At 40.3% G+C, this 203,466-nt stretch overlaps 2 protein-coding genes, 1 non-coding gene and 2 pseudogenes across 5 annotated transcripts; 2 read left to right on the top strand and 3 right to left on the bottom strand.

The window, feature by feature from the left end:
• Positions 1 to 3,954: 3,954 nt before the first annotated feature.
• Positions 3,955 to 9,064, top strand: LOC128069573 (uncharacterized). The gene is given in 8 exon segments (XM_052662713.1): positions 3,955 to 4,041; positions 4,687 to 4,757; positions 4,759 to 4,924; positions 4,926 to 5,061; positions 5,064 to 5,241; positions 5,243 to 5,950; positions 5,952 to 6,050; positions 6,052 to 9,064. Coding segments are annotated over 8 exon segments (4,458 nt in total).
• Positions 9,065 to 23,661: 14,597 nt separating this feature from the next.
• LOC128069572 (glutaredoxin-related protein 5, mitochondrial-like) lies at positions 23,662 to 24,494 on the bottom strand (annotated as a pseudogene).
• A 2,129-nt stretch (positions 24,495 to 26,623) lies between these two features.
• LOC128069833 (tropomyosin alpha-4 chain-like) lies at positions 26,624 to 27,360 on the bottom strand (annotated as a pseudogene).
• Positions 27,361 to 40,623: 13,263 nt separating this feature from the next.
• On the bottom strand, positions 40,624 to 40,727 carry LOC128070652 (U6 spliceosomal RNA). The gene has a single exon (XR_008201628.1). It is a non-coding gene; the product is annotated as a U6 spliceosomal RNA (small nuclear RNA).
• A 2,274-nt stretch (positions 40,728 to 43,001) lies between these two features.
• PHF8 (PHD finger protein 8) lies at positions 43,002 to 149,385 on the top strand. Of its 3 annotated transcripts, none has more exons than XM_052663039.1 (22): positions 43,002 to 43,389; positions 44,592 to 44,781; positions 82,853 to 82,938; positions 83,322 to 83,430; positions 85,782 to 85,942; positions 87,308 to 87,449; positions 88,174 to 88,360; positions 90,810 to 90,972; positions 98,820 to 98,907; positions 99,269 to 99,375; positions 100,902 to 100,993; positions 103,334 to 103,423; positions 105,282 to 105,584; positions 106,348 to 106,451; positions 111,027 to 111,205; positions 111,492 to 111,577; positions 112,065 to 112,198; positions 112,802 to 113,115; positions 130,471 to 130,566; positions 141,659 to 141,768; positions 145,551 to 145,887; positions 146,794 to 149,385. In XM_052663039.1, exons 2-22 carry the CDS (start codon positions 44,684 to 44,686, stop codon positions 146,880 to 146,882), a joined length of 3,075 nt encoding a protein of 1,024 aa, XP_052518999.1. In that variant the 5' UTR covers positions 43,002 to 43,389; positions 44,592 to 44,683; the 3' UTR covers positions 146,883 to 149,385. The 3 variants fall into 3 exon arrangements, with proteins under 3 accessions (XP_052518999.1, XP_052519002.1, XP_052519001.1); XM_052663041.1 differs by lacking the exon at positions 43,002 to 43,389 and adding an exon at positions 43,487 to 43,624; XM_052663042.1 differs by lacking the exon at positions 105,282 to 105,584.
• Positions 149,386 to 203,466: the final 54,081 nt, after the last annotated feature.

Here is a 203,466-nt window from a genome sequence, read left to right as displayed (position 1 = left end):
CCTGTGCTCTTGACAGTGTGTTTAGTGGATGGATAATATGTATTTCTCTTCCAAATTCCCTGCCTTTTTGGCCCACCTCACCACAAAAGCTCCATAGTTTATTAATGTAAGTTTGAATGGATGCTTCTTAGGGGAAACTGCAGGAGTTAAGGAAAGTGTTTCAGAAAGGAATGAAAATGTCTCAGGAGTTGTTCTGTGATGGAAATTGGTCTGGTGTTCTGTTAATGCTGATGGAAAGAAACTTACAGTGCTTAATAAAAGTCTATTCTTTCAGTTTAAAAATGTGAAATAATTTTGGGTGTGTGAAATTTAATTTCTTTTCCCATTTCTGGATTTTTTTCTGTAAATAGAGGATATACTTGTCTCAATTTAGAAGTGTTAAACAGAAACTTAGAAGCCTGTTTGTAGTTGAACATTAGAGCAAGAGAGCTAGTACAAGAATCATTAAAAGGAAGGGCATATTTTTTAAAATATAAATTTATTTTAATTGGAGGTTAATTACTTTATTGTATTGGTTTTGCCATACATCAACATGAATCTGCCACGGGTGTACACGTTTTCCCCATCTTGAACCTCCCTCCCTGTACCATCCCTCTGGGTCATATTTAGCTTCCTGCTGAACTTCTTTATTTGGATGTTCTAAAGGCACCTTTGACTTCACATTTCCCAAACTAAACCTATCTTCTCTTCGAAAGCCTGCTTCTCTCCATGAGTGACACTACCTTCTACTCAATTGTCTATACCACAAACCAACCTGGGAGTTATCCTTGATGCATGCCTTTCCCTCATTTCTCAAGTCCAGTTTGTGACAAGACCTGTTGGTAACACTCAACCATCTTTCTTTTTCTCACATCTGTCCCTTTTATCTCCCCACTTGCTGTGATTTAGTTCAGGCCTCCTTATGTTTCACCTGAATTGTTGTAGTTGCTCCTCTGCCTTATTCCTAACCAGGCAACTGTGAGCTAATTTTGTGTCTACGTGTATGTACCTTTTCCCAGTGAAAGGGTGCGTACCTTTTTCCATTGCTTAAAAAAGTCTTAAGAAGTTAAGAACCACTGCTTTAATCCATCATGCTTATCAGCTTCCAGAGGAATCTGTCCTGACATGCTACATGCCTGCTTCCATGGTGCATTCATGATCTGGAAGCTTCATTTCCTGTCACCCCAACTTGCTCTAGCTACACTAAAGCGCATCCTACACATTACACTGTTAATATCCACTTCTTCTCATTTGCTTATATCATTTCCTAGAATCCCTCTCTCTCCTTGTCTCTGGTGCAGTGTCAACTTTTCCCTCCAGATTCAACTCATGTCTTTTTGGTTCTTTTCCTGATCCCTTACTGGGGTCCCTGTACAGACTCACCACAGCCAATCCCTGTAGCACTTCACTGTATCTCTGCTACTAGACTAAACTTGAACAACTTTGTCTTGGCATCTACCACTGTGCATGCACTTAGAAATGTTTTAAAAGGACACATGCACCCCAATTTACAATAGCCAGGACATGGAAGCAACCTAAATGTCCATCACAGAGGAATGGATAAAGAAGATTTGGGTGACTTCCCTGGTGCTCCTATGGTTAAGAACCTGCCTTGCAATGTAGAGGACAAAGGTTTGATCTCCAATGGGGAAGCTAAGATCCCACATGTCGTGGAGCAGCTAAGCCCACATGCTGCAACTAGGAAGTTCAGGCACCACAAGAATGTTGTGGCACCACAATGAAGAGCCACCACAGCCAAATAATAAAAAAAAATATATTTTTTAAAAAAAGAAGATGTGGTACATATACACAATGAAATATTATTCAGCCATAAAAAGGAATGAAATTGCATCATTTGCAGATATGTGGATGAATCTAGAGAGTGTTACACAGAATGAAGTAAGTCAGAAAGAGAAAAACAAATATCATATATTAACATGTATATGCGGGTCTCATGAAAGGTATAGATGAACTTATTTGCAAAGCAGAAATAGAGACCTAGGGAACGACTGTATGGATACCAAGGAGGAAAGGGGTGAGTGGGAGGAATCGGGACATTGGGATTGACACAGATACGCTACTGATTGTTGTGGCTCAGTTGCTAAATCATGTTTGACTCTTTGCAGACCCCATGAACATGGATATTTTATATAAAGTAGATAACTGCTGGGAGCATCCTGTATAGCACAGGGAACTCTGCTTATGCACTGTGATGACTTAAGCGGGAGGGAAATCCAAAAGAGATGGGATATATGTATATGTATGGCTGATTCACACATGCAGAAGAAGCTCACACAACATTGTAAAGCAACTATATGCTAATAAAATCAATAACTTTAAAAAGAAATGTTTGATAACTAAATTAAGGACAGCTAAAATACGTTTGAAAATGTTATATGGTGCAAAACAGATTTTTGAGGCAGAGGATGTGTTGGTGACAAAATGCAGGAAGATTGAATATGAATGTTCATCACTGAATGCCAGTCATTTAAATGTGCTTTTAAATGGGGCTCTTAAAAGAAAAAAAAAAACAAAACAGAATCTTGACTTCCCTGGTGGTTCAGTGGTAAAGAATCTACCTATCAATGCAGGACACAGATTCCATCCCTGATCCGGGAAGATCCCACATGCTACAGAGCAAATAAGCTCATGCGCCACAACTATTGAGCCTGTGCTCTAGAGCCTGGGAGCTGCAACTACTGAAGCTCATGTACCCTAGAGCCAGTACTCTACAACAACAAGAGAGACCACTGCAATGAGAAGCCTGCACACCTCAACTAGAGAGTAAGCCCTGCTCACCACAGCTAGATAAAAGCTTGCATAGCAGTGAAGACCCAGTACAGCCAAAAATAAAAATAAAATTTAAAAGAGTTAAATTTTTTTTTGAAGAGTTCTGAGTCATCTTTGAGCAATAGACTGATGCTTAAAGCAGAATCTGAAGCCAGGACTCTAGAGTAGATTCTTACTTTACTGCTTCTGCTAAGTGTTGCTAGCTAGGCTTGACCTCTGTGACTGCTCTGTGCCCTGTGTGTACAGGTTGTAGAAGGAAATAGCTGAGCCTAAAGGCAAGCGTTAGAGGTTACTGAAGTTTGTAAACACTTTCCCTTAAATGAAAATGAAGGACCTAAGCTACTCCATTTTGTTAACAGAAAAACTCCATTTTGTAAGGTTCCGGGAAAAGAGCCTTTGAAAATCCAAGAGCGTTTGGAAATCCCCTGACCTCACCCCACCACCCTCGAGCCAATCGGACCCCAGACCAAAATCTCCTGACTTAACGTGGTCTACCTAGGTAATGGAAACCAATCAGAACCCGTGGCCAGCCCGGGAAAATAATAACCAATCAGAAACCAACACCTAACCCTTCCACAGAAGGTAACCAATTAGACATCTTCCAACCTGGAAACTCCCGTTTTTCAAATTTCTCACACAAGAATACCCTATATAAGCAATGTAACCCAGAACTTGGGGCTCCTCCCTACAGCCGCTGCGTCGGTGGGAGCCCCAGCTCGAGCTTGGTAATAAAAACTCTCTTGTTTTTGCATCGGATATCGGCTCCCTGGTGGTCATTGGGAGATGTCGCGACTTGGGCACATTTGGGGGCTCGTCCAGGATCTCCCACCGGCTCCACGGGAAGACCGATCCGGAGAGTCATCTGCAGCCAGTAGATGACTTTTTTCTGTCTTTCTTTTCACTCCTGGTAGGGCCTGGTTTCTGAGACCGGTATACGACTCAGGCGGACGCGCCAGAGAGTCACCGGTGGGGGTCGTTGGGAGACGTCCCTGACCCCAGCGTGGAGGGATGGAGTGCCCCTGTTCTCTGTAGACCATAGCGGGTCGCTCCCGCTGAACGGCTAGAGGCCGTCATTGTTCAGTTTTACCTCCGGACTCCCGGAGGTGTATTTCTCCTGTCTGTCTGTTTGTGTGGCTGTTTGTATTGTCTGTGTTAATTTATCAACATCTGACTGATCCCGGGACGATGGGGCAATGCCATTCTAGCCCCACACCTCTATCCTTGGTTACTGATAATTTTAAGGAGGTCAAGATGTACGCTCATGACCTCAGTGTAGAAATTAAAAAGAATAATCACTTTTTGCACCACAGAATGGCCGACTTTCCATGTAGTCTGGCCCTCAGAAGACACCTTCAACTTGGGAACTGTACACCGAGTCCGGGATATCATCTTCTGACCGCGGATCGGACACCCTGACCAAGTTCCCTATATCATAGTATGGGAAAATATCATATTGCGCCCCCCTTCTTGGGTAAAACCTTTTTTGCCTCAACAGGGATTTTCTACCGCTTAGGTGTTGGTGACACGTGTAGGAAAGAACCTGAAGAATCCCAAGGAATCTGAACCAACAGCGCTGCTATACCCTATCTTGCAGGGGGGAACAGAAGAAGAACTTCTCTTTCCTCCCCCTTACCAACCCCCCGAACCGCCACCGGCCCCCACCATTCCTTCACCCAGGGACGAAGCACAGGATGGGGGGGGGGGGGCCCGCGCAAAATACTTGCTATCGGTGAGCCAGGTCCCCGGAGGGGCCGGCAGACTTAACTGTTGTCCTCCCCTTACGAGTGGCCGGCCCCCGTGATGAGGCAGGAAACCAACCTCATCAATACTGGCCCTTCTCTACTAGTGACCTATATAACTGGAGATCCCAGAATGCTAAGTTCTCAGACAACCCTAGAGACCTAACTAACCTTCCAGAGACTGCTTTTTACTCATCAGCCCACCTGGGATGACTGCCAACAGCTGCTCCAGATTCTCTTCACCACAGAAGAGAGAGAGAATACAGAATGAGGCCTGTTAAAAGGGTCCCGGGGCAAATGGAGAACCCACCAATACAGATGAAATTAACACCTCTTTTCCTCTATCGCGACCTGACTGGGATTACAATACGGCACGAGGTAAGGAGAGGCTCCGGGTCTACCACCAGACTCTTTTGGGGGGGGCTTAAGGCAGCTGCATGGAAACCTACTAACATAGCTAGAGTGGGAGATGTTCAGCAGGGCCCCACCGAGAGTCCAGCAGCCTTCCTGGAAAGGCTAATGGAGGCCTTTAGACAATACACCCCCATGGATCCAGAAGCACTCGGGCTTCTTTGATAATGCATTTTGTCAACCAGGCGGCTCCCGACACTAGGAAGAAGTTACAAAAACTTGAACGCCTGGGTGAGAAGAGTATCCGGGATTTAATAACAGTAGCAGAAAGAGTCTACAACACCCGAGAAACCCCCGAGGAAAAACAAGCCAAATTGGGCAGATCGCCAAACCCGTAACATGGCACGCATCCTGCTGGCTGCAACAGTTCCTGACTCGGGAGACAGGGAGTGCCAGTTGCACCACCTGGCTGCTGAAGGTAAGAACCGTCCCCGTATGCAACCAGCATTAGGAAAAAACCAATGTGCGTGTTGTAAAGAGGAAGGACATTGGGCCAAGCAATGCCCTAAGAAAAAGAAGGGACCACGGAAGACCCCCATCCTGGCCATCGAAGAACTGAGCAATTAGGGAGGACGAGGTTCGGCGCCCCTCCCCAAACCCAGAGTAACCCTAAGAGTGGAGGGGACCCCGATTGACTTCCTTGTCAATACAGGGGCTCAATATTCAGTTTTGCTAGAGCCCCAGGGAAAACTGGCCAGAAAGACCTCTTGGGTGCAGGGGGCTACTGGAATGAAACAATACCAATGGACTACCCGAAGATCAGTGTACTTGGGTGTGGGCTGGGTATCCCACTCTTTCATGGTCATTCCGGAATGCCCCTTCCCGCTGTTGGAAAGAGACCTGTTGACCAAAATGGGGGCCCAGATTCACTTCCTCCCGGGGGAAACTAAAATACTTGACCAGTTGGGCAGACCGATTCAAGTACTGACAATTCAATTAGAAGGTGAATATCGGCTGCACCAGAAACCTATACTGCCTCCGGTAGACATTCGAAAATGGCTAGATGAATTCCCTGAGGCGTGGGCCGAGATGGGGAACCAGTTTTGCCGAACACCGCCCTCCTGTATATGTAGATCTTAAGCCAGGGGCTGACCCCGTCCAGGTCCGACAATACCCGATGACCCTGGAGGCCCGACGGGATCACCCCCCCTATCCGCAGGCTCCTAGCCCAGAAAATCTTGAGACCCTGCCAGTCGGCCTGGAACACCCCCTTGCTCCCTGTCAAAAAACCAAATTCTCGTGACTATCAGCCAGTGCAGGATTTACGAGAAGTCAACTGCCGAGTTTTAGATATTCACCCTACAGTGCCGAACCCATACAACCTCCTGAGCTCTCTCCCACCGGACCATCACTGGTATACGGTCTTAGATTTAAAGGATGCTTTTTTCAGCCTCCCCCTGGCGTCCATGAGCCAGGACCTTTTTGCCTTTGAATGGTCTGACCCGGAAGAAGGAATCAACAGCCAGCTGACCTGGACCCGGCTGCCACAGGGATTTAAGAATTCTCCCACCATCTTCGATGAGGCCCTCCATGAGGATCTGGGTGAGTTCAGACAACACCCCCAACTAACCTTGTTACAATATGTAGATGACCTCTTAATTGCAGCAAAGAACCAACAGACTTGCCTTATGGGCACCCGAGAACTATTGCAGACCCTTGGAAAATTAGGGTACCAAGCCTCAGCCAAAAAGGCTCAGATATGCCAACCAGAGGTCACCTACTTAGGGTATGTATTAAAGGAAGGACAGAGATGGCTGTCAGAGGCACGAAAGGAGACGATACTCAAAATCCCTACCCCAGATTCACCTCGAGGGGTGAGAGAATTTTTGGGGTCCGCTGGGTTCTGCCGTCTTTGGATCCCAAATTATGTGGAACTGGCTAAACCCTTATATGAAGCCACAAAAAGTACCACCCCTTTCAGTTGGACAGAGCAGATGGAGACCGCTTTCAAGACTATTAAAATGGCCCTGCTGTCAGCCCCCGCCCTAGGGTTGCCTGACGTTACAAAACCCTTTCTCCTGTATGTAGATGAAAAACAAGGAGTGGCAAAGGGGGTACTGGTGCAACACCTGGGACCTTGGAAGCGGCCGGTGGCTTACTTGTCTAAACGCCTAGACCCCGTGGCATCAGGCTGGCCCCCATGCCTCTGCATGATTGCAGCAGTGGCCCTAATGGTCAAGGATGCAGATAAACTGACACTGGGGCAAGAGTTGCATATCACTGCCCCCCGTGCCATTGAGGGCGTCCTAAAACAACCCCCAGATAGGTGGATCAGCAACGCTCGGCTGACCCACTACCAGGGATTACTGCTAAACCCCTCCAGAATCATCTTTCTGCAGCCTACTGCTCTCAATCCGGCTACACTGCTTCCTAACCCGGATTTGGAAGCCCCAATCCATGACTGCAGCAACATACTAGCCCAAGTACATGGAACGCGAGAGGACTTGCAAGATCGCTCTCTAGCAGATGCTGAAGTTACCTGGTATATGGATGGAAGCAGTTTCGTCAGAGATGGGCTCAGGTATGCAGGGGCAGCCGTAACCACAGAAACCCAAATCGTGTGGGCGGAAGCACTACCTCCGGGCACTTCGGCTCAAAGGGCTGAACTAATCGCCCTAACAAAAGCCCTCCAGTTGGAAAAGGACAAAAAATTTAACATCATTACCGATAGCCGATACGCCTTTGCTACTGCCCATATACACAGAGCCATCTACAGAGAGAGAGGCCTCCTCACGGCCGAGGGTAAAATGATCAAAAATAAAGAAGAAATAAAAACCCTCCTCGCGGCATTATGGCTGCCTAAAAAACTAGCCATAATACACTGCCCGGGACACCAAAAGTCAGACACCCTGACCTCAAAGGGAAACAATTTGGCAGACAGAGCAGCCCGAGTTGCAGCCCAGGGCACCGTGATAGAAGCCACCCTTCAATTGCCCGACCCCGGGAGCCCTGTTGTGCCAGCTTTACCCAACTACTCACCAAGAGACTTAGACTGGATAAAAAGTGTGCCTATGACCCAACAACTGGCCGGGTGGTGGCGGGCAGCGGACAGCTCCCTGATCCTCCCGGAGGAACTAGGAAAGCAGGTGTTACTGAGGATGCATCACGCCACTCACCTGGGAACCCACAAGATGCAGGACCTGATTAGACATGCCAAGATTACCATGAGAGACGTCAGATCGATGATAGAAAATATCGTATCAACCTGCAAGGCCTGCCAACTCACCAACGCTGCCCGTCACCCAGCCAACCACGGGTCTAGAGAACACGGGAGTTGGCCAGGAGCATACTGGGAGGTGGACTTCACTGAGGTAAAACCGGGTAAATGTGGATACAAATATCTACTGGTATTCATAGATACCTTCTCAGGGTGGGTAGAAGCTTTCCCCACCAAGAGAGAAACAGCACAGGTGGTGGCCAAAAAGCTGATTGAAGACATCTTGCCAGGGTTCGGGTTTCCTGCACAGGTGGGGTTGGACAATGGGCCAGCCTTCGTATCTCAGGTAAGCCAGGGGGTAGCCCAGGCTTTGGGGGCTAGGTGGAAGTTGCATTGTGCTTATAGGCCCCAGAGCTCAGGACAAGTAGAGAGGATGAATAGAACACTCAAAGAAACATTAACAAAACTAGTTGCTGAGACTGGCGGGGACTGGGTGGCTCTCCTCCCCTTTACCCTATGCCGGGTGCGAAATTCTCCCTACCAACTGGGACTTACCCCCTTCGAAATTATGTATGGGATACCCCCCCCCCCAATAATTCCTAACCTAAAGATAGAGGTGCTAAAAGAGATAGATGATCAAAGATTACTCTTTTGTCTCTGGTCCTTACAATACTCCCACAGGAACACGTGGAAGAGGCTCAAGGCATTATATGAATCAGGCCCACCACCTGAACCCCACTGCTACCAGCCAGGAGACTGGGTGTACGTGCGCTGCCATCATCAAGAGACCCTAGAGCCCAGGTGGAAAGGGCCCTTCCTAGTTGTCTTGACGACACCCACTACTCTCAAGGTTGATGGCATATCCACTTGGGTTCACTACACCCACGTACGGCCTGCGGACCTGTTCGCCCTAAGGGAAGAATTCCTCCCCCAATGGAAGACCAAGCTGGACAAAACAAATCCACTCAAACTCAAGCTACAAAGATGATAAAAGTACTGTTTATACTGTTGTCTCTATGGCTTAGTGCTGCCGCTAACCCTCATCAACCAATGAACCTGACTTGGATGATTCTAAGCGCAACTATGGGAGAAGTAATTAACTCCACCTCGGCCATTCATCCCAAAAACACCTGGTGGCCAGACTTGGAATTCGACCTTTGTCTTCTGGCCGTGGGATCATGGGACATTGGCGAATGGGAGGTAAAGATGCCTGGCAAACCCGAATGTGGGGCTGGCATTGATAGGTGTAATACTCGGCCCCCCACTAACTCAGGGCCTGGATGCAGCCACTACATCCAACGGGCAAGCTTACGGGAAACACCCTTCTGTGTGTGCCCAGGAGGGAGACGGGACCGGGCAACCATCAATAACTGTGGGGGCGCTGATAAGTTTTATTGTGCCGATTGGGGATGCGAGTCAACGGGGATGGTCGATTGGGAGCCCCCTATTCGTGGTGATTTGATTACCTTGGGTCGTGTTCCGGGGCCCACTGAGTCAACTGGGGGACATGGAAGGGAGTCCCTCATAACTGGGCCTTGTATGAACTTTCTTTGCAATCCAGTGAGGCTCAAATTCTCAACTGAAGGAAAAAAGTTCCCCGGTTGTGAAGCCGGACAATCCTGGGGCCTCTGGCTATATCAGCCAAGATATGACAATGGGTTGCTGTTCACCATCGGGTTGAAAGTAGGAACCATACAGATTGGTCCAAATCAGGGCATAGGGCCCAATTCAGTCCTAGTGCCACGAGAGCCTACACATGCCCCCATTCGGCCCGCCCACATCCCCGCTCGAGAACCTAACCAAATGCCTCCCGGGCCCTACATTACTAATACAAGCAACTCCCCTCAAGTTAGCCTTACGGGACCTAACATTAAGGATGATGAGGACCCATTATTTAATATGATAATCAACTCCTATAGGGTCCTAAATTCCACTCGCCTGGACCTGACTGGCAGTTGCTGGTTATGTTATGACATCAAACCCCCCTATTATAAAGGTATAGCTGTCCCGGGAGTTTACATTCAAACCAAAAACCACAAAGCTTGCCGATGGCAGCAGAAAGGAGATGCCAGATTAACCCTCCAACGAGTAACCGGGCGGGACCTTCGCATAGGAAATGTCCCCCAAACTTACCAACACCTCTGCAATTCTACAGATTCTATAGCGACAACCGGGTACCTGGTGCCTCCCCAGGAAAATTGGTGGGCCTGCTCCACAGGCTTAGCCCCCTGTATTCACAGGCAGGTGCTAAATGACTCCAAAGATTTCTGCGTATTGGTACTATTAATCCCCCGACTGTTCTATCACTCCAATGATGAAATCCTCCCGAAACTAGAAGCTTCACACCGGTCCAAGAGAGAGCCAGTCTCAGCCTTAACCCTCACAGTCCTACTGGGGTTAGAGGCAGCTGGGGCAGGAACTGGGATATCCTCTTTAATAGTGCAAAATCAACACTATCCTAGCCTAAGAGCAGCCATTGATCTTGATATCAAAAGACTAGAAAGCTCAATCAGCCACCTCCAAGACTCACTGAGTTCTCTGGCAGAAGTGGTACTGCAGAATAAAAGGGGATTGGATTTGGTTTTTCTCCAACAGGGGGGCCTATGTGCTGCGTTAGGAGAAGAATGTTGTTTTTATGTGAATCACTCGGGGGTAGTCAGGGAGTCCCTGGCCAAGATAAGAGAAGGGCTGAGTCAGAGAAAAAGAGAAAGAGAAATGTCTCAAACCTGGTTTGAATCCTGGTTCAATTCATCCCCCTGGTTCACAACTCTCATATCCTCCTTGGTGGGGCCCCTGATTATCTTGTTACTATTGCTCACCTTTGGGCCATGCTTACTAAACAAGTTGGTGGCCTTCATTAAAAGCTGCATCAACACGGTGCAGCTCATGGTACTCAGATCCCAATATGCGGCCCTACAAATGGTCCCCTTAGCAGGAGACAATATAGAGCTGACCCCAGACCCATGATTGGGTCTGTCCTGGATCCTAGAGAAGGGGGGAATGAAGGACCTAAGCTACTCCATTTTGTTAACAGAAAAACTCCATTTTGTAAGGTTCCAGGAAAAGAGCCTTTGAAAATCCAAGAGCCTTTGGAAATCCCCTGACCTCACCCCACCACCCTCGAGCCAATCGGACCCCAGACCAAAATCTCCTGACTTAACGTGGTCTACCTAGGTAATGGGAACCAATCAGAACCCATGGCCAGCCCGGGAAATGGGAACCAATCAGAACCCGTGGCCAGCCCGGGAAAATAATAACCAATCAGAAACCAACACCTAACCCTTCCACAGAAGGTAACCAATTAGACATCTCCCAACCCGGAAACTCCCGTTTTTCAAATTTCTCACGTGAGAATACCCTATATAAGCAATGTAACCCAGAACTTGGGGCTCCTCCCTACAGCCGCTGCGTCGGTATCGGTGGGAGCCCCAGCTCGAGCTTGGTAATAAAAACTCTCTTGTTTTTGCATCGGATATCGGCTCCCTGGTGGTTATTGGGAGATTTCGCGACTTGGGCACAACAAAAACTCATTTGTAAAACTTTTATAGTTGGTTCATTATGGCTATAGATGTCTTTTCCTTGCCTTTGCTCTCTAGGTGTTGGGTCTCAGAATTTGATAGTGGGAGCCTTGATAATCTGTTCATCTTTTAAACCTTGCAAATAAAGATGAATAAATGTTCACATAGACATCAACTAGTCTAACCAGATGGACCAAAGAGGTCACTTTTCAGAACCTATTTTCATATCTAAACTGAGTCACTGCAGACTAATACAGAGCTCATCCTTTTCCCAAAAAAACCTACTATCTCTGCAATACTTTTAGGGTTTGACATCATTGGGAAGGCACAGTGCAATTTAAGAAATAGATTGTTACATCCACCATGGATGGAAGAGTACTTATTCATAGTGATACATGTGCCTTTCCTTTTTCACTAGTTTCATATTCCTAGGCTTTCCTTCTGTTTTTGTGGTGCTTATAAGGAAAACAGGCAGGATCCAATAAGAAAGTTCTAGTCAGTTGAAAAGACTTTAAAATCAGAAAGTTTCTTGCTGTCATAGGATGAGCAAATGAGGGATTAACTGCAGAAACTGGACATTCAAAATACCTCTCCTAAAAACCAGTCCCACAATCCTATTTTGGCAGAGTATGTGAAGAGGAGACCCAGTTTCTAAATGAAGAAACTTTGCCTTTTCTCTCTCATGTTGAAAAGTTGACATATAATGTAGGTGATACCCTGTCCCTTAACTATGCCTTTTTTAACTTTGTACATGTTGAAAGAGATAATATCTTTCGAGGAACATGTGTCAAGCAGGAACCTTGGCATGGATTTGGTTTCAGTTGTTTTAAGGCATAATGAAATGCCTGTATTAGCTTTCCAAACTTTATATATATATATGAATACAACAGACTGAGGAGCTAGATCTTCTGCTGTACCCACATGCCTAAAGCTATCATTAGTGTCTTGGACAAAGTGGCAAAAGATAACATAAAATCTTTGTTGTGAATTAGTCAGTAGGGTCTGACACATGCTAACAAGGTTCCTGACTAGTGCCTTAGTATTTCAGCACGTTAAGCATGATAAGGGCTTCCCTGGTGGCTCAGACAGTAAAGCATCTGCCTGCAATACAGAAGACCTGGGTTCGATCCCTGGGTCAGGAAGATCCCCTGGAAGATCCCCCACTCCAGTACTCTTGCCTGGAAAATTCCATGGACAGAGAAGCCTGGTAGGCTACAGTCCATGGGATCGCAAAGAGTCAGATATGACTGAGCAACTTCACTTCAAGCATGATAAAATTCAGTCAACAATAAAGTGAGTGTTTCAACTAGAAAAAAGAATTTGATAGTGGGAAATCTTTACATTTGGCCTTTAAAAGTTACTGTTAACTGAGGACCTATTAGGTACCAAGCACAGTACTAGGTTTCTCAGGTGATGCTAGTGGTAAAGAACATGCCTGCTAACGTAGGAGACATAAGAGATGCGGGTTCAATCCTTGGGTTGGGAAGATCCCCTGGAGGAGGGCATGGCAACCCACTCCAGTATTCTTGCCTGGTAAATCCTATGGACAGAGAATCCTGGCAGGCTACAGTCCAGGGGGTTGCAGAGTCAGACACTACTAAAGTGACTTAGCACAGTACTGAGAATTAACTTTGGCAGGTTGATGAGGAGTCCAAGCCTATGGCCCTTTTATGGAGGAAGTAAGCATTCTTTTTCACATTCTTTTGCTGTGGACAAGTAGGCCTTGTAGGCAGCAGTATCTCTTGTTCAAGGACATGCCTCTTTTTGAGCTTTGGATATATGTTATGGAGGAAAGTCTGGGTAAAAACTTCCACAGCCTTGAGCTCTGGGTTACCCTGTTCCTTCTGACTAATCTCATGCTGATGTCAGGATGTATGTTACAGGAAAGGGTCAGCAAAGTTCTCACAGCCTTGAGGTATTTTTTTAAATCTATTCTCAGACGTATATAAGGCCCTACTTAAATTAGTGAGGTGGGTACTCTTCTGCCCCCTTCTGATATCTATGTCAGAAGCTTTTGCTGTCACTTTCACTTTAAATAAAATCTACACAATGCTCTGAGTGACTGAAACTGTCTTTGGTCCCAGAGTTAAATCTCCTTCAGAGACCACCAGCAGCACTGTTCACTGTTTACCACTAAGCTATCATCTTGGGTGCTCGTCCAGGATCTTCAAGAAAAGGTAAGGACACTTGGAGCTCTAGTTCTTTTGTTGTCCTAGTAAACACGTTTTCTGCTTTGTTAACTCTACAGTGTGCCTGTGTAAATGATTGACTGAAAGCCAGAAATGCACAAAACAAGTGCAAAGCAAGAGTAGAGCCCAGTTTGTGTTTCCGTGGCACCTCATAATGACTGAGGGCAGCCCCAAAAGGGGAGCCTGTCAGGGATTTATACTGACGTGGTGATACCAAGAGGCAGCCAAGGGTAGTGGCCAGAAATGGGTGAAGTATGTGGACCAAACTTTCCTTCCTTGGTCACGTTTTCCTGGTCTTTTTGACCATTTTTTAACTGCCTGGAGAATTGAAACTACTAACCTAATCTGTCAAATCATAGACTTTCAAGGGACTTGCCATCCATTCTGTTACTGTGTACTATTACTTAGACCTCAAATTTGGATTGACAGTCACAAAGCACCTAGTCTTGCTAGAAGCCAAAAGTTACACCTGGATTGTCTTTTCATGCGCTGCAGACAGGAGCACAGTTGGGAGCTGGGTGGAGCTCTGACTCCAGGAACATTTCTCAGGCTAGAGGTTGTTCCCTTAGCTACCTGCCTCGGGCCAACAACCTGAAAATGAATCCTTGTTACAGCTGTGCATCTGGTCTATATGGATGGAGGCACTGCTGGCAAATGTGAGATTTCTGAGGATACGGATTGGGAATTCCAGGACCTGGTCAGATTGGAAGTGCAATGGGCTTCATTTGGTAAGGCTGGCTCTTAGCAGACCAGAGGAGGTTCTCCAGTGGCTTTTGTCTCAACTCCTTAGATATTCTTTCTGTGTAATCTGTGGAAATGAACTGGAAGGATTGGCCCCAATAGCTCAACAAAAATCACTATTTCCTCGCTGGCTGGCCCTTCACCACCTACTTTTTTCTTATCATATATCACCCTGGGTGGCATCAGAGGAGGAGCAGAAATCATGCAAAGGTTTTAATGGTGAGGAACTGGACATCAATCTGAGATGCCATCAGGACTACCCCTGCTGCATCTCCACTCCACCTCGGTGGTAGAATGGGGAGGGATGGTAATGAGACACCTGCATCGGTAAGTTCAATTTAGTTCAGTTGCTCAGTATTGTCTGACTCTTTGCGACCCCATGGACTGCAGCACACCAGGCTTCCCTGTCTATCACCAACTCCTGGAGCTTGCTCAAACTCATGTCCATCGAGTCAGTGATGCCATCCAACCATCTCATCCTCTGTTGTCCCCTTTTCCTCCTGCCTTCAATCTTTCACAGCATCAGGGTCTTTTCCAAAGAGTCAGTTCTTCCCATCAGGTAGCCAAAGTATTGGAGCTTCAGCTTCAGCATCAATCCTGCCAGTGAATATTCAGAACTGATCTCCATTAGGATTGACCGGTTTGATCTCCTTGCTGTCCAAGGGACTCTGAAGAGTCTTCTCCAACAGCATAGTTCAAAAACATTAATTCTTCAGTGCTCAGCTTTCTTTATGGTCCAATTCTCACATCCATACATGATTATTGGAAAAACCATAGGTTTGACTAGACCTTTGTCAGCAAAGTAATGTCTCTGCTTTTTAATATGCTGTCTAGGTTGGTCATAACTTTCCTTCCAAGGAACAAGTGTCTTAATTTCATGGCTGCAGTCACCATCTGCAGTGATTTTGGAGCCCAAGAAAATAAAGTCTATCACTGTTGCCATTGTTTCCCCATCTATTTGCCATGAAGTGACGGAACCAGATGCCATTATCTTAGTTTTTTGAATGTTGAAGTTTTAAGCCAGCTTTTTCACTTTCCTCTTTCACATTTATCAAGAGGCTCTTGTTCCTCTTCACTTTTTGCCATAAAGGTGGTGTCATCTGCATATCTGAGGTTATTGATATTTCTCCCAGCAATCTTGATTCCAGCTTGTGCTTCATCCAGCTTGGCATTTTGCATGATGTACTCGGCATATAAGTTAAAAAGCAGGGTGACAATATACAGCCTTGACATACTCCTTTCCCAATTTGGAACCATTCCATTGATCCATGTCCAGTTCTAACTGTTGCTTCTTGACCTGCATACAGATTTCTCAGGAGGCAGGTAAGATGGTCTGGTATTCCCATCTCTTTAAGAATGAGTGTTCAACAGTTTGTTGTGATCCACACAGTCAAAGGCTTTAGCATACTCAATGAAGCAGAAGTAGATGTTCTTCTGGAATTCTCTTGCTTTCTCTATGATCCAACTGATGTTGGCAATTTGATCTCTGGTTCCTCTCTGCCTTTTCTAAATCCAACTTGAACATCTGGAACTTCTCAGTTCACGTATTGTGAAAGCCTCGCTTGGAAAATTTTGAATATTTGCTGGCGTGTGAGATAAGTGCAATTATGCAGTAGTTTGAACATTCTTTGGCATTGCCTTTCTTTGGGATTGCAATGAAAACTGACCTTTTCCAGTCCTGTGGCCACTGCTGAGTTTTCCAAATTTGCTGGTATGTTGAGTGCAGCACTTTCATCATCTTTTACGATTTGAAATAACTCAGCTGGAATTCCATCACCTCCACTAACTTTGTTCATAGTAATGCTTCCTAAGGCCCACTTGACTTTGCACTCCAGGATGTCTGGCTCTAGGTGAGTTACCACACCAGCGTGGTTATCCAAGTCATTAAGATCTGTTTTGTATAGTTCTTCTGTGTATTCCTGCCACCTCTTATTAATATCTTCTGCTTCTATTAGGTCCATACTGTTTCTGTCCTTTATTGTGCCCATCTTTGCATGAAGTTTTCCCTTGGTAGCTCTAATTTTCTTGAAGAGATCTCTAGTAATTCCCATTCTATTGTCTTCCTCTATTTCTTTGCATTGATCACTTAGGAAGGCTTGCTTATCTCTCCTTGCTATTCTTTGGAACTCTGCATTCAGATGGATATATCTTTCCTTTTCTCCTTTACCTTTCACTTCTTTTCTCAGCTATTTGTAAGGCTTCCTCAGACAACCATTTTGCCTTTTTGTGTTTTTCTTGGGGATGGTTTTGATTACCGCCTCCTGTACAATGTTACAAACCTCCATCCATAGTTCTTCATGCACCCTATCAGATCTAATTCCTTGAATGTATTTGTCACCTCCATGGTGTAATTGTAATGGATTTGATTTAGGTCACACCTAAATGGTGTGGTCTAAGTGGTTTTCCCTACTTTCTTCAATTTACGTCTGAATTTTGCAATAAGGCATTCATGATCTGAGCCACAGTCAGCTCCTGGTCTTCTTTTTGCTGACTGTATAGAGCTGCTCCATCTTTGGCTATGAAGAATATAATCTATCTGATTTCGGTATTGGCCATTGGGTGATGTCCATGTGTATAGTCTTCTCTTGTGTTGTTGGAAGAGGGTGTTTGCTATGACTAATGTGGTCTGTTGGCAAAACTCTGTTAGCCTTTGCCCTGCTTCATTTTGTACTCCAAGGCCAAATTTGCCTGTTACTCCAGGGATCTCTTGACTTCCTCCTTTTGCATTCCAGTCCTCTATGATGAAAAGGACATCTTTTTTTGGTATTAGTTCTAGAAGGTCTTGTAGATCTTCATAGAATTGTTCAACTTCAGCTTCTTCAGCTTTAGTGGGGCATAGACTTGGATTACTGTCGATAAGGGACAGGTTAACTCTGGCCAGGGAAGGAAGCTTAGGTGGAAGAACTGTCTACACCCCTATCTAGAGCAGGGAGGGTCACCTCTGGTAGAAAAAAGCCACGGCACTGGGTGCTGCTTTTTTCTCTTACAGATGGGAGCTAGCAGTCCTAGAACTACCCCTTTGAATTGTATCTTGGAAAAACTGGGATAAGTTTCATCCCCAGAGCCCCAAATGTCCCTTATATACAGGCTTTCTTTAAAAGAAGACCTCACTTGCCCAGAGAGACAATCCCTGCTGGGACAACATCTTATCAATCAGTCTACCCCTGTCATCAGAGCCAATTTGAACACTCTGGTTTAAATTTTAGCTATGAAACTGTGACTACAAAAGGAAGAGATGACGTTTTTGACACTGAATGGCCATGATATTTTTTAGACTCTGGAGAAAATAGGTTAAAATGAAATCTTTTTGAAATTGCAAAACCAGTTCTTCTAGCACATGCAATTAGGAAAAAGCTGACTTGTTAAAATACTTTTTTTTGGAGCTCCGATCCTGCCTGAGAAACAGAAAACATGCCTGGGGAAAATCCTGAAGTTAACTCTTATCATGCCCTTGAGATACACAGCCCACTCTGTCTGGAACTCCAACCATGAGCAAGTTGGCAGAACTTCAAGCCAAGAAAAAAAGGGGGGGGGGGGTGCAAAGAGACATTTTATATTTCAAGTGGAAAACTGTGAGGTCTCTGTGTGTGTCTTCGTCCTTGGACAATATTGCTGAAGCTTAATTGGCCTAAAGAGAAGTAAGCACTTAGAAATCAAACAATTCTAAATTCAAAAAAATTAAACTAAAATGAATTTCAGGCTTGTGTGAACTGGGAAATATTCACTATTGAATTAATATCTGGTATTGATGTTTGTTTATTGACCTAATTAACATAGACATTGTGGAGACGCTTTTGCAAATGACATAGCTTTGGGTGATTTATATTTACTGATCTACAAAATGATGATATAAAGTACAGTTCATGGTTGCTGAAGGAAAGTAAGATGTGTGTTTTCAATAAAAAGCTATAAGAAATGAAATTACATTCTATTAAGAAAAAGAAAGTAAATCTGAACTTAGAGGTAGCTGTTCTCTGAATGGGCAAATAAAGTGATGAATACAGAAAATACAAAAAAGGTTTGTGACAAATGAGAAAAGATTTGTGGCAAGTAGAAGAGAGTTTTGTGCAAGATACAAGTTTCTTAAGACATTAAACTGCCTTTGAGGCCTTTTATTGTTACTTTGACTAAGTGAACAACTATTGTTTCACAGTGAACATAAGCTGGTACCAAACTGGAATTTGGTTTTCTCTCCGATTAAAAGAACAAAGTTTTCTTGAAATATGGCTTTTGATAATGGACTATGGCACACATAGACAAAGCTCATTCTGCTTCTACAAAATTAACCCCTCATCAGGGAATTTAAAATGGATAAAGAATGGCTGTAAACCAAACAGTCAGGGCTATGGGAGGTCCAACACAGCGCTTGGCTTTTCCTGGCTCCCTGACAAACCTCACTTTTATTTGCTAGACTAAAGCCTTTCCTGGCTGCGGGGTTAATATCTCACAATGGGAAAGAGTGGTTAAAATGTGTTTTCTGCAGTCTCCAGTGATTGGGGCACCCACTTTGCTGGACAGATCATACAGACATTGGCAAAAACTTCATGAGCTTCTCGAAGACTATTGCTTTCACTGATGTCCTTGGTAATCGGGCAGGAATGGCAGAATAAAGGGGTCGGTTGCATAGGATTGAATAGACTGCAAAATATGACTACAATTTTCATGACTTTTTGTCTAATGTATTACTGTCTTCTAATCTTTGTTTTCAGATATAAAGAAGCTTCTCAAGTTACTGATGGTTTAAAACAATTTAATGATTTACACCTATGGGTAAAATTAAAACATTTTTCTTCTTTCTCTGCCTCGTCCCTCCAAAGTTGGAGACACTTGGGTTCTGAACAGCCTTATCAAGGTAAAAAAGACTGTGTCCCAACATATACAGAAATCTCAAAGTATACTGGGGAGCTCTAAAAGAAAAATCCACCCAACTGATGTCAGGCCTATGGCATCTATCATGTTTCACTGAGTATTACATTCTAGTTTTATTAATTAAGGTCTGTATTTACTGACTCACTTCTGAGTTAGTTCCTTGTGGTTATGTTACATTGCTAAGAGGTTTAATTAAGTTATTAAAAAGGACACTCTGAGTTTGTTTCTAAAGTTTATCCCAGTAACCAGTCTTTAAATAAAGATCAGATGCTCCAGGATCTACAACCAGAAGATTAATAGCAGGCTATAGTCATTTAACAAACTAGTCAGATGACCTGGAGATATCACTGGGCTATACCTAATTAAGTTCTTGACTTAAGGTCTTACTTGTGATTTTACTATTACTGCTAACTATATTGTTTTCTATATTGCCTGTTTCAAGAAGTGTTGTCCCTTACATTATCAAGTATGTGATGGAGCCACTGATATAATGATGGTGTGCAGTTCCATATAAAATCCATAATTATAATGGTGTGACTCTGTATATGAAAAGAAGCAAGAGGGAATATTCTCCTGGACCAAGAGACTAGTAAGACAGGTGGGTCCAGAGATTTTGCTACTCACAGGGCCTAGTACAGTAACAGCACATTGATTGGCCTATCAGTGAAATCTTCAACAGACCTGGTAATGAGCTTTCCCAGAACTGTGGGACAAGATGGTCATGAAACACCCCCAAACCATGGTCAAACTCATGGCCATAAAGGGGCCCTGTGACTGGAAATTGGCCCTTGCCATCTGCCTCTACAAAGATTAAATCATGTACACTACAGCTGCTGACCTTCGACATCCTCTGAAAGGAGTTCAGGGTGAAAATCAGAGATTAGACACTTGCTCTGTGCTCTGAAAAAAAAATGGACAAAACAAGCCTTTGAATAGTCAGATATTTTCAGGTAAAAAAATTTTTGAGCCCAAATTCTTGCATTTTCTCATACCTAGAAAAACACTATCTACAATTGTTAATAGTAACAACTACTTTGGCTTATATGTTAATACCACAATAAGAGGCTAAAGCCTACTTGGACAAACTTAGACAACTAGCTATGACCATAGTGAAAGTGAAAGTCGCTCAGTCGTGTCCGACTCTTTGCAACCCCATAGACTAACAGCCCATGGAATTCTCTAGGCCAGAATACTGGAGTGGGTAACCTATGAGTATAAGTCTCCCTAAAACAGCTGTATACATAAGGGTTCAGACTCATTCTTCTAAAAAGAAATGGTAAGATTTATTTTGTCTGTTAAGGTTCAGGTTGTCAGTCTTTCAACTACTTCTAACTGGGTTTGTTATACCCACATTCAAAATGTATATGAACATGCCAAATGGCTCCATTCTTATAAATAGGGCAGCCCAAATGTTGACTATATCTAAACCAGGATCAAAGTTACTAGCAAATGTAACCTGATTCTTACTCTTGCTTGGACTGCTGATTACAATAATTCTCTTACTGATTTTTGGTCTTTGCCTTTTAATCTACTTGTCTAGTTTGTTCTTTCTGAAGGATACAACAGCTTCCCATACAAAGTAGCAGTGATGCAGAGATTCTGGTCACTCTTCAAAACTGGACTCCCCTGATGTTCCACTCTGGTCGTAGATATAATCTTGGTTTACAAGCTCTCCTTGGTGAAAAACTATCTTGACTGTAATACTTGTAATCATTCTGATTTTGCTGTTTTTTCCTTACATCTGTAACTGTGTAATGAGATTTGTTTCTAACCATCTGAAAACATTTAAATTACAAATGATTGTTCATGCTCCTACAATTTCTACTGCCTCCTCTAGCTATTACTTGGGATCCTTGGATCAGAAACCCTAAATAAAGGGGCAATGAGAATATGTTGCTTCAACAACTTAGGGTCTGCCCCCCTCACCTGCAGGAAGCAGTTACTGACAGATTTCTCCACCCCTTTCTCCTCAGCAAAAATATTCTCCTAAAAGAAAAAGGGGAGAAGGAGAGAGTTAATTTAGGCAGGTTGATAAGCAGTCCAAGCCTAAGGCCTCTTTATGGAGGAGGTACACATTCTTTCTTTTTCACATTTTTCTGCCCTGGACAAATAGGCCTTTGTAGGCAGCAGTATCTCTTGTTCAAGGACATGCCTCTTTTAGAGCTTTGGATGAATGTTATGAGAAAAGTTCTGGGTAAAAACTTCCACAGCCTTGAGCTCTGGGTTAACCTGTTCCTTCTGGCTAATCTTACGCTGATGTCATCCCAGGATGTATGTTATGGGAAAGGGTCAGGACAAAATTCTCACAGCCTTGAGGTATTTTTTATCTATTCTCAGCAGCTAGTTGAGAAGTATATAAGGCCCAGCTTAAACCAGTGAGGTGGGTATTCTCCTGCCCCCTTCTGTTGTCTATGTCAGAAGCTTTTTCTGTCACTTTCACTTAAAATCTACACAAAGCTCTGAGTGACTGAAACTGTCCTTCAGAGACCACGAATACAGCAGCATCACTCACCTCTAAGCTATCAGTACTAGGCTCTTGTACATTGTTTCTAAACCTTGAACAACTCTGCAAAGTAAGTACTATCTTCACTTTACACATGGGCAAACTGGTTCAGTGTTACATAAGTTCACATACAACTAATAAGTGATTAAAAACCAGAGTTCTAAATCTAAGTTTGTTTTGACTAAGTAGATAATACTGAACCCTGCTCAGCATTCCTTCCTCCTATGGCAGCAGTTAAGCCTAGTTTTTTCCCTTTTTGGGGAACTACTCTTCCCAATCTTGGGATAGAGGTGGACTGACCATCAGTCACATGGCTTCACCTCCCCCAGTGCTGGGATGGGTATATGACCCAAGCAGCGCCAATTGTGTTATTGGCATGGACTTGAAGGAGAACATGACCAAGAAGGCAGATATCTCTCCTAAAATCACAAGCATTAAGAATAATGTGAGCCTGGAACATTGTCTTCTATTTATATCTTCAACTAATCTTTATTTGTGTGTAAGAAATAGGAAAATTCTGTGCTCATTTACTAGGAGCAGATGCAGAAAGTGATCTTTTTGAGGGATTACTATGTGCCAGGGGGAATTCTAGGCACTTTATACCTTTTAAATTTTTTCATTTTATTATTAAGTCGTTATACATTTATAATCTTTAACTCTAGAAAAGGAGAATGTATCAGTTGGATAGCCTAGATTTTGCTGCTACGCATGTATGCATGCTCAGTTGCTCAGTTGTGTCTGACTCTTTGTGACCCTTTGGACTGTAGCCCGCCAGGCTCCTCTGTCCATGGGATTTTTCAGGCAAGAATACTGAAGAGGGTTGCCATTTACTCCTCCAGGAGATCTTCCTGACGCAAGGATCGAACCTGTGTCTCCTGCATTGCAGGTGGATTCTTTATCGCTGAGCCATTGGGGAAGCCCTTTGCTGCTATAATAATCCCAAAATCTCACATAATAAAGGTATACTCCTTGCTCATTATGTCCAGCATAGATTGGCAGAGGAGCTTTGTTCATCCAAAGCCACTTGAAAACTCAAACCAACAGAAGCCCCATCACTGAGTTAGGAAGGGATGTGACCAAAACACACACTGATCCTTACAGCTTAAAATGTCACCCATCACTTCTCTCTTCATTACCCAAGAATTGGCCCACATGGTTGCACCTAATTTCCTGGAGGTGGAAAGTACAAATCTACTGTGTCCCTGAAACACGGAAGAAATAAGTTTGCTGAGTCAAAATAATAGCATCACAGGGAGAAATGACCCATTTCTGGGTAGATTTGATTCATTGCCTTTTTTCCCCCCCGGGTTGGCAGTTTATTAAAAAAAAAAAAACACAGTTATCTTATTTTCTTCCTTGCCCATCATTTTTCTTAACAGAAAAAGTTATAGAAAACTGGGGAGGGGAGTTATATTATCTTTGCAGACTGATATATTTGTGGACGACTTGTGAATAATAACAATGATTCAAAAGCTCCTAGGTTTACTCCTGAATCCTTTGCAAAGAGCAAAGGACAACACAAGAAAGAATTTTGTTTACAACAAGCTCGTAATACCACATTGATTATGACAGTGCAGTGGTTACGATTATGTTCATGATAGGATATTCCTTGCCCAAACACCAGACACTGCTAAAATCACTTGGCTGCTTACAAACTGAAGGAACCAGTGCAAACAGTCATCTGTAGAGCGGGAACCAGAATGGGTAAGGCTTCTCTGGCGGTGAGACTCTGACATCAACAGCTTCTCACCTGGGCCACCCTCCCTCACTTCGAGTCCTGGTCTTTGGTTTCATCTAAGAGGGCGGAGTGGATCCCCAGCTTTTTGAGTTCTTCCACCAGGTCCTCGTTCTGGTGCATCTGCGGGAGAATGTCACAGCACCCCACCGCCCACCACAAACTCGCCGTTGAGGTACACTTGCAGGATGGTGGGCCAGTTGGAGTAGTGTTTAATGCCTTTCTGGAGCTGGGGGTCATCCAGCACATTGTAGGCCGCATAGTAGCAGATGCCATGCAGCCGGAGAATCTGCACCACCGCGTTGCTGAAGCCACACTGGGGCTGCTCCAGCGTCCCCTTGAGGAAGACCACCACCTTGTCCTCCACCAACACGTCCAGGTGCTCAGACAAGCCGCTGCCGCCCTCAAGCCGGGGCCCCACAGGCCAACGCCACCCGGCCCAGGGACCCGCTCCAATTAATTGCCTTTTGATTGGTTGCCACTGCCTAACCACTTGAGTTATTATACCTAAAATTTATAATGGAATAGTAAAGCACTCATTCCCATTCTAGTGTCATAGGGCGTCTCTGCATGTGCACTGAAGTGGATATAATCTGGGGGTAAAGCAAGCATTGAGTTTAGCTCCCCCTAAACATAGTGTATGTAAAATGCCTGGCATATAATGCAGCCTCAATAAATGTTAGCTGTTACAGGTTTGGCCAGGGGGTAGGGGAAAGAGTTGTCTAAGCTCCAGGTCCTGATTTCCTCATAACACATTTCTCCCTAGCCTATAATCTGGCATCAGCCCTTCTTATTTGAATGTGGCTGCTTCCAAATGTGACGTGTGCGCCCTGTCACCAAGTCCACAGTTTTCATACAGGCATCTCGCTGAGGCCTTCCACAGCAATTGACGTTGAAATACAACCCATTTGTGAAACTCTCTGGCTTCCTTGACACTTCTCTGCTGTTTCACTTTCCTTTTTTGACTATTTAAAAATATTATTATGTACTATTTAATAAGGGCTTCCCAGGTGGTACCAGTGGTAAAGAACTTACTTGACAATGCAGGAGACTAAGAGATGTGTGTTTGATCCCTGGGTCAAGAAGATCCCATGGAGGAGGGCATGGCAACCCACTTCAGTATTCTTGCCTGGAGAATCCCATGGATAGTGGAGCCTGGTGGGCTACGGTCCATAGTGTCACAAAGAGTCGGACATGACTGAAGCGACTTAGCACACACATTATTTGATAAATGCAAAAGGATATGTAACATTTGTTATGAAATTCAATAATAAACAACTTTCCTGAGCCCACTGCCCAACCTAAGAACTATCCCCTCTCTGCCTTCCCCAGAGGTAACCAGTATTTTCACTTTTAGTTTTCATTCCCTTGATTTCTTCTGAAATAGTTATATCACATATGTAATTATTTTTGAACAATATAGTGTTAGATTGTACTTGCTTTCTAATTTTATAAAAATGTTATTTTATGTAGGTTCTGCAACTCTCTTTTCTCATCCAACCTTTTTTTCCTCTAAAATACTAACACATTGCTGCTATAGCTGTAGTTAATTTTTCACTTCTATATAGTAATACCACAATTTATCTACCCATTCTTTTTTTTTCTTGGAGTAAAAGTTTATTTGACCAAAATGTAGAAAAAGTGATACTATTACATATGATGCAGTTGCAAGAACCTAAATGAAAAGTGTGGGTTTTATTCAGTTGCACAATTTGCTAGTGTATTTCTTGCATAGTGTGGTGCTTAATAAATAGGAGTGAGGGCAGAAGATTCAGATAAGCTAGAAGCAGTGTGATTTTTTAGTCAGAATTGTAACCTTGAGTTGGCCCCCTCACTGCTGGGCAATGTGGAATGTTTCAGCTCTGAGATGTTAACTGAGAAAGCAGAAATATAACAAAGCTAAAACATGCAGCCCTGTCTACAAAATACTACATTTCCAGTTTAATCAGGAGTTTCTTGGTTTTTTATTAACTTGGTCCTGAAGAAGGAATTAAAATTCTAAATAAGTAAATCTCCAATTTGCCATTTCCTCAAGTATAGAGGCGATGAAGTTGGGTCAATTACTTCTTTCATTTTTACTTTGTAGTCTGAGAGGGCCATTCTGTCCAATATTTGTTCATAGAAAAACAGTCTTGCTCAGTTACTGATGGCAAAGCAGTCTTTTTGAAAAAGACAGCTTCTCCTAATAGGACTGAATTATCCAACATTCATTTCTCCTGAGTGAATGGCCTCATATCAAAGCAGATAAGCATGTGCCATTACTGGAATAAGACATCAGCTCCTCAGAGAACAACTTTAGAGTGAAAGAAACATATAGAAGAGTATATCAAAGATCAGTCCAGAAAACATTTGGGTAATTATTACGACTCTTTTCTAAGCATTCTCACACTGACTGCTCAGATAATGTTCTGAATGGTGCAGTGTGGAAAAAAGCCAGGATAATGAGGTTAACCTCTTGGTAGTTTATGATTTCCCACAGTAACTTCACCTCCCCCCGCTTTTTCGCTCTGGTGGAAAATCACCACCCATTTTAATGTAGGGTTGGGAAGATCCACTCGAGATTTTAATATGATGATCCCTGGCCTCCTACAGTGTGACCAATGGTGGAATTCTTCAACCTTTTAAACTGACCCATGACCAGATGTTGGAATCTGTGTTTTGAAAGTGTGAGTTTGTCTATTCTCCCAGGAACTAAATGCCCTCAGTCTTAAAAGAGAGTATGCTCAATATGAAATACCCTGCCTACCTTAAGAACATATGCAAGGTAAGGATAAAAATAGATCTGAAAAAACTCGTGCCACTTGAAAAAAAGAAAGGAGTAGATTTAACTGGTGCTCTAAGCTTCTCTGATACAAAATATTTTTCATGTATTCATAATTTCCTTGACATTTCCAGCAAGGCGGGGAGGCAATAACAAAAGAAACTTCTTACAAGAGAAGAGAAAGACACGGAGCTCTAGAGTTTCTGTTGGAACAAGACTCTTCTGTTTTGGTTATATACAGTTTAGTTCACTCAGTGTCTAATCCAGTGTCTGAGATAAGCCCCTGTTCTCTTCTTTGGCCTGGGCAAGTTTTTCTTCCAGGTCATCAATTGTCTTTTCCAGTTTCACAACTGTTCTCTGCAAATTTGGTATGGGTCTCAGCCTCTTTCAGTTTGTCAGACAGAAGTTTAATTTCTTCTTCATATTTGTCCTCCTTTTCAGAATATGTTAAAGATGCAGCCTCTAGCAACTTCAGGTTGTTAGTGACATTCTTTGAGTTCTTCCAGGTCACCACATTTTAGTTCAGACACCTCACACTCCTCCACCCTCTCCAGCTCGCCCTCCAGGATGACCAACTTACGAGCTACCTCCTTGTATTTGTGGTCGGTATCCTCAGCAGTGTGCTTGGCCTCTTTAAGCTGCATCTCCTGATTCTCCATCTTCTCATTTTTCATGGCTGGGTTTTCTATCACCTTCATCCCTCTCTCAGTCACATCTGCAGCCTTTTCTGCCTCCTCCAGCTTCTGCAGGGCTGTGGCCAGTCATTCCTGAGCCCTGTCCCACTCCTCCTCGACAAGCTGGATGTGTGGATTGAGAGCTGCCACGTCATCTTGGTCTTTCTCATGCTGCTCATGCTTGCTGTCCAGCTCCTGCTGCAAGCCCTGCGTGCGGTCCTCCACCTCATCTGCTTGTTGCTGCAGAGCCTGCATCTTGCGTTTCACCGCCTCCAGGGAGTTGAGGCCAGCCATGGCACAGAGGTGTACACAGTGGGCCAGCGGTGGGTGCTCAGCTCTGGTCAACTCTAGCAAGCTCTACCCATTATTATTTCCATCAATGTTGCCATAAATGCTTGTGTACATGTCTCCTGCTGGGACCTAAGGCAGGCAAATGCTCAGTTTTATAAGATAGTTACAAAATTATTTTTAGAAGTAGTATTAAATGGGAATAGTAATGCCTGCTTTACCTCCCTTATAGGTAGTTGTAAGAGTAACACAAGCTAGTGGATGTGAAAACACATTACACATTAATACATTAAGATGGCACAATTGGCATGCTGGTTTTGAGTCCAAGCTCAGACTCCTGAAGAGTGTGTCATGTGCATACTGGTTTCAAGGACCAGAAAGACTGACTGTTCCATATCAATTTAAAGTATTTCTAGAATTTTCTCATGATAAAGACTAGACTCTTAGATTCTGAGGCAGATGTCTGTTTTGCTACCTGATCAGCAGCCTTTCCTCATTTCTTCCAATAATAGCACCTCAATTTTCTGAAAAACTACCTCTGTTCCATTTTTGGAAGTGTTCTGAAGTGCCCCGCTCTCCCTAGCCAGCTCACTGTGGTTTATTACTGCTATTGTCATGGCTTTGTTTCTTTGCTTTATCTTGCTTGCTCTTTAAAGACTTTTTCCACTTCTAAGTCCAGCATGATAAACTGATTACAAAAATGGTCACAGCTGTTTACACCTCCCTGTATTTACACCTTTTGCAGCTCTTCCCTTTAAGAGATGGTATCTGTTTCTCTACCCTTCAAATCTAGAATAGTCTTGTGTTTTCCTTTGATCAATAGAATGTTGCAGAAGTGATATTATGTCAGTTCTAAGCCTTGCATGCTTCTGCTCACTCCATTGGACCCCTGGAGTTACCATGGGAATGAGCCTGGGCTAGCCTTCTGGAGGAGAGACCCATTTGTCTAGCTATATCCAGCCAGACCAGCTTAGACCTGTCAGTCCTCAACCAAACCACCAGCCACAGATATGTAAGTCAGCCCAGCTAAGATCAGCCAAGCCTAGTGCAGATCAACAGAGCACTGACCTATAAACTCATGAGCAACAATACATGGTTTGGTTTCAAGCTACTGAGTTTTGGATGGTTTATTATGCAGCAGTTGCTAACTCACACAATAAAAAATATGTTTTATGCTGAATCTGGTTGTTCTTTAGTAGGAACACCCTTCAAGATATTTATTCTTCTCTACTATCTCTCCCACTACTTCTCCATTTTCTTCTTAGAATGTCTGTTAAGATTAGCATTTCTGAGTTTCTGTTTTCAGCCACCTTCTCACTATTCTTTCTCCCTGGTCAGTTTCATCCTATCGCATGGCCTCAGCTCTTACCTTTATACAGATGACTCCCAAATCTATACCTCTATGTGAACTTTACTGAGCAGAGTCAGAATTCAAATGGTCTACTGGGCAAGTCTATATAATATTCTCCCAGAAAAATCATGACTCAATATGTTCAAATGTGAAGTCTTACTCACACTCCTTCATTGTTTCCTATACCTCCTCCTCTAGCTTGATTTCTCTGTCTCTAGATAGTGTCACTACCATCCTCACATCACCCAGGCCCAAAAGTTCATCACCTAAGACTCTCCATATGCCCAGTCATTCTGCAATGTCTCATATCTGTCCCTTCCCTCTATCTTCATAGTCCCTCCTCCTTCTGCTTCTTCTTTTTCCTCTTTTCCTCTTTCTTTGTTTTTGCTATCAAAGTGTGACCAGTAGTCCAGCGACATCAGCATCATTCGGGGAGACTATTAGAATGCAGAATATTGGGCCCCATCTAAAGATCTATTCAATCAGAATCTGCATTTTAACAAAATCCTTAGATAATTCATATGCACTTTAAAGTACAGTTAGCAACTCCCTAGTTAAGTCTCAATCAGGATAGGTATAAGTCCTCAGCAGTGTATAACCTATGCACCATGTTAGTGGCACTCAAGCCCAGCTGCACATCAGAATACCTGAGAAATCTTCAATTTTCCATTTATCTTTTCATTATTTAATCTTAAAAAAAATACATTTATTAGTTGTTTCTTCAATAGAGAAATACAAAGAAGGAAATTACAGTTGAATTATGCCTTGCCCAGATAACGCCAAATGACTCTTCTTTTCTGACAAAAGGAAAATTTACCTAAGGTTAGGCAACCCAAACAGAATAAAATATACAAAATGAAGACTGAAAAACTGCTAGCACCACCTCAATTCCAACTCTTTTTCTCAAATATTGCTGTTCTTAATCAGAATTAACCTTCCAGGAAATAATTAACCACATACGTACATATATTTTTATTCTTTTGTTTAAAAAGTATAAATTACTCCCTTTTAATCATCGTGATTTTTATATTTAATATATCTTAGAGATATTTTTCTACAAGCATATACAGAACATTTCATAATTGTTAAACCACATGGTATTCCATTAGATAGATGATTCCATCTGATGGATCAATTCCCTATGGACAAGTGCTTTGACTGCTTCCAGTTTTAGCTATTACAAACAATGCTGCAATGATCATCCATCGGCATATGTGTGTGTGTGTGTGTGTCACACACGCATTGTGTTTAGTCACGTCCAACTCTTAGTGACTCTATGGACTGTAGCCTGCCAGGCTCCTCTGTCCATGGGATTTTTCAGGCAATAATACTGGAGTGGGTTGACATTTCCTTCTCCAGGGGATCTTCCCAACCCAGGGATTGAACCTGCATCTCTTGCATTACAGGTGGCTTCTTTACCTCTGAGCCACAAGGGTAGTCTATCTGTCAGCATAGACTTTGATACAGTTCTGCAATTATATCCATAGGGTAAATTTTTAGTCCAAAATTTCGGAATATATTGGTTAGGGTGCTTTTGGTTACAAGTAACAAAACACAATTCCAGGGGTAGGGTGAGCTAGAGCTACCCAGTTTCTTTAAGTCTCTCTGCTGTGCAGTCCCTACTTTATCCAAGTAGTTTTTTTCAGTGTGATTCCTGGACCAGTAGCATCAATCTCACCTGAGAATTTCTTAGAAAAGGAAATTCTTTGTCCCTACCACAGACCTGCAGAATTTGAAACTCTGAGAGTAGATAAAGATCAGCAATCTATGTTTTAACAGATTAGGTGATTCTGATGAACACTAAAGACTGAGAACCAGTGCTTTAAGCCAAGGTGCCAATGAAATGGCTGACAGTGGCAATGGAGGCTTTGAATCTCTTCCTTAAGTCCAGCAGAGAAGAGAAAACTCTGACCCAACATTCCAAGTAAGTAGGACTCCCATGGTTCTCCCTCATTGACTTGCTTAGGTCACAAGTCCTCTGAACTAATGATGTTTGTGGTCAGAAGAACTGAGAGTAAAATCTGTTTACCTGCAAATACATGGGCTATGAGTGGGAAGAAAACTTCTTGGGAAGGATAAAAAATGGGGAATGATTGCTGAGAAAGCACGAGCAATGCCTACAACATTCAAAGAATATCTGCATGTTTTATTTTGATATATTCTACCAAATTATACATCAAAAAAGTTGTAACAATGTCAAGCCCACCAGCAGCGTATGAAAACATCTAGTATTTCTTCATATCCTGACTTGCTCTGTTTAAATCAAACTTTAAACATTTCCCAGTCTTATAGATAAAGATGGCATTTTATTGTTTTGATTTATATGCCTTTACTCATGGATGAAATTAAACATCTTTTGAAATCTCTATTGATGTGTGCATGTCTTTCTCTGTAGATTACTTGCTTACTCTTTAGCTCACTTTACTATTGGGTTTTGTCTTTTTCATGTTAGTTCTTCTGAATTTGTTGTAAATTAAATTAGCCTTTTATCATATATGATGCAAATATGTTTTCCCAGCTTTGTTGATCTTTTGAATTTGTTTATGGTATTCTCCCCCACCCCCCACCTCCAAAGCTTTAACTTTTATGCAGTGAAATTGATCAGTATTTTTCTTTACTGGAATCTGGATTTGGGATTTTGCTTTAAAAGGGCCTTCCCCCATGTCCACCTTTCCAGGTGAACATCAGTCAACTCTGTAAAGCTTTTAAAAATTAAGGATGCTGGGCCTCCACTCCAGACCTAATAAAGCAGGTTTTTTAAATGTGACCCTCTGTACTGGCTTGAATAGTGTCCTCCCAAACTGTGATTGTGACCTTATTTGGAAATATGGTCTTTGCAAATATAACCATGTTAAAATGAAATCATATCACGTTAGGGTGGACCTTAATCCAATGACTGGGGTCCTTACAAGATGGAAATTCAGGTACACACATGTGATGATGGAGGCAGAGTGATACACCTACAAGTCAAGGAATATCAAAGACTGCAATCACTAGAAACTAGAAAGAGATAAGGAAGGATGCTTTGCTAGGGCTTTCAGAGTGAGCATGGCCCACCATCACCACTTCTAGCCTCCAGAACTGTGAGACAATAAATTTCTGTTGTTTTAAGCCACACAGTTTGTGGTACTTTGTTGTGGCAGCCCTAGGAAACTATATACACTCTGTTTGTTCAGTTGCTCAGTCACGTCTGACTCTGCAACCCCATGGACTGCAGCATGCCAGGCCTCCCTGTCTTCCACCACCTCCCAGAGCCTACCCAAACTCATATTCATTGAGTCAGTGATGCCACCCAAACATCTTGTCCTCTGTTGTCCCCTTCTCCTCTAGCTTTCAATCTTTCCTAGCATCAGGGTCTTTTCCAATGAGTCAGCTCTTTGTATCAGGTGGCCAAAGTATTGGAGCTTCAGCTTCAGCATTAGTTCTTCCAATGAATATTCAGGGTTCAGTATGAAAAGGCAAAAAAACATACACACTCTATATCTAAATTTAAAAATAAATCAAGTGTGATTCCAAAACACTACAGGTTGAGAAACACTGGACTGAATAATAGTCATAACCATCCTCGACTCACTCAGTATTTAGTAAGAGTAGAAAAACAGGATGACTGAAATATTTCTCCTTTAGAAAAGGGAGTCCTAGGTGTTGTGACAATACTTTGAAAAAAATTAAGTTATCACTATCAAGTTCACTATAATAAACTCTAAATGTGTTCTAGAAGCTAGGGACAGGACAAAATCCCTACTTTCATGGAGTTTTCAGTATAAGAAGAGACAGACCATGAACATATAAACAAAAGTTGGGTAACTTCAGTAAGAGGTGATCTATGAAGAAAATGAATTAAGGTAATGAACTAGGGCACATCTTAATGTAGAGAGGGTGGTTAATTTAGTTAAGGTGGTCAGGAAAGGCCTTTTGGAAGAAGTAATATTTGAGCTGAGCCCTGAGGGTGTCAGCCATAGGAACATCTCGGGGAAAAGTGTTCCAGATAGGAGAAATGCAAAGGTTTTGAGAAGGAAATGAGTTTAAGGTAGGTTAAAGACCTAAATGGAAAGCACTATAACAGAATGAGAAAAAGAGATAATATGGTTGTTGCCTTGGATAAAAAAGGTCTTGCAAAGCAATAAACAAAACAGAAAATCCACAGAAGAAAAGACTGACATAAATATATCAAATGGCTACACAAACATCTAAAACCCCTGTATGAACACAAACTATAAACATGGTACATACTATAGGAAAATATCAGCTATATATATATAATAGACAAAGGACTAATATCCAGAAATATAAATGACTCCAACAACTCAATATGGAAACAACCCTGTAAGAAAAACTATGCAAAGGTTACAAACAGTTCACAGAGAATAGGCCAATAAACATCAAATAAAAAGATGCTCAACTGCACTAGTGAGGGAAAATGCAAAGTTAAAAACAAACACAAGTTACCATTTTTTTTCTCCATCAGATTGGCAAACAGTTTAAAGGTTGGAGTCTTAGGAAATGTGAAGCTACACTGCTGATGGGAGTGAAAACTGACATAATGCTTTTGAAAGGCAATTTGGCAGTATGTATTAAGATTGAAAATATCCATACCCCATGGCCCAGCAACTCACTTACTTGTGATTGTCCACCTACAGAAACATGCCTGTGCACAAGGCGGCCCTTACTAGTATGTTCACTGCAGCTCTGTATTACTGAAAAATTAAACCATTGTAAATATCCATCAGGGGAGTGGAGAAATAAATCAAAAGCCATCCAAGTCATGGAATTCCCTGAACAAGAATTCAAAAAAGAACAAGGTTGATTATTTTCCTTGTAGAAAGATCTCCAAGATGTTGCCAAGTGAAGAAAGCAGTCAGCCAAATGATATGGATAGTATGATCCTGTTCACATGGAAATGATTGATATCTACACTAACCTCCATTTTCTGTGTTGTCATCTTGTTTCTACCCACCCCCACCTCCTACTCCCAGTGAAAAGGAGTTTCGTTAGGGCAGTAACTGTTTGAGTGGCTACAATTCCCTCAGATCATCTCACAATTACCATCCAGCAGGAGTGAGAGCCTGCTACATAATTTGTAGGGCCCAGTGCAAAATGAAAATGGAGGGTTCCTTGTTCAAAAACTAGGGGAGAGATGGGAAGTACAGTTAAAGGCATGAAAATAAAATGTTTTTTCTTTAAAAATATTTTATTACTTATAAAACATAATGGTGATAATAGTGATAGCTGAAAAATAATTTACAAATTACAGAACAATATTTTTATAATTTATATAGTAAATGTTACTAACGTGATATCTTGATTGATCATAAGATTTTTCTGCCTCTCTTTTCTGCAAATTCAATTAGTCATTTTAGCAAGCTCATTTTGAACCAACATGATTGAAGGCAACATCAGTCACAAGATTGTAAATGTTTGATAACTTTTCATTTTGATAAGGAGCTTTCTGCTGATGCATTGGCACTATTTTTTGTAGGCTGTGACAATGGGATAAATTCCTGATAAATTTTTCAAAATACAAATTTTCACACATCTAGACCTGATGATTCCTGTAGAACACTTCTAAAAAGATTTAACTGTTCATACAGATCAGTTTTGTCCAAGTCTAAATCTAATTTTAAATATAATTTTTACAATGGCATTTAATGTTTCCTCTGACATTTCCTGTAACTTGTGGAGGTATGCTATATAGACTGAATGCTTGTGTCCCTGACCCCCAAAGTCATATGTTAAAATACTAACCTCCACAACGTGATAGTATTGGGGGGGGGGGTCTTTGGTAGGTGATTAGGTCTTGAGAGTGGGGGCTCTTATAAATGAGATCAGTGCCCTTATAAAAGAACCTCCAAAGAGCTCTTTCACCCCTTCCCCCAAACAGCAAGAAGATGACCATCTATGAGCCAGTGTCTGGCTCTCACCAGACACTAAATCAAGCCAGCACCTTGATTTTGAACTTCCCAGCCTTCAGAACCATGAAAAATAAATCTTTGTTCATTAGCCACCCAGTCTATGGCAATTTTATTATGGCAGCCTGAATAGACTAATACAAGGTCATACAAGAAATGAAAATGGCTTCATAATTTATTTATAATTTAAAACATATCTGTATGCATTCTACCAATACACCTTCAATTATAAGGAAAAACTTTTAAATTATCTTCCTCATTAATAATTGGTTAATCCAAAGTTTTTATCTAATGTGTCTACTTTGATGATCTTTAAATTTAATTTTCATTTCCTAGCCTGTGGATATTTGCTTTGCAATTTTGCACTAGTTTTCAAAATGAGATATTCTACAGTGCTCAAAAAATTCTAACAACCACACCTCAAAGTAATTTACTTTGAAGGCAAACCATTCAATATCACAGTAATCCAAGTCTATGCCCCAACCATTAATGCCAAAGAAGCTGAATGGTTCTGTGAAGATCTACAAGACATTCTAGAACTAATATGAAAAAAAAAGATGTCCTTTTAATCATAGGGGACTGGAATGTAAAAGTAGGAAATCAAGAGATATTCAGAGTAACAGGCAAGTTTGGCAATGGAGTACAAAATGAATCAGGGCAAAGGGTAACAGAGTTTTGCCAAGAGAACACGTTGGTCATAGCAAACACCCACTTGCAACAACACAAGAGATGATTCTACAAATGGACATCACCAGATGGTCAATACCGAAATCAAATTGATTATATTTTTTGTAGCCAAAGATGGAGAAGCTCTATAGAGTCAGCAAAAACAAGACCTGGAGCTGACTGTGGCTGAGATCATGAACTCCTTATTGCAAAATTCAGACTTAAATTGAAGAAAGTAGGGAAAACCACTAGACCATTCAGGTATGACCTAAATCAAGTCCCTTATGATTATACAGTGGAAGTGACAAATAGATTCAAGAGATTAGATCTGATAGAAAGAGTGCCTGAAGAACTATGGATGAAGTTCTGACATGTACAGGAGGCAGTGATCAAAACCCAATAAGAAGAAATGCAAAAAGGCAAAATGGTTGTCTGAGGAGGCCTTACAAATAGGTGAGAAAAAAAGAGAAGCAAAAGGCAAAGTAGAAAAGGAAAAATACATCCATCTAAATGCAGAGTTCCAAAGCTGAGCAAGGAGAGATAAGAAGGCCTTCCTCAGTGATCAATGCAAAGAAATAGAGGAAAACAATAGAATGGGAAAGACTAGCGATCTCTTCAAGAAAATTAGAGATACCAAGGGAACATTTCATGCAAAGATGGGCACAATAAAGAATAGAAATGATATAAACCTAACAGAAGCAGAAGATATTAAAAGAAGTGGCAAGAATATACAGAAGAACTATATAAAAAAGATCCTAATGACCCAGATGATAATGATGGTATGAAAACTCACCTAGAGCCAGACATCCTGGAATGTGAAGTCAAGCGGGCCTTAGGAAGCATCACTATGAACAAAGCTAGTGGAGGTGATGGAATTCCAGCTGAGTTACTTCAAATCCTAAATGATGGTGCTGTGATACTGCTGCACTCAATATGCCAGCAAACTTGGAAAATGCAGCAGTGGCCACAGGACTGGAAAAGGTCAGTTTTCATTGCAATCCCAAAGAAAGGCAATGCCAAAGAATGTTCAAAGTACTGCACAATTGCATTCATCTCACATGTCAGCAAAGTAATGCTCAAAATTCTCCAAGCAAGGCTTCAACAGTATATGAACTGAGACCTTCCAGATGTTCAAGTTGGATTTAGAAAAGGCAGAGGAACCAGAGATCAAATTGCCAACATTGGTTGGGTCATAGAGGAAGCAAGAGAATTTCAGAAAAACATCTACTTCTGCTTTATTCACTACACCAAAGCCTTTGACTGTGTGGATCACAACAAACTATGGAACATTCATTCTCGAAGAGATGGGAATACGAGACCATCTTACCTGCTCTTGAGAAATCTGTATGCAGGTCAGGAAGCAAGTTAGAACTGGACATGGAACAAAGGACTGGTTCCAAATTGGGAAAGGTGTACATCAAGGCTGTATTTTGTCACCCTGCTTATTTAACTTAAATGCAGAGAACATCATGTGAAATGCCAGGCTGGAAGGAGCACAAGCTGGAATCAAGATTGCCAGGAGAAATATCAATAACCTCAGATATGCAGATGACACCACCCTTATGGCAGAAAGCAAAGTGGAACTAAAGAGCCTCTTGATGAATGTGAAAGAGGAAAGTGAAAAAGCTGGCTTAAAACTTCAACATTCAAAAAATTAAAGATCATGGCATCCAGTCCCATCACTTCATGGCAAATAGATGGGGAAACAATGGAAACAGTGACAGATTTTATTTACTTGGGCTCCAGGATCACTGCAGATGGTGACTGCAGCCATGAAATTAAAAGACGCTTGCTCTTTGCAAGAAAAGCTATGATAAACAATCTAGACAGCATATTAAAAAGCAGAGACATTATTTTGCTGACAAAGGTCTATCTAGTTAAAGCTATGGATTTTCTAGTAGTCATGTATGGATGTGAGAATTGGACCATAAAGAAAGCTGAGTGCTGAATAATGGATGCTTTTGAAGTGTGGTGTTGGAGAAGCCTCTTAAGAGTCCCTTGGACTGCAAGGAGATCAAACCAGTCAATCTTAAGGGAAATCAGTCCTGATTCATTGGAAGGACTGATGCTGAAGCTGAAGCTGCAATACTTAGGCCTCCTGATGTGAAGAACTGAATCCTTAGAAAAGATCCTGATGCTGGGAAAGATTGAAGGCAGGAGAAGTGGATGACAGAGGATGAGATGGTTGGATGGCATCACCAACTTGATGGACATGAGCTTGAGCAAGCTCTGGGAGTTAGTGATGGACAGGGAACCCTGGCTTGCTACAGTCCATGGGGTCGCAAAGAGTTGGACAGGACTGAGCAGCGAAATGAACTGAACTGAACTGAACTGAACTGAAAGTTGTTCTGCAATGTCCATGAGTACCTTTTTATTTTGTAATAATTTACTGACAAAGTTTACTGCCTGAATGCCAGCAGTTCCTGACCCAGTTCTCAGGCCAGAGTTAATATTTGTGTATAGTGGCAGGGACAGGTTCTGTGACAGAAGGGCAAGATTGCCTCTCACCACAGGTCCCATCACTACCCCCATGCAGAGGCTATCCTTTCTCTCAGGGCTACAGCTACTGCTACCTCTGCTGCTGCTGCTGCTACTGCAGCCACCATTGTCATTGGCTCAACATCCCCCACTCCAGGCCCCATAGTGTCCCAGACTGCCCCTGATTTGCTAATACATACCAGGCACTGCCGTGTCCACAGGCTGTGCTCACTGCCACTCAGTATATCTCTTCTGCTCATTTGTATGCTCCATTGTCACACTGGACCATACTTAAAGACACAGGTTCAAACATAAAATTAAGAATGTCAAGACAGTGCCAGGAGAGCATTAAATCAAGCCTGAAGTCTTTTCTGGGAGTACAGCTCTGTACATCTGGCACACTCCAAGATGGCCATGGAGGAGTGGGCTGGTGTTCTTAGTTACCTAGTTTGGCACCTGGGGGACTATCTTGTTAGTTTTCATTCTAAGTGAGTGTAAACCCTATTTTGCTTCTGTGATTCAAATTGTGCAAATAACTGTTGATCACCTTCTCCTATTACATGGATCTTAGAGTCACCAGTTGCTGTTAGATTCACAAATGGAGTGGTGAAAAGCCTGGAGCCTGGTCCTGTACTGCCAGGAACCCCAGCTTGCATACATACTAGCCATATGGCCTCGAGCAGGTGGTTTTAAGTGTCTACACTCAGCTTCCTCATCCATAAAATGGGGATAGTACTAGTACTGTCATTGGGTTAGTACCCAATGTACTAGTATCACTAGTACCTCATTGGGTTGCTGTAAGGATTGAGTTAATGCATATAAAGAGGTTAGAACAGGTGCTTAGCACACAATAACTTCTCAGATAATGTTATTTATCATTATTTTGTCTTCTGTTTTCACTGTCTTTGTACTTTCCAGTCTATTTTGGAGCAAGTCTGTTCTTATGTAATGCTTTCCCATTTCCCCCTTGTTTTTCTTCATGAATTTTATAGTTCACTTTGGCCCTCATAATTTTTTTTTATCTAAACAGTTATATGTATGTACATTTAGACAGATGAATCGGAAAAGAGCTCGCTGAGGTTCCTCCTAGGAAACCAAGCAGGGATTGAATGGTGGTCAGTGTGGATCTTCAGCCTGTTTGAATGTTAATTTACAATGGGAATGCATTTCCTATTGTTTATATAATTAAAAGTAAATGTTTACAGCTGCTAAGTATAGGTGGCGTAGAGGAGGAAAGTTTCCAGGGCAGCCTGTGCTATGGCGGCCAGTTCAGATCAAGCACTGATGTTGTAAGGCACAACTAGAGGACACATTTTCAGGGCATCAGCGGGCTGCTTCCCAACCAGGGCAGTGTGAGTTACTTTGCCAGCAAATCTAACTGGCTTGATTAGCCCCCTTACAGCTTTGCTTTCCCCATTATCTTTTATCCCACCAACCTCACCACTCAAGATTACTGGGGATAATTTTAGGGATGGGTACCACTGTACCTAGGTCAAACACCACCTCCTGTGAAGCCTTTCTTGACACACCCACTGAATATATTTGAATTAATTGTGGTTCCCTTTCTGTTTATACATGTTATTCATACCTCTAGTTAGCACTTGAGAGGGTTTAAGCCTTGTTATTGTTCATTGAACCTTGCCTTCCTAATTAGATTGTACAGGGTCTCTAATTCATGTCTGGAGGCCCCACCCCCAAACCCCACCAGTCCATCATAAATGTTCAGGAGGTGTTATTGAGAGAGAGCCCTGAATTAGGGGCTTTACACTTTTTATTCCTTCTATCCTGTCCCTGGCCAGTTCTTCCTGTTATTCAGGTCTTCTGCTCACATGTCAGCTTCTCCAAGAGGCCTTCCTTGACTATTTAAAATAGACTAGTGTCTATTTAAATCTTTGTCTCGTAACTTGTTTTATTGTCCTCATTGAACTCACTGCAGTTTCAAATTCTTACTTAACTCAATTGTCTCGCTCTCTGGAATGTGAACCACAGGAGGGCAGAGACCTTGTCTGAATCCCCAGTGTCTAGAACAGTACCTTGTATATTAGTTGTTGTTCAGTTGTTCAGTCATGTCTGATTCTTTGCAACCCCATGGACTGCAGCATGCCAGTCTTCCCTCTCCTTCACCATCTCCCAGGGCTTGCTCAAATTCATGTCCATTGAGTTGGTGATGCCATCCAACCATTTCATCTTCTGTTGTTCCCTTCTCCTCCTGCCTTCAATCTTTCTCAGCATCAGGGTTGTTTCTAATGAGTCAGCTCTTCACATCAGGTGGCCAAAGTACTGAAGCTTCAGCTTCAGCATCAGTCCTGTCTGCCAATGAATATTCAGGATTGATTTCCTTTGGGATTGACTGGCTTGATCATTTACAGTAGGTGTTCAGTAAATATATGAATGAATTGTACATGATTATTGACTGATCTCCATGAAGAATGTTAATATCACGAGGGCCAGGACCTTATCTGGGTTACTACTACATCCTCACACCTAGTACAGTACCTAGTGCATAGTAGATGCTCAAGAACTGTTGGGTGAGTGAATTAATGTTCAACACACTCTTTAACCCAGCATATTCAGAACTGAACTTAGTCTCTTCTGCACGAAACCTGCTTTTCCTTCTATGTACCCTGGCTCAGTCAATGGCATCATTATCCAGAAATGACACCCAATCCATAAATGAACTCACACTCCTTTCACTCATTCATCTACTATTTTCAATTAGTCTCCTAGCCCTGCCTATTCAACCTCCAAAATACCCCACTTATCTGATCATGTTCTACCCCCTGCTGCAACTGTTCTGATTCAGGCCTCATCTTTTTTTCATGGCTATTGCAACTGCCTCCTCTCTGCCTTCTCCCTTTTCTGCCATTTATTATGGAATCCTTCATAAATTTGTATGTCATACTCATACAGGGACCATGCTTAATCTTCTCAGTGTCTTTTCAATCTTAATATATGTGCTGCTTAAGCAAACATCCTTCTGCCTTCATGTGAAGTTAAGAAAGCTTAGCTGCAGGGTTTGTCACCTGCCATATGGTTATGTGGTTATATGTTTTATAAAGTTTACAAAGTGTAATTAAACCACAATTGGTTAAAATTGCTGTCCCTTTCTACTGAGAGTTTTCCTCGTCACATTTTCCTTGTAGGTGGTGTTGGAGCTGCCTCAGACATTTTTGAGATTCAGCTAAATAGAAGTTGATTTGTGGGATAAATTTAGTTTGGGTTTAGTGGGGACATCTATATGTTTGTGCCATTTCCATTTATAGTTATTACCCAAGTATAAGAATGACTTCTAGAAAAACTTTACCTTTTAATGTAATGTTGCATTTGCAAGTCTATATTCTTTTCCTAATGAAATGAACCTCACAAACTGCATAAGCTTCAGGTCCCACTAAACCTGGACTGTCCTCTGCCTAAGCCACAAATGTGACCCTGTTGCTTCTGCTCAAAAACTATAGTGATTTCTTATTGCTTACAGGATAAAATCTAATAGTCAACTTTTTTGTAAATATTTTCCCTGTGCATCCATGCATTTGTACACAATGTTTGTGTGTGTGTGTATGTGTCTGTGCATGTGCATGCACTCAGTGGTGTTTGACTCTTTGCAACCCCCATGGACTGTAGCCCACCAGGCTCTGTCCATGGGATTTTCCAAGCAAGAATACTGGAGTGGGTTGCCATTCCTTTCTCCAGGGGATCTTTCCCACCCAGGGATCCAGCCTACATCTCCTGTATCTCCTGCATTAGCAGGCAGATTCTTTATCACTGAGCTACCTGGGAATCCCATTTGTACATCATAATCCTTTTACATACAATGTTCTTGTTAATTTAATGAACTTTTATATACTCTCCAAGTCTCTCTAAAATCTTCCTTGACATCATCAAGCAGCTTCTGAGGCACTTTCTTAGCCTCATTCTACATTTTGCAAGAGGTTATCTGTGTACTTATTGGATGCTATATTCCAATCGTTTACTTGCAGCCTTGTCTCCTGCACTGGCTGGCAATTTCCCACTGCAGTGTCCCTCTTTTTCATCATTCTATCCCCAGGGCCTAACCCCCTCATCACTTAGGAAATCGGTGTGCACACACGCATTTTCTTTTCTAAAGCAGTGGGACCCGTTAAGAAAATGAAATAGTAAGAGGATTCCTAGAGAATTTTCTAGACTGTCTGAGAAAACCGGCGCCACCCTGAAGCATGTGTGTGGAGTTCCATCCCCTCAACCTCTTCTACTCCATCCTCAGGCTGTAGTAAGAAAATCATGGGACAGGTGCATGGAAACCCTTCAATTGTATCTGAACTGAACTGGGGGTGGGGTGGGGGTGCGGGGGTGGGTGTGAAAATGAAAGTTGCTCCTTCGGGTCTGACTCTTTGCGACCCCATGGACTATACAGTCCATGGAATTCTCCAGGCCAGAACACTGGAGTGCATAGTGTTTCCCTTCTCCAGGGGATCTTCCCAACCCAGGGATTGAGCCCAAGTCTCCCAAACTGCAGGCGGATTCTTTACCAGCTGAGCCACTAGGGAAGCCCAGACGGGGGTGGGGAGTACCAAAGAAGAGAGATTTCAGAGGGAGCTGGGGAGTTCACAGAGGCTTTATGGAAGGACTGAGGGCAGGACCCCTTGGGTAGTAGAGGGTGCAAGGTTCAGCCTTCTGGCTCTGAAACTCAAGCAACTTGGCCTCCCTAAGCCCGTGTCCTCACTTGGGGATGACAGCTTCTCTTTCATGGTGAAGATTAAAGACCCGGAGACCCTGTTAAACAGGCCGACCTGCTGAAGGTGCTCAGTGAACAGGAGACTCTGTGAGTACTCGCCCTCCCCCATCGCCCCCACGCTGCCACCTATTAAGTTTGCGGCGCACAGTCGCAGAGTTCACCTCCTCTCATAAGAAAAAGCTGGGGAGGAGTGGGAAGAGAGAGTATGTGTGTGTGTCAGTGTCTGTTGGGGGTGGGTGCTTAACTCCCTGCTTGCCCGGAGGAAGGGGAAAGCAGGGAAGGCTCTGGCCCCACTCAAAATGGAGCCAAGTGCCTGCCTCGCCTAAGATGGCGGCCTCTCCGCCTCTTGGTTCCGGGTCCTCGGCGTCGACTGGGTACCTGGGGAGTGCAGCGGGTCCAAAGGTGGCCGAGCCCCGCCCTACTTCTCAAGGTGACGCTCCGCCCCTCATGGCGTCACGCGGGAGCCGAGGCCCGCCTCTGCCGCGGTTTCCTCGCGAGTACGGACCTCATAAGATGGCGGTTGGGTCGCCTCCCCACGGCGGTGCCGCCACTCTCAACATGGTAGCTGTTTACCCCGTATTTCTCCAGCCCTCTCCGCCCCAACTTCCTCGTTGTTTTGAATAAACTTTATTGACTACTCCGAATTGCCTACCACCGCCAGTGAGCATCTCCCAGCGACTTTCCGGACTGCTTTTCTCCAACCCGGCCGCCGGTTCGTCTCTTTCTTCGTTGGTTTGCCTGCGGCGATCTCCTGCCAGCCCAGCGACGCCGCCGCTAGCCCGTTCATTGGGCGGCCGCCGGACTAGGCCCGAGCCGAGGGCTCCAGTAGGCCCTAACGGCCGGGCCCGAGGCAGAGCTGTGGAGAAAGCTGCCCTGAAGCACCGCCGGGCGGCCAGCGAGACCCAGCGGGTGGTTCGAGGGTAAGGCGAGCGAGGTTCGCCGCGTTGCCGTGACGATCCCACAATTCGGCGCGCGCAGCCTGTGGGGCCGGAACTGCCGGCCGAGCCTCCCGCTGAGAGAGGCGCTGAGCTGCTCCGGAGCGAGCCTGGCCGCTGGCAGTTCGGTGGGACTGGGCTGCGCGGGCTTGAGGACTCTCTGCAGCTTTACGGATGAGGAGGTCCCTGTAGGTTTCGGGACCGAAGACGTTCTTGTCAGGTTTGGGTCATAAGGAGGTTCCTGTCAGTTTGGGAGGCGTGAGGAGATTCTCCTAAGTTTCTGGAGCTGGAAGGATATTCCTGTCACTTCGGGATCTGTGATGAGATACCTGTCAGTTTTAAGGGGGCAGAGGAGTCTTGGTCAGTTTGAGGGGGCTGTGAGGAGATGTCTGCCAATTTCAGAGCTGTGGGAGGAAAATCCTCACTTGGTTGCGGAGTGTGAGGAAATTCTAGTCAGTTTCAGGGGGTTTGAAGTGAACTATTTGAGTTTCTGGGGTGCAAGAGAAGCCTGTCAGCTTTGAAGAAGTGGGTGAGCTGATCAGTTTTGGGGTTAAGATTTATTTCAGTTATTGGGGTGATGAGACTCCCGTCTGGTCGTGGATGGAATAATTTTGAAAGTAAAGGAGCGGATAAGTTAAACTCTCAGAACACGAACCCAGAACTGTGATTTTAGTTGGGCGCCTAGTCTTGTCTCCCTCATTCCTGAAGGCATCGAGGTAATTTTCGAGTAATCTGAGGACTTCCAGGGATCCCTATTCTCTCTCTTGTTGCCTCTATTTTTGGAGTGAGAGAAGGGGCTTTTTCTAAGATACCCCCAGCCTCGTCTTCTAGGCTGTAGTTTGCGTCATAATAAAGAGAGCCCTGGGAAGCAGCGTTGCTAACAAGGAGAGGGTGCAGTGAGAGATTAAAGGAGCTTCCTGAAAAGGCGTCAGATCTTTCCCTGAAATCCGGAAAGAAGTTATCACTGACGCAGGGGGCTGAAGGAGGTAAGGAGGGGAAATAAAGCTTCGAGAGCAGAGCGCTGTTCTTTATTTGTTAAAGCGGCCCGTGGACTTTCTCCAGTTGCCCCCTACAGCCCCAACCAGCTGTGTTGCATCCCGGCGGCAGCGGTAACTGTCCATTTGAGAGTTGAGGGTTGGTACCCTGGGGGACCTGATTCACTCTGTAAAAGTGTTGTTTGTGCCCAGCCTTGGTCCAGAGGGGACGCGAGCTGCCGCCTCCTGCTCCTTTTGAAGCTAAGAACCTGGCCCACTGCAGAACACTCCAAGGCCTGGTGAAGATGGCTTCAGTACCAGTGTATTGCCTCTGTCGGCTGCCTTACGATGTGACCCGCTTCATGATCGAGTGTGACATGTGCCAGGACTGGTTTCATGGCAGGTAAGGAGGGCAGGGCATCCTGGACAGGGTGCAGTGGCCAGGTGCTCACTGGCTTGCTCCTTTCTCAACTCTGGTTCAGGTTCCTCCTCAGAAACTTAATTTCCCCTCTCTCCAGGACAGTTAGGTCCAACCCACCCCCAGACACAGGTTCTTACATCCCTCCTTGTAGATTATGGCCTAACTTAACATCGACATTTGGTTTCTCCTCTTTTTTCTTTTCCTATATATATTTCTATTTTGAACCCTTCTTCTATTTTTTATTTTTTTTTTCTTAGAAAAATACTTTCTTTTCAGTTACAAAGAATGTATCATCTTTATATTCTGGTAATTTTGTTTTTCCTCAGAGGCTGGCTTTGGGAGAGACTGTACTGCATTTTTGAGATATTTGAGTCCAACAAACATGGATTTGAGTTGTGGTTTTGCAGCTTACTATCAGAGTGACCTTGGACAAGTTGCTTTGCTTCTCTGAGTCTCTTTGTCTTCAGGCAGACAGAGTGTTTTCTTTATTTATTAGATAAAATATATCTAATACAGCCTTCCTCTTTATTTAAAGCATTTTTGCATGCACTTAGTAAATGGAGGCAGAAATGCAATAGTATTTTATTTCTACAGTATTACCTGCAGAACCATCCAGGTAAATTGAATTAAGCAGAGGAGATATTGGGTAAAACAGTAGGAGTAAAACCACTAATGAGTTCCCTCCAGGTAACCATGTGTGCACATAAGCACCTGTCACCCAGGATTCCAGAAAGGTTAGTGTGTGGAATAAACCTGTAATATTATCCCATTATTGGGACTTATGTCAGCTCTAGAAAGAAAACCATGAGAGGATTTGTACATTGGAGTACAACAAAACAGTGTATGGCGCCCTCCTGCTGTTGCATGTTGTTAGGTTCTAGAATTTTCAGTTGTTAGCAGTCCTTTTCAAAGGGAGGCTTTACAGAGGCTCTAGTGACCTGCCAGTGCAGGAGACACAGGAGACGCGGGTTCAATCCCTGGGTCAGGAAGATACCCCGGAGGAGGAAATGGTAACCCACTCCAGTATTCTTGCCTGGAAAATCCTATGGACAGAGGAGCCTGGCAGGCTACAGTCTATGGGATGGAAAAGAGTTGGACATGACTTAGTGACTGACCACATGTGCACTTCCCGAAGGAGATGTTCCTGTTACCACACCCAAGACCAAACTGAAGGTTTTGGTACTGGTAAAATTCTACTCTTAGCAGGGACTGTCCCATGCAGCACATCCAAATTCATGTTCAGCTGATCTTTGTTGAGTATTTACTGTGTGCCAGGTGCAGAGTTCTATTTACTGCCTCATATTATTTCATTTAAGAGGGGACAGACCTAGATGATGGGGCCTCTTTCTTTCCCCTGGAAATAAATGGGCATTAAAATGTCTTCAGGATTCCTGGTATCTTTGCTAGTGCTGATCAAGTCACTCCTCTGCTTAAAATTCTTTCAGTGATCCTCCTACAGAATAAAAATCAGTCTCTTTTGTGTGACAGACAAAACCTTTTGTGATATACTTGTTCAGTCTCATTTACCATCACTCCTCCTCCCTTGTTCTTTATATCCCAGAAAGAGTTCTGGGGAAATTTTATACTTCCTTATGCCTCTTTGTCTTTGCACATGCAAAGACACTAATGTCCTTCCATTTACAACTCATAGCATACCTCTTTTGTAGAAGGCCTCTTTTTGGGTTCCCATGGCACTTTATGTATATTCTTATTGAAAGTAATTATTTCATCATATCATAGTTATAAATATATTTTTGCCACTCATTAGCAAGAGCTACGTGAGGGCAGAGATGCAATCTTTTCATATTTGGTATCCTCAGAACCTAGTTCAATGCTAAACATGTAATAGATGCTGAGTACATTTTTCAATGAACAAATGAATGAATCTTCTTGATTTATTGCCTGTGGCCCTTGCTTTGGATTGTGTAGGTTTAAACCTAAAAAGTGAACTTTCTGCACGCAATACAGAGACCCTAACTCTGCAGTGTGGGAACAGAAAATAGGAATGAATGCTTCCTGAGTGCTTACTGTGTGCCAGGCCCCATGACAGAGACTTGGCATACATTTATCTCATCTAATGCAAATCCAAGCCTGAAAGTTAGATATTTCGTTTTCAAATAATATTAAAAAATTTTCCCTATGTAAGTGAGACATGCTTATTGTAGAAAATACAGAAAAAGAATAAAGAAGGAAATAAAAATCCATGGGCCTTTTATCCAGCACAGTCTACTGTTTAATTTTTTGTTGCATTAACTCCCATCGTTTGACTTAGAATATAAACGTATATTTTATTGGGTTGGCCAAAAGGTTCATTTGGGTTTTTCCATAACATCTTACAGAAAAACCTGAACCAATTTTTTTGGCCAACCCAATACAATATGGGATTGTATTATAAACACAATTTTGTAACATGATTTTTATTCTTAACATTATAAAGTTACGGTCATTAAATATTGATCTAAAGATGATTTCTGATATCCCATTATATATCTATGTCATCAGTTACTCAGTCATTTCCTTTGAGGTTGGATATTTAGGTTGTTTTTACTTTTTTGTATTATAAATAATACTATGATGTGAGGGAAACTTTAGGGTTTCTGAAAATGTTTGGCATTTTTATTTGGGTGCTCGTTGAAACAAAAAGGAAAACATTGTGGTAAGCATCTTTGCACAGTAGAGACCTGACATTTATAAGGAATACCACTGAGGCCTTTAACAATTCCAAATTTACAATATGAAAATGTGTTTATGGGCCAGGCCCCCTCTTAATCACATTTCTGTGGTGAGTCCTGTGTTTCTGTGCACACCCTGACATAAGTTAACTGCCTTAATTTTTTTTTTCCCATGAAAGAGACCAAAATTTTATCTCTTACCGTGCTTTTCTATGGACTGCCAGAGAATAAGGAAGCCAGCTGAGAATCAGGTCCTTGGTGGGTGGCTGTTCTTGGTTACTAAGTGCATTGCACACATGCACACACATGCATATACACACATCCTAGGCTCATAGTACTTTAGCATAATTGAAAATTACTAAATATTGTGCATTTTTCATGGTTGCCCACAATAGTTAAGCCCACAGATGCCTGTAGATGATATAAATCTGTTCATATCTTTGATGACTTCCAAAGGCCAGATTTCTTAAAGTCCAGTTAGGGATTAGTAATGCCATGTTACTTCCTGGAAAGGTTATAACAAGGAAGATGACTATTCCATTTTGCTGGTAAGAATCTGGAACTCATGGAAGTTAAGTTACTCTTTGAGTCTGGATTTGAACTTAGAATTATCTGGCTTGAGACCAGGTTCTCAAAAGTGGAAAAAACAATGGTATTGCTCCATTCCTCTACTGTAAGGGGCTGGATTTGGAAGAGCACTTCGATTTGTAGAGCAGTGGTTCTCAAACTTTAGGGTGTATCAGAATCACTTGGAAGACCTCTTAAAAGATGAGATAGGTAGGCCCCACCTGCAGGATTTCTGATTCAGTATGTGAGTGGGAGCTACTCTCAGAACCACTGATTTAGAACATTGCTGCTGCTGCTGCTAAGTCGCTTCAGTCGTGTCCGACACTGTGCGACCCCATAGACGGCAGCCCACCCTCTGTCTCAATTCCTTCCCATTCTTTGGAGTGTGACAGCTTCTGATATTGTGGGATGGGTGGGCTAACATATCATAACTGTACACTGTTGTTCTCAAAATATGGTTCATTAACTGGAAATTTGTTAAAAATGTGAATTCTTGGGTTGGAACCCAACAGTCTATTTTAACAAACAGGTAGATTCTGATGTATCCTAACTTTTGAGAAACCTTGCTGTACACTAGCGGGGGAAGTTAGTTGGCAAGCATATATCTGGGGCTTTGACAAAACCTCACTCCTTTACAGTTTTCCTATCTATAAAGGAAGTATTGGTTGCCACATCCCCAAGGTGGTGGCCGTGGTGTGGACTCTTAAACTCTAGGGAAATTGGCACTGGCTTCAGATCTGGGTTCAAATTCTGACTCTGTTTCTGTTACTTTTTAGCAAAGGATTTCATCTCTGTGAAGCCTCAGTTTCCCCAAGAGAGCTTGTAATGATTTAAATAAAATGGTAATGACCGTTGTTTATTGAGTACTAGCTAGTTTGCCAGTCATTATACTAAACACTTGACGTATGAAACCACCTGATGTGAACAGCTGACTCATTGAAAAGACCCTGATGCTGGGAAGGATTGAGGTTAAGAGGAGAAAGGGATGATAGAGGATGAGATGGATGGATAGCATCACCAACTCAATGGACATGGGTTTGGGTGGACTCCAGGAGTTGGTGATGGACAGGGAGGCCTGGCATGCTGCAGTTCATGGGGTTGCAAAGGGTTGGTCACGATTTGAGCAACTGAACTGAACTATCTTTAATCTTTTTTTTTTGAGTTTTAAAATTATCAATTCAATTCATTTAATAGTTATAAGACTATTTAAATTATCTATTTTATATTGGATATGTTGTGGTAATTTGTGCTTTCCAAGGAATTGATTCATTTCTTCTAAGTTGTCAAATTTAGTGTGTACAGTTGTTCATAATATTCCCTTATTATCCTTTTGATGTCTGCAGGCTGGCTCTGTGGTGACATCTCATTTCATTTCTGATATTGAAAATTTTTATTTTCTTTTTTTCTTTTCAGACTTGCTATAGTTTTGTCAGTTTTATTGATCTTTTCAGAGAGCAAGCTTTTTATTTCATTGAATTTCCCTTTTATCTTTCTGTTTTCAGCTTCACTGATTTCTATACTTTATTATTTCCTTCCTTCTGCTTGCTTTGGGTTCATTTTGCTCCTCTTAATATCTTGAGGTGGGAGCTTAGGTTATTGATTTGAGACTTTTCCTGTATTCTAATATAAGTATTTAGTGCTATCAGTTTTCCTCTTAGTACTGATTTAGCTATGTCCCTCAGATTTTGATGTTTTCCTTTTCATGTAGTTCACTCTAATTTTTGCTTAGCTTAGAGACTTCATGTTTGACCTGTGAATTGTATAGAAGTATGTTGTTTACTTTCCAGGTGTTTGCAGATTTTCCTGTTATTCTGTTATTGATTTCTGGTTCATTTCCATAGAATATACTCTGTACAATTTTAGTTCCTTTAAATTTACTGGGTTTTGTTTTATGGCCCAAGATATGGTCTGTCTTGGTAGATGTTTCCATGGTCACTTGAAAAGAATGTATATCCTGCTGATGTTTGGAGGAGTTTTCTGTAAATGTTGATTTACCCCTGTTGGTTGATGGTGTTGCTGAATTCTTCTCTGTCTTTGGTGATTTTCTGTGTAATTGTTCAGTCAGTTGTTGAGAAAGAGGTGAAGCATCCAGGTATAATTGTCAATTTTTCTATTCTTCCTTTCAGTTTTATCATTTGCCTCATATCTTGCAGCTTTGTTGTTTGATGCAGATGCATTTAGGAGTGCTGTGTCTTGGTGGATTGACCCTTTAATTATTATGTAACGTCCTCTGTCACTGGCAATTTTCTCTGCATGGAAGTCCATTTTATAGGATATTAATATAGACATTAAAATAGCCACTCCTTCCTTTTGATTAATGATTGCCTTGTGTCTTTTTATATCCCTTTACTTTCAACTGACACCATTGTATATAAAGTGAGTTTCTTGTAGACAGCATATAAGTTTGGAATTATTTTTTTCCACTCTGCTAATCTCTATAATTGGTATATTTAGACCAAATATACTTAATGCAATTATTGATGTGTTAGGGCATAAGTTGGTAATTTTTTTGTTTTGTTTGTTTTCTCTGTTCATTCTGTTTTCTTTCTCCTGCCTTCCTTTGGGTTACTTAAATCTTTTCAAGAATTCCATTTTGATTTATCTATAATAAATTTAGAAGTAAATATATATAAATAAGTATAAATTTATCTATAATGTTTTTGAGTGTATCTCTTTGTATAGCTTTTTCAGTGCTTGTTCTAGGCATTAACATAAAACATACATAACTTATCACAATCAACTTATAGACATTTTAGTAGTTTGAGTGAAGAGTAGAAATCTTATTTTAAATTTCTTTATGCTCCCCTGCTGTAGTTATCTTAAATATTTCATCTACATATGTTGAGAACCATATCATATAGTAGTATAATTTTTGCTTCAACTGTCAAATATGATTTAGAAAACTCAAGTGGAGAAGGAAAATATATTGTATGTACCCATATTTTCAGTCTTTCCCTTGTTCTGTCTTCCTGGTGTTCTTAAGAGTCCTTTTATCATTTCCTTTCTGTTTAAAGAACATCCTTTAGACATGCTTTTAGAATTGGCCTATTGGCAACAAATACTCTTAGTTTTCCTTCATATAAGAATGTCTTGATTTCCCTTGAATTGCTGCGGGGGTCTTTTCATTTGATATCAGATTCTAGGTTTCTAGTTCTTTTCAGCCCTTGAAAACTGTTGTGCTACTGCCTTTTGGCTGCCATGGTTTCTGATAAGAGATCTTCTGTCATTTAAATTGGCATTCTCCTTTAGGAAATATCATTTTTCTCACTGATGTCAAGATTTTTTCTTTGTCTTTTTTATGTTCAGGAATGTGATTTTTTTTTTTTTTTGGCTGTACCACATGGCTTGTGGGACCTTAGTTCATGAACAAGGATCAAACCTGGACCACAGCAATGAAAGCACCGAGTCCTAACCACTAGATCATCAGGGAGTTTCCTGATTATGCTGTTTCTGAGTGTGGATTTCTTTGGGTTTATTTTTGTTTTAGTCTACAGGTTGCTAAAGCTCTGTTCATTTTCCTCAGTCAATTTTATTTCAGTTTTATTGAGATGTAATTGACATACAGTACTGTTTAAGGTATAGAGTATAATGATTACCACAATTACGTATAGATACAATAACTATACCACAATAAGGTGTAGAATGAAATGATTATCACAATTAGTTTAGTTAACATCCATCATCTCATGTAAGTACAAAAAAGAGAGGAAAACTAAGCTTTTTGCTTGTGATGAGAACTTTTAGGAATTACTCTTAGCAATTTTCAAATATACCATGCAGCAGTGTTAACTATAGTCATCATGTTGTGCATTACATCCTCATTACTTATAGAACTGGAAGTTTGTATCTTTTGACTACCTTTATGCAGTTCTCCTACCCTACTCCCACCTCTGGAGGGTAACCACAAATCTAACTTTTTCTGTGAGTTTGGGTTTTTTCCCTAGATTTCATATATAAATGAGATCATAGAGTAGTCTTTGACTTGTTTTACTTAGCATAATGTCTTCATGTATCTGTTGGTCATCTGTGTGTCTTTGTGAAAATGTCTATTCAGTTCATCTGTTCACTTTTTTAAAAAAAATGGATGATAGTTGCTTTACAATATTGTGTTGGTTTCTGCCATATATCAACATGAATCAGCCATGGGTATACACATGCCCCCTCCCTCCTACCTCCCACCCCATCCCAACCCTCTAGGTCATTACAAACACCAGGTTTGAGCTCCCTGTGTCTTACAGCAAATGCCCACTGGTTATCCATTTTACATTTGGTAAAGTACATATTTCATTGCTACTCTCCCAATTCATCCCACCCTCTCCTTCCCCAACTGTGTCCACAAGGCTGTTCTCTGTGTCTGCATCTCTATTGCTGCACTACAAATAGGCTCATCAGTACCAGCCTTCTAGATTCCATTTATAGGCATTAATATACAATATTTGTTTTTCTCTTTCTGACTTTGTTCTGTATAATATGCTCTAGGTTCATCCACCTCATTCAAATGGACTCAAATGTGTTCCTTTTTGTGGCTGAGTAATATTCCATGGTATGTATGTACCACAGCTTCTTTACACATTCATTTGTCAATGGACATCTAGGTTGCTTCCATGTCCTAGCTATTGTAAATAGAGCTGCAGTGAACATGGGGTTACATGTGTCTTTTTCAGTTTTGGTTTCCTCAGGGTATATGCCTAGTAGTAGGATTGCTAGGTTGTATGGTGGTTTTATTCCTACTTTTTTAAGGAATCTCCATACTGTTCTCCATAGTGGCTATATCAGTTTACATTCCCACCAATAGTGCAAGAGGGTTCCCATTTCTCCACACCATCTCCAGCATTTATTGTTTGTAGTTTTTGATGATGGCCATTACAATGACGTAATACCATATTGTAGTTTTGATTTGCATTTCTCTAATAACGAGTGATGTTGAACATCTTTTCATGTGTTTCATCTGCCCACTGTTTAACCAAATTTTTTTTGCTATTGACCTGTAGGAGTTCCTAAATTTTTTGAATAATAACCCCTTATTTAATATTTAACATATTTGCAAGTATGTTCTCCTGTTCCATAGGTTGCCTTTTTATTTCTGCATAGCAGAAACTTTATAGTTTGATGTGGCCAAACCAAATTTTTGATTTATTTTTGAAATTATTTATTTTTGATTTTGTCACTTTGTGCTTTCAGTGTCACAGCCAAAAAATTATTGCCAAAGTTTCACATTAAGGACCTTTTTTCCTGTGTTTTCTTCTAGGAGTTTCATGGTTTTCGGTCTTACCTTTAAATCTTTAATACATTTTGAGTTAATTTTAGTGAGTAATATAAGTCAGGGGTCTATTTTCATCCTTTTACATTTGTTTTTTTTTTCTTCTTTTCTAATATAAAGTTATTTATTTTAATTGGAGGCTAATTAATTTACAATATTGTATTGGTTTTGCCATACATTGACATGAATCCACCACAGGTGTACATGTGTTCCCCATACTGAACCCCCCTCCCACCTCCCTCCCCATACCATCCCTCTGGGTCATCCCAGTGCACCGGCCCCGAGCACCCTGTATCATGCATCAAACCTGGACTGGCGATTTGTTTCACATATGATAATATAGACGTTTAAATGCTATTCTCCCAAATCATCCCACCCTCGCCCTCTCCCACAGAGTCCAAAAGACTGTTCTATACATCTGTGTCTCTTTTGCTGTCTCACACACAGGGTTATCCTAACCATCTTTCTAAATTCCATTTATATGCGTTAGTATACTGTATTGGTGTTTTCCTTTCTGGCTTACTTGACTCTGTATAATAGGCTACAGTTTCATCCACTTTATTAGAACTGATTCAAATGTATTCTTTTTAATGGCTGAGTAATATTCCATTGTGTAAATGTACCACAGCTTTCTTATCCATTCATCTGCTGATGGACATCTAGGTTGCTTCCATGTCCTGGCTATTATAAACAGTGCTGCAATGAACATTGGGGTACACATGTCTCTTTCAATTCTGGTTTCCTCAATGTGTATGCCCAGCAGTGGGATTGCTGGGTCGTATGGCAGTTCTATTTCCAGGTTTTTAACGAATCTCCACACTGTTCTCCATAGTGGCTGTACTAGTTTGCACTCCAACAGTGTAAGAAGGTTCCCTTTTCTCCAACCCTCTCCAGCATTTATTGCTTGTAGACTTTTGGATAGTAGCCATTCTGACTGGTGTGAAATGGTACCTCACTGTGACTTTGATTTGCATTTCTCTGATAATGAATGATGTTGAACATCTTTTCATGTGTTTGTTAGCCATCTGAAGGTCTTCTTTGGAGAAATGTCGGTTTAGTTCTTTGGCCCATTTTTTGATTGGGTCGTTTATTTTTCTGGAATTGAGCTGCAGGAGTCGCTTGTATATTTTTCAGATTAATTCTTTGTCAGTTGCTTCATTTGCTATTATTTTCTCCCATTCTGAAGGCTGTCTTTTCACCTTGCATATAGTTTCCTTCGTTGTACAAAAGCTTTTAAATTTAATTAGGTCCCATTTGTCTATTTTTGCTTTTATTTCCAGAATTCTGGGAGGTGGGTCATAGAGGATCCTGCTGTGATTTATTTCAGAGAGTGTTTTGCCTATGTTTTCCTCTAGGAGTTTTATAGTTTCTGGTCTTACATTTAGATCTTTAATCCATTTTGAGTTTATTTTTGTTTATGGTGTTAGAAAGTGTTCTAGTTTAATTTTTTTACAAGCGGTTGACCAGTTTTCCCAGCACCACTTGTTAAAGAGATTGTCTTTTTTCCATTGTATTTTCTTGCCTCCTTTGTCAAAGATAAGATGTTCATAGTTGTGTGGATTTATCTCTGGGCTTTCTATTTTGTTCCATTGATCTATATTTCTGTCTTTGTGCTAGTACCATACTGTCTTGATGCCTGTGGCTTTGTAGTAGAGCCTGAAGTCAGGCAGGTTGATTCCTCCAGTCCTATTCTTCTTTCTCAAGGTTGCTTTGGCTATTCAAGGTTCTTTGTATTTCCATACAAATTTTGAAATTGTGTTTTCTAGTTCTGTGAAAAATACTGTTGGTAGCTTGATAGGGATTGCACTGAATCTCTAGATTGCTTTGGCTAGTATACTCATTTTCACTGTATTTATTCTTCCGATACGTGAACACAGTATATTTCACCTTCTATTTGTGTCCTCTTTGACTTCTTTCATCAGTGTTTTATAGTTTTCTATATATAGGTCTTTTGTGTCTTTAGGTAGGTATATTCCTAAGTATTTTATTCTTTTTGTAGCAATGGTGAATGGAGTTGTTTCCTTAATTTCTCTTTCTGTTATCTCATTGTTAGGGTATAGGAATGCAAGGGATTTCTGTGTGTTAATTTTATATCCTGCAACTTCACTATATTCATTGATTAGCTCTAGGAATTTTCTGGTGGAGTCTTTAGGGTTTTCTGTGTAGAGGGTTTTCTATCATGTCATCTGCAAACAGTGACAGTTTTACTTCTTTTCCAATCTGAATTCCTTTTATTTCTTTTTCTGCTCTGATTGCCATGGCCAAAACTTCCAACACTATGTTGAATAGTAGTGGTGAGAGTGGGCACCCTTGTCTGGTTCCTGACTTTAGGGGAAATGCTTTCAGTTTTTCACCATTGAGGATAATGTTTGCTGTGGGTTTGTCATATATAGCATTTATTATGTTGAGGTATGTTCTTTCTAGTCCTGCTTTCTGGAGGATTTTTATCATAAATGGATGTTGAATTGTGTCAAAGGCTTTCTCTGCATCTATTGAGATAATCATATGGTTTTTATCTTTCAATTTGTTAATGTGGTGTATTACGTTGATTGATTTGCAGATACATTGACTGAAGAATCCTTGCATCCCTGGGATAAAGCCCACTTGGTCATGATGTATGATCTTTTTCATATGTTGTTGGATTCTGTTTGCTAGAATTTTGTGAAGGATTTTTGCATCTATGTTCATCAGTGATATTGACCTGTAGCTTTCTTTTTTTGTGGCATCTTTGTCAGGTTTTGGTATCATGGTGGTGGTGGCCTCATAGAATGAGTTTGGAAGTTTGCCTTCCTCTGCAATTTTCTGGAAGAGTTTGAGTAGGATAGGTGTTAACTCTTCTCTAAATTTTTGGTAGAATTCAGCTGTGAAGCTGTCTGGTCCTGGGCTTTGTTTGCTGGAAGATTTCTGATTACAGTTTCAATTTTCGTGCTTGTGATGGGTCTGTTAAGATTTTCTATGTCTTCCTGGTTCAGTTTTGGAAAATTGCACTTTTCTAAGAATTTGTCCACTTTTTCCAAGTTGTCCATTTTATTGGCATATACTTGCAGATAGTAGTCTCTTATGATCCTTTGTATTTCTGTGTTGTCTGTTGTGATTTCTCCATTTTCATTTCTAATTTTATTGATTTGATTTTTCTCCCTTTGTTTCTTGATGCATCTGGCTAATGATTTGTCAGTTTTATTTATCTTCTCAAAGAACCAGCTTTTGGCTTTGTTGAGTTTTGCTATGGCCTCTTTTGTTTCTTTTGCATTTATTTCTGCCCTAATTTTTAAGATTTCTTTCCTTCTGCTGACCCTGCAGTTCTTCATTTCTTCCTTTTCTAGTTTCTTTAGGTGTAGAGTTAGGTTATTTATTTGACTTTTTTCTTGTTTCTTGAGGTAAGCCTGTATTGCTATGAACCTTCTGCTTAGCACTGCTTTTACAGTTTCCCACAGGTTTTGGGTTGTTGTGTTTTCATTTTCATTTGTTTCTATGCAGATTTTGATTTCTTCTGTGCTTTGTTGGTTATTCAGCAGCATGTTGTTCAGCCTCCATATGTTGGAATTTTTAATAGTTTTTCTCCTGTAATTGAGACCTAATCTTACTGCATTGTGGTCAGAAAAGATGCTTGGAATGATTTCAATTGTTTTGAATTTACCAAGGCTAGATTTATGGTCTAGGATGTGATCTCTCCTGGAGAAGGTTCCATGTGCACTTGAGAAAAAGATGAAATTCATTGTTTTGGGGTGAAATGTCCTATAGATATCAATTAGGTCTAACTGGTCCATTGTGTCATTTAAAGTTTGTGTTTCCTTGTTAATTTTCTGTTTAGTTCATCTATCCATAGGTGTGAGTGGGGTATTAAAGTCTCCCACTATTATTGTGTTATTGTTAATTTCCCCTTTCATACTTGTTAGCATTTGTCTTACATATTGTGGTGCTCCTATGTTGGTTGCATATATATTTATAATTGTTACATCTTCTTCTTGGATTGATCCTTTGATCATTATGTAGTGTCCTTCTTTGTCTCTTTTCACAGCCTTTTTTTTAAAGTCTATTTTATCTGATATGAGTATTGCTACTCCTGCTTTCTTTTGGTCTCTACTTGTGTGGAATATCTTGCTAGCCCTTCACTTTCAGTCTGTATGTGTCTCTGGTTTCAAGGTGGGTCTCTTATAGATAACATATACAAGGATCTTGTTTTTTTTTATCCATTCAGCCAGTCTTTGTCTTTTGGTTGGGGCATTCAACCCATTTACATTTAAGATAATAATTGATAAGCATGATCCCATTGCCATTTACTTTATTGTTTTGGGTTGGAGTTCATACACCCTTTCTGTGTTTCCTGTCTAGAAAAGATTCTTTAGCATTTGTTGGAGAGCTGGTTTGGTGGTGCTAAATTCTCTCAGCTTTTGCTTGTCTGTAATGCTTTTGATTTCTCCTTCATATTTGAATGAGATCCTTGCTGGGTAGCATAATCTGTGTTGTAGGTTTTTCTCTTTCATCACTTTAAGTATGTCCTCCCATTCCCTCCTGGCCTGAAGAGTTACTACTGAAAGATCAGCTGTTATCCTATGAGAATCCCCTTGTGTGTTATTTGTTGTTTTTCCCTTGCTGCTTTTAATATTTGTTCTTTGTGTTTGATATTTGTTGCTTTGATTAATATGTGTCTTGAGGTGTTTAGCCTTGAGTTTATCGTGTTGGAACACTCTGGGTTTCTTGGACTTGGGTGTCTATTTCCTTCCCCATTTTAGGGAAGTTTTCAACTATCATCTCCTCAACTATTTTCTCATGGTCTTTCTTTTTGTTGTCTTCTTCTGGGACTCCTATGATTCGAATGTTGGGGCGTTTAACGTTGTCCCAGAGGTCTCTGACGTTGTCCTCATTTCTTTAAATTCTTTTTTCTTTTTTCCTCTCTGATTCATTTATTTCTACCATTCTATCTTCTGCCTTACTTATCGTATCTTCTGCCTCCATTATTCTACTGTTGGTTCCCTCCAGAGTGTTTTTGATCTCATTTATTGCATTATTCATTATATATTGACTCTTTTTTATTTCGTCTAGGTCCTCGTTTAACATTTCTTGCATCTTCTTGATCCTTGTCTCCAGGCTATTTATCTGTAACTCCATATTGTTTTCAAGATTTTGGATCATTTTCACTATCAATATTCACATTTCTTTATCTAGTAGATTCCCTATCTCTTCCTGTTTTGTTTGGTTTGGTGGGCATTTATCCTTTTCCTTTACCTGCTGAGTATTTCTTTGCCTTTTCATCTTGTTTACATTGCTGTGTTTGGGGTGGCCTCTCTGTATTCTGGCAGTTTGTGGTTCCTCTTTATTTGGAGGTTCCTCCCTGTGGGTGGGGTTGTTTGGGTAGCTTGTCAAGGTTTCCTGGTTAGGGAAGCTTGTGTCAGTGTTCTGGTGGGTGGAGCTGGATTTCTTCTCTCTGGTGTGCACTGAAGTATCCAGTAATGAGTTTTGAGATGTCAGTGGGTTTGGTGTGACTTTGGGCAGCCTGTATATTGAAGCTCAGGGCTATGTTCCTGCGTTGCTGGAGAATTTGCATGGTATGTCTTGCTCTGGAACTTGTTGGCCCTTGGGTGGTGCTTGGTTTCAGTGTAGGTATGGAGGCGTTTGATGAGCTCCTATTGATTAATGTTCCCTGGAGTCAGGAGTGCTCTGGTGTTTTCAGGATTTGGACTTAAGCCTCCTACCTCTCTGGCTTTCAGTCTTATTCTTACAGTAGCCTCAAGACTTCTCCATCTATACAGCACTGATAATAAAACATCTAGGTTAATGATGAAAAGTGTCTCCACACTGAGGGAAACCCGGAGAGGTACACAGAGTACATGGAGAAGAGAAGAGAGAGGAGAGAGATAGAGGTGACCAGGAGGAGAAGAGGGGGATTCTAAAGGGGAGAGAGCAAGCCAGCCAGTAATCACTTCCTTATGTGCTCTCCACAGTCTGGATCCCTCAGAGATGTTCATGGCATTACACAGAGAAGAGAAGAGGGAGGAAGGAGACAGAGGTGGCCAGGAGGAGAAAAGGGGGAGTCAAAAGGAGAGAGAAAGATCTAGCCAGTAATCAGTTCCCTAAGTGTTTCCACAACCCAGAATACACGAAGATTCACAGAGTTGGGTAGAGAAGAAAAGGGGGAGAGAGGAGTAGAGGCGACCTGGTGGAGAAAAAGGAGAGTCCAAAGTGGGAGAGAGCAATCAAGCCAACAATCTCACTCCCAGGTAAAAATGGGTACTCAAGATTGGGTTCTCAAAGGTACAAAATTGATAACAAATATAAAAAACCAAAGATTAAAAATCTAGAGTAGAGGTTAGATTCTCAAAAAAAACAAAGTCACAAAAATTATAATATATATGTATATATATATATATGAAGTTTGCTTTAAAAATAGGGTCTTTTTTTGCAAACTTATAGTAGATTATAAAAATGAAAATTAAAGGAGTAATAGAGGACTTAAAATTTAAAAAAAATTTTTAAATGATAATAGTAAAAATATATCTAGGACTTTGTCCGGTGTCGTTGTGGACAGTGTGGGGTCAGTTCATTTTCAGAATGTTCCTTGAACCAGCTTATACTTCTCAAGATCTATAGGCCCCTTCCTATGTAGTCCGTGCTAATTGCAGGGTTTTAATCTATTGTACCTGTCACTTCCAAAAGCGGTTTCCTCTGTTTATTTTAGTTTCTTTTGTTTGCTGGTCTCTTCAGTGTCTAATTTCTGCCCTGACATAAGGGGGCATTGGTGGTCACTTTCTTAGGCTTACTTGTTCAGTCGTTCTGTGGGGAGGGCAAAACACTGCAAGCAAATATCACTGGCTTGTGTGGGGAGTGCTCGCAGTGCCTCAGCTACAGTGGGTTTGCCCCCACTCATGGTTTATGTGCTTTCCCAGTCTGCACTGTTCAGGCTCTAGGTTGCTCTGCCGGGAACTGTCTGAGGTGGGCCCTGGGTTCACCTGCACTTCCCAGGTCTAAGATGCTCAGATTCAGGTTCTTGGGTACTCCACAAAGGCGCAGATTTGTTTGGGCCTGCGTTTTGTGCCCTTTGTAGGTCCGAGCAGCTCAGGTGACGAGGTGCTTGGTGAGCGCAGTTGCCCCCAGTTGGGGGCTGTGTCTTATTGCCTCTCCGGTCCCAGCCGCTCGGTTTTCTGGGTGTACAACCGGCATGCCTTCTCAGGTGTGCCATGTGTCTCTTCTGGGGGCTGATCTCTGGCTGCGACCCTTCTGGTGGATGTCGACCGTCCAGAATCCCAAGAAGTCTTGGTTAGCAATGAAGCCTGCTTGCAGTTTGGTAGATGATGCCTCCCTGGGGCCGCGATTGCCCCCTTCCAGCTCTGGCTGCCCTTGCCTGCCTGTCTCCAGCAGGGGATGGGCCGGTCCGCAGCCAGCTAGCTCTGCTCAGTCCTTTGTTATGTGAGCAGGCCTGGCAGTGTCTTCAGTTCAGTTCAGTTCAGTCGCTTAGTCGTGTCTGATTCTTTGCAACCCCATGAATCGCAGCATGCCAGGCCTCCCTGCGGAGTTCACTCAGATTCACGTCCATCGAGTCAGTGATGCCATCCAGCCATCTCATCCTCAGTAGTCCCCTTCTCCTCCTGCCCCCAATCCCTCCCAGCATCACAGTCTTTTCCAATGAGTCAACTCTTCGCATGAGGTGGCCAAAGTACTGGAGTTTCAGCTTTAGCATCATTCCTTCCAAAGAAATCCCAGGGCTGATCTCCTTCAGAATGGACTGGTTGGATCTCCTTGCAGTCCAACACCATAGTTCAAAAGCATCAATTCTTTGGTGCTCAGCCTTCTTCACAGTCCAACTCTCACATCCATACATGACTACTGGAAAAACCATAGCCTTGACTAGACGGACCTTAGTCGGCAAAGTAATGTCTCTGCTTTTGAATATGCTATCTAGGTTGATCATAACTTTTCTTCCAAGGAGTAAGCGTCTTTTAATTTCATGGCTGCAGTCACCATCTGCAGTGATTTTGGAGCCCCAAAAAATAAAGTCTGACACTGTTTCCACTGTTTCCCCATCTATTTCCCATGAAGTGATGGGACCAGATGCCATGATCTTCGTTTTCTGAATGTTGAGCTTTAAGCCAACCTTTTCATTTTCCTTTTTCACTTTCATCAAGAGGCTTTTTAGTTCCTCTTCACTTTCTGCCATAAGGGTGGTGTCATCTGCATATCTGAGGTTATTGAGAGTTCTCCTGGCAATCTTGATTCCAGCTTGTGCTTCTTCCAGTCCAGCATTTCTCATGATGTACTCTGCATATAAGTTAAGTAGCAGGGTGACAAGATACAGCCTTGACGTACTCCTTTTCCTATTTGGAACCAGTTTGTTGTTCCATGTCCAGTTCTAACTGTTGCTTCCTGACCTGCACACAGATTTCTCAGGAGGCAGGTCAGGTGGTCTGGTATTCCCATCTCTCTCAGAATTTTCCACATTTTATTGTGATGCACACAGTCAAAGGCAGTGTCTTAGGTTAGGGCTTTTCGTGGGATAGCTATTCCACAGTTTGGGTTGCTAGTCCTGGATGTGGAGCATCTGCGCTGCTTCTCTGCTGGGAGTTGCCGTTAGGTACATAATCTTTGGGTTTTAATTACTGTTTTTTTTTCTTCTTGGTTATATTGCCCTCTGAGGTTCCAAGGCTCGCCACAGACTCGTCGGTGAGAGTGTTTCCTGGTGTTTGAAAACTTCTCTCTTTTTTAAGACTTCCTTCCTGGGTTGGATCTCCATGCCTACCTCTTTTGTCTCTCTTTTTATCTTTTATATTTTTTCCTACCTCCTTTTGAAGACAATGGGCTGCCTTTCTGGGTGCCTGATGTCCTCTGCCAGCATTCAGAAGTTGTTTTGTTGAATTTGCTCAGTGTTCAGACGTTCCTTCGATGAATTTGTGGGGGAGAAAGTGGTCTCCCTGTCCTATTCCTCTGCCATCTTAGGACCGCCCCTCCTTTTACATTTGAGTATCCAATTTTCCCAGCACCATTTAAGGGACTGTCTTTACTGCACTGAGTATTCTTGACTCCCTTGTCCATTATTAGATGACCGTGTATGCAGGGTTTATTTCTGGTCTCTTGATACTGCTCCTTTCGTCTGTGGGTCTGTTTTATGCCAGTACCACACTGTTTTGATTACCATAACTTCGTAATACAATTTGGAATCAGGAAATGTGATACTTCCCACTTTCTTCATCAGAATTGCTTTAGTTATTCTGGGTCCTGTGTGGTTCCATATAAATTTGAGTGTTGTTTTTTCTACTTCTTTAAAAAAATAACATTGGAATATTTTTAAAGATTTATTTTGAATTGGAGGATTATTGCTTCATAATGTTGTGTTGGTTTCTGTCATACAGCAACATAAATCAGCCACAGGTATATGTATGTCCCTTCCATCTTGAACCTTCCTTCTTTCTCCCACCCCATCCCACCCCTCTGTATTGTGACAGAGCACTGGGTCTAGCTCCCTGAGTCATACAACAAAATCCCACTGGCTACCTATTTTACGTATGATAGTGTATATGTTCAGAGAAGGCAATGGCACCCCACTCCAGCACTCTTGCCTGGAAAATCCCATGGACAGAGGAGCCTGGTGGGCTACAGTCCACGGGGTCGCTAAGAGTCAGACACGACTGAGCAACTTCACTTTCACTTTTCACTTTCATACATTGGAGAAGGAAATGGCAACCCACTCCAGTGTTCTTGCCTGGAGAATCTCAGGGACGGTGGAACCTCATGGGCTGCTGTCTGTGGGGTCGCACAGAGTCGCACACGACTGAAGCGACTTAGCAGCAGCATCAGCAGCAGTGTATATGTTTCAGTGATACTCTCTCAATTCAAAAATATGAAATGCTTCATGAATTTGCATGTCATCCTTACACTGAGCAGATGACTCACAAACTGGAAAACAATTATACCAAAGAAATTCTCACACTTTTGTGAAAATTTTAGGGCCCATAACAGATTTCCTAACCTGGGGATCTGGCATAGGGACTGAGAACCCCCAGGGAATTTGACTTTGAAGGCCAGTGGGATTTGATTACAGACTTCCATAGGACTGAGGGAACAGACTTTTGAAGGGCACAAACAAAACCTTGTGTGTACCAGGACCTAGGAGAAAGTAGCAGTGACCTGACAAGAGACTGAGCCAGACTTGCCTGTGAGTGTCCTGAAGTCTCTGGCAGAGGTGTGGGTCGACAGTGACCTGCCGTGGGATCAGGGGAAATGAATACAACAGTCCTCGGAGCCATGGCATGCTGGCAGAAGTCCTTTTTAAGGAGGTCATCATTACCCCTGCCATAGTTTGGCCTGAGGCCAAACTACAGGGAGAGAACAGTCCCACCCATCAACAGAAAATTGGATTAAAGATTTACTGAGAATGGCCCTGCCCAGCAAAGCAAGACCCAGATTCCCCCACAGCCAGTCTACCACTCAGGACGCTTCCACAAGCCTCTTATCTTTATCCATAAGAGGGCAGACAGAATGAAAACCACAATTACAGAAAACTAATCAAACTGATCACATGGATGGCAGCCTTGTCTAATTCAATGAAATTATGAACTGTGCTGTGTAGGGCCACCCAAGATGGACGGGTCATGGTGGAGAGTTCTGACAAAATGTGGTCCACTGGAGAAGGGAATGGCAAACCACTTCAGTATTCTTGCCTTGAAACCCCATGAACAGTATGAAAAGGCAAAAAGATATGACACTGAAAGATGAACTCCCCAGGTAAATAAGTGCCCAATATGCTACTGGAGAAGAGTAGAGAAATAGCTCCAGAAAGAATGAAGAGGCTAAGCCATAGCAAAAACAGTGCCCAGCTGTGGATATGACTGGTGATGGACATAAAGTCTGATGCTGTAAAGAACAATATTGCATACGAATCTGGAATGTTAGGTCCATGAATCAAGATAAATTGGAAGTGGTCAAACCGGAGATGGCAAGAGAAAATCGATATTTTAGGAATCAGTGAACTAAAATGGACCAGAATAGGCAAATTTAATTCAGATGACCATTATATCCACTATGTGGGCAAGAATCCCTTAGAAGAAATGAAGTAGCCATTATAGTCAACAGAAGAGTCCAAAACACAGTACTTGGATGCAATCTCAAAAATGACAGAATGATTTCTATTCATTTCCAACACAAACCATTGTATATGACAGTAACCCTAGTCTATGCCCAAACTTCTGGTGCCAAAGAAGCTGAAGTTGAATGGTTCTATCATGACCTACAAGACCTTCTAGGACTAACACCAAAAAAGATGTCCTTTTCATTATAGGGGACTGGAGTGCAAAAGTAAGAAGTCAAGAGATCCCTGAAGTAACAGGCAAGTTTGGCCTTGGAGTACAAAATGAAGCAGGGCAAAGGCTAACAAAGTTTTGCCAAGAGAATGCACTGGTCATAGCAAACACCCTCTTCTAACAACACAAGGAAAGACTATACATGCACATCACCCGATGGTCACTACCGAAATCAGACTGATTATCTTCTTTGCAGCTGAAGATGGAGACGCTCTATACAGTCATCAAAAACAAGACCAGGAGCTGACTGTGGGTCAGATCATGAACTCCTTATTGCAAAATTCAGACTTAAATTGAAGAAAGTAGGGAAAGCCACTAGACCATTCAGGTATGACCTATATCAAATCCCTTGCAGTGGAAATGACAAATACATTCAAGGGATTAGCTCTGATAGTGACAAATACAGTGGAAGTGACAAATAGATTCAAGGGATTAGCTCTGATAGAGTGCTAGAAGAACTATGGATGGAGGTTAGTAACATGTACAGGAGGCAGTGATCAAAACCATCCCCAGGAAAATGAAATGCAAAAAAGGCAAAATGGTTGTCTGAGGAAGCCTTACAAATAGCATCTACAAACAGATGCAAAAGGCAAAGGAGTAAAGGAAAGATATATCCATCTGAATGCAGAGTTCCAAAGAATAGCAAGAAGAGATAAGAAAGCCTTCCTAAGTGATCAATGCAAAGACACAGAGGAAGACAATAGAATGGGAAAGACTAGAGATCTCTTCAAAAAAATTAGAACTACCAAGGGAACATTTCATGCAAAGTTGGGCACCGTAAAGGACAGAAACAATATGGACCAAACAGAAGCAGAAGATATTAAGAAGAGGTGGCAAGAATACACAGAAGAACTACACAAAAAAGATCTTCATGACCCAGATAATAATGATGGTGTGATCACTAATCTAGAGCCAGACATCCTGGAATGAGTAGTCAAGTGGGCCTTAGGAAGCATCACTATGGACAGAGCTAGTGGAGGTGATGGAATTCCAGCTGAGCTATTTCAGATCCTAAAAGGTGATGCTGTGAAAGTGCTGCACTCAATATGCCAGCAAATCTGGAAAACTCAGCAGTGGCCACAGGACTGGAAAAGGTCAGTTTTCATTCCAGTGCCAAAGAACGTTCAAACTACTGCACAATTGCACTCATTTCACATGCTAGCAAAGTAATGCTCAAAATTCTCCAAGCCAGGCATCAACAGTACATGAACCTAGAACTTTTAGATGTACAAGCTGGGTTTAGATAAAGCAGAGGAATGAGAGATCAAATTGCCAACATCCTGTGGATCATAGAAAAAGCAAGGGAATTCCAGAAATACATTGGCTTCATAGACTATGTAAATGCCTTTGACTGTGTGGATCACAACAAAGTGTGGAAAATTCTTTAAGAGATGGGAATCCCAGACCACCTTATCTGCCTCCTGAGAAATCTGAATGCAGGTCAAGAAGCAACAGTTATATCCAGACATGGAACAACAGACTGGTTTCGTATTGGGAAAGGAGTATGTCAAGACTGTATATTGTCACCCTGCTTATTTAACTTATATGCAGAGAACATCATGTGAAATGCCAGGCTGGATGAAGCACAAGATTGCAGGGAGAAATATCAATAACCTCAGATATGCAGATGACACCACCTTTATGGCAGAAAGCCAAGAGAACTAAAGAGCCTCTTGATGAAAGTGAAAGAGGAAAGTGCAAAAGCTGGCTTAAAATTTCAACATTCAAAAAACTAAGATCATGGCATCTGGTCCCATCACTTCATGGGAAATAGATGGGGAAACAATGGAAACAGTGACAGACTTTATTTTTTTGGGCTCCAGAATCACTGCAGATGGTGACTGCAGCCATGAAATTAAAAGACATTTGCTCCTTGGAAGAAGAGCTATGAGAAACAATCTAGACAACATGTTAAAAAGCAGAGACATTACTTTGCCGACAAAGATCTGTCTAGTCAAAGCTATAGCTTTTCTAGTAGTCATGTATGGATGTGGGAGTTGGGCCGTAAAGAAAGCTGAGTGCTAAATAATTGATGCTTTTGAAGTGTGGTGTTGGACAAGACTCTTGAGAATCCCTTGGACTACAAGAAGATCAAACCAGTCAGTCCTAAGGGAAAGGACTGATGCTGAAGCTCCAACAATCTGGCTACCTGATGCGAAGAACTGACTCATTAAAAAAGACCTGATGCTGAGAAAGATTGAAGGCAGGAGGAAAAACGGATGACAGAGAATGAGATGGTTGGATGGCATCACCGACTTGATGGACTTGAGTTTGAACAAGCTCCAGAAATTGATGATGGACAGGGAAGCCTGGAGTGCTGCATTCCATGGGGTTGCAAAGAGTCAGACACAAGTGACCAACTGAACTGACTGACTTGCACAGGGGCCATAGTAATCTTCTGTGTATCATTACCATTGGAATCTTGATAAAGATTGTTTTGTATCTATAGATGGCTTTGGGCAATGTGGACTTTTTAACAAAATTGATTTTTCCAATCCATGAACCCAGGATATCCTTCCATTTCTTTGTGTTTTCTTCAGTTTCTTTCACTGATGTCTTGTAATTTTCAGTGTAGAGATCTTTCACCTTCTTGATTAAATTTATTCCTAAGTAGTTTATAGTTTTTGGCACTATTGTAAATGGAATTGTTTTATTTATTTTTCAGATAATGTTTTTGGTGTATAAACATGCTACTGATTTTTTCATATTAATTTTTTAAATTAATTTTTTGTTTTTGGTTGTGCTAGGTCTTTGTTTCTGCATGTGGGCTTTCTCTGTTGCAGTAAGCAGAGGCTCCTCTTTATTGCAGTGTGCAGGTTTCTCATTATGGTGACTTCTCTTGTTGTGGAACATGGGCTCTAGGCCCATGGGCTTCAGCAGTTTTGGTGCATGGGCTTAGTTGCCCCATGGCGTTTGGGATCTTCCCAGATCAGAGGTCGAACCTGTGTCCCCTGCTTTAGCAGGTGGATTCTCAACCACCAGGGAAGTCCCGCATGTTAATATTTTATCCTGCAACTTTACAGAATTTATTGATTAGCTGTAACCGTTTGGGGATGGAATTTTAGGATTTCTTATATATAAAATCATGTCACCTGCAAACAGATAATTGTGCTTCTTTCTTGCCAATTCTGATGCCTTTTTCCCCTCTCTTGCCTGATTGCTCTGGCTGGGATTTCTAGTACTCTGTTGAATAGAAGTGGTGAGAGTGAGTATCCTTGTCTTGTTCCAGATCTTAGAGGAAAAGCTTTCAACCATATACCATTGAGTCTGATGTTAGCTGTGGGCTTATCTTATATGGCCTTTATTATGTTGAAATACATTTCTTCTATACCCCAGTGAGTGTTTATAAATCAGTGTTGAATTTTGTCAAATGCTTCTGTATCTTCTTTTGAGATCACTGTTTTCTTTCATTCTATTAATGTGATATATCACCTTTATTAATTTGTTTATGTTGAACCAGCTTTGTGTTTCAAGGATAAATCCCATTTGATCCTGGGAAATGATCCCTTTAGTTTGCTGCTAAATTTGGTTTGCTAGTATTTTATTGAGAATGTTTCCATGTGTATTCATCAGGGATATTGACCTGTAGTTTTCTTTTCATGTAGTGTTCTTACCTGTCTTTGGTATCAGGGTAATCCTGGCCACATAAAATGAGTTCTGGAGTGTTCCCTTCTCTTTGATTTTTTAAAAAAGAGTTTGGGAAAAATTGGTGGTAATTCTTCTTTAAATGTTTGATAAAATTTACCAATGAAGCCATTTGGTTCTGGGCTTCTCTTCTCTTTGGGAAATTTTTTTTTTTTATTACTGATTCAATCTCCTTATTAGTCTCTTTAGATTTTCTGTTTCTTTCTGATACAGTTTTGTCAGGTTGTATGTTTCTAAGAATTAATCTATTTCTTCTAGGTTGTCCAATTTTTGACTTATAGTTGTTCATAGTTCAGTCTATTTTCTTTCTGTTGTTCAGATTAGATAGTTTCTGTTGTTCTGTCTTTAGATTTACTATTTTTTTCCCACTATTGTCTACATTCTGTTGTTGAGCCCATGCAGTGAGTTTTCATTTAAGTTGCATTAGTTTTTTCTAAGTGCTTCCTTGGTGGCTCAGTGGTAAATAATCTGCCTGCCAATACAGGAGACGCAGATTTGATCTCGGTTGGGAAGGTTCCCATGGAGAAGGAAATGGCAACCCACTCTGGTATTCTTGCCTGGGAAATCCCATGGCCAGAGGAGCTGGTGAGCTACAGTCCATGGAGTCTCAAAAGTGTCGGACATGACTTAGTGACTAAGCAACAATAGTTTTTTCTAAAAATGTCATTGGTTCTTTTCTATATCTTCTATTTCTATGCAGAGATTCTAGTTTTTGCTTATACTTTTTATTTATTCATTTGTTTCTGGCATGTTTGTAATTGTTATCGAAGCATTTTTGTGGTTGCCCTTTTAAAATCCGTCAGATAATTCCAGCATCTGTGTCATCTCATTAGTGAGATTACTGATTTTCTTTGTTCATTCAGGTTGTGATTTTTCTTGTTCTTGATAAGCTGAGTCATTATTTTCATTATATCCTGAATATTTGGGGTATTATGTTATGAGACTCTGGATATTATTATATCTTGTTTTTGCAGACTTCTTCAGACACTGCACTTCATTGTCAGGGTAAGAGGTAGGTACTGCTCTTGACTGCCAGGTAGAAGTAGAAGTCCAGGTTCCCCCACTTGCTGTCTGTTGACATTCACTACCTCAGGTCCTGCTGTCATCTGGTCAGGCTGCCTTCTCTCCATTTTTCAGAGTCATTTTACCTTTTATTTTTCTTAATGTCTGAGATTTTTAGCTGTACTTAGTGAGAGTAATAGGGAGAAGTACATTTACTCCATTATTCCTGAACCAAAAATTGACCAATTAATCTTTCAAATAGCTCTTTGGAGCTGTTATTTTCTCTCATGAGGTTAAATAGCTTGCTCAAAGCTACACAGCCAGTTAGTTGTTCAACCACAAGTCAAACTTGGGTCCCTTGGACTCTTGCTGTAGGATATAATACTGTAGATAGTATAAGGCACTGCTGGGTTAAACCATTTTCAAGTGGGAGATAGAGAAAATCAGGCTTATAAGCTCACACACACTCCACATTTTTGTTCCAAGTGAAATCAAGTTAAAGTGGATACCACTCTCTTGAAAGCAGCAGAAGGGTAACCCACAGCTTTCAGAGTGTGTAGCAAAGGGAAGAGAAGGCCTAGCATTCATATTCAGAGTTTGCTAGATGCAGTGTATGGGCTGCTGAATCCCTGGTCTGGAGAAAGTCTTGTAGGGTGTGGAGTTAGAAGGATCAGAAGGACAGCCTGCTCTGTCAGGGCTCATAGGTTGTCTTTGGAGTGGTGTATTTTTTAAAATAAATTTTATTTTTTAATAATTATAGATTCATGAAAAGTGAAAGTGAAGTTGCTCAATCGTATCTGACTCTTTGCGACCCCATGGACTGTAGCCTACCATGTTCCTCTCTCCATGGGATTTTCCAGGCAAGAGTACTGGAGCAGGTTGCCATTTCCTTCTCCAGAGGATCTTCCCAACCCAGGGATAGAACCTGGGTCTCCCGCATTGTAGGCAGACGCTTTACCGTCTGAGCCACCAGGGAAGTCTCAGCCTTAGTCCTTTACATTCTTTTTTTTTTTAAGGAAGTTGCAAAAAATGTATGTGGAGGGCCTTTGTACCTTTATGCAGTTTCCTCCATGGTGGTATCTTATATAACTGCAGTGGTACAACTCACCAATCTTATTCCAGTTTCACCAGTTTTATACATACTCATTTATGTATATGTATATTTAGTTCTATACATTTTATCATATTTGTAAATTCATGTAACTGCCAAAATCCAGATTCAGAGCCATTCCTTCACCAGTGGGGCAGCATAATTTTTGCCCCAACTCACCTAGGAGAAATTTGGAATGGCAAATATGTACCAAAGGATGGGTAGTCAGTCCCCAAGAGGAGTTATAAAAATTCAGACCAGAAGACCTCATAGGCATGATGCCCAGGAATGAGTTATGGGAACTAAATGAACATCTGCTTTTGGTAATAGAGGAATAGTGATGAAAAACTGGCCTGGAATCCTAACTTTCCCTTTTACTAGCCCCATTTCTTTGGGTAGATCATTTCACCTCTCTAAGTGTCTGCTTTCTCAGCTTTACTCATATATTAAAAATTTTTTAATTGAAGTATAGATTTCACAATAATTGCATTAGTTTTGGGCATGCTATCTTAGCTTTAAAACAGAAAGAATCTATATTTCATTGATTGTTATGAAGATTAGTAAGAGAATCTCTGTAAAGCACCTAGCACAGTCCTAGCACACAGTAGATACCCAGTTCTGGCTGTCACCTAGAATATTCATACAATAAATATTTCTTGAGTATTTACTCTTTGCTAAGGTGTGAGCTAAGAGCTGTCAGAGATAGAGATGGATGACACACAGGCTGTGACCTCTAGATTATTTCGTGTTAGAAAACAAGATGAATTCATTCATTTATTCACTCATTTATGGACTTACTTATTCAGTATGTGTGTGCTATGGTATTTTCTAGACACTGGGAGAGTGGATACAGCAGTGAACATGAGACAGTAAGCTTACAAGTAAATATATAGTGTGTTTGGCTTCCCTGGTGGCTCATACAGTAAAGAATCTGCCTGCAATGCAGGAGACCTAAGTTTGATCCCTGGATCGAGAAGATCCCCTGGAGAAGGGGATGGTTACCCACTCCAGTATTCTTGCCTAGAGAATTCCATGGACAGAGGAGCCTGGAGGGCTACAGTTCTTGGGGTTGCAAACAGTTAGACACAACTGAACAACTAACACTTTCACTTCACTTTCATATAGTGTGTTAAGTGATAGTGCTGTAGAGAAATGTAAAGCAAGATGAAAAGGAGTGCCATCTCCAGGGCTGGAGGCATAGTTATTTTATTGATGTATAGGGTGATTATATGGGTGACACTTGAGCAGAGGCCTGAAGGAAAGTGAGGGAGGGAAGTTGGGGAAGAGGGTTCCAAGTAGAGGAAATAAGGGACCTGAGTGGGGAGCACGCCTGGCATGTTCCAATTAAAGTGAAGAAGCCAGTGTTACTAGACAGAGTGAGGAGAGAGTAGTAGAAGCTGATGATAGGGGCTGGGAGTGGGGGTGGGGGCATAAATCATGTAGATTAATGGTTCTCCAAGTAGGACCAGCAGGATCAGCATCACCTGGGAACTGGTTAGGCAAAGTCCATTGTCCTACCCCAGACATACCAAATCAGAAACTGGGGGTCCACTCCAGGAAGCTATGGTTTAACAAACCTTCCAGGTGATTCTGATGCACACTCAAGTTTGAGAACCACAGGTATAGGGCCCTATGACCCGTTGTTAAGTTTTTTCATGCCAAGTGGGATGGGAACCACAGAAAAATTTTGAGCAAAGGAGAGTTGTGATCTCGTTTAGGCTTTGGCTGTTGTGAGGACAGACTCAAGATGAGGAGTATGAGATGAAGCAGGGAGAGTTTTGAGATCACCGTAGATCATTGTTTCTTAAAGTGTGGTCCTTGGACCAGCAGCATCAGCATCACCTGGGGTCTGGTTAGAAATGCACATTTCTAGGCCCCACCCCAGATCTATCAAATCAGGATCTCTGGAGATAGACCTAGGAATCGGTCTTAAGAAGTTTTCCAGGTGTTTCTGATGTGCCCTAATATTTGAGAAAATATTCATCTAATTAGGTAATGGTGATTTGGACCACAGTCAGTGTTGATGAGAAGTGATTAGATTTTGAGTATATATTGATACAGGATTTGCTGTGTGAAAGGACTCAAGTTTTTGTTTTGAAGGGCTTTGATATACAGGGGAACAGAGTAATAAGGCAATAACAGAAGGGGTCACAAAAGGCTTTTTTGTTTGCGTGGGTTTTTTGGGGAGATGAGGTGACACCTTGTTTGTGTGCATGTCAGTGCATATAGAATAATTCTTTTGGTACATCCAGAATTTAGTGAAACCTGTTATTGGCAGAGTTATGTGCCAAAGACTGGGTAGACCAGAAAAGAAACTTCCCTGGTACACTGAAACTTGCTCAGTGTTCTTTGTACTCCTCCAGTTCTATGTGCTTGGAGGCAGAGGGAATTGGTATGAATGGTGGGTGCCTCAACATCTGGGGATGGATCATCCCTGTTTTTATAGATTGTGCTTGGCCTGATCAAGATTGTAGCAGGAACCAGAATTTGACTTGGATTTTCTGATAGTTTTTGAATAATGAAGAAAAGTAAAATATTTTCTTTTTCCTCTTTATTGATGAAAGAAGATATTGTTTTTGCAGGCATAGGTGGTGACAGCACTTGGCTCTTTGGACATCCTCAGAGAGCAGAGCTTGAGCACATAAGAAGCTAGACAGGCTCCTGAGCAATCTTGTTACCTTTTAAGCTTCTCCAGCCCTTAGTCCCCATCTTAGTTCCAAACCCTAGAGGGGTTAAATGCCCACTTTTGTATTCTTGTAGCACTTGTACTCTAACAACCTTACATTATATTCTGATATATATTATAGTGGTATAGTGGAGTCAAACGGATCCAGATTTTTATCCTGCTCTTTTATTTATTAGTTTTGTAATGACCAACAAGTAACTTAGCCACTCAGATTTCTCATCTGTTAAGTTAGAATAATATTAATAATGATGTGCCAAGTACTCTCGGTTTCTTTACCTACTTGAGCTCATTTAAGCCTAACAACCCTATGAGGTGGGGTACTATTAATATTCTTATTTTATAGATGCTAAGGCACACCAAAGTTAAGTAAACTGCGTAAGTTCACACAATTAGTAAGTGGCAGAGGTGAGATTTAAACCCAGGCAGTTTTGCTCCCAAGTTTGTACTTTTAAACTCTGTGCTTCTGAGTACTGTACAGATGCCCTGGTTTGTTGTGGAGGTTAAATGTGATAATATATTCATAGCTCACTTTTCTCCTCAATTCCTTTTATGAAGACTTCAGATTCACTCACCATCCCCTTCAGTTCAGTTCAGTTCAGTCACTCAGTCATGTCCGACTCTTTGTGACCCCATGAATCACAGCACATAAGGCCTCCCTGTCCATCACCAACTCCCAGAGTTCACTCAGACTCGCATCCATTGAGTCAGTGATGCCATCCAGCCATCTCATCCTCTGTCGTCCCCTTCTCCTCCTGCCCCCAATCCCTCCCAGGATCACAGTCTTTTTCAATGAGTCAACTCTTTGCATGGGTGGCCAAAGTACTGGAGTTTCAGCTTTAGCATCATTCCTTCCAAAGAAATCCCAGGGCTGATCTCCTTCAGAATGGACTGGTTGGACCATCCCCTTACCCTGCTTTATTTATTTTATAGCACTTATGAAACTGTTTTTCACCACCCCTCTAGAATGTCCAGTCCATGAGGGCAGTAGCTATTTTCAATCAATGTTTATTGAATTTGTGCACCAACTTACATCCAAATACTGAGTACCTACCATGTGCCAAGCTCTGTGGTACATATTGGGAATAATTCATTTTAATCTTGAGACCTGGTGCTGTAATAATTGTCCTCCTCACTAGGGAAGCAAAACAGCATTTAGAAACCTTGGTCCAGGTGATAATTATTGAGACAGTGCAGCCAGAAGTCTGATGTGAGATGTTATCTAGCCCAATGAATTGGATTGAATAATAAGCTGACTTGGGAGATGGATAAGGTGAGGACTTGGGGTGAACAAGAGATGCTGTCTGCTGTATGTAGTAGAGGCAGATAGCAAGTAAATGGGCAATTGCAAGTCTGTAGGGTGGGTGCTGAAATAAGAATAGTTGGTGAGGGGTGGGTGGCATGGGAGTAGGGAAGAGAAAGAGAAGGAATGTTCTGGGCATAAGGAGCCATGTGTGATGAGTGCCAGAGACCAGAAAGAGCTTGGCACTGAGAGTTCAGCTGGGTTTTTAGAGCAAGGCTGGCTTCATGGCATGTGTGACAACTGTAGTCACACACAGCCTCATATTTGAAAGGGCCCCATGCCCATGCTTGAGGTTTAATGCTATGTGGTTGTTGTCTTGAAATTCTTAATAATTTTACCTTTGAATTTGTGTTTTGTATGTGAAGTTCAATGGGATAGTGTAGTTTGTCCTGGAGACCTGGAGCTTTAGCTCACCTGTGGTCCTACTTCTTGCTGCTTCCCTGCCTCCCTGAACAGATTTTCAGCTGGCTGCCTGTATCACCAGGCTTGGGTGCAGTTCCTGGAGAGTCAGGGTCAGGTGCATGGGTCCTGCACTCTGAGTGCCTGTGAGGGCCTGTGCTTGTCCTTTGAACAGTCCCATGCCCAAGGGAACAAGACAGGAATTAGCAAATAAAAAGCCCCATGACAAGTTTGAGAGAGAAATCATGGAAGAGAGGAAAAAGCTTTGTTTGTTTCTCAGCAGGGAGGCCCTGATTTTCATTTGCACTAGCCCCACAAATTATATATAGCTGATGCTGTGTGTGAAGGGCAAATGGTGGGGCCTTTTAGGCCATGAGAAGTTTATACTTTACCTTAACAAAAATAGAAAGCATGTGGTGGGTTTGAGAAGCACTGACAGGATCAAATTTGCATTTAAAAATGATCACTTTTGGCTGTAGTGTGGCTGGCCATTTGGGTGAGGACAGAGTAGAGGCCAGGAGCCCATTTAGGAAGGCAGGACAATAATCCCAGTTAGAGATAATAGTGGCATGAATTAGGTCAGGGACTGTGAGGATGACAGGACTATCCAGTGGACAGGACACTACTAGAAGGGCAATTGATAGCCAATTAGGACATGGTGATAACTTGGATGATAATAGCATCATATACAGAGCACTTGGTCTGTACAAGGCACTGTTCTAAACACTATATAAATTAACTCATTTACTTTTGAGAGAAGCTTTATGATACACAAAACAGTTTTTATCCCCATCTTACCGACTAGGAAACTGAGGCGTAGAGAGGTTAACTCGCCTAAGATCTCACAGCTAGTTAAGTGGAGGTCTAGCTAGGATGTGGGCTTCCCTGGTGGCTCAGCCATAAAGAATCTTAACTGCCAATGCAGGAGAAATGGGTTCAGTCCCTGCATTGGGAAGATCCCCTAGAGAAGGAAATGACAGTTTACTCCAGTATTCTTGCCTGGGAAATCCTGTGGACAGAGGAGGCTGGTGGGCTACAGTCCATGAGGTTGCAAACAGTTGGACACAACTGAGCAATCACACTAGGCAATCTTGGCTTAAAGTCTTAATGTCATGAGCTTGAATACCTACTAAGGGTATAGTGGAGGGAGAAAGATGAGAGGCACGTCATTAGTGGCTGCCAAGTTTCTGACTTAAACACCTGGTGAGCTTATGGTGATAGTTTAGAGAGGGAGTAGGTTTAAGGGACAGGCAGGGAGACAAGTTGAATTTGGACATGTTAATTTGAAGTGCTATGTAAGTGGGCTATCCAGTAGAAATATCCAGGTGACATTTCAAGGGAGTAGTCTGAAACTCACCAGAGAGATCTGGCTTGCAGTTGTAGGTACATAGAGGGCACATGGAGCCCTGGGAGTGAGTGAAACCAACGAGGAAAAAATGAGAAAAGGGTGCCCAGGCAAGAGGACCTAAGAAATGTCAACATTTAAGAAGGGGACAGGAGAAAAAGAGTGCACTGAGAAACAGAAGGAGCAGCCAGAGATGTAATTAAGATCACATCACATCCCTGCTCATAATCCTCTGGTGGATTTCACCCAGTTTTTCACTCAGGCAAAGCCAAAGTTCTTTATGATGGCCAACAGGACCCTATTGCATGAGCCTTTCCAACCTGTTATTGTCCCCCTTGCACTCTGCTCTTCTCTGTTTCCTTAATAATCTGGGCAGACTCCTGCCACAGGGCCTTTGTACTTGCTGTTCTAATTGGAATGCTCTTCTCTTATATACATATGGCTTGCTCCTTTACTTCCTTCAGGTCAAAACAACAATTCAAAAGTTGTTTTGTTGGTGAGTCCTTCCCTGGCTGCCCTACCTAAAATTCCAGCACCGCTGTCATTCCTCTTGCCGCCCCCCAACCCACTGTGTGTGTCTGTATACTTGCATACACATGCATACATATTCCCCTTCTGCTTTATTTTTATACTTAGCTCCTCTTGCTATCTAAGGCACAATATATTTCACTGATATATTGAGTTACTTTGTTTCTTGTCCGCATCAACCATTAGAATGTCAGCTTCTAAAAGAATACATTTGAATCAGTTCTAATGAGGTGGATGAAACTGGAGCCTATTATACAGAGTGAAGTAAGCCAGAAAGAAAAGCATCAATACAGTATACTAATGCATATATATGGAATTTAGAAAGATAGTAACGATAACCCTATATGCGAGACAGCAAAAGAGACACAGATGTATAGAACGGTCTTTTGAACTCTGTGGGAGAGGGCGAGGGTGGGATGATTTGGGAGAATGGCAATGAAACATGTATATTATCATATGTGAAATGGATTGCCAGTCCAGGTTTGATGCCTGGGACAGGGTGCTCGGGGCTGGTGCATTGGGATGACCCAGAGGGATGGGACTGGGAGGGAGGTGGGAGAGGGGTTCAGGATGGGGAACACATGTACACCCGTGGCTGATTCATGGCAATGTATGACAAACCACTACAATATTGTAAAGTAATTAGTCTCCAATTAAAATGAATAAATTTATTTTAAAAAACAAACAAAAAAATGTACTAATCATACCACTGCTGAAAATTTTATCAAACTAGTCAAAAAAAATAGTGAATTTTGGTTTAAGGTCCAAAATCAAAAAATTTGCAAAATTATTTCGCCATATAACACTTTTGGACCTTCAGTTCAGTTCAGTTCAGTCGCTCAGTGGTGTCCCACTGTTTGCAACCCCGTGGACTGCAGCACAGCAGGCCTCCCTGTCCATCACCAACTCCTAGAGTTTACTCAAACTCATGTCTATTAAAAAGAATGTCAGCTTCTTAAGAGCAGGGATTTTTGTATGCTTGTTCTGTGTCTTTGTCTCTCCAGCACCAAGACCAGGGCCTGGCAGATGCTCATTAAATATTAGCTTGAGGAATGGACCCCAGGCAAATGGGGTGTTATGGAAGTCAAGTAAAGAGAGCACAGGGTCAGTACTGTGATAATGCTGCTAGGTCAAGTGAGATAAAAGAGAAGTACTTATTGCATGTATCAATAAGGAGGTTAAGATATCAGTGAGGTCTGTTTTTGCTTTCGAACTGTGGTGCTGGAAAAACTCTTGAGTGTCCCTTGGACAGCAAGGAGATCAAATCAGTCAATGCTAAAGGAAGTCAACCCTGAATATTCATCGGAAGGACTGATGCTGAAGCTGAAGCTCCAGTACATTGGCCACCTGATGCAAAGAGCTGACTCGTTGGAAAAGACCCTGATGCTGGGAAAGATTGATGGCAAGAGGAGAAGGGGATGACAGAGGATGAGACGGTTGGATGGCATCACTGAATCAATGGACATGAGTTTGAGCAAACTCTGGGAGATAGTGAAGGACATGGAAGCATGGCATGCTGCAGTCCATAGGATCACAAAGAGTCAGACATGACTTAGCTACTGAACAACAAAAAGACTAAAATCAGACTGCAGCAGTGGGTGAGAAAGTGTACACAGCAACCTGAAAAAATTCTTTTTATCGGTTTGGTCCCTGTGGAAGGTCTCTGGATACTACCAGTTGGCTAGGAATAGGAGGGAGACTTTTTTAAAAAAGATTTTTTTTTGATGTGGACCATTTTTACCGTCTTTATTGAATTTGTTACAATGTTACAATGTTGTTTCTGTTTTATGGTTTTATGGTTTTTGTTCTTTTTTTTTTTTGCCACAAGACAAGCAGGGTGTTAGTTCCCCAACCAGCGATTGAACCCTCACCCCCTGCACTGGAAGATAAAGTCTTAACCACTGGACCATCAGGGAAGTCCCGGAAGGGAGACTTTTCACTGTAAAACACTTCTGTACCTTTTGAGTTTCATAAAATGTATAATTGATACTTATTTAAATAAAAGTCATTGTGAAGCTGCATAGGTTAAACAAAGAAGATATTTAGCTTTGAAGTGACAGAGAAGGGCAGACAGGAGGGAGGGTGTTGTCTTTTTTATATCTGTAAAGATTAGTGAGCTAGTTTAAATGCTATTATGAAGGAGAAGGTGAAGAGGGAGAGGAAAGAAGAGATAATTTATTGAGAAGGTAAAAATGTGACCCAGGTAGAAAAGCTGACTTTACAAAGAAGGAAAGAGTTCTTTTGTTGTGACAGGAGGAGAAGAAGGGTGTAGAAGGAGGTGGATTTGGTGTGGGAAGTTGAGGTAGTTCCCCTCTGTTTACTTCATTTTATCTAAGAAGTCGGAGGCAAGGCCATTTGTTGCGAGAAAAGAAGGTAGTGGGGTCAGAGATTTGAAATAGCCACTGTGGATAATGGAGGAGAGAACTGAGCAGGGAAATACAGGAGAATTATCAGGCAGCATTACCCAGATTGTTTTTTAAATAGGCTTTATTTTTTAGAGTAGTTTTAGGTTCACAGCCAAATTGAGTGGAAGGTACAGAGATTACCCATTTGCCTCCTGCCTGCACATGCATAGCCTCCCCCATTAGCAACATCTCCCACCACCAGAGTGGTATGTTTGTTAAAGTAGATGAACCTATGTTGACACATGAGTTACACCCCAAATCCATAGTTTACATCAAGATTTACTCTTGGTATTATACATTCTGTGGGTTTTGGGCAAATGTATAATGACTTGTACCCACCATTATATTGTTTTAGTAGCAGAATAATTTCACTGCTCTAAAAATTCTATGTGCTCCGCCTATTCATCTCTCTTTTTCTGCCATCCCCTGGCAACTACTGATCTTTTTACTGTCCCCATTGCTTTGCCTTTTCCAGAATGTCATGTAGTTGGAATCATAAAATATGTAGCCTGATGGCGTTCTTTCAGTTTCTTTCATATCTATTCATGGCTTGATAGCTCTTTTTATTTTTTTTCAGTGCTGAATAAGGTTCAGTTGTCTGAATGTACCACATTTTATCCATTCACCTACTGAAGGGCATCTTGGTTGCATCCAAATTTTGGCAATTATGAATGAAGTGGCCATAAACATCTGTGTGCAGATTTCTGTGTGGACATAGTTTTCAGTTACTTTGAGTAAATGCCAGAGAATGCAGTTGGTTTTGTAAGAAACTGCCAAATTGTATTCTAAAGTGGCTGTGTTTTGCATTCCCACCTGCAAAGGATGAGAATTTCTGTTGTTCCACCTCCTTGCCAACATTTGGTGCTGTCAGTGTTCTGAATTTTGGCTATTCTGATAGGTGTATAGTGATATCTCATTGTTTTAATTTGTATTGTCCTATTGATAGATGAAGTGGAACACCTTTTCATATACTTATTTGCTATCTGTACATCTTCTTTGGTGAGGTATTTGTTCAGATCTTATGCCCATTTTTAATCGGGTTGTTCATTTTCTTACTGTTGAGTTTTAAGAGTTCTTTGTGTATTTTGGATAACAGTCCTTTATTAGATATGTCCTTTGGAAATATTTACTCTCAGTCTTTGGCTTATCTTTTCATTATCTTCCTTTCATAGAGAGGGTTTTAATTTTAATGAAGTCTGGCTTATCAATTCTCATTTTTCACGGACTGTGCCTTTGGTATTACATCTAAAAAGTCATTGCCAAACTTAAATTTATCTAGATTCTCTCCTATGTTATCTTCTAGAAGTTTTCTAGCTTTACATTTTGTATTTCGGTCTGTGATCGATTTTGAGTTCTTTTTTGTGATGAGTATAAGGTCTGTGTGTAATTTCATTTGTTTGCATGTTCAGTTGTTCTGGCACCATTTGTTGAAAGACTGTCTTTGCCACATTGTATTACCTTTGCTCCTTTATCAAAGATCAGTTGACTCTATTTCTGTTGATCTATTTCTGGGCACTCTGTCCTGTTCTATTGATCTGATTATTCTTCCATCAGTGCCACACTGTCTTGATTATTGTAGCTTTTTAAAATTTTTGCCGCACCATGCAGCATGTGGGATCTCAGTTCCCTGATCAAGAATTGAACCTGCTACCCCTGCATTGGAAGCACAGAGTCTTTACTGCTGGATCGCCAGGGAAGTCCTGATTACTGTAGCTTTACAATAAGTGTTTGAGTCAGGTAGCATCAGTCTTCCAACATTGTTCTTCTCCTTCAATGTTGTGTTGGTTATTCTATGGCTTAGATATTTTGGACACTCAGTTTATTGTGGCACCAATTCATTGAATGATTTTTTTTTCTTCTAGCCATGTCCAGTGGTTCAGTGGATTGAGCCAGGGCTTGGATTTGCATGTGGGAGTGATGTAAAGGCAGTGGGGCAAGTGAGTTGAGGGTATCTGTAAGAGAATGGTTGAAGTGAGGAATGATGGAATCTATAAACTAGATAGGGAAGAAGGGTGAAGGCAATAGTAGTTGAACAGGTGGAAAGTAGAATCAACAGATTTTGAGGGCAAAGAACAGGTGTAAAGAATGAGAGCTGGATGGATGACCTTGTGGTCAGAGAGTGATGTGTGCATTTTGTATTCCAGAGGTGGAGCAGTTGCAAGTATTGATAGGGTTTTGGGGGATGGCCATGAAAACTGGCAGCTGAAATTGGAGTGGAATCTCTGAAGATGAGAAGGTCAATGTGCTAAGAGGCTGAGATGTTAGGCCTCTATATCCTTGATTATGTCATGTGAGAGGTTGGCAGGACTTGAGATGGAGAGGAATCTGTGATGGATCTTTTTCAATGAATGAAAAGGTATGTTTGGGAGATGAGTAGCTGACAGTGAAGAAGAGTGGGAAGAGGTATGGATGAATGATATGAAACTCAGAAGAGTAGGAGATCTTATACAAGGATAGAGGAGAGATGATTTCAGAATCTCACTGGAAAGTGAGGGGGACGTCCACCCCCAGCCCAGCCCTGAGTTGTAAGGGTCTGAGAGAATGTACAGCTTCTACCTGACCAAGTTCTAACACAGTGCTTCTGAGACTTTCTGAGGTGAAGGACCAGGGTATTTTTTTAATTTCCAATCTGTAATGGACTAATGCTTTTATGAAATAAAATGTCCCCAATTTATTGATCTGCAACAGATTTACAAGGTTAGCAGTGGGGAAGGTGGTGGCGTCCTGATCCCAGGAAGTCAGTTCATGAGCATGGTCTTGAACCAAAATGGTTGGAGCTCTGCCTTATTTTTATGTTCCCTGTTCTGTGTGGCTGACCAAAGATTTTAAGAGTTAGATCTTAGCCAGAAGATTTTTAGAGGGCTGCTGATGACTTCTTTGGTGAGGAAGGGTTTACATTTTGTGAGATTACTAGCTCACATACGTGTAAACTCAGATTTTCAAAATTATGTCTTTCTCAGATATTATAATATGAAATTAATAATGCGTGCTCATTGTAGAAAATTAGGAAAAACAGATAAGGAAGAAAAAATGGTTACCATAATCCTTCACTGAGAGGGAACCACTGTTTTCATTCCTCTTCATTTAATAAATTGCTCAATAAAGTTTAGAAGAAGGCAATGGCAGCACACTCCAGTACTCTTGCCTGGGAAATCCCATGGACAGAGGAGCCTGGTACGCTGCAGTCCATGGGTCGCAAAGAGTCAGAAACGACTGAGCGACTTCCCTTTCACTTTCCACTTTCATGCACTGGAGAAGGAAATGGCAAACCACTCCAGAATTCTTGCCTGGAGAATCCCAGGGACAGTGGAGCCTGGTGGGCTGACGTCTATGGTGTCACACAGAGTCGGACACAACTGACACAACTTAGCAGCAGCAGCAGCAATAAAGTTTAAATGTTTGATTTTATATAGGCATAATATTTTAGATATAGTGGTTAAATAAAATATTATTAAATTATTATTAAAATTAATTTCACTTGTTTCTTTTTACCTTTTAATGGGGCTATTAGAACATTTAAAATTACGTATTTGACTCACATTATATTTCTGTCGTACAGCACTGCTCTAGAGTCTCTTCCAGCTTTGACCATTCTGAGTCTTAATGAAGCTTTATTGTCTACTTTTTTAGCTCTGTCATAATTATTTTAGACCGTTGTGGTGCAATAGAACTTTTTGCGTTGACAAAACAGTTTGATAATCTGCCCAATATGGTAACCACATGTAGCTATTGAGCACTTGAAATGTTCCTAGAGTGATGGAGGAACTGCATTTAAAATTTTACTTAATTATGTATTGAACAACACAATTCTAGACCTTATGAAAAATAACATTTCCACAAACATTGGCTGATTTTCTCTTTTCTAGTTGTGTTGGTGTTGAAGAGGAGAAGGCTGCTGACATTGACCTCTACCACTGCCCCAATTGTGAGGTCTTACATGGGCCCTCCATTAGTAAGTAGATCTTGGGATTTTAAAGAGAAGGCAATCCAAAGAGACAAAGCAAAGGAAGCTTGGAAGGGAAATTGCCTTTGCCTGAGTGCTTCAGATTTGTCTCCCTTGGGAAATAGGAGAAGCTTATGTAGGTCCTGCAGGCCAGCAGCTGCTCCACTGAGAGGGCAGAAATGTAGTTTCACCTCCCTCCCTTATTTAGGGATTCCCCAAAGGAAGCACCTATCCTCACCAAGTGCTTTTCTGAGCCCATGAGGGCTTCCTTGACTCCAGATGCTCCAGTAGGTTGTTAGATTGGAAGAGAAGCAGGATCTGCTGAGGCTTTTGCTTTTAGAACCATAGCCTGTAGCCATTTTGACTCAGTCCCTTGTCTTTCTCTGGCTTAGTGAAAAAACGCCGTGTATCTTCAAAAGGCCATGATACACACAAGGGGAAGCCAGTGAAGACGGGAAGCCCTACATTCATTCGAGAGCTCCGGAGTAGGACCTTTGACAGGTGAGGACCCCCTACTCCAAGGGCCAGTGAACACTACTGCTCTGGGAAGCTGGGACCCATCTCTTCTCAGCTTTTCCACTGGCTGTCCCACTAGGTACCTCCATCATTTGGTGATGTCTGCAGGGCTCTGAGTTCCCTTTGTGGGGAGATCTTCTGTTTTAGTCAGTTTCTGAGAAACATTGTTAGAGTTTCATTTGATGTACAGAGTACATTAAGGTCTACTTGTAGAAACTATGAGTAGATAGAGAGGCAGTTTTTGCCTCAGTCAGGAGAGGATATTTACATGTACCTAGGGAATGCTATAACTAGAAAGAGTCTTAAAAACTAGAAAGTTTAATTCTCTCATTGTAGAGAAGTGGAAACTCTCTGGAAAAATTTTTTTTGAGTAGTCATGTATTTTACAATCAAGAAAATATTTATTTCCTTAAAAAATTAAGATTGGCTTATTGAAAATAAACTACTTGAACAAAAATAATGAGTTAGAAAAATTAATGAAGAAAGCACTGTCTTTTGCTTAGTTTTTAATTCATTTGACCATTTTCAGCTCTCCTGTAAATGAAGTGTTATTTAGGATTATAAGTGTTTCTTCAATTTAATATTTGTTTTATTTAAAGGCAATGAGTTTCGTTTTTACTCTACCCCCTCAGGTCCTGTCTCCAAAGTCAACCAATTTCTTGTGCATTCTTTCAGAAATAGTTTTTGTTTATACAAACATATATGAATGTGTGTGTTTCCCCTTTTTTAAAATTAAAAAACACAAATAGAAACACTTATTGTTCTATATCTTGCTTTTTAAAAAATATAAATTCTATATCTTAGAGATCAATCCATAACAGCATATACCAATGTTCCTCATTCCTTTTCATGGATATTTAGTACTCCATTGTATGAATGTATAGTTTATTTAAGCAGTCCTCTTGATGAACATTTAAATTGATTCTAGTATTTTACTATTAGGAAAAGAATGCTGCAGTTAATGTCTTTGTACTTAAGTGTTTACATATGTGAGTGAGTGTATGTGTAGATTTACTACCTAAAAGTAAAACTGCTAGGTCAAAGGGTATGTGCTTTAAACATGTTTATAGATATTGCTAGGTTGTTTCTGATGTGACCACATCATTTCATACTCCCACTAAACAATGTGTGAGGGTGCCTATTTCCCTATTATCCTGGCTAACACTATTTATTATCAAACTCTTTTGCCTTTCTGATAAGATAAAAAATGAGATTTCACTGTTTCCATGTGGATTTCTTTAGTGATTAAGGAAGCATGTATATTATGATGCATTTATAAGTCATCTTTATTTTTCTTCTCTGTTAACTATCTGCTTACATTGTTTGACAGTTTTTCTGTTGGGTTACTGCCTATTTCTTGTTGATTTGTAGTAGCTTTCCATGCAGAAAATTTTAAATTTTAGGTAGTTTAATTTACTTATTACTATTTTTAATGGCTACTGGGCCTTGTCTTTTCCATAATTTTTTCTACCCTGTGGCTTTATTTTTTCCTAATTTAATCTTTGTTCCATCTAGAATTATGTAAATAATGAGCCAGACATTGATCTTAATATTTTTCCAGATGTTTATCCCAACACAATTTGTCAAATAGCCCAGCTTTTTCTCCAACATGATTTTAAGAAAACCAGAAACCCCTGTTTTCTAGTTAACTATGTATGTCAAGAGAGTAGTTATAAAAATTGTTTTTGTTTTCTGAATCAGTCTTTTCTCTATTTTCCAGTATTTTTAAATGTGGTAGTACTTCTCTGAAAGTGAAAGTCGCTCAGTCATGTCTGACTCTTTGCGACCCCATGGACTGTACAGTCCATGGAATTCTCCAGGCCAGAATATTGGAGGGAGTAGCTGTTCCCTTCTCCATGAGATCTTCCTAACTTAGGGATCAAACCCAGGTCTCCCACAATGCAGGTGGATTCTTTATTAGCTGAGCCACCAGGGAAGCCAAAGAATACTGGAGTGGGTAGCCTATCCCTTCTCCAGCTGAACTACCGGGGAGGCCCAAGGTGCTGCTCTGGGTTAGTGTAAATCAGCTAAACTTGTCTGATACATCTTTTCTTCTGGGGCAGGTGGTTGACTGATTTGTTCCTTTGTCATCTAGAGAAGAGCATCATATTGACAGGATATCCTGGATTTAACTTCCCACCTCTGCCAGTGGCCTGGCTTCTTGCCTTCGATAGGTCATTTCTTAGCTGAGATGTGAAGTTTATGCCACTCATTAGTTGCCAGCCCACACTAGGTCCCCTCAGGAAGACCCCACACCTTTGGTGAGTGAAAGCATCCACTGAGGCCTTCAGTAGCAGAGCTTATAGGGTTCATGCTTTCTCTTGTGTGGCCCACAGTTCAGATGAAGTGATTCTGAAGCCCACTGGAAGTCAGCTGACTGTGGAATTCCTGGAAGAGAATAGCTTCAGTGTGCCCATCCTGGTCTTGAAGAAAGATGGATTGGGGATGACGTTGCCCTCACCATCATTCACTGTGAGGGATGTGGAACACTATGTTGGTAAGCACCACAGACCCTCTTAACTGTGACATTGTTCACTCCCATCAAAACATATGACCCTTCCCTTCCAGTTTTCACTTCTTTTCTAGCCATCTTGGAAATCTAAGGTAATGTACCTTGCCCAGAGTCATTCTTAGGCAAAGCTAGAACCAAAATCCTGGTCTTTTTTCTTTTTCCTCCTGCTGCTGCTACTGCTAAGTCGTTTCAGTCGTGTCCGACTCTGTGTGACCCCATAGATGGCAGCCCACCAGGCTCCACCATCCCTGGGATTCTCCAGGCAAGAACACTGGAGTGGGTTGCCATTTCCTTCTCCAATGCATGAGAGTGAAAAGTGAAAGTGAAGTTGCTCAGTTGTGTCCGACTCTTAGCGACCCCTGGACTGTAGCCTACCAGGCTCCTCCATCCACGGAATTTTCCAGGCAAGAGTACTGGAGTGGGGTGCCATTGCCTTCTCTGCCTCTTCCTCCCACTGCTGCTAAGTCACTTCAGTCATGTACAACTCTGTGTGACCCCATATACATCAGCCCACCAGGCTCCCCCATCCCTGGGATTCTCCAGGCAAGAACACTGGAGTTGGTTGCCATTTCCTTCTCCAATGCATGAAAGTGAAAAGTCAAAGTGAAGTCGCTCAGTCATGTCTGACTCTTAGGGACCCCATGGACTGCAGCCTACCAGGCTCCTCCATCCATGGGATTTTCCAGGCAAGAGTACTGGAGTGGGGTGCCATTGCCTTCTCTGCCTTTTCCTCCTAATAGACCACAAACTCCAGGCTGAGCCCCATCTTTTACCTGGGGAATTCCAAAGATTGTTTTGACCTCTCTGTACTCTGTTGAAATGAGAAAGCCTTTGACTTTTGCCCTCATATGCTAGTTGTATTCTGGACATGAATTTTAGGGGAGAGGAAGAGAAGTGAGGAAGCAGGACCCAGGCAGATGGATTGTACTGTGAGACCGTGTGTCAAGCATTTCTGTTGCCCTAGCATGTCTGGACCTGGCACATAGGTCTAAGGAGAGTGGGAGAAATACCTACCCCCACTTCCTATATGTGTCCAACTCTTTGCGACCCCATGGACTGTAGCCTGCCAGGCTCCTCCATCCATGGGAGTTTCCAGGCAAGAATACTAGAGTACGTTGCCATTTCCTTCTCCAGGGGATCTTTCTGACCCAGGGATTGAACCTGGATCTTCTGCATTGCAGGCAGACTCTCTGCCATCTGAGCCACCAGGGAATCCCCACTTCCCATATATGTGTAGATAAATACATTGAGAGAAGTTTTCAGTGTAAGGTCACTCTAGGAACTGATTAGGGGATGAGTGTTCCCTGGTCCCTGAGGCCACTTGGTACAGAGCCTATCTCTTTATTCCAGGTTCTGACAAAGAAATTGATGTGATTGATGTGGCCCGCCAGGCCGACTGCAAGATGAAGCTTGGTGATTTTGTGAAATATTATTATAGCGGGAAGAGGGAGAAAGTCCTCAATGTTATTAGTTTGGAATTCTCTGATACCAGGTAAGAGGGGCAGGGGTAAGTAAAAAGCATCACAGAGTACCTAGGACTTGTATATACTGAGTATGTATTAGTGTTCCTCTCCCTTCTTCGGGTGGTTTCTTCCTTTGGCATGGGGAGCTGGTTTATACTTTCTAGGGTAGTTGCTCACATTATAACAACCAAATCATGTTTCTCCTTTACAGTTTCTAGCATTGGATAGATTATTCAGTGGCTGTTTTAATTAATTTTTGTCTCTTTTAAGATCCAGGACAGCTTCCTTAGACCTTTTTTTCTGGTATGTAGATTGTGGCATGGTCACTGTTTAACTCCCAGGATAGCTCCACTGTCCCAGGTAAACACTTCTTTACCTGGAACTGAGCTCTGATAGGTTTCTCTACTTGATCTTCATAAAGAAGAAACTGTGAGATAGGGACAGTACAATACTGTTAAACACCACATGCCAAGTGAGTGGGCCTGGGTGTGGAGATTCTGAGCATTCAGTGGAGGAAATGATCACCTTTGACTGGGGATGGCTGTGGAGCTGGGACTTGGAACTTCCATAGTTGAGTGGAAAGAGAATGCTGACTTGTCTTATAAAAATAAGTGTACTATGTGCTCTTGGGGATTCTGTGGAGAGAACTTCTTTGTCTTCCCTGATTCTCACTAGGATGGGGGGCATTTTATACTGGCTTCAACCTTCAGTTCCCAATCAGCTGACATCTGCTCTCCACCCCTTCCTTGATAGGCTTTCTAACCTTGTGGAGACACCCAAGATTGTTCGGAAGCTCTCATGGGTGGAGAACTTGTGGCCAGAGGAGTGTATCTTTGAGAGGCCCAATGTGCAGAAGTACTGCCTCATGAGCGTGCGGGATAGCTATACAGACTTTCACATTGACTTTGGTGGCACCTCGGTCTGGTACCATGTGCTCAAGGTAAGAAGGGGTATGGTTTCTGAAGACAGCCAGGCCTTGGGCCTCCCTGTTTGTTTCAAGTGGTAGCATAAAACAGGCTGCTAAGGCCTACCTGCATCCCAGATTCTATTTGGGTAACATTTACACTTAACTGCGCTTATCAAGGTTGGGTATTGAGTGGATATGCAGTATAAGTTGTCTCTGCTTCATAGTTTTGATGATTAACTTTAAAAAAAATAACAACAGATGTGTAAGGTTTTCTCTGTTAATTGAACCAATCTGTACTCCTACCTCTGCAGAAATTTCTGGTAACATGAGATACTCTGCCTCCTCCCAAGTTTATTGAATTATAATTTTTGTACTATGACATTCATCGATTTTAAGTTTATAGTTTGATGAGTTTTGACAATTGTATAAATAGTTGCATGACTGCCACCACTGAAGATAGAGCATGTATGAGCTGTTTGGTTTTTTAAAAAAGTTTTATTTATTTCTTTTTGGCTGCACTGGGTCTTCATTGTTGCACATAGGCTTTCTCTAGTTGCAGCAAGTGGGGGCTACTCTCTAGTTGTGGTGCATGGGCTTCTCATTGCACTGGCTTCTCTTGTTGCAGAACATGGGCTGTAGGGCACATGGGCTTCAGTAGCTGTGTCATACAGGCTCAGTAGTTGTGGCTCGCAGTCTCTAGAATGCAGTTCTGTAGTTGTGGCACATAGGCTTAGCTGCCCCAAGACATATGGAATCTTCCCGCATCAGGGATCAAACCTGTGTCCCCTGCATTGGTAGACAGATTCTTAACCACTGGACCATCAAGGAAGTCTGAGATGTTTTTTTTAAATGTCAGCCTTCCTGTAGTTTCCCTTTTCATGGTTGTTACAGTTTTGTAATTAGCATATTGATTGTCAGTATGTGCATCTGAGTGAACTCCAGGAGTTGGAGATGGACAGGGGGGCCTGGCGTGCTGCGATTCATGGGGTCACAAAGAGTCGGACACGACTGAGCAACTGAACTGAACTGAAACAAATTTCTTAAATAACTTTTGTTTTCTACCACTGTTCATGCTATTTAGTTTTCTTATCAGAAATGCCAAGAAAAGAGCAGAAACTTGGATATAGCTCTTGTCCAAATGATCACAAATCCTGAACTAGTTGTTTATCATGAAGAAATTGGAGTGTGTAAATGAAAGTGCTGTTATACAAATGTTATATTTAACTGTTTATTTTATTTTTTGACTTTTTATTTTGGAGTATAGCCCATTAACAATGTTGTGATAGTTTCAGGTGGACAGCAAATGGACTCAGCCATACATATACATGTATCCATTCTCCCCCAAACTCCCCTCCAATTGAGGCTGCCATATAACATTGAGCAGAATTCCCTGTGCTATACACTAGGACCTTGTTGGTTATGCATTGTAAATACAGCAGGAGATCCCAAACTCCCTATCTCTTCCCCCATTAACATTTTAATTTTTAAATAGTTTCATTTTTACAGAAAAATTGCTAATAGGAAGATTTCCTGTGTGCCCTTCACCCAAATTCCTGTGTTACTATTTTATTATATTCTCTTTCTCTGAAGCAAACATAATAAAATAATCTTATATATATATTTTTTCTGAAATACTCGAAAGTATTTTCAGACATGATATCCCTTTATCTTGTAATAATTCAGTGTGTATTTCTTAAAAACAAAGGTGTTCTCTTATATCATCACAATATAGTTATCGGAATCAAAATTAATATTGATATAGTACTATTATCTAATCTGATCTGATTCAAATTTCTCCAGTTGTACAGTAGATATTTTCCAGTGTTGCTTTTCTACACTGAAATATATTGTCATGAAATATTGATTAAACTAATCAAGCTATGGGTTGGGGAGACTTTTGTGCTAGTGGGTTTTTCTTTCTTTTCTGCTAAATTACCTATGTGGTGATTATCCAGACAAAGCATAATTAAGAAATAAAATGTTCTTCCAACAGATAATCATGCAACATATAATCTTCCAGAAGTCCTTGGGCGATTACTGAACTTTTAAACTTTTATTAGCTGTGATTACAGGTGTGAGAAGAAACAGTCTCTGCAAATGGCATTTAAAGGCAAATTCAATTTTCTTCTCATTAGTAATGTGGCCTTAAATTCTCCTGGGGCTGGCAGTATTGATCTGCTCATCTGTAGAGGACATTTTTCATTTGGTATTGCAGGAGCCTTTGGTGTACATTTGACTTAAGTTGACAATTTTGTTTGAAATGCCCTTTCCAGATTGTTTTTGTTAGTCTTATAGAAGCTTAAAAGTACAAAGTGGAAAGGAACTTTCGAAGTTTTCCATATTTGTATATAAATGATCCTTGGACAGAAAGAATTCTAGCATACTACATGGTCCTGGAACATGAGAGAATATTCTTTTGGAGAACCCTGGAAGTCTTTTCTGGAAACCCTTGATGTCTTTGGCCCTTCCATCTTTGTTTCAGGGTGAGAAGATCTTCTACCTGATCCGTCCAACAAATGCCAACCTGACTCTCTTTGAGTGCTGGAGCAGCTCCTCTAACCAGAATGAGATGTTCTTTGGGGACCAGGTGGACAAGTGCTACAAGTGTTCTGTGAAGCAAGGACAGACACTTTTCATTCCTACAGGTCTTCCCTGGGCCCATCTGGGAGGGTTTGAGGAAGGTGGGAAGAAGAAGGGAACTTGTGGCACCAGAACCAACCCCTTCCCCTAATGTTTTGACCTGAATGTGAGATACCCCTCTCATATCAGTTAAAGACTCAGAATTGCACATCAGGAAAATCAAGTGGTAACCAAAGTGGTGACCAGTATGGTTATTTGGGGAAGTCCAGAAGGAAGTTGATAGGCTTCTTTTGCACTGAACTGATGTCAACTTGGTGGACAGTTAGAAAACAGGACTCTCAGCCCCATGACTCTAGAGATAGTGACTGGAGAGACTGGCATTGTAAGCTGTAAGTCAGAATGACCTGGGTAGGGATAGGTTTTTTTTTCTTCCCTGAAACAATAAATGCCTAGGCTTTACCCCTAGAATTATGAATTCATAGATCTGAAGTGAGGTCTGAGTATGGCTATTTTGGGGGAAAAAACCTAGTTGTCTCAACTTGGGGAAAGTTGACATCTTTAGTATGTTGCATCTTCCATGAACACAGCATGTCTCTCCATTTATTTAGATTTTTCTTGACTATCTAATTTCTTAATTCCTTGATTTCAGAATTAGTGTTAAATTTTCTCAAAATGTTCAGTATCATTCTCTATTGCAGCCTCACGGACCTAGAGCTTTCCTTTTGGGAGAGATTTTAATTAACATTCAATTTCCTTAAACTTTATTAGGCTATTCAAGTCATTTTTTGCTGGGTGAGTTGTAATAGTTTGTGCTTTCGGAGCAATTGGCCCATCTTATCTAAGTTGTCAAATTTATATGTGAGGAGTTGTTCATAGTATTTCTTATTATTCTTTTGATATCTTCTAAGTCTCTAGTGCACCCTCTTTTCATTCTTGATGTTAGTAATCTGTGAATTTCAATTTTGTTGAACGTTTAAAAGAATCATCTGTTGTTTCATTGTGATTTTCAATGTAGTCTTTCTGTTTTCAATTTCATTGATTTCTGCTTTTATCTTTTTTCCTTCTTTCTGCTTACTTTGGGTTTATTTTGCTCTCCTTTTTTTCAGTCTCGAGACAATAGCTTAGATTATTGACTTAAGATTTTTCTTCACTTTTAATGTATTTAGTGCAATAAATTTCCCCCTCAGAACTGATTTAGCTATGTCACATATTTTTGATATGTTGTAGTTTTCATTTTGTTAAATGTGCTTTTTTAAAAGAAATTTATTTATTTATTTGGCTGTGCTGGGTCTTAGTTGTGGCATGTGGGGATGTAGTTTCCTGACTGGGGATCAGCCCAGGCCCCCAGCAGTGGGAGCACAGAGTCTTAGTCACTGGACCACCAGGAAAGTCCCCTAAATGTGCTTTCTAAAAAGTTGAGATATAATGCACGTACCATTAAAATTACCATATTGTTAAAGGGTACAATTCAGGTTTTCATCAAGTTGTACAAGCATCAGCACTAATACCAGAAAGTTTTCATCACTTAAAAAAAAAAGAAACCTTGTACCTATTAGCAGTCACTCCCCATTCCTTCTTCTCGCCAGCCCCTATCAGCTACTTTTGTACTTTTCTTTGTATATGAATTTTCCTTTTCTGAATAGTTCATGTAAATGGAATCATGCAGTGTGTGGTCTTTTATGTCTGGATTCTGTCATCCAGCATATCAAGGTTCATCCATGTTATAGCATTTATCAATACTTCATTCTTTAAATAGCTGAAAAGTACTCCATTTGTAAGGATACACCACATTTTGTTTATCCATTCATCATTTTATAGACATCTGGGTTTTTTTCGCCTTTTGCCTATTATGAATAGTGCTGGTATGAACATTCATGTGCAAGTTATTGTGTTAACAGATATTATATTTTCAGTTATCTTGGGTATATCTACTTAGGAAAGGGATTGCTGAGTCATATGGTAACTCTGTGTTTAACTTCTTAAGGAATTGCCAAACTATTTTCTAAAGCAGCTGCATTTTACATTTCCACCAGTGATTTATGAGGATCTCAGTTTTTCCACATCCTTCCCAACACTTGTTTTTGCTTATCTTTATGATTATAACCATTCTGGTGGTGTGAAGTAGTAGCTCACTGAGATTTTTATTTTGTGTTTCTTTAATGGCTATTGATTTTAAACATTTTTCCATGTGCTTATTGGATGTTTATATATTTTTTAAAAGAAATATCTATTCAAAACTTGTGCCCACTCTTTAATTAGGTAATTTATCTTTCTATTGTTGAATTGTAAGAATTCTTTATGTATTTTGGATTAGACTTTTATCAGATGTATGATTTACAAATACTTTCACTTATTCTTGGGATTATCTTTTCACTTTCTTGCTATTGGTCTGTGAAGCACAAAAATCCAGTTTATCTATTTTTTTCTTTGCTTGTACTTGGTATTATATCTAAGATACCATTGCCTAATTCAGAGTCATGAAGAGTAACACCTGTGTTTTCTTCTTAGTTCTTACATTTATGCCTTTCATCCATTTCAATTTAATTTTTGTGTATGGTGTGAGATATGGGTCCAATTTCATTCCTTTGCATGTGGATATCCATATGTCCTGGAACAATTTGAAAAGACCATTCTTTCCCCATTGAATTGTCTTGACACTTTTGTCAAAAATCAGTTGACTATACAAAACACTCCCCCATCAGTATTTATATTGATTGCTCAGACCTAATTTAAAAAGTCCATGACCCTTATTTGTACACTGTTAATCAAGTCATTAATGCAGTATAAGTTATCTGTGAAATGAGTCTTTGATCTTTCATAGAGAGAATTCTTTTTGCATTTAAAACAAATTCACATTTTTTGTAAAAGTCACTGTTTTGAGCACATTTCTTTGAAAAATGTTGATGGTTTCGTAATTATTTATTTTCTTAGATTTCTTTTGCACTACAGTTTTTAGGATCCTTTTGAAATAGTGTGACTACTGCCTTTTGCAGCATGAATGGTAGTAAATGGTCTTAAGTTCTTAACAACAAATGGATTTCTCTAAAGAGACCAAAATGGTGACTTATCAGTTTTTCTTATGCCCCCTAAAAAGTGGCTCTGCTTCAGCAGATACTTGCCAGTTTTTAATTTATCCATGACTTCTCACCCTACCCCACTCCCATATACCTCCTAACATCAGCTGTCTTGTTTCATCACTTCTCTGGGGTTCAGTGTGCAGTGAGCAATTTTTGTGTCAGAAATCCCTTGTCATAACAAATAGATTTAACAAACTCAACTTATGTAAAGCTACCTGTGTTCTCTTCATATATCTGTAAAAAGATATCCCTAATTGATTATGTAGTGTAAGAATAGTTGAAGATAGACCAGAAAGACTATCTGTGAATTAATTATCCTGCCTATGTAGAAGAACAGTGATCACTGAAGAAAACTAATTAGTTGTTACTAGCCAGTTTAACTTACTCAAAGCCTCTGTTATTTTATTGCATACTAAACTAGTGAATTAGTTGGAGAAAGCAATGGCACCCCACTCCAGTACTCTTGCCTGGAAAATCCCATGGACGGAGGAGCCTGGTAGGCTGCAGTCCATGGGGTCACGAAGAGTCGGACACAACTGAGCGACTTCACTTTGACTTTTCACTTTCATGCATTGGAGAAGGAAATGGCAACCCACTCCAGTATTCTTGCCTAGAGACTCCCAGGGATGGGGGAGCCTGGTGGGCTGCCGTCTATGGGATCACACAGTCAGACACGACTGAAGCGACTTAGCAGCAGCAGCATGGACCATATGTTGGTTTATTTCTGAACTTTGAATTCTATTCCATTGATCTATATGTCTGTCTTTATGACAGTATCACACTGTCTCAGTTACTGTACATTTGTAGTAAGTTTGAAATTGGAAAGTATCAGCCTTCCAACTTTGTATTTCACCTTTAATTTCCATATAAATTTTTTAGCTTCAGATTTTGTATAGTTTTTTTTAGTGTTGGCTCTAGTTTTATATGTGTGAATATATATGTGTATACATGTATACACATATGTATATGTACATGTATAGATAAATATGTACATGTATAGATAAATATGTACATGTGTTTACATGTATAAATATGTCCATATCTATATATGTATATACTTACATACATATATGAATCTTAACCACAGTAAGATGTCTACTGGTATTGACATTTTAATTGACATTTTACCAGTTTGAGGAAAGGGTTCAAACCTTACCTCTTTTCACATCTCTTTACCTTTTATAATGTATTTGCCTTAAATATTTCCTCTGCATACGTTAGATCCACATCACATCATGTTTTAATTTTTGTTTCAACTGTCAAACATAATTTCAATACCCATATAGCAGGAAAGTCTGTTGTTTTTACCTGTATTTTTACTCTTCCATTGTTCTTCCTTCTTGGTGTTCCAGGATTCCTTCTCTTATTTCCCCTCTGTTTAGAGTTTCAGGGTAGGTCTGCTGCCAATAGATTATCTTAGTTTTCCTTCATCTGTAAATGTCTTGATTTCCCTTTCATTCCTGAAAGATATTTTTGCTGGATATAGAATTTTGGGTTGATAGTTATTTTCTTTTAGTACTTTAATGTTGTGCTGCTTCCTTCTAGCTTCTATATGAAAAGATTTTGACTATCCTTCAAATTATTTTTTCTCCTGTATGTGTTATTTCTTGCTACTTTCAATATTTTTTCTTTTTTATTTAGTTTCTCAGCAATTTGACAATAATATGTGGATTTCTTTGGGTTTATACTATTATGTGTTCACAGCTTCTTGAATGTGTAGGTTTATGTCTTTTGTCATATTAGCAAAGTTTTTAGATATTATTTCTTCAAATACTTTTTCAGCCCCACACTCTAACTTTTCTTCTGGGTCTTTGATGATACGAATATAACAAATTTTGCTGTAGTCTCACAGGTTCCTGAGACTTTTTTTCTGTCCCATTGCATGGTTCTTTGTTTTTTGGTCTTTTAAAAAATTTTTACTGACATATAGTTGATTTACAGTGTTTCAGGTATACAGCAAAATGATTCAATTTTACATATATATATCTTTTTTAGATTATTTTCCTTTATAGTTTATTATAAGATATTAATATAGTTCCCTGTGCTATACATATACAGTAGGTTCCTTGTTGGGTTCCTGAGTTTATTTTTCACTCAGTCTGTTTCCTTTCTCTTGTTCATGTTGGGTGCTTTCTGTTGCCCTGTTTTAAAGTTCTCTGATTCTTTTCTTCATTGTCTTCATTCTTCTGTTGAATCCATTGTTTCATTATATATTTCAGATGAAGTATTTTTTTAGTTCTATAATTTCCATTTGCTTATTTATGGATTCTCTCTCTACTTCTTTTGCTTGTTTCCAGCATGTTTGTAATTGTTTATTGAAGCATTTTTATGATGATTCCTTTAAAATTCATGTCATATAATTCTAACATCTTTGTCTAACATTATATTGTATAATTCTGGACTTTTCTGTTAATCAGATCTATTTGTTTATTCTTATATTGATTTGATTACATTGGTTTTATAGAATGTTTAAGGCAAGTCACACACACCCACCCCCATACCCATCTGCTTTCCTCTTTTATAGTTTTCTATTCCCAGGCATTTATTTACCCATCTTTAAACTCTTTGCTGAGTTTTAACATGGTTTTTTTTTTTTTTTTAACACTGGACACTTGGTAACTGGTAAATTGAATTTGTCTACCAGAGATTTGAGTTGAATTCATTTGTTTCTTGGTAGATACTCCCACAACTGGGGGAATCTGCTTAGTTCTACAAGCATTTCATGTTTACTGTCTGCCCCAACACTGTGCTAGGTGCTAGAGATTAAAGATGTATAGGCCATTTCAGTATAATGTTCTAATAGACACAATAGAGGTATTCACCAGAAGTTTGGGGAGCACAGAGAAGAACACTTAGTCTGGCCAGAAGTTTGTGACAATCTTCTCAGAAGAGTGACACCTGAAGGGTAAGTGGCTACTGATAAAGGAAATAAAGGTATAAAAGACCTCTCAGATTAGGGAAAGACATAAGCAAAGCAAAGATGTGTGAAGCAGTTTATGAATACTAGAGCCTAAAGACCAAAGGCTGGGAGCAGATGAAGCTGAAAAGATTGGCAGGCTGAACTTACTTCAGAGGCAACTGGGGACTATTACAGATTTATTTGTTTAATTTCTCATGAAATATTTTAGATGAAGCAAAAGATATAAAGAATAATATAGTGAACATTTATGTGTTTATAACTTAACTAAAAATATAATATATTACAAACATATTTGAAGCCTTCTATATATCTCTCCTCAATTTCCCATTCTGCCCTCTCAGAGCTAGCCATTGTCCTAAAGTTGATGATATTATTCTCCTGCATTTTTATCCCTTTATTACATAGGTAATGCCTTACTAAACAACTAAGCAGTGTATAGTATTGTTTTACATGTTTTTTGGTGGGGGGAGGGGGTGTGGTCTTAACCTCCAGTTACTAGAGAAGTCTCTGTTTTACATATTTTTGTTATACAAATAGAATCATATTACATATATTTTTCTCTGAACATTATAATTGTGAGATCCTGTTGATAGGTGTGGCTATTGCTCATTCATTTTACTTGCTTTCTCTTATTCCACTCTACAGCAATTTATCTATTCTCCTGTGGATGTACATTTCATTTAAGAGTTTCAAGCAAGAGATGATATGGGCAGATTTGTATTTTGGATATATCACTTAGGATTGGGATTTGGAAGATAGACTTCAGAGGTCAAGATTGTTGTGGAGCAGTAGTTTACAAACACTTTGGACTCTAGCTCTCTTTATACCCTTAAGTATTATTGAGGATCCCAAGGAACTTTTACTTATGTGGTTTATATGTATTAATATTTACCAAATTATAAATTAAAACTGATTATTTAAAAATATTTATTAGTTCATTGAGAAAAAAACAAGAATAAACCCATTATATGTTAGCATAAGTAACCATTTTTATGAAAAATAACTATTTTCAAACTAAAAATTTAGTTAAAAGGTTGACCTTCACATTTCTTCAAATCTTTTTAATGTTTGGGTTAATAGAAAACTTAAGGCCCTCAAATCTGCTTCTGCGTGTTATGATATCATGTCCTATACCCTTTGAAAAACTCTACTGTATACCTGTGAGAGAATGAGAATTAAAAAGACAAATAACATCCTAGTATTATTATGAACATAGTTTTGACCTTGCATATGCTCTGAAAGAGGCTCTAGGAGCCCCAGGATTCCCTGTATCACCTCTTAAAGAACCATTGGTGTTAGAGGAGACAGTTTGGAGGCTGTTATAAGTAGCATAAGTAAGAAATAATGAGGGCTCTGAACCAAACCATTAGTAGGTTGGATGGATGAACAGTAGAAGAGGAGATGAATATGAAAGAGATTTAAGAAGGAAAATCAGGAGGTCCTAGAAAGCAGTATAGGGTCAAGGGCAAGGAAAATAATTTAGTTTCAGCTAGGTATATTCTTCACAATCAACCTGTGAAGTGGATATTTAGCTAGAAAATGGCAGGATTTGAACCCATGTCTAACACAAAAGCTCTTTGTTTTACTTAGGACAGAGTTTGAAGAGGTAGTCATAGCAAGGAGATGATGCCTTTCTTAGTGATAAGAGAGAAGATAGGTGAGGCACCAAAGAGATTTTGAAGTACAGAGAGGGGGATGTAGAAGGAGTTTATTAACCCCATAGGTTGGTCCAGGGTTATAATGATGGCAGACTTGGCCTGGATGGGTGTTGGGAATGTGGAGGAACCTAGAATATTCTGAGTTACTTCCAGACTGGATTCTCCAAGGTATTGTGTTTGAGCTGAGTGGGCAGTGGAGATGTCCAAAGGAAGAAAGGCCCTCTGCCAGCTATGATTTTTGCCTTGTTACACTGCAGGATGGATTCATGCTGTGCTGACCCCCGTGGACTGCCTTGCCTTTGGAGGGAATTTCTTACACAGCCTTAATATTGAAATGCAACTCAAGTGAGTCCTGAAGCTCTGGTGATCCCAAGTTGGCCATTTCCATCTGCTGGAGTCCTTGAGTTCTCCCCTATAGTGAGGAGTACAGCATAGAAGGAGGCGAGATGATCATAAAGGAATGGATATTGGTTCCTAATGATGTTCAGTGGAAGATGAATACCTCTTCCTCACTTAGCAGTTATGTGACTATCAAGTCACATAATCTTTGAGCTCAAATTTCCTAACCCATAAAATAAAGTCTTAAAGGATAGTTGTGAGGATTAGAGATAATGGATACAAAGCATCCAGAACAATACCTGATACATAGTAGGTGCCCAGTAAACAGTATCCTCATCATTGTTATTGTTGTAACTACTTCCTCCAGAGCCTATGAGATTGAGAAGCGGTTGAGCACAGCAGACCTCTTCAAGTTCCCCAACTTTGAGACCATCTGTTGGTATGTGGGAAAGCACATCCTGGACATTTTTCGAGGTATGGAGCCCTTTGCCAACTGTCCTTTTTGCCCTGTTCTCATAACCAACACCTCAATCAAGATACAGTACTATTCTATCACCACAAAAATCTCTGTAGTGCTACCCCTTTATAATCTCACCCACTCTCTCCTGTTGAACTATCCATAACTTTAGGAAACCACTGATCTGTTTTTCATCTCTCTAATTCTGTCATTTCAAGAATGTTATAAAAATGGAACCAAATGTTGTGATCTTTTGAAATTGGCTTTTTACTAAGTATAACGTAGGGTAAGGCATGGATTTTAAATATCTTATTTAATAAAAGGAGCTGAGAAAATTGGATCACAGTAAAATTATTCCTATTCTTAAAATAAGAAACTCAATCTGAATAGTGTCAGAGTTCTCTGGATATCCCTCCCTCGGGGACAAGGCCCAGTCCTATGCTGACCTCATTGGTTTGGTCTTGGATATCAGCCCAAGTAGAAGCCAACCTACTGGGTTTCTTCTTTCCTGGTTTGCTCTGAAATAGAGTGGCTCCCTCACTCAGACCTGAGATTTCCCAAATGACTTGGCCAGGAAGAGTTACAAAAAACCTCAGAGGCCAGTGAGTATAGTCTCTTATGCAATACCTCAAGCCCTTATTCTGCCACCTAGATAGACTGTCATGTAAGTGTTCATTCAGGGGCTAGATGACTAACTGCTTATTATCTTTTCTGAACAGCTTCAGTTCAGTTCAGTTCAGTCGCTCAGTTGTGTCTGACTCTTTGCAACCCCATGAATCGCAGCACGCCAGGCCTCCCTGTCCATCACCAATTCCCAAAGTTCACTCAGACTCATGTCCATCGAGTCAGTGATGCCATCCAGCCATCTCATCCTCTGTCGTCCCCTTTTCTTCCTGCCCCCAATCCCTCCCAGCATCAGAGTCTTTTCCAATGAGTCAACTCTTTGCATGAGGTGGCCAAAGTACTGGAGTTTCAGCTTCAGCATCATTCCTTCCAAAGAAATCCCAGGGCTGATCTCCTTCAGAATGGACTGGTTGGATCTCCTTGCAACTTAGTTCTGTAGAAAATTCTTTATTGAGCCTAAATTTGGATGTTTGTTATAATCTCCTCCAGGAGTAACTCAGAACAAGGCATTAATGGCTCTTCAGATCTGTGTAGGTGGCAATTGTGGTCCTCTTGAGTGTTTTGAAACCCAAGAGGCAGAGTAGTGTAGAAGGAAGACTGGTGTCAGATTCTGACAGACGTGGTTTCAGTCTTGGCTTTGTCACTTACCAGGTGTGGCCTTTGTATTCTTTGCCTCTCTGGGCCTTATTTTCTGAACTATAAAATGAAGATGATTATCTGGCTTACAGGGTTGGGTATAGGGTTCAATGAGATAATAGATGTCAAGGTACTCATAAAATGAACACCATTATAAGAACTGAGATCTAGAGTTATGCTCAGAACTTTGAACATTTTCTCTGGTTGCCTGAAAAAAAGTAAAAAGTCCTTCACTTCCCTGCATGGTTTCTTTGACACTCTACCTTCCTCTTTCCCCCTGTAGGTTTGCGAGAAAACAGGAGACACCCTGCCTCCTACCTGGTCCATGGTGGTAAAGCCCTGAACTTGGCCTTTAGAGCCTGGACAAAGAAAGAAGTAAATATACTTATTTCTCTATCCACTTTAGAGGTCTACTGTCAGTAGGGACTGGCTTTGGAAAGATCTTCTGGGGAGGTAGAAGATACCAGGGAGTTTTGTGGGCTCCTGGCATTAGAGTGGAGGACAGAAGAGTATTAAGAAAGAAAAACTTCACCTGTAATTTTAACACTCACAGAGGGTATTAACATGTGGATATATTTTGTTTTGTTTTTTTGTAATATGTATTTTAAAAACATGATTGCTATCACTCTGTATTTTGTATCTGAATTGATTGGTTTATCTTAATTTTTCTGTGTCACCAAGTTCTCCAAAAACATTGATAGTCACATGATATTCTTTTGCCGGGATGTACCATCCTTACCTAACCACTTGTTTATTGTTGCCTCCTTTTTATTTATTTATTTGGGGAATAGTTCTAGAAAATCATGCAGTAAATACCTATTTGCATTAGTCTTTGTCCTTCATCTCTTGATTGTTTCTTCAGGATAGATTCCTCGAAGAGCAATTGCTAAATCAAAGTATATGAAAAATGTAAGACTTTTGATGCATGCTGCCAAAATGGCTTTTTAGGAATATACCAATATCCATCTATCCAACTGAATACTAAACAGCTATAAAAGAGATTAAGGAAGCTGTCTATATACTGATTTGGGAAGACTTCTAGAATTTATCATGTAAAGGTGTCTAACTGTATGTATAGTGTGCTGCCTTATGTGTAAAGCAGGAGAGGGGATAAGAACTATATTTGTATGTGCTTGTATTTGCCTGAAGACACAATCTGGAGGGATTCAGAAGAAAGTAATAAAAGTGGTTACCTGTTGGGGTGGGCTAGAGGGGCTGATGGCAAGAACAAAGTCTTTTCAATATATATCTTTTTATATTGTTTGATTTTTGAGCTATGTGAATGGATTACCTACTCAAAATGTTGGATTTATTAAAAAAAAACAATTTTAAGAAATGCAAAAAAGGAAATACCAATATATTCTTTTATATGTCTGATATTCTTATAGATTCCTTCCCCTGCCTACAGTAGTATGAGGAGACTCTTCAGCCACTGAAGGCTTAATTTGCTCAATTTCCCCTTTTCCTGTTGACAGCCTTCCCCTCAAATATTCTTGCACTTCATGTTTTGGGCCTTCTCTTGCTCTCTGGACTCACCTGCACCTGGGCTTTAGCCTTTGATTCTGTTTTGCCACATCCCTCAGGTGTGGCTGCCTTGGTTTTCATTTCTGACTGTGCATCCCACCAGACCCTTCTCTGAAGTGAACTTCGATTGACTCTGTCTCAGGAACACCTTTAAGGGAGGGAGGTGGGTAGGTCCTAAGCACTCGTGTCCTGGGCTAGGATGGCCTCAAGGACCAAAGAATGGCCCCAGACAGTGTGACCAGAGGGAGCTGGAAGAGAGAAGGACATAGAACTGAGGAGCCCGCACTCATGGAAGAAAACTTTTGTGAAGTGCAAATGACTTCCATGAGAAACACTTGCCTCTTCACCTTTCCAGAGCCCCTGGGCAGGGAGGAGGGAGCTGTCAGGGTTATCCAGTTGGGTCACATGGGTTCTCAGCCCCCATTGCTGCCCAGCCACCAAAATAAATTCCAGATGATTAAAAGAGTTAAACCATGGGAAGCAAGGAAGAAATGCTGAGGAATTTTTATCAGTACTCTTCGGATACAGATTTCAAGTCAAAACTGGTGGAAGAGATTACAGAGGAAAAGCTTGAGAGGTCTGTCTGCATAAAGATGTAAATAAAATCGTTAATGAATTTAAAAAGAGATAACCAACAGGTCCCTTCCTGGGTTGCTGTTGGGCTAGCTGTGGGCCTATAGCTGCTCAGCACTGAGTTCTGTGCTCACAAGTGAAGAGGCTGGGTTCTTCCTGAGGTTCATGACTTTCTGAGGGGTGTGGTTAAAGCCCACAACTAAGTTCCTCACACCTCTTGACACTGTCCTTTATGTTTTGCAAATATTTCCTCCCAGTCAGTGGTTTGCCTTAACAATGTTTTTTTAATAAGTCTAATTTATCAGTTTTTCTTTTATGATTCATACTTTTTATGTCCTGAGAAATCTTTGCCTAACTTAAGATCACAAAGATTTTCTCCTCTGTTTCCTTCTAAAAGGTTTATAGTTTTAGTTATGGCATTTAGTTCTATAATCCATATTGAGTCTGTGTATATCTGATACAAAATATAGAATGAAGGTCTTTTCTTGCATGTGGATATCTGATCAGTCTAAGTACCATTTGTTAGACTACCCTTTCTCCATTGAATTGCCTTGGTAACTGCTGAAAATCAGTTGTTTCTTACGTGTGGATCTATTTCTCATGCCTTTTGTTTGACAGGCTCTGCCAGACCACGAGGATGAAATCCCAGAGACAGTGCGGACTGTTCAGCTCATTAAAGATCTGGCTAGGGAGATCCGCCTGGTGGAAGTAAGAAGCATGGGAACAGGGGAGGCATTTGAAAAGGGCTTAAGACTCAAGTGGCAGGTCAGGCTTTTGCAACTGGCGTGGGAGCTCGGGAAGGATTGAGAAGACCCCACCAAGGACCCTATTCATTCATTCAAATAATTATTATGTGCCTCAAGTATGCCACATGTTGGGCTAGGTGCTTAGGACACATAAGTAATTACAGTGCCTGCCCACAAAGAACTCACAATCTAGCAGAGTACCCTGGGCAAAGTTAACCTGTCTGAGCCTCAGTTTCCTCATCTCTAAAGTGGCTATAGCTAATAACTACTGAGGGATTGTTAAGAGGATTGAATAAGGTAATATAGATTGAGCACAAAGTATAAGACTGGGCAGATAGTGGGTGTTCAATAAATTCTGATGGTGGGTCATGTGATTGTGGGTGGTGGAGGTCATAGTAGTAGTTGTTGTTATTAATATTTTTACTCAGTCTCTGCATTCTACAAAATGGCAGTTCTCCCAGGTTGAAGATGATTACAAAGCCATGTTTCAACAGGTGGCATATACCACGAGGCAGTGAGGTGTAGTGGTAAGAGACTCAGAGAAACTTGGGTTCTGGTTTCTGCTCTGTCACTTGCTAGAAGTTCAGGGCCTCAGTATCCTTATCTGTACAGTGGGGACAATACCACCTTTTCAGAGTTTTGTTATGATTAAGAGCTAATGTATGTAGAGCCCCTTGCACAGTGCCTGGCAGAGTAAGTACTCAATAAATGTGAGCCATTGTTGTTACTAGACTTTGCAGTGAAGAGAGAACTCAGTGTGGGCTGGTGAAGTAGCAGAGGCACCAGAGGAGAACTGGACTTGAAGTTTCAACTTTCTTTTAGCTCAGAAGCTGTAAGGTTCCATTTAGCACCCAGAATATAGGCACGAAACATGCTAAAGGGTGGTCAGAGTGCACTACTGGGAAGTTGGACTTCTAGCCTCACCATCATGTTCCACTGCCTGCACCATTACACCATGGCTTACGTTGCCCGCCTCCTACCTAATTTTCTTCCACTTCCATCTGTCAGAATCCATCAGGGTTTAGTTAAAATGCCTGTCTTTTCTCTGGCTATGTAAGTTTTGTATACACGGAACTTTGGGCTGGTTGGAAGAGGACTTAGAGGTGGGTGATATCTTTTTCATTGGCTTTCAAATGTTTTGAAGAAGTGAAATCCTTTTTTTCCAAATGAAATCTTACATGGAAGCTCAGTATATGCAACCAACTGAAGCATAGCTATTATGAATAAGTAGCAGTTATGAAGGTGGGAGGCTTAGAGCTCCACTTGCTTCTCTTATTTGCCTTCCACCTACCTCCAATCCCCAGGGAGGCTCTTCCCAAGAAGTTCAAAGAAGCCACAGAGCATCTTTGAAAACCATATTTCCAGTCTGCTCCGTTAAATTTACAGCTGAGAAAACAGATCCCCAGAGTGATCAGAGCACTTACCCTTGGTCACAGAGCTAATGAGTAGCAGATTTAGAACTAGAAGCTCTCTTCTCTTAAATCCTGTAGTCCTTAGAGTTGGAACCACACATTTTAGTATTCAATTATTTTCTGTCTCATGTCAGCTGCTCTTGGAGTCTTTTCTCTCCAATTTTGATAGTAGTGCTGGGCTTTTTCTCTGCTCGTCTTCTTACTCGTCAATGGCTGGGTAAAGAAATGCCACCCGGTAAATTCTTGATGACTTATTGTGCAAAAACTAGGGTGTGCATAAGTGCCTATGTGGAGCATCTTTAAGCCCCTTCATGGCAGTACCACCAGTGCCATGAACAGACCTCTGCTCTTAGTGTAGAGAGAACCCTTGAGTAAGCTCTAACCCCTCATGTCCTAACACTCTTGTAGGATATCTTCCAACAGAACGTTGGGAAGACGAGCAATATCTTTGGGCTGCAGAGGATCTTCCCAGCCGGCTCCATTCCCTTAACCAGGCCAGCCCATTCCACTTCAGTATCCATGTCCAGGCTGTCACTGCCCTCCAAAAGTGGTTCAAAGAAGAAAGGCCTGAAGCCCAAGGAATTCTTCAAGAAGGCAGAGCGAAAGGGCAAGGAGAGCTCAGCCTTGGGGCCTGCTGGCCAATTGAGCTATAATCTCATGGATACATACAGTCATCAGGCACTGAAGACAGGCTCTTCCCAGAAAGCAAAGGTGGGTGCTGGCCAATGGGTTCAGCCCAACCCTTTTGGGTCCCTTGGAAGAGCAGAGTATCAAAAGGAAAAGCTCTCCTGTCTTCCCACCTCCCTTAGGGCCCCTGGTGTTTGGCTACCAGTCCCACTCATTTAACAGGCATTTATTGAGACCTTGTCTATGCTGGGCACTGTGATAGCTGCTGCAGACAATAACCCTCAAGAGGCCAACAGGCTAGTGAGAAAGATAGGCATAAAAAGAAATGAGTGCAATGAGATGTGGATGCCACAATTAAGGGTGAGTGTGGGACCCTGAGACACAGGGGAGGGGATGATTGTATCTGGGTAGGGATGATGGTCAGGAGCTCTTCTCAGAAAACATGACACTTGAGCTGATCTTGAAATACTAGGATAAAAATGATATTTGAGTACATGGTATATGAGTGGCAGGTTGGAGTCTTGAACAGATTTTTTAGAAAAGTCCTCCTCCAGGGCCCCACCTTGCTTAAAGATTGTGGTACCCTCCATGGGCATGTGAAAATGCTCCACCCTCCTTTTAAGGAACATGTTTTGGAAGATTGATAGGTTTCCCCTGAGCCAGCCATACATTCTCAACCTTCTGCTCTTGTGATCATTTGGGTTGGGGATGGGGGGACAGCATAGTTGAAGACCTTGGTTCAGGTGGTTTTGATAGTGAACTCTACCAGTAAAACCAGAGGGAACTGGTTATTCTGATTCACATGGGAGTTCCAGACAGGTGACAACTGAGCCTCCTCCTCCTGCAGTTCAACATCACTGGCACCTGCTTGAATGACTCAGATGATGACTCGCCAGACTTGGACCTTGATGGGAATGAGGGCCCGCTGGCCCTATTGATGTCTAATGGCAGGTGAGGTGGGAAGAAGAAGCAGAGATGCTGGGATTTTTGGTAGCAATATGCAAGGCATGGAATTGGGACCTGGTGCTGGGACATGGGTGAGGGAGGGACTGTACTTGGGGAAATACCCAGATATTATCAGAAAGCATTGCTTAGTACAGAGAACCATGGTAGTGCTGGGAGTGGGTAAGGGGAGAGGTCTGGAACTAATTGGCAATTCTGAGAAAAATCTTATATAAGTTCTAGTAATTTCAGCAAGTCAGTGGATCAGAACTGTTGGCAAGAATAGGAAGTAGTATAGTATACTGGATAAGAGCATTAGTTTTTTATATACCTTTTGTGATTCAGTTTTTAGGAACTTATTTTGTAGAAATATTTGCCAGGTGTGTAAAGAGAAATATTCAGTGTTCACTATATCATTGTAATAGTAAATAGTTGGAAGCATTCATTAATAAGGGTTGGGTAAATTATGGTACATCTGTGGAATAGAATACTGTGTAACTTAAAAAGAATGAGTTTAGTATCTATTGATGTGAAAAGATTTCCAAGATACATTTTATGTGAAAAAATCAGGTTGCAAGATAATATATGGGAATAGTTCATTTTAATTTTTTAAAAAGGCATGTATGCATATGTGTGTGTATAAAAAAGTAATGTACAGTCTTTTACATTTATTTATTTGGCTGTATTGGATCTTAGTTGCAGCATGTGGGATCTCCGTTGCATCATGTAGCATCTTTGGTTGGGGAACAGCGACTCAGTAGTTATGATGTGCAGGCTCTGTGATTGTGTCCTGTGGGCTCCAGAGCATGCGGGTATCAGTAGTTGCAGCATGTGTGCTGTCAAGTTGAGACACACAGGCTCCAGAGCACATGGGCTCAGTAGTTGTGGCATGTGGCATGTGGCTTTGTGGCATGTAGAATCTTAGTTCCTGACCAGGGATTGAATTCCCTGCATGGCAAGGTGGATTCTTAACCACTGGGCAACCAGGGAAGTCCCTTGCCTTTATTTTGAATTTAACTTGTTAAAAGAGGTTTAAAATGTATGCAGTTTAAAATTCAATAAGTGTGAAAGAATACATATGAAAAAATTTTGCTCCCACCCTTCTCTGTTCTCCAGTTTTCCTCTGCACACATGGAAGACCAATGTCAGTGCTTTCCTTCCAGAGATGTTTATACACATTCACGCAAATAAATATATCAATATTTGTTATATATTTTATGCTTGTCACACCAAACTTGTAACAGTAGTTATCTCTGGAAAGTAGGATAGGGGAGGCAAGAGAGGAAATTTTCACTTCAAAAGCATTTGAATTTTGTACAGTGAATATATATTAGTTTTCTTAAAATAATTTTTAGCAGACTGTTTTCTAAAAGAATAAAAGCACATTTTGACAAAAAACTTGAGCTTGGGAATCAGACAATCCCGAATTTGAATCCCAGCTCTGACACATATTCCCTATGGCAAGCTAATTAACATATCTGCATCTCTCTGTCTTCATTTTATCTGTTCTATAGATAAAACTTATCTTAGGGTTGTTGGAGGACTAAATGAAGTAATGTATATAAAGTGCTTATTGCAGGTCCTGGCACATAGTAAATGTTTAATAAATGGTTGCTTTTATAAATATAATAATGAAGTTAAAAATGAAAGATGACAGTGGTGGTGATGATGATGATAGTTGTGGGTATGGCCAGAAGCTAACTAGGTTGTCAGAAATCCTCAAACATGTAGGGAGGCAGAGGAAGATGGTAAAAGTTATTTTCTGGACACTCAGAACACCAGACAGGAGCAGTCAAGAGCTAAGTATAGAGTATGAACAGTGTAGGAACACGAGGGACAAGGATACCTTAATAGCCTTTTTGTAGGAAAAGATTGTTTTCAGATCTCAAGGGTGAGTATAGTAAGTCTACCTGGCTGGGAAATACAGGAAAAGGGAATGTGAAGGCAGGGCAGATTCTGAAAGCAGCAGAGTTGTCTTTGTGATTTGAGAACGTAGTTTCTCAAGAATAAGATAGACCTAGCATTGCCTTTGTCTAGAACCTATGGTTGGTCTGCTGGGGAAGAGAAAGTTGAGAGTCCTGAGGTTCCAGCCTGTAATGGTTTTTAAGGACATGAGATGTTTTCCCTTTCCTCATCAGTATTCCTTGTGCTGCTTCTAGTACTTCCTTCCACCTGCTAGAGGCTGCTGCTAAGTGAACCTAGGGAGTCCAGGTACAGTAATATTTACAGATGATATGATACTTATTATGTCTGATCTTTTCTCCAGAATAGTGCCATGTTTTGTGGGAGCTGAGGTGCAAATGAAACAAGATTGGCTGTATGTTGATAATTGCTGAAACTTAGCTGGGTCCTTGGAGAAGGCAATGGCACCCCACTCCAGTACTCTTGCCTGGAAAATCCCAAGGACGGAGGAGCCTGGTGGGCTGCAGTCCATGGGGTCGCTAAGGGTCGGACACGACTGAGCGACTTCACTTTCACTTTTCACTTTCATACATTGGAGAAGGAAATGGCAACCAACTCCAGTGTTCTTGCCTGGAGAATCCCAGGGATGGGGGAGCCTGGTGGGCTGCCGTCTATGGGGTCACATAGAGTTGGACACGACTGAAGTGACTTAGCAGTAGCAGCTGGGTCCTAGATACATGGGAGTTTTTAATATTTTTTTATGTTTGACATTTTTCATAGTTAGAAAGTTAATAAAGGTCAAGGTTGAATAGCTACCATTTATTGAGCAGCTGCTCTGTGTCAGACTCTATGTTAGCAATTTACATACATTATTTAGCCCTTACAACAACCCTTAGGGGTAAGTGTTGTTATCCCTATTTTACTAATGTGGGAAAGTGAGACCCAGAGAACTATAAGATTAGCTACCATTGGGTCTCTTGTTATATGTCAGTCTCTACATGAGCTCATTAATCCTCCCAGCAACCCTTTGAGGTAGAAAACAGCTAATTCACTAAAAGCCAGTTCACCAAATGACTATTCGTTGAATGTATACTCACCAAAAACTTGTTACTCTTGACTTATAAGGCTTATTTGAGCAGTTTGTACTGGTTAACATTGTTTACCATATGTGGTAGAATGATTAAGATTTAAGCTACTTTTGAGTTCTTTCTACTTTATATATTTTAACACGTTTTTTGAGATATAATTTACATATCATATAATTAACCTTTTTTAAGTGTATAATTAAATGACTCTTAGTAAATTTAAAGAATATGCAACTGTCACCACAATCCAATTTTGGAACATTTCTATCACATCAAATAGATCACTCATATCCACTTACATTCAGTCCTGGTTTTCTTTCCCAGACCCAGGCAACCAGTAATCTTTCTATCACTATGAATTTGCCTTTTTAGATACTTCATATAAATGGAAGTCATTTAGTTCCTATGTAAATATAGTCTCTTGTGTCTCGCTTCTTTCACTTAACATGTTTCTGAAGTTCATCCATAATGTAGACTGTATCATTAATTGATTCCTTTTTATTGCTGAATAATATTTCATTGTGTGGATCTACCGCATTTACTTTGTCCATTCTCTAGTTGATGGTCATTTGGATTGGTTATGCTTTTTGACTGTTATGAATAATGGTGCTTATGAGCATTTGTATGCTAGTTTTTGTGTGGACATGTTTTTGTTTGCATCTACCATTTTACACCCCCACTAGCAATTATGAGTTTTTCCATATATTAGCTAATGCTTATTATTGCCCATCTTTTTTATTATAGCCATTCTGATGGATGTAAAGTGGTATCTTATTGTGGTTTTAATTTGCATTTCCCTAATGATGTTGAGCATCTTTTGGTGTGATTATTGGACATTTATGTATCAACTTTAGAGAAATGTCTGTTCAGATCTTTTGCTTACTTTCTAATTCATTTTGTCTTTGTTGTGTTCTAAGAGTTATTTAAATATTCTGGATTCACATCCTTTTCTAGATAAATGATTTACAAATATTTTCTCCCAGTCTGTGGCTGGTCTTTTCTTTTTCTTAATGGTATCTTTTGAAGCACAAATGTTTTGAATTTTACCTAATCCCAGGCCACAAGATATTTTCCTACATTTTCTTCTAGAAGTTTTATAGTTTTAGTTTTTACATTTAGATATATGATCCATTTTTAGTTAATTTTTGTGTATGACATAAGGTAAGAGTTCACATTCATTTTTTTTGCATGTGATATCCACTTATTTCAGCATCATTTGTTAAAAAGACTATTCTTTCTCCACTGAATTGCCTAAGCACCTTTGTCAGAAATCAGTTGACTATAAATTTAAGGATTTAGGTCTAGATTCACAGTTTTGTCCCATTCATTTTTATCCTTATGCCAATATCATATTACCTTGATTACTGTAGCTTTATAGTAAATTTTGAAATTGAGTAGTATAAGTCCTCCAACTTTGTTCTTTTTTGAAATTGTTTTGGCCATAGCCTTTGTATGCCCATATACATTTTAGTATCAGTTTATTAATCTCCACAAAACTAGATGGATTAGATAGGATTGCATTGAATCTATAGAACAATTTGGAGAGAATTGCCTTTGTGTGAGACTGTTTTTATGTTCTCCTTCACTCTCTCTCCAGTACCAAGAGGGTGAAGAACTTATCCAAGTCTCGGCGAGCCAAGATCGTGAAGAAGGCAGACAAGGCTAGGGTGGTGTCAGAACAGGTGATGGAGGATGAATTGGACTTGGATTCAGATGATGAACTGCAGATTGATGAGAGACTGGGAAAGGAGAAGGCGACCCTGATAATAAGACCAAGTGTGTACTTGTTCTATTTCTTTCTTGCCCTGCCCATTTCAGTTCGGTTTTGGTCCCTTCAGTAGACTCAAGACCTTAGGCCTAAGCTTGTTGACTTTCTGATTTACCAGCTCTGTAGGCTTTCTTTGCTCTAGAGATTAATTTATGAACTAATTCCTTACCTCCTTAAATTACTTATCTGTGGTCATTACTTTCAGGAAAATTATAGTTTTATTCTCTTTCCCCTGGGTATTTGGCTCAGATACTAACCTTAGCTTCATGGTAAGTACATTCTGTTGCTTTCTAGAATTTCCCCGAAAGTTGCCTCGTGCGAAGCCTTGCTCTGACCCCAATCGAGTTCGTGAACCAGGAGAAGTTGAGTTTGACATTGAGGTAGGAGCCTTCCCTGTTTCTTATCTTCTGCTTGTTCTGGTTACAGAACCAGAATATGATTTGTCATTTTAGTTGAGGTTGGGGGAGACATCCTATGCATTCCTAAAATATTTATAAAGTGAAAGATTGTATGCTAAGTGCTCCTGAATATATAAATGGAAGATTATACTTTAGTTGAAATATTTTAAAAATCTTTAATATAGAGTAGACTAAAAGGCAGTGTAATGTAGCAGAAACAGTATCTGATTTGGAATATCTGATTGTGACTTTACATACATTAACTTCACTGAGCCTTAGTTTCCTTATCTGTAAAATGGGAGTTAGTACTTGCCTCACAAAGATGCTTCAGAGACTAAGATGGAAAACTTAAGATGAAAAAACAAATATTCTGCTTAGTACTTGGTAGATACTTGGTGCTCAGAAGATATTAGTGTCAACCGTATATTAGGGCCTGGGCAGCTGAGGTGATATCCCTTTTCTCCAACAGGAGGACTATACAACAGATGAGGACCTTGTAGAAGGGGTCGAAGGCAAGCTTGGAAATGGGAGTGGAGCCGGTGGAATTCTTGATCTGCTCAAGGCCAGCAGGCAGGTGGGGGGACCTGACTATGCTGCCCTCACGTGAGTACTGGCTTTGTTCTCCCCTTTCTAGGTGATCAGACAACACACACCCCCACCTGCCACCTTTGGCTAGGTCAGCCAATCAGTAGATATTAATTGAGTCATTTAAAGGGACAAAGAATTATACAGGGCATTTGGGCTGAAAGAGTAAAGTAGACATGAAATCTGTCCTGAGATATTTAAGATATGACTTAGAAAGGAGGTACAGATTTCAAGGGCAGTGAGTTTGGGGTTCTTTGGAAGTCAGAAGAGGCATGGAAGGAGAGCTGGGCCTTTTCTGGATCTTGTTTTTTTTTTCCCTTAAAAAAAAAAAAGAATGTGGCATGTGTGAATAGGAAGGGAGGTGCACCCTTGTTATTGCCACCTTGCCTGCTGTCTATGGAGAGATTTCAGTCAAGAAGGACTGGCCTTTTTATGGAAATAGTCTTTGATACTATTTTGATCTTTAATTTGGTTTCTTGTTTTTCACTTGGGATAATTCTCTCCTGCTTGTTCCTTTCTTGACCCAAGCAGCTCTTGTCCCTCCTCCCTGACTATTCTGATGACTGGTTTCCTCTGACAACTAGAGAAACTCCTTCAGCATTTCTTCTCTGTCCCTTACAGCGAGGCTCCTGCCTCTCCCAGCACTCAGGAGGCTATCCAAGGCATGCTGTGCATGGCCAACCTGCAGTCCTCATCATCCTCACCAGCTACCTCCAGCCTGCAGGCCTGGTGGACTGGGGGGCAGGACCGAAGCAGCACGAGCTCCAACAGTGGGCTAGGCACAGTGTCTAGCAGTCCTGCTTCCCAGCGCACCCCAGGGAAGCGGCCAATCAAGCGGCCAGCCTACTGGAAAACCGAAAGCGAGGAGGAAGAGGAGAATGCCAGTCTTGATGAACAGGACAGCTTGGGAGCATGCTTCAAGGATGCAGAGTATAGTAAGGGCAGCTGAGCACTGGAGTTAAGGCCAGGAGGGCTCCCCCCTAGCCCCAATCTCAATCCCAAATCCAGTCCAGGACAGTCTGTAGTGAGCAAAGGCCTGGCCATAAGCCTGATACTGTTTCTCTGTGCTGTATTTTCTTAATCTGTAAAATGGGTATGTCTCACAAGTTGATGTACAGACTTCCTGGCACTGTGTCTTGCTTATGGGAGGCCCTCAAAAAATGATAGCTATTATAGGGACTTCCCTGGTGGTTCAGTGGTTAAGGCTCCATGCTCCCAATGCAGGGGGCCCAAGCTCAATCCCTGGTCAGGGAGTTAGATCTCACCTGCCACAACGAAGATCCAGTACAGCCAAATTTAAATAAATAATTTTTTACATGGTAACTATTATCCATTTTTAGCATTGTCCAGTTGTCACTGCAGGTGACTCTTTTTTCCTCTTGCCTATTATACTTCCATTTGTTGATGTTTAGTTGCTCAGTCGTGTCCGACTCTTTGCGACCCCATGGACTGTAGCCTGCCAGGCTTTTCTGTCTGTGGGATTTCCCAGGCAAGAATACTGGAGTGGGTTGCCATTTCCTCCTCAAGCAGACTTTCCTAATCCAGGGATTGAATCCATGTCTCCTGCATTGGCAGGTGGATTCTTTATCATTGAGCCACAAGGGAAGCCCCTTTACTTCCATTACCTGTATCATTTGTGTTATGTGTTGTTCAGTTCATCTCTTGCAAAGGTATATGATGACTTTTTAGTGGGCTTTTCACATTAATAGATGACTCCTTTTTTAAACTAAAATGTATTGAGTATGCAGTGTATAAAGCACTTTTTTTTAATAGTGCAACTGAGTTGTAGGTTTTCGTTTTAACATTATTTTAAAAAGTAATCCTTGTTGACCAAAAGTAGGACAGAGAAAGCAAAAATTCCCTTTGACTAACGTTCTCCCCTCTCTGAGGAAGTTATCCAGAGGTAACCTTTATTATCAGTTTGAAGTATACCTTTTAATTTTTTGTGTTTATACCCATTTGTAGACATAAATAGAGGTATAGTTTTGTTTTGTGTGTAGGTGGTTCTACAACTTGCTTGGATTTCTTTCAACATCAGTATGTAGAGGTCTACTTCATCAATGCATTGAGACCTACCTGCTGCATAGTAGTCTGAAGCATAGGTGTACCATCATTTGTTTAACTGTCCCCTACTGGTTAACATTTAGGTTGTTTCTAATTTTTAGTGTTATGAAAATTCTTGTAAATAACCTTTTGTTTTCATGTGCTAGTTAGCATTTCTCTAAGGTAGCTAGACCTGCTGAGTTGAAGGGTATATACAAAATAAATGTTAATGGTGCTGAATTCCCTCCACAAGGGTCAGTATATGAGCAGTGTATGAGAAATACCTGTTTCTCTACAGCCTTACCAACAGTGGATGTTATCAGCCTTTTTAATTTTTGCCAATCTGATGGCAAAAACTGGTGTCACAGTTTGTTTTATATATTTACTGACTTCTCCTTATTCCTTTCCTGTGAATTAATTACTCAGTTATTCACTCATTTTTAGAATGTTAGTTTTTTTATTGATTTATAAGAATTCTTTATATATTCTCAATTTGTTGGAGTGTTTTTTATATATTTTGCAAATGTTGAAAAATATTTTAGTCTGTTGCTTGTATTTTAATTTTACTTATGGTATCTTTGTGTGTAGTAGATTTCAGTTTTTACAGAGTCATCTTTATCAACATTTTGTATTTTATGTTTTGGTAAGAAAATTTCTTTTATTTTCACCTAAAAAGTATATAGAAGTTAAAATTTTAGTTTTTTTTTCTGGAATTAAGTTTTATGAATTGTGGGAGGTAAGAATCTAACTTATTATTTTCCACACGGATAGTCATTTGCCCCAATACCATTTATTGACTGGTTCATCAATTATCCCCTGATTTGAAGCTCTTCTGTCTTAAACTAAATTTCCTTATATGTGTGGATTTCTTTCTTTCTTTTTTTTTTAGGGGATGGGTTGTTGAGTGGCTTGTGGGATCTTAGTTCCCTGATCAGGGATTGAACCCATACCCTCATCAGTAAAAGCACAGAGTCCTAACCACTGGACTTCAAGGAATTCCCTGAATTTGTTTTTCTGCTCTATTCCCAGTTCTATTCCTAAATAGCTATATTACTTTGGGCAAGCTAAATAACTTCTCTGTGGTAATAGTACTTACCTCTTAGATTGTTGTGAGGAATAAATGAATTATACATAAAGCAATTAGAATATTGCCCAGCACATAATAAGTGCTGTGTGTTAGATGTTATTAATAATACTCTGTTCCATAAAACCAATTTGTCCATTCCTGTGGCACTACCTTATAGGTTAGTTACTACAGGCCTTGTGTCTGGTAAGGCAAATCCCCTCTGCAGAACTTGCTTTGGACCTGAGGAGAACAAGGATGTTCAGCAAGCCCATTATCTCTGGGTTGAACTGTGATTAGTCTTAATTTGTTGCCAAGTTTCCCTGGCTACTCATCCTACCTTTAGCAATCACATTGACCAATAGGATTAGGCTTAGGGGAACTAACCTTAATAAGATTACCTTAAGTAATTCTTGCCCAGTTTGAACCAATTTGCATTTGCACCCAGTATTGTACTGGGTAATCAGTGGATCCTTTGTAGCCTTAAACTCTGCCTGGGCTTCTTTTAGAAGTAGGTTCTTGAGGGTATTTGCTCAAGATAGATAGCAACTTCATTAAATTAAAATCTGATCTAGAGCTTAATCATCAGCAGTCTTTGTTGTTAGTTTTAGACACAGGGAGAAGTGTCTTCACAACTTCTTCATGTGCACTTTCCACCATCTTCCTCGCCCACTGGCACTTAATTTTGTAGAAAACAAAGCCACCATTTGCCCGTCCTGATAGGAGGCACTATTGCAGGATTTTTAGCTTTTATATGTAGATCTTCATATATAGGTTTTCTCTGAAATGTGAGAAAACTTACCACTGATTGGTTAAAAACAACATGCCAGGGAAAATTGCTTTTGAACCAGTGCAACTTGTAGATGACATTGGTGTCATTCTGCCATTTACCTTTGAATAGTCACAAAACAGGCCATCTTGTCCTTTTGTCTTCAGACACGGTCTGTCTCTATTCAGGCTTTCTTGTATATCTCTTCTTCAGTTTTTTACTATGTATTTTATTTTATAGTTTGGTTCCCATTGAAAATGGCACTTTTTAAAAAATTTTATTTTATTATTATTATTTTTTTTTTACTTTACAATATTGTATTGGTTTTGCCATACATCAACATGAATTTGCCACGGGTGTACATGTGTTCCCAATCCTGAACGCCCCCTCCCACCTCCCTCCCCATACCATCCCTCTGGGTCATCCCAGTGCACCAGCCCCAAGCATCCTGTATCCTGCATCGAACCTAGACTGGCGATTCATTTCTTACATGATATTATACATGTTTTAATGCCATTTTCCCAAATCATCCCACCCTTTCCCTCTCCCACAGAGTCCAAAAGCCTGTTCTATACATCTGTGTCTCTTTTGCTGTCTCGCCTACAGGGTTATCGTTACCATCTTTCTAAATTCCATATATATGCGTTAGTATACTGTATTGGTGTTTTTCTTTCTGGCTTACTTCACTCTGTATTCAAATGTATTCTTTTTAATGGCTGAGTAATACTCCATTGTGTATATGTACCACGGCTTATCCATTCATCTTCTGCTGGACATCTAGGTTGCTTCCATGTCCTGGCTATTATAAACAGTGTTGCGATGAACATTGGGGTACACATGTCTCTTTCAATTCTGGTTTCCTTGGTGTGTATGCCCAGCAGTGGGATTGCTGGGTCATAAGGCAGTTCTATTTCCAGTTTTTTAAGGAATCTCCACACTGTTCTCCATAGTGGCTGTACTAGTTTGCATTTCTACCAACAGTGGAAGAGGGTTCCCTTTTCTCCACACCCTCTCCAGCATTTATTGCTTGTAGACTTTTGGATTGCAGCCATTCTGACTGGAGTGAAATGGTACCTCATTGTGGTTTTGATTTGCATTTCTCTGATAATGAGTGATGTTGAGCATCTTTTCATGTGTTTGTTAGCCATCTGTATGTCTTCTTTGAAGAAATGTCTATTTAGTTCTTTGGCCCATTTTTTTATTGGGTCATTTATTTTTCTGGAATTGAGCTGCAGGAGTTGCTTGTATATTTTTGAGATTAGTTGTCAGCTGCTTCATTTGCTGTTATTTTCTCCCATTCTGAAGGCTGTCTTTTCGCCTTGCTTATAGTTTCCTTTGTTGTGCAGAAGCTTTTCATTTTAATTAGGTCCCATTTGTTTATTTTTGCTTTTATTTCCAATATTCTGGGAGGTGGCTCATAGAGGATCCTGCTGTGATTTATGTCGGAGAGTGTTTTGCCTATGTTTTCCTCTAGGAGTTTTATAGTTTCTGGTCTTACGTTTAGATCTTAGTGGCACTTTTTATCTATCATATTTTCCAATTGGCGATTGCTAGTATGCAGGAAAATAGTTGATTTTTCTATATTGTTCCTATGTTACCTTACTATGCTCTTGTTAGTTCTGTTAGTTTTTCAGGTAGTTGTCTTGGGCTCTTGAAGTAGGTGATCTATGTCCCCTATCTTAGTTTGCTAGGGCTGCCATAACAAAATATCACAGACTGGATGGCTGGAAGTGAAGTGAAGTGAAAGTCGCTCAGTCATGTCCAACTCTTTGCAATCCCATGGACTGTAGCCTGCCAGGCTCCTCTCTCCATGGAATTCTCCAGGCAAGAATACTGGACTGGGTAGCTGTCCCCTTCTCCAGGGAATCTTTCCAACCCAGGGATCAACCCCAGGTCTCCCACATTGCAGGTGGATTCTTTACCATCTGAGCCAACAGGGAAGCCCAAGAATACTGGAGTAGGTAACCTATCCCTTCTCCTTGAGATCTTCCCGACCCAAGAATTGAACCAGCGTCTCCTGCATTGCAGGTGTATTCTTTACCAGCTGAGCTACCAGGGAAGCCCACAGAACAATGGAAATTATTCTCTTCACAGTTCTAGAGGCTAGAAGTCCAAAATCAAATTATTAGCAGAGTTGCTTTCTCCTGAGGACTCACCTTGGCTTGCAGATGATCTCCCTCTTGCTACATTTTCACGTGGCCATCCCCTGTGCATACGGGCTCCTGTTGTCCCTCTGTATATCCCAATCTCTTCTTAAAAAGGGAGCAGTATGATTGGGTTAGGGCCGACCCTAGTGGCCTCATTTTAAGCTAATTACCTCTTTCAAAGCCTTATCTCCCAATACAGTCATACTCTGAAGTACTAAGAGTTAGGAATTCAACATATGAATTTTGGAGAGAAGACACAGTTATCCCATAACACCCCCTTTCTTTCTGCTATTCATACCTCTAGATTTTCCTAGTTTTATTACAGGTGGTGAGGGCATCCTTATGTTGTTTCTGACTTTACAGTAATGTTGCCAGTGTTTGTCCAATCAATATATAGGGCTCTATAGGGCTCTGGTAGACTACTCTCATGAAGTTCAGGGGAATCTCTATCTAGTTAGAGAAGTTTTTGTTTGTTTTAAAATCTGGAGTGGAATTAGGTTTTATCAGATTTCGGGGGGACACCTTTTGATATAAACACATAGTTTTTCTCTTAATTTGTTAATGGTGATTTACATTAATAGAATTGCTGATTTAGAATTGATATTTCTGTCTTAAAATTAACTGTATTTGGGGCTTCTCAGGTGGTGCTAGTAGTAAAGAACCCACCTGCCAATGCAAGAGACAAAGAGACTCAGCTTCAGTCCCTGGGTTAGGAAGATTCCCTGGAGGAGGGCACGGCAACCTACTCTAGTATTCTTGCTTGCAGAATCCCGTGGACAGTGGAGCCTGTTGGGCTACAGCCCATAGGATAGCAAAGAGTCAGACATGACTGAAGCAACTTTGCACTCAATTTCTGGTTTTATTTTATTCCTTTTTCTTAATGTACTTTGTACAACATCTTGAGTTGAAAGCTCTGTTCATTTATTTTCAGTCTGTCTGCCCTTTTGATAAAATATTTTTTTAATTTTATTTTTTAAATTAACCTTTAAATAAAATTGGCTTTGTTGATATACACATGCTTAGATTCTTGTAACCACCACAATCACCACTACTACCACAATGAGTAAAACACAACCCCCTTAGTAGTCATGCCCTCCCTCTACCCCTAACTCCTGGCAACCACTGTTCTTCATCACTGTGATTTTGCCTTTGCCAGAATGTCGTATAAAGGAATTACACAGTATGTAATATTTGAGACTGACCTCTTTTACTTAGCCTAATGCCTTTAAGATTTATCCATGTTGTCACATATTGATAGCTTGTTCTTTTTTTTATTGAAGAATTGTATGGATCTACCACAGTTTCATTTTGTTTATTTTGAGTGAGCCATGTGGCATGCAGGATCTTAGTTCCTTGACCAGGAATCAAACCCCTGCCCCCTGCAGTAGAAGCACAGAGTCCTAACCACTGGACTGCCAGGGAAATTCCCTCTACCACAGTTTTTTTTCAATTTACCCATTGAAGGACACTGGATTGTTTACAGCTTTGGGTGATTATGAATTGGGCTGCTGTAAACATTTGTGTGCAGGCTTTTGGGTGAACATGAATTTCCCTAGGGTAAAGACCTAGTAATGGGATTCCTGAACAATGTGGGCAGTAGATGCTTTAACTTTATTGGAAACTGCCAAACTGTTTTCCAGTGATTGTGCCATTTTACATTCCCACCAGCAATATGTGAGAGTTCCAATTGTTCTGCATACTCATCAGCACTTGGTATTGTTAGTACACTTATTTCAGTCATCCTAATAAGTGTGTGGCGATATCTCATTTTGTGGCTCATCTAATGGCTAATTATGTTGAACATCTTTTCATGCATTTATTTGCTACTCATACACTCTTTTTTGAAATGTCTTTAAACAGACACTTGGAACAACTACTGCCTTTTAAAAAATTAGGTTCTTTAACTGTTGAGCTTTGAAAGTTCTTTGTATAGTCTGGATTCAAGTCTCTTGTCGGGTATGTGATTTGCAAATATTTTCTCCCACTCTGTGGCTTATATTTCATTCTCTTATGACTTTTTTAAACACGTTCACATTCTAGAAAGTCTAATTTATCAGTTTTATCTTTCATGGCTTATGCTTTTATTTAACAACTCTTTCTGTAAACTCAGGGTGCAGTTTTCTCCTTTTTTAACCTAACAACTGTATGGTTTTAGGTTTTGCATTTCTATCTGTGTTCCATTTTGACTAAATTTTCACATAACGTATGATGTTTAGGTTGGGTGAACCTTTTTTTGGCATATGGATGTCCACTTGTTCCAACACCATTTCTTGAAAAGACGATTTTTAATTTTTATTTTTCTGTTGACTTGGATTTGTACCTTTGTCAAAAGTGGAATGACCATATTTGTGTGGTTCTGTCTCTGATTTGTTCTTTTCCATTGATCTACATTATCAATCCCTTTGTCAAAACCTCACTGTCTTGATTGCTGAAGCTTTATAGTAATTCTTTTTTTTTAAAGATTTATTTATTTTTGGCTGCACTAGGTCTTTGTTGCTGTATACAGGCTTTTTCTAGTTGTGGAGATTTGGGTCTACTCTTTGTTGTGGTGTGCTGGCTTCTCATTGAGGTGGCTTCTCTTGTTGCAGAGCACTGGCTCTAGGTGTGCAGACTTCAATAGGTGGCACCTGGGCTTAGTTGCTCCGCAGCCTGTGGGATCGTCCCTAACCAGGGGTCAAACCTGTGTCCCCTGCGTTGGTGGGCAGATTCTTAACCACTAGACCACCAGGGAAGCCCTATAGTAATTCTTAAAATCAAGTAATATGACGTCTTCAATTTTGTCTTTCCATAAAATTTAAGAGTCAGTTTGTCTGAGTCTACAACAATTTCTGCTAGGATTTTGGTTGGAATTATGTTAACTATATAGATCAATTCAGAGAGAATTGTGATCTTTATTCTTTATCAAGGTGAAATATATAGCTAAACATATATATATAATTAAACATGAAATATATAATTATAAACATTTTAAAGTTTACAATTCAGTGATATTTAGTGCATTCACAATGTGGTGCAACCACAGCCTCTCTCTGTTTCCAATATATTTTCGTGGCCCCAGAAAAATATACTGGATCCATTAAATAATTGTGTCTCATGTCCCCACTCATCTCATCCCCTGGTAACCAATAATCTGCTTTCTGTCCATATGGATTTGCCTGTTATGGATATATGATATAGTAGTAATCATACAGTATGTGATCTTTTGTGTCTGGCTTCTTTCACTTACCATAATGTTTTTAAGGTTTATCCAAGTTATAGGATGTATCAGTGTTTTGTTCCTTTTTATGGTTGAGTAGTATTTCATTGTATGGATATACTACATTTGTTTATCCATTCATCTGCAGATAGGCATTTGAGTTATTTCCACCTTTTGGCTGTTATGAATAACGCTGCTATAGATGTTTATGTGCATGTTTCTATGTGGACACATGTTTTCATTTCTCTTGGACATATACCCAGGAGTAGAATTACTCAGTCCTATGGTAATTCTGTGTTTAACTCTTTGGGGGACCACCGAAACATTTTACACAAGGACTGCAAGAGAATTGTCACCTTAGATATATTGAATTTTCTAATTTGTGTGCATGATATGTTCCTCCATATTTACTCTTTGAAAAATTTCATCAGTGTTTCATAGTTTTCAGCATACAGATCCTGTGTATGCTTTTTTATTATTAGATTTCTCCCTGAGTTCTGTATTTTTTTGCAAATACTGTATATGGTACCTTTTTAAACCCTTGGTTTCTAATTGTTTATTGCTAGTGTAATATATGTGTGTGTGTGTGTATGTATATAAAACACAATGTCAGACACGACTTAGCAACTGAACAACAACAAGGGTATATAAATATGATTGATTTATATTGACTTTATATCCTGCAACCTTGGTAAACTCACTTATTAATTCTAAGAATTTTTTTTTTGAATTGTTGTTCAGTCACTAAGTCATAACTGACTCTTTGTGACCTCATGGACTACTGCGTGCCAGGCTTCCTCATCCTTCACTGTCTCCCAGAGTTTGCTCAGACTCATATCCATTGAATCAGTGATGCCATCCAACCATCTCATTCTTTGTCGCCCTCTTCTTCTCCTGCCCTCAGTCTTTCCCAGCATGAGGGTGTTTTCCAATGAGTTGGTTCTTCACATCAGGTGTCTAAAGTATTGGAGCTTCAGCTTCAGCATCAGCCCTTTCAATGAATATTCAGGGTTGATTTCCTTTAGGATTGACTGGTTTGATCTCCTTGCAGTCCAAGGGACTCTCAAGAGTCTTCTCCAGCACAATTTGAAAGCATCAGTTCTTTGGTGCTCAGCCTTCTTTATGGTCCAACTCTCACATCCATAAATGACTACTGGAAAAATCATAGCTTTGATTATGCAAACCTTGGTTGGCAAAGTGATGTCTGTCCTTTTTAATATGCTGTCTAGATTTGTCATAGCTTCTTTTTTGGTATATTCTTTGTATTTTTTATCTAGATGATTGTGATCATGTCATGTGCAAGTAGGGACAGTTTTATTCCTTTCTTTCCAATCTTTGTTTTCCTTCTTGCCTTTTTGTTCTGGCTACGATTTTCAAGCACAATGTCGTGAGTGAACTAACACCCTTGCCTTGTTTCCAATCTAAGGGAGAAATCATCTTTTCACTAATATAATGTTATCTGTATAGATTATCAAGGTAAGGAAGTTCACTTCCATTCCTTTTTTGCTGAGTTTTTCTTTTTTTTAATGAATGAGTGTTGAATTTTCCCAATGTTTTTATTCCACCAATGGATATAATCATGTTGTTTTATTCCTTTAATCTGTTAATATCATAGGTTACATTGATTTTCAAATATCACAGAATTGAAATCACAGGATAAACCTTAATTGCTAATGATGTATTATTCTTTTTATATATTATTAGATTTGATTTACTAGTATTTCACTGAGGATTTTTGTGTCTTTGTTCATGAGGGATATTGGTCTATAATTTTTTTTTCTTATATTTTAGTTTTGGTATCAGGGCAAGCAGTGCTGGCCTCAAAGAATGAGTTCCTCCTCTATTTTCTAGAAGAGATAATGTAGAATTAGTGGGTTTTTAAAAATATTTAGTAGAATTTTTGAGTGAAACCACCCAGGCCTAGGGATTTCTTTTTAGGTTTTAACTATGGATTTATTTTCTTTGGTAGATATAGAATTATTCAGATTTTCTATTTTGTCTTGGGTAAGTTTTGATAGTTTGTGGTATTCAAGGAATTGGTCCACTTTAGCTAAGTTGTAGAATTTATGAGCATAGATTTATTCATAGTTTTCCTCTATTATCCTTTTAGTGTCTGTGAAGTCTTCAGTGATATTTTTAATTTGATGTTATTTTTTTCATTTTTATACTTAATGTTAGTAATTTGTATCTTTTATTGTCATGCTTGTTGGCATCTTATCAATTTGATCTTTTCAAAGAACAGTTTTGGTTTCACTTAAAATTTATTAAGATTTGTTTTTTTCACATAGGATTTAGTCTATCTTGATAATTTTGTGTTGTGAACTTGAGAAGAATGTGTATTCTGCTACTGTTGGGTTGAATATTCTATCAGTTTCAATTTAATCATGTTGATTAGTGATAATCTATATCTTTGCTAATTTTTCATCTACTTATTTTCTTGATTACTGAGAGAGATGTGTTGAAGTCTCCAAGCATAATTGAGAATTTATCTGTTTCCCTTTTTAGTTCCATCAGTTTTTGCTTTGTACAGTTGGAAGCTCTGATGTTAGGTGCATCCACATTTAAAGATTGCTATGTTTTCTTGTCATTATGTTTACCATCTTATCATTGTTTTCTATCCCTTTTCATCCCTGCTAATTTTCCTTGGTCTGATGTTACTTTATTCATTATTTATTTATAACTGGATATTTGTGCCTTTGACCACCTTCATCCAATTCCCTTGCTCCTCACCTGCTGCCTCTGGTAACCACAAATCTGATCTCTTTCTATGAGTTTGGGCTTTCTTTTTCAGGTTCCACATATAAGTGAGATCATATATTATTTGCCTTTCTCTATCTGACTTATTTCACTTAGCATAATGCCCTTCAGTTCACATGTGGTAGGATTTCCTTCTTTTTTTGGCTGAGTAGTATTCATTCATTTGTATGTGTATGTGTGTGTATCACATTTTCTTTATCCATTTGTCTATTAATGGACATTTAGGTTGTTTGATTTTCTTATGTCGAACCACTCTTGCATTCCTGGGATAAATCCCCCTTGGTCATAGCATATAATCATTTTAATAGGCTGCTGAATTTGGTTTGCTAGTATTTTATTGAGGGTTTTTACATCAGTATTCATAAAGCATATTAATGTGTAGTTTCCCTTTCCTGTAGTATCTTTTTCTGGCTTTGGTATCAGGATCTCATAGAATGAGTCAACATGTGTTCTCTCCTCTTCTGTTTTTTGAAAGAGTTTGACAAGGATTGATGTTAATTCTTCATTAAATGTCATGTCCATGAGAGATGGACTATAAAGAAAGCTGAGCACTGAAGAATTCATGCTTTTGAACTGTGGTGTTAGAGAAGACTCTTGAGAGTCCCTTGGACTGTAAGGAGATCCAACCTGTCAATTCTAAAGGAAATCAGTCCTGAATATTCATTGGAAGGACTGATGCTGAAGCTGACACTCCGATACTCTGGCCACCCGATGCCAAGAACCGACTCATTGGAAAAGACCCTGATGCTGGGAAAGATTGAAGGCGGCAGGAGAAGGGAACGACAGAGGATGAGATGGTTGGATGGCATCACTGACGCAATGGACATGAGTTTGAATAGGCTCTGGGAGTTGATGATGGATAGGGAAGCCTGGAGTGCTGTAGTCCATAGGATTGCAAAGAGTCAGACAGGACTGAGTGACTGAACTGAACTGAACTGAACTGAGAAACCACCAGTGAAACCATCAAATAACCTTAACTTTTCTTTGTTGGAAGCTTTTTGATTTTTTATTCAATCTCTGTACTTAATATACATGAGTTCAGATTTTCCACTTCTTCAGTCAGTTTAGGTGATTTGTGTGCTTCTAGGAATTTGTCATTTTGTATAGTTTATCTAATTTGTTAGCATACAGTTGTTCATAGTATTCTCTTATAATCCTTTTTATTTCTGTAAAGTTTGCAGTAATGTCCCCACTTTCATTTCTCATTTCAAGTATCTTTGTCTTCTCTTTCTTCTTCTTTGTTAGTCTAGCTAAATATTTGCATATTTTGTTGATTATCTTCCAAGCAACCAAATTTTGATTTTGTTGATTCTGTTTTTTTATTTCACTCATCCCCGCTCAGATCTTTATTACTTCCTTCCTTCTATTAGCTTCAGATTTAGTTTGTTCTTCTTCTAGTTACTTAAGGTATAAAATTAGGTTACTGATTTGATATCTTTCTTCCTTTTTAATATTGTAAGCATTTACACACATAAATGTCTCTCTGAGCATTGCTTTTGCTGTATCCCGTAAGTTTTGGTATGTTGTGTTTTGGTTTTCCTTCCTCTCAGTGTTTAAAAATCAACTTTTGATTTTTTTCCTCTGATCTATTGATTTTTTTCAGAGTATATTATTTAATTTTCACCAGTTTATAAATTTTCCAGTTCTGTTACTGATTCCTAGTTTTATTCCATTGTTTTTGGAGAACATACTTTATATGATTTTATTCTTTTAAATTATTGAGACTTGTAGGCTAAATTATGGTCTATCCTGGAAAATATTCCATGTATACTTGAGTAAACTGTATATTTTGCTGTTTTGGGGTAAAGTTTTCTGTATTTGTTGGTTAGGTCTAGTTGACTTATAGTGTTGTTCAAGTATTCCATTTCTTTATTGATCTTCTATCTGGATGTCTTATTCACTATTGAAAGTAAGATATTGAAGTTCTAACTATTATTATAGAACTGTTTCTCCCTTCAAGTATGTCAATATTTGCTTTATATATTCTCCTGTAACAATTTTGTACTTAAATTCTATTTTGCCAGATATTAGTATAGCTACCCTAGCTCTCTCTTTGGTTACTGTTTGCATGGGATACCTTTTTCCATTCTTTTCACTTTCAACCTAGTTGTTTCTTTGGACCAATGTGAATCTCTCATAGGTAGTATACAGTTGAATCCTGTTTTTGATCCATTCTATCTTTCTTTGCCTTTTGGAGGGTGAATTTTCAAATAATTTTATTTATTTATTGGCTGCAATGTGTCTTTGTTGCTTTGTGCAGGCTTTTTCCAGTTGTGGTGAGTGGGGGGCTACTCTTCATTGTGGTGTGTGGGCTTCTCATTGTGGTGGCTTATTTTGTTGCAGATCATGGGTTCTAGTCATGCAGGCTTCAGTAGTTGCAGCATGCGGGCTCAATAGCTGTGACTTGCAGGCTCAGTAGTTGCAGTGCACAGTCTGTGGTGCATGGTCTTAGCCTCTCTGCAGCATGTGGAATCTTTCCAGACCAGGGAGCAAACCTGTGTCCCCTGCATTGGCAGGCAGATTCCTACCCAGTATGCCACTAGAGAAGTCCTGAGGAGTGAGTTTAAACCATTTATAATTAAAGTGATTTCTGGTATGGAAGGACTTACCTATGCAATTTTGTTATTTGTTTCAATATGTCTTTATTTTTTTTTGGTTGTTCCTCATTTCCTAAGTTACTGCTTTCTTTTATATTTAATTGATATTTGGGGGGTAGTATACCAAGAAGGCAATGGCAACCCACTCCAGTACTCTTGCCTGGCAAATCCCATGGACGTAGGAGCCTGGTGGGCTGTAGTCCATGGAGTCGCTAGGAGTCGGACACAACTGAGCAACTTCACTTTCACTTTTCACTTTCATGCATTGGAGAAGGAAATGGCAACCCACTCGTGTTCTTGCCTGGAGAATCCCAGGGATGGGGGAGCCTGGTGGGCTGCCGTCTCTGGGGTTGCACAGAGTCGGACATGACTGAAGCGACTTAGCAGCAGCAGCAGTTTGAATTAATACACTCCAGCTTCTATAACATACAAAGACTCTGCTTCTATATAGCTCTCCCACCCATGTATGTTATTTTTGTCACAAATCACATCTTTAAACATTGTGATCCTTTTGACATAGATTTATGGTACTGTTTTATACACTGGAATTTCAAATAATGTATTAAAAAAGAGTTGGAAATCACAAATACAACAATACTGACTTTTATATTTACCTCTGTAGTTGCTTTTATTGATGTTTTTCTATACTCTCAAAGGTCCTTTTATTTCACTCTGAAGGACTTTGTTTAGCATTTCTTAAATGGCAGATTTATTAATGGACTACCCCAGCCTTTGTTTACTTGAGATGTCTTAATTTGCCTTCATTTTGGAAGAATTGTTTTTCCAGATATACTTTTGGTTGACAGTTTTTTTCTTTCAGCACTTAAAATATATCATCTCACTGTCTTCTGGCCTTCATTGTTTCTGATGAGAAATTGGTTGTTTTATTGTGCTGTCTTGCTGCTTTCAAGGTCCTCTCCTTTGTCTTTCTTTTGACAAAGTAGTTCTATATTTTCTTCTTCCTTGTCTTTGTCTATTGACAGTTTAAATATAATGCATCTCCGTGTGAATATCTGAGATTATCCTACTTGGAATTTGTTGAGCTTCTTAGATGTATATTTTCATGTGTTTCATAAAACTTAGAAAGGTTTTGGTCATTGTATCTTCATATAGTTGTTTTGCCTTTTTCATGCTTTCCTCTCCTTCTGACACTCCCATATGAATATGTTGGTTAAGCTTGATAGTGTCCCAACAGTCCCTTTACCTCTGTTCATTTTTCTTTTTTCTTTCTTTCTGCTCATCAGATTAAATAATTTTTTCTTCATGTTTGCGGAGTCTTTGCCTACTCAAAATCTGCTTTTGAATCCCTCTAGTGAATTGTTTATTCAAGCCATTGTACTTTTCAACTCCAAAACTTCTGTTTGGTTTCTTTTTATATTTTCTATTTCCTGATTGATAGTCTCTTTTTAAATTGAGACATGATTATTTTTTATCATATTTAAGACAATTGATTTAGTCTTTGTATAGTAAGTTTAATGTCCAGGCTTCCTCATGGATAAGTTTTATCAATTTTTTTTTCTATAAATGGGATATACTTTTCTGTTTCTCTGCATGACTTATAAATTTTTTTGTTGAAACCTGGACGTTTTGAATAATATAATGTGATAACTGGAAATCATACTTTCCTTTCTCCCTAGAGATTAACTGTTGTTGCTTATTATGAGCTACAATTATCTATTTACTTAATGACTTTACAAATGATTTTTTGCAAATACTGTGTTCTTGTTGTGTGTGGTCACTGAAGTATCCATTTCATTGCCTCAGCAGTCAGCTGAGGTTTCCTGAAAGAGTTTTTATAAGTGCCTTAATTTAGCAGGTTTTTTCTTTGTTAAGCACTCTTTTTGTTGTTGTAAGTTTTTGATTGGATTACAGAATCCCCCAAAAGTTTATTATATAAGTTTTTGACACCCTAATGGTTGCTTCAATGGAGGAACAACAGATCCTTGGCGCTCCCAATTCTGTCATTTTTGGAGGGGGCATCACTCCTCCCACTCTCATATTTTTAATATGCATATTTTAACTTGTATTTTTAAAATGTATGAAATTAATTATTATCTACATCTTATTTCATCTTGAATAAGACATGAATCTTAGAGTAGATTTCCTTTTGTATATTACTTTATACCTATTATCTCTCAGTCCTCAGAATTTTGCAAGGCAGGTAGCATCTATTATTTCAATTTTATGGTTGAAGGTAGTGAGACTTACAGAAGTTTTCCTTGGCTACAGAGCTAGTGTGTCAGTCCAAATTTCAAAGTAATTGTCTAATCCTGAAACTTGAGGTCTTTCTACCATAGGTGGAAAAAACCTTTCAAACTCAATGAAATGAATCGACAAACCCAATATTGACAGCCATTAGGCTAGTAGGGATGGAACCTTTGTCACACAGCTCTATTACCAGTAGTCTTTTCTTTCTAGGGACAATTAATAAAATTTTTTAAAAATTTAATGAGTCAGGAGGCAGAGGTTTTACTTCTTTGCTCAAGGAAGAAGGCCTGAAAAACAGACTCATTTTCCTACAGAGAGGCCCATCTGGAAAGAACTGTGAGAGTGGATTCTTCTCTCTGATGAAGTAGAATTCTAGAGAAGTTTGAAGCTTATCCTTAGTAGGAATGGGAAAATTAGGAGGAAATTTTCACTAAGAAGAAATTTTCACTCTCATTTTGCTTTTCTTTTAAGTTTAGTAGCAGTAGAGTAACCTCATCAGTAGGACCTTTCTAGACTTTCTTTCTATTAAATCATATAGATGTTGTATCTATATGATAAAACTGGGTGTTCGTATGTATTTGTACAGGATAAAATATATGTGTGTGTTTTGTCATTCACATCATTCAATTCCAGTAATCTTGTTCCCAGTTCAGCCTAAGTGGTCTTTTTGTTCCCTTTGCATGAATGTGTGAACCACTTCTTTTTCCATTAATTTAACAAACACTTACTGAGCAGCTACTCTGCATTGTGTTTGGCTCCCTTAGTTTAAAATCAGATAACACATATCCTTGCCCTCACAGTAAATTGGAGGTGGCAGATTTACTAATTATCTCTTACATACTATGTAACAACTCCAATAGAGGTATACACAGGATACTATGGAGAGTTGAGGCATCTGAAAGAGATTAAGAGAAGAGGGAAAGCTTATTTAGGAAGTGAATCTAAAGCTGAATTTTATAGGGTCATTAACTCATGAAGTTGGAGAAGGCAATGGCACCCCACTCCAGTACTCTTGCCTGGAAAATCCCATGGATGGAGGATCCTGGTAGGCTGCAGTCCATGGGGTCGCTGAGAGTCAGACACAGCTGAGTGACTTCACTTTCACTTTCATGCATTGGAGAAGGAAATGGCAACCCACTCCAGTATTCTTGCCTGGAGAATCCCAGGGATGGGGGAGCCTGGTGAGCTGCCGTTTCTGGGGTTGCAGAGAGTCAGACACGAGTGAAGCGACTTAGTAGCAGCAGCAGCAACTCATGAAGTCACTCATTAAATGGTTGTTGGGCGAGTGAAATTAGAGTTAGGTGATGCTGGGAGAAGAACATTTGCAGTAAGGGTGCACAAAGTAGAAAGATACGAAAAGTATGTGACATATTCAGGAATTCCTACAGTTGAGTATGGATTAAGTAAAGGGTCCACTTGTAGGGGAGTGGGAGGAACCCAGGTAGGTATCATTCTGTTGTCACTATTCTGGATGAGATCTCAGTTTACCCTGCTTTTCCCTCTCACGCAGTTTACCCTTCCCTGGAGTCTGATGATGATGACCCTGCTTTGAAATCTCGACACAAGAAAAAGAAGAATTCAGATGATGCTCCGTGGAGTCCTAAAGGTGATCCAGTATTCTGTCCTTAAACTCTGTGGGGGCGGTTGGGAGGGAGATAGACTGGCTAGGTGGGACATTAATATAGGAAGACACTCATTTGATGAGTATCTGCTATATGCCAGGTACGGTGTTAGGTACTGGAACAAAAATGATCAATAAGACACAGAGTTCATGCACTCACATCAGCAAAGCCAGAGGTAATGGAGCATGTTGCTTTTGATATATGGCTTGAGATGAAAGGAGGAAGATCTTGAACAGACTTCAGCAAGCAGTCAAAGGCTCCTGAGAACATTCAGCTACCATCATCCAAGCCCTTTCATAATAATATTGTTGTCAAAGGAGGGAAATTCTGCTGACTGTTGAGTTCTGCAAGGCCCAAGACTCCTAGATTGTCACCTGTACTGGCTGAGTCCACCTCAGAGGAAGGAAGGAAAAATGATTGTTGAGTTGAATATGGAATTTAGAGGGTAATAAAACAATTGTATTAATGTCACTGGTTGGGTGGTTTTTACAGTGGATGGTATGTCAGTTAGCCAAACCACTCAAAACTTAGTGTCTTAGAACAATAGTTGATTGTTTCTCATGATTCTGTACATTGGTTGAACTATTATTCTAGTTCTGGACCAGATTGCCTGGAGCTGGATGGTCTAATAAGATCTCCCTCAGGTGTCTGGGACCTAATTTGGGGGTGGCTGGGGCCTTTCTCCAGAGGGTCTTTCATCCACCAGAAGGAGGTCAGCCTAAGCTTTTTCACATGGTAGGAGAAGGGTATCCAGGAACAAGAGAGGATAAGCCCAATGTGCAAGCACTTTGCAAGCCTCTGCTGTGTTGTTTTCTATTGTCCTATTAGTCAAAGCAAGTTACCTGGCCAAGCTTTGATTCCAAAAGTAGAGAGGTAGATTCTGTTTCTTGGGAGTGGGAGCTGCAGTGTCTTCCTTTGCATACAAGGACATGTGAACAAATTGAGAGCCATTATTCCAACAGTCTGCCAAAGAGGGTACTAGCATTGCAGTATCCCTGTGGTTTTCTAGAAAATAAAGGGTCTTCTGTCTCCACCCAGCCTTATTTGACCTTTCTGGTAGTTGCTTAGGATTGGGGGAGTGGGCAGGCAGGACAGTCCTGGGAAGTGTTCTCTTAGTGAGTCAGTCAGCAAATGTTTCTTTTTTTCTTCCTTCAGGCCTCTTTTATGATTTTATTTTCTCCTATACTTTCTGACTTTAGCATAATAGAACATTTGGAAAATACAGTAAATCGAGGAAAGGGTAAAGAAGAAATCACCCATGATTCTGCTACCCAGAAGCAGCTATATTTCCTTCCAGTCTTTTTTTATGCATTTTTCTTTTTATGGTTGAAAGCACAATCATATATCCTATTTAAAAAATTTTTTACCTTTTAATGAAAATAATGTCTATATCTGGTAGCAAATAGTACAGAGGAGTTTAGGATGAAATGCAGTGGTCTGCCTCTACTTTCCCTACTTTCAATCCCATGCCTGAGAGGCAACATTGTCATTTTCATTTTTCTGGTAGTTGAGTCCAAAACCCAAGATAATAGGGTTTATACTACCATTTCTTGATTTATTATCTTAACCTCTGTTTCTCCTTCCATTGGCTTTTGTCAGTCTCTCTTGATTACCTACTGTCTAAGAGGTGTACATTAATGCTGCTACTCTTTTTTCTTCCTCCACCCTTCTATAAGCTGTACATTTTTGTTTATATTGTCACGGTTGTTAACACTGTCTTGTAATTAATACTCCATATTGACTAGAAGTTGACTGTAAAAGTTGAAAACCAGTAAATATATCTGATATATCTGGCCTTTTAAATATTATATCATAAACATATCCCTATGCCATTATTTATAAATAGTATTTTAATGGCTACAAAATATTCTATTCCATGAATATACCTAATTTACCTAACCTCTCTAATATGGGACATTTAGCCAATTGCCAAATTTTTACAATTAGTGATAACATTTGGAGTGAACGTTTTTCTGTGTAAGTGTGTCTCTATTTATATGCTTTAGGATAGATTCCCATGAAACTCTTGAAGGGCCAAGTCAAAAGTCTCCCTCCCACCCCTGTTCCACAGCCTTCCAATTCCCCACCTGGAGTCAGCCACTGTTAATCAGTTTCACGTGTATCCTTTTAGACATAGTTTATGCATATACAAGTAAATGTGTGTATATATTTTCTTTCACCCCTTAACTCAGTTGGAAGCATACTTTATATACTGTTATGTGCCTTTACTTTTCTCATTTAACAATTACATGTTGAAGATTGTTTACACTCCCACAAGCAATACATGAGTGTGCCTGTTTCCCTACACTCTTGGCAATATAATTTGTTAATATGAATGTTTTAAAAGGTCTTGATATGTATTACCAAATTGTTTTCCAGAAAGGTTTTACTGGTTTACACTCCCACCAGCCATGTGTGAGAGTATTTGTTTATGAATCCTCATAGGCATTGAGCATAATAGGAACCTCTCAGGCATCCTTAGTGAGTACTTATCCCCTCCAGTGGAAGGGTCTGAGTTGCAGTTAGGAAGAAGAGGAAGAGCAAAAGGAGAAACGAATAGGCCTGGTGGGCATTCCTCCCCAAGGAGTTTTAAGTTCTACTTAAAAAAAAAAATCTTGGCTGAAATTGTGTCATGGCCAATGTTATCTGCTAAAAAGGCCAGGAAGTGTAGTTTTGTAGATACCAATTAGCTAAGTTGTTCCACAAAGTTATATTTTTTATTAGTAAGCAAGAAAGGGAGAATGATACTGGGTTGGAAACAAGCAGTCTCTATTATGGTATTTTTTTGACCTTTGGTGATTCACAGGCAAACAATAGCATTTCACTGATTTAATTTGAATTTTTTGATTAGACATTTCCTATATGTTTATATTAGCATTAGAATTTCATCTTTTGTAAATTTTATGTCTGACTTTTTCTCTTTTATTCATATAGGTCTTCAAGATTTTCAGAGGCCCTCTTTATATATAATAATAAGTAGTCAAATATATATAATTTATTTATGATACTTTTTCCTCATTCTACATAAAAAATATGAATATTTCTATGTCAAAATGTGATCTTATCCATTGTTTCCCTTTTCAGAGAGCAGATAATTAACACCACTGTATTTTTAATATAAATATGCATATATGCATGTATATTTCTCTAAAGAGAAAGCCAATAACTTTTATCACGTTTTCAAAGTAGATTCTTAACCCAGAAAAGATTGAGGCAGTCTACTAAAGATTTTCTCATTAAAATGAGGAATAAGACAAATATACCCATCATCACTGCTGTTATTTAGCACTGCTGTAGAAGTTCTAGACAGCATAATTAGGAATGAAGCAGAAATAAGAACTATAATTATTAGAAATTAAGAGACCAAATTATCATGATATAAGGCACTGTAAGGGTGGCAATCCTGATCATTGTATCTGTAACAACTTGCAGAGTGCCTGGCACATGGGAGATAACAAGTATTTGACAAGTGAAAGAAATGATATGACTGTATAACTAGAAAAATGTAAGGGAAACAGCTGAAAAACAACTAATATGAGAATTTAATAAATTGGGTAATCTCTGCATATAAGCCACATATCTAAGAATCAGGAATTGCCAATATCAGTAATAACCATAATACACTGAGGGGCAAAAAAGATCCTATTGACAATAACAACAATTATATAAAATACCCAAGAATAATCTTAAGATATGTGTGAGACTTATGTGAAGAAACTTCAAAACATTACTGAGGAACATATAAGAAGACCTGAATAAATAGAGTGTGTCTGATTATAAAGACTGATTTTTATAAAGGGCCATTTAATTAATATATGTACTTAACACTATCCTAAATCAAAATCCTAATGGAATTTTGTGGGGAACTCATTCTAAAATTAATTTAAAAGAGTAAACAGATATGATGAAAGGAAATTACCCTTTTAAGATTTAAATATACTATATTTCTATAATCAAATGGTTACAAGAATAGTGAAGATTTTTTCTTTTGTGTTTAAAGAATTCTTGCTATGAAAAATTTCAAATATACACAGAATGAGAGAGGCTGGTATCATGAATACTCATATACTTATTACTGAGATTTAACAACTAATGTTTTACTATATTTGCTTCATCCTTTTTTTTAAGCATTTTATGGGAAATGTCAGACATCAGGACATTTCTGTTTCCTTGCTTACTTTATGTCTAATTGTTCTATCCATTAGAGAAAGTAGGGTATTGAAATCTCTAGCTATTGTTGTTGAATTATCTGTTTCTCCCTTCAATTCAGTCAGTTTTTGCCTCATGTATTTTGGGCTTCTGCTGTTAAGTGCATATGTGTTTATAGTTCTCATACCTTCTTGATCTACTGACCCTTTTATCATTATAAAATGTCCTTTGTTTCTAGTAACAGTCTTTTTCTTAATCAATTAAGTCAATTTTTTCTGATATTAGTATAGTTTTGAATCTGAAATATGTTTCTTGGAGACAGTATATAGTAAGATTATGGTTTTTTATCCCTGCCAATCTGTGCCTTTTAACTGGGGAATTTAGTTCATTTGTACTCAAGTGTAATAACTGACAATGTAGGGTTCACATTTCTCTGTTTGTTTTCTCTATGTTTTATTTCTGTTTTGTTCCTCAATTCTTCATTTCTGCCGCCTTTTGTGTTTAAAAGCTACTTTCTAGTGTCCACTTTAATTTTCTTCTTTTCTATATATATTTGAGTTATTTTTTTAGTGATTATTCTAGGGATTAACATTAATATCTTAATTTATATGGTTTGAATTCAGATTAACATCAACTTAATTTCAATGGTATATGAAATCTTTGCTCCTGTATATTAGTAGTTCCATTCCATTTAACCTTTATGTTATTACTGTCACAAATTAAATATAACTTTTTATAAATTGTGTGCCCATGAGCATAGAGTTATAATAATTGTTTTATGCAACAGTCTTTAATTAGGAGGAAAAAATGAGATACAACAAAAATATGTTTATACTTCCTTTTATATTTCTTCCTTTTATATTTACATATATAGTTACCTTTACTAGTGCATTTTATTCATGTGGATTTCACTTACTGTATAGTGTCCTTTCACTTTAAGCTGAAGAGCTCTCTTTAGTATTTCTTATAGGGCAGGCCTACCAGCAATGAACTCTCTGGAATTTTTTTTTTTGCCATTTTTTAAGAGTGATCATTTATTATTATTATTGGCCACACTGTGTGGCATGCAAAACTTCCTCAACCAGGGATTGAACTTGCACCCCCTATTTAGAAAATGTGGAGTCTTTAACCACTGGACCACCAGAGAAGTCCTATATTTGTTTATTTGGGAATATTCTGATTTCTCCTTTTTTTGAAGGATAATTCTGCTGGATTTAGATTTCTTGGTTGACAGTGATTTTCTTTGAGCACTTCATTATGTGATCCTACTGCTTTTTATCTAACTCCATGGCTTCTGATGATCAGTAAACTGTAAGTCTTTTATGAGTCACTTCTCTTTTGCTGATTTTAAGATCCTCTGTCTTTGGTTATGATATATAAACTCTTTGAGTTTATCTGTCATGAAGTTTGTTGAACTTCTTGGATATGTAGGTTAGTTTTTTTAATCAAATTTGGGAATGTTTCAGCCATTATTTCTTCAAATAGTCTTTTCACTCCTTTTTGTCTCTCCCATATGCGTATGTTGATAAATTTGATCACATCCCACAGATCCCTTTGGCTCTGCTCATTTTCCTCATTCTTTTTTCTTTCTGCTCATTAGACTGGGTAATCTCAAATGACCTCTCTTTAAGATCACTGAATATTCCTTCTGCCTACTCAAATCTGTTGTTGAAACCTTCTAGTGAAATTTTCATTTCAGTTACTTTTCAACTCTAAAATATCCATTTGCTTTCTATTTATGGTTTGTCCCTTTCTTGGTGTTCTTTATTTGGTGAAACATCATTCTCAAATTCTCCTTTAGTTCTTTAGACATGATTTCCTTTACCTCTTTGAACATGTTTAAAATAGGTGGTATAAAGTCCTTGTCTAGTAGGTCCAACTTTGTTTAGAAAGTCATGGAGGGTTTTTTTTTTTTTTTGGTTACTTTTTCCCTGTGTGTTGCTACCCTTTCTTGTTTTTTTGCATATCTTCTAAATATTTTTGAAAACTAAACGTTTAAGTTAATGTGGCAACAACTCTGGAAATCAGATATTCCATACTTCAATCCCTAGGGTTTGTTTTGTTGCTACTTGTTATTTATTTATGGAATTTATTCAGAAAAATCACTAAAGTAGAAGTTTCTACTCAGTTAGCTTAGTGGTCAGCTAATAATTGGATGGTGATTTCCTTAAATGCCTGGAACCAATAAATCTTCCAGGGCTTGACAAAGGGCTCTGTGTGCATGTTGGGACATACCTTCAGCACTCAGGCAGACAACTTACAACTCTGCCTTAGCCTTCACTTCCTACTTTGCAGAGCCTCAAAGTCAGCCACATGTGAGTACTTAGTATTTCTCAAGTCTTTCCAGATTATGCTCACAGCCCCTCTGCATGCAGAAGTGAAATTTTGGAAGCCCTTAACTGCCATTTTTGGTGATGTCATTCCATCATGACATACTAAATATTATGGTTCAGTATTCATCTCTGTGAAAATGACTTTTTCTTCTATAATCATAGTACTGTTATTTGACACCTGAGTAAAGTAACATTTATTTCCTAATATCATTTAATACCAAATGCTTATTCAAATTTCCCCCAGTTATATCAAAAATATCCTATATAATTTGCTTATTTAAGCCAGGATCTATTCAGGAATTATACATTTCATTTGTTTTTTATAACCACTTAATCTTATTCATTATTTAAAATTTTATGAGAATTTTCAAATGTGTAAATGTAAGAGAGAACATAAACACCCGTATTCTCAATACTTTCATCCTACAGTTGTAATATTTTGCTGTATTTGCTTCATTATCTATATCTATCTGTCTATAGTTTTTGCTGAGCTACTTCACTGTGCAGCCACCGTAACATAGTATCTTACCCCTTAGTACTTCAGTATCTCCTAAGAATAAGAACGCCCTCCTGCACAGCCACACTACCTTTGTTTTACTTAATAGTTAATTCCCTAAGATCTTTTAATAACCCAGTCCATGATCAGATTTCCTCAACTATCCCTACAAAATGTCTTTTATAGTTTTTCCCCCAAAATCCAGGTCTGGTCAGGAGGTTAATTTTTTTTTTCAGATTAAAATAACTTGCTCATGTGTTAACAGGTCAGGAATTTGGAAAGGACACAAGGGGGACAGCTTGTGTTTATTCTGTGATGTCTGGGACCTCAGCTGGAATAATTTGAAGACTGGATGATCAAGAGTTTGGATCATCTGAAGTTTCATTAACTCATGTCTGGTGCCTGGGCTGGGAAGACTCAAAGACCAGAAGTACCAAGCAGAGTGCCATTATGTGACCTCTGCGTGTGATGGTTAATAGCTTCCTCACTGCCTGATGGCCTCAAGGCAATCAGACTTCTTATGTGGCTGCTTAGGGCTCTTAAGTGTGAGTGTTCCAAGAAGCAACATAGAAACTAAAGTTGCTTTTTCTGACATAGTCTCAGAAGTCATGCAGTGTCACTTTTGTCACATTCTATAGGCTACAAATGAGTCTGCTCAGGTTCAGTGTGAGGAAACATAGGACCCCCCCCCCCACCTATTAATAGGAAAAATGTCAAAGAATTTGGGGTCTTGTTTTAAAACCACCACACATACAAAGCTATGTTGTTGTTTAGTTGCTAAGCTGTGTCCTGCTCTTCTGTAACACCATGGACCCCTCTAGGCTCCTCTGTCAATGGAATTTCCCAGGCAAGAATATTGGAGTGGGTTGCCATTTCCTTCTCCAGGGGATCTTCCTGACCCGAGAATCGAACCTGCATCTCCTATATTACAGACGGGTTCTTTACCACTAAGCCACCAGGGAATCTCTACAAAACTATAGAGAACACTATAAAATACACCCAAGAATCCATGACTGAAAATTGTGCAGTAACATTTTTGCTAGATTGGCTCCAGATCATTTTTAAAACAAATAAAACATCACCTTTTAAAAAAGGACTTCACCCTCCTGAATTGCCTGTTCTAGAATTGGCATACTGCTTATACAGAAAGTTTCCTTTATAGTAATAACAATAGGTAACCAACCAAGGAATCTTTAAATATAGATCCAATAGTACCACCACTTCTTTTTTTCCTATGACATTTTTTTCATTAATTAAAAAAAGTGAAATCCCATACATCCACCACTGAGAATCAAGTTATAAAAATTTTTTCATATCTGACTCATCTATAACTTTGTTTTTTTAAAACTGTCTAAAGCAAATCCCAGACAGTGTCACTCCCTCCCTCTCCACACCACCACATACTTCAGTATGCATCTCTAAAGTATACATTTGCTCACATAACCACTGTCCTGTCATCATATATAACAATATAACAATTTTATAATTTGCCTCAATGTTAGCTAATACTAACTCTGTAATCAAATTTCCTTAACTGTCTAACAAAAAAGCACTTTCATAGTGGATTTGTTTAAATCAGAATCTAAACAGGGTCCATATGGCATTTGGCTGTCTTGTTTTTTGAATCTCTCTGAATCGAGAGAAAGCCCTTCCTTTCTTGTTTTATGCTGTTGAATTGTTACAAAAACTAGTGTAATTGTCCTGATTTGTTTGCTTCCTTGTGACATTGTATCTTTAAAGAAACCAAGCCAGTTATCTTGTAGGACACTGATGTAGCCCTCAGTGTCATTTAATTTTTTAAAAATCTCTGTGTTTCTTGAAAACTGGAAGTAATATGAACTGCTTACTTGATGTCAGGTCTTTGGCAAAACTGCTTCGGGGTGATGCTGTAAATTTCCTATTACATTACATTTAGGAGCTGCATGAAGTTTGCCATCTTGCTGTTAGTGACAGTAAGAGATGAACTCCTGATCTCACCATTGTAAAATCCTTTTTTTTTTCTTTCTTTTGAGACTAGCAAGTAATCTGTAAGATAATACTTTGGTACTATCTGAATATCCAGTTCCCTAAAATCAGTTAATTCATTAGGACTTGCAAACCTGTGGTTTTCTTTCTTTTAAAAAAAAACATACTTTTAATTGGGGGAAATTGCTTTACAATGTGTGTTGGTTTCTACCATACAATAATACAAATCAGCCATAATTATACATATATCCCCTCCCTCATGAGCCTCCCTCCCCTCCCTCCATCCCACCCCTTTAAGTCATCATCACAGAGCACCAGGCTAGGCTCCCTATGTTATGTAGCAACTTCTCAGTAGCTATCTGTTTTACACATGGTTGTATATATATTTCAACACTACTTTCTCCATTCACCCCCCTCTCTCCTTCCCCCACTGTATCCACAAGTCCGTTCTCTATATCTGAGTCTCTATTCTTCCCCTGCAAATAGTTTCCTCAGTATCATTTTTCTAGATTCCATATATATGTGTTAATATTTGATATTTGTTTTTCTCTTTCTGACTTACTTCAATCTGTATAATAGGCTCTAGGTTCATCCACCTCACGGGAACTGACTAAAATTCATTCTTTTCTATGGCTAAGTAATATTCCATTATATATATATATGTGCCACAGTTTCTTTATCCATTCATTTGTTGACGGACATCTAGGTTGCTTTCATGTCCTAGCTATTGTAAATAGTGCTGCTGTGAACATTGAGGTCATGTGTCTTTTTCAGTTATGGTTTTCTCAGAGTATATGCCCAATAGTGGGATTGCTGGGTCATATAGTAGTTCTTTCTATTCCTAGTTTTTTAAAGGTATCTCCATACTGTTCTGCATAGTGGCTGTATCAATTTACATTCCCATCTACAGTGCAAGGGCTTCCCTGGTGGCTCAGAGGTTAAAGCATCTGCCTCCAATGAGGGAGACCTGGGTTCGATCCCTGGGTCGGGAAGATCCCCTGGAGAAGGAAATGGTAACCCTCTCCAGTATTCTTGCCTGGAGAATACCATGGACAGAGAGTAGCCTGGTAGGCTACAGTCCACGGGGTCACAAAGAGTCGGACATGACTGAGCGATTTCACTTTCTTCTTTCTTTCTACAGTGCAAGAGGGTTCCTTTTTCTCCACATCCTCTCCAGCATCTATTGTTTGTAGATTTTTTGATGATAGCCATTCTGACTGGTGTGAAATGATATACTTTATTGTAGTTTTGCTTTGCCTTTCTCTAATAATTAGTGATGTTGAACATCTTTCTATGTGTTTGTTGGCCATCTGTATGTGTTTGGAGAAATGTCAAACCTGTGATTTTCCAATTTTGTTATTCCTTCTACATTTATTAGCTGCCATCTGTAAAGAGCTTTCCCTCATCATCTAGGGCTGTTTGGTTATCCTGAAATACAATTCCTATATAAAATGTGAGATAACTATTTTTTCATTCAAGATTGTTAAGACATTATAAAAAAGGTTTTACAAAAAAATGATCTTCTTCAGGAATTCATAGCCTGGTTATTAGACAAAATAGCACACATTAACATTAGGGAATGAGACAGAATGGTATGTGCTATGTATTGAGTGACTTGTACATAAGTTCAAAGGAGGGAGGGGTCAGTGTAAGCCAAAGAAGCCCTAGATGTTTTGCATAGAAGATTGATTTTGGCTTGCCTTTGAATATTGGGCAGGTTTTAAAGAGGTAGACAAAAGGGAAGTGGGTACTCGAGGCAGTGTGGATGGTGAGGATGAGGGCACAGGGGGAGTGGATGAGCTGTATGTGTTCTGGAGGTATATATAATAAGGAAACCATTCTGTCTGTAGAAGCTGAAGGTATAGGAGTGGAAATAAGATTGGGGAGGTAGGTAGGGAGCAGAACATGGACCACTTTACATGCCAGTTCAGGGAAATTAACTTTTATCTTTTAATCAGTGTGTGTTTTGTGTACCTTGGGCATTCGTGAATTAGCTTTTTACCCATTGGGAAGCAAAATCTGGCTTTGTAAAAAGCTAAATGGAGGAAAACTAAGGAGACACCTTTTGGGGGCTCAGGGGTCAGGAATATGATTGGCATTCAGATAAATGCCTTCATCCTGTTCTCTCTGCAGCCCGTGTGACCCCAACTTTACCGAAGCAGGACCGTCCTGTGCGTGAGGGGACCCGGGTAGCTTCCATTGAGACAGGCTTGGCTGCAGCAGCTGCAAAGTTGGCCCAGCAGGTAGGTGCTGACACTTAGGCAATGGCTCTGCCACTGATTGCAGTTTGACTTGGAATCTCAAAACTCAGACCTTCAGGCTGATAGGATCCCACTGTTCTCACTGGGAAGTGGGTAACTTGTGATCTTTATCCATGGCAGTATTCCAGCTCTCTTCTATATCCTACATATCCCAAATGACAAAGCTACTTCCACAGGTCACACAATTGACATGATTTAGGGTGAAAGAAAATAAGGAGCCAGAGAAAAGCCCTTGCATATATAGCTTGGATGTGTAAAAACCTCTCATATGGGAAGGACCAGATGTCCTTGGGTGAGAGCATTTGGCTTCAGATGAAGCTCTGAGGAGGTGACTCAGTTGAGTACACTCAATTTCTCAGTCTCCCATTAGTATGGGAATTTGTTTTTGTTTTTGTTTTTCGGAAAGAGGCTTTTCTTATCCTCTATACCAGATCCTATTGCCTTGATCTTTACCCTCTGCTTCCCAAGAAAGTTTCACCCACCAAGTTTTGCCCTAGAATCAAGTTGACTTCCTAGCATGTTATAGTTTTCAAAGTTCTTAAATGTTCTCCACCTGGGAGCAGTTGGAGGTGAGTCTTAATGGTTCTCTCCTTATCAACATCCTCTTATATCCCACATCATATAGCTTAGAGCATTTATTCACCATCAGCTTTATGTTAAGTGCTTCCATGTACAATGTTTCATGTAATCTGTCCAATAGCCCTGTTCAGTAGGTGATATTTTCATCATTTTACAGGTGAAGAAAATGAGGCTCTCTTTAAGTGACTAGTCCAGGATAATGCAGCCAGTAAATGGAGGAGACAAGATTCAAACTCATATCCTCTAACTTCAAATTTCATGTTACTTGCTATTTAAATAAAATGAAATAATTAAATGTCTATATGAGTCAGTAATTACATCCTATTTAAATTAAATTTTAATAGAATGATGTTTTTAATATGATGTTCTTTGAAGTTCTAGAGTTACTTAGAAATATCTTGGAGACTTTTGATGGGAGCCAGCAGAAGAAACCAACCAGGCCAAGTGGCCATTCTTTGTCCAGAACTTCTCTCTGTTATGTGTACCATGTAAGATGTAATTTGAAAAAAAAGAGAGAGAGAGAGAGAGAGAGAGAGAGAGAAAGAGAGAGAGAGGTTTGACTGCTTTAAATAAACAAATTAATTAAAGTTGTAAAAACTACTCTTAGTCCCTTCTGAGGAGCTCAATTCTGGTTGAGTTCATCAGGGATGACCTCAAAGAAGAGGTTTTGAATTTGGGAAGGGTTTTTCAGGCTAAACTTTTGGAGGGGATAGGGAGGCATTCCAGGATAAGGGAATTCCTTGGTACAGCACACAAGGCCCTCTTGATTTGCTCTCTGATTGCCTCTCCTCCCTGACCTTGTATCAGGCCCTCATGTATGCCATTTATACCAGTCATACTGTTGCATTACAGTATTTATATTCATTCTTTGTATTAGATTGTCTCAGGCCTCTGTGCCTTTGCACAAACTGTTCCCTCTGCACACTGGGAATCATGCCCTCTTAGATGCCTTTACCTAACACCCCTTCACGCCATCCACCACCAGTTTATTTCAGTGGCCTTCTGTGCTTCCACAGCATTCTCTCATGGTACTTATAGTGTGTACTTTTCTGTGTTTCTTATTAAACTGTAAGGGCCTCAAGGGTGGGGACATGTCTAATTTAACTTGGTATCCCTACAGCATGTGTTTAGTCATTGTTGACTGACTGAATGAATAAATGAATGGATGAACAGATCTTTCTGGATTATAGACTTCTTGTTGGGAAATGGAGTAAGATAGAGTTTAAAAAATGCGTTCTGGAGCCAGCTGCTTGAGATCAAATCTTCACCCTTTCACTTAAGCAAGTAACTTAATTTCTCTGTGCCTCAGTTTCCTCATAGACTCTTATCTGAGGATTAGATGAGGTAATATGCGTAAAAGCTCTGAGAACAGCACTTGCCACAGAGTAAGTACTATAGCCACATTAACTTTTCATCATTATCATTATGGGTTAGCTAGGTATAAGTGGCAAGACTGTGGAAGACCATGAATGTCAGGCCAGGGGGTTTGTACTTGGGTAATGGCCTTTTGAACAAAGGAATTGATAAGGTAAAAGTGGCCCTGTCATAAGATAGATTAGTCTGTGGGGGAATCTGGATGAAATATATGAGAAGGAGATTAGCAACAAAGGTAGAAAAATTTAAGTGACCTAGGTGTGAAGAGATAATTTCTGGATTCAGATAAGAGAAATGGGATCAGAAACAGAGTTCTTGGTATTGATGGAGTAGCGAGCACTTTGGCTGAGAAAAGAGACTCTGAAGACAGATGGTTCCCAATTTGGGATTATGTGACACAACTCTCTTCATCTCTCCCATTATTGTTCCTATATGTGTGTATGTTAGTCACTCAATCATGTCTGACTTTTTGCGACCCCATGGGCTATAGCCCACCAGGCTCCTCTGTCCATGGAGTTCTCTAGGCAAGAGAACTGGAAAATGACTTAATCTTTCTGTGCCAGTTTCTGCTCATAAAATTGAAATTATAATTCTTCTTTCTCATGTTTCATATGAGTATTAAATGAGTTAAATTATAGAACAGTGCTTGGCATGTACTACTAATATTATTATTCTTGTCCCCTAGAAATTCCTATGGTAGCCACAGCCTGTCAGATCTTCCAAAGGCAGGAATAGGCCTGTGTTGCCAAGAGAAGGCAAAGAAATGTAATCACTGAGTTGGTCTGTGTGGCTGTTTAGCATTTCAGAAGGTGAAGTCGTTCACATGCTCCCAGCAGCACTTTTCCAGGTTCTCAGGGGTCCAGGTACTCATTATAAAGGTGCTTACTACACGTGAATAGTATATCCATAGAGGGATGGATGGGTGAAACCCAATATATTGCAAGAAGTGACACAACTCCTTATTCATCCCTTCCATCCAAAATTGAGATTTTAAGATCTAGTAACCTGAAGGACTGTCCTTTATTAAAAGAAAAAGACCAGAAAGAAGATGTAAGAGATGAAGATAAAATAATAGTTTACCACTTACTGAGTACCTATTATTTGCTATGTGTTGTTATATTATTTGATGTTTCCAACAACCCTGAAAAACAGCTAGTATTTTGCTCATTTTACAGAGGCAATTGAATTTCAGAAAGGTTAGTAACTTGACCAACGTCATCCAAATTAGGGAGCACAAGCATAGATTTAAACCCAAATTTATCTCATTCCAAAGCTGCTGCTCTTTCACTTGCAGATGTCCCATTTTGAGAAGTGTGCAGGGTGGGTATTCTAATATACCTAGTTGAAACCTGAACCCAACAACTCTTCAGCTGTGAGGCTTTAGGCTTAAGTTACTTAATATCCCTGTACCTCAGTTTTCTCATGGGTAAACAGGGATTTTCCTTCTCAGGGCTGTTCTAAGGATTATATGAGGTCAAACATTCAAAGTGCTTCAGCTATTAGCATAAATTTAGCTATTATTATTAGGCATGTCCTTGGTCCATCTCATAAATGGCAATGCTAGGACCGAAACCCAAGTTTCTGAACTCATTTACCCTTCTGTTGCCACTGTACTAATTAGTAGCAGTGATGAATGAAGAATGGATGGTACTAAAGGACCTGCAGTATTGGAACGCTTGTATGTACATACATCCAAGTTAAGCAGGGTAGTTGGGGGGGAACCATACTGACCACCGTCTAGTTTCTCTGGGGAATTTTCTTCTCTTTTATTCATTCCTAAATTCTCCCCTCTTACTTGGCTTGTGTTTTAGGAGCTACAGAAGGCCCAAAAGAAGAAATATATCAAGAAGAAGCCTCTGTTGAAGGAGGTAGAACAGCCTCGCCCTCAAGAGCCCAATCTCAGCATGGCAGTACCAGCCCCAACTCTGGCTGCTACACCCCAGCTTCTTACCTCCTCATCGCCCCTGCCTCCTCCTGAGCCTAAACAAGAAGCGCTCTCAGGAAGTCTTGCTGACCATGAGTATACTGCTCGTCCCAATGCCTTTGGCATGGCCCAAGCAAACCGCAGTACCACACCCATGGCCCCAGGTGTCTTCCTGACCCAGCGACGCCCTTCAGTTGGCTCCCAAAGCAATCAAGCAGGACAAGGTATGACTGCCACATGGTTGTAGAACTGAGAAAGATCTTAGGATCACCGGCTTCAAACCCTAAGCACTCTGGGAAATTAAAACACCCAGGAGGGACACTGATGGGCAACCTAAGATGCTTGGATTTGACCTCATAGTTCAAGAAGAGACATTGGTGTTAAGCAGAGATTAACTCAGATATGAGTTTGGAAAGATCTTTCTGGTGGGCCAAAGTGGAGGGTGAGCTTAAGGTGGAAAGTCTAGGAAGGAGATGCATACACAAGTCCAAGCTGTAGTGAGGAGAAGCTAAGGGCTCTGGCAGAGAGAATGAAGGAGGGGATAAATTGATCAAATATGGAAGAGTTCACATGGGACATAGGAGGTGGTTTGATGTGGGGGAAAAGGATTGAGAGGGTTCAAGCTCTCCTTTTCCTCACTTTGGCTCTGAGAGTACACAGCTCAAGGATGATGAGATTGGTGTGGCACTGGTGTGATGAGGATAGGGGTTTCTAATGAAGCAAGGCCCTGGGAGTGGCAACTTCAGGGACACTGAGCTATAATCACTAACCAGGCACTTGTTCAATCCTGATGGGCAGGATAAGAGGATGGGGAGGCACAATCACCTTATTGCAGAATTTAGGAAGGAAAATGATTGGGACTAAAAAGTCAGTTGGGAAAAAGAATCAGAGTAACCAGAAAATCTGTAGCCACTGCAGGAGGTCATAGAAGGAAGAGCCAAAGCATGTGGTGTTGGATGAAAGTAACTAAGGAGGGCTTCTTGGCCCAAGATGGTCCTGGAGCCAGCCATAAGGATGAGGGGGCTCTGTGGGCAGAGGAACAGGATGGGGATGGCTCAAGGACAGTTGGTGCTGGAGCTGCTGCCATCACCCTTGCCATAGCCTTTGCTTACCTCTCCTTTCCCCCACAGGAAAGCGTCCCAAAAAGGGCCTGGCTACAGCAAAGCAGAGACTCGGCCGTATCCTGAAAATCCACAGAAATGGCAAACTGCTTCTGTGAGCCCCTTTGTCTTCTGCCCCTCACCCCTTCACCCCCATTGCCTTCTCCATTGTCAACTCTCGGGGCACTCCTGGATCCTACCTGCCCTGGACAAGGTGCTGAGGTGCATTGTCCTGCTTTCTTGGAACTGACCAAAGGCACGGACTCTCCCATGGGCCCCTTCACCTACTCCCATAGCTCCCTTCCCCACTTCCACTAGAGCATCCTGCCTTTCTTTTCCATATCTCTGAGTAGCAGGTAAATGGGAGGGGTTTCCAGCTGACTAGAACCCTCTTTTCTGCTACTCCAATCCATTTCCCTTTCACCAGCCTTGTCTGCCCTTTACTCTCATCCCCACTTAAAGCTGGAAGGCAGAGTGAGAAGAAGCATGAGGAGAGCCTGGGCCCCTTGGTGTTTCCCTGGTCATGAAGTGGGAGGCCCAGCACTCAACACTTTCCGCAGCTCTAGCCCTATCTCCAGAAGCCTACCCATCTCTGCCCATTCTCCTTCATCCCCTCAGCCCAGTGGATGTGTCTCATTCAAGACTCATTCCTGGGAGAAGGCTCTGGCTTCAGCCCCCTCTTGCCAAATGCTTCATGGAAATAAAGAGGAGGGCCCAGAGTCTTCTTACTGCCCCATTTCCAGGGTGGCCTAGAAAGCCCATGGGCTGACTTCATTCATCTTTGGAAAGAAGAAAGATTCCTGTCACTTCTCAAGGTGGGGACAGGACCAACACCCAAGACTTTGACTGAGACTTTGTAGCCTGTTGGAGGAAGCTACTTTTGGGTGACTATAGACAAAGCCACCTCTCCCAAGGTGAGCTCCAGGGATTTGCCTGGAGTTTGAGGTCCTGCAGAACATTATCCACATAGCTTTGGCTGGGCACCAGAAGGCAAAAACCATCTCCCAGAAGGTTGAAAACATCTGCCACTGAAGCAGATAGCCCATGCTCAATGGCCTGATCCCTTCACCTATACCACGGAGCACAGCCTGGACCTTCTGGAGAGGATGTGGCAGGACAGTTCATCTTGGATTCTCCATCAGGAGCCTCCCTGCTTCTCTCCCCACGTTGAGGTCTTGGTCTGAAGAAGGCTACAGAACTCACACTTTCACTCCTGGGGCTCTGTACTCCCAGATGTCAGGTAGATGCTCAAGCAGAGTGCTGATGGGTCACTCAGAACCCCGAGTGTAGGAGTGGTGATGCCCTTCTGTAAAGGAGCAGATCATCTGGTCCTCCTACCCTCTCTTCCCTTTGTGAATGTTTCTATTGTCCAGACAGAGCCCACCCCCTTCCTGGCCCTTCCCCAGCTCCCTCCACCTCCGCCTGTCTTCCCTCCCTGGTGACCTGAACTGAATGGAGAATGTCTCCCTCTCTCCATTTTTGGCACTACCCAAGTGGAGTGCCTCGTTGTCCTCTACCCCCCACTTTAATGTCACCTCAGTTTTCCCAGTGCTTCTGGGGAACCTAACAGCTACCATGCAGGCTGCAGGGAATATGGGAGGCTTCCTTAGTCATCTTCATGTCACCATTTTGTCTTTCTTTTCTCCACAGCCTGACATCTACTCTCCTTCATTGGAATCAGGGGTCCCTTAGCCCCATTTGCCTTTTCTGTCTTTTGGGACCCCAGGGCCAAGCAGTCCTCCATCTAGTCACACCAAAGGCAGAAAAGCCTGGCTACCTCCCCCCTAGCACTTGAGGTTACCACTCCCTTCCCCTCTGTTTCTGCCCAGCTTTGCTTTTCTTGGGGATTTCAGAGCAACAGAAGGTAGTGACGGGAGGGAAGGAGGGCAGCCTGTGTCCCTGTGTAGGCAACTGCCTGACTAGGCCCTGACTGCTTTAACCAAGACCAGGACCCCAGCCCTTCTGCCCATTAACAACCTCCTCCCCTTGCTCTTTCAAAGGCAGCTAATTACTAGCATATTCCCCCTGGTTCCAGGCCTCTTTCCCCTCTGTTTCTTTGTTAAAAGTTTCTGTGGAGCTGAAACCCAACCTCAGTTTGACTGGGTTTCTGTTTAATTTAGTTGGGCTCTCAGAGCCTGCTGTTTGTTGTTTTGTGTTTTAAATGAAAAGCAAGTTTACCCTCAGATTTATGCTTTTCCAAAGAGGCTAGTGTATTTTTTTTTTAATGTTTCAGGTTCTAAGTGAGTTGGGAAGGGATTGGGAGTGGCCATAACCAAGGTTTAGAACATGGTGAGAAAGTTACCTCTGGTCTCTAATCCCCAGCACAGAGCTGGGGGTTGGAAAGGGGGAAGGGAGAGAGGATTTCTATTTACCTTTAATATATTTTTACAGAAAAGCAATTTAAAAACAAACCCACCGCTTCTGTACATGTCTAAATATATTTTTAGAAGTGGGTAGGATTGTGAATTTCTGATGCAGGGCCTTTTTATAAACAGGTTAGAATAGCATCATACAGACTTCTCTGTTGTTTTTTTTTCCCCTGTTTTTTTCTTATGTTGTGTTACTAATGTAATTTATATTTTTTTTGATCCTTCTTTTCCTATAGAGATAAAAGTGATTTATCTTGGCAATTGCTTTGCTCGGCATTCTTTTTTTTTTTTTTTTTTGGTGGTGGTGGTGGGAGTGATGGGGTGTTGGGGTCCAGGAGTATTGCCTTCTCTTTACATTCCCTCTGTCTCTTCCATCAACTCAGCTCTTCCCTAGTGCCCAGCCTTATACCTGAGGTGGGGATGGGATAGGACCCTGCCCTCACAGGAGACACAGTTCATACACCAAAAACAGATAATCGAAAGTACAGTGAGGAGAAAATCGTGCAACAATTCAAAGGGGCCTGACAAGTTTGTTGGGAAGGCTTTCCATAGCTTCCATGGGCTATTTTTACTGGCTATACCTGTATCTTCTTTCTGTGAATGTGGAGTTGTGGGGTTTTTATTTTTTATTCCCCTTCTGTCTCTCTGACATACTTCTCCATACTGCACTTGATTACTGTGTTTAGGGCCACTGCAAAGAATATAATTATTAGAGCTAGCATATCATGCTTATTTCCTTGTGCTTGACGTTGCTCTTAGCATTCTATTTATATTCATTTCATCGTCTCCAATAGCTTCATCCTACTGATGAAGGAATAAGCAAAAGAAACTTCTGGCATCACATATCTTACAAAGTGGAGCCAACCTGGTTCCACACTCTGTGTTCTTATCCTATCACTTTGTTCTAGCACCTCTCACTGATAACTGCTACCATTTAAGTGCCTTTTCTGTGCCAAGGGTTGGGCTAGGGATTTTACCTGCGATATGTCATTTAATCCTCACTGACAACCCCAGGAGATAGTTATTAGCCCTATTTTATAGTGAAAGTGACTGAAGCTTGCCACTGGCCTTCCATAGCAGGATCTGCCTGACTTGAAAATCCATGTTCTTTCCTCTCATAATGTTAGAAGATTTTAGCAGCTCAGTGACCCAGTAAATGTTTATTGAGCATTTGTGTGCACGATGTAGCATTGAGAGTGTGTCCTGAGGAGAGCCTCGGGGGTGATGTTGGAAGCCTCAGTTCCAAATTTACCACCACCTGGACTCTCTCTCTGACCAAAGGCAAGCTGCTTACTGTCTGAGGGTCACTGTAAAAGAAGTTTGAACCCAATCAGGATTTCTTTATCTTGGAGATTTTGCTTCTGTGTCACTGGGGCATGGCTGGCTGGGTTTAGCACCTACTGGTTAAATGACTTCACCCCCCCAGCTCTCCCAATATGAATCTTGACATTGGGCAGGATTTAGATAGAGAAGGTTCTTGTCTGGAGCATGGGGAACTGTGTCTCCTGGTAGAAAGGCAACAGGAAAGAGAAGGGATTTTAGAGCCCTTGCAAGAATGGTGGGCTGGGTTCTTTTTGTCACCAACTCCCGCCCCACCCTTTCCAGTAAGGGGACAGAGCACTGTCACCAGCCTCGGATTAGCAGATAAGAGTCACCTTACTCCTCATAGGATAGGAGGTACCAGCAGATAAGAGGCTTCTGTCTGAAAAATGGAAAGAAAACAAAAGCACCCAACTTCAGTCTTCTCTCCAGTGTGAAGTGGAAAAGTGCACAGAACTTGTCACTAAGAGCCTGCCTTCTCAATGACTGACCGAGTAATTTGGGGGAGATTGCTTGTCTTGATACCAGTTTCTACATTTGTCGGATGGAATTATCTCAGCTATGAAGCCCTCTAATGCATTGTCACTCCTAAACTTCCTGGGTGCTGTGATGCCCAAACTGAATCTCTAGTCCTGACCTGTCCTTAATACACACCACACACACTTCTGCTTGCCTGTGTTGTATTCACTGCCTCAAGTACATGGGCTCCTCCCTTTCCATCAAGACCTTGTTCATACCAGAAAGTGAAAGAAAGTGAAGTCGCTCAGTTGTGTCTGGACTCTGCGACCCCATGGACTGTAGCCTACCAGGCTCTTCCATCCATGGGATTTTCCAGGCAAGAATACTGGAGTGGGTTGCCATTTCCATCTCCAGGAGATCTTCCTGATCCAGGGATTGAACCCGGGTCTCCCGCATTGTAGGCAGATGCTTTACCATCTGAGCCACCAGTTGACTGAAATGGCATTTGCTCTCCAGTAAACTAAGTGGAGGAGAAGAGCACCATATGGTGCAGTGTGGTGATAGAGATGAGCACAGGATACTGATCAGGGAATCTGTCGGGGAAGCTGGGAGTTCAGACAAGGCTTCCTGTCTGGGGGCGGAGTGGGGGGAGAGGGGGGCAGGGGGAGGGTGAGTGGGATGTTTGAAGCTGAAGGATGAAAATTAATTAGGCAGAGAACAGTGGAAAGAATATTCCAAACTAAGGCAATAGCATGAATAAAAAACAGAAGTGGAGGCAAAAAAAAAAAAAAAGAACAACCCACATGCATATAGAGGACAGGCAATTTAGTATAACTGTAGCTGTGATTTTCATCTAGGGGAACATACAGAGTCTCCAAGAGGGAATGTGTAGTTTGAGAAGTCATATGATCAAAATTGATTAGTTTTTTGGCACAATATTAATTTTAAAACCACAGATAATGGAGGATATGTAATTTGATGTTTGTCCAAAGACTTAACTGTATCCTGTGAATGACAGAGAACCATTAAAGGGTTTTAAGCAAAAAATGGCATGATCCAACTTGCTTTTTAAAAGATCCTTTCTTTTTACTGAAAGAAGCATGGGAAGGGTACCATCTTCTAATGCCCTATCAAATGCCACTCCCCTAAGGAAGCCTTCACCCAATTCTGTAGTTGATTCTGACCTTTTTCTGGACTTTTGCATCTCATAAAGGGTGGATATTCCAGGTCATTTCCAGGAGGCTGACCCATGGAGTCAGCCACTCATATAACACAAGAGATAGAAGTTGCACTTCTCTATCCCCGTTTTCAGCTTTTAACTCTAAAGAAAGTTCTCCTTTCCTATAGGACCACAACATAATGCCAGCACTCAACAATGAATGTGGTAAGACAGATACAATATCCATTTTATATTTTCCTTGTCAGGAGTCCAGCAAGCCTCTGTCATATTCCATCCCATTCTGTCATACACAACTTTTCAGGGTTATCTCCCAAAAGTCCTCATTTTTTCATCTCTTCCTGCATAAAAACATCTATGGCTTCCCACTGCTGTTTACACATGAGTTTCAAGGCTTTTCAAACCTTTCCCAACCTGGAGACAATGGGCTATGATGGAAGGAGGATCTGCCTGGGAGTTGAGAAAACCAATGACTCAATTCCAACTCTGCCAGCTACGGGATCTTGAGCAGGTTGCTTCATGTTTCCTTGACTCAGTTCCATCATTTATAAAAATGAAGATAGAGGATTGTTGAGAGTGTCATTAACCCTATCAGTGTCTTTAAACAATTCTATGCCTGACATTCAGGTAAATCAAGTTTAATTTTTCCCAATTAAAATGTGCCCAACAATGCCTGGGTGTTTCCCAGGTGGCTTAGTGGTAAAGAATCCACCTACCAATGCAGGATACATGGGTTTGATCCCTGGGTCAGGAAGGATCACTTGGAGGAGGAATAGCAATCCACTCCAGTATTCTTGCCTGGAGAATCCCATGGACAGAGGAGCTAGACAAGTTATAGTCCATGGGGCCACAAAGAGTCAGACACAACTGAGTGACTGAGCACAACCACTACCAACAAGGCCTGTAATCTTAACAAAGATTACAGAGAAAGCAAGCCTCAAGGGAATTGGAGAGACTATTTCAACCTGAGGCGGGAAATCAAGTTGGCTTCATGAGGAACATATTTTAAGGACATAGAGAGATGACTGAGTTAATCAGTACAGTGAGCCTTACACTCTTTTAGAGGAAATACAACTAAATCTATGACACAAAGTTGTTGGAAGGTGCTAGATTATCATCCATGCCAGTTCAATATCATTGGTTCCATTCTACAGTGATTTATCAAAGCTTTTGTGTCAGGTCCTGTACATGCCTTTGGAGGACTTGATCCTAAGAAGTATGTGGTTTATTACCCAGACTTGGAAATCCAAATGCAGCAATGCTAGGATAAATACTATGTTTCAAATTAGTATAGGATGCTATGAGAGCATGAAGCAGACCAAACCCAGTCTGAGGATCAGGAAAGACTTCAAGAAAAAAAAGAACACCTGAATTAACTATTGAAGGGTATTCACCAGGCAAGAGAAGGCAGAAGAATGAGTTTCAATAGCATTATAAGCAAAAGTAGAAAATCAAAGCATCTTGGCGTGTAGGTGGAACTATAAGCTTTTGAGTTGGGTTGGTATACAGGCTGGGGTTAGATGGCACATATTGGGGGATGAGACTGAAGAGGTTGGCAGGAACGTGATCATAGAGGTCCAGTTTATGCTTCAGGATGTTTTTTCTGGTGATCCTTGAAGTGGGGAGAGACAAAAGCAAATTAGTGTGGAGGCCAGTGTGAAGGTAGTTGCAAGATTCCAGTTAAGATGCAGTGAGGTCTAACCCAGGGCAGTGGTTTTGAAGATACTAGAGGTGTTAACTCACCCCTCCCTTGTTTCCCCTTGATATTTTACCATAACATTTTCAAACATTCGAAAAGTCAAAGTAATTGTACCGTGAACACCTATATCTCTACCATCTAGATTCTACAATTAGTGTTTTACTACACTTGCTTTGTCAAATGTATCTATTATATCTATTCATCCCTCTATCTGTCCATCAGCCCATCTTATTTTTATGCATTTCAAAATTTGATACCTGTACACATTCTCTTAAACACTTCTGCATGCATGCCATAAACTAGAGTTCAATATGTTTGTGATTCTTTTTTAGCTAAAATATTCACACAATGAAGTGCATATGCTTTGAGTATAATTTTATGTTTTGATAAATGTGTATATACCCGTGTAATCAACACCCCTATCAAGACACACAACATTACCATCCACCCAGAAAGTTCCCACATGTTTCTTTCCAGTCACAACCCTTCTCCCTTCCACAGTAGGCCTTGTTTGAAAGGATAGGATTTGAAAATAATTGATCCAGGTGGAGAGAAGCTGGATGGCTTCCCTTTTCAGCAGAGTCACAAAGGCAGGTAGTCATGGGGGATACACAGGCTTTACTAAACAAAATTGAATGGATAGATGCCTTTCAGCCTCCCTTCCCCTTCCTGGGCCTCATCAATGTATGAAATGGTGAGGCAGAGAGGAATTGAGTCAAGGGACTGCCAGGCCCTCAGGAACTAACAATCTTGTGAGGAAGACGGAAACATAGTCACAATTCTATGTAACAGATGTTGAATGTTGTACCAGGGTCAGTGCTATAACAGAGGAAAGGATGGAAAATGAGATAAAACAGCACAAAAGTTCTGCAAGGGTTTGGAGTGTGTGTAGGTGGGTGGAGAAGGAAGAGGTAAAGCAAGTGGCTCAGACTTTGGAGGGACTGGAGGAGCTCAAAGGAAAAAGGGAGGAAGAATCATTAACAGCCGTGAAAAATTTCCTGGAGGTGAGAGGACTTAAGTCTTGAATGATGTTGACTTTGATAATATGAATGGTAGACACAAAGATATTTTAAGTTCCAAGTAACAGAAAATGCAAGTCAAGCATGGGACATTGGCTTATGTAATGGAAAATTCTAGAAGTATGTAGATTTTAGGCACAGTTTCATCAGAGCTTTGGTTCTGATTATTTCAGATCTGCTCTCTTCTGTATGTGTTAGCTTTGTCTTTGGGATATTTCTTCATGGTTAAAAGATGGCTGCACACAACAGCAAAGGAAACCATTTTTAAAAAGTGAGGAGATAACCTACAGAATGGGAGAAAATATTTGCAAATGGTGTGAGAGACAAAGGCTTAATCTCCAAAATATACAAATAGCTCATACAACTCAGTAACAAAAAAGCTAAAAATCTAATTGAAAAATGAACAGAAGATCTTAATAGACATTTTTCCAAAGAAGACATGCAGATGCCCAGTAGGCCCATGAAAAGATGCTCAATATCACTAATTACTAGAGATATGCAAATCAAAACTGTCAATACAATGAGATACCACCTCACACTGGTTAAAATGGCCATCACTGAAAAGTCCACAAATGATAAATGCTGGGTCCCCTGGAGAGAGTGTGGAGAAAAGGGAACCCTCCTACACTGTTGGTGGGAATGTAAATTGGTGCAGGCCCTGTGGGAAATAGTGTGGAGGTTCCTCGGAAAAGTAAAAGAATCACCATATGATCCAGCAGTCTCACGCCTGGGTATACCCAGAACTATAATTCAAAAAGGTCAGAAAGAAAAACACCAATATGGTATATTAACGCATATGTATGGAATCTAGAAAGATAGTAATGATGACCCTGTATGCGAGACAGCAAAAGAGACACAGATGTAAAGAACAGACTTTTGGACTCCGTGGGAGAAGGCGAGGGTGGGATGTTTTGAGAGAATAGCGTTGAAACATGTATATTACCATAAGTGAAATAGACCGCCAGTCCAGGTTTGATGCATGAGACAGGGTGGTCAGGGCTGGTGCACTGGGATGACCCTGAGGGATGGGATGGGGAGGGAAGTGGGAGGGGGGTTCAAGATGGGGAACACATGTACACCCATGGCTGATTCATGTCAATGTATGGCAAAAACCACTACAATATTGTAAAGTGATTAGCCTCCAATTAAATAGTTTAAAAAAAAGATACATACCCACCTATGTTCATAGCAACAATATTCATAGTAGCCAGAACATGGAAACAACCTAAATGTCCATTGACAGATGAATAGATAAAAAAGATGTGGTACATATATACAATGAGATACTATTCAGTCATAAAAAAGAAACAAAATAATGCCATTTGCAGTAACATGGATGCAACTAGAGATTATCATACTAAGTATGTCAGAAAAAGACAAATACTATATGGTATCATTTATGGAATCTAAAATATTGCACAGATAAACCTACCTACAAAACAGAAACAAACTCACAGACATAGAGAACAACTTGTGGTTGCCAAGGGGGAGGGATGAGGGAGGGAAGGACTTGGAGTTTAGGATTAATAATGAGGAAAAAAAGATGGCTACTACACACAACACAGTGCTTCCATTTGTGCTCATTTGCCATCTTATGCTTCCTCTTTGGTGAAGTGCCTGTTGAAATTATTTGACATTTTTTATTGGGTTGTTTGCTTACTATAGAGCTTTAAGAGCTTTTTATATGTTTAGGATACAAATTCTTTGTTGGATATGTGATTTGCAAATATTTTCTCCCAGTCTTACCTTATCTTTTTTATTATCAGTACCTTTTACTGAGCAACAGTTTTTAATTTTGATAAATTCCAATTTATCAATTTTACTTATTTTATGGATTGTTATGTTTAAGAATTATTTGATTAACCCTAGGTCATGAAAATTTTCTCCTATGTTATCTTTCAAAAATGTTTTACATTTAGACCTGTGATCCATTTTGAGGTATTTTTGTATACAAGAGGTTTAGGTCAGAGTTCTTTTTTTGCCTATGAAGTGTTCAGTTGTACCAACATTGCTTGTTGAAAAAACTGTCCTTTCTCTGTTGAATTACCTTTGCCCTTTTGTAAAAATTCAAGTGGCCATACTTGTGTAGGTCTATTTATGCAATCTCTATTCTATTCCATTAATCTTATGCTTCTATACTTACACCAATACCACACTATTTTAATTGTAGCTATATAGTAACCCTTAATATCAAATAGAGTTATTCCTCCCACCCCAGTCTTCTTTTTCAAAATTGTTTATCTATTCTAGGGCCTGTGCCTTTTCATACATATTTTAGAATAAGCTTTCCTGTGCCTGAACATACCTTGCTGGTATTTTGAAAGAAATTGAATTATATCTATAGACCAATTTGGAGAGAATTGACATGTTGTTGAGGGGTTTTATTTATTTATTCACTTTTTGTTGCACTAGGTGTTTGTTGCTGTGTGTGGGCTTTCTCTAGTTGCAGGGTGTGGGGGCTACTCTTCGTTGTGGTGCACGGGCTTCTCATTGTGGTGGCTTCTCTTGTTGCCCAGGACAGGCTTTCGTCATGTGGGCTTCAGTAGTTGTAGCACCCAGGCTCAGTAGTTGCGCATGGGCTTCAGTAATTGTGGTGCATGGGTTTAGTTGCTCTGCGGCTTGTGGAATCTTCCCGAACCAGGGATGAAACCCGTGTCCCCTGCATTGGCAGGAAGATTCTTATTCACTGAGCCACAAGAAAGTCCTTATTGAGGGTCTTTAAATATTCTTAGCTTTTTATTTAAACTGAAGTATAATAAGTATAATATATATAAAGAGAAAGGCACAAACTCTAAATGTATAAATTAAGAAATTGTCATAAAGTGAACACATTCCTGACATGATGCCAAAAACAGAAAAGAAAAAATTTTGATAAATTGAACTTCATTAACATTTTGTTCTAACACCCTGTTTAGAGAATTAAAAGGCAAACTAAAGACTGGGAGAAAATATTTGCAAACCACAAATCTGACAAAGGACTCATATCTAGAATATATAAAGAACTATCAAAACTCAACATTAAAAAATAAGATGTCACTGAAGAGGATATATACATGGCAAATAAGCATGTGAAAAGATGTCTAATGTCATTAGCCATTAAGGAAATGCAAATTGTGCCTGTGTTGGGACATCTCTACACACCTCTCAGCTAAAATAAAAAAATAATGAAAATGCCAAATGCTGACAAAACTGAGAAACTAGTTATATCATACATTGCTGGTGGGAATGTAAAAAAATACAGCTACTCTGGTAAACAGCTTTTCAGTTTCCTAAAAAACTTACCATATGACCCAGGAATTTGACTCCTAAACATTTACCCTAATGAAAATGTCTGCATAAAAACTTGTACACATACATTCATAACAGCTTTATTTATTATTTAATAGCCAAACACTGGAAATGAACTTTTGATATACACAACTTGTATGGGCCTTAAGGTCATTATGTTGAGGAAAAGCCAGTCATGTGCTGTATGTCAGTATGTAAATGGTTTAAACAAACTGATACATCTATGCCATTGAATACTATTCAGCAACTGCAAGTGGTAAACTATTGGTGCATACAACTTGAATGGGTTCCAGGGTCATTATGCTGAATGAAAAAAGTCAGTCTTAAAATGTGATATACTGTGTGATTCCATTTATATGATGCTCTGGAAATGACAGTTATATAAATGGAAAAAAAAGATTATTAATGGTTGGTAAGGATTAGGAATGGTGACAGGGAAAGTGAGAAGTATAACTATAAAGGGAAAACATGAGAGAGATCTATATGGCAACGGAATAGTTCCATATCTTGATTGTGGTGGTTATATGAATTTACACATGATAAAATGATATAAAACAATGCAAAAAAAAGTTAAATTCCTGATTACACACACAGACTATGATATAATATTGTATTGTCATTAAGATTCATCCATTATAGGAAGCTGTGTGAACATGAGATCTCCTGAACTATCTTTGCAACAGTATAATTTCAAAATAAAAGTTTAAAAATCTAAGTCAAACCATATGATTCCTCAGCTCAAAATCCTGCAATGATTCCTTTGTTGTTGTTGTTTAGTCACTAAGTCATGTCCAACTCTTTTGTGAGCCCGTGGACTATAGCCTGCTAGGCTCCTCTGTCCATGGGATTTTTCAAGCAAGAATACTGGAGTGGATTGCCATTTCCTCCCCCAGGGGGTCTTCCTGACCCACATTGAACTCACTCTTCTTCATTGGCAGGCAGGTTCTTTACCACAGAGCCACCAGGGAAGACCACAATGATTCCTTATCTTAGAGTAAAAGTCCAAATCCTTAGCTTCCTTACATGTTGTCCCTGTCAATTCTCTGGCTTCTTCCACTCTCCCTACATGCACTCTAGTCAAGCCACACCAGCTTCCTTGCTGTTCCTTGAAAGTGCCAGGCATTCTTCTGCCCTTGCTCTAGCTAGAAATTTATAAACCTCAGTTCTGGGGATTTGTCTTTACTTTTTGATCACATCTTTCCTTTTTCTCCTGTAGTTTCTGGAATCTCTATTATTTGGAAATTAGCTCTTCTGGTCTGGAGATCTTGTTTTTTCTCATTTCTTTCCTATTCCTCCACTCCCTTCCTTTCCCTCGATCCATATTAATTATTTGGATTTACTTCTCATTTCTTTCCTATTCCTCCACTCCCTTTCCCTCGATCCATATTAATTATTTGGATTTACTTCCTGGAAGATTTCTTCAAACATATTGTTCACCCTTCTAGCAAGTTTTTCATTTCTGCTAAAGTATTTTTCCCCAAGAACACATTTTTCATTGTTTTAAAAATAGTATTCTGTTCTTGTTTCATGAATATATTTTGAAATCTTCTAAAGAAGATTTCTTTCTTCTGAGAAATGGTTAATAACTTTTAAAACAAGGTTTCCTCTTATTGCATAGTTTCCTTCAAGTTTCTTCTCATCCCTGTTTATCTTTCATGTTAGACTTTCTTCAGGAGACTAATAATCTGTTTGAACATGTTCTCTCTTTTTTCAACTTTTTAATTTTGTCTTGGGGTATAGCTGATTAACAATGTTGTGATAGTTTCAGGTGCACAACAGAGCAACTCAGCCATACATATACATACATGTATCCATTTCCCCCCAAACTTCCCTCCAGTCCAGGCTGCCACATAACAATGGACAGAGTTCCCTGTGCTATACATTAGGTCCTTCTTGGTTATTCATTTTAAATATAGCAGTGTGTACATATCCATCCCAAATTCTGTCACTATCCCTTCCCCCAGGTAACCATATGTTTGTTCATTCTACAAGTCTGTGAATCTCTGTTTTCTAAATCAGAAACATTATATCATTTCACTTGTATCATTTCTTTTTTTTTGATTCCACTGTAAAGGATATCACAATATCCCTTTGTCTGACTTAGTTCACTCAGTATGAAAAACTCTAGGCCACAAAGCTATAGTCATCAAAACAGTATGGTATTGGCACAAAAATAGAAATATAGACTAATGGAATAGGATAGAAACCACAGAAATAAACCCACGCACCTATGGTCAATTAATCTATGACAAAGGGAGCATGACTACACAATGATGCTGGGAAAACTGGACAGCTACATGTAAAAAAAATGAAGTTAGATCATTCTTTAACACTATACATAAAAATAAGCTTAAAATAGATTAAAGACCTAAATGTGAGACCAGACACTATAAAACTCTTAGAGGGAAACATGGACAAAACATTCTCTGACATAAATTGCAGCAGTATCTTTTTGGACCCAATTGCCAGAATAATGGAAACAAAAGCAAAAATAAGTCCTAATTACACTCAAAAGTTTATGCACAGCAAGGGAAACCATAAACAAATAGACAACCCATAGATTGAGAGAAAATATTTGCAAATGAGGTGACTGACAAAGGATTGTTGTTTAGTTGTTCAGTCGTGTCTGACCCTTTGCAACCCCATGGCCAGACTTCCCTATCCGTTACCATCTCCTGGAGCTGGCTCAAATTCATGTTCATTGAGTCAGTGATACCATCCAACCGTCTCATCCTGTCATCCCCTTCTCCTCCTGCCTTCAATCTTTCCCAGCATTAGGGTCTTTTCCAATGAGTTGGCTCTTTGCATCAGGTGGCCAAAGTATTGGAGCTTCGGCTTCAACATCAGTCCTTCCAATGAATATTCAAGATTGATTTCCTTTAGGATTGACTGGTTTGATCTTGCAGTCCAAGGGACACTCAAAAGTCTTCTTCAACACCACAGTTCAAAAGCATCAATTCTTTGGTGCTCATCTTTCTTTATGGTTCAACTCTCACATCCATACATGACTACTGGAAAAACCATAGCTTTGACTATACAGACTTTTGTCAACAGTGATGTCTCTGTTTTTTAATATGCTGTCTGGGTTTGTCATAGCTTTTCTTCCAAGGAGCAAGCGTCTTTTAATTTCATGGCTGCAGTCACCATCTGCAGTGATTCTGGAGCCCAAGAAAATAAAGTCTCATTGTTTCCCCATCTATTTGCCATGATGGGACCAGATGCCATGATCTTTATTTTTTGAGTGTTGAGTTTTAAGCCAGCTTTTTCTCTCTCCTCTTTCACCTTCATCAAGAGGCTCTTTAGTTCCTCTTTGCTTTCTGCCATAAGAGTGGTGTCATCTGCATATCTGAGGTTATTAATATTTCTCTCTGAAATCTTGATTCCAGCTTGTGCTTCATTCAGCCTGGCATTTCGCATGATGTACTCTGCATATAAGTTAAATAAACAGGGTGACAATATACAGCCTTCATGTACTCCTTTCCCAAAGGATTAGTCTCCAAAATTTACAAACAGCTCATCAGGCTTAATATCATCAAAACAAAGAATCCAATCAAAAAAAATGGGCAGAAGATATAAATAGACGTTTCTCCAAAGAAGACATACAGATGGCCAAGAGGCATATGAAAAGATGCTCAACTATTTGCTATTAGAGAAATGCAAATCAAAACTACAATAAAATATCACCTCACACCAGTCAAAATGGCTATCATCAAAAAATCCACAAACAATAAATGCTGGAAAGGGTGTAGAGAGAAGGGAACCCTCCTACATTTTTGGTGGGAATGTAAGTTGATACAGCCTCCATGGAGAACAGTATGAAGTTTCCCTAAAAGACTAAAAATAGAGCTACCATATGACCCTGCAATCTCACTCCTGAGCACAGACCTGGAGAAAAAGATGGTCTAAAAAAATAGATGCACCTCAATGTTCATTGTAGCACTGTTTACAATAGCCAAGACCTGGAAGCAATCTAAATGTCCATCAACAGAGGACTGGATTAAGAAGATATGATACATATATACAATGGAATATTACTCAGACATTAAAAAGAATGAAATGATGCCATTTGCAGCAAGATGGATGGAGATTGAACATGTTCTCTTAATTCCCTGTTCTAATATAGGCTTCTTAATCTCAATTTTGTCTATGGCTTCCCATTCCAGAGACCCTGTTTTACCCTTTTCTAAAAATAATCCTTGACTCTTTTGCCAAGAAACAAGAGGTAAGTTGGCTAGTCCACAGAATTTGGAGGGGATCTGAAAATCTAAATACTTCCTAAATAGACTTTCATGCACTCTTTCTGTTTTTAGCTCCACTTTCATTAGCACTTCCAGAAGTATCTGAAGTATCCCAATGGCCTTTTCTACAGAAATAAGAAAAGTCAGTCATAATTTCATATGGAACTGCAGGGGACCACAAATAATTAAAACAATCTTGACAAGTGCAAAGTTGGAAATTTCCTATTTTAAAACATAAAGCTAGAGTAATCGAAATAGTGTGGCATTGGCATAAATATAGATATGTAGACCAATGAAATAGATCTGAGATTCCAGAAATAAACCCATACATATATGGTTAATTGATTTTTAACAAGTGTTACATGACCATTAAATTTTTCTCTTTTTTTTAATATAAATTTATTTATTTTAATTGGAGGTTAATTACTTTACAATATTGTATTGGTTTTGCTATACATCAACATGAATCTGCCACAGGTATACACGTGTTCCCCATGCTGAACCCCCCTCCCTCAAGATGGTAATGATAACCCTGTATGCTAGACAGCAAAAGAGACACAGATGTATTCAGTTCAGTTCAGTCACTCAATCGTGTCTGACTCTTTGTGACCCCATGAATTGCAGCACGCCAGGCCTCCCTGTCTATCACCAACTCCCGGAGTCCACTCAGACTCACGTCCATTGAGTCAGTGGTGCCATCCAGCCATCTCATCCTCTGTTGTCCCCTTCTCCTCCTGCCCCCAGTCCCTCCCAGCATCAGAGTCTTTTCCAATGACTCAACTCTTCGCATGAGGTGGCCAAAGTACTGGAGTTTCAGTTTTAGCACCATTCCTTCCAAAGAAATCCCAGGGCTGATCTCCTTCAGAATGGACTGGTTGGATCTCCTTGCAGTCCAAGGGACTCTCAAGAGTCTTCTCCAACACCACAGTTCAAAAGCATCAATTCTTCGGTGCTCAGCTTTCTTCACAGTCCAACTCTCACATCCATACATGACCACTGGAAAAACCATAGCCTTGACTAGACGGACCTTAGTCGGCAAAGTAATGTCTCTGCTTTTGAATATGCTATCCAGGTTGGTAATAACTTTTCTTCCAAGGAGTAAGCGTCTTTTAATTTCATGGCTGCAGTCACCATCTGCAGTGATTTTGGAGCCCAAAAAGATAAAGTCTGACACTGTTTCCACTGTTTCCCCATCTATTTCCCATGAAGTGATGGGACCGGATGCCATGATCTTCGTTTTCTGAATGTTGAGCTTTAAGCCAACTTTTTCACTCTCCTCTTTCACTTTCATCAAGAGGCTCTTTAGTTCCTCTTCACTTTCTGCCATAAGGGTGGTGTCATCTGCATATCTGACGTTATTGATATTTCTCCCGGCAATCTTGATTCCAGCTTGTGCTTCTTCCAGCCCAGGGTTTCTCATGATGTACTCTGCATATAAGTTAAATAAGCAGGGTGACAATATACAGCCTTGATGTACTCCTTTTCCTATTTGGAACCAGTCTATTGTTCCATGTCCAGTTCTAACTATTGCTTCCTGACCTGCATACAGATTTCTCAAGAGGCAGGTCAGGTGGTCTGGTATTCCCATCTCTTTCAGAATTTTTCACAGCTTATTGTGATCCACACTGTCAAAGGCTTTGGCATAGTCAATAAAGCAGAAATAGATGTTTTTCTGGAACTCTCTTGCTTTTTCCATGATCCAGTGGATGTTGGCAATTTGATCTCTGGTTCCTCTGCCTTTTCTAAAACCAGCTTGAACATCTGGAAATTCACAGTTCACATATTGCTGAAGCCTGGCTTGGAGACTAGCTGGAAATCTACAAGCAAAAAGATGAAGTTGGACCCATATCTCACACCATATACAGAAATTAAAATGAATCAAACAACAAATGTAAGAACTAAAAATATAAAAATGTTAGAAGAAAATATAGAAGTAATTTTTTATGACCTGGGTTTGGCAGTGGATGAATAGATAGGATATTAAAGGACAAGCATAAGAACAAAAAATAGATAAATTGAACCTCATCAAAATTTAAAACTTTTGTGCATCAAAGGACACTATGCTGAAAGTGACACAATAACCTACAGGAAGTTTTGGCAAATCATATTTCTGCCAAGGATCTAATAACCAGAATATATAAAGAACTTTTACAATTTAACAACAAAAAGACAACCCAATTAAAATATAGGCTTGAATTGACCTTTCTCCAAAGAAGATATACAAATGGCCGATAAGCACATTAAAAGATGTTCAACATCATTAGTCATTACGATAATAAAAATACAAACCACAGTGAGATGCCACTTCATACCCACTAAAATGGCTCTAACAATAATTTTAAGAAGCAGAAAATAACTACTGTTGGCGAGGATATAGAGAAATTGGAACCCTTGTATTTTGCTCATTGGACAGTAAAATGGTGTAGTCACTGAGAAAGAGAGTTTGGCAGTTCCTAAAAATAGTTCAACAGAATTACCATATGACCAAGCAAACTCACTTTTAGGTGTATACTCACCCAACTGAAAACAGATAAAGAAATACTGGTGCATGAATATTCATAGCAGCTCTACCCATAATTTCCATTAGCAGATGAATGGATTTAAAAAATGTGGTATACAATGAAATATTATTCAGCCATAAAAGGGATGAAGTAATGAAACATACTACAATCTAGATGAACATCACCTTCCAACACTAAATCTATAAACTGATTTCCATTTCCTCCAACCTTTTCTCTTTCCCTCCTGTTATCTAAACCTTACTCACTGTTCTGCCCATAGTTCCCTTCCTGCACTTTCAGTGTCTTGCTTTAGTGATTATCTACTTTATGTGGCTGTATTATATTTCCATCTCTAAAGGACCCATCTCATGAGTATTAAAATACACTTATGTATATTAAAAAGTAGTCTATGTGGCACTGTTCTTATTTACTCGCTATTCATGCACTTCTCCACCCACATCAGTTGAGCTGGGCCTCCATCACTCATAAATGGTATTCTTCTAATACACTACTGACCAATACAGTAGATGCTAAACTCAATGGCCATTTTTAGTCTTTATCTCATTGACATCTTGTCAGCATTGAAAGCTTATAACTCCCTCACATTCAAATCACTCCTGGCTTTATATTCCTTGATATAACAGTCCGTGATATAACATTTTCCTCAGATCCTCCTGTTATTCTACTGAGTCTATTTTGCCAGATATTTTACTATATGCAACCATTGAAAATTCCTCAGAGGTTTTTCCTAATGCTCTTCTGTATATTATGCTATCCTCCTAAGAGATCTCATGCATACGTATGGATCTAAGTACCACCTGTGTGCTGATATTGGAGAAGGCAATGGCAACCCACTCCAGTATTCTTGCCTAGAGAATCCCATGGACAGAGGAGCCTGGTGGGCTGCCATCTATGGGGCTGCACAGAGTCGGACATGACTGAAGCAACTTAAGAGCAACAGCAGCAGTGCTGATATTTTTAATGTTTCTTATGAGAAAATCAAGCAATACAGAAAAGTACAAAGAAGAAAGAGAAAAAACACACACATTAAAATGCCACACTCCAAATCAGTCATTAACATTAGGTGAATATTATTTCAGGCATCGCCCAATGCATGAGAAAATGCTATTTATTATGTTCTTCTATAAGATGATGCACCAGTGGGAAATTTTCTTCTGTCCATTGGGTTGTGTTTTCCTTCAAGCCAAGTTTTAACCCTGTCTTTGCATATTATGTACCTGTTTACTTTTTTGCTTTACTATGTTTACATAATTGCCTTTCTTTTCATCTTGCTCATATTTAAAAGGAAAACTGTGTACAGTCTGCTGTTTTCTCTGATATGGGATGGATGAATATACTCACCTGATCTGAAAATTTTTGCCTTCTTCTCAGGATTATAATCTAAGATACCTAATTGTCCATGTCACTATAGCTTAAGGAATGGTGAGAATAGTGGTGGTTGTGAACAGGCTTGAAGGGTCTACTGTTTACCACTGTTCAAATTTATGGCATGAGGTTAGTTTCTTTCCTTGTTTTGTTGTGACTTGATATGCTTTTTGCTGGATTTTTGCAGTCTTTCTTCTGGGTTCCAAGTTTAGTAGACATTGGAGGTGTGAAATTCTGTGACTTGACTGTATGCCACCATGCTTTTCCATGGCAGCTGACAGCATAATTCCATAGTTCAAGTCTGGACTTCCCTTTTGTTCTCTAAATCCATGTAACCAAAAGAGTCCTTGACATCTCCTCCCCTTCTATGTTGTGGCAATCACTGTCCTTGGCCTGAAAGTGAAGTCACTCAGTCGTGTCCGACTCTTTGCGACCCCATGGCCTGTAGCCTACCAGGCTTCTCGGTCTGTGGGATTTTCCAGGCAAGAATACTGGAATGGGTTACCATTTCCTTCTCCAGGAGATCTTTGCGACTCAGGGATTGAACCCGGGTCTCCTGCATTGTAGGCAGACGCTTTACCATCTGAGCCACCAGGGGAATCCAACAACAATTTCCTGCCCCACCTTTCCCATGCGTAGATCCCTTGATTTCAAGGAGGAAATAAGAACTGTTCTAAATGAGTGATATGGTGCACAATCCTCTTAGCTATTGATTAGCCTAAGGGTGGGCATGCAAGGGAGGCTAATGTGCTACAAGAGGAATTCTACTAGGGAGAATTTTCCCTTTCTGAACCAAATGACAAGGCCTCACAGGAAGAAAACTTTTTCCTGCTTTTCTCTTCTTATTGCGCACACCTCAAAATGAACATCATAAGTGAACTCAGGATCCTCTCCACTGAACTTGATTCTCTTTCAGTCTCTTTCACTTTAGTAACTTTTACACCATCCACCCAGTAGTCTAAGTCAAAAACATGGGTTTCCCTTAAATCTCCCTGCCCTGCCATCCCCCACCCCTGCCACACACACCAACATTCTATCACCAAATACTGTCAATTCTATCTCATAAATATCTCTCCAATCATTTCTTATCAACTGTCACCAGTCCAGTCCAACCCAGCAGCATCTATTGCCTGAACTACTGAAAAATGGTTCTTACCACATCTCCTCGGGCCCATCTCCAGTATGATCTCCCAAACCAGCAATCATGATGTCTTTAAAGAAGCATATCTGATCAAGTCCATCCTCTTCCTTAATATTCTGTAACGATTTCCCACATAACTTGGAGTTAAAGTCCAAACTCCTTACAGGGACTATAAGACCTTTAGGGATGTGATCCTTGCCTGCCTCTCCAGCTTGCTCTCAGACTTGGTCCTCCTCAGTCTCCAGACTGGCATGACTGGCCTTCTTTTACTTTTGCACCACTTTAAGCTCTATTTCATATCTATTTCATCACACACACACACACACACACACACACACACACGTATATATAGTATTTATTGTGTACAGCATGCTCAGTCATGTCTAACTCTTTGCAACCCCATGGACTGTAGTCCACCAGCCTCCTCTGTCCGTGGGATTTTTCAGACAAGAATACTGGAGCGGGTTGCCATTGCCTACTCCAGGGGATCTTCCCGACCCAGGGATCGAACCCACGTCTCTCACATCTCCTGCATCAGCAGGTGGATTCTTTACCACTGTGCCACTTGGGAAGCCCATAATATTTATTATATAATTATATATTCTATATAATATGTGCTATATGTTATATAATGCATAATTGTAAAATATACAAAACATTATTATAATATCATGTTATATAATGTATATAATTCCCTCAGCCTAGTATACTTTTTCCCCAATCTTTGCCTCAGTAACTCTTCCTCATCATTCGCGTCTCGGCTAAAATGGCATTTCCTTAGAGAGCCTTCTATGGACCCACGAGACTACATCAAATCCGTCACTGAATGCACCATGTTCCCCTTCAGCACGTATGACTTCTAATTACTTACTCTGTTTTCCTGCTGGACTGGGAAGCTCCTTGAGCACAGGCACCGTGTCTGCTTTGAAACAAAAGCCTCATCCTCCCACAACAGATCTTTAAACCTACGTTAGTTCTGAACCCAGCCTCTTCCTCCTGTTACAAGGGAGAAAATGTCTCTCCTCCTGTCCCTTCACTTGTACTTTGGATCCCATCATCCCCCGACTTTTCAAACACTTTGAACATATGACTCCAACCCCTGCCTCACAAACACACTCTTTTCAGAATCAGTAATCTGCCCATCTCCTTTGGGTCACTAACATTAGTATTTAAGCATGTTCTAGTAGATCCCATCTTAAAAAGAAGGGGGAAAAAACCCCTTGCTTGACTCCCCATCCACCTCCTGCTACTCTACTGCTTTTCTACTCTCCTTCATAGACCATTTCACACTGAAGAGATAGGCAAAACTTCGAGATTTAGACAATACTGAGTGTTCATAAGAATATGGAGCAAAGACGCAATCATTGTAGAGAGTAGAATTTAGATAGTTATTTAGAATAACTGAGTAAAGTCAAAGATACCCATAATCTATGATCCAGCAAATTCCACTTTTCGCTGTGTATCATAGAGCAAAGCTTTTTCAAAATACTCACTATGAAACTTTAGTAAATATATTGTGAAATTAATTTAGTGGGTTTTGACTACCGTTAAACAAGTGAACTAAAAGAAAACAGAATAGAAAATGTCAGATTGCATTGCCAGTAGTAAGGGTAGGAATTGCTTTATGAAAATTTCATTTACATGTACATGGGTGTGTCTGTATAAGTGTGTGTATGCCTACTTGTGTTTTAAGGCACAATATATTTCTTTCTGGGGTCCCTGTCAAAAAAATTTGAAAAGCACGGTCCTAGAGAATCTCTTGAACGTGTATCAAAGGATATCTGTACAAGAGTGTTCGATGCAGTGTTGATTCAAGCCCTAGGAAATAGCCTGGCTGGCTTGCACAGACAGCTCCCTATAATTCACCTAATCATTAAGAACTTCCTTCACAGTAGTGGCCCTTTAGTGAGCGTTCACACGAGACACAACTATTCTCAAATTCTGGGCCCATTCAGAGAGCTACAGCCACACACCTCCTCCACAAATCTTATTGCCAGTCTGCCAGTCTTATTCCATCTCACAATCATCAACCACAGCCCCATATATGAGTGTAAACCCCCACATCAGTCCTCGGTACTTTTTGGGGAAATGGGCAGACAGTAAGTTTACCAATGTTCTTCTCACTGTGAGGATTTCGCTTTCCCCACTGCACTCCAGGGCCGCATCTCATCGGGACTATAGTATCGCAGCAGTTCATTTCCACATGGTTCCAGCACATTCCGTAGAACCCTTCATTAGACTACAGTCTTTCTCCCCAGTCATCAGGTTATAAGAAACTCCCAATGAACCCCTCTGTGTGAGTTGTGGGACAGGTGGCAGCAGGGAGGAATAAAAGCCCAATTTTGCATATACCATTTCCCTTTGATGATAGAGTTCTGCTTACGACATGAGACTTTATGGCTTAGTGTATTAGTCAACATCCAGTGCATGAAAGGCAGTTCAGGTCACATGGCCATCTGGTTTCTCAAGGTCAGTCTCTACCAGGGCCAGTAGCAAGCTAGGTGCAGTCTCTCAAAAAAGACAATAGCTACTTGCTTGTGGAGACATGGATTGGATTTGCTTCAACTGATTTGAAGGGTCCACTGATTTGATTATCTTATCAAGGATTACTGCAGACTCCCATATGGCATCATGATGTTACAAATACTTCAAGCACCATTGGATTTTCTGGGTCATAAGCGTTTGGTGGCAGGATTGCTTGAATTGCAGTGTGGGACAATCAGAGAGCCTTCCTTTGCTCTGGGCCCTATTTGGTACTGGCTATTTTTCTTGTCACCTACAAAATGAGTTGGAGCAGGACACCCAAAGGTGGAAAATTTTATCTTCAACATCCAAATTGGCAGACCAAGTGTTGTGCCTCATTACTGGTAGAAGATGAAAGGAGGAACTATCAGTGAGGACATTCTATCATAGTCCACACTGGAGGAACTGTCTTGATGTGTCTCAAGCCACTGACCCTCTAGCAGTTTCACAGAGGTAGCAGGCTCCTGTAACTTCAAAGGATTTAACTCAAAGCCTCTAGAACCTCAAAAATGTTTCCAAGGTATCTAGAGGGTATTGCTCCTTCCTCTCCTTTAGGTCCTATCAGCAGGATGTCATCAACAGTGGACTAGCATAATTCCCACTGGATGGTGGTGTTGGTTAAAATCTCCAAAGACTAAACTGGAGCTCTGACTTGGAGATATGCTAGATCTCTGGACAGGACAGGAAATGTATAGAACTTTCCATGTCAGGAAAATCAAACTGCTTTTAGTGTTCTCTGCTTCCTGGAATCTAGAAAAAGAGTATTGATTTGCTTCAGGAAAGAGGCCGCATCTGGGATGGCAACTGCTGTGGAGTTACCACCTGATTATATTTATGATACTCCAAGTCCATCCATCTCTTACACGGCTAAAATTGGAATGAGAATAAGATACAAATCACTACCTCTGCATCTTTTAATAAATAGTTTTTCAGTGGCATGAAATTTCTGATATTTCCACAGGCGTGTGATATTGCTTTTTTTTTTAATTTTTAGTTTTTAAATTAAGACAGTATGATAACACATTTGCAGGAGACTTGGAAAATACAGAACAAGGTTACACATAGTCCCACTATATATATTACAATAATTTTAAAGTAGATAAATTAAGTTTTTTAGTTGGAGTTTCAATATCAAGCTCTCAAAAATTAACAGAATGAATATACAGAGAAGTAGAAGGATATAGTAGACCTGAAAAGCTCTGTGAACCAATTCAACATAACTAACATTTATACAATTTTCACACAACAGTAGGATACAAGCTCTATTCAAGTTCCCATAGATAAGCTAGGAGACCCTGGAACATATCCAGGGACATAAAAAAAAAGGTGCAAAGATTTCATGGTCTAAAGGTATTGAAACCAAACAGAGTCTTCTGTTCCCTATCACTGTGGAATTATGTTAGAAATCAATGTGAAAAGATATTTGAAAATGACCCACATATTTTCAAGTGCCACCAGGGAAACTCAATAATTAGACTCATCATAGTAAAAGTACAGAACATCAGAAACAAAGCAGACAGTGAGATAATGCAGATTATCAACACAGAATGACCATTAGACTGAAGACTTTGCAAGGAATAATGAAGTCAGGAGATGACATGGAATTACCTACCCAGTTACAACTATCATTTAAGAGTGAGATTAGGAGTTCAGAAGATGGTGGAGGAATAGGACAGGGAGACCACTTTCTCCCTCACAAATTCATCAAAAGAGCATTTCAACGCTGAGTAAATTCTACAAAACAACTTCTGAATGCTGGCAGAGGACATCAGGCACCCAGAAAAGCAGATCATTGTCTTCAAAAACAGGTAGGAAAAATATAAAAGACAAAAAAAGAGACAAAGGAGGTAGGGAGGGAGCTCTGTCCCGGGAAGGAAGTCTTAAAAAGAGAGAAGTTTCCAAACACCAGGAAACACTCTCACTGCCGAGTCTGTGGCAAGCCTTGAAGCACAGAGGGCAACATAACAGGGAGGAAAAATAAATAAATAATTAAACCCAACAGATTATGAGCCCAACGGTAACTCCCACAGCGGAGAAGCAGCGCAGATGCCTGCATCTGCCACTAGCAAGTGGGGGCTGAGCAGGGAGGTGCCGGCTGCAGTGCTTTTTAAGAATCGGGCCGGAATGCCCCGAATGTAACCAGAGCGAACTAACTTGGGCTAGCATACCAGACTGTGGCTTAGCTACCACGTGAAAAGCTCTAACATAAGACACCACCAGGACTGTGCACAGAACAAAGGACGGAACAGAAATAGCCAGCTACAGATCATCCCCCGCTGGTGACAGGCAGCCAGATCTGGAAGGGCTGGAAGGGGGCAATTGCAGCCCTGGAGAGACTTTACCTACCAAACTGCAAGCAGGCTTCTTTGCTAACTAAGACTTCTTGGGGTTCTGGACAGTCACTATCTGCCTGACAAGGGGTGCCAGCGGTACACCCAGAAAACTGAGCAGCAGGGAAAGACGATAAGTCGCAGCGACTGTGCTCGCCAAACACCTGAGCTACTCAGTCCTGGGAAAGGCAAAAAACGCAGGCCCAACCGAATCTGCGCCTCTGAGTGCTACCTGAGAGCTGAGCCTGAGCGGCTTAGACTGGGGAGGTGCATGCAGCCTAGGGCCGGCCTCAGACAGTTCCCGGCAGAGCAACGTAGAGCCTGAGTGGTGTGCGCCGTGTGCAGGGGCATGCCCAGGGTGGCTGAGACACTGCGAGCACACGTCAGTGTTATTTGTTTGCAGCACCCCTCCCTCCCCACAGTGCGATTAAACAAGTGAGCCTAAAAAAAAATAGTGTCCACCATCGCCCCCCTTGTGTCAGGGCGGAAATCAGACACTGAAGAGACCAGCAAACAGAAGAAGCTAAACAAAGGAAACTGCCTTTGAAGTGACCCCACACTGCCCACAACAACAGAGAAATTCCCAGAAATATCTTTACTATATTTACAGCCATTCTCTTTTGTTGTTGTTGTTGTTGATGTTGTTGTCTGATTGTTTTTTCTTCTTTTCTTTTTCTTCTCCTTTTTTTAACTTAAAAAAATTTTAAGTCTATTTATCCTTTAATTTTAATTGTTATAACCTACTACCACTTTTCAAAAAAAAAGACCCTATTCTTAAAGCAAATGCCACATATTTTTGTGTGTGTGGTTGTTGTTGTTTTAATAATTCTCGTGACTTTGTTTTTTTTTTCTTCTTGTTCTTCTTTTCTTTAATATTGTATTTTTGAGAATCCAACCTCTACTCTAGATTTTTAATCTTTGCTTTTTGGTACTTGTTGTCAATTTTGTACATTTAAAAACCCAATCTTCAGTACCCAAGTTTACCCGAGAGCAAGATTACTGGCTTGACCACTCTCTTCTCCTTTGGACTCTCCTTTTTCTCCACCAGGTTGTCTCTGTCTCCTCCCTCCCCCTTCTCTTCTCTACCCAACTCTGTGAATCTCTATGTGTTCCAGACAGTGCAGAACACTTAGGGAACTGGTTACTGGCTAGATCTGTCTCTCTCTTTTTCATTTCCCTCTTTTATCCTCCTGGCCACCTCTGTCTCCTTCCTCCCTCTCCCCTTCCCTGTATAACTCCATGAACATCTCAGAGCGGTCCAGACTGAAGAGTGCACATAAGGAAGTGATTACTGGCTAGCTTGCTCTCTCCTCTTTTTGTCCCACCTCATCTCATTCCAGTCACCTCTAACTACCCCCTCCCTTTTCTCTTTTCCATGTAACTCAGTGAACCTCTCTGGGTGTCTCTCAATGTGAAGAAACTTTTCATCTTTAACCTAGATGTTTTATCATCAGTGCTGTATAGATGGAGAAGTCTTGAGGCTACTGTAAAAATAAAACTGAAAACCAGAAGCAGGAGGCTTAAGTCCAAATCCTGAGAACATCAGAGAACTCCTGAATCCAGGAAACATTAATCAATAGGAGTTCATCAAATGCCTCCATACCTACACTGAAACCAAGCACCACCCAAGGGCCACCAAGTTCCAGAGCAAGACATACCATGCAAATTTTCCAGCAACACAGGAACACACCCCTGAGCTTCAATAAACAGGCAGCTCAAAGTTACTCCAAAACCATTGACGTCTCATAACCCATTACTGGACACTTCATTGCACTTCAGAGAGAAGAAATCCAGCTCCACCCACCAGAACTCCAACACAAGCCTCCCTAACCAAGAAACCTTGACAAGCCAGAGATACAACCCCACCCATAGTGAGGAAACTCCACAATAAAGAGAACTCCACAAATTCCCAGAATACAGAAAGGCCACCCCAAACGCAGCAATATAACCAAGATGGAGAGACAGAGGAATACACAGCAGGTAAAGGAACAGGAGAAAAGCCCACCAAACCAAACAAAAGAGGAAGAGATAGGGAATCTACCTGAGAAAGAATTCCGAATAATGATAGCAAAAATGATCCAAAATCTTGAAATCAAAATGGAATCACAGATAAATAGCCTGGAGACAAGGATCAAGAAGATGCAAGAAATGTTTAACAAGGACCTAGAAAAATTTAAAAAGAGTCAATATATAATGAATAATGCAATAAATGAGATCAGAAACACTCTGGAGGCAACAAATAGTAGAATTATGGAGGCAGAAGATAGGATTAGTGAAGTAGAAGATAGAATGGTAGAAATAAATGAATCAGAGAGGAAAAAAGAAAAACTAATTAAAAGAAACGAGGACAATCTCAGAGACCTCCAGGACAACATGAAACGCTCCAGCATTCAAATTATAGGAGTCCCAGAAGAAGAAGACAAAAAGAAAGACCATGAGAAAATACTTGAGGAGATAGTAGTTAAAAACTTCCCTAAAATGGGGAAGGAAATAATCACCCTTCAAGTCCAAGAAACCCAGAGAGTTCCAAATAGGATAAACCTAAGGCGAAACACCCCAAGACACATATTAATCAAATTAACAAAGATCAAACACAAAGAACAAATATTAAAAGCAGCAAGGGAAAAACAACAAATCACACACAAAGGAATTCCCATAAGGATAACTGTAGATCTTTCAATAGAAACACTTCAGGCCAGGAGGGAATGGCAAGACATACTTAAAGTGATGAAGAAAATAGCCTACAGCCCAGATGACTGTACCCAGCAAGGATCTCATTCAAATATGAAGGAGAAATCGAAAGCTTTACAGACAAGCAAAAGCTGAGAGAATTCAGCACCACCAAACCAGCTCTCCAACAAATGCTAAAGGATATTCTCTAGACAGGAAACAAAAAAGGGCATATAAACCCAAACCCAAAACAATAAAGTAAATGGCAATGGGATCATATTTATCAATAATTACCTTAAACGTAAATGGGTTGAATGCCCCAACCAAAAAGCAAAGACGAGCTCAATGGATACAAAAACAAGACCCCTATATATGCTGCCTACAAGAGACCCACCTCAAAACAAGGGACACATACAGACTGAAAGTGAAGGGCTGGAAAAAGATATTCCATGCAAATAGAGACCAAAAGAAAGCAGGAGTAGCAATACTCATATCTGATAAAATAGACTTTAAAACAAAGGCCGTGAAAAGAGACAAAGAAGGCCACTACATAATGATTAAAGGATCAATCCAAGAAGAAGATATAACAATTATAAATATATATGCACTCAACATAGGAGCACCACAATATGTAAGACAAATGCTAACAAGTATGAAGGGGGAAATTAACAATAACACAATAATAGTGGGAAACTTTAATACCCCACTCACACCTATGGACAGATCAACTAAATGGAAAATTAACAAAGAAACACAAACTTTAAATGATACAATAGATCAGTTATACCTAATTGATATCTATAGGACATTTCACCCCAAAACAATGAATTTCACCTTTTTCTCAAGTGCTCACAGAACCTTCTCCAGGATAGATCACATCCTGGGCCATAAATCTAACCTTGATAAATTCAAAAACATTGAAATCATTCCAAGCATCTTTTCTGACCATAATGCATTAAGATTAGATCTCAATTAGAGGACAAAAACTATTAAAAATTCCAACATATGGAGGCTGAACAACACGCTTCCAAATAACCAACAAATCACAGAAGAAATCAAAAAAGAAATCAAAATATGCATAGAAATGAATGAAAATGAAAACACAACAACCCCAAACCTGTGGGACACTATAAAAGCAGTGCTAAGGGGAAAGTTCATAGCAATACAAGCATACTTCAAGAAACAAGAAAAAAGTCAAATAAGTAACCTAACTCTACACCTAAAGCAACTAGAAAAGGAAGAAATGGAGAACCCCAGAGTTAGTAGAAGGAAAGAAATCTTAAAAATTAGGGCAGAAATAAATGCAAAAGAAACAAAAGAGGCCATAGCAAAACTCAACAAAGCCAAAAGCTGGTTCTTTGAAAGCATAAATAAAATTGACAAACCATTAGCCAGACTCATCAAGAAACAAAGGGAGAAAACTCAAATCAATAAAATTAGAATGAAAATGGAGAGATCACAACAGACAACACAGAAATACAAAGGATCATAAGAGACTACTATCAGCAATTATATGCCAATAAAATGGACAACGTGGAAGAAATGGACAAATTCTTAGAAAAGTACAACTTTCCAAAACTGAACCAGGAAGAAATAGAAAATCTTACAGACCCATCACAAACACGGAAATTGAAACTGTAATCAGAAATCTTCCAGGAAACAAAAGCCCAGGTCCAGACGGCTTCACAGCTGAATTCTACCAAAAATTTAAAGAAGAGCTAGCACCTATCTTACTCAAACTCTTCCAGAAAATAGTAGAGGAAGGTAAACTTCCAAACTCATTCTATGAGGCCACCATCACCCTAATACCAAAACCTGACAAAGATGCCACAAAAAAAGAAAACTACAGGCCAATATCACTGATGAAAATAGATGCAAAAATCCTTAAGAAAATTCTAGCAATCAGAATCCAACAACACATTAAAAAGATCATACATCATGACCAAGCGGGCTTTATCCCAGGGATGCAAGGATTCTTCAATATCTGCAAATCAATCAATGTAATTCACTACATTAACAAATTGAAAAATAAAAGCCATATGATTATCTCAATAGATGCAAAGAAGGCCTTTGAGAAAATTCAACATCCATTTATGATAAAAATTCTCCAGAAAGCAGGACTAGAAGGAACATACCTCAACATAATAAAAGCTATATATGACGAATGCACATCAAACATTATCCTCAATGGTGAAAAATTGAAAGCGTTTCCCCTAAAGTCAGGAACAAGACAAGGGTGCCCACTTTCACCGCTACTATTCAACATAGTTCTGGAAGTTTTGGCCACAGCAATCAAAGCAGAAAAAGAAATAAAAGGAATCCAAATTGGAAAAGAAGAAGTAAAACTCTCACTGTTTGCAGATGACATGATCCTCTACATAGAAAACCCTAAAGACTCCACCAGAAAATTACTAGAGCTAATCAATGAACATAGTAAAGTTGCAGGATATAAAATCAACACACAGAAGTCCCTTGCATTCCTATACACTAATAATGAGAAAGTAGAACAAGAAATTAAGGAAACAATTCCATTCACCATTGCAACAAAAAGAATAAAATACTTAGGAATATACCTACCTAAAGAAAGTAAAGACCTATATATAAAAAAATTATAAAACACTGATGAAAGAAATCAAAGAGGACACTAATAGATGGAGAAATATACCATGTTCATGGATCAGAAGAATCAATATAGTGAAAAGCAATCTACAGATTCATTGCAATCCCTATCAAGCTACCAGCGGTATTTTTCACAGAGCTAGAACAAATAATTTCACAATTTGTATGGAAATACAAAAAACCTCGAATAGCCAAAGCAATCTTGAGAAAGAAGAATGGAACTGGAGGAATCAACCTGCCTGACTTCAGGCTCTACTACAAAGCCACAGTCATCAAGACAGTATGGTACTGACACAAAGACAGAAATGTAGATCAATGGAACAAAATAGAAAGCCCAGAGATAAATCCACACAACTATGGACACCTTATCTTCGACAAAGGAGGCAAGAATATACATTGGAGAAAAGACAATCTCTTTAACAAGTGGTGCTGGGAAAACTGGTCAACCACTTGTAGAAGAATGAAACTAGAATACTTTCTAACACCATACACAAAAATAAACTCAAAATGGATTGAAGATCTAAAGGTAAGACCAGAAACTATAAAACTCCTAGAGGAAAACATAGGCAAAACACTCTCTGACATACATCACAGCAGGATCCTCTATGACCCACCTCCCAGAATACTGGAAATAAAAGCAAAAATAAACAAATGGGATCTAATTAAAATTAAAGGCTTCTGCACAACAAAGGAAACTATAAGCAAGGTGAAAAAACAGCCTTCAGAATGGGAGAAAATAACAGCAAATGAAGCAACTGACAAACAACTAATCTCAAAAATATACAAGCAACTTATGCAGCTCAAGTCCAGAAAAATAAATGACCCAATGAAAAAATGGGCCAAAGAACTAAATAGACATTTCTCCGAAAAGATATATGGATGGCTAACAAACACATGAAAAGATGCTCAACATCACTCATTATCAGAGAAATGCAAATCAAAATCACAGTGAGGTACCATTTCACACCAGTCAGAATGTCTGAGACCCAAAAGTCTACAAGCAATAAATGCTGGAGAGGGTGTGGAGAAAACGGAACCCTCTCACACTGTTAGTGGGAATGCAAACTAGTACAGCCACTATGGAGAACAGTGTGGGGATTCCTTAAAAAGTTGCAAATAGAACTGCCTTATGACCCAGCAATCCCACTGCTGGGCATACACACCAAGGAAACCAGAACTGAAAGAGACACGTGTACCCCCAATGTTCATCGCAGCACTGTTCTTAATAGCCAGGACATGGAAATAACCTAGATGTCCATCAGCAGATGAATGGATAAGAAAGCTGTGGTTCATATACACAATGGAGTATTACTCAGCCATTTAAAATAATACATTTTAATCAGTTCTAATGAGGTGGATGAAACTGGAGCCTATTATACAGAGTGAAGTAAGCCAGAAAGAAAAACACCAATACAGTATCCTAACACATATATATGGAATTTAGAAAGATGGTAATGATAACCCTCTATGCGAGATAGCAAAAGACACACAGATGTATAGAACAGACTTTTAGACTCTGTGGGAGAGGGAGAGGGCGGGATGATTTGGGAGAATGGCATTGAAAATGTATACTATCAGGTAAGATACGAATCGCCAGTCTATGTTCGATACAGGATACAGGATGCTTGGGGCTGGTGCACGGGGATGACCCAGAGAGATATTATGGGGAGGGAGGTGGGAGGGGGTTCATGTTTGGGAATGTATGTACACCCCTGGTGGATTCATGTCAATGTATGGCAAAACCAATACAGTATTGTAAAGCAAAATAAAGTAAAAATAAAAATTTTTTTAAAAGAGTGAGATGAAAAAATAAAGATAATTCCAGGCAAACATGCACTGAAAGAACTTTTAAACAGGCACCTCAACAGGAAGAAAGCTATACCCAGATGCAGGAAAAAACATTAATCAAAGAAATTGACTGAAATAAAATTGATAGCAAATTAGCATATTTTATCTGTGTAAAGACAGTTTTAAAAACTCTGGATGTCTGTTGAAGAGTCATCTGAATCATCATCCCCTGAACTTTAGTCCCTGACTTGAGTCGATTCATAGACCCAGAGCCCCTCAAATGAAGGGGTCGCCAGGGGACAAACACAAAGTATAATATGAGCCATCATTCCATAGTAGCATTCCACCGAGGGGCTTGCAGCCTTTTAGTTAAGTACATATATGCTACAGAAAGGGAAACACCCAAACTTTTGAATGGTTATTGAGTATTAACTCTAAACTACTACTTGGCCTTGGAAAACAGAATGCCACTGTGGTCCATCAGCCAGAGGGAGGCTTATGATGGTCAGACAATGAATTTTGAACTGGAAGAAACTGGAAAAATCTCCACATTGTTTCTCTAACCCACGGAGTAAGAAGGGCTAAGAAGACACTAGATTGTCCACCCTCTACCAAGATACCAAAGCAAAAGCAATATTGCTGTTATGGCTTCTTAGATACATCATCATTTAAAAATGGACATTTAATTTTCAAATACATGGGATTTTGCTTCAAATATCTTTACTATTAATTTTTAATTTTGATGCTAATTTCTCATTTAAATGCTCTCTTCTCTGCAATCACCCTCTGTGTTTTTCATCCAAGTTTGAGGCTTTCACTGCCTAAGTTGAAGATATCTCTTGATAAATGTCACATTGCACTTGAAAATATGTGGGTCATTTTCAAATATCTTTTCACATTGATTTCTAACATAATTCCACAGTGATAGGGAACAGAAGACTCTGTTTGGTTTCAATACCTTTAGACCATGAAATCTTTGCACCTTTTTTTTTATGTCCCTGGATATGTTCCAGGGTCTCCTAGCTTATCTATGGGAACTTGAATAGAGCTTGTATCCTACTGTTGTGTGAAAATTGTATAAATGTTAGTTATGTTGAATTGGTTCACAGAGCTTTTCAGGTCTACTATATCCTTCTACTTCTCTGTATATTCATTCTGTTAATTTTTGAGAGCTTGATATTGAAACTCCAACTAAAAAACTTAATTTATCTACTTTAAAATTATTGTAATATATATAGTGGGACTATGTGTAACCTTGTTCTGTATTTTCCAAGTCTCCTGCAAATGTGTTATCATACTGTCTTAATTTAAAAACTAAAAATTAAAAAAAAAAGCAATATCACACGCCTGTGGAAATATCAGAAATTTCATGCCACTGAAAAACTATTTATTAAAAGATGCAGAGGTAGTGATTTGTATCTTATTCTCATTCCAATTTTAGCCGTGTAAGAGATGGATGGACTTGGAGTATCATAAATATAATCAGGTGGTAACTCCACAGCAGTTGCCATCCCAGATGCGGCCTCTTTCCTGAAGCAAATCAATACTCTTTTTCTAGATTCCAGGAAGCAGAGAACACTAAAAGCAGTTTGATTTTCCTGACATGGAAAGTTCTATACATTTCCTGTCCTGTCCAGAGATCTAGCATATCTCCAAGTCAGAGCTCCAGTTTAGTCTTTGGAGATTTTAACCAACACCACCATCCAGTGGGAATTATGCTAGTCCACTGTTGATGACATCCTGCTGATAGGACCTAAAGGAGAGGAAGGAGCAATACCCTCTAGATACCTTGGAAACATTTTTGAGGTTCTAGAGGCTTTGAGTTAAATCCTTTGAAGTTACAGGAGCCTGCTACCTCTGTGAAACTGCTAGAGGGTCAGTGGCTTGAGACACATCAAGACAGTTCCTCCAGTGTGGACTATGATAGAATGTCCTCACTGATAGTTCCTCCTTTCATCTTCTACCAGTAATGAGGCACAACACTTGGTCTGCCAATTTGGATGTTGAAGATAAAATTTTCCACCTTTGGGTGTCCTGCTCCAACTCATTTTGTAGGTGACAAGAAAAATAGCCAGTACCAAATAGGGCCCAGAGCAAAGGAAGGCTCTCTGATTGTCCCACACTGCAATTCAAGCAATCCTGCCACCAAACGCTTATGACCCAGAAAATCCAATGGTGCTTGAAGTATTTGTAACATCATGATGCCATATGGGAGTCTGCAGTAATCCTTGATAAGATAATCAAATCAGTGGACCCTTCAAATCAGTTGAAGCAAATCCAATCCATGTCTCCACAAGCAAGTAGCTATTGTCTTTTTTGAGAGACTGCACCTAGCTTGCTACTGGCCCTGGTAGAGACTGACCTTGAGAAACCAGATGGCCATGTGACCTGAACTGCCTTTCATGCACTGGATGTTGACTAATACACTAAGCCATAAAGTCTCATGTCGTAAGCAGAACTCTATCATCAAAGGGAAATGGTATATGCAAAATTGGGCTTTTATTCCTCCCTGCTGCCACCTGTCCCACAACTCACACAGAGGGGTTCATTGGGAGTTTCTTATAACCTGATGACTGGGGAGAAAGACTGTAGTCTAATGAAGGGTTCTACGGAATGTGCTGGAACCATGTGGAAATGAACTGCTGCGATACTATAGTCCCGATGAGATGCGGCCCTGGAGTGCAGTGGGGAAAGCGAAATCCTCACAGTGAGAAGAACATTGGTAAACTTACTGTCTGCCCATTTCCCCAAAAAGTACCGAGGACTGATGTGGGGGTTTACACTCATATATGGGGCTGTGGTTGATGATTGTGAGATGGAATAAGACTGGCAGACTGGCAATAAGATTTGTGGAGGAGGTGTGTGGCTGTAGCTCTCTGAATGGGCCCAGAATTTGAGAATAGTTGTGTCTCGTGTGAACGCTCACTAAAGGGCCACTACTGTGAAGGAAGTTCTTAATGATTAGGTGAATTATAGGGAGCTGTCTGTGCAAGCCAGCCAGGCTATTTCCTAGGGCTTGAATCAACACTGCATCGAACACTCTTGTACAGATATCCTTTGATACACGTTCAAGAGATTCTCTAGGACCGTGCTTTTCAAATTTTTTTGACAGGGACCCCAGAAAGAAATATATTGTGCCTTAAAACACAAGTAGGCATACACACACTTATACAGACACACCCATGTACATGTAAATGAAATTTTCATAAAGCAATTCCTACCCTTACTACTGGCAATGCAATCTGACATTTTCTATTCTGTTTTCTTTTAGTTCACTTGTTTAACGGTAGTCAAAACCCACTAAATTAATTTCACAATATATTTACTAAAGTTTCATAGTGAGTATTTTGAAAAAGCTTTGCTCTATGATACACAGCGAAAAGTGGAATTTGCTGGATCATAGATTATGGGTATCTTTGACTTTACTCAGTTATTCTAAATAACTATCTAAATTCTACTCTCTACAATGATTGCGTCTTTGCTCCATATTCTTATGAACACTCAGTATTGTCTAAATCTCGAAGTTTTGCCTATCTCTTCAGTGTGAAATGGTCTATGAAGGAGAGTAGAAAAGCAGTAGAGTAGCAGGAGGTGGATGGGGAGTCAAGCAAGGGGTTTTTTCCCCCTTCTTTTTAAGATGGGATCTACTAGAACATGCTTAAATACTAATGTTAGTGACCCAAAGGAGATGGGCAGATTACTGATTCTGAAAAGAGTGTGTTTGTGAGGCAGGGGTTGGAGTCATATGTTCAAAGTGTTTGAAAAGTCGGGGGATGATGGGATCCAAAGTACAAGTGAAGGGACAGGAGGAGAGACATTTTCTCCCTTGTAACAGGAGGAAGAGGCTGGGTTCAGAACTAACGTAGGTTTAAAGATCTGTTGTGGGAGGATGAGGCTTTTGTTTCAAAGCAGACATGGTGCCTGTGCTCAAGGAGCTTCCCAGTCCAGCAGGAAAACAGAGTAAGTAATTAGAAGTCATACGTGCTGAAGGGGAACATGGTGCATTCAGTGACGGATTTGATGTAGTCTCGTGGGTCCATAGAAGGCTCTCTAAGGAAATGCCATTTTAGCCGAGACGCGAATGATGAGGAAGAGTTACTGAGGCAAAGATTGGGGAAAAAGTATACTAGGCTGAGGGAATTATATACATTATATAACATGATATTATAATAATGTTTTGTATATTTTACAATTATGCATTATATAACATATAGCACATATTATATAGAATATATAATTATATAATAAATATTATGGGCTTCCCAAGTGGCACAGTGGTAAAGAATCCACCTGCTGATGCAGGAGATGTGAGAGACGTGGGTTCGATCCCTGGGTCGGGAAGATCCCCTGGAGTAGGCAATGGCAACCCGCTCCAGTATTCTTGTCTGAAAAATCCCACGGACAGAGGAGGCTGGTGGACTACAGTCCATGGGGTTGCAAAGAGTTAGACATGACTGAGCATGCTGTACACAATAAATACTATATATACGTGTGTGTGTGTGTGTGTGTGTGTGTGTGTGTGTGTGATGAAATAGATATGAAATAGAGCTTAAAGTGGTGCAAAAGTAAAAGAAGGCCAGTCATGCCAGTCTGGAGACTGAGGAGGACCAAGTCTGAGAGCAAGCTGGAGAGGCAGGCAAGGATCACATCCCTAAAGGTCTTATAGTCCCTGTAAGGAGTTTGGACTTTAACTCCAAGTTATGTGGGAAATCGTTACAGAATATTAAGGAAGAGGATGGACTTGATCAGATATGCTTCTTTAAAGACATCATGATTGCTGGTTTGGGAGATCATACTGGAGATGGGCCCGAGGAGATGTGGTAAGAACCATTTTTCAGTAGTTCAGGCAATAGATGCTGCTGGGTTGGACTGGACTGGTGACAGTTGATAAGAAATGATTGGAGAGATATTTATGAGATAGAATTGACAGTATTTGGTGATAGAATGTTGGTGTGTGTGGCAGGGGTGGGGGATGGCAGGGCAGGGAGATTTAAGGGAAACCCATGTTTTTGACTTAGACTACTGGGTGGATGGTGTAAAAGTTACTAAAGTGAAAGAGACTGAAAGAGAATCAAGTTCAGTGGAGAGGATCCTGAGTTCACTTATGATGTTCATTTTGAGGTGTGCGCAATAAGAAGAGAAAAGCAGGAAAAAGTTTTCTTCCTGTGAGGCCTTGTCATTTGGTTCAGAAAGGGAAAATTCTCCCTAGTAGAATTCCTCTTGTAGCACATTAGCCTCCCTTGCATGCCCACCCTTAGGCTAATCAATAGCTAAGAGGATTGTGCACCATATCACTCATTTAGAACAGTTCTTATTTCCTCCTTGAAATCAAGGGATCTACGCATGGGAAAGGTGGGGCAGGAAATTGTTGTTGGATTCCCCTGGTGGCTCAGATGGTAAAGCGTCTGCCTACAATGCAGGAGACCCGGGTTCAATCCCTGAGTCGCAAAGATCTCCTGGAGAAGGAAATGGTAACCCATTCCAGTATTCTTGCCTGGAAAATCCCACAGACCGAGAAGCCTGGTAGGCTACAGGCCATGGGGTCGCAAAGAGTCGGACACGACTGAGTGACTTCACTTTCAGGCCAAGGACAGTGATTGCCACAACATAGAAGGGGAGGAGATGTCAAGGACTCTTTTGGTTACATGGATTTAGAGAACAAAAGGGAAGTCCAGACTTGAACTATGGAATTATGCTGTCAGCTGCCATGGAAAAGCATGGTGGCATACAGTCAAGTCACAGAATTTCACACCTCCAATGTCTACTAAACTTGGAACCCAGAAGAAAGACTGCAAAAATCCAGCAAAGCACATCAAGTCACAACAAAACAATGTGAAAACTTGTTGAGGTCAGACCCTCCAAATGACTGTTCATCTCCATCACTATTCCCACTATTCCTTAAGCTACAGTGACATGGACAATTTGACACATATAGGACTTCCCTGGTGGCGCAGACTGAAAGAATCTGACTGCAATGTGGAAGACCTGGGTTTGATCTCTGGGTGGGGAAAATGCCCTGGAGAAGAGAATGGCTACGCACTCCAGTATACTTGCCTGGAGAATTCTGTGAACAGAGGTGCATAATGGGCTACAGTCCATGGGGTCACAAAGAGTCAGAGATGATCGTGTGACTAATACTGACTGACAATGACTTACAGTGTAGACCTGTTCAGTTTGATTCAGTCACCCAGTCCAACTCTGAGACCCCCATGGACTGCAGCACCCCAGGCCTCCTTGTCCATCACCAACTCCTGGAGTTTACTCAAACTCATGTCCATTGAGTCGATGAGGCCATCCAACCAGCTCATCCTGTGTCCTCCCCTTCTCCTCCTGCTTTCAATCTTTCCCAGCATCAGGGTCTTTTCATATGAGTCACTTCTCATCAGGTGACTAAACTATTGGAGTTTCAGCTTCAGCATCAGTCCTTCCAATGAATATTCAGGACTGATTTCCTTTAGGATGCACTGGTTGGATCTCCTTGCAGTCCAAGGGACTCTCGAGTCTTCTCCAACATCACACCTCAAAAGCATCAGTCCTTCAGTGCTCAGCTTTCTTTATAGTCCAACTCTCACATCCATACATGACTACTCAAAAAATCATAGCTTTGACTAGATGGACCATTGTTGGCAAAGTCATGTGTCTGCTTTTTAATACGCTGTCTGGATTGGTCATAACTTTTCTTCAAAGGAGCAAGCATCTTCATTTCATGGCTGCAGTCACCATCTGCAGTGATTTTGGAGGCCCCCTCCCCAAATAAAGTCTGCCACTGTTTCCACTGTTTCCCCATCTATTTCCCATGAAGTGATGGGACCAGATGCCATGATCTTTGTTTTCTGAATATTGAGCTTTAAGCCAACTTTTTCACTCTCCTCTTTCACTTTCATCAAGAGGCTCTTTAGTTCTTCTTCACTTTCTGCCATAAGGGTGGTGTCATCTGCATATCTGAGTTATTGATATTTCTCCCGGCAATCTTGTTTCCAGCTTGTGTTTCTTCCAGTCCAGCTTTTCTCACGATGTACTCTGCATATAAGTTAAATAAGCAGGGTGACAATATACAGCCTTGATGTACTCCTTTTCCTATTTGGAACCAGTCTGTTGTTCCATGTCCAGTTCTAACTGTTGCTTCCTGACATGCATACAGATTTCTCAAGAGGCAGGTCAGGTGGTCTGGTATTCCCATCTCTTTCAGAATTTTCCACAGTTTATTGTGATCCACACAGTCAAAGGCTTTGGCATAGTCAATAAAGCAGAAATAGATGTTTTTGTTAGGTTTATACATAAATATTGTATTTTTTAGAGCAATTGTAAACAGTATTACCTTTTTACAGTTTGTTTTCTATTTGTTCATAGCTTATAGAAATGTGAATGATTTTTATGTGTTGGCCTTATACTGTGTGAAGTCACTGAATTCATTTTTTAATCTAACGTTGTGGGGGTTTTTTTTTGTATGTTCCTTTCATTTTCTACATAGACAATCTTGTCTGTGAATAGAGATAGTTTTGTTTCTTCCTTTTCAATTTGTATTACTTTTTTTCTTTTTCTTGCCTCATTGCAATGGTTAGATCTCTTGCTACTGTGATGAGAGTACATACCCTTGCATTGTCCTCAATCTTAGAGGCAGAGCATTTAGCCTATACTGGCATATCTTTTTGTCTTTCTATATTGTTCATGGGATTCTCCCAACAAGAATAATGGAGTAGTTTGGCATTCCCTCCTCCAGTGGACCACATTTTGTCAGAACTCTCCAAGTATCTACTCCTGTTTCACTGACTACATGAAAGCCTTTGATCTTGTGGATCACAACAACTATGGAAAATTCTTAAAGAGGTGAGAATAACAGGCCATCTTACCTGTTTCCTGAGAAACCTGTATGTGAGTCAAGAAGCAACAGTTAGAACCTTACATGGAACAATGGACTGGTTCCAAATTGGAAAGGAGTACAACAAGGCTGTATATTGTCACCCTGCTTATTTAACTTCTATGCAGAGTACATCATGAGAAATGCTGGACTGGATGAATTATGAGCTGGAATCAAGATTGCCGGGAGAAATATCAACAACCTCAGATATGCAGATAATATCATTCTAATGGCAGAAGGGGAAGAGGAACTAAAGAGACTCTAGATGAGGGTGAAGGAGGAGAGTGAAAAAGCTGGCTTAAAACTCAACATTCAAAAAATGAAAATCATGGCATCTGGTCCCATCACTTTATGGCAAATGGAAGGGGGAAACGTGGAAGTAATGACAAATTTTCTCTTCTTGGTCTCCAAAATCACTGCAGATAGTGACTGCAGCCATGAAATTAGAAGACACTTGCTTCTTGGAAGGAAGCGTATGACAAACCTAGACAGTGTATTAAAAAGCAAAGACATCAGTTCGGCGACAAAGTTCTATATAGTCAAAGCTATGGTGTTTCCAGTAGTCATGTACAGATGTGAGAGTTGGACCAAAAAGAAGGCTGAACACCAAAGAACTGATGCTTTCAAACTGTGGTGCTGGAGAAGACTCTTGAGAATCCCTTGGACTGCAAGTGGATCAAGCCAGTCTACCCTGAATACTCATTGAAAGGACTGATGCTGAAGCTGAAGGTCCAGTACTTTGGCCACCTAATGTGAAAAACTGACTCATTGGAAAAGACCCTGAAGCTGGGAAAGATTGAAGGCAAAAGGAGAAGAGGAGGCAGAGGATGAGATGGTTGGATAGCATCACTGATTCAATGGACATGAACTTGGGTGAACTCAAGGGAGATGGTGAGGGATAGGGAAGTCTGGCGTGCTGCGGTCCATGAGGTCACAAACAGTTGGACCTGACTTAGCAACTGAACAACAATTTAGCCTTATGCCATTAAGTATGATGTTACCTGTAGGGTTTTCTTTTTTAAAAAAAGATCTTTTCAGGTTGAGAAAGTTCCTCTCTGTTCCTCATATAGTAAAAGTTTTTCTTCTTATAATCATGAATAGACTTGGATTTTGTTGAATCCTTTTTCTGTGCAAGTTAATGTGCCAATCCCATATATCATTAGGATAAAGGTTATATGATAACTATTATTATTTTTTCTTCTGCTGATATGCTAGATTGCACTGACTGATTTTTGACTATTGAACCAGGCTTTCACACTTGAAGTAAAACCTACATGTTTGTGCCATATTATTCTTTTAATATATTATTGGATTCCATTTGCTAAATTTTTGGAGAATTATTAAAAAAAATTGGGGGAGTTGGAGGATAATTGCCTTACAATATTGTGTTGGTTTCTGCCATATATCAACATGAATCAGCCATAGTTGAGGGGAACTCTTGAATCTATATTCAGGATAATATTCATATATAGTTTAATTTTTATATGCAGTCTTTGTCTTATTTAGTATCAGGGTAATTCTGGCATCATAAAATGAATTGTGAGGCTTTCTCTGTTCTTCCATGTTTATGTAAAACTGATGTTATTTTCTCTGAATGTTTGGTAAAACTGTCGAGTAAAACCACCTATTTGTCAAGTTATTTTTTTTGGAGAGTTTTTAATACATATTTTTCCTTAATGATTATATCAATATGTATATTCAGGTTGTCTTTATCTTCTAGGCTAAGTTTTGGTAGTTTGTGGTTTTGAGAACTGGCGTATTTCTGCTCAGCTGTAAAATTAAATGAATATAAACTTATTTTTAGTATCCCTTACTTTTTGATTTTTTTAATAATTGTGATAAAATATACATAACATATAGTTTACTATCTTACCATTCTTAAGAATACAGTTCAGCAGATTTAAGTACATTTATACTGTTACACAACCAATCTGAAGAATTTTTTCATTTTGCAAAACTAAAACTCTCCACCCATTAATAACAACTCTCCATTGCCCTATTCGGAGAAGGCAATGACACCCACTCCAGTACTCTTGCCTGGAAAATCCCATGGACGGAGGAGCCTGGAAGGCTGCAGTCCATGGGGTCGCTGAGGGTCGGACACGACTGAGCGACTTCACTTTCACGTATTGGAGAAGGAAATGGCAACCCACTCCAGTGTTCTTGCCTGGAGAATCCCAGGGACAGGGGAGCCTGGTGGGCTGCCGTCTATGGGGTCGCACAGAGTCGGATAGGGCTGAAGCGACTTAGCAGCAGCAGCAGCAGCGGCAGCAGCATTGCCCTATTCCTCCAGGCCCTGGAAACCACCATTCTGCTTTGTGTCTCTATGAATTTGACTACTCTAGATACCTCATATAAGCGGAATAATAGAGTATTTGTCTTTTTGTGACGGACATATTTTACATAGCATAATGTCTTCAAAGTTCATCCACTTTGCAGTGTATGTCAGAATTTCCTTCCTTTTTTATTTGCTGCTACTGCTAAGTCGCTTCAGTCATGTCCGACTCTGTGCGACCCCATAGACGGCAGCCCACCAGGTTCCCCCGTCCCTGGGATTCTCCAGGCAAGAACACTGGAGTGGGTTGCCATTTCCTTCTCCAATGCATGAAAGCGAAAAGTGAAAGTGAAGTTGTTCAGTCATGTCTGACTCTTCGCGACCCCATAGACTGCAGCCCACCAGGCTCCTCTGTCCATGGGATTTTCCAGGCAAGAGTACTGGAGTGGGGTGCCATTGCCTTCTCAGTCTTTTTTCATTTAAGGCTGACCAATATCCCATTGTATGAGTATACCACATTTTGTTTATCCATTCATCCATCAGTGGATGCTTGGATTGCTTCCACATTTTGGATATTATAGAAAATGCTGCTATGAACATGGGTATACAAATATCTCCTTAAGATTTTGATTTCAATTATTTTGGATATATACCCAGAAGCAGGAATTGCTAGGTAGTATGGTAATTTTATTTTCAATTTTTTGAGGAAACACCATACTGTTTTCCATAGTGGCTGCACCATTTTACATTCCCAGCACAGTATACAAGATTCCAGTTCTCTACATCTTCACCAGCACTTCTTCTCTTTTCTTTCTTTTCCTTAGTAATAGTCATCCTAGTGGCCTGGAGAATCCCAGGGAAGGGGGAGCCTGGTGGGCTGCCATCTATGGGGTCACGCAGAGTAGGACACGACTGAAGCAACTTAGCAGCAGCAGCAGTGGCCTTGAGGTAGTATTTCACAGTGGTTTTGATTTGCATTTCCCTAATTACTACTGATGAGCATCTTTTCATGTGCTTGTTGGACATTTGTATATTTTCTTTGGAGAAATGTCTATTCAAGTCCTTTGTCCATTTAAAAAATCAGGTTGATGTTTTTGTTGTTGTTGAGCTATAGGACTTCTTTATATATTCTGGATATTAAACTCTTATGGGAGTGTGTCTCCCCTAAATTCATGTTGAAGCTCTGGTCTCCATATCTCAGAATGTGACTGAATTCAGAGATAGGCTCTTTAGAGACGTGACTAAATTAAAGTGAGACATTACAGTTGGTCCTTCAAAGAAGAGGTAATCTGGACACACAAAGACACACAAGGAGTATAGACAGGACGAGGCAGCAAGAGGGTAACCATCTGCAAGCCAAGGAGAGAGGTCTCAGAAGTACCCAATCCTGTTGGCACACATCTTAGATGTATATCCCACTGAACTATGAGAAACTAGGTTTCTTTTGTGTAAGACACCCAGATATGGACTGAATTATGTACCCCTAAAGTTCATGCAAACAGCTGAGAAAGGAAGAGAAGCAACAGGCAAAGGAGAAAAGGAAAGATATATCCATTTGAATCCAGAGTTCCAAAGAATAACAAGGAGAGATAAGAAAGCCTTAAGTGAACAGTGAAAAGAAATAAAGGAAAACAATAGAATAGGAAAGACTAGAGATCTCTTCAAGAAAATTAGAGATACCGAGGGAACATTTCATGCAAAGATGGGCACAGTAAAGGACAGAAACAGTACGGACCTAACAGAAGCAGCCAGATAACCATGATGGTGTGATCACTCATCTAGAGCTAGATATCCTGGAGTGTGAAGTCAAGTGGATCTTAAGAAGCAGTGCTACAAATAAAGCTAGTGGAGGTGATGGAATTCCAGTTGAGCTATTTCAGATCCTAAATGGTGATGGTATTAAGGTGCTGCATTCAATATGCCAGCAAATTTGGAAAACTCAGCAGTGGCCACAGGACTGGAAAAGTCAGTTTTCATTCCAATCCCAAAGAATGGCAATGCCAAAGAATGTTTAAACTCCTGAACAGTTGAGCTAATTTTACATGCTAGCAAGGTAATGCTCAGAGTCCTTCAAGCTAGACTTCAACAGTACATGAACTGAGAACTTCCAGATGGACAAGCTGGATTTAGAAAAGGCAGAAGAACCAGAGATCAAATCGACATCTTGTTGGATCATAGAAAAAGCAAGAGAATTCCAGAAAAACGTCTGCTTCATTGACTATGCTAAAGCCTTTGACTGTGGATCACAACAAACTGGAAAATTCTAATGAACTGGTTCAAAATTGGGAAAGGAATATGTCAAAGGCTGTATATTGTCACCCTGCTTATTTAACTTATATGCAGAGCACATCATACAAAATTCTGACCTGGATGAGATGGTTGGATGGCATCACCAACTCGATGGACATGAGTTTGAGCAAGCTCCAGGAGTTGGTGATGGACAGGGAAGCCTGGCACACTGCAGTCCATGGGGTCGCAAAGAGTCGTACATGACTGAGTGACTGAACTGATGATACTGATACTGAAGGGAAAAGGGAGGATGGGATGAGATTGGGATTGACATATATGCAGTACAATGTGTAAAATAGATAACCAATGAGAACCTACTATATAGCACAGGAAACTCTATTTGATGCTCTGTGGTGACCTAAATGGGAAGAAAATCCAAGGAAGAGGGGATATATACATATGTGTGTGGCTGATTCACTTTGTTGTACAACAGAAACTATCACAACATTGTAAAGCAATTATATTCCAATTAAAATAACTAAAAATTTTAAAATAGAAAATTTGAATAATCCTAAAACAAGTAAATTGATATTTGAAATCACCCCCAAAAGACAAGCACAAACCCACAGAGTTTCACTAATTCTATAAAATATTTTTAAAAGAAATAACATCAATTTGTAATAAACTCAGAAAATAAGGAAAAACAAAGTTTCTTCCAACTCCTTCTATGAGACCAATATGACCTTGACACCTTGATACAGAAGCATCACAAGAAATATAGATAGAGCTATATCCCTCATGAATATAGATGTAAAAATTCTCAATAGAATGTTAGGAAACCAAATCTAGAAACATATAAAAAGGATTATATACCATGAAAACTTTGGATTTATCTCACAAATTCAAGGTGAGTTTAAAACATGAAAATCAACTAATATAATTAATTCACCATATGAAAAGAATAAATGAGAAAATTGATGATCATGTCAATAGATGTAGAAAAAGCACTTGACAAAATTCCTCATCACCTACTGACATGCAGTGTTGTTAGCCATACAGTAGCGTTCCACTCTTTGTGAGCCCATGGACTGTAGCCTGCCAGGTTCCTCTGTCCATGGAATTCTCCAGGCAAGAATACTGAAGTGGATACTCATTTCATTGTCCAGGAAATCTGGGATTGAACCTGGGTCTCCTGCATCACAGGTGAATTTTTACAGTCTGAGCCACCAGTGAAGCCAACTGACATGGAGCCCCAGCCACAATTCAACTTCCCGCTCAAACCCTGACCCTGTCTTATCTGCTCTGCATCCCTCTTTATGTATCTCACCCCCCTCCCCCCACCATCCTTCTCTCTCTTTCACCAGCCTTCTCTGAAAACTCATTCCCTTGACTCTGGTTATGTTTTCCACAGCCCACACCCACCATCAGCCATAATACTCACCTGTTCCTGACTAATATCATCTGTGGTACACTTGTTGTTGTTGAGCTGTGTCTAACTATTTATGACTCCATGAACTGCAGCATGCCAGGCTTCCTTATCCCTCACTATCTCCTGGAGTTTGCTCAAACTCATGTCCATTGAGTTGGTGATGCCATCCAACCAACTCATCCTCTGTCACCCCCTTATCCTCCTACCCTCAGTCTTCCCCAGCATCAGGATCTTTTCCAGTGAGTTGACTCTTCCCATCAGGGGGCCAAAGTATTGGAGTTTCAGCTTCAGCATCAGTCCTTCCAGTGAATATTCAGGGTTGGTTTCCTTTAGGATTGACAGGTTTGATCTCCTTTCAGTCTAGGGGACTCTCAAGAGTTTTCTCTAGCACCACAGTTCAAAAAGCATCGATTCTTTAGCATTCAGACTTCTTTATGGTCCAACTACCCATAGCTTTGACTATATGGACCTTTGTTGGCAAAGTGATGTCTCTGCTTTTTAATACCCTCTCTAGATTTGTCATAGCTTTTCTTCCAAGTAGCAAGCGTCTTTTAATTTCATGGCTGCAGTCACCATCTGCAGTGATTTTGGAGCCCAAGAAAATAAAGTCTGTCACTGTTTCCATTTTTCCCCCATCTATTTGCCATGAAGTGATAGGATCAGATGACATGATCTCAGTTTTTTGATTGCTGGGTTTTAAGCCAGCTTTTCCAATCTCCTCTTTCACTCTAATCAAGAAGCGCTTTAGTTCTTTTTTACTTTCTGCCATTAGGGTGGTGTTATCTACATATCTGATGTTGTTGATATTTCTCCTGGCAACCTTGATTTCAGCTTGTGATTCACCCAGCCTGGCATTTCGCATGATGTACTCTAAATATAAGTTAAATAAGCAGAGTGACAATACACAGCCTTCATGTACTCCTTTCCCAATTTTGAACCAGTCTTTTGTTCCATGTCTGGTTCTAGCTATTTCTTCTTGACCTGCATACAGGGTTCTCAGGAAGCAAGTAAGGTAATCTGGTATTCCAATATCCTTAAGAATTTTCCAGTTTGTTGTAATACACACAATCAAAGGCTTTAGTGTAGTCAATGAAGCAGAAATAGATGTTTTTCTGGAATTTTCTTGCTTTTTCTATGATCTAATGGATGTTATCAATTTAATCTCTGGTTCCTCTACTTTTTCTAAATCCAGCTTGTCCATCTGGAAGCTCTCGGTTCATACAATGTTGAAGTCTAGCTTGGATTTTGAGCATTACCTTGCTAGCATGTGAAATAAGCAAAATTATATGGTAGTTTGAACATTCTTTGTCATTGCCTTTCTTTGGGATTGAAATGAAAACTGACCTTTTCCAGTTCTGTGACCACTGCTGAGTTTTCCAAATTTGCTGGCATATTGAATGTAGCATGTTAACAGCATCATCTTTTAGGATTTGCAATAGCTTATCTGAAATTCCATCACTTCCACTAGCTTTGTTCATAGTGATACTTCCTAAGGCCCACTTGACTTCACATTCCACGATGTCTGGCCCTAGGTGAGTTTTCATACCATCATTATCATCTGGGTCATTAAGATATTTTTTATATAGCTCTTCTGGGTATTCTTGCCATCTCTTCTTAATCTCTATTGCTTCTGTTAGGTCCATATCATTTCTGTCCTTTATTGTGCCCATTTTTGCATGAAATGTTCCCTTGGTATCTCTAATTTTCTTGAAGTGATCTCTAGTCTTTCCTATTCTATTACTTTCTTAAATTTCTTTGCATTGTTCACTTAAGAAGTCTTTCTTATTTCTCCTTGCTATTCTCTGGAACTCTGCATTTGGTTGGGTATATCATTCACTTTCTCCTTTATCTTTCCCTTCTCTTCTTTTCTCAGTTATTTGTAAGACCTCGTCAGACAACCATTTTGCCTTGTTGCATTTCTTTTTCTTAGGGACGGTTTGGTCACTGCCTCCTGTACAGTGTTACAAACCTCTTTCCATAGTTCTTCAGGCACTCTGTCTACCAGATGTCTCCATTGAATCTATTTGTCACCTCCACCTTATAATCATAAGGGACTTGATTTAGGTTATACCTGAATGGCCTAGTGATTTTCCCTACTTTCTGCAATTTAAGCCTGTATTTAGCAATAAAGAGCTCATGATCTGAGCCACAGTCAACTCCTGGTCTTGTTTTTTACTGACTGTACAGAGCTTCTCCATGTTCAGCTCCAAAGAATATAATCAATCTGATTTCATTATTGACCATCTAGTGATGTCCATGTGTAGAGTTGTCTCTTGTGTTGTTGGAAGATGGTGTTTGCTATGATCCATGTGTTCTCTTGGCAAGACTCTGTTAACCTTTGCCCTGCTTAATTTTGTTCTCCAAGGCCAAACTTGCCTATTACTGCAGGTATCTCGACTTCCTACTTTTGCATTTCAATCCCCTATGATGAGAACATTTCCTTTTGGTGTTAGAAGTTCTTGTAGATCTTCTTGAACCATTCAGCTTCAGCTTCTTTGGCATTAGTGGTTGGGGAATAGACTTGGATTACTGTAATACTGAATAGTTTGCCTTGGAAATGAACCTGGATCATTCTGTTGTTTTTGAGATTGCACCCAAGTACTGCATTTCGGACTTTTTTGTTGACTATGTGGGCTACACCATTTCTTCTAAGGGATTCTTGCCCACAGCAGTAGATATAATGGTCATCTGAGTTAAATTTGTCCATTCCCATCCATCTAGTTCATGATTCCTAAGACTTTGATGTTCACTCTTGCCATCTCCTGTTTGACCATGTTCAGTTTACCTTTATTCATGGACCTAACATTCCAGGTTCCAGTTCAATATTGTTCTTTATGGCATCACACATTACTTTCACTACAAGACACATCTACAGGTGGGCGTCATTTCTGCTTTGCCCCAGCGTCTTCATTCTTTCTGGACCTATTTCTCTGCTCTTCCCCAGTAGCATACTGGACACCTAGTGACCTGGGGAGCTGATCTTCCAGTGTCATATCTTTTTGCCTTTTCATACTGTTCATGGGGTTCTTGAGGCAAGAAGAGCTTCCCTTGTGGCTCAGCTGGTAAAGAATCTGCCTGCAATGCAGGAGACCTGGTTCAGTCCCTAGGTTGGGAAGATCCCCTGGAGAAGGGAAAGGCTACCCACTCCAGCATCCTGGCCTGGAGAATTCCATGGACTGTATAGTCCATGAGGTTGCAAAGAGTCAAACACGACTGAGTGACTTTCACTTTTACTTTCAAGGCAAGAATACTGAAGTGGATCACATTTTGTCAGAACTCTCCACCAAGATCCATCTGTCTTGGGTAGCTGGCATGGTATGGTTCATAACTTCATTGAGTTACACAAGGCTGTGATCCATGCGATCATTTTGGTTAGCTTTCTGTGATAGTAGTTTTTGTTCTGGAGGCTGGAGGATTATAGTTCTTGCTTCTTCTATCTGCCCTCTGATGGATGAGGATAAGAGACTTGTGCAAGCTTCCTGATGGCACTGTCTGTGGGGAAAACTGGGTCTTACTCTGGTTGGCAGGGCCATGCTCAGTAAAACTTTAATCCAATTTTCTGCTGACAAGTGGGACTGTACTCCCTCACTGTAGTTTGGTCTGAGGTGGCCCAGTCTTGGAGTCTACAGGCTCTATGGCAGGGCTAAAGGCGACCTCCAAAAGGACTTAGGCCAGCAAACTCGTGCCTTCCAGGACTGCTGCTGTCAGTGCCCCTGACACCATGACAGTCCACTGCTGACCCACACCTCCACAGGAGACTCCCAAATACTCACAGGCAGGTCTGACCCAGTCTCTTGTGGGGTCATTGCTCCTTTCCTCTGGGTTCTGGTGTGTACAAGGTTTTGTTTGTGCCCTCCAAGCCTATTTCCCCCAGTCCTGTGGAAGTTCTTTAACTAAATCCTTCTGTCTTTCAGTCTAATTTCCCAAGGATTCCTAGTCTCTTTGCCGGATCCCCAGGTTGGGAAGTTTGAATTGGGGCCTAGAATCTTCACAACAGTGAGATAAGTTCTTTGGTATTATTGTTCTCCAGTTTGTGTGTCACCCATGGGGCTTGTATTTAACATGATTGGGGCCCTCCTATAATCCCGTTGCAGCTTCTCCTTTGTCCCTGGACATGGGGTGTGTGTGTGTGTGTGTGTATATATATATATATATATATTTTTTTTTTTTTTAAACGGGTTTTTTTTTTGGTGGACTCCAACATCTTTCTGTTGATGGTTGTTCATCAGCTAGTTGTGATCTTGGTGTTCTTGCAGGAGAAGATGAGTGCACATCCTTCTATTCCACCATCTTATGTATGTGGTACATTTAGGTAGTGACAATTTGATGTCTTGCTTCTTGAAGGTCTGTAGCAGTCTAAAACAACAGAAATTTATTTCTCACAGTTATAGAGGCTAGACAATTCCAAGATCAAGTTGCAGCATGGTTGCATTCTGGAAGATCCCTCTTCCTGGTTCATAGCAAACACCTCATTTCATCTGAAACTTTGTCAGAATGACCTTTATCATCAATATTTCTACCAACATTCCATTCATGACCACTTAGGTATTCTCTAAGAAGACTGAGGCTTTCTATACAGCCCTCATCTTTTCCTTCTGGTCAGTTAAGTAGAATTGCCTTTGAATGTCTGTTCACAATAATGCAGGCTTTTTCTTCTAGTCTGCACCTCCAAATTCTTCCAGTCTCTACTCATCTCCTAGTTCCAAAGCCACTTCCACATTTTAAAGTGTTTGTAATCAAGATTTATTTCTCACAGTTCTGGAAGCTGGAAGTACACGATCAGGTTTTGGTGAAAGCTCTCTTCCAGGTTGCAGATTGCTGACTTCTCACTGTAAGCTCAGATGGCTGAAGGGGTTAGAAATGTTTGTAGGGTCTCTTTTATAAAGGCACTAATTCCACACATGAAGGCTCCACTCTCACAACCTAATCACCTCCCAAATACCACCAAAGACCATCACCTTTAGGAGTTAGGATTTTAAAATGTAAACTTGGAAGAGACACAATCAAACTACAGCAATAACATTAAACAAGATATTGAGTTTGTCTCAATTATGTAAATCTATCTATAAATAATTTCTGCCCTGCTTGATACTTTCCTATACTTTGAACATTTCTACAGCAAGAAACTTGTATATTGGGGTTGAGGGGAGGTCAACAAAATAATTTGGAAAAGAGTAAAGGAATCCATAATAGTGATAAGGGTTTGTATAAGACAGATTCCAATAAACTGCCTAGCAGAAAGGGTGGGGACAATGAGAGAAGATTCCACTCCACTTCAATGGGAGTGGGGGAAAGCCTTCACTTCTTTTTTTTTATTAATTAATTTATTTTAATTAGAGGATAATTTCTTTACAATATTGTGGTGGTTTTTGCCATACATCAACAATTATCACCCACAGATGCACATGTGTCTCCCCATCCTGAACCCCCCTACCACCTCCCTCCCCACCCCATCCCTCTGAGTTGTCCCAGAGCACCAACTTTGAATGCCCTGCTTCGTGCATTGAACTTGCACTGTTTATCTACTTTACATATGGTAATATACATGTTTCAATGCTATTCTCTCAAATCATCCCACCCTTGCCTTCTCCCACATAGTCCAAAAGAGTCCAAAAGTCTGTTCTTTATATCTGTGTCTCTTTTGCTGCCTTGCATATAGTATCATTGTTACCATCTTTCTAAATTCCATATATATGTATTAATATACTGTATTGGTGTTTCTCTTTCTGACTTACTTCACTCTGTATAATAGATTCCAGGTTCATCCACCTCATTAGAACGGACTCAAATGCATTCTTTTTTGTATCTGAGTAATATTCCATTGTGTACCACAACTTCCTCATCCATTCATCTGCTGATGGATATCTAGGTTGCTTCCATATCCTAGCTATTGTAAACAGTGCTGCAGTGAACATTCTGGTACATGTGTCTCTTTCAATTCTGGTTTTCTTGGTGTGTATGCCCAGCAGTAGGATTGCTGGGTCATATAAGCCTTCACTTCTTGTCCTATTCCCCTCCTGGGCCCAGGAGGAGCAAAGATATAAGAAGATCATAGATGAGACCATGGCCCAGCTACAAGACCTGAAGAACCAGCACCTGGCCAAGAAGTCAGAGGTGAATGACAAGAACCATGAGATGGAGGAGATTCATAAGAAACTGAGGTGGGGGCACCAGCAACTGAGTTCAGGTCTGGGCTTGGGGGAAGTACACAGTATGGGCAGCTTGCCAGATTTGGATCTCACCTATCTCCCTGGATCTTCTTAGGGAAATGACCCATTTGCAGAAGGAGGTGACAGCCATTGAGACCAAGCTTGAACAGAAGCGCAGTGACCGCCACAAACTGCTACAGGCCTGCAAGATGCAGGACATCAAGTTGCCACTGTCTAAGTGCACCATAGATGATATCAGCAGGAAGAGGTGAGTATCATGGCTGGTGGTGGGTGTGGGCTGTGAAAAACATAACCAGGGATGGAGGATGAAGGTGGCCAGGGAGGGCAGGTGAGAGAGAGAAGGATGGTGGGTAAAGGTGGTGAGTGACAAAAGGAGGGATGCAGAGGAGATGAGGCAGGGTGAGGCTGTGAAGACAGGTGAGATGAAAGGTAATAGCCTTGATGTGAGAGGGCAGTTTTGGGGTAGGGTGTATGTCAGTAGGTGGAGAGGGAGGTAAGCCAGGAGAAGAGGAAATCATTCATTAACCTCAGGGACCTGAGCTAAGATAGTTCCAGCAGGTGATGGATATTGGTTGTTGTTGTTCAGTCACTCAGTCATGTCCGAATCTTTGTGACCCTATGGACTGCAGCACGTCAGGCTTTGCTGTCCTTCACTGTCTCCAAGAGTTTGCTCAAATTCATGTCTATTGAGTTGATGATGTTAACAATGAGATCTAGCAATCTCATCCCAAGAGCAAAGGAAGATGGAAGCTGAGGGTCCTGAGGGATGGTAACTTAGCTCCAGTGAGATAGGCTGGTCAGGAGAGGGTTGGGTAAGGGACAGCAGCAACCCAAAGGTGATGAAGCATAGTTATGGGGAAGGGAAAGACACAAGCCAATAGAAGAGCCAAGGCATTTTATCCACTGGAAGTGAGGCTTGATGGCAAGGGGGCAGGACTGTTAATGAGAGGAGGTCTGCAGATATCTTGTCTTTGACCTAAACATGTATCTCAGTCCCACATGTGTTTCTCCCTCCATTCTTCCCAAACAAACAGCATTTCCATTTAATTCAGCAAAATCTTCTGAACACTGGCAGTGTGCCAGGCATCATGGTAGCACATGCTATAACCACTCCTAATCCTAAGCACAGCCTTGCCAGGCAGGCATGGTCCCATGTTACAGATGAGGGTTTGTGTGTTTCAATGAGGATTCGAGCAACAGCATGTCTTGCCCAGGGTCACACCATTAGTCAGTGTCTTTTGAACTCAGGTCTTTCTGCCATCAAAGCTGCTCTTCCTTCTGCCACAAGTGCTTTCTATCGAGATGCTTCTCAAAGACATTGAAGGCTGAAAAGAACCCCCCTTCTCCAGCCCCCTCTAGAGGAGTACTCTTATGGCCAGTCAACTGCATTTGACTCTCCCTCTCACCATTGCAGGGTAGCTGCCAAGGGGAGGATTCAGTGAGTGGCTCCCAATGGACTTCCAATACCTATGCATGAGAGGCCCTCATGGAGATTGACTATGGTGACCTGTGTGAGGATCTGAAGGTGAGCTTCAGCCTCGGGTGGTAGGGACATCCTCTCAGCTGTCCAGAGAGAGGGTTAAACCCATCTGGGGGCCCTGTGGAGACAGACCATGTCTGGAAAGAAGGGAAAACTGGCAAGGGGGTGGAGTTGTGGTCTAGATTCTCCCCTCATATGCACATACAGACACAGGCACATCTTCTACCCCCCACTCCCAGCTTCCCTTGTCCCTGCCTGTTACCAGTCTTCCCCTTCCACTGTGTACACATCTCAACCTAGATACATGGAGAACAAGCTCCTGTACAGTGAAAAGATAAACTTTGAGGATTCCTCAGGGCTCTGTCCCAGGCATCCTTTCCTTCTTATGTGGAGTTCTCATCCTTCATATCTCCTCCTCTCCCAGGACTCCAGCTTCCGTCTCCATGCTAGGTCCCACAGGCACCTCAAACCCCAGCCTTTCTCCCTAAATCTACCTCTTCAGTGCCAGCCGAAGATTCAAACCAGAAATCTGAGCCTTGTCCTTGACTCTTTCTCTCTCACTTGCATATTTAATGAATTACCAAGCCCTGTCAATTCTACCTTCCAAATATCTACTGAATTCTGCTTTTCCCTGTTTCCACTCTATTGCAGGCTGCTTTCACCTGTCACATGGACTACTGCAGGAGCCCCTTAAATAGTTTCTGATGCTTTCCAAACTATCATTATAGCCAGGGGAACTTGATATTTTTAAAAACTTGTTATTATGGAAAATTTCAAACAGATACAGAAGTAGAGAGACTGATATAATGAACCCCAGGTACCCATCATCCAGCTTCAACAATTAGCAACATATGATCAATCTCATTTCTTATACTGTTCCCTCTTCCCATTGGCATATTTTAAATAAAATTCTAGATATTATTTCATTCATAATTATCTCAGCATATATCTCTAGAATAGAAAGACTACCCTCCAAATACTGCTACTGCTGCTGCTAAGTCGCTTCAGTCGTGTCCGACTCTGTGCGATCCCATGGACGGCAGCTCACTAGGCTCCCCCATCCCTGGGATTCTCCTGGCAAGAACACTGGAGTGGGTTGCCATTTCCTTCTCCAATGCATGAAAGTGAAAAGTGAAAGTGAAGTCACTCAGTCATGTCTGACTCTTCACGACCCCATGGACTGCCACCCACCAGGCTCCTCCATCCATGGGACTTTCTAGGCAAGAGTACTGGAGTGGGGTGCCATTGCCTTCTCCGACCCCCCAAATAAGGACTCGTTAATATCACTTAGTATTCATTAAATGTTCATATTTCTATGAAAGTCCAATCAATTTATTCTTACACTTTGTATGTTTAATTAGGATTCATATGACATCAATATGTTGCAGCGTTACAACTAGTTGATATATTACTTGTGGTGTATAACATTTTTCTATACTTCTGTATTTTTTCCTGTTATTTATGAGAAAATAACTAGGTCATGTGTCCTATAGAGTTTTCTATATTCTAAGTTTAGCTGATTATGTCCCACCAGTTCAGTTCAATTCAGGCCCTCAGTCATGTCGAACTCTTTGTGACCCCATGGACTGCAGCACACCAGGCTTCCCTGTCCATCACCAACTCCCGGAGCTTGCTCAAACTCATGTCCATCGAGTTGGACATCTCATTCTCTGTCATCTCCTTCTACTCCTGCCTTCAATCTTTCCCAGCATCAGGGTCTTTTCCAATGACTCAGTTCTTCACATCAGGTAGCCAAAGTATTGGAGCTTCAGCTTCAGCATCAGTCCTTCCAAAGAATATTCAGGACTGATTTCCATTAGGATTGACTGATTTCATCTCCTCACAGTCCAAGGGACTCTCAACAGTCTTCTCCACAGTTCAAAAGCATTAGTGCTTAGGTGCTCAGCTTTCTTCATGGTCTAACTCTCACATCCATACATGACTACTGGAAAAACTATAGCTTTGACTAGATGGACCTTTGTTGGCAAAGTAATGTCTCTGCTTTTTAATATGCTGTCTAGGTTTGTCATAGCTTTTCTTCCAAGGAGCAAGTGTCTTTTCATTTCATGACTGCAGTCACCATCTGCAGTGATTTTGGAGCCCAAGAAAATAAAGTCTTGTCAGTGTTTCCATTGTTTCCCCATCAATTTGCCATGAAGTGATGGGACCAGATGCCATGATCTTCGTTTTTTGAATGTTGAGTTATAAGCCAGTTTTTTCACTCTCCTCTTTCACTTTCATCAAGAGGCTCTTCAGTTCCTCTTTCCTTTCTGTCATAAAGGTGGTGTCATCTGCGTATCTGAGGTTATTGATATTTCTCCCAGCAATCTTGATTCCAGCCTGTGCTTCATCCAGTCTGGCATTTCACATGATGTATTTTGCATGGAAGTTAAATAAGCAGGGTGACAATATACAGCCTTGAAGTACTCCTTTCCCAATTTGGAACCAGTCCATTGTTCCATGTCTGGTTTTAACTGTTGCTTCTTGACCTGTATGAGCTTCCCTGGTGGCTCAGATGGTAAAGCATCAGTCTGCCTGCAATGTGGGAGACCCAGGTTCGATCCCTGGGTCAGGAAGATACCCTGAAGAAGGAAATGGCAACCCGCTCCAGTATTCTTGCCTGGAAAATTCCATGGATGGAGAAGTCTGGTAGGCTACAGTCCATAGGGGTAACAAAGAGTCGGACATGACTGAGCGTCTTCACTTTCACTTTCTTGATCTGCATACAGATTTCT

Source organism: Budorcas taxicolor, chromosome X, assembly GCF_023091745.1.
Source record: "Budorcas taxicolor isolate Tak-1 chromosome X, Takin1.1, whole genome shotgun sequence".
Lineage (NCBI taxonomy): Eukaryota > Metazoa > Chordata > Mammalia > Artiodactyla > Bovidae > Budorcas > Budorcas taxicolor.
Note: the sequence above shows the minus strand (reverse complement) of the source record. Positions and strands in the feature narration are given on the sequence as shown.

Coding starts and splice junctions, on each gene's coding strand:
- PHF8 (XM_052663039.1), top strand. CDS start 44,684: ATGGCTTCAGTACCAGTGTATTGCCTCTGTCGGCTGCCTTACGATGTG. Junction 88,361..90,809: donor TCTGGTACCATGTGCTCAAG/GTAAGAAGGGGT, acceptor TCTTTGTTTCAG/GGTGAGAAGATCTTCTACCT. Junction 103,424..105,281: donor GGGAGATCCGCCTGGTGGAA/GTAAGAAGCATG, acceptor ACACTCTTGTAG/GATATCTTCCAACAGAACGT.